At 41.3% G+C, this 219938-nt stretch overlaps 1 protein-coding gene and 1 long non-coding RNA gene across 6 annotated transcripts; one reads left to right on the top strand and one right to left on the bottom strand.

Moving 5' to 3' along the window:
- The first annotated feature begins 3382 nt into the window (after positions 1 to 3382).
- Positions 3383 to 126041, top strand: EEFSEC (eukaryotic elongation factor, selenocysteine-tRNA specific). 3 transcript variants are annotated; one of them, XM_075183624.1, is made up of 7 exons: positions 3383 to 3717; positions 31686 to 31893; positions 33640 to 33736; positions 38007 to 38171; positions 75224 to 75865; positions 86588 to 86744; positions 124895 to 126041. In XM_075183624.1, exons 1-7 carry the CDS (start codon positions 3426 to 3428, stop codon positions 125077 to 125079), a joined length of 1746 nt encoding a protein of 581 aa, XP_075039725.1. In that variant the 5' UTR covers positions 3383 to 3425; the 3' UTR covers positions 125080 to 126041. The 3 variants fall into 3 exon arrangements, with proteins under 3 accessions (XP_075039725.1, XP_075039727.1, XP_075039726.1); XM_075183626.1 differs by lacking the exon at positions 3383 to 3717 and adding an exon at positions 12165 to 12228; XM_075183625.1 differs by lacking the exon at positions 3383 to 3717 and adding an exon at positions 19966 to 20132.
- LOC142099774 (uncharacterized) lies at positions 88455 to 207975 on the bottom strand. Of its 3 annotated transcripts, XR_012678607.1 has the most exons (4): positions 207907 to 207959; positions 172865 to 172982; positions 139860 to 139962; positions 104882 to 105301 (listed from the first exon to the last, which is right to left on the bottom strand). It is a non-coding gene; the product is annotated as an uncharacterized LOC142099774 (long non-coding RNA). The 3 variants fall into 3 exon arrangements; XR_012678606.1 differs by lacking the exons at positions 104882 to 105301; positions 172865 to 172982 and adding an exon at positions 88455 to 89936 and having other exon boundaries at positions 207907 to 207975; XR_012678605.1 differs by lacking the exon at positions 172865 to 172982 and having other exon boundaries at positions 207907 to 207975.
- Between the last annotated feature and the right edge of the window lie 11963 nt (positions 207976 to 219938).

Raw genomic sequence — 219938 nt, 5'->3', positions numbered from 1 at the left:
TATTTATATAGCACCACTAATTCCACTTATTATATTCATAGACATTTGAATAGTATATCAGCATTAAAACTTAATAATGTAAAAAGCAAATGCTATTATAAGAAGTTTAGGCAATAGAGCAAATAACAGAGAATTTGGAAGGATAAGGGGACAGGAGCTGTTTGTAGCTATGGTTAGGAATTAAAAATTCTGGATAGGTGCTGCAATTCCTTTATATGCATGCAGTGTGCACGTGAGGCAACTACACTGCAGTCATATTTATTTCATGTGTCTGTATTTCATACTTGCCAACCTTTGAAAAGTGAATTCCGGGAGATCCAGTGCAGGGGGCGTGGTTGGAGGGCGGGAGGGGTGGGAGGCGGTGAAACGCGTAATTTTGGCCCCAACCCCATGATGAAAACGTCATTTTGATGCTGGTGGCGGGGCCAAAATAACGCTATTCACCGCGAATCGCGTAATTTTGGGAAGTAAATTCCAGTATGCGGGATACTTGCCTGCTCTCCCGAGGGTCTGGGAGACCTACCCGGATTTCGCATATATACTACATCAATTTCCTCAGAATCCAAATAACCTACCAATAGTGGAGGTGCAACTATGGGGCCCCGGGAACTGCTTTACACACTGCAATGGCCGTAGTTTCACCACTGCCTGTAATCTATTAAAATCACAAAGCGTAGTGGAGCCAAAACAAGACTTCACTGTGTATGTTCAGTCCATTGTGAATGTTGCCAGTAATTGGCAAAAAGCACTTGTAAGAAAGTGTGTGTATGTGTGTACAAGTCCATTCACCTGCATCATTTTTTGGACAGTATAATATGCTTTAAGAATGTGGTTGGAAAGTGTAATATTAATAAAGAAATGCCGAGGGTGTGGAGAACACAAGGAAATCTGTGCAGAAGCCTGGTGGTGCATGTAATGGGTATTAGACTGCATTCTGGGGGCACAAGGCTGCATACAGTAAGCTTGGTGCTGTATATAATGCGTAGAGGGTTGTACCTGGGTGAATGAGCTGGGCATGAGCTTCTTAGACTGGTCATGAAGTTATATATGCTGGGCATTGGGTTGCATTTACTTGACATTGGACTGGGCACATAGTTCTATAATACACTGGAACTACTTGTGGATGAGCACTTTGACAGCGGTTTCCAGATTTTATTTTTCACATTATTAAAACAATTTTCAGGTCTGGACTCTGCAAGTCTTTCATAGGCCAGGCAGACATGGCGGGATGCAAGACATACCTTCCAACTGTCCTGATTTAGGGGGGCAGTCCCACCGTTCTGTGGATCAGGAATTTTGTACCAATTCCAGGACAGTTGGGAGCTGTCCCCAGTTAAAAGGTGCCCTTGCAATACAGCAGATATCGACAGCAGGTATTTTAAGGGTGCTTGTAAGGGGGCAGGCTGGGAGTGGTCCAGCTCTTTGGACACACCCAAATTGATGTGGCCACGCACTCCCGGCTTGACCATGCCACCTTCTCGTGACCACAACCCCTCTCGTGCCCACATTATTCCAATTCCAATAATTAAAAAGTTGGGATGTATGGCAAGGGCCATACTGTCCATGCAAATGTAGTGGAGCCTGGAAGCATAGGGGGCAAACTTATCACAAAGTTATCCAGGCAGTTATGTCATTTGGAAAATAATAAAGATAAAATGACTGTATATATAATTCAGATTAATGTGTTAGATTGTTACTAATTAGAACTCTGCCCTATTCTGTCTGTTGGAAGGAGCAGAAATCGTGGTGTGTAAGCATGCTTGTTGATTCATCATTTTATCAAATGTATGATTAAATAAGTGTTTTATCCAGCTAAACGAGACAAGCTGGGACAATGAAGCTCAATGGTGCACTGGAAAAATATTAAATCATTTCCTAAGTCTTCCATGGGACAACAGCCGTATATCACTGCTTTATATTGGACTAGCAAGATCTAGTAAGAACACTTTAACCATTGCATCTTGAATGACAGGGAATCTTATCCATAGTCTGCGATTTTCCAAGTGTGTTTCCTATTAACAATGCAAACATTGGGAGGTGCACTTAGATTCTCAGATTTAGACAAGATAAAAACCTAAGTTATTTTTCTTCAACACGCACAATAAGTCATAGAAAATGGCAAAGTAATTTAAAGCCCACCCCCAACAAAGACCCCAAAAGTGTTCTACCTATGCATGGTCTTAAAAATACCAAAACAGGTAACTTAATTGAATGCACAGAAACGGCAAACATGACAAGTATTTTAGGATATTTTCATAAGCTTTATTCTGTCCTTAAAAAGCATATACTAACACTACTTATTGTTACCCCGTCATGTGATATCCAAAGAGGGATTAGGGGCCTTCTTGTGTTATAGTTGAAATAGCCAGATTTGCACAACGCGCTTGAGTTCCACTCAACAATTTAAATATCATTGAAGTATGATGGATTTAAACTGTCAAGAACCATGTTATTTTTGGAGTGTGTCCTTGCGAATATAAATATGAAAGTGTACGTGTGAGACCTGAACATTTAACCCCAGCTTTTTGGCAATGTCACTTCCTACTCCCTAAGTGTACTTATTCTATGATTGCTATAAGAATGAAAACAAAGTCTTGATGATAAAAGAAAATATATTATACCGGGTCAGTTTTATGTTTCTCTTGAGTAAATGTTTCATGCGCTAAACATTTACAATCTATTTGTGCCCACGTATCGGATTTCGACAAAAGGAAGAGGTACGATCTATGGACATGAACCAAGGTCTCACGCGGTACTCCTGAGTAATGAATAGCTTATTTAGTTGAGAGAAACCTATTTACTTTGGACACTTCAAATACATTTCTACTTAAGAGTAAAATCTTTGATTCGGATGATGTAGGAGCACATACACAAATGTGACTGGTTTACCATTGTGTGATATTATGCGGTTATTTGCACTAAATAATAATAATATGTGTGAGTTAATCATGACATTATTATAACCCACTTGAGATATTGGTGTATGTTATGATTAAAGATTTTACGTCACTGCCCTGAAAGGGTCTGCAGAGAGGAATAATGTTACAGATCAGACCGTATTATACTCTGTAACATGGGCCAAAAATCTGATTAACATGACAAATCTGGAACATTTTACTGAATACCTGAATAAGGAAACATAATTATACATTTTTGTGTAAAATGTATGTGTTGATGGATACAGTTAACTTGGATTTTAGAGATTAGTATGGTGCATAGCAAAGGTGGCTGGTCTGGATTAATAGTGTTTCCTTTGAAGGTATTATGCATATTAAAATAATAATCAATGCTCACCAATCAATCACTACTGACTGGCTTGTTATGAGGTACTTGGGTCGGAACCAAAGTTGTCTAGATTGTGTTTCCGCTCCGGTGGTGTTAAGTGGTGCACAACGCGGAAGTTGAGGTGAACCACGCTGGAACGCATGGCCGCCCCCATGGCTGCACAGGGGGAGACGTTGAACTTTAATGTGGGGGTGTTGGGTCACATTGACAGCGGGAAGACCTCCCTGGCCAAGGCTCTGAGCACCACGGCCTCCACTGCCGCCTTTGACAAGAACCCACAGAGCCGGGAGAGGGGGATCACGCTGGACCTCGGCTTCTCCTCGTTTACCGTCCCGCTCCCGAATCACCTGACCTCCAGCGGTTACCGGCATCTGCAGTTCACACTGGTGGACTGCCCGGGTCATGCCTCCCTCATCAGGACCATCATAGGGGGTGAGTGTCTTCCTGCTGCAAGGTCCTAGCTCCACTGACAGCTAAACTGTACATATACTGGCAATGATTAGTAATAATATAACATAATGCACAGGTGGTGTGTTAATATATAAAAATATCTGTATAAGTAAGGAATTCTGATGTTGGCACTTCACTGTAGACCTGGTGGTTACCCACTGGCGATGGAGAAAATGGCAATGACAACACATGTCGTGCGATAGGCAGGATACAGAATTATAGTTACCGCCCATTAGCCACCATAAATAAACTTTTTATGTCAAATTTGCCAACCTTTCCAAGTTTTCCTTTTTGGCCCTGTCCCATGACACAATGACGCAAAGGCAGAATTTTAATAGGGGGAGCAAAATGTCTCTTCAAATTCTGCCCACTTCTTAGTGCGGGAGAATGCCCTACTCATATAATTCGGGAGTCATCATCATTATCATTTATTTATATAGCGCCAACATATTCTGTAGCGCTTTACAATTGGGGACAAACATAATAAACTAATAAACAAACTTGGTGAAACGGACAAAGAGGTGAGAGGGCCCTGCTCGCAAGCTTACAATCTATGGGACAATGGGAGATTGACACATGAGGTTAAGTCTACATTTTGCATTTTGGCCCAGCCAGACTGCAAAGGTAAAAGTGACTCGTAAGCTAAATGATCCTGTCACACAACAAAGTTGGTCAGGAGGGTAGTTGTCTTGTGTGAAATTGTGGCGGTAACAGGCTAAAGGTAGTGAGGGTAGTGAGTCTTGTGTACATTCCGGGACAGTTGGCAAGTGTTGGGGTATCGGGGTTCACCGATACTTCTATCAATTCCCTTCAATGTCAGTCAGATCTCCCTTGAATTTCGCTCGACTGGCGAACAGAAAAACACACAACACCTGTATGATATAATGCTGAGTAATTCTGATTCTGTTCCAATCAGAGGTTCCTTCAGACTCTTTATTTATACAGTAAAATAATAGGGTTATAGTAGTTCAACTACCAATTATAAGGCAGTAAATCATTAGAGGTATAGAAGCGTAACAACCAATCATAATTATTAGGGGTATAGAAGCTTAACAACCAATCATAAAACAGTAGATTATTAAAAACAACAACAAGCTAATTATGCTTACTCTGCATCTTTCTCATTTATGTTTTTATCTTCTCAGGCATTCTGCCATCAGTCTTGTTACTTTTACATAGAACGGTACGTTTTAGTTGTGCACCCTTGAATTGTTCATGTTCTCCGAGAACATCTTGTTGTAACATTGTTGCAAGGCTTCAATCTTTTTCTTTTCTAATTCTGAGTAAAATATATGCTAATTTCTTTTAAGGCTATAGTACATTATTTTCTAAAGCTTAGCACATGATCGATATTAAATCAATAATCATACAATTTTACTGTAACACAAGTATGCTTTATTTAAAAAATTAACCCCTTTTCTACTGTTATGTTTAGGTGTATTGCCAAAGACGGGAGCCCCTTATGTTCTTGTGTAATCATTTGTCATTCATGTGTACTCAAGAAACAGATCCCGCCCGTTTAGTGGACACATTTTTAATTCAGAAGGGGTTCCATTGTAGTATACTCAGGGGAGCATGTGCCACCCCTGGGCCAGTCTCATAGTGGCCTACCTTGGGCTAGGTCACTGGATTACCTGCATTTGTGTTCCTTTTAAATGTTCCTAATAGGCTGCTGAGACCTGTCAGGGGTTAATGGAGGACACGCATCATAGGAGGTGAGGGTCACCCAGTATTACAGTTATTCCGAACTCCTGCCTTTTTTTGGGGGGGGGACTCGCACACACAAATTTGTGGCCAGCTTGTTCGGCAAGAACCCTATGCGTTGTCCAAATGATTGTGTCCATGGGAAGTATTAAAAGCAAATAAAAATAAGGTTTGTAAAAAATAAATCTCCAAGACCCTCTTACCTGAAGTATGGGGGTAAATTCCTGGCAATTATTTTTACTTGGATGCTGAAATAAAATCTAGCTTTTTGGTGTCAATTTAGTTTTGCAAAAGTATTATTTTAATGATACGACTACTGCTAGTCTTACCAATGATAACACTGACGCTCCTAGTCATAATACTGATAATTTTGGGGTCTGCCGCACTCACTCATTATGTGACAGCTCCATTTTAGTAATTCCTTAGCCTGTTTTCCTAATTTAGCACCTATGGGTTATGTGTCTGTTTTTATATGAGGTTTATTGACCAAGAAAACATAATGGGCTTTTTATCTCGATTTGGCAACCATGACCAGCTGTGCATTGCATCATGTGTCAATCAAGGTATGCGTTCAAATTCATATTGGGCTACAGAGGCCTGTTTGTCTGTCCCACCATTCTGACATGCTGTCAAGACTCATTTAACTAAATGATGGTTTGTTTTTGTGTAGATTAAAACATTAATTTGAGCACACATTCAGTCAAAAAGAAAGTGTGAGGAGCGGGTTGGGAACTTATTTAAAGGGCCTTAGATGATTACTAAACCCCAAGATTGAAACTTTCAACTATAAACCATGAGCATAGAATACTTTGTTTAGTGCTACCTTGACATTTCTTGGCTGCTGTATGAAAAAGTAAAGTATTACCTCCTTCATTACACACAAATGAAGCCCCTCCCTCTTATTTATGTTTTCTGATGATACAAGTCAGAAAGGCGCGAATGCAGTTATGAGTTACTTTGCATTACTTAACCTGTCCAAAAGTATAGGTAAATCAAGTCTGCCCAGCTGTCAGTCACTCTGTCTGCTCTGTTAGGGGAACATCTACCCCTACCATGTCCCCTGCTATAAATGAGTGAAGTAGATAACGAAGGATATATTTATTTAAACATAATAACTCCAGTTATTTTATGTACATTATACAGCTTAGTAAACAGTAATACAGCCTATGCATTTTGTTGTTGCTGCTTTGTACTCATTGTAAATCATGGGAGACCAGTACAAGGCCCTATTCAATGTTAAATGAATAGAGCATTTCTTTTAAATTACTTTATTGCTGGTTACAGTGTAAGTGTATTCTTTAGATTAAAATGCACCTGAACAAGTCCAGGTATATAATAGTATTGCAATATAAGTAAAATAATGGTGTTTTGCTGACTATTATCATATATTTATATGCATCCAAATTCTAGAGGGGGAAAAGTAAGAGAAAATATGTCAAAATTAATATATTAATAACGCAAACTCCATACGTGCAGTATGTGAAAATTGCCACTGTTACTGCTTCAATAAAGAAGGTAACTTGAGCAAATTGCTGCTAATTAAGTGCCCGTCATGATTTGATCATCAGGAAGTGCTGCAACCTCCGTATAAAAGCAGAATTATTATATTTTATTTATTACATAGATAAAAAATGCCTTGTATGCCATGTATTGTATGCCATGCATACAATACATGGCATACAAGGTAGTACAAAACAAAGTACAGTAAGAGCAAAGTGCAAAAATATAAACAAAGTGCAATATTTATAAACAAGTACCAGAACCTTTGGTAATTTGGTTTGGAGCTGTCAGGTTTGTGACGACACCATGTGCCAAGGAGAAAATACATCTTCTGTGATCTCCCAGAAACAATTGTTGCTGCTCATCCATCTGAAAGCAGTTCTAAGACCATTTCCAAACAATTTGAAGAACACAATGAGAAAGATTATTTACAAATGGAGAACATTGGGTGAGTTTGCTGGAACACCTAGAAAGATTGGCAACTGCCTCCAAAGACCAGACTGTATGATATGCAGAGAAATCGGAAAGAACTCACAACCTACATCTAGGGATGTACAGGCCGTTAACAAGTAACATTGCAGTATGACTTAGGTTTGCAAAGTAGCATGCTAAGGAAACGCACGACTTCAGGAACACTGTGTTATGGACACACACTATTATGGTGTCTGGGCCAAAAGAAAGTTGAATGCTCGAATAGAATCTTGTGTTTCTCTAGTGATCTGCGCTTCAGTACCACTACCTTGTGACCTAGCCCTTTGCTGCTAGGAGGGCTATCAGGCCATAGCGGAGCCCGGCAAAGGATGTCCCCCAGGCCACTATTAGTTCGCAGTGTGGGGGGTCAGGACCTTCATGTTGCACACAAATACTTGATAGCTTATTTGTACACTGAAATTTAAAGTTGATATTTGTGTGCTACATGAAAAAACAGTCAGTATTTAACTTATGTGCAAAACGGAATACTAATTTGCACCCCTTGCATTGTAACATGGTTTTGTCCAGGAGACTGAAATAAGAAGTTTCTCAAGTTAAGATCCTTAATGAATCAGGCCCCTCGTCCTTTTTTTCACAAGTTTTTGTCCATATTTCACGTGGATAAGCACAATTTATTCTGTTAGTCGTTTAAAGTGGGACTCATCCAGGATAAAATATTTTTATATGTTGTCTAAGCGGATGAGCTGCAACTATTTCTTTTTCCATTGAATATCAGAGCATCTCTGCTTAACCAATCCAAAGTTAATTGCTGCATTCTGCCATATTTCTGTGAAACCAGGCTAGAACATTGAGATAGAATAGAGAGAATAGAATCGTTTTTTTTTTTTCAGTATATGTTACCCAGAATCCTCCTCTCCGACAGACCACTTTATGGCATGGTTTAGATGGCAAAACAAAGAAGCTGGTGGCGTAGTGGTTAGCATTTCTGCCTTACAGCACTAGGGTCATGAGTTCAATTCCCAACCATGGCCTTATCTGTGAGGAGTTTGTATGTTCTCCCCGTGTTTGTGTGGGTTTCCTCCGGGTGCTTCGGTTTCCTCTCACACTCCAAAAAGCATACTGGTAGGTCAATTGGCTGCTAACAAATTGACCCTAGTCTGTGTGTCTGTCTCTGTCTGTGTGTGTTTGTTAGGGAATTTAGACTGTAAGCCTCAATGGGGCAGGGACTGATGTGAGTGAGTTCTCTGTACAGCGCTGCGGAATTAGTGGCGCTATATAAATAAATGGTGATGATGATGATGAAGCCTATTGATGTTGCAACAAAACAACTTTGCAAGTTCTTCATGTTGTCCTACTCCTGAAATGAATGAGACCATCTTAACCTGTACAGCCAGCAAAATGGTTAAAGTATCATATTCAGCGCCCTTGATGAACCGATCAATCTAATGTCACAATTGTATGCACAACTGGTCCAATTACAGTGTTGGGATTAATCCTGTGACCTTTTAGAATGATCTGTAATCATGCATTCATTTGTACCAAATGTGATCTGATCTTCATGTGTCCTAGTACAGATAAAGAGAATCTGATTAATGACACAGGAAAAAAAAAATCTTCTTTTGTGTCTTTATTGAACTCATTGATCCCATAACCCCTGTATTTGTTGGGAAAGGTACGTTAACCTCTAGGACGCCCGGCTCTACAGATGCAGCAATTCGAGTCACCTGTTTTTAATCCAGGCGATGACAACCAGATGGGAGTTTGAGGCCCCTTTTCTATTAAGAGAAAATAAAAGTTAAAAGTATGAACTTTGTTTCGTATAGAGGTACATTTTTGGACCAAGGTTTTCCTGCACCAGTTTAACAGGAGCTTCACATTACTACAGTTTGTTTTTAGCATTTGCCTCCACTCTCATCCTTACGTCATGTCACTGCCCCTGTCACATGCAGCCCTGTCCTCACTGACACATCACTTATACTCTGTGCTGCTGGGCAACCTGCTCCTTCCACTATATAACTCACAGTCTGTGGCTTCCTGCTGCCTCCATTCCCCTCCTCACATCATGTCACATGCAGCCATGTCCTCGCTAACACATCACTCCTCTCCTGATATACTCTGTGCTGCTGGGGAACCTGCTCCTTCCACTATATAACTCTCAGTCTGTGGCTTCCTGCTGCCTCCATTCCCCTCCTCACATCATGACACTGCCCCTGTCACATGCAGCCCTGTCCTTACTAACACATCACTCCTCTCCTGATATACTCTGTGCTGCTGGGGGACCCTGCTCCTTCCACTATATAACTCTCAGTCTGTGACTTCCTGCTGCCTCCATTCCCCTCCTCACATCATGTCACTGCTCCGCTCACATTGGTCACTGTCTCCCACATGATCACTACTCTCACCTTTTGCTGCTGTGACCATACCGATGATCTTATTGGCTACCAGTTGTTCTGACCCCGCCCTCTTCACAACTGGGGAGATCTGGGTCAGTAGGAGTTGAATATTGAGCACATTAAGGTACCCAGAGCCCAGTAAAATGCAGATATTGTGGCTTTCAGAGAGATCTTTCAGCAAACGCGTGAATTTAAACTGCATTCCGGGTTTATAAATACTCATAGTACATGAGTGGCTTAATATGCATATTTAAAGTTATATGCAGATTACTATTATTTTTTTTATTACATTTTTAGTTCCAAGTCTGCAAGTGACAAACACCTCGTTTTTACAAGGAAGCTCCACACCTATGATTGCATCGTTAGACATGTGGCGAAAATGTGCATATGTCGAAAATGTTTCCCCATTAAAGTGTCTGGGTATCTTTTACAATACACTTTTTTCGGCTAAATGTACCTGGTTTTGCACATGTGGAAGGGCTACTAAACCATTGCTGAGCCCTTAGACCTCCCATCAATCTGCAGTCAGGCTGATAGTGTGAAATGGAGAAAATTCACCGTTTTCACTGTTCCCGGCTGATGGGCATCAAAAATAATTCTATATGAAGAAGGTCACATTGGACATCATGGTATCTGCTAGTGATCTTAAGGCCTCTTTAATTGTGTAATGTCAGATTTTCATGTATAAACGTTGAGTAATAGTTTTACCAAGGAAGATACTTCTCCTAAAACAATATTGCTGCCTGTCCTGGGTGTGCTTAGTCACCAAACGACTGTTGCTCAATTATTCTGTAAAGTTATGAGGTTAAAATGTAATTTCTAGCCAAAATTTCTAAGTATTGTTTCTGGAGGCTACACCAAGAGCAGCCTTTCCTCATTGGGAATCACGGTAGCGGAAGAGTAATTCTTTCGGCTACATCGCAGCCTTAGGAAAACGAATGTCTTGCTAATATTAAGGGGACAATAAAATGTGGATTGTACAGGGTTTATCTATCGAAGAATCCTGGAGTCCATCTTTGAGCCAGAGCTTAACAAATTGTTAGTCATGCAATGTGATAAGTCCTTATAGCTGGGTACACATCTAAGCAATTATCGTGCCGATCAAATGATTCACGGCCATTTGTTCAGATATCGCAGGAGTGTCTACGCTCCCACAATCATGTTTTTTCTTGCCAAAACACATCGCATCTGTTGATTTGGTTTTATAAACTTCCTAAAAATCACAATCAATGATGGAACGATGTCGGGCAAATGTGGCAGTGTGTACACACTCACCACCAGCAGTGTAGGCAGATATCTGTACAGAGTCACCATCTTTTCTGCAGATAGTTATGAGGGATAAAGATCACGGATCTGAAGGTAAAAGGTGTAGGTGTGTACACAGGAATCGGCATGATCATCCAGACTTTTAATTGTTGGTGAAATCGTTACAGAAATTACATCTGAAGTAAGATTACATAGGTGTGTATCCAGCTTAACACTCTCGTAAATTTACAACGGAATTGCTGCAGCAAAAAACAAAATAAAATACATTCTAAAAAGGTCAATTCAAAATCCTGAACTCCACTCAACTGAGAATTTGTGGGATGATCTGAAGTGAGCAGTTCATGCAAGAATGCCCTGTAATTACTGTCCTTTATTTATATCGTCACAGCGTATTCCATAATACAGCACGATCCGAGAGACCCAATGCAACATCCTAGAAAAACATTACAGAAACCTACAGTTAAACATAAGAGAGGGTCTTGTGTATAAAAAGGTAAATAAAATGGAACGACAAACTGCTAGTGCTTATTACATTCAGTGGAACAGCCGCAGATATCCATAAAAATCATCATCATCACCATTTATTTATATAGCGCCACTAATTCTGCAGCGCTGTACAGAGAACTCATTCACATCAGTCCCTGCCCCATTGGGGCTTAGTCTAAATTCCCTAATATACACACACACACACACACAGACTAGGGTCAATTTGATAGAAGCCAATTAACCTGCTAGAATGTTTTTGAGTGTGGGAGGAAACCGGAGCACCCGGAGGAAACCCACGCAAACACGGGGAGAACATACAAACTCCACACAGATAAGGCCATGGTCGGAAATTGAACTCATGACCCCAGTACTGTGAGGCAGAAGTGCTAACCACTACGCCACCGTAGCCACAGTTAACTAATGTATTAAACGGCAGTCTAAATTGGTTCTGTGTAAACCAAAGTTTATTGGGGAGCAGATATCAGGCAAGTAATTGGTCTACCTGTGGATATCGGTGGCTCTGGATGGGGTTACACTAATGGAAACTAGGACCAGGGTACTATAGGGTATTTAGGGTTTTTGTTTTTTTATACCACGTGGCAATTAACGAAAAAATAAAATGGCTCCTACCGGGCAGCTGGAAGTCTAGAAGTCGCTTCGTCCCTTTCCCACGGAAAGAAAATGAGGAGACAATGGCCCATTCTGTGAAGACGTGAGTGGGAGCAGGTCACGGTGACAAATCAATGGATCCTTCTTGCACGGTTGTTTTTCTCCTTTGTTTTTCCTGCATGTAATTGAATTTAATCAGCCTCCGCCATCAGTTTTCTAATTATTTTCAGTTTGTTCTCTCTGCCAGCGACAGTTTAAATGGCTGCGGAGCGGCACTGAACAAGCTCCATGCAGATCGGACGCCCCCTGTATCGCTCTTTGTTGTGTTTTTATTTTGTCGTCATTCATATTGTATTATAGAGCCCTTACATTTGGATGGCTGCGTTTAAAGGGAAATTCTACGTTTTTTTTATACATAACTTTAATTCCTCGGTTTATATGTGTCCTCCAGCTAGATTTACTAACTACATTGTATTAGCTGTTTGAAATCTTTCAGTCCTGGCGTTTTGTCTTCTAATCACAGCTGTTTTTGTTGTCTTTGAACGCAACACAAAACTTTGAAGGTGATCGTATCAAATGTTCGCAGCAAAGCTGGATTGTGTCGGATTCAAGGGCACTGGAGGGAGCAAATTGGGAGATATTTGGAGACAAGAGAAGAGGTGTACGTTGGTGCAGATTTGTTAATGGCTTTGTATGTTAGTAGAAGTATTTTATTATTGATGTAAAATAAGCAACCAATGTAGGGACTGACAGAGCGGAACAGCAGTAGGAGAAGGTTTTACATTGTAATATAGTCTACCCCCCACGTTCATTATATCTTGTAGGGATGTGGGTCTGTTTAGGGGTAGGCCAGTATGGAAGGAATTGCAACAGTCTTGTATGAAAGATGCACGTATTCTCAAAATGTTTATTAGATGTTTCTTGGGATTTAGATGCAGTCTGGATATGGGGTACTCCATAGTCCACACAAAATGGAGGCAGCTATTTTGTGAATTTAACCAAATATTTAGCCTATCCATTCACTAGGGATGGGTTACATCGATCAGCCATTGATGAGTGCTGTTGCCTATGTGATGTCACTGGTTCCTATATAATCAATATGTTGGTTTCTCATAAAGATTGGTTGAATATAGCTCCCTCTACAGGTAATAAAGTGAGAGGGCACCTTAATTAATATTGAATCAGATGTTAATTCCTGGTTCCATTCAATGACCTCATGTCCTAGTAATTAGTTTATTGATCATTCTGCAGTCTCTGCTCCGTGGCTTAGTTTTCCTGAATGGACCAGTCACTATTTGCACCACTAGATGCCGATGGAAACCATAAGTGGGTAACCAATACTCCGTTGTTCCCCTCAGGTAATCTAATGTTAAGGCTCCTTTGTGCCTGCGCGTCTCAGCTGATTTCTATTCTCAGAATTCACCAATATCTCTTTTTAGCTGCTGCCTGCAACAAATTAAGATTTAAATGGAATAAAGGACGACGGAATCAATGCTCCCGGTGATCTAATCTATCATATCTCCTGTGCTATGCAGAATTGCCGTCTGCCTATTCACCGTCACAGCTACTTCTTGGCTGGGGATCAGAGAAGTCTCTTGATTAGGGCAAATGTCTTAGGGTAACTTAATTTATAAGAGTTTTTGTTGTTGTAATTTATGTTGCCTGTAGGCCGGATGTCTGAACCTCTTTTATTTATTTTTTTTGTCTATCAAAAATGTAAACCTATATATATTTTTTTTGTTTAAGTTTGAGATCGAACACGAAGGGCTTATTCAGACAAATGTTCTGGGACCATGGAATGAAAGCGATGTCGCGTATGCGTTTTTATGTAGTACGCTTTTAACAACATAATCTAGTGTACTGGTAGCGTGCTTTAAGGCATGAGAGGTATGGTGTGCCGCGTTCTAAAATTGTAACTTAAAACGCAACAGAATGAACAGCGGTAGTGACTCTTGTTTGTGTCAATGCATTTTTCACGCATTAATTAACCATAATGCAACAAAGGGGCACATTTATCATTTAACGTTGAAATAGAGAAATGGTTATCAATCCTTATCGGACGGATAAGTATTGATTCATTTCTCAAATTTATCAAAACCGGAGTACAGAAACAGCAGTCCCGATAATCTGCTGTTTCTGTGAAAAAAATAAATCATACTTACCTGCCTCTTCGGGAAGCGCTGTCTTCGGGTCTTCTCCTTACTCTTCAATTGCGCATGTCCAGTTCCAAGAACTGGACATGCGCACACAGATCCCCTCTGTCTCTGCAACGATAGTTGCAGAGAGAGAGCTGTGAGTGACAGGGAGGGATCATGTGATCCCTCCACACATGCGCTGTCCAGCTCTGCTCTCCGGAGCAGAGCTGACAGCATTAGATTTCCTCATGTACGCCAGCTTCAGCTGGCGTACATTAACATGACAAGTTCCCGAAAAAAATGTTTTTTCGGGACTTGTTAGATTGCGGCCAGGAGCAGTCACCATTCTGTTGAATGGTGACTGCTCCCAAAAACGAAGAGGAATGCAAAGCAGCAGATATCCATGATATCTGCTGCGATGCCCCCTTAATAAATTTGCGGAGGACACTGTGGGACCTTAATTATCCGTTAAAAGCACTATCGTGCTTTATTAAATATGCCCCAAAGGCTCGTTCACATCTAGTGGCTTTTTTGACGCTTTTCTCATGTTAAGATCACTTTTGGGATTTTTTTTTGTTGCAAAGGTGAATTTCTAAAAATATTTGTCTTGTAATAAATGAATAAGTAAATCTATTGAAATGAAACTGTGCCTTTTATATGAAGCAGACAGGAGTTGCTTTCAACTTTCATCAGCTTCCTTGTTGTTTTATTGCTTTACTACAGAGTAACTTGTGTAGCGTAAAGTTAGGAAAATCAGATTCCATTTAATTCATTTAATTTGCGCTTTATGTCCTGTGCAGGCTTTATCCAGAAATATAGAGCAAGCTGACGCAGGAGCTATCTCACTACACTGCCGGCTAGACTTTACGTACCTGTACGGCCAAATCTTACCGCAATCTGACCCATAAGGCAAAACTGTGTTCATGCACTTTTGTAAAATGAATGAAAGCTGATGTCAAATATATAAAGGCATCTCATTTTGTGACCGATGTATAACTAGGGAAACCAAGGTGTGTCTACCGAGCAGCATAATGTAAGGAATTCATAACTGGTGTTTGAAGGGCGTTGTATTGAAATATTATCGATATATTGTATTGGGGCAACACGGTGGTTCAGTGGTTAGCAGTTCTGCCTCACAGCACTGGGGTCATGAGTTCGATTTCCAATCATTGCCTTATCTGTGTGGAGTTTGTATGTTCTCCCCGTGTTTGCGTGGGTTTCCTCCGGGTGCTCCGGTTTCCTCCCACACTCCAAAAACATACTAGTAGGTTAATTGGCTGCTATTAAATTGCCCTTAGTCTCTCTTGGTCTGTGTGTGTGTGTATGATAGGTAATTTAGACTGTAAGCTCCAATGGGGCAGGGACTGATGTGAATGAGTTCACTGTACAGCGCTGCGGAATCAGTGGCGCTATATAAATAACTGATGATGATATTGTGAACATTATAGACTTGATTCATTATGGACGTAAATTCCGATACGTGCCGTGTTTTGCATGAAATGGCTCTGTGCGTCCAGAAACTAACTATACGCCAGAGAGCGCAATGTATCCATTTCATCTTTGAGCGCAGAGGACACTTACGACGGGCTATGGTCTCATGGATGGAACGGGATGGGAGGGGCTGATGGGCGTATGCACTTAGTCGGTATACGGTAAGGGTGTGACAAACTCCAGCGCACGCAGCAGCGTCTGATTCAAGCTTTGGACATCTCTAAGTTACGTCTTTTTCTGTCGTATCTCTCGCACCAGCTACAGGTCAGGCGTCAGTGCCGAGTGATGGTGATGATGGCTGTGTATACAGCTAGAACATGTCTGCAATTAGGAGAAACTGTAAAAATGCTTTTTATGTACAGTAGACATTTATAACATCCTGATAAATGTATTTTATGGGGGGGGGGGGGGGGGGGGGGCGTGGAGAAAAAAAATTGTGTTTTTATTTTTTTTTATTTTCATTAATGACTATATTATTAACAGGCGACAATAATTGAATATTTTTTATTTTTCTATTTCTTTGTGTTTTTGTTTGACTTCTTAATCCACATTTGTATGGGACGTATCCTGCAGCGTATTGTCTGTCAGAGTGGAGCGCACCTAGACCTCTAGTCAACATAAGACGTTACTTCAAATCTGTTTGTTGTTTAATACGGACGGGCGAATGCCTGATTTACGTGCACCAAAAACAGCAACAAAATCCCCCGTAATGATATATGTGCGCTACTGCTCATGTGTTGTGATCAATGTCTTGTTGATTTCAGTATTTGTCCCATAGATTGTAAGTCTTCCAGCAGGGCCTTCTTACCTCTCTGTCTGTATTACCCAGTCTTGTTTCATTACTGTGTTTGCTCCCAATTGTAAAACGCTACAGAATTTGCTGGTGCTATATAAATGTTGATGATGCCATTGTTCATTGCTCACTAGCTCCTAAAGCAAATCCATGGGGATGATATATCTACCAAGCTATAAAGCTCACATAGGACAGTCGAACATTTAAAACATCCACAGGAGAAATAAGAGCGGATTACTAAATTTGCAAGATGAGCCTTTAGATACAAACGAATGTTTTCCTCCCTGACAGCCAATGTATTTACCTACTTCAGGACTCCGCTCTCTGTGATTCACAGCAGATTCTTGCGAGCCCCAGGGGGAAACTCCACAACTTAATCTAGGAAATGCAACACAATCCGTGTACCTCTGCGGAGTCCCGGCTTCGCACCACACCGATGATTAAGCAGTACCAGGCCGCCTTCATGTTTCTGGTTAATGTTTCTTCCCCCCCGCAGAGAGTTAGCATACGAATATAACCAAATGTACATGATTTCTTTCAGGTTAATCCACACCACACACCGTGGCTACCGGGCCTTATGACTACTAAATAGGCTACTTAGGTGCAAATGGCTAAGCTTATACGTTTTTGTTCACCCCGAAAAATTTGTAGAGCTTGTTCTGGGAGCTTGGCGGCTAAATGGTTACACGTTTGCAAGCAATCATTCGGAATATTTTTGATGTGTACAATCGGCTGCTGAAGGCAGACATATTTTTGTATTAATATTCATGGAAACTGATAATTTAGTAAAGTATGGACCGTCTCCTCAATTTCAACTAGTACAGATAAATATAAAATAAGAAAATGAAAGCAGGAATCCCAGGAAATAATGAGGTTGTAAGAGGAATGCTGTTATTTACCATTTCTCCTTGTTTTTTTTTTTCTTCAGGCTGCTATTTATTTATGATTCTGTGCTACCATGGTAACCACAGTCACCGGACACGTAATGTAGTGAGCAGAGAGGTTTTGTAACAACTCTCTGAGCTCTGTCTGCACTGTGACATCTCATCTCATCACATGACATGCTGAGAGCTGTCAATCTGTGTAGTAGAATGACTGTGTCTGGCAGATATTTTTTGTTTGCCAACCAGAGAGTTTTTAACAAGGAGATCATGATAATTATTGTAGGAGGATGTCTAAGAAAAATGATTATCAGATGATTGCTTAAAGATACTTGCGATTTAAAGATAAAAATAATCTTCTATGTGTAATTACTACTTTTAACATTGTGTTTGTATGAACCTAGCACATCTGTCTTGTAGATTTACATTGTCTGTCTAAGTGGCAATTGCACATTTAATCACCAGGGATTGATAACCATATGCCTCATACACCCTCCTATTAACCCTAGCGGCTCTGATCAGTCTCCAAAAATGGCTGAACTTAATGGAAAACTATCAATCGAGAGCAGGTAGTATGTGTTTTTCTAAAGCAAAGAAAATAAAACTTAAGAGCTTCAAACCCAATAAAGGCAAATAAACTATTTGCACGAAAGTTCTTAATTGGAACCACAGTATATTCTGAGTGATCAAATAATCATACATCTTAAGAGGGGGGTTCAATTAGCTGCAAAGTGTCTGTCTGAGACACTCGACTGCGGAGATTTCCTTGAAACTCTTCTCATTATGGGGTGCGAGGGAAAAATGAACGGAGATTGATAAGCCTGGGTTAAGAAAGAAAGTGTTATAAGCAAAGAAAAATTAAAACCGCACCAGGTATTGGCTCTTCACAGGAATTTTCAAATATGTAGATCCAGCCAAAGTATCTAGAATATTTATGTATGTATATATAATATATACAGTTGACAGTGCATAGCAGTAGAACGCTCTTATTTTAAATGACATTTGCACATTGAATGCACGTCACACATGTTTTTAATATTTCTTTATATTAAACAAAATTATGAGGTTGAGTCACTTCATTTTAATAAATTACTAATAAATATTTCAATATGTTTTTATTAAACTATACGTCCCAGATTGCACATTTATAAACAAATCCATTTCTGTTTTTAGGTAGGAAAATCACTTTCCGTTTTCACCATTTTTCTATTTTTCTCCACAAATCTACAATGTTGGGGGACATATATATTTAACTGATAGAAGATATGATCAGTTGGTATAAAGTCAGTGATAAATTTAAGGGACAAGATATATCTAGCACAATATAGGTTGCTTTTGAATGCATTTGGGGTTAGAGACTTGTAATCCACAGCGACAGGTCTATCTGTAGCCCACAGAATACCACTTTCATTACAAGGGGCGGCCATCATCTATATATTTATATGGCGCCTACTAATTCCGCAGCGCTGTACAGAGAACTCATTCACATCAGTCCCTGCCCCATTGGAGCTTGCAAGCTAAATCCCCTAACATACACACACACGGACAGTCTGAAAGAGACTAAGGGCAATTTAATAGCAGCCAATTAACCTACTAGTATGTTTTTGGAGTGTGGGAGGAAACCGGAGCACCCGGAGGAAACCCACGCAAACACGGGGAGAACATACAAACTCCTCACAGATAAGGCCATGGTCGGGATTTGAACTCATGACCCCAGCGCTGTGAGGCAGAAGTGCTAACCACTAAGCCACCATGCTGCCCACAAGTTGCATCGAATATATCTCTTTGGGGAATCTGCTTTTTCTTGTCAGTCATTTGCTTTTAGTTTTTTCCTCACAATCATATTCCAGATCTGTTGCGCGGTTCTGTCTCAGAGTTCTAGCAAAACCGTACATGGGTCAGTGGTTCCAATCCTATAAAACTAAACGCAAACACTTAAACCGCATAATAAAGATGAGAAATACATAATACATGCTGCTTTGTGTTAGCGCCGACTTAATCCGATACATCAGGAAAATAAAACCAAAAATCAAATTGTTGTGCCGAAACAGCTGTTCAAGTTAAATTTCCGCAGATCTTTCTGTTCTACAACAAATCAAAGTGACCTTTTTTTAAAAAAATTTAATTCCGCTATAATTGACACAACACATCTGTGTGTGCATTTATATTTTTGTAACGAATTCTTGTAGATCCTTCATATCCTACAAAGACACGTGCAAAAGCGATTGGTAATTCAGACGTTGTTTTCTGAATAAATGTTGAACTTTTGACACATTTCCTTTTGCAGAAGACGGGCATTCGGGCAGGTAAAGGGTAAAAAAAATCAAAAAAAAATCTGTAGATTCGGAGAGAGAATTCCTTAAATAATTGAAGGGTATAGTTGTTACTTCTGTCCCCAAATAATTCCTGTGCGCAGAGTTCACTCATCCGTATGTTTTCACTTTTCCTGCTAAGATCTCCTGCACGTTATTTTATGTTTGATACCGTCAATGTTTTTTGAACTCGTGCGATCGCTCCAGGGAGACAAGATTAGGGGAGACGAGTGTGGCCAATGCATCTGTGCGTTCAGTCTTTCAGCTGGGTGACGCAATGATGGAGGAAAGCAGACGGAGCCCCGAGATCAAGGGATGAGTAACCTCATTAGACGAGTTCAGGACCGGGCCAATTTAAGAAAGGGGATTACTGGAGACGTTGTCTGATGAAGTTTGTAGGGTTGTTTTTTTTTGTTTTTTTTTAAAGCTATAATATTGTGGGGTCATGGAAGAGACAAAGGTGTACAAATATATACTGTAATGCTGACTGAGCGACGTTATTTAAAAATAAAGGATCCCGGCCAAGTTGCACCCTCCCTTTTTATTAAAGGAACCCTCAACGTGAAATATGATTGCTTTATATCGGGGCTGTCCGAATGTCGGCCCTTGCCCCACTAATTGATTGTATTAAAAGATAATATAATTTTTTTTTTGTAAATATTCTTTTTAGCTGCTTAATAGAAAGCTCTGGGAGCCTTTAGAAATAAAGATATTTAATACAGGGGAAGGGGGAGGCATTTTTCCCTAGGCACATCAGACTTCCTGTCAGTAAGAAGATTGCTGCCTGTCCTTTTTGCACATTTGCTTATTGGTCCCAAGTGCAAACATTGATCAAGGTTTTCTTGGGTGTTAAGATATCACTGGTTTCTGAAGTTTTTTTTTTTTCCAGGTTTTCTTAACTAAAGAGCCTTTATCTCGTCTATGTAAAATATTTCACCCACCAAACTCTCTGAAATGTGACTTATATGGTCCACTGACAGGATTCTAGTGTATTAATGTATACAGTTCAGGGATTTTTCTATATTCGCTAACTGTTGATAGGTGATGTTGACCTAGCCACATAAGTTACATTTACTGGGCTTAATTCAGAAAGGAAAGTAAGGCAAAACAAAATGAGTAAGATTTCTCCTTGGCAAAACCATGTTACAATGCAAGTGGTGCATATTAGTTTATTATTTTGCTCATACGTTAAATACTGGATGTGTTTTTCAGGTAGCTTTATTTTTACACTGAAATGTAAAGTTTATCTAGAACATGCCCTACCACAACTGTAAATCTGCCATCACATTTTAAATTTGCCAACAACCCCCCCCCCCTCTCAAATGCAACATGGTTTTGCCAAGGTGCAAAGTTACTAATTTTTTCGCTTTTACTTTTCTTAATGAATCGGGCCCATTGTATTTATTTTTGAAGTTATTTGTTTTCATTTTTATGCTCCTGTTTGCCTAATGATGCCTTCTGATTTGCGTTGATGTCATCAGTATAGCCACATATGTAGCACCATATAGCTAACTTACAGACCACTAGTTCTGTCCTACTAGATCTCATCAGTGCAAGGTAGAGAACAATGACTTCTGTGGTCATGGACCTGTCATATATCTGATAGTGCACAAGCAAATCACGTCAGCCAATTGGGTTGAGTTTGATCAGATATGATGACATTGTCGGTAGATGACCAATATGTCCGATCTAAATTTGATTTAATTGGATACTGTAAATGCCAAGGTGAATTGAGAAAGGAGTGCTGTAGTCCTCCATTGTAAATGTAATACAGTTAGAGCCTTATTGATACCTTGAAATCTAGAGAATGCTTTGGAATTTGGTTACCTGTTTTACTTGGTTTACAGCACTAGGGGGCGCTACACCACAGCAATGTAAGATACCTGTAATGCTCAGGGCAGCAGGTCAGGAATAGTGATCTGACCCTTTGTCCTGTTTAACCTAAACCATGGGACATGTACATAAACACTGCTCCCTATTGACATTTAGGAAGCTGTCACCAGCTCCTAAAATGTGCCACCGTGTCTTGAGATCTGTCCAAGCAGCTGCATTGTGATGATAGGCCTCCCAAATAAGACCCCTTCCCCCCCCCTGACCAGGTCATATACATTCCTCTTAATTCATTTGCTTTCTTGACCTCAGCAGAGCATAGTGTCCCCAGCACACGGCAGAGCATAGTGTCCCCAGCACACGGCAGAGCATAGTGTCCCCAGCACACGGCAGAGCATAGTGTCCCCAGCACACGGCAGAGCATAGTGTCCCCAGCACACGGCAGAGCATAGTGTCCCCAGCACACGGCAGAGCATAGTGTCCCCAGCACACAGCAGAGCATAGTGTCCCCAGCACACAGCAGAGCATAGTGTCCCCAGCACAGAGGTTTAGTTCATATACCAGGAGTTAAGTTATTGAGTTCTGCCAGGGGCTAAACGTATTGATCTATAAGCTTGTACCATCCAAAACCCTAGTAGTCCTCTTCTGAAAAGTGCACCTTTCACTGGTGTGTATGACTAGTTTGCAGATGAGTCGTGCACTATCTGTAGTAACCAGGCTATTGTGTGATTTACACAGTTTTATTCATTAAGGAACAAAAAATGAACACCATTTGCGTTTTTTTTTAAAAAAAAAAACGGACGGAAAGTGCAATCAGAGGATTTCTAGAAATGTTTCATGAAACTACACAAGGAAGAAGGGAATTTGTGACCGTACAGAAAGGAAGTTCCATGATTAAATGCTTATCGATTCAATTAGGTTACAAATCAAATAAGGGCAATCTGAGTGTTCTAAGAAGAATCTTGGAGCCACGCACTTGAATTTAAACTCACCGAGGCCGGCTGTCTTCCCCGGCTACGGGACACAAGGCTGACTTGGTGTTTTGTAGCCAGAACTGTCATCACGTGAACAGTTTTACCTTCTACCTGACTCTCCTCGCTGTGCGCTGGCCTAAGATGTAATATCAGTAGCTGGTGAAATCCCAGTGACACTAATTGTTTCCTCCCATCATGTTCTGCGGAGCTGATCATCAAAGGCCGGCGTGGTGGTGAGGAATTCCTGTGTTACAAGCCCGGGGTCGGGATGAATGAGGGCTGTGACTGACAGCTTGGAGCTTGCATTGGGGACTTTGTTATTTGTAACATAGGTTAATTCATTCTGATCGGTGTAAGGCAACCTATGGATCTCCAGCTGTTGTGGAGCTCCCGGCCTGCCCTGAAGTCAGAAACTTTGTTCTGCCTTTAAATGTAAGGCCAGGCTTCATACACTGTTTAAACAAAGGTTATGGGGGTTGTTTAAACTTGGGCCCAATACATTGCAAGCAAATTGTTCCTTTTATTTAACAGTGACCTTGATTTTTTTTATGAAGTTTAGCAACAAAATTGTTTTGTTTTAGGGGACTGAAGGGAGTTTAAGAGAGATCAAACAAAAAAGCCTTTTAATTAATAATCCTCACCATTTAGTTATATAGCGCCACTAATTCCGCAGCGCTGTACAGAGAACTCGCTCACATCAGTCCCTGCTCCATTAGAGCTTACATTCTAAATTGCCACACACACAGACTAGGAGAAATTTGTTAGCAGCCAATTAACCTACTAGTATGTTTTTGTTGTGTGGGAGAAAGCCGGAGCACCCGGAGGAAACCCACGCAAACACGAGGAGAGCATACAAACTCCACACAGATAAGGCGATGATTGGGAATTGAACTCATGACCCCAGTGCTGTAAGGCAGAAGTGGTAACCACTGAGCAACCGTGCTGCCCATTAATCAGTCCTATATTGCAATGGTCTCCTTGTCTTCTTGCACTCGATGCTCTGCTGTAAGTTAAAATGTAAATATAAGGCTAATTATAAATTAGGAAATGAATGAAGGACATTGAGTTATAAGCACGGCGATGGGAACAGAAAAGGCACCCTATTGCGCTTCTACTGTCAGAGGCCTCTGCCTAGTTTGGCTTTCCATAAAGCTGGGTTTGGCAATGGACTAATTAATAATGGTTCAAATATTCTTTTGCTCAAAGAAAATCTACAATGTATCCTTCCTTCTAAATCCCCTTAATGTGTATGAACCTAGCACATCTGTCTTGTAGATTTACCTTCTCTGTCGGAGAGGCAATTACACGTTTTATCACCAGGAATTGTTAACCAGTCGCCTCATCCGATCTCTTATTAACCCTAGCAGCTCCGATTAACATGGCTGACCTTAGCATATTCTCAATCAGGAGCAGATAGAGTTATATAAGTTTCATCTGTTCCTTTACGGGGATGGTAATGAATAGATGAATATCAAACCGCACTAAGAGCCACAGAAGAGGTGAAGAATATGTAGGCCGAGCATGTGTATATAGTCGTTTGGTGCAGAGGGGAAAGGTGGTGTTGCCCATAGCAACTAATTGTATGTTTAAGCCATTATGGTAATATCACTCAAGTGTTTGAAATGGTGACTTGGTGCTAAAGCACTAACTCAGGGCAATGAGCACTCAGTAGTAGTGATTGTAGAGTGTTTTTTTCCGGCTGCACCCACTCTTTGGAATTCTCTCCCTCACACAATAAGACTCTCCTCTGGTCTACAAACTTTCAAGCGTTCTCTGAAAACCCACCTCTTCAGACAAGCTTATAATATTCCTCAACCACCCTCTTAACCTCACTACATTACCCTGTTACGACCCGTTACACAATTTCACACAAGACAACTACCCCCTGACCAACATTGTTGTTTGACAGGATCATTTAGCTTTTACCTTTGCAGCCTGGCTGGGCCGAAATGCAAAATGTAGACTTGGCCTTAGCCTCACGTGTCAAACTCCCATTGTCCCATAGATTGTAAGCTTATGAGCAGTGCCTTCTCACATCTCTGTCTGTTTTACCCAGTTTTGTTTATTAGTTTACTGTGTTTGTCCCCAATTGTAAAGTGCTACGGAATATGTTGGCGCTATATAAATAGATGATGATGATAATTACGATGTTTCCGTGATTTAGCCGTTAACGACTACCCCTCCCCCGTCTCCTGTTTTTATCGTGCGTGTGACACTACTATAAGGATTTTCTCAAAAGTTGAGAAAAATTACAACATACCTGTTTGCTAAGGAGTGGCTTAGTGGTTAAAAATACAAGAATTCCAATTCATTGAGGGATTATTGATTTTTGACAATAGATGGTGAATTGAGACACTGATATTATTCCTAAATAATTCTGCGTTCAGTGCTGTATAACATCTGAAAAGAACATAATTATTTCTGGATATAGATGTTGTTTGCATTTAATGTTGTCCTCTTGCTGAATAATTCTACAGAGCATTGATATTGTGTATTTCCCCCCCAGTCTTTGGCTGCAGTGTCTCCAGCCTGTCCCAGCTCTTAGCAGACCCCTGCCCATGTAACAATGAGCACATTCATACTTAGCTGGTGTTTGCACTTATTAAGAAAACAGTCGCCTGTCTCTGCTCTTGACTTTAATCTTTAGAAGTCTGTGTTACTGATCATCATCACCATTTATTTATATAGCGCCACTGATTCTGCAGCGCTGTACAGAGAACTCGCTCACATCAGTCCCTGTCCCATTGCAGCTTACAGTCTAAATTCCCTAACATACAGAGAGAGAGAGAGAGAGAGAGAGACTAGGTCAATTTTTTTAATAGCAGCCAATTGATGTGCTGCCTTTTCCTCCTCTAAGGCGGTTTAATTTCTATTGTTTTGGGAGAAGAATGAAACCTGAACCCAAACCGCAATGTTGTCCGGTCTGGTCATTTCAATATGTCTGTGTCTTAAAGATTTTGATTTGCAGAATTTCACTCCAGTAACAATCAGATGTACTGGAATAGGGATGGAATCTATGATACGGCGAAGATAGGGCCCATGACACCCCGACACTGAAATAGATATGACCCATGAAGATGAGTTATTGTAATCCAGTGCAACTCTGTTAAGAATACATTTTTGCCTCCCCCTGTCCATAACATACAGCTGAATTCCCTCCGACATCTTGAGGACAGTGTCTTGATGTCCCAACAGGTCAAAAAGCTGAAACTGCAGTAACTCAAGTTACTGTGACATCACTAACCCCGCCCCTTTGTGTATATTCACCAATCCACACAGTGCATGTCTGCAAAGCTGTCAGTCACTCTGTGTGTTTGTGTTGGAGAAGAACCTCCCTTCTAGTAGTATGGCAGCCTTGTGAATTGTAGCGAAAGAAAGCCTTTATATGTTTGTTTTCTGTGTGTGTATATATACGCGCACCAACACATAAGATCAGTTGTGCATCTGAGCTCATTGGCCAGTATGTGAACCTGACGATTGGCTACTCTTGGCATCAGAATACTTTCTGCAGTGTATTCCATCCACTAGAGTGCTCTCTGCGGCGTGTCCCGGCCCCTAGAGTGCTCTCTGCGGCGTGTCCCGGCCCCTAGAGTGCTCTCTGCGGCGTGTCCCGGCCCCTAGAGTGCTCTCTGTGGCGTGTCCCGGCCACACTTACACTCCTGAGATAACAAGTTATTGTGTTGTTGATGCCCTACTGCAACTCTTTTTGTGTATCTTTCTAGCTTACACCAGTGACTGAAAGCCATGTCATTGTATCATCTGGCAGAGGTGTTTAGTTTTGATGCTCTGTGGTAGAGCTCGACTGTGCTCTCCACACTCTGTGCTACTGTAACCAGAGTATCCCAGGGCTCTGAAATAAACAGCTATGCTGGATAATTTGTAGACATTACTGAAAAGCACAGAGTGGAGGGATTAAAAAAGAAAAATGTGTATTTAGTAAATGCTACGGGAGGGCGTGTGCAATTAAATAGATTAAAATAATCTGAAGGTAGGAAACCCATTAAATAAATACAGTCGGTTTATACATTGTAATTCTTTCCATATATTTACTCTTTTATTTTTAGATACTGTCAGTTTCTGTCTCTATCCGGCATGTAAAGAGTTACATTTGCCCGTTTCCTACTTAAGAAACCCACTTAGTACACTAATGTAGCATCACAGTAAATAAACAGTCCGTATGCACAGGATAGCCCAGAGATGTGTCTTTAATTTCTTCCAAAAGCATAAAATCAGATTACATGTGAAGGGTAAGAAGGTTATCTCCCCTCAATGTTTATTTCCATGTAGGAACTTGTGTTTTTTGGTTTGGCGTCCTCTCTGTGATGTCTTTAGATGCCGTAATGTACAAACTAATCAGCCAAAGTGCGTTCAGCGTCCGCAGCCACAGAACATAGTAACTGTGTAGAGAAATAATATCACACAGGACAACCATACTCTAAAAAGAAATGTATTGCTTCTATCACTAGATTTAAATGCATGTCTTCAAATGATAAATGAACTGAGCACAGATTACAGTCAATTCATTTTGTTGTTTTGACGCAAAATGTATATTTTTATTTTTTATATTTTTCAGAAATGCAAAATAAAGTTTCACCATATGACATAAGATCCTTTTGTGCCTTTTAAATCTTTAAAGCATTTTAAAAATTTGTTTTACAAATGAATGAAGCCCTCACTTATTTTAATTTATGATAAAATTGTGATGCGTTTTATACCGTATAATCATTTATTCTTAATTTATGTCGCATACATTTCCATTCATGTTTATAAAAATTTGATTGGTTCGCAAAATACATATTTGGTATTGGGCAGCAATAAAACTTTTAAAACCTCTCAAATACCTAATACTGAGCATTTGCCAACAGCCAATAACAAGTGGTTATTGAGCACAGTTCAGTGTGAATTGATGACCTGAAGATACACATCTATGCAATTATTGTGCAGACCACACGAGAAACAACCATTTGGTCAGATATTGCATTAGTGGCTACGATCCCACAATTTACCAAAACACATCGTTTGATTTGGTTTTCTAATCTTCCTAAAAATCACGATCAACGATGGAACGATGTCGAGCAAATGTGGCAGTGTGTACGCACTCAGGACCAGCCGCGTAGGCAGATATCTGTAGAGTGTACAGAGTCACCATCTTTTTCAGCAGATGGTTATGAGAGATGAAGATCACAGATCTGAAGGTAAATCATGTAGGTGTGTACACATGAATCGGCATGATCATCCGGACTTTAAATCGTTGGTGAAATCGTTACGGAAATTTGAATGCAGCTAGCACACATTGAATGGGCCATGTACAAATGGTCAAGTGGTCATTGACAGACAGCGGGTTCTAAAATAATCAGTACAACCTAAAATCTATTTGAATATGCATTGTTTGTTTTGTACGCGGTACAATTAAACAAAGAACAACTTGGATTTTTTTTTTTTTTTTTTTTGCAGTCTCCTTATAACAAAATACCTTTTTAAATGATGTTCTCCCCGTATATAGTAGAATTGGAATTGTGTGGTTTGGTGCCTATTGGAGCAGCGTTGTGTGAACATTCTACGACTCGTTCTCCAATGAACCGTGGCTAAGTCTCCTAAACCACATCGATTTCCAGTGTTTGTGGCTTGTAAAGAAAGTGCCACAATGGCTCAGAAAATTAGAAAACAACATTTAGTATTATCCGAAGATTTGAGTTTCACTGTTTTTGTTTCCCATTTCCTAAAGTATTAGAGGCAGAATCTGTGCCAGAGCATCGTTAGCAAAGCATAGCCTGCTCCTAATTCCCTTTCCATCAAGAGGATTATCTTATTTCAAGGCTGGTAGTCATGGATGGTTGGGGAAAGGAATAACAGCACTGAGGCTGCATGTCAGGAGGGCCTCTGCTTTCAATCAGTGGAGGTCTATTCTGGAATACGTTTTGCTGTTTGAATTAACGGCAGCATACCTCTAGTAAGCCTGTGTAGACATCTGTCACATAACACGGAGCGAGCGCCATAAGTAATATGTTGCGTATTAATGCACAATGAGAAGTCTTCGTGTTGCCGCATTGTTTTAAGAGCACCTCAAGGGTTAAAGTGTATCTGTCTTGACAAACTTTAGTTGTGGGATGAAATAATATTCATAAACGAAGCCTATTACTTTATATTAGTAACCAGTAACGTGACCTGAACCAATATTCCTGGCTCGTCAATTCAGTAGGAACTAGTCACATGATCCAGTATTCATCTGAAAGGCTAATTTCTGATTGGCTCAGCCCAAAAAGTGGCTTCTAGGGAGCCCGCGTTATGTCACTTGCTCCTGGTGATTTGATAGGCTGTATTTTACTGTGCGTTGGTTCAGCCAACACAATCATCATCATTTATTTATATAGTGTCACTAATTCTGCAGCGCTGTACAGAGGACTCGCTCACATCAGTCCCTGCCCCATTGGGGCTTACAATCTAAATTTCCTAATATAGACACACAGACTAGGGTCAATTTGTTATCAGCCAATCAACCTACTAGTATGTTTTTGGAGTGTGGGAGGAAACTGGAGCACCTGGAGGAAACCCACGCAAACACGGGGAGAACATACAAACTCCACACAGGAGTCATGGTCGGGATTTGAACTCATGACCCCAGTGCTGTAAGGCAGAAGTGCTAACCACTTAGCCACCGTGCTGCCTGTCTGGAGACCCAACGATTGCTCAACCCTAATTTAGAGCGATCTCGGTAGGAAAACAGGATATAGTAGAAGAGGTCGAATTTAAAAAGGAGCAAAATTTAAAATATATGTGGGACTGTATTGTCTGACCTTTCTATACTTGTCAGAGCAGCTTCTGTAAATAAGACAATTAATACATGAGTGCTGTCATATTTCTGGGAAAGTCTGGCTCGCATCCTTAGCCATTGACTTTAATCAGCGAATAGACAGCCATCAACGCACAGTATGCGGAAGCAGAATTTGTATTTTTACTTCCATTGCCTGCAAGCGAACACACAGAATTTGTATTAGACAACACATTTACTTTGCTTGTAGTATATAAGGACCTTTCTCACCCTGAGGGATCATCGTTACAGCTCCCAGTAGCTAAGACTGCGATTGTAAAAACGTCCTTGTTTATTGCATTCATAAGTGTGATCAGACGCCTCTTACGTGGAGTTTCAAAACCTTTTTATTTTATTTTACTTCCAAATCCAGTGAAATTTTATGCAAAGAGATGGACGGACCAGATTCATCCGCATTCTCATAATATAAATATAGATTTAAAAACCCCTGTTCCCTATTAATCCACGACGACGCTAAAGTTAGAATTTTTATAGTAAAGCCTGAATTGCGAGCAAAGAAAATATACTTTAAAAATAACAATCTAAAATCGAATGTCACGTAGGAACTGATTCCTTCTGCATTATTTGAGAAGAAGGTTTTGTTTCGCTCCTAATTCCTGTGATAGTCACAGTTCTCTTCTGCAACACTAGTGTTAAAAGATTTACTGGTTGTGAAATCTGCACCTTTAAAATACAATCCGCTTGACCCCCTAGATTTCAATTTAGGAGATTTGTTGTCTCTAAATTGGAGGTAGTTTTATAATCCTCTGGATCCAGTTTTATGTAAAACAAAGATTTGGCCTCTGTACCGGTGTTGGGTCTCTCTCTCATTTATTCCTGTAAAGGTTTCATTTTCTTGTAATCCTTGAACTGCTGTTGTCAGCTCAGGGAAGTTGTTTTGCTGCCTATAAGCGGGTCAGAGAATCGGATGCGTATTATTAGTTATCTGTGTGGTCAGCACAAGGCTGACCTTAAGCTATTGCCTTCTGCTACCGCAGGTCTTATCTTCTTCTGAGTCATGTTTCTTTTTACTCTTTATCTCCAGAAATTTGGAAGATCCTCTGTGAAAAGCGAAACCAGAAGCTGTATACGTTTTTTTTTTTTTTCTTTATTTGTAACGGCTTATTTTATTTTTTTTAACTTCTTTCTAAGATTATTATGTAACAGGTACCAAATTTAAGCCAAACAGGAGTTGGTTCTCTCAGGCCAACATAATGTTTTATTGAGCAGCTCACGTGGGGCTCATTCACACCTCTCTGCTATTAATGCTTTTTTGGGCCACCGCAGACTGCATTATAAATTGGATCAATGGATTCTCATTGGCTTGTTCCCACCATTGCGTTCAAATATTGTCAAAATCTTAGATCACGGCAGTATGTTTTTCATGCGTTGGCGTACGCTACAAGTACGGTAGTTTGTATTTGTAAAATGACATGTATAGCACATGAAAACAAATATTATAAAACACAACATATTGAAATCATGTGTTTTAATGCATTTTTCCATTTTTCCAGCGCATATTTTATGAACGAGCCATTATTTTTGCACTAATAATAATTTGAAGATTGCTTGTTTTCTGGACTCTCTAGAACATTACCCTCTTCCACTTCAAGTTTGATACATACATGTTGAACGGTTTACACTTTTCCAATTAAAGATGAATGCCACCCTGACCCTAAATTAGCGTTAACGCCCCCCTTTTCCTAGCACAGTGGCTGTGGTCCGGTGTTCAGGATCCTCGTTATTTCACAGATGCTCACCGCACTAGTGGCTGTAACAGAGAAGGCAGGAGAAATGTGAACACGTGACCCCCACCCAGTGCTCTCTTGCATTGAGAGGACCAGGTGGAGGCGGTGACAGCTGGCCAATCAGTGCTCTCGGTACAATGGTAGTTGGAGTCCTGGAATTCAGAATTCTCTTGCTTCCTCCGAGAATTAGACATTACAGAAGGGTCCACGGGAAAAGTAGCTAACCCTCCCTCTAAAACCAAAAAACAGGGATCTGGATACCAGCCCCCCACTTTTCTACTAGTTAGCGGAGGACATTTTATCATGCTAATTACAACCAGGGTAGAGCTTTAAAAGAATTACATTGTTAATAATAATAATAATAATAATAATAATAATAATGGACTTTTAGCATTTAACATGGTTTTTTTTATCCTTCGACATGGTGGTTAAGTAGCTGTGAAGTACCTGTTGCTTTGTTTATGGACTTGGAATGGACTGACTGCATTTTAGACGCCCCCCCCCCCCTTCCCCTTCGATTTCTTTTTTTCCCCCCACATACCTGATTCTCCATTTTTACTAACGTTGTGCAACTTCTCTTCCTGACAGGTGCACAGATCATTGATCTGATGATGCTGGTCATAGACGTGACGAAGGGCATGCAGACGCAGTCCGCCGAGTGCCTGGTTATCGGCCAGATCGCCTGCAGCAGGATGGTGGTGGTCTTGAACAAGGTGGATTTGTTGGCAGAAAATAAGAGACAAGCGGCTGTTGATCGGATGACCAAGAGAATGCAGAAGACTCTGGAGAATACGAAGTGGGTACAGTTCTAGAACACATAGGAAATAGAAACATGACCATGTGTTACATCACAAAGAAACTGGATTATTAAAATGGAACTGCACCCCCCCACAATTGATCACAAAATGTTTATTTCCCCCCCCCCCCCACCCCGACAGACAAATATAATGGTTGGAGATGCTGTTCCGCACCCTTGTTTGGGTTCAGTGTTCATTAATGATAGAAGGAGCAGTACCTAGCAGTAGTTTTTCTTTCTTGAGTCATTTTAGCAGGTTGTTATTATTTGTTAAAATGAATACACCTGTTTCAACATTGGTTTCTCTTCCGTGCAATGTTGGTTTTTCTGGTGTTTGGTTTAGGTGTAATTGAATTTCCCCCAAGCTTTGTGGTTAATCTCTTTGACTCTCTGTACGAATGTTCCCAATCAGAGCTCCGGGCGAGCAGATTACGCTCATTGGGAAGTCACTGTTGGCTTTTGGTAAAATTCAATATGTACCAGAGAGGCTGAAACCCATCGAGATTCCTCAGTAATCCAGCAATGTTCTGCTTCTTCTAGAGCAGCAGAAACCTAACCTCTTACCACCGGGGGATTGGAAGAGTGAGCTATGGGTGTGATGTCCCCACACAGTAAATAATAGATTTATTTAAATTTCATTTAAACTTGGAAATGTTAATTTTCAAATGTAAAATAGAAACATGAATTGAACAATTCAACTATAAGCGTGGTGGTGTTTTCCCTCCCATTCCATCCAAAACAGCAGAAGACATGGTTCTTGAGCATCTCTTAGCCATTGTTCACCTGGAGCAAAAAGGTGAAATGACAAAGCAGTTATGGTTGCTATAAAATCATGACCCTGTACAGAGCATTTGTGTTACCTAGAGGGACAGTAAGCCAGTAAGTCACACTCCACCTCCACAGTGCTCCTTGTGATGCTTGGTAGAAACTACTGAAGCATTATGGTTTAGAGTGTCTGCTTCCAACAAAGGAATGGGGCATATGACGTGATGGAAAGACCTTTTAAATGATTGTTATTCACGGTATATTATTATTAAGCTCTAACTAACAATAGTGAGTTTATCTTTACTGTCTATGTAAACTCCACTTTCTTTTTTAATATTTTCTGGTTTCATGAGAATGCAGCAGATCCATTCACTAGAAACTAGCGACAGCACTCAGGCTCTTTGAACCTAATGAATTGGGCAAATGGATATTTGTTTCACCCAGTAGTTCCCAAACATTTTGGTAATATTGGGGGACAGTTTATAAAAAAACAAAACCAAAACAAAACATGGATTACAGTGGAGCACCATACACCAGTATATTACAGTCTGGACAGTATGTTGGATTGTAAAGGTAACATATACAATTTACATTTACATAGCCCCATGCCACCGTATACACTGATCAGCCACAGCATTACAGCCACCTGCCTAATATTATGTAGGTCCCCCTCGTGCTGCCAAAACGGTTCTGCACCGGCGGAGCATGGACTCCACAAGACCTCTGAAGGTGTCCTGTGGTATCTGGTACCAAGGGCTAGATTTACTAAACTGTGGGTTTGAAAAAGTGGAGATGTTGCCTATAGCAACCAATCAGATTCTAGCTGTCATTTATTTAGTGCTCTCTACAAAATGACAGCTAGAATCTGATTGGTTGCTATAAGCAATATCTCCACTTTATCAAACCCGCAGTTTAGTAAATATACCCGTAAGTGAACACACGTTATTTTAATACATTCTACCTTTTATATCTTGGTTCTAGATTCCATGGATCTCCTATTATCTCTGTGGCTGCAAAACCGGGGGGCCCGGAAGCAGCGGAGTCGGAGACTGCTCAGGGAATCTCGGAGCTTATGGAGGTGTGTATAGGATCAGTGTTATACGTGTGTACGGTGTTGTGTGTTTTATTTCCTATCTGGCTTTTTCTGTCTTTCTGGCCCCAGTACATGGACATATATCTGCCACTCTGTCCAGTTTCACACTGTACATTGAGGCCTACGTGATCACTGGTGATGACCACAGCTCCACTTACAAGTGGCCACACGTGGACTGAACAAGCTGCTTGTCAGCAGCGCTGGGTGATCAAATGATTGGCCAATTTGGCTGCACACGGAATGACTGGAGCCTGTTGGTGAGGTTTAAAGATGATCGCACATAAAAACTGATAGTGTTCATCTGTGGTCGTTTGTCCATATTTACCAGCTAATGATCTGACTAAAGGTAATTTTAGGGCTAATTGTCCGATATTGGCTGCGTTTGTTGCCAGCAGTAGTCTCGCCCACGCGGTTGCTTGTATCCACTTTACTTTGTGACAAATTAAAATCATTATTACTTGGCTTTTGATGGGCAAATGTGGATTATTTTTGAATACCAACATTTTTATTTTGTTGTTCCACTTTTGTCAAACAAACGTGACCTCATTGCAGTTTTGTATATACATGTAGTCTACAAACAAACGTGGCAATTAAGCAGCACAAGAGCGTGACTGGCAGTGTAGGAATCAAAGGAAAATATCATCATTTTTGTCTTCTCAAATAAATATATAATTTGGCACCTCTGTAAAGATATAATTATTGTTTTTTCTCGTTATGGGATAGAACATATCTCGGTGAGTGTGTGTATTCAAAGTCTTCTCCTTCAAAACCATCTTTCTGCTTCCTGTTCGCTTCTAGAATAAGTTATTACTTTCGGAAGATCCATTGCACTATTCCATTTTGAGAACTATGGGGCCTATTTCGGAGATATCTGCTGCTTTCCCACTGATTTTGAATGCAAAAGCAGTCCCCATGGGGGAACTTGAGCCCGATGGTTAACGCCATCTGAATTACACCTACATACATCTCCTCACTGGTCTCAAAATATTTCCCGACTCGACACCTCCGTTCTGCACAAGATCTGCGTCTCTCATCCACTCTCATCACATCTTCCCATTCTCGGTTACAGGACTTTTTGCGGGCTGCACCCACTTTGTGGTATTCCCTCCCCCGCACAGTAAGACTTTCCTCTAGTCTTCAAACCTTCAAGCGTTCTCTGAAAACCCACCTCTTCAGACAAGCTTATAATATTCCCCAACCAGCATCTTAATCTCCCTAGGTTACCCTATTATCACCCTCTACACAGCAAGACAACAACCCTCTGACCAACATTGCCACACACACAGCCCACTCAATACTTTACTTTTACCTTTGCATTCTAGCTGGTCCAGTGTGCAATATGATGTAGCACGTGCCCTTGTGTTTCAAACTCCCATTGTCCCATAGATTGTAAGCTTGTGAGCAAGGTTGTCTTACCTCTCTGTCTATATGTATTACCCAGTATTGTCTTATTTATGTTTGTTCCCAATTGTAAAGCGCTACGGAATTTGCTGGCGCTCTATAAATTGATGATGATCTGAAGTTGCTGTTAGACATTGAAGCCTATGGGGAAGAATATTCCGGTAGAGGGATCTTCGGATCCCTTACCGCAGCTCTCCTGCTCTCCCCTCCGGTCACTGTCGCAAAGGTGGCCACTTTCAGGTGGTGACTAGAAGAGATAGGTGTTTGCCAGGACAGCCGTTTATCGTGACTGCTGTTCCGGCAGAATACTTTTAATACTCCTGTTCTCATTGCGGTAAGGAATTGAAATTATCGTACCAAGAAGACGGTGTTTGTTAAATATGCCCCTATGTCTTACAGAAGTTACAGCGTAATTCTTCCCTTCTCTTCGCTACCACAGGACTGTGGTCAGGGGCTTTGTGCAGGGCTGTAACTTAGTATTTGGTTAAAACTGAGGACAAGTGGGGGGGAGAGAGAGGTTCTTCCTCGCCCCAGGCACTAACATTTGAAGTTACGGCTCTGGCTGTGCGGATCTGACCAAGTCAGCCCATGCCGTGGAATCCAGTCATTTACAGTCTTCAGACACGTTTTCTAAGACTTATCTCTTTCGTTTTGTTTTCCGATAAGGATCTCAGATCTCGCATAGTGATTGCCGGGTCTGGCTTCTTTCTCTGACGGTCCTGCCCGGACTGTCCCTGGGGTTTCTAGAACCAGCGAGGCTTGGAATCAATAAGTGTTTTTCAGTAAATTCCACTCTGGAGTTTTGAAGCTTTGATTTTGAAATCTCTCCTCCCAATTTCTAGTCTGCAGAGTGTTTGGTGATTATGTTGTGTTTTTTTTTTTTTAGCTAAACACACTGCTTATTTATGGAATGTGCAAAATGACTACACATTTTATTATGACAGATTTGGGTTCTTATTAGGCAATGCATAGCAAAATGGATAACAAAATGGAATATTTATATTTAAAGCTAGGCTTTATCTATTTAAGTGCTGTATTTTATTTTGCTGTAAATGTTCCTATTATATTCTCACAGCCGCATAGCAATCCTACTAGACCACCCTCGTCCTATCTTCTTTACATATATGTTCCTGAAATAGTCTGAGCTAATGTCAAAATATTTTTATCTTTAGACATTCACCCCTCGTCCGTGAGAAACTTTGCGGTGGAGACTAGACAGAAATCCCTGCTCATTTTTTTGGGGTGCAAAGAAAAATGAGCAGGGATTTCTACCGTAATTGCCAACAATGTGGTGTGCAGATATCGCGCTGCACACATTGTCAGTAATTACGGTAATTTGAATGCTCCCCTTAATCTGAACGCTTTAGTTCCCAGCCTGCCCCTCAACCATTATGACAACCTGGTAGAAAACTTCAATTAATTTGTTTTTAGAGTTTCATTAGAGGAATTGCTAGTTAGGTTATGAGACATACTATATTAAAAGTTACGCAGAGGTGGAGTAGGCCGTTAAAGTGTACCCGTTAGTTAAGGCAGCCATTGTATGGGCGGGACCAATATTCATTGGTTGTATCTGCAGCCTATGAATCCATTAGAAACCTGTGACATCACTGAGGTAAAAGTAGCCATCTTGTTGTAGGCTTCAAGCAAAATAATTATAAACCATCTTTCCCCTCATAGCAACGTTATGGAAAAAGTATATAAGCTGTTCTAATGCGATAAATTGGAGTGTTTTTTTTTTCATTTTATATAGAATTTGTTAAAATTTTTATCTTAATGCTAGTTGTTTAATGTGTTCCCGTCAGCTACTCACAAATGAGGCAGTCATTTTGGGGTGTTGGAGAGAATAAGCCTGTAGATTTAGTGCGGTACATCACGTGTTATTGGTTCCTTGTGAATCTATAGCCTATATTCTCCACAAAGAAGGTAGTTCTTCTGTGAGATGAACCAATATTCCTAGAAAGAAGATTACCCATTTAAAGGCAAAATCATGCACTTGGGTCTCAAAGTCCCAAAGGCTAAATATAGTATTAATGACACTATAATGGAAACTACTGAGGAGGAAAGGGATCTAGAAGTCACTACTTTAGGTGACATAAAGGCAGGTAAGTAATGTAACAAAGCAATGAGGAAGGCAAGTCAGAGGCTTGGTTGTATAGGGAGAGGAATCAGTAGCAGAAAGAAGTAATAATGCCACTGTATAGGTCATTGGTACGGCCTCATCTAGAATACTGTGTTCAGTTCTGGAGGCCATATCTCCAGAAGGATATAAATACATTACAAACTGTACAAGGAATAGCAACTAAAATGGTGCATGGCCTACAGCACAAAACTTACCCGAAAAGATCTTAATATGTATAGTTTGGAGCAGAGAAGGGAAAGAGGGGACATGATAGAAACTATCATATATATCAGGGGTTATAACAAGGTGCAGGAGGGAAACATTCTACAAAGGAAGAGAAGTATTAGAACACGAGGACATGTACTGACACTGGGGGGAAGAGAAGTATTAGAACACGAGGACATGTACTGACACTGGGGGGGAAGTAGGTTCAGAGGAAATTACTTCACATAAAGAGTAGTGAATAAGTGGAATAGGCTCCCATCAGAGGTGGTAGAGGCTAATACAGTAGAGCAATTTACACATGATTGGGAAAGACATAAGGATATCCTTACAAAGGATCAAATAGGGTTTGAGGTTACCATAGGTTAATAAAACAATGGGCAGACTAGATGGGGCAAGCGGTTCTTATCTGCCGTCAAATTCTATGTCTCTATCGCTATTGGTAATTTTGTGCTAAGTTCTTTTTTGTACTCTCAATGAATCCTTATGCTTTTCATCTCTACCGTCTTCCAGCTCTTAAAGTCTCAGGCCTACCTCCCCCGTAGAGACCCCTCTGGGCCTTTCCTCATGGCCGTCGACCACTGTTTCTCCATCAAGGGCCAAGGCACTGTGATGACAGGGACCATCCTCTCTGGATCCGTCAATCTCAATGATAATGTGGAGATCCCAACGTTAAAGGTAAGAGTCCTTCCACCACTAGTGGGCAGTATTGTACCAGCAGATACCTCTTCATGCAGATTTAAAGGGGGCTTGTTGCCACTGGGAAAGTTACAATATTTGTATAGTTTCCAGGATATCTAGTCTTGTAAACTACTTTGTTTATTTTTTGTGTCTTATTTTTTTTGCTATTGTTATAATATTGCAATATTGCATTCAGCTGTATCGGTGTATAAAGATATATTTACCTAGCTTGAAAAGCAGTTTTAAGGTGACTTATTGATTAAGATGGGAAAAATCTGAATTAAACAAAATACATACACTTTAGTTAGGTAAATGGGAAATAAAGTGGTTTTATTTGTCATTTTTTAAATTACCAGGAAACAACCTTCTATTTTTTTTTTTTTTAAAATGTAATTATACGTTGATATTTGTATCTGTTTGGCCTCCGTACATCAAGAAAGTTTCCGTAACAATCAAACTTTTATCCAGCTCCCACATTACTGTTTCTGGTTGTTTATAAAAGATATCATAAAGAGAGAACCTATTCCATGTTTTGTTTAATAGTAATATTTACGAGACGATGGTTGATGACCTCTGACATCGGTTTGGTCATCTCGCCCGCGTGATGAATCCGGGGTCCACTGGCGCTTACATGGTTAGAGATATTGAGAGTATATAAAACTCCATGACTCATTATAGCTGGGGAGGAAACAGACTTCACAACACGAGTCTGAGACTTGATCTGACCTCAGTATTTACCAAACACTCCGGGGCTGTGACTGACAGGTCGTTCCCACGGGGCATTGGGACGCAGCGTTTTAAAAAAAAGAAAGCGTTTTAAAAAGAAAACAAACCAGCACCTTCGTCCGTGGAAAGTGGTTCTCTGGTTTTCTCAACATTGGCTAATAGAGTCTGACACTGTTGACCGATTGAACCTGTGGAAGGAAAGGTCATCACAATTTTCTCTCTCCCCATCTACCACCTACAGTGAAAGCACGCCGGGCCATACAGACGGAGCATGCCCAAACGTTTTCTCCACAAGCACCCTCTTATCTATAAACGTTTACAGAGTATGCCCAATAGAGTTTTTAAAAAATGCCCCTAAAACATCATCATCATCACCATTTATTTATATAGTGCCGCTAATTCCGCAGCGCTGTACAGAGAACTCGCTCACATCACTCCCTGCCCCATTGGAGCTTACAGTCTAAATTCCCTAACATACACACACAGAGAGAGAGAGAGAGACTAGGGTCAATTTTTATAGCATCCAATTAACCTACTAGTATGTTTTTGGAGTGTGGGAGGAAACCGGAGCACCCGGAGGAAACCCACGCAAACACGGGGAGAACATACAAACTCCTCACAGATAAAGCCATGGTTGGGAATTGAACTCATGAGCCCAGTGCAGAGGTGCAGAAGTGCTAACCACTGAGCCACCGTGCTGCCGATATACAGTCCAATCGCTGTTGCATTTAGCCGTACTGATGCCGGCATAGTCTTCGTCCAACCGGATCAACCCAACGCTTTTTTGGCTGTGAAAGTTGTAAAATGTATGGACACCATAATATCGAAAAGTTTCCGAAGTTCCCAGTTATATCTAAAAACCAGGTAGCTCAGTATGTCTGTAGACTATTAAGCTATATTATTTTATTTTTTATTTTATTTTTTCTTTTGTATATTAAATTTTTTGAATTTACAGTACACACATTTAAGTATTTAACAGTCCTTAGAACACATGAACTTGTCTGATAATCCTCAGGGTGTACTTGTTGCAGGTTGATAAACTGTAACTTTAGACTTTGTATAGTTATGTACTTGTAACCTTTGTTGAATGTACCGGAGAGGGACAGATGTTGTTTCCACAACACAGAGGAAGCCCATATTAATGTAGCGGTTTCCAACTGAATACAAACTAGACGCATGGATGGTGTGACATTGGGCAGCATTGCAATCAGCGTTTGCTCTTTCTTTTTAATTCCCACTAAAAAGCACCAATGTCTCCCAGCTAAAGAATGGAGTAGGATTTAATAGTATGAGCGTGCACGGTGCACAATTATTTTGGATTGTATTTACGCACGGTGCCAGTTCTAATTACAGACCACCTCCAAACCCGGCACCTAGATCGTGCGTCAGGGCGGTGTGCGGTAGAGAGAGGCAACTACACAACACAGACCTGTAAATGAATTGCTTAATAACAGTGAATTGGTAGATTTTTCTTAACCTAGAGTTTGTGTATTGTATTTTTATTTGCAATTTGTGTAAAATTTTGTGTTTTTAAAAACCAACCCCAAAATACACAATAAATGGCATATGTTTCACAGCATGAATTAAAAAAAAACCCCCCAAACACTCAGAAATGACAGCCATACTAAGTAGGTCATTGACCTCCAGGGCTTGTATAACAATCAGCCAGCTAGCCTATAGCCCTATTCTAAATATAGTCTATCTATTATAACTTATTTGTAAATATGTCTGAGCATAGAGCATGTACCTTTACCAATAATGTAATTTCCCTCTTGATTGTACATTCTGAGTCCTCTTAATTACCCCAATCTAACTAACCAAGAGATATAGGAACAGAAGCCATTTAAAGTTCTTACTTAATCACAAACATCCTAAACTTCCTCCCATGGGGACATTTAAGTTAGGGATCCCAATCTCTGTAAACCAATCCTAGAGAGCACAGGATACATTGTCCAGATTCAAATTAATGCACATCTTCATGATACACTGTAGCAAAAACTAAAATAAATAGCTTTATGAGCTTAAGTATGGTACTTAAAATTAGAGATGGTCACTGACCCCCGTGTTTTGGTTTTGGATTCGGTTTTGGATCTGGATTACCGTCGTGTTTTGGTTTTGGTTTTGGTTTTGCAAAACCGCCATTGCGTGTTTTGGTTTTGGTTTTGGTTTTGTTTGGTTTTGTTTTGCTATTTTTTGGGAAAATCCATGTTTTTGGGCCTAAATTAACCCAATTTAGTGCTCCAACTGTTTTAGAGACAAGTAATCTAATTGTTGAGGTAATAAATCATCCAAAAAAACAGTTTAATTCTTCGTTGGTAGGCCTATTCTACACACAAAACAGATTGTCTTCCTCTCCATCTATGCATATTGGCAATGCAGCCATCGTCTTTGAATGTATATTACACCCTACACTTATAGTTAAATATGTAAAGAAATGGAAAAAGCCAGTTTGCTTTCTGTCTCTCAAGGCCCCCCTCCACTTGTATAAAATAGCAAAAAATTCAGCCATTATAGACTGTACAATATTAATTGACATGGAGAAAGCCAGTTTGGTTTCTGTCTCTCTAGGCCCCCCTCCACTTGTATAAAATACTAAAAAATTCAGCCATTATAGACTGTACAATATTAATTGACATGGAGAAAGACAGTTTGGGGTCACTCTGTCTCTCTAGGCCCCCCTCCACTTGTATAAAATACCAAAAAATTCAGCCATTATAGACTGTACAATATTAATTGACATGGAGAAAGCCAGTTTGGTTTCTGTCTCTCTAGCCCCCCCTCCACTTGTATAAAATACTAAAAAATTCAGCCATTATAGACTGTACAATATTAATTGACATGGAGAAAGACAGTTTGGGGTCACTCTGTCTCTCTAGGCCCCCCTCCACTTGTATAAAATACCAAAAAATTCAGCCATTATAGACTGTACAATATTAATTGACATGGAGAAAGCCAGTTTGGTTTCTGTCTCTCTAGGCCCCCCTCCACTTGTATAAAATACTAAAAAATTCAGCCATTATAGACTGTACAATATTAATTGACATGGAGAAAGACAGTTTGGGGTCACTCTGTCTCTCTAGGCCCCCCTCCACTTGTATAAAATACCAAAAAATTCAGCCATTATAGACTGTACAATATTAATTGACATGGAGAAAGCCAGTTTGGTTTCTGTCTCTCTAGGCCCCCCTCCACTTGTATAAAATACTAAAAAATTCAGCCATTATAGACTGTACAATATTATGAAAAATGGACAAAGCCAGTTTAGGGTCACTCTGTCTATGACACCCTACCCTTAAGGATAAATTGCCCTAACAGCAGCCTTTCAAGATGGTATGTGATATGGAAATGCCACAAGTCCCTTTCCTCTTTGGGGGTAGATTGCACCCTACACTTACATAGAAAGTTTTAAAAAGATGTTATCGGCATCATCTTCAGCTTCATCCTCACCCTCATCAGTGTGTACGTCATCATCACAGACTATCAATTCATCGCCGCTTGAATCCGCCATTAGAGAACAGTCAGTGCTTGGATGTCTTGGATGGTGAAGGCCTTCCTCGTGGAAGATGTAGTTCATTTTTATAAACATCATTTTCTCCACATTTTTGGGAAGTAACCTTCTACGGCGATCACTGACTAAGTTCCCTGCTGTGCTGAACACTCGTTCAGAGTACACACTGGAGGGTGGGCAGCTTAGGTATTGCAAAGCAAGTTTGTACATGGGTTTCCAAATGGCTTGCTTTTCTTCCCAGTAAGGAAAGGGACTGTCTGACATTTCCATATCAACTACCTCTTGAAAGTAATCCTCCACCATCCTTTGCATGTTTATACTCATATTGGATGGACTTATGGGCAAAGTGACACTTTTTTTTGAAAAATCCTTCAAACCAGCCCAGATGTTAAATTGTTCTCGTCTGCCCCCTGTGTCTTCCCTGCTTCTTTTTTGGAAATTTAATTTTTTACGAGCAACAGCTTGAGAAAGTGAAGGAGGACACGTCGTCAAGCCGAGGCCCAGTTCAGCGGCCAACTTGCTGAGCAATAGCTCCTTGCAAAAGTTCACATCTCGCTCATTTACAAGTAAAGACTCAATGTAGGTTTTAAACCTTGGATCAAGCACAGTGGCCAAAACGTACTGATCCGAGTTCAAGATCTTAATAACTCGAGGATCATTGTGAAGCGAATTAAGTACTTGATCGACAAGGCCAACATACTTTGCTGAATTGCTTGCTTTCAGCTCCTCCTTCATTTTCTCAAGCTGCTTTTCCAATAGTCTAATTAAAGGAATGACTTGGCTCAAACTAGCAGAGTCTGCACTGACCTCACATGTCACAACTTCAAATGGTTTCAGCACCTTGCACAGCACTGAAAGGATTCCCCACTGTGCAAGAGTGAAATACATCCCCCCTCCTTTCCCAATGTCATGACTTGTGCAATATGCTTGGATGGCTTTGCGCTGTTCCTCCATCCTCTGAAGCATGTACAGGGTGGAATTCCACCGAGTTACCACCTCTTGCTTAAGTTGGTGGCAGGGCAAGTTAAACTGCTCTTGGAGCTGCTGTAATCTCCTACATGCTGTGGCTGAATGCCTGAAATGGCCTGAAATTTTACGGGCCACCGAAAGCATCTCCTGCACCTCACGGTTATTTCGTAGGAAGCTCTGCACCACCAAGTTGATGGTGTGAGCAAAACAGGGAATATGTTGGAAATCACCCAGCTGTAATGCTCGCACTATATTGTTGGCGTTATCTGAAATGACATACCCTGGGGAGAGTCCGAGTGGTATAAGCCATGCATCAATCACATCTCTCAGTTTGCGTAACAAATTGTCAGCCGTATGCCTGTTAGTGAAGCCGGTGATACAAAGAGTGGCCTGCCTGTGACAAATGTTACGTAGTGGTGTACATGCTGCTGCTGTTCCTGCTGGTGAAGGTGAATGACCAACCCAGTGGGCTGTCACAGTCATATAGTCTTTGGTTTGGCCACTTCCACTTGTCCACATATCTGTGGTTAAGTGAACAGTGGGCAGAATGGCATTTTTCAGCGCAATCTCTACATTTTTACACACTTTTTGGTATAGTTGTGGAATAGCTTTACGGGAGAAATGGTGTCGCGATGGAATTCTGTAACGCGGACACAAAACCTCAATTAACTGTGAAAAACCAGCTGCGTTTATTGTGGAGATTGGACGCAGATCTAACACTAACATTGCAGCCATGGCGTCTGTGATTCGCTTGGCGACTGGGTGACTGCTGTCATATTTGCTTCCCCTCGCAAATGATTGTTTCACAGTTAATTGCTGAAATGTAGGACTGCTCATTTTATTCACCTGCCTCTGGGATGACGATTCACCCCCAGCAGCAGCAACAGCAGCAGCAGGACTAACGCTTTCTTCAGAGGAATCAATAATAGTGCCGGAGTCATCCAGCCTTAAGTGGGATGCCGGGCTAACTCCGAGCGCTACTGAGGATATTGATGAGGATGGTGTGGTGGGTGTATTTTGTAGCCGTCGGTATGTCGGTGAGCGGAGGGTCTTAGCTGATGAGGGAGTGCTTGTATTCTTTTGGGAAGAACTTTCAGCTTTTCCCAACACTTTGCCATGAACTCTCGTTAAATGGCGTAACATAGACGAGGTTCCAAGATGGTTAAGGTCCCTCCCTCGACTGACTGTGGCTTCACATACACTACAAATGGCTATACAATTGTTGTCTGGATTTGGGTAGAAATAATTCCACACATAAGAAGTGGATTTTTTTGTTTTATGCCCAGGCATGACAATGGCCTTTTTCTTGTCACGTGCCAGAACTGCTGCCACTGGTGCAGGACTTACACAAACAACCTCATCCTCATCAACATCCTCATTAGCGCCCTCGTCGCCTACACAAATCTCCCCCTCATCCTCTTCTAATTCCAAAGTGGCATCCTCAATTTGGGTATCACCGGCTACACTCGGGCTATTAAGGCACACATCAGCAGAATGCTCACGATTAGACATCCCACTGTTGGATGGACTCTCCACAGGGATTGTTGTCATTTGTGAATCAGAGCAAATATTCTCCTGTAATGCCTCACTGGTATCTTGCAGCTCAGCTTTGACGCGTAACAGTAGTTGTGCACCAATTGTAGCCTGGGTAACTTTTTGGGATCTGCCACTAATAGCCAAAGGTGAAGGCCTCATTCTCTCTTTGCCACTGCGTGTGTAGAATGGCATGCTTGCAATTTTTTTTTTATCGTCACTTAACTTTTGCTCAGTTACACTTCTTTTTCGCTTCAATACAGTAAATTTTTTTTTGGTTTTTGTTTTTTGCACTAATTTGAAAACACTCTGTTGTTTGACATCGCCTTGGCCAGATGACGTACTGGGAACACTAACATCAGGACTGGTGACAGAACCTGGTTGCTCATTTAGATCATATGTGGACTGCTTTGAATCCATTCTGAGCGCAAACCACTGAGGAGTGCTAAAAATTATTGAGTAGATACTGCTGACAGATATGACTTTTGACAGCCAGAAATATTAATGCACAATTAGGGAGGACACCCCAAAAACACTGAGGAGTGCTAAAAATTATTGAGTAGATACTGCTGACAGATATGACTTTTGACAGCCAGAAATATTAATGCACAATTAGGGAGGACACCCCAAAAACACTGAGGAGTGCTAAAAATTATTGAGTAGATACTGCTGACAGATATGACTTTTGACAGCCAGAAATATTAATGCACAATTAGGGAGGACACCCCAAAAACACTGAGGAGTGCTACAAATTATTGAGTAGATACTGCTGACAGATATGACTTTTGACAGCCAGAAATATTAATGCACAATTAGGGAGGACACCCCAAAAACACTGAGGAGTGCTAAAAATTATTGAGTAGATACTGCTGACAGATATGACTTTTGACAGCCAGAAATATTAATGCACAATTAGGGAGGACACCCCAAAAACACTGAGGAGTGCTACAAATTATTGAGTAGATACTGCTGACAGATATGACTTTTGACAGCCAGAAATATTAATGCACAATTAGGGAGGACACCCCAAAAACACTGAGGAGTGCTAAAAATTATTGAGTAGATACTGCTGACAGATATGACTTTTGACAGCCAGAAATATTAATGCACAATTAGGGAGGACACCCCAAAAACACTGAGGAGTGCTACAAATTATTGAGTAGATACTGCTGACAGATATGACTTTTGACAGCCAGAAATATTAATGCACAATTAGGGAGGACACCCCAAAAACACTGAGGAGTGCTAAAAATTATTGAGTAGATACTGCTGACAGATATGACTTTTGACAGCCAGAAATATTAATGCACAATTAGGGAGGACACCCCAAAAACACTGAGGAGTGCTACAAATTATTGAGTAGATACTGCTGACAGATATGACTTTTGACAGCCAGAAATATTAATGCACAATTATGGGGGACACCCCAAAAGCGCTGGGGAGTGCCAAATATGAAGAAAAAATAATAAACCTCTATCCTCCTCTCTGCACTAGCGATTTTGGTTAGAGCAATTGCAAGAACAATATGGTATTCTCTGTCCCTGCTCTAATTAGCCTATGACTACACCCTGCTCTCTCCCTCTGTCAAATGGCGATGGATTGCTGTGGAGGCGTGTATTTATAAAGTTGAAGTATCGCGAGAACCGAGTCCCGAGATCCGACGACGTCACAATGACGTTCGGCCTCGATTTGGATTCGGAATGGGCGGGAGAGTACCGAGCTGCTCAGCTCGGTACTCGGATACCCAAAGTTCGGGTGGGTTCGGTTCTCGGAGAACCGGACCCGCCCATCTCTACTTAAAATAGACTAGATGGTGTACTATGGGGAATGTTTAATTCTGTGCACACCAGACTTCCTGTTATGCAATTAATACTTTTTGAACCATCACCTAAAGTGATGAACATTTTGTTCACTATGACTGCAGAAGGGGTGTGTGACTACAGCCTCTGATCCGCCCTCTCTATCACACGCACCCAAATATATCAAGAAAGCTTGATGGTCAACGGGTGAGCCCCCCCCCCCCCTCAACTGCTGTCACTCCATAAGTCTGATAAGTGTCTGACTTTACTTATTTTATTATCATTCATTTGTATAGCACGACATATTACGCAGCAATTAGAGAGACTTTTTTTTTTTAATTACATCAGTCCCTGCACTATGTGGACCTTACAGTCTAAACTCTCTGCCACAAGGACACGACAATGTTCGCCTAACAGTATGGTTTTGGAGGAAACGGGAGCATCAAGAGGAAACCTTGCAAACACGTGGAGAACATACAAACTCCCCACAGTCCGTGCCATGTCCAGGATATAGCCCACAAGCCCAGCGCTGTGAGGCAAACCACTAGCGTGTTGAGATCATGGAAGGTAGAGAGTGACAGTAACTGGGCAGTCTCTCCATATATGAACAACTACCTCTGTACAACGAGACCTGCATAATCGTGTCAAAATAAGCCACACCCTCAGGCATGTCGGGGCGAACCCCACCCTTGTGTAAGCCCCACCCATTGTGCGTTCCGTCAGTTGGGATTGTCCCGCCACAATTGGGACTGGAGCTTTGTGAACTGTACTGTTCAGATGAATAGTAGTATTTTCTCTATTTACAATGTAGTCCAACTAATCCCAGCATTGTCCACGCTACGCGCGGGTGCTGCCGTTTTTCAGAGGGCAATGTATAAAACATGGGCGATACTGCAGGAGAAAACGTTATGCTGCGGGGTACAGCACTGGACACAGTGTCACTCTATGCGGGAGATTCAATTTGGCTCGAGGTGTCTCCCGAATGTCCACAGAGACACATCGGGCCGATGATCAGGATGGGGAGTGGGAATTTCCTACCCACTTTCTGCATGGAAATTATAAATTATAGCTACTGGTATCTATTTCTAAGAAGGCAAGGACAACGTTTACACATAATCAAATAGAAAATAACGGATATAATTACCAATGTATGCATAAGAGTAAGACCCCCTTTTAAAAGGGTTCTACTGAGACATTTAAGAGGTTTTCTGCATTCAGATGCTTTAGCCATGTACTTATACAGCCAGTTTATTTATGTTACCCTTGGATACGACACATAGCTGCTTCATTTGTATGTAATACACAGAGCAAAGTAACTCTGTTGTGTCCCATTGAACTGAAAATAAACACTTTGCCTGATGATATAAATAGGTGACTGAAAGGCTTATTCTGTACGTCTCTAAAAGACCTAATGACTGTGCCCCTTCAACGCTAAGTACTACCCCTATACTTACACTAAATTGTTTAAATATACTTATTTAATCCCTCCATTGCTTTGGTTGAAAGGGGCATAAAACTTAATTTAACGTCCATTAGTAATTGAAATCCTAGTTCAGTGTGATTTTAAATTAGACATAAAGAATAAGTAACATTTTTGTCCGATATGTAGTGAAGGTTCCCGTTTGGTGACAATGCAGAATGCTGTGTAGTTATTATATACATACAGTTATGTGGAGTTTTTTATTTTTTTTTTCTCCAGTGGGTCCAGAAGGGTTAATATAAAATCAGAGACTCTTTTTGGCGCATTGAACTTTTCCAGCCTTTGAAGAATAATTTAACAAGTAACGTTATAAGGTTTCAGAATCTTGGGAACAAACTTTGGCTGATGAGATAAAAGCAGCGATGACCTGATAATTAGAGCCATTAGCCAGGAAAAAAAATGGCCTTTCCCGACTTCACATCTCTGTCTGCTCGGAGTTTAAGGATTAGTTTTGAGGGATGAACTCATGCGAGCGATTATACCCTCATCCCATTCACAAATAAGCGGGAGGTTGTTGCAGCACTCTCCAGAAATTAAAATAAAACTGTCCGGAGAATGGGGTATTGTGCGACCATTCCGGAGATGAAAGGCTGATACAATCAGATACAATCACAATTGATAAGAGCATTTTGAAAGATTGATTGTCCGTCTATGGGAGAGGATACGGAGGAGGCAGATTATTCTCACTCTTTCCTTTGTGTTCTGTGCTCGGGGTTAGACCAGAAGCTTCATCCAGTTACATTGTGGCATCGGGATCATTCCAAATGGCTTTTTGCGGTTTCTCAACATCCGTGCCAGCACGCCAGGGGTGTACAGATCCAAAGTCTGCCCGTTGTTACCCAATGAGTTTCTTGGTGTTTTTTAGTTATGTTAAAAATACATTTGCTTTTAAATATTTTGTTAAGAGGAAATCAATATGGAGATGATTTAGGATATTGTAACACTTCAGAGCTGGGGCACAAAACTTTTCAGTGCTTTGTGACTTGTCGTTGGTTTATATGGGCACATGGCATTGATCAATCTTCCCACAGATGTGTACATATTCATAGGAAAACCGAGGGGTGGGGGGGGGGGGTTTCCTAGTGCCTGGAAACCCCCATCCAAGCCTGGGGCACTGTATAATTGAGGTGGCTGGACCCTGCTCCCGCTTTACACAGCTCTGCTTGAAAAGGGAGAGCTGTGTGCACCTAACAGTAGTGCACTCAGCATTGCCCATGTATATTATGGGGATAGGAAGAGTTGGAGAGCAGCCAAGCACTCTCTAAAATTATAGCCACGCCCCCTGCATGCTGGTTACGCCCACTGGGGGTGTGGTGTGGAACCCCCCGCCTACAAATCCTGCGTTTGCCCCTGATAATAGAAAGCTCCATACAGAATGTGGGATATCTGCAATAATTTAAATTTGTTTTGCAGGAGGAGATACTGTAATTTATTACAAGAGGTGGAGACTGCGCGTAGGTGACGCCCTCCCCCACATGGCAATAGTTCTATTATTATTCCATTGTTTACTCTTTTAATAGTGAAAGCAGATTAGTAGAAGCTCATAAACCAGTGTAATTGAAAAAAATCAAAATGTTATTGTTATGACCCGATGGCTTCATACAGTCATTAACCTGTCAGTTGCCATATTGTTTAATGTAGGCTGTACAGCCAAATACACAGTCAGAGCCCCTTATTGTATTCTTATGTATTGTGTCCTCTGAAATTCATTTTCAACCCCAGGATCCGTTCTCGCTCCTCTGTAAATTTTTCAAAAGTCTCCCTTCTCCCATATTATTTTTTTCCAACCCTCCCCTCCCCCTATTATTAATTTCCCACCTCCCTCCCCTGAAATTAACTCCACCCCACCCCAATGTATTTAATTCTACCTCTCCTCACCTGTAACTGGGATAACTCGGTTTAGTGAGAGTTTTCTATCTCTATTTAAAGTTGCCTGCTATTCCAGAAAGTCCGGTAGACTCACACATGAAGGTGAGACCTCCTTTCCCGCCGGACACCCATAAAAACTGCTTATTCTCCTATTGAGCACTTGCAAATCGTGTCATCGAGCCCTGCCTACCTCGATAAACATCTAGTGGGAGGGGTTACTGAAGTGGGTGGGGCTTGATGGCCCTGCCCACTTAATTAAGTACTTGCATATAAGAGTGAGCTATGAAGCAGTGAACCTGTAGCTATTGTATAAAAGCCATGAGTGACATTTATGAAAACTGGTGCACAGGATCTGTTACCCGTTCAGAGTTGAGTTTACACCATCCACCACTCGTATAGTATAACAAAATATTGTTTTATCATTGTACGTTTTGAGTCGCGCAGAATTCCCCCTAAACAAAATGAGTTTACGGCTGTCGCTGCTATAGAAGACGTAACAAGCCTGATACGCTTAGTATAAACTTGGGCCTAAATTGCTGGAAATTCCTGGAACGTCTCAAAACTTTAATTTTTTTTTTTTTTTTTCCCCTGTGTGATTTTTATTTCTGAGTGCAGCACTCCTGAAGTCCTCCCTTCCACATCAGATAAACCGCGGATACCCCTGACTGGCGCAGGCTTCAAACCAGACAATAACCATCCACCGCTGACAGGAAACAGCCAGATGAAAGCAGCTGCTCAGACACAGGACCTCCCCGATAATTAAAGCACTGTCATAGAATCATAGGCCATTATTTTATTTACTTATCTGCCTTAGTTTTTAGTAGCATTTGTAAGATCCATTAATTTATACGAAGCACAGAGAACACTACTTCAAAGGCTGCTGTCCTCTATCTCCCATTTTGCACTTTCCTCGTCCTTTCGTTAGTTTATTAAGTATTTCCTCTTGCGGCTCATCGTCTCATTGAACTATTTACCCCTTTTTTGGAAGGATGATGCTTGTTTATATGTTATAATGGTTTACATTTGCTGATTATCTTTATTTCTTTATTTAAAAGGGAAATATACCTCATTTTAATTTTTATTTAACCTCCAGTAAATCACAAGAAAACCTATGCAATTCACTAGGGAAATCACAATTCATAAGTAGTCTGTGACATCCATGGACCATGATTTGACTGTGTTCTTCTGAGTAAAGGCCACGCCCACAAAATGGCTGCCACTCCTGTGTGAAGATTGTGCCGGCTGTTTAAGGCCGTAAGCTTGTCCTTTTTGGAACAATCAGAATAAGACCAATTTGGAATTAAACACTGTATACTATTTGGTCTCACTACATTTTATGTCCCTCATAGCCTCAATCATATTTGTGCTTGCCATCCACAAAGGGGCAGATTTGTTCAGCCAAAGTGGTGGTTTCTGAACAAATTGACAATTTGCCCCATCCTAAACAATCAAAATTTTAATCTGGAGCAACAAGGAGTGCCAGTGGTCACAGTCGGCCTATGTGAAGATAACTTAGTCAAAATCGAAAATGCACTTTTTGGCTGCGGTTCCATAAGTTTAAACATACCTACCTGTGGTCCAACAATCCACATGAGTTACCTTCAAGTGCTTCGGTTTTTCTCTCACAGTCCAAAAACATACTGATTGGTTAATTAGGTTGTCACAGATAGGCTGGGTGGGTACACACTACAGTGTTTTCAGCCTCTCAAACGATAAACGACCGTTCGGCCCGATATCTCATTAGCTTGTGCGCTCCAACGATGAACGATCATCGTTCCAAAAAAAAGTTGCATTGTTTGATTTTTTAATCCGGACTAAAAATGTTGTTCAACGATGGGACGATCAGGGCCGGTGCTAGGGTCCATGGCGCCCTAGGCAAAATCGGCGCCCCCCCCCCCCTCCCCCGCAAAAATCGGCACCCTCCTCCCTCCTCACCCCGTCTTTTCTTACCTTGTCTCACCACCGCCGCCTCTCTGCTCTGCCTAACCTTGCCTAATGGGAGCGCCGGGCCTGGGGATGTTACTCCAATCCTGCAATGTGTACGCACTCAGGACCGGCAGTGTCTATAGATCTCTATGCAGTGTGCAAAGTCACCGTCTTTTCAGCTGATGGTTATGACCGATGAAGAGCACAGATCTGATGGTAAATATTATAAAACGTGTATAGTGTGTACACAGGAATCGGCTGCTGATCAGGACTTTTTTATTTTATTTATTTTTTAATCATTTGTAAAATCATTATGGATATCGCATCAGTAGAAATTTTGTATAGTGTGTACCCAGCCTCAAACCCTAGTGTGTTTATGTGGTCGAGAATTTTAGACTGTAAGCTCCAATGGGGCAGGGACTGATGTGAATGTTTTAAATATTCTCTGTACATTGCTGCATAATAAGGCAGCGCTATATAAATAAACGCTAATGACAATACTACAGGTTTGACAACGTTTAAAAAAAAAACAAAAACATTTTTTAATTCATTTTATAGAAGGTGCAACTCTGAGCATTGGGTAAATCTGATTATCCCGCACATATTGTAATGCCGCAGATTTTAAATGTTAACGTCACTGCTAAACCGAGAGAAGATCCATTTCTGTGACAATAAAAATGAATGACCTTAAAATTCTTTTGTATTTTCCTTAGACATTAAATGGATAAACGTGCAAAAATGTGTATAGCATACTGAACCAGAGAAGTAGTACTGTGCAGTGATCGCTATAGAAAACAGACTTTTCCAGGAATTCAGACCTGTAATTAGAGGTGAACTCGGGGACAGTTGGCCACTTATACCTTTTTAGAATTCTTGCAATTGTGTTGTTTATTTTTTTCCCCCGGAACGTTTACACCCCGGCATTGTTCTGTCTAGTGCTTTACTGGTTCCATTTCGGGGATGTGTTTAGAACATCTGAACTCCCTAAGGGCTTGCTTCATAACCTTTTTGGTTGAACCCACTTGGGGGGGAAAAAAAGAAAAAATTGAACTCTTACTGAATGTTCAAAGAATGTGACCAAAATGTAAACAATTTTGGGAAAGTAGTGGGATGTTCTATGGAGGAGAGAGGGGTTATGCAGAGGTTTCCTTCACAGATACATGAAGTCCCCCCGGGCAACCAGTGACCCAGAGCACCGGGACAATTCTACGTGCAGTGGAAGGTGGTCTAACAGATTTAATACATTTTTACTTTTTTTTTTTGCTTTTGTGGTTTATACCACAGTAATTTAGCATTGTGTTCAGTAGGCCATTTGCTATTGGTTGTTGTCTGCTTGCTTAGTCTGTCTCTGCTAACATTTTGCAGACAAGAAGTGAGAAGCCACGTTTAGGAAATGAATAACCAATGCCAAACTCTCAGGAATGGCGGCACATATTGGGGTTTACCATTTGCGGTGTCCTACTTCTGTCTTTAAGGTCCACATGTTTAAAGTTTTAGGTTTGTTTGGATGAGATAAAAAGATGTGTGTATGTATATGTGTGTGTGTATATATGTATGTGTATATATGTATGTGTATATATGTATGTGTATATATGTATATATGTATATATATATGTATATATATGTATATATATGTATATATATGTATATATATATCTACTATATATATATATATCTACTATATAAATGCCTAGTGGCGTGTGTGAAAAAAAACAAACAAGCTGCAGCGCCACCTGCTGGGCAGAGTTATACACCGACCTATATATTTCTTGAAGGAGAAGTGACAGTTGGGAGTGGTTGGTGGTTGCCGGGGGTGACAGTGGGGAGTTTTTAACACCTTAAGTAGCTTGATGAAGGATGTGGCGATGAAGATGAAGGATGAGGTGATGGAGAAAAATGATGAGGTGGTGACATGTGGACAAAACCACGTTAAAAAAGGGCGCTTGCGTCGGGAAGTAACGCTCTTCCCCTGAGGAGGCCTGGACTAGACCCAAATGCATGACAGGAACCTTTTTAACACCTTAAGTAGCTTGATTTGACTAAAATGCATGAGTATCATGCTCGGGTTAACTTGTATAATATATATTCCCTACCACATGGATACACACAGTATGGTTAGTTTTATGAGAAACCAATAAACCAACCAGTGTGTCTTTGGACTGTGGAAGAACATATGACTTTCACAGAAACAGAGGGCTATGTCCACTTAATTGGGGAGAGCTGACCGTTCTTGTTTTGAATTATATAAAAGCATATGCTTGAGTATGCCCAGTCACTGCAGCTTAGATGTTAAGGACGGCCCAGTTTAGAAGCACTTAATTCATATCTAGTCTCTGACCATTGTGATACTGACAGACGGCAGATGACAGACACAAACAACTTCTTGCGTGGAAAAAAACGGTGCTTTTTATTGTTCACTTACAAGTAGCAGAGCAGACTCTTGTCAGGATGATACCAGGCAACCGCTGCTCTAGCTAGACACAGTTCAGCTGCCTAGTCACCGGTCAACTAGCTGGCATCAGATGCTCCGACCACAAGAACAGACCGTTTTATCCTCCAGCCAAGCACTACAAACCCCTGTGGTGCACCTGTGTGTTTGTGGGCTACATGGGAGATCTAGTGGGAGTTTAACCCTGTCTGCACCGTGTTCCTGCAGACTCCTTGGGTTTTTACCTATCCCCCTGCAGGAGTGCTGTGAGGCAAATAAGCCTCTTTGTCCCACTAGTTACACACACACACCTTAACTGCAATGAAGAGGTACAGTTTACTCTGGCACTATTAATGCAAAATACTGGTGACAATGTATTAGGAGGAACAGTATATACAAAGCGATATCGCCTCTCTCTAAAAACTTTGTATGTTTTAAATTTGTCAACCACATCCAGGATGTACTTAATGTAGCAAAAAAGTTGATTCCTTTAATTTAACTATTCACTTTCTCTCCCTCTCCTTTTCAGATTTTCCCTATAGATAGTACTTTGAATAAAACATTTCTTCAGATATACATCAGCTTTTAAATAAAACAAATATAAAATTCTCTGGGGTACAGTCCAGACATGCATAAATATTGCTAATATTGCTATGGTTATTGAGGTGCAGAACTTTGCTGCCGTTTAATTGGTTAAATAAGAAATGCAGTCTCTGATTTATTGATTTGGTTCTTATGTGTAAATAATGGACATGTGAGGAGGTGATCTTAGTTTTATTAATATCCACTCTCCCTCCCCCCCCCCCCCCCCCCCCCGTCTCTTAGGGGGGTATACAATTGTCAGCGAGTTTGTTTTTTTTTTCCTTTCCTCGCAGCGTAAGCAAAAAAAATTCCCGCGGGTTTATAACTGCAATAGCGACCGTTTTTAGTTAGCACAGCGTGAAAACTCGTGCAATTGAATAAGAGGGAACGCTGCCCCCGCGCGTTAAGCGGTGTGTTTGCGAGTTTTTAGGGGAGTGAAGGGGGAGTTTTAACGGTGTCATGTATAACACCAAAATAGGTTTTGCATACATTAGATTGCATTACACATTGATAATAATTACATTACAGTACTGTCTTTAGCATATTTTATAATTGAACTATTTTTTTTACCATAGAATCATCTATACCATGTCAAAACACATTACTACATTCATATTTGTACCAACAAGATATATAAATATAATTTATTTGTGATTTTTATTTTTTTACATTTTTTTTTTTTGTTTTTAATTCATTATATTTTCAAAAGAAAATCAACTTACACAAGTTAGGCATTGGTGATAAAAATAAGTTTTCACTTTTTCCCCCCACATTTTTACATGATTTCAAATACCTACTTTTCAGAGGTTTTTTATTTTTAGCACACCCCAAGGAGGTGCGAGATAAAGCTGCATATTTTCCTGTTTAACGCGTTGCGTTAAACAATTGAATAGCTTTTAACGCGGCTGCCTCTCGCACACCCTATACTTTCAATACACCTCCTACTGGAGCGCGAGAGGACCGTTTCATGGAAAATAACTGAGCGTTAAAACTGGAATTGAATCGCGGGTAAAGTTAACCCGCTCAAAAATTATACAAAAAAAAAAGCGTTAAAATGACTTAACGCGGTCAAAAAAAAAATCTTGCTGACAATTGAATACCCCTCTTACTGTGGGGTGTGAATACATTTGCATTTTTACTGAGCAATTTAAATATAAATATTTTACAGAAATGGACTTCCTCAATATGTACTCTGTTTCTACATGTATCATTTTAGGTATTTTTGTATATTATGCTTAATTTGTAATAACCATAAAATGTGTTTTCTAGGAACAAATTATTTCTTGCTTCTCTCACACAAATGTTCTATATCCTCCGTATCGGCTGATGGTAAAGTTCAGATCACATCTTAGATGAAAGTTCAGGCATCGGGTCTAAAATCTCTGTATTCTGATCCTGCAACCCCCCCCCCACCCCCCTCCTCCACAATCTCCCATAATGCCACGCTTGCTGGCGTGTGCGTGTATAAGCATGTTTTTGCATTAACACTGCTAGGAAGGTCACAGGTTCTACAAGCTCCGTGACCAGAGTGGATAGGACAGAGCCGGCTTAGAATTTGGGTGGTTGTAGGAACACAGGATGAAAAAGGTAACCAGAAGGCTTGTGGGGCGAGAGGAGGTGGGGGTCTAAGGGAAGAGAGCCAGAGGCGAAAGTCAAACACTAATACAAACCATACGTTCCCCTCTCTTCAGCCCGTGTGGTATGGATGGGGATATGAACATCCAGGGATTCGGACCTGCTCGCTGCTGTTTTAAATAAGCGAGAAACACAGCTCTCAGTGTTCAAAGCCCCAAGTTACCATTTGCATTGTTTAATTTCAGGCCTTTAATATGCTAGGCCGGGTATTTTAGAGTAATGTTTCCTTCACCGGTGGTTTTCGGAGGCTGCGGTTACAGTTGAGTCCTGTAAAGGCCTAATAATGGTTAGTGCAATATTAATATCCTTTATGACTAAAGAACCTACAACGTTTATAGTGATTGTGCAGATTGCGACAACATATACTATGGCACTGCACAAAAGATAATTATCACAACAAGGAATGGATCTAGAGACAAAATAAAACAGCATTTAAAGGGGAGGAATGGAATTAAACATGTATGAAGATGATAAACACCAGATATCGGCACTGTATACTGTGGTGTTGATCTAGGGTAAAGAGATGGAATGATAAAACAGAGTGTGTTGGATATTCTTGCTGTGACATCAATGGCAATGCTGTGTGTGAATCCACCAATCTGTAGTCTGCACGGAGCTTTGGTTACCTAGAAGACCAGCAAACAAGTCACAACCCCTTATCTTTCCCCTGCTCCAGAGTGATGGCGGATAGAGAAGCACCACCCTCCTAAGAAGCTGTTAGAAAATGTCATATTCTGGTAATAAGAGAAGTTCAGACATTTATATAATATAAGGACGATTTAATTAGACGTGAGGTTCCGTAGTAGTGTCGCCCGTTGGAAATACCGACATCAGGCAGGGGTACTAATTAAGAAGTCCTTCAGCGGCTTAGATATTGAAGTGTGAAAAGCTATCGGTATTGGTGATTTCTAAACCTCTGACGTCAGGCGAGAATCGGGGCCAGATATCTTCAGGGGTATATACAGATTTGCCTCCTTTTGGGGAGTGTTTTATCTGCAGGTAAAACTAGATACACTCTGCTAGGGAATGTATCCAGCCAGCTGTGTAAGTTAGAGAGGAGCTATTTAGTTATGAAATATGCATTAAAAATAAATTGCGAACAAAGTTAACATCTTGTTTACAGGTCCCAGTGGTAGATACTCTCACATAAGACATTAATACTGAACTTTGCAGTTATAAGTGGAGACTTTCTGTCCTGCCCCAGTCTTGTGACCCTTGTTGAAACACATCGGGTAGATTTATCAAACCTTTTAAAAAGGAAAAGTGGAGGCGTTGCCCATAGCAACCAATCGGATTCTAGCGGTCAACGTTCTAGAATGTAGTAGATTGATAGCTAGTATGTGATTGGTCGCTATGGGCAACAATGGCTTCAGGTCCTTAAGATCATATCTATATTGCAGTGCCAAAATCCAGCTGTATTAGCACAGCTCATAGCGAGAGATTGAGAGATACATTATGGGAGTCACCGGCCATGGGAGAATAGGTTTATGGAGAGTGGCAGCAAAACTGAACAACAAACATTGGGGAAGATGTATCTTCGTCCTCGGGCATCTGAGCATTTTTAAGGCGTTTTGCTCATGAACGCCTGAAAATAAACATTAATTTAAATGACGCTGGGCACATGAACATTCCTGTCTGAATAGTCTCTTGTCCTTGTGCTGCATTTTTTAATTATTAGTATTATTTTTTTTATGCTGCAAACACTTTTGTTTCTCAGGTTATGTTGTATCTTTTTTTTTTCTTTTATTTCATATAGAGGGTCAAATATGTATTAAAATGCTGAAATATGCTGACATAACTCAGAAATGTTCTACCAATAATGAAGATAAAACAATAATAAAAGTACAGGAAAATAACTGCTTTGTTTTATTTATTAAAGAAAACATAAATAACCCTTAAGACCAGACCGTTGGATCTCTGCAGCTGATACACCCGCTTGCCACCGCGATACGCCTGCAAAACTAGATTGTAATTTTCTTTTTTCTTCTAGTTTTTAGCAATGTATTTGCATTTAGTTAAAATATTTAATTGTAACTGTACTAATGTATTATCATTATTGTAGTATTATAAATTGCTATCAATGATATCTATTCCACTTATTTGATTTTTTTTATTGTTGTATTTAATTCTGCTGCCTTGTGATCATGTCATTATGTACCTGAAACCAGTATTGGGTAATATAAATTTTAAGGAACATCGATAATAAAATCTTGGTTTGCGACATCGCCAGTCAGAGTTAAGTATTTACGGAGTAAATAATTGACAAGATTAAAGTCTTGGTTTCCCTGAATGTTCAGTACTACGGAATATGTATTTATAAATATGATGATAATGTAACATAAGAGGACCTATATTTACTGTCACTGCTTTGTAGGCCACGACGTATAAAGAGAACTAGTTTATATCTTGTATAGACACACACTTCTCTTACTGTGTCTGCTGTGAATACTCATCCCCTGCCCTTAGATTCATTAAACTTCAAACGATCTTCGTCCATGTCATTTGTTTACAGAATACAGTGCACCAGACTAACAGTTAAGTCTTTACTACAACTGTTTAGTCCTTACAGTAATACACTTGATTAAATGCGTTTATTTTCTGACGACTGGTTGTTTTTGTTTCTTAAAAAAAACTTTTTGGATGAAACTTTTTGTCTCACTTATTCGGATGCCTGTAGAGGATCAAGCGTTTGTACAAAGTCATACACGTCCCTCATTATCTCTTAGGCTTTCACATCGCCATCCTGTACCTCCTTGTATCAAACCTTTTGCACTCTCTGCGATACTTATTTGTTATATTTGCATTTAGCCGTGAGATTTTGCACGTTTCAAGGGCAGAATTTGGCTGCAAGTGATTCCGGACCTCCCCCAGTCACCCGCCCCCAGCTGAATAAATTTACCAACCAGCTGTATTCATACACTATAAATTCGTCGGAATACAAATTTACATTTTCGGTGGCGAACGACATTCTGCGGAATGACCAACTCGATTCACACGCAATTTCTCCTTGTCATGTGGTGGTAATTTTTTTTATTTGCCGTGGCAATATAACCGTCGTAGGTTTGATGATCTTACCTGTGATGAGGAAATCGCAGCCCTGAGTCAAAAGTTTCTGTCTTTATTTTTGTTTTTAAAGCGATTTCTAATTGATATGTTTTAGCCTATACTGAACATGTTTCATTTTTGACATTATAAATTAAATATATTCAAGTCTGGAAAGTTTTGTGTAAAAACACATCTAAATTGCATGTTTTTATAATGGCGTTTCTTTTGCGCTCATTGAAACGTATAAAAATGTTAAAAGACCGTAAGGTGCGGACATCGCCTGCTTACAATTTTAAGCAGCTATTTGTGAGAATGCAGCCTATCTATTCACATTCTGGTGTCCCTAGTTCACAGTGCATTTGTAAGTTGCATTTCATGAATGTTGGCCCAACCTTAAAAATAACCGCCTCTGTGATGTTACCGGTGCCTAATAAACCGATAGGCTGTATATTCGTGATTGTAGGCATGATTACACTGTTCAGAAATTGTGTCCTATGTCCATGTAGTGATGCCTATGGAGGTGGCCATTTTCATGGAGACCAAGATTTAATCAAAGTCTGACAGGTAAGACAACATGACTTCAGTAATAGAGACAGAAATTTAAAAGACACTTCAGTTTCTAGAGATTCATTAGCTGCTTTTCCTTAAAGCATAATTGCCTACTCTCCCGGTATGTCCGGGAGACTCCTACATTTCTAGGAGACCTCCCAGGAGAGCAGGAGAACCTCCCGGTTCTCGCCCCCATAATAGATAAGGGGTGGGGCTTAATGACGCAAATATTGTCACCTTAGCCTCACCCCCTGCTGTAATTGGCCAATATTGGGATAATAGTTTAAGGGGGCGGTGCCAAAATGATGTGATTTGTCAAGCCCCGCACGCCCATCACCCCCGGGAACTCTGAAACCAATGAGGAAAAGTTATCAAGTATGTTATAACTCATAATGGATCTATAAGGGAATGAGGCTGCAGGCTATGTACATAGCATTTCTAATATCCTTATAATTTACAGTATAGGAGTGCATTATCAATTCTGTTGTTCTGGTCTGGTTCTTGCAGCATAAAGTCAGTTATGAAGATACGTGCACTGTAATATATACCAGGGACCTGAGTCATGGAGAGCACAACAAAAAAAAGAGTAAATATGCTCCTGAACAAACCCAAGTTGCAATGCAAGGGGTGCAAATTAGTTTATTATTTTGCACATAAGTTAAATACTGGCTGCTTTTTCATCTTGCACACAAATACTTGACAGTTTTATTTTTACACTGAAATGTCAAGTTGATCTAGGACATGTCCTACCCCAAATATAAAGCTGTCCCTACTTTTTAAATTTACCTCCCCCTCCAATGCAGCATGGTTTTGCCCAGATGCAAAGTTACTCCTTTTTTATGCTTTGCTCTCCGTAATGACTCGGGACCACTGTGTGTAAAACTAGAGCTTGTCGTCTCATTTTATGTTACTAGGTCTTGATTTGTACAAGGAAGTAGACTTATAATATTCAGTTCTTTGCCGTTATGTGACGACTTACATTGTAGCAATATAATTTGGCCCCTGGTATTGGTATCGTTCTCTGTTGTACATAAATAAGTATATGTAAAGTTTAGCCTGGAGATGGGATTGTCTGCTGTGCAATGTTTGACATTGAATAGTTGGCCAGCAGATGGCGCCAAAGGCCTGAACTTGGTCTCTTCTTGTGCAGCGACAGGTCATACAGTCAGCGAAAGCGAAATCTGCCATATTAATCATATGCTTCACGCTTTATTGCTCCAGTACAATGCTGTTTATACTGTTTAGAATACCGACGAAAATAATGAGAAATTAAATTTACCACTTCAATTTTTTTTTTCCAGGTGTAGGTTAATCAATGAGCGATTCTGCTATGGCGCTCGCCTGGCTCGCACGTCGGTCATGATTTTGCCCCACTGTCCGCTTGTATGACCTCAGTCTTCCTGAAATGTGCAGGAGAATCTCGGTTCAGGAACAGCTGATGCAAGCAACTAGTGATGGTGGCTTTGAATAATGATTTGATTTGGGAAACATTCCAGCTGTCGGCATGTTTTACAGTATGTTCCAAGGTTTGCGGGTGCATGCTGGGACTTGTAGTTTAGCATCAGCTTGACGAGCCACAGGTTGCCTAAACCTTCTAATTGCTGTCTTAACGTTCCTTTTTGAGGCACAGGTTCCCCAAACGCCTCGTGACTTTGAATATTCTTATAACTTAAAGTCCTGTATACATTATTGCATGTGCAATAAATAATTGGCAAAATTACTTGTTAAAAGTTACCAGAGGCCGTCTTTGGGTTTCACCTAAAACATTATTAATCATCATCGTCGGCTATTTATATAGCGCCACTAAATCCGCAGCGCTGTACAGAGAACTCGCTCACATCAGTCCCTGCCCCCATTGGGGCTTACAGTCTAAATTCCCTAATATACATAAACACAGAGAGAGACTATTTTAAGAGGGTCAATTTAATAGCAGCCGATTAACCTACTAGTATGTTTTTGGAGTGTGGGAGGAAACCGGAGCACCCGGAGGAAACCCACGCAAACACGGGGAGAACATACAAACTCCACACAGATCATCTTTCTATAATACAAATATTTTGCAGCACGTTATGTACAGAGAATGTTACACAACAGTCACTGGCCAAGAGAAGCTTACATTCTAATTTCCCTACCGCAAGCACACAAATACACACATACATACTGAGACCAGTTAATTTAGAATCCAATGAACTCAACAATACGTTGTTGAATCGTGGGAGAAACCGACACAGGCAGAGCACCCACACGTCACACAGAGAGCACCCTGGTCCCTTCCGTCAGTATTGCTCCGACGGTCATTACAGTGAAAGGATTGAGCCAAAAAACGGATCTTTTCCGAGTTGAGAGGAGTTGTACGTTTTATTTAGTCCTATGGCAATACAAGCAATTAGATCTCCCAATTATCCAAGTTGTGATTTTTCACAGTTATGCAGTGCATAATACAGGATATGTATGTTGTGCTGAAATCTGGATAAACTTGACTTTATCCAGATCATCTGAAACGTGATCTCTGATGTATTGCCTGGGGTCAAAGAATTAGAGGTAACCTTTATGGCTTAATCCGTGTTTTGTGTCTTTATGGTATTAAAAAAACAAAGTCATGGCTGCAGTAGTGTATAGATAAAACAATATAATGCAACTTTAGACAACTTTTCTTTTTCCCATGATGCATTTCTTTTTAAGTGCTATTTTTTTCTCCAGTGTGCTGATTTTTAAATAGGGGAAACCACTGAAGCTGTTAGAGAGATTTGTCACACTGGAACAAGCTGCATCTAAATGCTGTTTCTCATATACTTCCATATGTTAAAATACATCCTAACTCTTGAAATTTGTGGGTTCAGCGACATCTCTGTATTCCCGCCCTTACGGAATCTGTAAGGAGCGGGAATACATCCATCAGAGCAAAGCATAAGTCTTTTCTTAGGCTGGGTACACACTACAGGTTTTTTAGCCGATCACACGATAATCGACCGTTAAGCCAGATATCACATTAATGTGTACGCTCCAACGATGAACGATCATTGTTCCAAAGCTCATCGTATCGTTTGATTTTTAAACCAGACTAAAAATCTCGTTGAACGATGGAACATTGTTGTTCCAGTTCTGCAGTGTGTGTGCAGTGTGTGTGCAGTGTGTGTGCAGTGTGTATGCATTTACGACCTGCAGTGTCCATAGAGGTTTGGTACGTGAGTGTAGTGATGACTACAGCGACAACACTTTCCCAGACTTATTAACTGCGAATCCCGGAACCCCGACGTGCTGTGAATATCGATTCTTTAAAAAAAAAAAAATACTCAATCAGTGCGACTCTTTAAGAAGCCGGCCGCACGCAATCACGTGACTTTCAACGCCAACAGAATTATTCTTACTCTTAAGGCTGAAACGGAAGGAGGAGGCGTCTGTATATTATAGAAGTTTTCTTAACAACTACATTGTACGGTAAATCGTGTAAAACGTGCATAGTGTGTACCCAGCATTAGTCATGACACCTGTTCTTATCTGGGGTTACCTTCTAAATACCCTCAAATTCTCCTTTTAATAATGTAAATATACCCTTAAAACTATGACCTTTTTTTGTTCTGTTTTCTTCTTTTTGAAAGATTGATTTAGTAAACAAATAAATGCCACTGTACATTGGCCATCTTGAGATGCTTCACGCTCGGACCACATCTTCAAAATATAAAGTTAATTTAAAATGACATTAATCCTGGATGGAGTTGACCCTCATGGGAACTTCTCTTACGCTCTACTTGAGTCTTCCTGATCATGATCAGCTAATGACTCTGCTTGTCACTGTCCTACCAGCTTCTGTAGTAACTTGAGAAGCCCAGTTTTGGCCTCTGTGAGTATTTTGGCTCTCCGCTCGTACGCTGCAGCATTATAAGGGAGGGACAGTACCGACATACAAGGGAATAGACGTTCCCAGTTAATGAGGAACAGTTGAGAGACGTGCTGTTCCTCAGCGGGGGCCAATGAGCTCGCTCTCTGTGCCAAGATATTGTTAGATAGGCACCAATGCACCATGTAAATATGATCTATTTTGCCAACGCCGGGGACTCATTAAGGGCTGGATGAGTTTAGAGGAGGGAAGGGAGGTGATTCAATATGAATGTTTTCATGCATTACATATTGTGTATCCCTTTCTGTCCCCTCTGAGATTATTACACTCCTTATGACATATCTGCCTTGTCTGTCGTCTGTGATCTTTAAAGCGTGCTGCCGGAATTTTGCAGTATAGTTTTGGTTTTTTTTAAATATACAAACGCTGTGCCTGACTCGCTGATGTATTCAGTCTGCCGTTCAGGCCAAGATAGGAATTTTATACACAAGGCAGTTACAGGGCCTAAATTGTACAACACATAACAGTACAGGCTCTAAGTATATCCCAGCAGGAGGACATGTGAATTAATCAGTGCATGTAGGTTAGGCTAGCTATGATAAATTAGTGAGCTCTAAAGTGCACAGTCCTCCGTACACAGAGATATTTTGGGTTGAACCAATCTTCATTAGAACGTCCGTAAGGTAGGACATGTCCTGGGCTTTCGACACGTTATTACAATCCAGTGCTGGGTCAGGTTCTCAAGTAATACTTATAGACTGGGGCAATCTGACTTTACTGCTGTGATTAGTTGCATAGAGCCAAGGTTTTACTTCCTAGTGAATGCTACCCAATTCCAGCCTGTGATTCACAGTAAATTGTTTGCCAAGTTGGCGGTTCTGTGTGGACGTTTTAGGTTTCTCAGTAAAATGGCGCGGAAAATTCTTTAAGAATCTTAACTGGCCCGAAAACTTGAACCCCAAGAATGTCTATATATCTCTATTTACCTGACATTGAAATTTTGAATAGCTTAAAGGAACCCATAGGGCCATCTAGTGTACTGTTTGGGTTTTTTTGTTTTTTTTGTGTGCTTTTTAAACCATTGTACCTGTGTTTGTGCCATGTCTTCTTGAATTATTTTACTGTACATGCGACCACCGCAGCTGCTGTGGACTATTCCATGGACCGAACAGCCTTCCTTGTGTAACCTTCAGTCTCCCCAATCTATTTTCACAGTGTGTCCTCTTATATTTTTAAATACTGCCTTTCAGAACTGTTTAATATTTTACTACCACGTCAACTCCGTCCTTTCTCTCTAAGCTGGACACGTTCAGCTCTTCGGGACTTTCCTGGTAAGTTTTGTTGCACAGCTCATGCACCATTTTAGTTGCCCTTCTTTGATTTATTTTATACTTTATTAATGTCTCTTTGGAGATGGGGACTACAGAACTGTACACAGTAACCGAGGCAAGGTCTTAAAGTGGCAATATAACCTCTCTCTTCCTATTAACTCTTACTATAAAACCAAGTCATCTATTGCCCCCCCAGTGACTACCCTGCTCGCTGACCTTCATATCATCCGTAACTAGGACTCCAAGGTCCCTTTCCTCTGTCGTTGTTGACATTACATTACCATTTATTCTGTATTCTGAAGACGTCTCTCTCTAATATAGCTCTTACACAGTACATCCATCAAGCTCAATATTTGATACCTAATATTTTTGCTTTTCATCCAGACCAAAGCAACAAAAGATGAAAAATCTCCTTGACTCCACTGTAGTTGCACATTCCATCTCTCATCCACACCCCGGCACTGTAATGTTGTATACGGTCTTCCACGCCGCTTATATTCAGACTCCTGATCTCAACTTTTCTAGAAATTATTACATGTCTAGTTCTCTCACCCTGCAGACGGTTTACATAACAAATTACAATTGTTTTCTTCCCCTCTCTGTGATTATATTCTAGTCCTTATGAAGCCCTGATATAGATGCACATGGATGTTTCTGTAGTTATCCGTGTGTATGAGCAGTAAACTTGCATAGTGACATACAGCTTTAAATGTTTAAATGCGTACAGATGTGAGTGGAGTATGTTCGTGCTGATAAGGGTGGACCATTGGTGAACCGCTCCGAGTGTAAATCTTCTGTTATGGGTGTGTGTTAATGCTCTGTTGGGCTACAGGGAGGGGGAGAACACAATGGCCCATATGTGTATAATACAAGTGTTTTTCCATTATATACTACGATTGTTTTGGCTTGGACAAATCTACAAGTCTCGCTGTAGTCTTCTGTAGTGCTAGAATTGAAATTTCTGCAGTGTTTGTATTTTAAAGCATATTTATTTTTGGTATTCAGCCCTCAGTGTACTATCCCTGCGAACGTTACTTTTCTGGACGTGGGATTCCAGGCTTGTGTAATCCACCACTTCATATTCTTGTCAACATTTCAATTCTCTTATTCGCTACTAGTCTAGTCATGCGATCGTTTTGATGCTCAGATTGGGTTACCGGTTGGTCTCGCTGTATGAATATTCCGATACTGATTGGCTACAGCTTGACCTTGCCAATGGCTGCGAGCAAGCCACGATCCTCCTCATTCAGAGAGCCATTGCCTCTTCTCCCCCGGCACCGGCTTGGCCCTGCTTCAGTTTGTGACACCATTAGAAGATCCTTCACAGCCACCATGAACAACATTGTGTTTCCTTGTTTCCAAACACAATAAAAGCCCAGCGTGGCTGCGTGAAAGGAGTTAGAGAGGCTTTTACAAGACGGCTGAAGCTCAGCCAAGACCCCCACTCTACAAGAGCTCCCTTTAATCAGGTTAATCCCCGATGTTGCGATCAGCAAGGGACCTCCCAGCCTTAATAAGGTGTTAAGTGCAAGGTCAATGCATGTTACCCCATAAAATTTCAGCAAAGAGAAGACAATAACAAGGTGGAATGACGTGTTTATTGAAATGGAATGGAAGCAATTATCCACATGTCGTTGCTGTTCCTCTGGCTGTTTTTTTTTTTTTTGTTTTTTTTAAACCTTTTCTCTCTCTCGGAGCTGCGGCATGAATTATTTCTTCACTATTTGTTTGTTTTTTTTCAGTTCTTGACGTCTACAGTAGCATTATACAGTATACAATAGAGCAGTGTTGGCTAACCTGTGACACTCCAGGTGTTTGTGAAACTACAAGTCCCAGCATACCCTTCCAGCAATAAGCTGCTATATATTGGCAAAGCATGCTGGGACTTGTAGTTTCACAACACCTGGAGTGTCACAGGTTAGCCAACACTGCAGTAGAGTAATACAATACGGATAAGAATACACAATGTCTGTCTTTGGTATAATTGTGCCATCGTTTCCGGCGGAACTGTGCCAAGTAAGCATAGCGGGCATTATAATGAATGCACGACACGGAAACAGAATAGGAACTTGTACCATCTTATAATGTTGGCCCACAGTCTGTTATTCAGATATCCCACCCGTAATGGGGATCCTCAGGGGTCAGTTCAGTTCAGCGCGAGATCCCGTAGGAGTCTTGCGACTCTGTGGCGATGTCCGGCCTGTGATTTTTCATATGCGCAGAGATTCCGCTACTGATATAACGAGTCGTGTGCGCAGCCCCTGCGGAGTCTCGAGCTGAATTAAACCCACCGCTTAGTTTGAAGACACAGCTTATTATTATAGAAGAAATGTTTAATTAAATGCCCATACAACTTAAATAAGTTATTGTGTCCGTCACATGTTCACACCTTCGTCCATCACTCCCTCTCCGTTTTCTGGGGAAAGTTTGTTCCTTTTTATTTTTTGAGGGTCCGATCTGCCTTTTAGATTTTAGCCCCATGCTGTCTGGACTGGTTTCACATTATGACAAGGGTCCCCCACGCCTGGTGCAAATTGCGGCATTGGTAGGGGGGCCCCATGCTCATTATAAAGACCCACCCACTTATTTTAGCAGGAGGGAAGCATGCTTTATTTAATGTATACAGTGGACACATGGCAGCCGCCAGCGTCATTTGATGATGACTGCAATATTTTTACTCCGGACGAATGTATGCGCTCTATCTTGATGTGACTGCATCTACACCCTGTATTTTGAGTTGCGTGCAAATTTGCAGCTGTAGCTTTATGTCTATGTTCAAGCCCCAAAACTGTGGACTACTCTAAATCCAGCCATATATGTAGTGTAACTTGTAAAAATAATGTCCTTGAGTTATGCCTGGCAGATCAGCTATAAATGTATTGGCACCGGAGGAAATGTTGAAGCTGGACAGATGCCTAATAATGTGCCATAAGTATCCTGTATGGATCGTTCGTCGCAGGATTGCCAGCCTCGTACACTCAGGGCAGACCTCTCCTGGTATCCCTTGTAACTCATCCTCTTAGACTTTACTTTTTAATCCAACAACGAATCAGACACCTGCTTACATTGTCTAACTTGCACTAGAGGGATAAATGCTAGTTGCTGATTGGTTGCTTGGGTTCAGTGTAAATTTCGCACTCACAATGTTTTAGTATGTTCCCTGTGATCAGTAAAGAGGTGAAATTAAGGTCTGCATGTGACATATTTGAGGGCTACATGTTCCTGCCCAGGCAGAAATGTTTCCCAAGTACATCTGTTACCTACACACAATGGAGGCAGCCATTTTGTTGCTTGAACCGGTATCCACGGTAATGCAGCCTATCGGCTCACTGGGAATTATTGACATCATTGAACATTCAGTGAGGTCACTAGTTCCTACTAAATTGATAGGCCAGAGATAGCTTCAGACCACAAAGTGGCTGCTTCCACTGTGTGTAGTTGTCAAGTGCTCTTTAAGGGATAATTGGTCATTACATTAAAGTTGTCTGAAGGTGGGCAGCCCTTGCAGTGGATTTGTTACTTGAATAATTATTGTTGTATACCCCCTGAATGGGTACTGTACACCTGGACAGTGTTTGTGTGTGTGTGTGTGTGTGTGTGTACATGCATGTGTGTATGTATGCATATATGTATGTGTATGTAGCACGGTGGCTTAGTGGCTAGCACTTCTGCCTCACAGCACTGGGATCATGAGTTCAATTCCCGACGATGGCCTTATCTGTGAGGAGTTTGTATGTTCTCCCCATGTTTGAGTGGGTTTCCTCCGGGTGCTCCGGTTTCCTCCCACACTCCAAAAACGTGTGTGTATGTATATATGTGTGTGTGTGTGTATATATATATATATATATATATATATATATATATATATATATATATATATATATATATATATATATATATATATATATATATACACACACATAATGTGTGTGTGTGTGTGTGTATATATGTATATATGTGTGTATATATATATATATATATATATACATACACACACACACACACACACCTCCTCATTTATTTAACAGCATAGAAACACACAACCGCAATAAGTCCCCTTTAAGGTTACTCTCACACATTTCGCATATATTCATAACTCCTCGGTCAAGGGTGCGAAGCGCTGACCTTTCTTTGACCCCGTGCCTCTGTTTTGAAGTCACTTTTGACCTCACCCCCCTTTCCTTATAACCAAAATAGTCCAGCATACGGGAGCAGAGATCACTTAATACCTCAGCCAGCAGTCAGCCTCTGGGACGCTGAGCTTTAATCTCTCCATCCACACAGTGCTCATTTTAATTTGCAAAATTGAACCCAGGTTGAGTGCAGTAAAGCCTAGGTTGGGTGAATATTCATGCACCACTGATCTAACATGTATCCATTTCATTTGTGCGATTGGGAGAATTACCTTCCCGGGCTGCGTAGACTCACAGGCTGATTCCCATTTGAGATAGGTGGCTGCTCACACTCCTGTACGTGACACAAGGCAAACAGGAATATATTTTTAGAACCTCTTTTCCATACCCCAGGGGCAGATCCATCACAGAAGAGACTTGTGGGTTTGATTCTGTGTGAAAACTAAAGGTTTTGTTGGTAAAACAGAACAATAATTTGTGACTCTGCATTTTTTGTCTCCTCAGCCTTATTATTGACTTAAAACATCTTTATTATTAATATTGTGCCTTTTACTGTTCTATTGGGACTTATTTACTAAAGCATTCCTGTAACCCATAGCAACCAATCAAAGACCAGCTTTTAGCAGTTAGGTGTAGTGCATTTAAGCCAATGTCTGATTGGTTGCTCTTCCCACCATGTTATGAAGTAAGTCTGGCCCTGGTATTAATCTGGTTCCTCAGCAGGATGGCTCAGAGCAATAATTGTACCACATCAGAATTTTTTACTCTCTGAAATAATCTCAATATCTGTCAGTAATTGGTTCTGTATGGACATTTACAGATTATTAAAGTGTACCCATTGTCATTATACGCTGGAGGCAGCCATTTTGTGAGCTGAACCAATATTCCTTAAAATGCAGCCTGTCTGTTCACGGGGTGACTCGCCCCTCAGTGATATCGTGGTTCCTAGTTGCAGTCTCATGAGTATGTATTTAGCCCCCAAAATGGCTGCCTTCAATGTGAGTCGGCGATGGGTACTATTTTTTGTTTGGGTGATAAGGAACTGTGGTAAATGTACTGCGTTTCTGCCATTTTAAGGAGTTTTATAGAGGACATGGCCTGTTTAGGAAACATGTTTTTGTTCCTTACCTTGTTAATGACAAGCTCATTTAATCTCATTGTTCTTCAGTTTTTCATGGTGATCTGACCACTAGGGGGTACCTCTGCCAAGCCAATAGTATAAAAGCTGTCTCTGGCTTCTAGTAAACGAAATATGCAAATAAATATGGAATTACTGAATGATATTTTTAATTATTTTGGTAAAACATATTTGTCTATTTTCCCCGAACCTCCGGGTGAATCCGAAATTACGGGGAGTCCTCCTAAGCCTCCGGGAGAGTAGGTCGCTCTTCAGCCGTCTGCAAGTATTGCGGTGCAGAATGTGGTCATGTTACTGCCCGTTTCGGTAGGACTGGGCCCCGAGATGTGAGGGTATCTGCAAGCACCTCCAACCATAGCCATGTGACCTTATATTTCTTCTACCTTCAGCTTTGAAATGGTTAAGATTTCCTCAGAAGCAGAACAGATTCCGGAGCCCCCCTCTGGCATCTAACGGGGTCCATTGGAGCCTCAGGCTAGAAGTGTGTATCCGGTTAATGTAACGTCCCGTTTTGTGTCCAACTGTTCTGCGTTTCTGGAATTTCCTAAGGAATGTCTCTAGCTTGTACTCCGCTTCCTCTCTTTCTTTTCGCTGACTTTCATTTTTTTCTGTGACCTTGAAAGGTGATACGTTGAATTAATGTCGTTTCCCCCTTGTCGGAGGATTCCAATGAATAAGATATTCTGTTGCAGTCCAACCATCCTATTAGTGTGCTACATTACCACTGAAGAAGCGTACAGGCACTTGCAATTACCTTTTATTAATTGTGGTTTGGATCGAAACTAATAGCGATCAGTCATCCGATACTTGCTTAAATGCCGGGTTAGCACCGCTTGGTGCGATGGTCACGAAAGAAAGAAGATTGTATATTTATTTTTATTTAAGCAGCAATTTCTGCAAGCACTTGAAATGACAAACAAACTGAACTTATTATTGTTATCTGGCTTCAGTTCAACATCTGGATGTTTCCCAATGAATTGATAAACTACAATATAAATCTGATACTAGTATAACTTAATTTCAAATATTAGGTCCTGACCCTAAGCCTGGCTCAGGTTTTAAGGCACTTCCTAAAATAGCTATGGTCACCTTCTTAAATTCTGCAAACAGAAGAAACCCCTGTAATGGCATCATTTGTATCTGTGAACACTTCTTGATTATTATTATTATCTTTAATTTATAAGACGCCACAAAGGGTCCGCAGCGCCGAACATGACATATACAGAAAACAGTGACCCATGACACAATATGATACAGAAACAACAAAAAATGAAGAACAGAAATATATATACACACACAGGTAACATGGTAATGCAAATCAAATTATTTCTGGTACAATGAGTGAAAGTGATGGTAGAAATGAGCGAGAAGTAGGCCGAAGCTTAAGAAAACAGGGCGAAGGAAGCAGGTCAAGAGGTACAGAGGGTGATGGAATAGTAGAAGGAGCACACAAGGAAAGAGGGCCCTGCTCCTGAGAGCTTGCATCCTAAAGGGAAGGGGGAAACACAAATAGGGTGGTACGAACTGGTGGAGAGATGACATTATGGCATCGATATGACCATAGCTCCAAAATTTTGGACCTTCTTGAAATGGGACAGTGGGTGTGGTTAAACCTCAGAGATGTTCTATCGCTGCCCCTTTACCCCCTCCCCTCCAAACACACATTCCAACGCTCACTGCTGCTCTGCAGGACCGCAATAAAAGGGACATATCTCCCAACTTTCTGGCTATGGGGCTGGGGGGCAGAGGGGCGTCTTATATACATATAACATTTAAAATTTGCCTGCTAGAGTCTTACGGTGACTCAAATGTTCTCAACTGAATAGTACAAAGTTCTAGAGCTGAGTGTGTTATGTGAAGCGTGATTACCCACACACGGAGCATTCAGGTAACCCAGTCACACACGTGTAGCATAAATATTTGTCAGGGAAGGGGCGGTGGGGTCATTGATTCAGCAAAAATTGTACCCCCAGAGATTAATTTATTTACAGCTTCTTTGCCAAAATAGAGAGTAAGTGCAGAATCCGTTACCGATTTTGGCAAAATTGTAAGGGGAAATGTTTTCTGTCGATTGGGCGCAATCCCAATTACTTGTTTTTAGTGTCATTTAATAACATTTACATCATCCCCACATTACAATATGTGACAATATAGGATTAGTATATGTAACCATTTTAAACCTATATAGTATTGATGTTTTGTAAAATGTTTTATCTTTTTGGTTACCGTGAATGTTTTGAGAAGACTGTATATAAGTTTTATATTGGTGGGGGTGTAAATGTATACAGTATATAGGGAATATTTATATATCACTGTTTTAAAGGAAAAATCGTGTAACCCCCTTACAACTTGTTTATTGTTCTGTACGGTTATACCCTGTATAGTCTACTGTTTGTACTATGTGCGGCGCTGCGGAAACCTTGTGGCGCCTAACAAATAAATGATGATAATAATAATAATACAACCTGCAACGTTCTAAATGTTGTTTTTCTAGTACGTATTATGGGCTACACAATCGTTAACTAAACCCCAGATTTCATAAACGCCTCTCGTGGTGTTTATTAAATTTACTGCTTATGTTGTGGGTGACGGTGGTTTGGGTTGCGAGTAGGTAGACTCTTCTTACACCCTGTCCCCCTGGATGAGTGTGATCTAGTTTGTTACCGCTGATTTAGCTCTACGTATTGAACTGATACTCTGCAATTCCCCCAGGCTGTGTGCAACACGATAATGTTGCAGAAACAGGTATTGTAAATTAATTGCTTTAATAATGTCTGAGACAAGCGCTTGTAGTCTGCACGAGTACGGAAAAGAACACTTAACACAGTCTAGTATCGATTGTGGCTTTTTGGGACCGTTCCCTAGAGGACAGGTCTTCTGTTTACCAGCCACAAAGTGCATTCACAAGAACCTTCTCAGTACATCTTGGTTTTTTCCCCCCTCCGTTGATGGAGTATTTACGGAGCATTAAGTCCTTGCATCGGTTTACACGTTTCAAAGTCATTGCCTTGGTCTTCCCCAATGTGTAGATCTTCCTCTGTCAGACTAGAGAGGGATCTCTTGCAACATAGACAGACAAGTGTCTCTTGCTACATGTTACACTCCAGCAGCTGAGGAACAGCTTAGTAAATCATTCATGGTGTCTGTGTAGGGACAAGAGTGTCCTAGACACAAAGGCTGATACATTTCATACTAGGAAGCCTTTGCCAGGAAGGTTCCAGGTTCCATGCAGGTAATTCTGCTGGTGATGTCGTGTTCTCTCTTTCACCTGCGTGTGCACTTCTCGTTCCTGTAGATGTATTGTCTTCCATTTACAAGGCAGCTATGGGCAAGATCATTTCTGTTCTTTTTCCATTATGTCTGAGTTCTGCTATGGATTCCTAGTGAATTGATAGGCTGGATTTTCATGAACATCGTTTTAGCCAACAAAATGTTACATGTAAACTTGTTGGAAGTTTTATCTGTATTTCACAACAGTTCACTCCATGAGTGTGACAGGAACTCCATGAGTGTGACAGGAGCCTTATATTATTACTCTGTGCTGCTGAGGACCCTGCTCCTTCCACTATATAACTCTCAGTCTGTGGCTTCCTGCTGCCTCCTTCCCCTCCTCACATCATGTCACTGCCCCTGTCACATGCAGCCCTGTCCTTACTAACACATCACTCATCTCTCAAATATATTCTGTGCTGCTGAGGACGCTGCTCATTTCACTGTATAACTCTGTCTGGAGAAATATAGTGTGTTGTTTTTTTTTTTATTAAGGCAAATATGAAGGGAGGAGCTGCACATTTCCATGTTTGCTTTCAGATGGCTGCTCTGTATGCGGTAGCTGCAGGCGGCGTTGGGATGAAACAACAGCGCGCATGCTAATGCGGGCTGTTGCGTTGCTCTCTCCCCTCTTCTCTGCACCAAAATTCTCCATCACCTTCGCTCCCTTTTTGTGCTGCGTTATATGTAATAACTAAATATTACATTTGGCGCCACTCTGTTAAACATAAATTGGGGCTCCATATGTACGTTGGTAAATAGAACCCATAATATTTAAGAAGAATAGCATCTCTTTTTTTCAAATACCTGAATAGTTGTTTAATCTAACAACTCAAATGATGATTTATTTGGGAACTGTCCATGTTCACTTGAGGTTTCTATGGATGTGTTACGGATTTCCTGACCGATGTCTCTATAAGGCCCTAGACACACGTTTGTAGTGCATTTTTTTCCATGTATTTTATTCAGAAAATGCTGCGTGTAAAGAGGCTTCTTCATTCGAATCAATATGCAGAGCACATGAGCGTTTACTTTCTGCATTGCGTCTTCTTGTTTTGATGTCTTTACAGTGCTACATACGGTTTTCATCTGCTAATGTTTTCTTCTATATGTTCTACATGATACTGCAAAAATGTCTACAAATAATGCAGAGGAAATTAAGCTTTTGTGTGATATCTGTGTAAAAAATTTGAGTGTTTGAGGTCTAAGCTTGTTATATTTTATATTCCTTAGCATCTGACAGTAGTAGGTATTTACAGTAATTTAAACTCTTCCATTTGCTTCATACAGGTGACCAAGAAGGTGAAGAGCATGCAGATGTTCCACCGACCAGTCAACAGCGCCATGCAAGGAGACCGTCTGGGAATCTGTGTGACTCAGTTCGACCCCAAACTTCTAGAAAGGGGACTTGTCTGCACGCCAGAGTCTTTGCACACCATTCACGCGGCCATAATATCCGTCAAGAAGATTCCCTACTTTAAAGGATCTCTTCAGACCAAAGCCAAGTTCCACATCACGGTTGGCCATGAAACCGTCATGGGGAAAGTCACGTTCTTTAGGTTCCCCACGCCTCATGTCAACCACGAAGAGCCGTCAGACCGGTTTGATTTCGGGAAGGAGTATTTGTACCAGGATAGCTACGGCACGAACGACTCTGTGGTTTCGGAACAGGACAAAACGGATGGCCAACAGGGAGACAAGGTCCTTCCCAATCAAGAATGGGCCCTGCTGGAGTTTGAGAAGCCGGTGACGTGCCCCAAGTTATGCCTTGTTATCGGATCTAGGCTGGACACGGACATTCATTCTAACACCTGTAGACTAGCGTTTCATGGCGTGCTGCTGGAAGGAATGGAAGATAAAAACTACTCTGAGACCTTTCTTCCCAAGCTTAAAGTCTTCAAGATGAAACACAAGGAAGGACAGGTAGAAAGGGTAAGGACACTCCTCTCCATTTTCTGTACATTCAGTAGCCTATTGTGAGATCACGCTCTCACTAGGCATCCAGCGGTGGGATTCACTATGCATCCAGCGGTGGGATGAGCGGTTCGGTTGGTAGTTGAGAGGTTTGATTCCTGGTCGTTCTGCAGCCATTTCCGAAATACGAGGTACACCTGTAGTCCTGAATCTATGAACAGTGCAGATTAATTGTTTAGATCTTCTGATTACTTGCATTGTGGCATCTTATTTTATCTAATATACTTGTACTGAAGTTTCAGTTATATGCATAGACCAGCGCACAACTTTAAGTGCCCATATATGCAATTGGGCTGGAATTGGGTCATGTTAAACTTATTTGGCCAAAAATTGCAGCATCTGTGGGTTGAAAAAGACGGAGTCTGAACAGGATTATTCTGACGTCGACCTGGGCGCCTGGAAACCTGTTTAGACAATAACTGATCTGATCAACTTTCGGCCACACTAACTGTGTGTAGATTGAACAGTCAGATACCTTTTTAATTTAGCCATCCATGTTTTGTACGTCTATAATTAAATCTGATGGTTTTGGGTGCTTGGCATGTTTACTAGGTGTCTTGTCTTACACAGGGATAAAACTCTGGTTCACGTGAAATTTGGCCTATATTTAAGAGGATTAATTAAAAAAAAAATCGAAATGCTTTATAAAACATTGCCATTTCCCATCTAAAATCTAATTTACTTATGTTATTGCAGCAGAGGGTGTTTACACAGACTCCCCCTTTTTACCTTTCACTAATATCACTGTGACATCCTTCCTGTAACCGTGGACCTCTGCTATACTGATACTGTAATGCTATCTGAGATCTGGAAGAGCTGACACACAAGTAGAGATACTAGCTTGTCCCTGATTGGATGGCCTTCACTTGTCCAATCAAAAGACCTCTCTCCTGCAGTTCATCATCGTCCTCATCTATTTATATAGCGACGCTAATTCCACAGCGCTGTACAGAGAACTCACTCACATCAGTCCCTGCTCCATTGGAGCTTACACTCTAAATTACCTAACATACACACACACACACACAGACCGAGATGAAACTAAGGGCAATTTAATAGCAGCCAATTAACCTACCAGTATGTTTTTGGAGTGTGGAAGGAAACCGGAGCACCCGGAAGAAACCCACGCAAACACGGGGAGAACATACAAACTCCACACAGATAAGGCCATGTTGGGAATTGAACTCATGACCCCAGTGCTGTGAGGCAGAAGTGCTAACCACTGAACTACCATGCTGCAGTTGTCCTACAGTCACAGAATTTACTGGGGCCCTGCTATATTGAGCATGCTGTGGGGGTCCTAGAGAATGGATACCCATTGGTGTACTATTAGGGGTTAAAGGTGGGTTGTATTATCTTCCCTCTCAAGTGGTAACCCCATTTAACATTAGTGAGGACCCCCAGTGGTTGAGTTATCAATGAAAAATATTTGTTAGACTTTCCCTGCCAATAACTTAAATAACTGTTGAGCAAATCACATCCCTGGTGACCATGTTTCACTCATTAGAAAGTCTCAATACTGCGACTTTAGGATTTACCTGCATGGAATTTGTATGTTTTACCTGTGTTCTTGTGGGTTTCCTCCGAATGCTCCAAAAACACACTGTTCAGTTAATTATGGCAGAATCTACCCCTTGCCATTCAGCCTTGCCCCTAATTGTTGTGTTGTAATTGCGACTAGTAAAATGAAGAGTTTGGGAGGCGATAAATGGATCCTTAGTGCATAATTAAGTCTACAAACAGACTTTGAAACACCTTTATAGAAGCTAGGTAAAATTCTGCAACAGGAATATTATGCAGTCCTCTCTTAATTCAAATACAATTTTTTAATTTTTATTTATTTTAAATAAAACTAGTGTGCCTCTGAGGTTGATATCATTATATTAACATTAGGAACTCTAAAGTAAAGTGCGATAAATGAACGTGAGCGGTTGGTTTGGTTTTAAAAATACGGATAGTAATTAGTCGCAGAGGCGAGAGGTGTAGTCTACCTGCAGTCTATATCTGAGGAAGCCTGTGGCTCACAGAATGTACAGAGAAGTACTTGATTTAATCAGTCCTGGAGTGAATTATTCTGCATTTAGTGACGTTTGCAGCCTTCTGTGTAGTTTCAAATCGGAACATCTTGATATAGAGTAGATGAAGAGACGCAAATACGAACGTGGCCACGTGAAAGGTCAGCACATGATTCCTGAAACATCTCCCAAGCAGAGACTGGCACAAAGTCTTGTTACAAGAACAATGTACAGGTTGCAGGGCATTCTGGGTATCTGACATCTGAGGGTTACACATAAGTAAAGATCCCATTTGATTTATTTAATTTCGACTTGTAAACCATTATAAACTCTCAGCTGCACAGCAAATTAAATAGTAAAGATCTAACAAATACCCCCTTATATCTCTAAAGGTTTAACAAATGCTCCCCTTTGATTGTCAGTACCACACAAGGAAGAAGGGGAGGTGACAGGCCCCTGGCTAGACACTTTGTTACATATTACACTGTAACAGGCCAACCTGTAGCACGGGGTATTCATGTCATAGTAGTAACCACTACCAGCCTCTACCCAAGACCATCAGCCACTGGGGATCTTTTCTGGCAGCGCCTCAGGCTCTATATGGGTTTAAACCAGTAGTTCTTAACATTTTTTTTTTTAGCTGGAACCCTAAGTATCAGTCTGCCGCTGCCCATGGTCCCTAGAAGAGGTGCAGTACCCAATAAAATATGAAAATGATTCTTGGACAACAATCGGGGACGCGATTCACGTCTTACGTACCTCATCTACCGGACCAACTAAAGTGCTACTATTGGTCCCTCCGAATTGCATTCTCATCGCTATTTGAAGAATCATAAATTCCATGCCACTAACCCCCCCACCCCCCTCCTCAAAATATTTATTATGTGTAAAGAGTATTTTGTTGGTGAAACTCTGTTACAAAGGTCATGCACCTGCTGACTCTGGCAGCTGTAGGGGGCACACGGGAGTTTATAAGATTAACGCTCGTAAACGGTTTCTTTCCCTTTCTAGCAGAAACGTTTTATTTATTTGTTTTCTCATAGTATAGTTTATGTTGGCTAAGTAGAGCAAAGAACAAACCCATCAAAGGGAAAATAGCAGAAAATATTGCCTGTAACCTGACCGTTCTACACACAGAGGAAATTAAGTCTAGTGACTGCCGTCTCGTGAGGTCTACTCCTTCCTATGGTCTACATGCAACACGTGACCATGTATTCACATAATAAACATGGCACATATATGATCGCTCATATATCACACTTTACAGAACATCATCTTGTAATGTCCTCTACCCAGAATCGGGTTGAATTCAACTGTGTGAATTTGTCATCACCAGTTTGAGGAAGGATTATCACAACTTAACCGCTCTTACAGTAAAGAACCCTTTCCTCCACTTTTGACAAAACAGTACTTCTTCCGTTCACAACTGATGACCCCTTGTCCTCGCTATGGTACTTGGTATGTAAAATACTATTTTAGCCAAATCTTTGCATTGGCTTCTAATATATTTATACATATTAACGCTGCAATCCTATGAAACCAATATTTGCATTTTGTTTACATAAAATGTACATAAATCACTCTGGTTTACCGTAAGACACCTTGTTGTGGTCTTTTGTGACCGTCATGGGACTGCCATGACAACCACAGTCGCATAACAAACGAGGCAGTAAGCATGCATGTTAGAAGTCAGCTGATAAATGCAGGGGAGTATGTCTGGAGTTAGGATAAATGTGTGAAATTAGCCAATGGACCCGATGACTGCAATTTATTCCTATATGTATTTTTCCCCCTATATAACTCACATTATGTGTAAACATAATATTTAGCAACACTAGGAAGGGGTAAGTTATTCCTGCTGTAACAGATGCAATCTATTAATGTCAGGTCTTGTTCGACCACAGAATGTGATCAATCGTCACAGACGCTGGCGGTGCAAGGGTTAAACAACTTGTATATTTGTGTAGCCGGTGACAGGCGCAGTGGGGCGCAGGGGATACCCCTCACTGTGTAAGGAAACACTGCCCTATAATCTCTGGGCTGTAAGATGCTCCTCTTCTCCTTGTTTCGGCTACTTACTACCATTTTGCCAGAGCGTGTCCCGGAATGTGCCACAATTATCTTTTTATTTGGCTCTCTCACCTTAGCGGCAGTCGCTCTCTGCAAGAACAAACAGTAATTGATACCGAGCAACGTCGTGAGGCTGCAGAGATTAAAAACAACAGAAGCCACAGGATGCAGTGATAGGACGGACTGGAGCAAATCAGGACCTGGAGGCTTGTGGAGAGAATTCTGTATCTGTGATAATGAAATATCCAGTTTCTTGATTGCAGTGTGTGACTTGGCTCCATGTTTAGCTGGTAGGAGGGGCGGACAATGTTTTTAATTTGGTGAAGCAAATGTGTCTCCCAGTCACCTCTACTATTATTTACCTTTTTTTTGTTGTTCTCAGCCTTACAGAACCATTTAAGAAGAATAACAGCATGTTTAATAATTATGGGCGGTAGCCTTTATAAGTATATGGTACTTGTGAATAGCAAATTCAGTGCTGCCTGAAAACCAAAGGAAGGACATTGAATGTCCCCAGCTAAGTAACGAGGGTGCGCAATTGGAAAAATTTGTATTTTTTTCTACTTTACATTTTACAGATCTAGTTCTGCTTTAGGTTTGAGCGGTGTGCATGGATGGCCTGCACACGGTATGCGTTTAATGTAATTAAGTTGATGTTTTGGTGGGACTTAGTAGTGGAACACACAGCAACTCTGGGGCCACAGCAAAATTAGGGGGAACTGATTCACTGCTCATGCGTCAGTCGCCACAATTGCTCCAGAAGTAGAGCGGGGGCCTTGGGAGTTGGACTGGCGGCATCATAATTTATAAATATAAATGATGATCATTACTAGCACGAAATATAAATGATGATCATTACTAGCATGAAATATAAATGATGATCATTACTAGCACGAAATATAAATGATGATCATTACTAGCCACGAAATATGAATGATGGTCATTATTAGCCACGAAAAATGAATGATGACCATTACTAGCCACGAAATATAAATGATGATCATTACTAGCCACGAAATATGAATGATGATCATTACTAGCAACAAAATATGAATGATGATTACTAGCCACAAAATATGAATGATGATCATTACTAGCCACGAAATATGAATGATGACCATTACTAGCCACGAAATATGAATGATGACCATTACTAGCCACGAAATATAAATGATGATCATTACTAGCCACAAAATATGAATGATGGTCGTTACTAGCCACAAAATATGAATGATGACCATTACTAGCCACAAAATATAAATGATGATCATTACTAGCCACAAAATATGAATGATGATCATTACTAGCCACGAAATATGAATGATGGTCATTACTAGCCACAAAATATGAATGATGATCATTACTAGCAACAAAATGTGAATGATGACCATTATTAGCCACGGAATATGAATGATGGTCATTACTAGCCACAAAATATGAATGATGACCATTACTAGCCACAAAATATAAATGATGATCATTACTAGCCACGAAATATGAATGATGATCATTACTAGCCACGAAATATGAATGATGGTCATTACTAGCCACAAAATATGAATGATGATCATTACTAGCAACAAAATGTGAATGATGACCATTATTAGCCACGTAATATGAATGATGACCATTACTAGCCACGAAATATGAATGATGATCATTACTAGCCACGAAATATGAATGATGGTCATTACTAGCCACAAAATATGAATGATGATCATTACTAGCAACAAAATGTGAATGATGACCATTACTAGCCACGGAATATGAATGATGACCATTACTAGCCTTGAAATATGAATTATGATCATTACTAGCCACAAAATGTGAATGATGATCATTGCTAGACTTGAAATGTGAAGGATGATCATTACTAGCCACGAAATATGAATATTGAACGATGACTATCTCTGCTCAGAATATATAAGGATATATTTTACGTACATTATCAAGAAATTGGAGAGCATTGGTCTGTTTTTTATTTGATCTTCTTTTCATTCTCCATAATAACTTGAACTAATGGAAGCTATATTTCAGGCAATGTTTTCTGGCTGAATGCTTCAGTATAAATGGTCATAAAGTGATAGAAGTAACGTGTTATGCACCGGGTACCGGTGTTACCTGTGCTTCCTCGCAGAGACGCCAGTATAAATATTTCCCCGGCTTTGAAGTCTGCTCCTGACTTTGTTTGGTTCTGGCTGAGCGGCGCAGGCATGCTAAGTACTGTCCTGACAGTCAGAGTCACACGTCCCTAATAAAGACTCGCTGGCTGGAAACAAAAGCTGAAATCATGTTGACCCAACATATTTATGAGCTCTCAGTACGTTTGTATATACATCTTTTTATTGCACACTCGTTTGTTAATATCCTTTAAACTTTCAACCTTTGTTTTGGCACAATATATCGGTCTGACCGATTCACAGGGCGCGTTATAAAGAGACTGCACAATACGCAGTGGACACATTGCAGGGGTTTATTCCGCAAATCATTTCACTTTTAAAGGGAACATGTATTCTATTTGTTCAAAGACCTCTACTTTTGTTTAATTGTGCTTTGCAGGGCAACGTGTATATATGAAACATTGTTTTATGCTATCATGTAGGCAGTTCTGCCTCCTACCCCCTTGACTGCTCCCTGTCATGTCTTTGGTCCTTTTCCGACGTGTCCATACCCACAGTGATGGCGCCCTCTCCATACAGACACGGATATTATTCCTGTACGTTCGCTCTAGGCCACACGCCAATTATAATCTACCCTGATATAGTGGGACAGGTGTTTTAATTTATACTCCAGAAACAGTCCCTTCTTTCACTGAGAAGCCCAGTTTTTTTGCGATCCAACGAGACACAGCCTATATGATTGAGGATTAACTGCGGATGTAGCTGGGAAAATTGGACTGGATGGATTGAGGTCTTTTTCAAAAGTTTTGGGCTGTGTGACACAGAAATCAGGATCAACCAGCAGCTGAGTCCTCCTTCCACATCATAATGGCTATGACTATCCCCCCCCCCCCCTACCTCCAGAACGACCCATTCCTACTAAGTGTAAAATGCGTTGCTCTTGATTTTCCAGTTTATTTATTCCTATTGTAGTTATCTGAGTGGAAGTAATCAAATGGGGAAGGGTGTTTTTAATCACCAGTTATATAATTAATTGGAATTAAGTATTTTTTAAGTGTGTGGGGTGGAGGAAAAGGATAGAAGTGCTGCCTAGGGCACCTCTAAGGGATATTCAACTCTTAAAATTAATAAACTCCTGTTCCGCTCACCCAGGTTCAGGCAGTAGGAAAATAAGGAAGAGGTTTGAAGGCGCAGTGTAATGGGTCGTGTTGGAGGGCGAGTGTATGGTCGCCCCTGGGGACATCCAGTAATTCGGTACATACCCATCCTGATGACGGCCTTAAATACAGCAACAAATAAATAATAAACTGTTCTTCTTGTGCTGCCCAGTTATCATTAAAAATTCCTACATGGGTGTCCTGTTTCCCTTTTGAAAATTACAGAACCCAAATTCATGTTTTAAAAAGATAAATGTCCTTAATATTACCAGTAAAAAAGTAATTATTTCACAACTTTTATCTTCCCTTCGATTTCTACCTAAAGTATCTCCTACAGCGCACTACAGGCATTGACAGATAGGGGGCGCCAAGTCATTTGTCCTGATTATCGGGTAGGAAATGTACCCCCTAGGTAACAGGCATTGCCTGGGAAGTTGGAAGGGTCAGTACCACTTGTACAGGTTCCTCCATTGGTTGCTGATTAGACCCTGCAGAGATTTGGGGTTTGTAGAATGTGATGGTGCAGATGGTGCCACATTTAAACTTAAACAGAGGTTTGGAAACTTTTCTGTGTGTGTTTGTTACATAAATATTCTTTCCAGTTCGGAGCTGTCTTTGTCTCACTTAGAAAGTAACGTTTAAATACACAGCAGCCGCTCCACAGCAGAGGGCTGTGCAGTTCATACAATGCCACTGTTACAAGACTGTGAACCAGCCTTCTGCCACCCGGTCATCTGACAATGTCAACAAGGGGCTGTTCAGCCTCTCCAGCAATAATCCTTTGTTTATGGAGCACTTTGGGTTGGACCTGTCTGCTATTAAAGCCTGCAGCCTTTTTTGAAGTTTTCCCTGAAGTTAATAAAACGAATCTGACCTGACTGTAGAGTTCCCTGAGCCGACCATGTTCCCGACTGATCCGTTCCAACCCCTCGGCTGGTTAAGTTGGGGTATTATTTTTACTGTTGGAGAAGGGAGATAACGAACATGATCCACCTTCACGGTAACATTATTCGGGAACATGTTGGATTGCTTTATAACATTTTCTGGATGGACAATTAACCCAGTAGGAAAATATTTTTACTATATTGCTGTTAAAGTGATCATCTTGGAGATTTAGCCGTAGTGCCCAAATGTAAAACTCAGGAATAATAATTTGAGCAGAGAAAAAGAAAACACGGATAGAGTTTTGCTATAAAATAGTGTAGACATTTCCCCGCCAGGCCGCACATATAACACCGCTGATGCTCTCCTGGCTCGTGGTGATGTGAGATAGAGAAGCACCTCCCTGCTATGGTGACTATTTAGGACACTGCGTAATATACACGCTATGCCAGTAGAAGAAAAAAATAAGTATTAGACAATTTGCCAAATAAGCAATTGCACAAGCATGCCGCCACATATATGTATTAATAATTAAGCTCTCAGACTTGGCACGTACACCTTTGTTGATGCCCCCTTCCCCAATTCTTACCTTAGGTAAGAAAGTGTCGGCTGTTTCCCCTCTGTGTCAGCGACTGGTGCTCCGTGGGGGCGCCACAGTGAAAATAAAGACTCTGGGCGACATTATATTTCTCTCTGTTTTGGGCAACCCCTAAACCCTAGTGCTCTAGGTGAGCTCCTAGGTTTGCATAATGTTATTGCTGGACTTTATTGGGCAGCTTCCAGTGCTCAGTATTCTACATTGTATAGATGTTCTACTGTACATATACTGTCTCGTAAATCTGCGTATTCAGCAATTCACCAGCTCCAAATGCTGTAAAATAAACACCGGGGGAAATGGTGCTTTGCCAAAATTAAAAATAGCAAAAGAAGAAATTTGTGCCGTACAATAGAGCAGCTGAGTTCTGCCAAACTCCAGAATCAGAACCACCTGTGTTATTCAGGGGTCTCGCAGCAGGAACGCTGGACGCTCCGGATCTTGGCCCCTTGTAACTGCTTGGCAGGTCCGTGGATTATTTTTCCAGAGTCAGTGATTGCAAGCTCCTGGGGTTTCTGTTGTCTCTCATGTAGTCAGACGGAGGGCCCTTTTCTTTCACTATATGAGAGGTTTGTGTTTGTTTTATTCCTCTATATGTACAGCTTGCTTTGTACGGTGCTACAAAGTGTTCCTGCTATATAAATGTTAATTATAAAGTATCCAGTGATTTAGTAGAGTACCTTTTACTTGATCCGGGGTTATAGGTAATTGTAAAAACAAAAAATAAACCAACTTACCCATTTTATATTCTGTTGTTGTTTGTCAACTTTTAATTTTGACAATGAATACCTCATAATATTTTGATTGCATCTCTATAAAGAAAAAAATTAACCGAAAACTTTTTAAAATCTAGCTTTAACCTCTCCTGCAGCTGTACCGTGTTTTCTGACATGTCACAAACACAGCGTTATCTTGTACATACTTGCCTACATTCAGTAGGCGACGTCCGGAAGAGGGGCGCCTCGAATAACGTCATTTTGGCCCCTGCCCCACGAGTAAAATGACGTTTTGTCGCGGGGGGCGGCGGGGCCAAAATGACGCGATTCTCAGTAAATCGCGTCATTTTCACAACGGAATTTCGGGATGCGGGAGAAATGCCAGCTGTCGCGGGAGTCCGGGATAGTGACCTGAATTTCGGGAGTCTCTCGGACTTTCCGGGAGAGTTGGCAAGTATGAACTTGTAGCGTCAAAAGCTTTTTACACTGCTCTGTGCAAAATGATGATGTGAGTGTGTGTGCTGCAAGGGACTGTAAGCTTACACACTGTTAGACCAAAGAGGTAAGGGCTAGATACAATCTACTAGAGAGTGTATCTAGTAAATGATTAGCAATATAGTAGGATTATATGTGCTTTTAACCCCTCTGCTCCCCAAAAAGTCTGCAAAGTTTATTCAAAGCTATTACTAACTTCAAGCAAACAAGACTTTGCAAAGCCGTTGTTTTAGTTCAATTTAGGGCATGGTAGTGGAATGAGGAGAGCTTGGTGTAATATGGAACAGGATATGACATCATTGGGGTGTGAACAAGTCAGAATATTAAAAAATGTGCATAGCAGAGGGGTTGCCATCACAAAACCCTAATTTGATATCTTAAATCTGTCCAGCATATGCGTTCCCCTGCTATACAGGACACAAAGTGAAGTAAATGTTTGATATGAGCGCCTCTAAGCTTCACTAAGTACCTAATTTGTTTAATTGCAAACTATGCATAAATGTTCTCTAGAAGAGTGCCCCCTAGTGGCTGGATTAGTGAACACCATCCTTTTTAGCATTTTCAAACGGTGATGCTCCAGTGTGAGAGTACCCTTGTGTAAGTGATACAATGGTGCCTTCTGTCTTGCAGGTAAATGATGAGTACAGCGTGATTGGGCGCTCCCTGTTCAAAAAGGAGACGAACATTCAGCTCTTTGTGGGACTGAAGGTCAAGCTGTCGACAAGAGACGAGGGGGTGATTGAAGGGAGCTTCGGACAAAGTGGAAAGTTTAAAATCCGAATCCCGAGTGAGTACATTTATTGCATTAATTTACATTTTATAAACAAATGGAATTCTGAGTGCCTGACGCTCCACTAAGGCTTGCAGCCTCTTGTATGTTGCAGAAATACTACCATATATTCCACATAAAATAGCAAAAAAAGGTTTAACATACATAAAGCGCTTCCTTTCCTTGCACCTGATAGTGTGTCACCACAGTTGAAATATTGTTCTATTGCAGCAGAAATCTAGATATAAAACATAGTTTCGCATAGCGTAATACAGTTTGAGAAATACACAAGGAGATTTCTATGGGAAAGTTTGTGACTTATTATGGGATGACACCTTCCAGCTCTGTGTTGACACCGCCGTCTCACACCCCTAAGGGTTTCCACTTACAAGATGGATATGAAATATGCGCCCCAAGCTGGATAATCGGATGTCTCTCTTGCACCACAAATCAATCAAACTTGTCCTACACAGCCAGAATTAGTCCGGATGGTCTAATCGCCTATTTCACCGCTACTCCCCTCGGACCGTGCAGTAAGTATGTAAAGGAAGAAGGAAAGCAATCTGGTGCTTTATCTTTTATTTAAAACAAAATGCCAAATGTAACATAAGGAACCGTACCGGAAAACAGGTAAAATTAAGCAGCGGATATAGATGGTGAAGTCCCTCTCACGCACCCCGTCCTTCTCACTTGTATTTCCTTCACCGATCGGCTCCCAAGTCAATAGAAAACCAACGCGTTTCGACTTTCTCCTGAAGTCTTTATCAAGGTATAATAGTTTATGTATGTTGAACCTTTTTTTTTGCAATTTACATTTTAAAAAAAACTACTAAGAAACAAACATAATCTCCCCTAAAAAAAATACAACACAGGTAATATTGTACAATTATGATTGACTTGCAGAATTCTAAATAGTTCTAGAGTTATCTGTTGACGCTTAGATGCTCGGATTGGCTGCATTGCTGGGGATGGGAACAGTTGTCTGAGCCTTAAATAGTATGTGCTGCTGTTTATGTTCTAATTCTCTGACTGGCTGCCGGCTCCCACTCCATCTCCTGTTTGTCCTTCTATCCCCAGTTTTGAATAATGAATGTAGAAGGTACTCTCGGCCTAGTCACACACCTAATGTGCAGTAGAATATTTTTAGTTTAGTTTGCAGGACCTTTATATGTGCACTCCCAGAAGTTATTTCTGTTCTGCCTGAGCCGCGGAGCGTTGAGAAATTTGGCTGCCCGCGGCTCCGGCAAGGACTGTGCTGTGACTGCAGCTTTAAATGACCACTGCATCAAGCCGAAGGGTTTCCCTTCATATACAGATGACGTGCAATATTAGACGTAGTCTACGCAGTGTCTATTATCTGAATACTTTTTGGTTAATAATTTAATTATGTCTGAGAACATTTTTTTCTGAGGTTTTCATTGTGGGTGTCAGTAAGCGGTCACCCCCCCCCCCCCCCCCATCTGATGAATGTGCGATAGCTGGGACGTTGTATGTCGTCAGTATTTGTAACTCAGCGCGATAAACCAACTACATTCCACTCCATCTGTAATTGTCACTAAGGGCTAAATTTACTAAACTGCTGGTTTGGAAAAGTGGAGATGTTGCCTATAGCAACCAATCAGATTCTAGTTTTCATTTATTAAGTGCATTCTACAAAATGAAAGCTTGAATCTGATTGGTTGCTATAGGCAACATCTCCACTTTTCAGACCCGCAGTTTAGTAAATATACCCCTAAGTGTTTAATCTGTAATCTCTGGTAACTGCTGTAGACCTGAGTTTGCCTTAAGTCCTATACCGTTCGAATGTATTCCATTACACATCATCTATGAAAGCCTTAAGAACCAAAAATGTATGGGTAACGTCAACATTATCCATGTAGCAATAACACGCATTTTGCTTATTCGCAGTCCCTTTAATCTAACACAATCAAACCAGACTGAACAGAAAACTGGTCGGGGGGGGGGGGGTAGGATGTGGCTCACAGTCTTTTTGGGGTCACGGAGGGGAAGTTTAGACTATTAGGGAAGCTTAGTCAGACTATTTTGATTTTCTTTGCCGTATATTTATTTTGAAGGAGGGGGTGTACAGGGCAGTCCAGATATCCAGTGCTGTTTTAACAGTTAAAACAAGATGGGTGGGTGGGGGGGGGATTTTAGAGAGGGGGGCAGAGTATGATACAGCCCGTATGAACTGAAGTTCACATTCCTCTACTAGGTCAACGCTACGTCTTAATGCGCCTGCATCCTGTTTGTGGTTCCTTGTTGTTTTTTTTTTTATTTCATTAAAAGCGACCGATCGGATTCCTTTATCCCGCAAAACTTTCAGTCTGTTTTAGCCCACAGATTACTTCCATAAAGAATTAGAAGTAACCTTTTCCTGACTCCTCTTTGATCGCTAAGTATACCGTAGAAAGCTTAATCTGCACACGCTGGATCTGTTTGTGGTCTTCCTCGAGCATTAGGGTTTAAACATTTCCTCCTCACTTCCTCTTTTCACCAAGTTATTCTGTATGTTTCATGACCTTGTAAATGAGTATTAGAGTACTGCACAATACTATAAAATGCAGCGTATTTAAGGCATTGTTCCCCTGGGGACCCTCTTTCCTTCATTTATCCAGAAGTCTACTTTTGCCAAAAGTCTGTCTGCAGTTTCCCAGCCAATAACATCTTATAACTCCGTTGCCTGCCAGAACTATAGTCCTTGTTTTATCTCCGTTTTTTTTGTTTTGTTTTGTTTTAAGCCCATGCACTTTCAGCTTACTTTAGTTTTTTTGGCTTGTAGGTGCCTTTGTGCAACTTTTGCTAAGACATTAACATTGGTTTATTCTGTGCTTCTGAACCATGTCTTCATTAATCGGGAAGAGATGTTGTTGTTCTAGGATGTGACGCAGCTATCCTCTGCTCACTGCATTGGGATACAATTATGTTAAGAGAGCAGACTTGTATCCCAGGGTAGCACAGGTAAACTGCTCTCCTTGATTATATAAAGTCATGACCGAAGTGCACAGATAGAAGCCAGGAAGATAAAGCGATGTATTTAGTAAAAGGCAATAAGTGAAAGTCGTGTGATGGTGGAAAGACCCTTTTATTTTGTCATTTTCAATGGATCACATGCTGGGTAGTCGTGCTTGCCTGTTTTTTGGTCCTCCTCTCGGGAAGACCCTGGAGGGGAAGGTCCAAGTTGAAGGTGCGGGAGATATCATTCTTGTTCTGTGAGTGGATAAAAGGATTATTTCATAGAGACAAAAACAATGGAACTCTAGTGTAAGTTAAGCTCAACGAGCACAATTAACCATATCTTTATAGAAGGCGAGTCCTGCAACTGGAATATTATTATAAATGCATCTCTTAATAAATTCTGCAAATACAAAGGGGAAATTAAACATGAGTTAGTGTAATGTATATAAAGCTAAAATATTAATTTGCAAATATTTATATTTTGTTATATTTACACACAAAGTGTAGACTTCCTTATAAAAATAAAATGTATGTCGTCGTGGGCCAGGTGTGTATTTTATGTAATGATGTCAATGGCCAATTCTGCCCATTGAAGTAATAATCCATTGCAGTCAACTGACTTGATGGAATTACTCTGTCACAATATCGACCTGTTCCTTTGTCAGAATGGAGGTTTTATCTGGGCTGGTTTGATTCTAGTCAAACTAATCATGCGGTTCTCCGTGCAATAGGCCTCTAAAGAGCTTCATATCTCCATGAATGGTCCTGTAATCCCAGGTTTAAAAATAGCTACAGTGGCGGAAACAAGAAATCAAATGATTAAATTGCAAATGTGCGAGGAATCAAATTATGTGGCCATAATACGCACTGTGGCGGCCACCCGGCTATCCTGCTTGTACGGCGCAGACGGCTACGTAAGATGGATATATCGCAGCTGGAGCATCACACTCCTCAGCCACCGTCCCGTTGTACAAATTGTCTTTGCAGCTGAGTTTAGATAGTATGACATGTAAGGAGATAAGTTCATTAGGTTGGTGAACCGGCTCGTGAACATCATCCTTCAGCGGACGAGAACCACTGTCTGGCGGCAGTCATTTAGCCATATTGATTGCCCAACCAAACAGATATTCCCCGAGCACCCGAGTTAAAAGGGGAACTTCAACTAAACTGTCAGCGGTGTCCCTCGGTTATCAGCTTAATACGGACACATCATATTACCTTTAAGAAAATAGATTGGATGACTGTTTGCGTAAGTGTATCGCTCTCCCTGCAAATGACTGTCTTATGGGCCCTGCAACTTACCGTGACCTTGTAAGAGCCGTCTGCTGAATTACACGGCACGCACAACGATAGAGGCACAAATGCTATAGTATATTAACACTTTGTGCCGTCTACATAAATTAAACTGGTTTTGTTTTTGCTAGTAAGATCGATTTACTGCCTTATTCATAAGTATTAATGACACAAAACATATTTGCTTTGAATAGAACGAGCAGTGTTTTTTCCCTCATAATTGTGACTAGGTGGCGCTGTTTCAATTGCAGCTTTTCGGTTTCCCGGATTAGCCAAACATGATTGGCGGCTTCTGTTGAGGTTAGCGGTGTATAGAGGCCATTTCTGCTCCTAACAAAATTTTTGCGGATTGTTTATTTTGTTAGAAATCCAAGGCGACTTTTAAAATGTTTAATAATTTACAGTAGGCGGCTCCTTGGTCATTATAATACACCGGTTTTCTTATTGGGCACTGAAGAGATGACATCAGAACCGGCTGATTATAAGCGATGACATGAGTGTTTTTACATAGATTCTTTTATCCCCTATATTATTATCACTTGTGGATTATAACCATGTACCTTTTATCCGTCCTATCTCCATTTGTGAGATCCCACACTCCGAAAATCGGCACCCATTTGCTTTATAGGAACTTAGACGCGACATTGAGACCCACACCTAGCAGTGTAGGAAGGATCGCAGTGACATTTGTTTAAGGTGTTAATTTGACTTGAAAAAAGTGTTTTACATCGACATAACAAGGTTTTATATTCATTTACTGTTTTTTCTCATTGAATTAAGTATTATTTTTTTTTTAATGGGAAATTGTATCTTGTGGGTTTAAGTGGTGCATTCATTTGTCGACTGAACCAATCAAATTCTGTCTTGTTGCCTAGTGCAGTTTGGTTGGTTGCTATGGGCAACATACATGCACTTTGTTATTATGCTTAAATATGTCCCTCTTACAACTTTACTTGTACCAGCTTTTGTCTCTCGTCCTGGCCCTCCTTCATATCCTCAGTTCTTCAGCCATGTCTTTACATCAGCGGGCCGAGCCTTTTACATTCGTTACCCCGGGATACGACACACGTTGCTGCTCTTTCTGATTTGGGCGACGTTGTGCGAAGTGAGCAGATTTGTGTTGTGTCCCCGGGCGACGACCATAAACACCTCCGCCTGGGGATAGAAGTACATGGATAGACGGAAGCTAGAGCAATAAAAGCAATATGTGGAGTAAAAGTTGCCAGAAGGCGCACACAAGTCAAGATATTATTTTGGTCAAGGCAAATAATCAGCTGGAAGAGCCACTTTAGACAGTTGTCCTGGGTCAGACTGGATCTTTCTCTCATCTGCACTCATCCGTCTCATCCTCACTGTTGACAGAAGGTCGTATTACAGCGTTAAACTTGGATAAGGCCTCATAGGATTCATCATTTGTGCTGGTCCGGGACAACCGTGAACTTGGCTACACAGCGGCACTAACCTGGATCCTCCTGGATTTATCCACATAGGGCCCAGGCTGCCCTCTGTTCGCTTGACTTACATTATTTAATTCATTTATTTTGTATATTAAGATGTACTAATTGCACATTAATAATTAACTTACACACCACAATTTCAGTTTGCTGCCATTCTTAGATTGGAAGCCACAGGGGCTGGGATCACTGGGGAGCTGCGACAGAAGGTTACGACACATATTGGAACTTTTCAGTCTTCCTGCACCTGCAGACCAGTCCCCCCTCCCTCTGCCCTCACTTCCCGTTCAGCTTTGAGTCACCAGACAGTCATTTGAAAACATCTATATTGGACTCTGGTGTTAATGGCAGCAATTGAGATAATTTTAGGAAATGACTGCTCGGGTTCTCTCGGCGGAGAAGGTCTCGCAGCGTTTCCCACTCCCACAGAACAGACCTTTCAACTTCAGTTTAGAGAAAAAAAAAATCTTCTCTGAATTTGGCAATAAGTTGATCCCTTCGGTGTTTTGTGATACAGGCTTCTAACACGGTGACGATTGGTTTGCGGGTACCAACTGCGAGCGCATGAGCGGCCATTTTGTGTGCTGAGCCAATTTTGATGAAAATGTAGAGTAAAATTCTCTAAGAACCAGGTAATGCCACTGAGGTATGAGGCGCTAAGTGCATATAAACATTGATTCATGGCTGCCTCAAAGTGCCTCAGTCGAGTCTCTAGTTCCTAGTGAGCTGATACCGCCCACAAAATGTCCGCTGCCATTGGGTGCAGGCTTCTGGTCCATTTTAAACACTCTGTTGTTAATATTACCCTAAATGTCTATCCTAATTAGAAATTCACTGCCGCTATGTACAGCCCTGTCGGGTCCTTGTCTGTCTTTGTTGCATTTTAATTTTATCTTGTTGTTTTTGCTTTATGACTAAACTATTGTTTGAGGTTTATCATTATTTTACTATTTAAGTGCTGGGATTCAATTAGTTTTAAAAAAGGAGAACTAAAACGGACATTGGCATAATTTATAACGTAAAACAGAAAACCACTGCATGTAATAAGGTTTTGTTTTTAAGTGCTGGGTCTACAGACATTTTGGTTTTCAACTCGGCTAGTAAATGGCGCCTCCTGTTTGGTGTTATGCTCTCGCCCTCCTTGGGGCGGCATCTGCAGAGTGGGAGTGTGACGCTGAATTGTGACATCATAGCCAAGCGCCACACTCCTAACGTAACACTGTCATGGAGGACCAGAGATTTCACATGTAAGAAGCTGAGGGCTTGTTTCACCTCCATGTCAGTGACTGGCGCTCTATGGGGGGGTGCTGCCGGGCATTAAAATCCTTGGATGAGTAACATTATGACACTCATTTAGTGTTTTAGGTGCCCACTAGCCGTTGGCGCCCTAAGCAACCGCCTAATTATAGCGCCAGCCCTTATTGTAGTAATACGATGCCGTTTAGACTGTAACCATCCTGCTGAGTGTCTCTCTGCACAAATCATGGCATTTGTGACCAGGACAGGTCTACACTAACCCAGTGAAGTCCCAGGGAAAAAAATTAGAATACTTATTTCCAAACTTGCAGCCCTCCATACTAAGGGAGTGACGTAGTGAGCACAGACTAGGGCAGAAGACATTCAATGTGTTGTAGTAATTTTCTGCAGCGATTTCTGGAAAGTTCCCTTTTTTCTTTTCAGAAAACATGTTTCAGAGATGAGATAAAACCAATACGACCCATTGACGTGGGTTTTACTCTTGTGGACGCTGGATACTGTTCTCCAGATGTTAGATCTCTTTTCTTATCAATTCATTTCATTCACAACTTTTTAAGTTTGTCAGAATAAGTTTCTAGTTTAAAGGGACCCTGTTGCCTGTGTTGTATTGGTTTAGGAATCGCTGTGTGCGTAGGTCCAGTGTGTTTCTAGATCACGCTTCCTACTATCCCTCGCTCTGTTCATTCATGTTGTTGGTCTCAGGTGACCAACGCTACAGCCAACACTTTCTACTGTTTGAACCATGACGAAAAATAATTCTAAGGCGTCTGTTGCTCTGTGAACGCTCAGAAGATGAGGGCTTGTGGAAACCTGTGGCGAACGATCACTATCTACGCCCAGAAATTCGCAGTGAAACCGTGATGTCTTCAGACCTTTTCTTGTTGTCCGTATGCGCGGAGTAAGCATTGGCCTAAAAGTGCAATGAACCATCATTTATAAATTTGAGGCCTTATTCTCATTTTACATTGAAACTGTGGCTATTGTGTCCAGTGAGATTCTATTTAATACATGAATAAGATCTTTATGTATATATATATATATATATATACACACTATACCTGCATGCTACTTCCAGTTCAGGCTGTAGATCTCCGTTCTGCCACTTCTGTACATCATAGGATCCCCCTCCTTGGCTCCCCGCATGGCCAGTCCATTGTGTTCTGCTTTTGCTGGAGAGTATCACTCTGCAGTGCAAACAGGGAGAGCACCCAGGTTACAATAACTCCCAAACAGCAGTGTTCTCATCGTGACGAGTCTATGAGATAAGTGTCTCCTTCGGCAGCCTGAATAACATGACCTGTATATTGATACTTTAGTCTAGCGAGTCCCTCTAATTAAAGCTGTCTGAGTTTATCCTAATACCACTCACAGAGACTTTCTCTTATTTATAAGACATGGCCGAACAGAACTTTCTCTGACCCCTGCCTGGGTTGTAAATATGCAGAGGAGAGGCCTGAGTCAAAGCCATCCCGATAGCTGGGTCTTTATTTAATAAGTGTGGGATTGATGTCTCTCACAGTTCAGGGGTTAGGTAAACAGCGGGTCTACGGTTCAAGGCTCTCCATGTTCAACTGTTTATTTATATGGATCTAAAAGGTTAGGAGAGCCTTCCTTACATCTCCAGGGAGAAGTCTTGACCAGGCTGTAACCTTTCCTCTCTTGTCCAAAGGACCAGTCCATTGGAGCCAAACCTCTTAACGAAACTGGGACGTTCCCCCTCCAAGTCCATCGTTCTCCTGTCGGGTAATCATGATTTAATTTCAGTATTATTCCAACTTGCACCGTTCGATCTACGCCAAGAAGAATTAAGGCGCCCTAGACGCTCGTTCGGAGCCCAGCAATGACGTAGAAACGACGCTCCGTGAATTCATTCCCAAAATAAAAATATATACGTAGATACTAGAGCCTTGAGAGGCAAAGCTTTGACGGAAATAAGAAGTAATAGATAACAAATAATACAAAAAAAAATAAAATAAACGTTCCCCCACCAACCTTTTCAAAGCTGCTCCGCACTTAATAGAAACTTATATTTGTAAGCTAATGCAATCACTTATCCGTGAAGATAAAAGCTGACTATTCCCTTTTCTCTCCTTGTTCCCACTATCGCGCGAATACTGATAAAAATGAAAACAAAGGGAGCAGGTTGTTCTCAGTAGAGCGCACATATTATATTTCCTAAATATTTCCTATCTTGAAGTGGGGGGGAGGGGGTGCGCACGGTGTTTGCGGTGTCCTCTGAATGCTGTATCTGTGTATATCATCTGGTGGAACAGGACGGAATATTAAACCGCACTTCTGAAAAGGAGAATCGAAGGCTGCTCGTGGCAGCTGCTGATTGCAAGTTCTATCCTCTCTCTCTCTGAGATTTTGTTCATCCACAAAGTGGTGGAAAAGTTTATAAAATAAATGAAAGCAATTTTAAATAGAGGAAGTTTTAATTTCATTTCATGTAAAATGCAAAAAATAAAATAATCTTTTGTCGACATTAGAGAGAATAACAGCACAATGGGTAGTTAATGCCGTATATTCAGAGAGTTCGATGCTGTGGAAGTCTTGTGCCGTTTACGTTTATCTACATTTTATCCCTGTTTAAGCCTCGCACGTAAGTGGAGATTATGATTTCGACAACAGATCACGCACAGAGGTTTATGAAACACGTTCTATGAATGAATGAGGACTCTTCATTTATAGGAGTATAAATTTGACCAAAAATTAATACAAGCAAATGAAATGTACTCAGGTCCGACAATAGGATTTATACAATGGTGGGGGAACATTAAAAAGATATATATTCAAAATGAGAGTCGCCATGGCTTTTAAGGCTTAAATTCTTATGTTTTAGTGTCTATTTAATGGCACAAATCAGACCCGTTTATATTTAAATTGTCGCAATCTCCTGCACCAGTTGGATATTTTCACGCGCCCCGACCTGGCTTCTTTGGTTGGGGTAGTGAGTAAGTCACATTTACTTGCAAAAATTGTTGCATATTTATAATATTATAATCAAAGAGCCTCATTCATTACGTTTCCGTAGAAATAGTTGTTTTATAGGCTTCAGAGTGTTATGTCCGATATGTAAAAAGTTAAGAATTTTACTATATGATAACACTGTGTGTGCAGTGGAGGTAATTGTATATTGTTGTTGCTTTATTTCATTATTTTTATATATATATATTGCCTAATATTTTACTTTTATGTATACATTGTGTATCACTGGTTAGTGACCGTTCCCTGCAATATACAGACACTGCGATTCTAGCTGTTGGGTCGTTCTATAGAATAGATGAAAGCTGCGATATTTGTGTTATGTCTTCCTGGAAGATTCCCATAATTATGCTAAAGTCTCTAAAATATTACATTCAGATTACTTTAATTTCTACATAATGGTCCTGATTGTTTAAGGAACGTAAATGCCGATATGTGCCGTATTTTGCGGGAAATTGCTCTGCGCGTACCCAGAATCGGGCCATACACCGGAGAACGCAGCAATGTCCAATTCATCTTCGAGTGCAAAGGACACTTGCAACAGTCTATGATTTCAGGGTCAGAATGGGGAGGGGACTGGGTGTATGCACGTAGTCAATGTACAGTAAGGACGTGCAAAGCTCCAGCGCACACAGTAGCGTCAGATTCAAACTTTGGGCATCTCTCAGGTACGTGATTGTCAATTGTATCACTTGCACCAGCTACAGGTCTGGTGTACGAGCCGATTACTAGTGATGACGGCTGTGTATGCTGCTAGAACATGTGTTTGCAATCAGGAGCAACTCTAAAAATGTATTTTATGTACAGTAGATATTCATAGGATTAATTTATTTTTTTTTACAATTTTTTTAAAAGTTTTGTCATTAATGTCTATATTATTAGTATTCTTAACAGGTGACATTTAATAGTTTTTTGTTTTTTTTCCCTGTGCTTTCTTTTGGGACTTTATATTCCACATAGGTGTTAGACATATTCTGCAGTATCTTGTGTCTGTCAGAGCAGAGCGCACCTAGACCTGTATCCAACGACTAACTGATATATTACATTTGCTCCTTGTTGTATACAGACATACGTATGCCTGATTTACGTGCATTTTTAAAACAAAAACGCACAATACGTTAGTTTTGCGTGCCTTAATAAATCAGGCCCATTCTCCTTAGTGATTTATTAAATATAATGCTTTTATATTTTGGGATTTCTTCTGTGCTTCCCAGCTATTTATTTATATCATTAAGACTGTTTTCAGTTCTGCTACTGTGCTGTCTGCCTTGTGTCCTGGGGCAAAAATATGAAACCATGTCGCCTGATGATTTTAAGACCAGACTGAAAAACACGGACGTGCGTGCTAATTTCCTTCCTACACACACTGGCATTAGGGAGGGAGGACAAATGTGTCATCTGAAAGTGAACAGGCCCTTAAGTATAATGACTCCACCACCCTCTAGCAAATGACCTATTACTCTGCGAAATAATCTATCATCCTGCACCTCCCCATCTCTCCCGGAGTCTACTGGGAAGATCTAGAAATGCAGAACTTGTGGTTTGCATGCAGGACAAATAAAATTGGACCCCCCCCCCCAAATAAAGCATCTTAAACGAAACTGTGGGTTTGAAAAAGTGGAGATGTTGCCTATAACAGTTCAACATGTGTGTTTTGACTGTAAAATAAAGTCTTTGTACACATACCCTTAATTAATAGCGATGGCATTAACGTTCGGTTTGATATGCAGCGTTTTTCTAGATCTCCCTGAAACGCTGACTTTTTTTTTTTTTTTCTATAAAGAAATCAACCTTCCTAATAATAGTTGGCTGAGACATCATCCCGTCTTTTCATATTTAGGTCAGTTGTAAAACATCCCCAGAGATGTCAATCAGTCGCTAACAGTTTGGCTTTCTCCAGCCGCCTGGTAGACCTCGTCCCGTCTCCAGAATGAGACTCTTTAGAAATAAAAAAAAAACATCACATGACGTGTTGGATGTTGGGTCGGTCTGCTGACACTCCGGGGCTGCACGTCTTCACTTTGAAGATAACTGGATGTAATATTCCCTTATAATGAAGGCAGGAATAATAAAACATGATTTACGGATTCCCTGCAGACTCTGCTATTCTTGGAGGTTTTTCTTGGAAGTAAAACGAACGTCCAATTTTCAGATGACTGGTGAACTTGCTTAGCCTTTATCCTTGTGGGTATACGTATATACTGTAGTTACGCACTTTTACATGACTCACAATACTGCACTTTAACAGTTATTTTTTTCTCCATTTACATCCCCTATTTGATCTTAGGATGATTTACTTATTGTCAATATTGTTTTCTGCTGCCTTATGGTGGAAATAAAGAATGTATTACAGTTTGTTTCTTTCCGATCTACTTGAGAGTTGAAGATGTCAGTAGACCTGCATCAGTGCAGTGTGAACAGTCTGAGATCTCACCTCCCAATTTTATCTCCATTCACTGCAGTAGAACTTGGTGACGATTTCCAGCCCTTTGCTGAGATCTATTAGCGCAGTCAGAAGATGAGGAAATAGCATTAATTTCTGACCCCGTTGATCCTTCCAATTTCAGTATAAGGTCATTGTTGGGATTTCTGTCATCTCGGTTGCCTGATATTATAGTGTGTGGACCCATCGTTAGTTCTGCGGAGAAGCCGGTGAGTTTAAATGTTGTCTTTACATCATGAGCAGAAAAAAGGATAAGTGTTTGACAGTCATCTTACTGTCAATTGCGGGATATGATTAGACCCCCTTTAAGGTCCAGAGTGGTATTGAGTCTATCTAGTAGATAATGAAAGTTCTTTCTTCTTGTCCTCAGATCCCTCTTAAATTGATTGGCTCATCCCCATGTGTCAACCGTTTGCCCCTTTCCCTTCAGATTGTAAGCTCTAGTGATCAGGGCCCTCTTCCCTCCTGTTCTCATTACCCATAACGTTTGCTCACCAGATACACTGCGCACCTCCTCCTTGGGCTCTCAGCCCATTGTCTTCACACCTCTGTCAGTGGCTCTAACACTGTTAGTTGTACCCCCACTAATGGGCACAGGTTTCAGCCCTTGCACCCCAGTAGCTGTGTTGAGAGTTGTAGTGTTACTGTATTGTACTGTTATACCATGTGCTGTCTTGTTTGCCCTCTGTACGACGCTGCGGACCTCGTGGTGCCCTATAAACGTTAATAATAATATTAATACTTCCTAGGATAGACATATCCACATTTTGAATTATAATGTGATAACATTTTTGAGCGTGTTTGTTTTGTTAAATACAAGGTTATCGGCTACTTCAGATATTACACCGCAGCTGCAATTCTCCGAGATCACAGATTTATGCTTTTCCTTTACACTTTATGATTGTAATATTTCAACGTGAGGCATAATGCTTTAATTTCAAGTAATTTAGCCCTAGTTAAAGTCTAGTGGTATATTTACTAAACTGCGGGTTTGAAAAAGTAGAAATGTTGCCTATAGCAACCAATCAGGTCCTAGCTGTCATTTTGTAGAATGCACTAAATAAATGAAAGCTAAAATCTGATTGGTTGCTATAGGCAACATCTCCACTTTTTTAAACCCGCAGCTTAGTAAATCTAGCCCTAGGTCTCTCTAGTAACTTCATAAGAGTCCTGCGTAGGAAGTGACTGCAACTTCTACTGGTCTTATCTTGTTATCCTATTCTATTTCTGCTTTTACTAGTAACAAGGGATATATTAATCACCTCCTGCTTAAAGGCATCTTTTTGACTTTTGCATAAAAATAATTGTAAGCTCTGGAAATCTCAATGTATCTGTGTGAATTGGACTAAATGTTCTGTCCATCAGTCAGTGTGTCTGACCCTCATTGTCTGCAGACCGATCCAATCGCCCCCTCCGCTTCTGTTACCCATTAACCTCTCCCTGCCGAGGGCATTGGTACAACGTATACGTTTATTTTCTCTTTATACAGTAAACTAACCTTTCCGCGACCGTTACTCAGTGTTTAATTGTACGAGCTACTTCCTTAACACAAAACTATATTTATATTATGGAAACACTTTTTTTTTTCCTTTTCCTAATAAATCCTGTTTTAGCTCTTTCCTAATACTGTGTGTAATCTCTGTAATCTGGCGTAGCCCCTAAGCATTAATGCGGGGGATTTTGCAGACCTCTGTGTTTACTTTCACCAGGGCATCTGAAGGACATCCCAGAGATATTATGATTTGCGGAGAGCAAACAAGCAGATTCTGTAGCTTCCACCTTTCCATCCGTTTTACAGTGTGTTTTAGTTTTTGGTTTTTTTTGTATTTGCTTTTTCTGGACACCAAAATAAGCATCAGGGCCCAGTGTGAGAATGTGACTCGTCTCACTGGGAAAGTTGTAGACCTCTCAGACACTAATTATCAAGCGTTTGACATCTGACCTCCCTTTATCTCAGTGACAGCCGGCCTAAGTGTCGTGCCCACATCGGACTTGTTTGTGCTTTGGCTAAACTGGTCTTTGGCACTTTCTGATGGGAACGAGAGACTTGCAGCCAGGTTCATGCCCTCTGGGAACGGACGAGAGTGCACACAAGGGGCAGTTTGGCTGGAGGCCAGAGAGTAGACTTCTAACACCAGAATAAGTTACCCCAGTCTGTAAGACGGGACATCACTTTCCCATCAGACTGTAACACATGTTCCTTGAGGTGAGAAGCAGATGAATGAGAAAATTGCTGCAGATTAATTGCAAAGAACGTCCTATGGAGAATGGGATTTATAAACCATTAACTGTGAATAAAAGAAAAAATAATGTGTGGTTTTATATGGGATTTGTTATTCCATAGCTAAAGTATATTTAGCCTAAAATGTTATAAAGAAAATAAAAAACAATTAGGAAGTGAAATATCTGAGCACAAGATCAGGATAGTGATTATCTTGCACCAGCGACAATGTTTTTTTTTGTGTTGATTGCTGGGGAGTTATATTTGGTCAGTCATGGAACATTGTAGCCCCCAGATCGCTGTAACCCGTATTCTGTACTGAGCGACTAATCTATTGTGATCGGTATTTCTGTATTTGTAACTTTATGAAAACAAATTATAATGTGAAGTTATGTCCATTTGTGTATGTCCACTTTATGTCAAACTACTATACTACAGACTGTTGGTGCTTTATAAATAATAGTAATAAAAATATATATTGCTATTCATTAATTTAGTAAAAAAAAAAACAGCCCTATTATTTTTTAAACTACCAGATAGAATGCTGAATCTGTCTCCGCTATGTAATTTACATACATCATCACTGACCCTACGAAGAGTTTGATATATACTCTAGAGCCCTCTTACCTCTCTGTCTGTCTGTAATATCCAGTATTATTTTATTACTTGTACAGCGCTTCAGAATATGTTGGCGCTATATAATTAAATGTTAATAAAAATGACTCCATAATTGTCTCTGTTCTGTCCTTGGAGGGTTCAGCAGGGACCTCCCAGAATGGACAGACTACCTCTGGCCAAAGGGCCGGGAGCTGGAAAACCTGGGACACAGTGAACCCGGGTTGCCTAAAAATCACTGGTGAATAGTGACGACCCCCCCTCACTGGCAGAGTACCGGCACATAGCACAACTGACACTTTCTATGCGGCACTTTTGCCGTGGCTTTTTGTCTGGACAAAGAGGATTTTTATATTCGCGGGGGTGTAATTCACGACATTAATTCATTCCTATCCACTGCACTTTTTATCACTAGGATTGTGGAGGCCCTTATCGGCTCCGATTCACGATCTAGGTGCGGATTGTGTGGCCCCCGAGGCACCCCTCACCCTGAAAACCTCAGAGGTCCCCCCTTCCAGAGGTGGGCAGAAGATTTGGTGCTTTGTGGAAAGCTCTATAGGAACCCTCCCGGCCTTAAAAAAAACCCTCCAAGTGACTTTATGCTTCTAGAAGTCGAAGGATAAATGGGCCCTTCCTCTTTAATGTTCTGCACCCTGTGCACTTTATGGGCCCGAGTCATTACGGAGAGCAAAGCATAAAAAGGGAGTAACTTTGCACCTGGGCAAAACCATGTTGCATTGGAGGGGGAGGTAAATTTAAAATGTGGGGACAGATTTATAGTTGGCGTAGGACATGTCTTACATCAACTTTACATTTCAGTGTAAAAATAAAGCTATCGCGTATTTGTGTGCTATATAAAAACAGTCAGTATTTATCTTATGTACAAAATAATAAACTAATTTGCACCCCTCGCACTGTAACATGGTTTTTCCCGGAGAACTTTTACTACTCAGACCCTTTGTGTTTTTAACTTTTTTGCACTGGTGACCAAAAGAGCGTTACAGCTTTCAATGAAATAAAAATGTATTTCTGTATTAACTTCATCTATAATTTTACTACATTTTGTTGTAAAGAATATTCTCATTTGTATTATTTGTAATTAGTGGTGCTTCAAATTCAGTATATGGTCTCTGTCCTTAGGCTTTTTCATCTATATAATATCTATCTTATTTTATAAATTATACACTATTATATTACATAACAGTTTGTGTGTATAATTCAGTATGTAACACATCTCCTGATCACAGCATTGTAGTAGAAGAATCTCCGGCCAGCGACTTGTTCCCACCAGGCTGCATGAGGCTACGTGGGTGCAGAATACGCTCTTTGTCATCCGTGCGCCCGGCTTCTGATCCGCACAGAGGCTGTATTTTCACCCCGGCCGAGTCATCTCTCCGTAGACTGACGTTCTGTGCTCTCTTTGTAGTCGGCTGTCCCCGGGGCACAAGATCTGTACACATTCACAATTGCAAATGTATAAGCTGTCTGATAAATAGCATTTCCCCTTTCTCCAGCATTGTGTCTGCCTCTGTCCACGCTATCTCTACGCTCCGCTTTATTTTTAGCTCCCAGAGTGGAGGACTCAAGTTGTCAACAAGGCATTGTGTTCTGCTTTATAAATGGGCTTTTGCAAAGGATATAAAAAAAAAAAAAAAAAAAATTGTTTTTTTCCCTCTTACTTTTCAAACTTTATTTAATTACCATGAAATGCACGATTTCTATTTATTCCCACCACGCAGCGACTTTGTCTTATATGTACCGGCCAGGGACGAGTCACCTGTGTATCTCAGGCAGGATTGTAATTACCATATAAATCCCAAATTTGTTGTATTGAGTTGTATGGCTTAGAGTTATACATTACTCTCCATGTTTGTGGAGTTTTGCGATTTAACTTTCTATCCTTTGTATATTATATATCATTTTATTTCACTCTATTATGCAATTGATAACGGTTTTGTCTTTTGTGTTATACATTTTGGTGATGCTATGCAGCTTATTTTTAGGATTTATGTCTGACACTGTGATGTTGTTTTTGATGTTTTTTAGTCTCGTTCGGCCCTTATGTGATACTTATATAAAGTATCCATAAGCGCCCATTTGTAGCGTTTGTAATAGGCAGTGACTTTGTAGTTGGATCTCATCCTTTGTTGATTTGACTTGTTGTTTTATTTAGTAGATGTATTATCGATGACGTTACAGTATAACAGTCATGTACGGTTTATATAACTATGAATCACTTTGATTGTTTAGATGGTTCGATCATTTTTTTAACCTTTTGGTTTTAAGAGTCACTGATTTGGTGTTTTTATAGTAGTCTGGTTGTATACATATTATATACCTATAATACCCACAAGAGTAATCTTAGTGAATTGTACCGTCTTCAAACCGATCAGAGCACTGGGACCATCTAGTGGGTATCCGGTATGTTGATAGGTGAATAGCCGCCACTATCCACCAATCCGTTCAACGGAAGCCACCTGGAATCTGGCACTCTGGAATATAGCGTTGTCCAATCAAAAATGAGAGAGTTGGGACGGTCTAGTGGGTCTGATTGGTGATTGCCTGGCACTGTCCGCTATTTGGTGCGCTGGCAGGATTGACTCCAGAAGAAGAACCCAGGATACAGACCACAGTTACCCGAGCATCAGTTTCCTAAATATCCCATTAAATGTGCACCTCAATCCATTTTAAGCAGATATATTTCAAGGCCCTGCAGGTCAAAAAGTGTTTGTAAACTTTTGAACTCAACCACTTCCAAATTAAGGACATGTGTTCAGAGCATTGTAGCTCAGCGACCCCTCTTGTAGTGTGGTAGACTCACAAGTGTTGGAATTTGTAATCTGGAGACAAGAGTTTTGCAAGAAGCTTACTTTCCTATGTGATAATCCGTCCCATATGATACGTGTTTAAACTGTATACCTATCTGACGTCTCATCAAATAGTCTAGAGCAGAGTTATGCAAACCGTAGCTCCCCAGCGGTAATAGAACTACAAGTCCCAGCTAATGCCAACACTGGCCCTGACTATAACTTCTATCACCTGCTGTTTGCACTAGTCCGGACGCCGGATAAAGCCCTACATGTGCCTGATGTGAGGACTCTCACGTCCTCGTATTATTTTTACCAGGACAGATGACTCTCTAAGCCCCACAATCTCAGGTCTGTACACGCAGTACAAGGTAGACGTTTGCAGTCATTTTCCCATGAAATTGGGGCTCAGTCAGGTCTGTGTAACCTGCGCTCCGGACTCTTACAGTAATCAGGACGCCGCCGGGGCTGCTGGTTAAATTGCTGCCTTGTATTCTTTTGTTCAGTTTCATTATTTCTGGAGAGATTTTTTTTTTTTTCCCCTGCAAGACATAAAGATGACATTTTTAATATGCAGAAATAAAAAGGCAACATGGGGACTAATATGCCAGGCCAATAAGCTCTTTCTTCAAGTCACTTATCTGAGGTTTCTGCTCCGGGTATTTTAATTGAAGATTAAATACTGTTAAAGAGTATGACAAATTTAGGTTGTGTATATTTTAAATATTAAAATGGAACTTAATAAAAGGGTCGGATAGGAGCACTTGTACTTTAATTTCGTCCTTTTGTTAGTAGTACTTGGTGTTTAACTAGCAGTAACCTCTTCATTAGAGCTCACTGAACCTGGAATCTCTCAGTGTGAGGTTTATAGTAGAAGAGCATTATGTAAAATAAACGTCTTCTATGGTACGGCGCTAAATTACACCCTCAGATTCGTCTTTTCATGTTCTACTACTCCGGCTAATTTAGCTCGTTTTTACATTATCATGGCTGGGAGGTTATTCTGCAAACCTGGTGCTTCACCGACAAAGAGCAAAACGTGAGAAAAATGGAATAGTTTTAATTTTTTTTTACCTCCCTGTTGTATTGCTGCATTAGCACTAAGAGATGGACCATAAATATTTAAGTTTAGTAAATTATTGTATTTAAAATTACCTCAGAAATTTAATTATTGTAAGTGCAAAACTTTGTTATATGAACACTAAGGGCTAGATTTACTAAGCTGCGGGTAAGAAAAAGTGGAGATGTCGTCTATAGCAACCATTCAGATTCTAGTTATCATTTATTTAGTACCTTCTACAAAATGACAGCTAGAATCTGATTGGTTGCTATAGGCAACATCCCCATTTTTTCAAACCCGCAGCTTAGTAAATCTAGCCCTAAGTGTAAGTTTACTTAATAATTCCAGTTGTTCTGTAATTGCCCCTTTTTTGAGTCAAAGGGGTAAGATTTATCAAACCTAAAAAGGAAAAGTGGAGGTGTTGCCCATAGCAACCAATCAGATGCTTCCTATCGCTGTTCTAGAATGTACTAGATAAATTATAGATAGAATCTGATTGGTTGCTACGGGCAACACACCTCCCCTTTTCCTATTTAGGCTTGCTAAATATACCCCAAAATATTATCTGACGACCCGGAGGCCGAGATGTTTAGTAATATAATGCGTTTAAATTCATTATATTTTTTTTTGCATAAATGTCGCTCTATGGCTTCATTGCTATATGAACACTAGGAGGATGATTTTTTTTTTTTTTTATGTTTTTAAAGTTTACCTCAAAAAATCTTTTATTTTTTCCTGCATATTGAACTTTTTAGTAATTTGATTCACGGCACATGGCCTACAGGCTATTTTATTTTCCCATACGCCATAGTCCGTTTTGAGGTGATTTATTTGTTATTATGATGGACAGCCATGGTTTCTATGACAGAACCTTGTTGTATGAGCACTAGAAGACCAGTACGTTTTTAGTGGACTAATGCATTTAAGTTTACCTCAAAATTCCATTTATGTTTCTGTAATTGTCACTTGTAGTGATTTAGTGTCGTGAACGTAATCTCCAGTTTTCTGAAAAATGACAATTGCTCTATTTGTGCTCCTGCCGTTACGTCCGCCTTGTGGTTTTGGTAAAGAGGCTAATTTATTTTTTTAACTTGTTTATAAGTTATTTTGCTGGTTACATTATACCGGCCCTAATCTAATTTCCTGACTTCCTAAGAAGCTCCCCCCACCCCTCGTTCCATCCACTTTAGAATTGTACATGACTTGTTTTTCCACAAACAGGCCGAACAGATTATGTGCAAATCATTCATACTCTAACTTTGTAATGGCTTCGTCAGATCTGAGGGGTATAGAACATCGCACAATCCCTTTATGTATAGGATCAGAAGAACAATACAACTGATTTATTTATTTGGGGGAAAACTCACCTAATTGCATTATAAGATATAAAATAGTTGCCAGAGTGACTTAGCTGCCGAATTAGCGTTTTGAAGCACATCGTGCGAAATACGTCTGAGGGCCACAAACCCCATCGTATCCTGTTTATGGAATTTGATAATATACTTTTTTTTTGTGTTTTAAATACTCCTATGCAATAAATATTAACTTCTCAATCCTAGAGAATAAGAAATACATGGTAACGCTTGCATGTAACATGCAGAAATAGGGGACTTATTGTGCATTATTAAAAAATAGGCACTTTCCAGAAACAATTCTTTTTAAAAACGAATATTGTCTCTAGAAGTAAGGGACTGTTGGCAACTATGAATTTATTACAAATACATCCCTTAGTGTGTTTATTAAATAGAACTCTTTAAGACGTCTAGTCCCTTCTGCCTGGATGTTCTCTGCCTGGATGTTCTCTTATGTCTGTGACATGGGGGTTTTATTAATCACATGGTGCTACGCGTACAGTTATAACAACCAATCATGTGTTTGTGTTGATTTTCTGTCCCACTGATGGGTAGCCTGAGACGCTTCAAGGGCCGATGTTCGCCCCTCTGACATTCAAAAGGGCCGTACATTACCCTTAATTCTCTTCCTTACACAACTTCCATTTTTTCGTCTCCCACTTCTCCTGCACATCTCGTCTCCCTCCGCACCACCAAATGGTTTTTTTTCTAAAATGAGAAGAAAAGCAGCCCCAAAATGACCTATAAATCCCATCATTCAGTCCCTCAGACCCATTCACATGGCTCTCAGATTGTTCACCCTCAGTGGGGTGAACAATCTATATATTGTAGGTGATTGTGTGACTACAGCTCTAGGGATGTGGAGGAAATAGTTTCTTTTTCCAGGAATGTTGTTGGGCAGCTGGGCTTGGGGACTACTGGTGGATCTCTTTGTTCTGCTCTGTTTTTCGTAAGGTTGGGATCAACTTTTCGTTGTTTGTACGATTCAGACATCAAACTCCATCGTCAGTGGGTTGGATCAGTGAGTAATTTGACCAGACATATCCCGTCGTTGACCCCTAGCCACACTACCTGATCAGAATGGAAATGGACTGATCAGACTAATTTGCCACAGTCACATATAGCGGAGGTCTGGATTTCCATCTAGCCCAAACAAATCCGATCACCACGTGTGGCCAAATTGGACACAGATCCAGACTTTTGGAGATTGGTGCCAAATTCCAGGCTCTGTATATGTTGTGCTAGGCAGGATACATTCTACAGTACCGTCGGGTAAGAGGTCGGAGCGGTTAAAAGCTCATCTAAGCCATCACAGCTAATTGGCTGCTCTCCTCTCACGGCAGCAGAATCGAGGCCGTTTTGTGCAGTTTGTAGAATTCCCAGCCAAATCTCTTACACTGAAATGTACAATTTATATGTGCATAACATTTTTCTTCCCCAGTAGCTAAAATCTTCGTTTTATTTCCCTGAGACAAAGATAACATTTTCTTAATGTCCCCAAGGTAGGCCGAGAATGTGTCTTGTTACCCTCTCTGCAAATTCACGCTGTACGAAGACTCGATCCGGTTTGTCTGCGGGGCTTCCGTTTAAGATTACAAAAATATTCAAGGAGGAAAGTAGCAGTTGCATAGCAAGGACCTCTGTGCCCCATAGCCGTGCCCAGTATCCTGTGACTGTGGTCAGGGGTAGCTCCCGGAGGAGCCCGTCCACTGATTTTTACTTTAGGACTCCCTGGGAAACCAACTTCACAGAGAAGAGGAAAAGGACTCAAAGGCACAAAGCCAGTGGCCCGGAGGAAAGACTGGAAAATAGTATTTAAGTAGATGCTTTGCCTCCTCCAGCTTATGGGCTGCCTTCCACCCCTCCCCCCACCTCCCTAAAGATTTTTGGAAATATATTTGCAGTTGTTCTAGGCATGACAGTCTAGGAAGTATCATGGAGCGTTCAGAAACAAAGAGCGGTTCCACGGTCTGTGTTTACCTTGGTTTCCACGCACAGAGTTGTTCAGGGAATGAAAACATCAGACTGAGACTTGGGCTCTGCGGGCAGCCTGGAACAGAACCAGCGTTGGCAGCTGCTATATGGTCCGTGTGTGTTACCTCCAGCCCAGGGTGTTACGCCCAGCAGCGCAAGGGTTAACATGGACTGTACCAAGGTGAGGGAATTGCTGGTGACCTTTTCTTAGGCTGTACAGCAAAGATGTAATGTAAGGGCTGAGAATGATCGCCAACCAACGGGATATAGAAAGACAGACGTCCCCATGCCACGGGATATATACCGACGGACATCCCCGTGCCACGGGATATATACCGACGGACGTCCCCGTGCCACGGGATATATACCGACGGACGTCCCCGTGCCACGGGATATATACCGACGGACGTCCCCTTGCCACGGGATATATACCGACGGACGTCCCCGTGCCACGGGATATATACCGACGGACGTCCCCTTGCCACGGGATATATACCGACGGACGTCCCCGTGCCACGGGATATATACCGACGGACGTCCCCGTGCCACGGGATATATACCGACGGACGTCCCCTTGCCACGGGATATATACCGACGGACGTCCCCGTGCCACGGGATATATACCGACGGACGTCCCCGTGCCACGGGATATATACCGACGGACGTCCCCTTGCCACGGGATATATACCGACGGACGTCCCCTTGCCACAGGATATATACCGACGGACGTCCCCTTGCCACAGGATATATACCGACGGACGTCCCCGTGCCACGGGATATATACCGACGGACGTCCCCTTGCCACGGGATATATACCGACGGACGTCCCCTTGCCACGGGATATATACCGACGGACGTCCCCTTGCCACGGGATATATACCGACTGAAGTCCCCTTGCCACGGGATATATACCGACGGACGTCCCCTTGCCACGGGATATATACCGACGGACGTCCCCTTGCCACAGGATATATACCGACGGACGTCCCCGTGCCATGGGATATATACAAACAGAGCCACAAAGTAAGATTATAGATGAACGTAAAGACACCCCTCTCCCTACCCCAGCAATCAAAAATCTGATTTAAAACCTATATATAAAAATATTAAAAGTAGAACTTTAAATTGCATGTTTTGCAAAGTATAAGCAAACCATTCACCACTCTCACTGTCTCTAACTGGTGGGTCCTAGCAATAATTAAGTCACTATAAAATGTACAATACACCAGCAGTAGGTGAAAACTCACAGGCAGTTTCTCAAGCTCACTAAATGGGCAAAACCGCATTGTAAGTGGTCATCTTATCAGGGGCGGCCTGGGCAGGAGGGCATGCGCCCCCCGGGCCGGTCGTCCAGATTACATTTTGGGCCGTCTGGTCAGTAGGTGGGCGCAACACCTGCCCCCCCGTAACCACTACACCAACTATTGAGAGAGAGACGGCGCATTGGCTCTCCTCACTGCAGCGTTCTGACATGAAAAAGACGTCTGGACGCTGTCAGAACACAGGAGCTTCTTGGACAAGAGGAGGCGACACGGACGCAGGAAGAAGGAAAAAAAAAGCTCTGGAGTGTTCAGGTAATTTAAATTACAGGGGGGGATGGTGAGAAGGCAGAACCGATGAGTAGAGGGTGCTGGTGACAAGGGAGGCTGGAGATTTCAGGGGACAGGAGGGTGGAGAGAGGGGGATTTTTTTTATAGTATGATACATACTATAAAAACATAAGTAATATAAAACCTAAATCAGTAAAATATTAAGTTGCAATAATAATCTCTATTAAATGTGAGTAAAATTGTAACCCATAATTTGATTGTGGGGAAATAGTAATTTGTATTACATGGGAATGTTGGTGAGGGGTGAAACTGGTCTGTTTGATAAATGTGGAGATTATTAATTTAATGTCTGGGCTGATGGGGGGGTTAAATTTGTTGGGAATATTATTAAATGTTTTTAATTTATTATAGTGGATTGCTTGGGGGAGAAGGAGGCTTTCTATTTAATATCGGTTGGTTAGGGGGAAGGAGGCCTAATTACTATACATGGGTGCTATTAATTTGATGTCGGGGCTATATCGAGGAAAATAGACATTGGATTTAAATGCTATTAATTAAATTCTGGAGCTGATTGGGTGGAAGTTGGCCTGTTTATTGAACAGATAAAGCTACTGATTTAATGTCCGTCTAGTTGTGGGGAGGGAGGTCTAGATTCTTCACTCACTGCTCAACTTTTCAGAAGGTGAATAATAACTATCTCTTATACAAACAGGACCCCAACATTCCAGGATCCAGCCAAGCAGCAACGGAGAAGACCAGCAGGCAGAAGTCACCGGCGATGTGTAACCACTAAGAGACATTATCTACTCCCACAAAGGTACATTGTGGAGGGAGGGAACCTGGTGGTCCATAGGGAACGCGTTGCAGGCAGCCTATGCAGTCCGCGCATAGTCAGCGGCATCGTATACTACTCGATATGGCCGTGGCATCCACTGATAGATTATTGTACTACAAGCTGTATATTCTATCAATGGGTGATGCAGCTGAATCCTCCCCTAGACTACGGTTGCCCTGTGGAAACAAATGGCTGTGTTAGTGCGATTACCACAATATTGATGTTCCCAGGGTGTCAGATTATAATCAGACAGGTATTTGAAAAAGGGAAGGAACATTTACAATAAAATGCAATATAAAGAGAGGTTTGTTTTTTTGTTGCATTATTTATTTTAATTATTTAAGATTTACATTTATAATAATAAAGTACAGCTGGATTAAGCAACACTAAAATAACCTCTTTTTTTATATTGATAAATATATATTATAGCGAGAACAACCCTTTAAGGATAGGCTTCTACTTTTGGGCCAGTGCTGTGTGCTTGTCCCCCGGGCTGAGGTCCACCAGCCAGCCCTTGCATCTTATGCACTTCTAATTCAATGCAAATAGGATTTTTAAAGGGCCATACAGAATTAGCGGGACATTCTTTCCCCAGTGTTTAAAGACTAAAACCTGTATTAGGTAAAAAAAAAAAAAAGATGGAAGCGAAGATCTTATTTGTTTGGATTTGCCCAGTATATATGATCCAAGAAGTGTCTTATAGGTTGGCCCTAATGATAATTTAGTCATGAAGAATAAAAAGTAACTTCTCTGTGTTCCTGGGGAGTTGGGGCATAATTGATAAACGCCACTGCCCCTTCTAGGGCGTGTAGTCCTATCGGCGACGGTGAATCTGTCGATCTTAGGACTGTCGACACCAAAATCTCGACAGCCCAAAACACTTCCATAAAAGGAAAGGGGGACACTTTCTGAATATGACTTTGAGGAGCGACCGTTCTTCTTGTACAAAACACAGCTCAGGAAACGCAGCTCTGCATTTTCTTGCTTGAAATCCTCTCCCTCCTCCTCCGGCCTTTTTGTTTTTTTACCAATTTGTCACCCACCGTTTTAAGGAGCTTAGCGAAGGTTAAACAAGGTATTAAGCAACATTAAGACATCAGAACAGGCTGCATCTTCCTCCCTTTGTCTTGCAGTAAACGCGAGCACGTCGCCTCAAAGACAATCAAAGGCTTGTCGGAGAAAATATTAAGTATCTGTACAGCTGTGTTATGAAGGACCTGAGCACAAGTACGAAGATGCCTGTTTTTTCTTCCTCCTAATTCGCTTTGTTGTGATGACAACGGCGAACAAACCTGATTTCAAGGAATGAAAAATGTAATCTCCTTATCATTTGAAAGCAAGTCGCATATTTGTTTATGCACAATATACACTGCATAAAAGTTAAATAGAAGCTTTCCCCATCCTCCTGCCGTCTGCCTTATTAGCACTTGTGTTCTATTCTCTCTCCCCACTCCTGGTGATTGTAATGTGCTTATAGGCACAGGACGAACAATGAGCGAATGGGGGTCAGCCTCAAGCAGCAGATAGCTGGAGAAGTTACAAACATGAAGTACAGTTGGCACCCTCTGTGAGCACTCTTCAGATGGAGAGTGTAGTGTACCAGATAACCGCCAGCATCTCCTGGACCTCCCCGGCCTGCCAGAATCCTGTCGCTCGGAAGAATTACTAATTCCCCTCCATAACATATGCACACGCCATAGAATCATAATTAGGATTCAAAGGACAACTTAACCCCAACATTTCATTTTTAGATAGAGGTAAAATACTTTGTTCGGGGTAACCCTGACGTAACTCCCTCCGCATCTCTTGAGAATTACTTTCCCACTTCATCTCATAAAGGTCAAAAAGCTGGAAATGCAGTCACTGGTCCCGGATGTTTATAAATCCACACTGTTCTCTTCTGCACAGCAAGTCTACAATGTTGTCATTCACACTCTGCCTGCTTAGTTAAAGAAACGCCTCCATGCTAACTTGGCACCGTGCTGCAGAGGAGTGAGAGAGCATGGGAGGATAGATTTAGTTAAATATAAACTATATTGTGATTTTATGTGAAATTCATTTACATGTTTAGTTGAATTTTGCCAGACTTTTCCATAAATTATACTTCGATACGGACACAAATTTCTGAGACAGACTAAGTTGATTCTTTGTTTTCATTGTGGATTCAGTATTTACTACCAATCATCATATCCATATAACAACTACGTACTAATCTTTAAATATATTGGTACATTTAGATAATACAGATTGGATGCTTTGGAACAATATTGGTGGGCTACTAGGAATCCTTACACGTGAGGTAGGTAAATGTAAGGTAATAAACATTTGGAGCATGGTCACAAACCTTGTCACTACTGTGTATAACCACCAACCTTTGTAATTATACTGTGATAAGTAAAGCCACCAAGTAGAAAGCATACTTGCCTATACTCCCGGAACGTCTGGGAGATTCCTGAAGTCTTGGGGCAGTTGGCCACAGTCCTTGGCCCCGCCCTCTTTGTAAAGAGGGCGGGGCCTTTATGACGCGATTCGTGCCATCGGGCTACATCGGACTCTTCCTGCAGACATGATTCACGTTGTCACGAACCCACCTGTTCTTCGCGAGAACGTATTCAATTTTCTTGTTTTCAAATGAATAATAACACCACTATACAATTTAAGAACACATTATACAATCGGATCAGAAGTCAAAAATATGAGTGAGTGCTTCACACACATTACAATCTTGATCTAAAAGAGCCGAAAGATCTTTTCATTGCGATTGTGTTGCAGGAGTATTAATACACCACTTCAATCTGCTTCAGTGCAATCGTTTTGGATCAGAAGGTTCCAGTTGATTTGGATTATCCATCAGTTTTACCATCATCACCATTTATATAGCGCCACTTATTCCGCAGCGCTGTACAGAGAACTCACTCACATCAGTCCCTGCCCCATTGAAGCTTACAGTCTAAATTCCCTGACACACACACACACACAGAGACTAGTAAATTTTAATAGCAGCCAATTAACCTACCAGTATGTTTTTGGAGTGTGGGAGGAAACCAGAGCCCCCGGAGGAAACCCACGCAAACACGGGGAGAACATACAAACTCCACACAGATAAGGCCATAGTTAGGAATTGAACTCATGACCTCAGTGCTGTGAGGCAGAAGTGCTAACCACTGATCCACTGTGCTGCCCATCTACCATCTACATTTGATTGCATTAGACCTGTTGTAAGCAACACACTTTATTATCTTTTACGTCTCCACCTCAACACATCTCCCCATGGAGTTGTCAATACTTTAACAAATTCAATAAGAAATAATGGAACTGAATGATATAATTGGAAGGTGCGTCGCCCACTTTATAGTAACTTTTCCAGAGTGCCCGAATATCTCTTCATAAGGAGCTAGACCCATACGATTCATTAACCTTATTCTCTCACTATTCTCTGATCACAAGTCCTGACTCGTTCTGTTATAGGGAGTGACATAGGACAACAGTGACCATACATTCTGATTGACTGACAGCCGGTCTGCACCAAATGTGCTAATTGTGAGTTGTTCTGTAAATGGGAATGGTCAATGTACGGCTGTTTGTTCATAGCAGGGAAATTTGTTATATAACTTATCCCCCTGTTTAAACAACACTTGCCCTTAATCTCTTAAAATGGTAAGGTCAAAGGTCGAGTAAAATGGTTTCCACCTGTCCCACAGTCTGGTAAACAAAGCGTTATTGCGACATTGTGCTGTATGTATTGGTTACAAAGTTTAAACCTATTACGTACAAAATGCATAAATATTAGAACAGATGTAATGTTTTTCACTTCTATCCAGGAGCAGACACGTTGTATAATGCAGCATGTGTCATTTCTGTCCTGTATATTCAGGTGTATTTTCCCTTTCTTTATTTTTGCTTAATTAGTGGGAGAAGGTTACAGTAATTATTATGTTGATTTATATAGCACATTTCTCCCAATGGGATCCAAAGCACTTTTACATTTGCAGAATAAAGCGCATGAGCCAAAAATTAAATCTATAAAACATTACCAGAATACCGAAAAGATGACCAGTCGTGGTGCATCCAACGCTCGGGACGTGCGAGGCAGCGAGTTCCGAAGTGTAGACGCCGCGCAGCTAAAAGCTCAGGCCCCAAACGCAACGAGAACGTTGTAGCAAGGAGATTCTAGGCACTGTTAGTAATCACCTGTGGGTGGAAGTGTAGGGAATCAGAATCTGCTTCTAGTACCCAGGACCTTGGTTATGTCGGGCTTTGCCGATCTTGCAGTAGACTCTCCATCTTACCTGCAGCCAGTGGATGGAATGGAGAACAGTCGTTATGTGGCTGGTTAGTAACAGCCCGATTCCCACATTCTGTATCGGGTGCAGGACGTGCAATTCCCAAGTGGCTGGGGCCGTAATTGGAGCTGTTTATTGGAACACAAGCACTTTTTTCCATGTTTGTTCTTTGTGTGGGGCACGTTTTGTTTTATGGTGTTTGGGTAAAGACCTTAATGGGCGACCCTCTCCCCAAGTCATTGGAGGCTCCCTCCTTCTGGGGTGAGCTGAAGGATCAGTTCCCCTAGTGAAAGCTTCAGCCTAACTAGGGGAGAAAAGGGGCCTTAGAGCGGAGGTGGGTCTGAAGACCCTTGCCTCCCAAGGGGCCCTTTGGCGCTGGAGCTTGGGGAATTCAAGGGGCCCTCCCTAGCTTCGGCAAAGGGGGGGGCCTTCTGGCTCCTGGGGGATGGGGAGGAACGGGGCCCTTTCCCTGACTGCACTGGCTGATTTGGAGAACGCACCACGGGCTTCAATAAAAATATTCTCTTTCTGGGAGACCCACGTAGAGAGCGCATTACACTAGTTCAGACGTGAGGACACAAACACAAGTATCGGTGTAGTAAGATCTCCTCGGAGAATCTGATGCTCCGTGTCTATGGTTCAGGCTATATGTTCCTCAGATAAATCCTAAAATGGGAATAGATACAAAAGCCCAAAAAAAGGCCTGAAAGAGGTGAAATGTATTCACCACCCATTCCGTGTCCTTCATCAGGGAGGGAATAAGTGTAGTTTTATTTTTTACTTTTGTATCTTTTAGGATTCTGAGCACTAGGATATATTTAATTTCACTTTTGGTTACACATAAATACACTGGCTATAAAATGTATTTATCCCCCCTTGTTTTTCAATTTGTATTTTTCCCCATTATGGATTTGTTCACAAATCGTCATAGAATACTCTGTAATTTAAAAAAAATAATGGTGAAAAATAAAATGTTTTCTTCCCTACAAATAACAAAGTGCAACTGATTACATGTTTACAGGAGGGTAATCTATTATTTCTTAGAATGCACAAGTTTTTCTAATGGACACTGACAACATAAAATCTCATTGATTAAACAGATATTATTTAGGCAAGTTTATACGTGTATTTATATGGTTTTTGTATTGTATCACTATTATATAATTTTCACATAAGTAGGATATATTTTTTCTGGAAAAAAAAGTGTATTTTTGCTTGTTAGAATCCTCCAATCCGTACACGTCTCTATATAATGTACACGTCGCTATATAATGTACACGTCGCTATATAATGTACACGTCTCTATATAATGTACACGTCTCTATATAATGTACTCGTCTCTATATAATGTACACGTCTCTATATAATGTACACGTCTCTATATAATGTACACGTCTCTATATAATGTACACGTCGCTATATAATGTACTCGTCTCTATATAATGTACACGTCTCTATAATGTACTCGTCTCTATATAATGTACTCGTCTCTATATAATGTACACGTGTCTCTATAATGTACTCGTCTCACTGGTGAGATGAGGAATCTGTGGGAACGCAGGAAGGACGTCCATGTCGTTTTATAATCTCCTTCTTTCTACTAAATATGAACGGAAAAAGAAAAAACAATACTACTTTAATGGTGTTTAATGTGCGCCCATCGGGACCCTATTATTGTGCAAATTATCCAAAACCCCTTTATAAAGTGCTCGGTTCCCAGTACGTGACACAAAGGTTATCCGAGCACTAGTGAACGGGCTCGTGTTATATCGTCTGGCATCCGACATGAAAGTGACGCCGGCAATTGGAAGCAATTTGCAGAACCGTTTGATGATTCTATTAATTATGGCACCAACAAAACAGTGCTTGGGAAACAGTTTTGTTTTCGCGCATTCTTCTATGATTGCTAGCAGCGAGAGCCAAGTCTGAAGACCCTGCCTCTCAGGGCTCTCTGTGCTGTGTGTCTAAATACCACTCATCCCTTTACAGCTCCAGCCAAATCAACATAGCTCTCTGCTCCCCGCCGCCTTGTTCCAGCATTCACCTGCAGATTCCTCTGTGGTAACCAGAGAAGGGTTACTCTTGCAGCTCTTTCCAAGGCTACAGCTTGCCAAGGGCTGTTGTGCAGGAAAAGAGCAATACTGGAGCACGCACCGCGCTAGATTGTCATTAATGAGCTCATCTAACGCGAACAGACAATGTGAATTTAATAGTATAAACAAGTGATCTAGCTTTATTAGACACTAGCAAAAAGGAAGTTCTGAATTGTGATAGATTGGTCCCCCACTCCAGACCTGGTAGGGTAAATCACATGACTCAAGTGATGGTTTAAAATAAAAAATATCCTTCAGAACTGATAGATATATAGATATAGATATATATATATATATATATATATATATATATATATATATATATATATATATATATATATATATATATATAATGGGCAACACAGTGGCTCAGTGGTTAGCACTTCTCCTTACAGCACTGGGGTCATGAGTTTGATTCCCGACCATGGCCTTATCTGTGTGGAGTTTGTATGGTCTCCCCGTGTTTGCGTGGGTTTCCTCCGGGTGCTCCGGTTTCCTCCCACTTTCCAAAAACATACTAGTAGGTTTATTGGCTGCTATCAAATTGACCCTAGTGTCTGTCTGTGTATGTTAGGGAATTTAGATTGTAAGCTCCTATGGGGCAGGGACTGATGTGAGTTCTCTGTACAGCGCTGCGGAATTAATAACGCTATATAAATAGACGATGATAGATATATATATATATATATATATAATTTTATCTCTGGCGAGTACATCAGACTGTGCGGGATAGACAGGTCTCCCTAGCGCACTGTTTGTTGGAGTTTTGGTTTTTTTTTTAATGAAAGATACTGGGATCTTCTCTAAACTCTCACAGCTATCCATCAAATGCAAGCTGTTTGGATTTTTTGTTTAATTTCATTTTAATAGTAAACCACCATGCCCTTAAGTATCAGAACGGCAGGGACCGCGGCAGCGGAGGAGATAGTCGCCGTGCCCAACGCCTCTTCATTCTTTTGATTCTAATGATGGGAAAATGTTTCATTTCACAATTTTCTATATGGCGCGTCAGACACACAGCGGGACTGTCCGCGTGATTACGTGATCATATTATACACGCAGGAAGGCTGAGGCATGTTTGTGTCCTTGGTGTGTTTGTTCCACACACAGGTAGGCAGGATGTTGAATCTCTTTCTGTGTCACAAACGCGTCTGAATTAAAACCGCTACAAAAATAAAGTAATTTGTTCAGTGGAAACAAAAAAAATAAAAATCTATTAATGTTTTCTCTGACTGAGCGGCACAGACGGGACTTAATTAATGGCAGAGATTTTTCACTGTGTATTCAAGCCCCGCGCAGTCATTGTTCGGCAGAGATTAAACCGTAATGCAAGTTAAACAAGACTTCCATCTAAAAATACCCGTCAGCTCCAGCTATTAAGTAGCCGATGTCGTCTTCAGTGACAGATCTATTTCCCTTCATTTCCTTGCACTCAAGGAACGCGAGGCATGTATCGTGTAACGCGAGAATCCCACCGAGAGATGGAAGTCAGATTGGAGCTACGTCTGGCTCTTGAGCACTGGCTTTTAGGAGCTCGGTCTAACTCAGTCCACAGACGTCGTGGCACCACGGAGAAAAGAGAGCGTCCGCTACCATTTCGTCAGGTCGTGCTGCCATTCACCTGGCAACAGGGCAGAACGAGACGCAAGAACGGCAGCGTCGGAACATAATTAATGCGCTTTGTTTTGGCTGACCTGCAAGAGTTAAATTGTTAAGCTATTCACACGGTTAATACGCTTCTTACTACACTGTCCCTGTCTCTGCTGTGGTCACGTTTTTTTGTAATGCTGTGTCCTAGTAGTACAGTTTTGCTGGCAGGCCTTTTTAATAGAGGGCTGTGAAGACAGAAAATATAACGGCGTTCAGCATAGCTAGAGTGCAGAAGGCGGCTAAGGCCCAGTGGCGGGACTGCTGTCACTACAGGGGAGTGAGGGGGACATGGCCAGGCCCTCTTCCTGCTCTGCTGAGTATCCATGGGGACCAGCATGCACAGAGAAACCCCGTTTAGGACTTTACCGCGCTTGCGCCAGCTCCCGCGCATGTTTAGATGAATAGAGCAGGGGCCTGGGGAGGGCAGTCCGGTGATGCCCTTGCCACAGCTTCACACACACGCACACTGGACATTGCCTGCAGCTTTGGAACACATAAATGTTCTGTAAAATAGAATGGAGTGTGAGATTGTTTATTAAGTACATAGAGTGTAAGCTCTCCAACGAGACTAATCCTCCCTACCCTTTGTTTTCAAGTCTGCAGTTATTTTTCCTACCTCTTCTGTATATACAGTTTTTCCCTTCTGTCCCGCGTAGCATTGTGATGCTTTATAAGTTAACAACGCAAAGAATACATAGCAGTCTATGCTGCAAGGGCAAATGGCAAAGTTCTGACCATACTTCCCTACTTTTCCTAACTCGTTTCCAGGAGATGAGGATACTAGGTATGAAAAGAAGAGGTGGGTGGGGGCTTGATGATGAAATTTGATTCAAGTGGGCAGCACTGTGGCTCAGTGGTTAGCACTTCTGCCTCACAGCGCTGGGGTCATGAGTTTGATTCCCAACCATATCCTTATCTGTGAGGAATTTGTATGTTCTCCCCGTGTTTGCGTTTGTTTCCTCCGGGTGCTCCGGTTTCCTCCCACACTCCAAAAACATACTGGTAGGTTAATTGGCTGCTATCAAAATTGACCCTAGTCTCTGTCTATATTAGGGAATTTAGACTGTAAGCTCCAATGGGGCAGGGACTGATGCAAGTTCTCTGTACAGCGCTGCGGAATTAGTGGCGCTATATAAATAGTTGCTGATGATGAAGTGGGCAGGACAGAGTATGACGTGAATCCCCCCCCCCCCCCTCCCCTCCCCCGAGTTCATTGAGGTGGGCAGGGGGTTCATTATACATTGTGTCATCATGCCCTCAACCACTTGATGTGCACAGAGGTGGGTGAGAATGGATGACACAACTTGCGACATCAGTGCAGATCCCCGCCCACCTTGCGGAAGATAGGGCCCTTCTGGGAATATTGCCTGGTCTCCTGCACTAATCCTGGAGTCTCCCGGTCATTACCACAGAGCAGGGAGGGTTACTCTGGATCGCTGGCTCCGTAGCAATGTGTTTGAGGATTGCTCGGCTGATATATAGAGGGGCTGCAGCTGAATATGCGCTTATTTGACGCATGTGCTGTAAAGTTCACAGTGGAGCCGGACCTTTAGAGGATGACCTGGCATCTCCAGGCCCCCCACACTTTCGGACCCTGTTGCGACTGCCCCCACGCTGTATCCATAGGAGCAAATGCTAATTGAAACACCCAAAAAATACATCAAATGGTCACGATAGGGGCAGCCATCTTGGTATCCATGTGAATGCGGATACAGTGTCACAGCGCTGTCACTGGCTCATAATAACGCGGCGTTAGAGATTTAAAATAATCTATACTTTTTTTTTATTTGTATTTAAAGCCAAATATTTTCTTTTTTAAAAATTAGCTTTTTACTAGGAAAGTAAAGATTACTAAAACGTTGTATAAAGTTACAGATTTCATCAAACACTTTGTGCTGTATATTCCGTGCATACTTCACAATCTGTAACCATTATAGTCTAGAATTTTATCTCGCAAAGTCAAAACATCCTCCGGAGAGGATTGAAAACAAGGAGAGTGCGAGGCTTTTATTAGCATAGAGGGGTTAACACATCTAACGCTACCTGCAAGGACAGAGGACGCCTCTACCCTTACACGCAGCCACCAATACCCCCCTTCATGTCTCTGTAATGGAGCAAATCACCTGGGTTCGTAGACCTCCTGTCTCCAGCAAATCGCGAGCATCGGAATCTTTTGTCATGTCCTGGAATAGGTATTCCTATCAGAGTTCCACTATGAGGGCGCACAGGCTGATTAAGTGTTTGAGATAAGGATATGCGACACCACAGGTTTAAAAATACCAGAAGTGAAACTGGGCCCGGTGTCTAGAAGCTCCCGTTTCGGAGCATTCAGCTGACAGAGGCACCATGTACGCTCCTTGGGTTCTGTCTTGTGCTATCGGAAAAAGAAGAGAGAAGAGTCCAAGACGCTGCTCTGTGACCCGACTGCACCCGGCCTCTGTCTGCTCCGACGCTGCGCTGCAATCCTAGACTATCATGTCTGTCTATTGACGGTGCAACCGAGGAGCAACAAAGTGCCCAGTTTAAAAGGGAGATCGATGATAATTAAAGGAACATGAGAATGCAGTCTGTATAAAGAAAAGCACCTCTGATCCTAACGTGCGAATCGCTTCACACCAGCTACCGGTCACATTCACAAATATTTATTTATCTTTCTAAAAGTAGATGCTCTATGAAAGAAGGTTATGATGGGAGAGGAAGCACAGTCTTCTCCTGTCTGAATGACACTACAGGGAATCACTATTAGTGTAATATAGGAATAGCACACAATAGCTTGCATTCAGCTACCCAACAACATTATATACAATATCACATTTCTTACTGTTCTTGTAATGCAAGTTTGCGTACGGATTTGTGAATGTGACAAAAAGGCTTTTAATACTGAATTAACTCCTGTTTTGTGTATAGTGGCCCTTTAAGCAGCACAGGCAGATCCGCAAATGGGACTTTTACTGAGACGTGGGACTGATCTATGATTGTGCATTAATCATGGCAACATCATATTTATGTGTTAATGTAAAGCAAGACACAAATCCTATTATCATATTGCTTGGTGTCACGTTACAATAAGTGTAGGTGTTTATGGAATCGTATAAAGGAATTGAACTTCCTCCGTATATTTACCCCAAATCTTTAATCATTTAGTTCTCTGCAGTAGAATGATACAAAGTGATCTATGTGAAATGTAGTGTAGATCTGACGGAATTAGAGTCCAGTAACATAGAATCCATGTTATTTGTAAGTCTATACCCACTGATGCTGTATGTTTGTCACATAGTCACAGGGAGACAATGGCCTGAACTTGGATAGGAAAAAAATGGAGCAATGACCCTTATTTGTTTGGGTTTTGTTTGGTTTGGGAAGGGGCCCTTTGTGCCCTTCATTCTGTTATGTTGTTTTGCATGAGTGTACGTCACGCAAAAGGTTTGTACTGAGAATGGAATTGGATGGGGGAGATTTAAAGAAAAAAATATTTTATCAAGTTATTTATTCTTATATATGTTTTGAAACGTTTTACCCGGCCCTTCATCAATAGAGCCTTTCCAGTTCTTGTCTCAACCCCAAAGGCTGAGGTGAAACACACGGCTCACATTGGTGATCAGGTGCTGGAACCACATCTAAGGACAGCAGTGTGGCACAGTGGTTAGCATTGCAGCATCACAGCGCTGGGGTCATTACTAGGAGTCTGACCAGGGCCCTATTTGTGTGGAGTTGTATGTTCTTTCCGTGTTTGCGGGAGTTTCCTCCCACACTCCAGAAACATACCAATAGGTTAATTGGTTTCTGCCAAAATTGACCCTAGTGTGTGTTAGGGAATTTAGATTGTAAGCTCCAGTGGGACAAGGACTGATGTAAATGATTCCATACTGTGACTGGCGCTATATAAATAGACAGATGAACGTTCGTCCGTCTATAAGCAGTTAATGTAAATGCAAGATGCAGAGTAATAAGGTTCTTTGTGCAGAATAGGATCATGTATTTTATTGGCATCAGATGGAAATATAAAATGAAAATAAACCTTAGCTGTAAGCAGGAGATATTCTCTTTATAATTAATGCTTCACGGTCTGGCTGAGGAAATTGTGTGTTGTTTTAGAGGTGGCCAAGCCTGTATTACATTGCCTGTTCCTTCATGCGTAATGTTTAGTATTTATAGGGACTGATCAGCAGAGGCCTCACATGTCTCTATATTGGAGGACCCGGGTCTGAGATGTAGTAGTGATATGTCCTCATATTAATGCATTTTATACACAAAGCTCAGATTATGGCTAAAGCCAATAGGTCTGCAAACACCTCGGTTTTATGAAGTCGTCTCATATTTCTGTTCTCAGTGATGTCATGGCGGTGTGTGATGTCACCAGCATTGAGCAGTGTCACTGTAGCAGTACGGGTTAGCGGTTTCCAGAATGTAGCGAGTGACGCGGTGGCGTTCTATCAACCTGTGAGGAACAAGTGATACTTAGACTGTAAGCTCTAACGCAGGGCCTTCTCTACCCTCCGGCTCACGTCTGCACCTCCTTCGTCAACCTGGTCTGTACATCTGTTTTTATGTGTGATTTGATTACTTGGTCATTCTGATTTTCAAGTGCTGCAGAGATTTATGGTGCCTTACAAATGACGATGACCTGAATGCCAGTAATCCTTAGGCCGGCCTTATATTCATTATTGAGGTATTGGTTCCTGGTGAATTGACAGGCTAAAGTCTTATAAATATTTGTTCTGCCCAAACAGTTGGTGCCTCCAATGCGTGTAGTTGACAGGTCCACTTTAGCGTCTACAACAGTGCTAGGGACATGGAGCCATTGGTTTTGTGTACTATTAATCTTATCCATAATCCTTGCACAATACTATATCTCAGCAGTGTAGACTGGCGTCAGGTGATGGGTCTGATGATGTTTGAGTGGTGACATGTACTATAACGAGTACATAACCTAAAATACAAATCGCGTGCAGTAAATGTAGTCAAAATACTTTTGATGTTTGGATTAGAGCAAGTATGACCAGAGACCATTGGGTATTGTAATCAATGTATAGAACAGCCTTTTGTGAACTTTATCTAGCAATACTGTACTGTATTTACCATGACTCTGAGAGTATTGCCAAGCAGTGATGACCTCTGGATCCATCGAGGTACCGTACACTGCTCTAAACGTACGGAGACTGATGTTACCTTCTGTGAGGTTTAGTACCGCTTTCAATCCATGCACACCTATGTAATGTGTGGGGGTCATTCATAGATTCACAGGACTTGTTTTGGTTAAGGATCAGTTCAGGTCTTGACGTTGAGTTATTGTTGAAGTCACTGTATCCAAACTCACCAGTTAACTCTTGTTTTTCAGATGGTCTAAAGCCGGAGACAAAGCAGATTCTTGGAGCCTCCTCAAAAAAGAAGTCCAGGGCAGGTAAGGGAGATGTGGAATCAGCCAAGGATGAAGAACCACGAACAGACAGTCAGCCGGTACTCATCACCCTGTGGTTCAAGAGATATGTGTTTGACCCACAGAAGAAAATGATCCAGTCTTAATGCGTCTCGGTCGTCTACTGGCGCTGACTTGACCATAAGGAGTTGGAGCAACGTGACCGCAGGAGCTCGATCTCAGCACCAAAGCATCAACTGGTTCTCGATGGACTCTGCTCAGTTTATGGTGGTTTTATGTCACCAGAAATGGCCTTATCTTCTAGCTTTGTTTATTTTTAAGAAAAAAAATTACATTTTATGGGGTTTCCCATTTGAAGTGTAACGCAACATAAAAATGATGGTTGTTCTTAGTCGAATTGTTAGTTGTTGCCAGAATAACTTTTCTTTTGATGCAGTTATTCGATCTCGCATTATATACTAATAAAACCTCATTTAAACACTGTACAGTTATTGAGGGCTGTAGTCATCTCTAAGACTGCATAGTGCTTTATATTCTTTCCAAGGGACAAACTAATCGGTGATAATTTAATGAACGTTCTTACTGGGTCTTATATAAGGTTCTGTTTATTAGTTTCAGTGATAATTTGTGATGATTTTATGATATATTTCAAAAAATAAATTGAGAATGCCGACAGTCCTCATATTACAGGGGCCGTTTTCTTTATGTAACTACTAGAATAGCTACTGGAGCTGTCTTCAGCGTTATGCTTGCAGTGCGAGGAGAACGAGGTAGAACGCTACAAACATTAGGCCATGTCATTATGAAATAACTAACATGACCTATGGGGATGTTCTGTGATAGCACCAATGTAAAAGCGATTGTACACCAAATACATTTTTGCATAACCAAAAGCAAACGCCAAGTGAAACCCTGACGATATTAGTTTAGCCCACTGTGCGGTCTGCGATGGATACACATTAAATGCCTCATTATACATCATCTGTGTCTGGGTATCGTCAGCCTGATCGTTCCAGGGTCTTCTGTCTCCTCTTATGTTGGTGATGCATAAAATGCGACAACATCCAACAATCATCTCTTGTTGCCAAAATAAATCCTTTATCCCTCTAATTTTTTTGTGATTTGCTAATTTTTGATGCTGGTTTCTGTTTGCAATGCTTGTGACATATTCACACATAAAAATGAATTAAAAGAACTTTAATAAACTTCCCAATCAGCACATTATGTGCCCTCGTCTGTTAATCTGGCCTGGCCGATCCTGCCACTGTGCCGGAGCGTATCCCTATATATAGTGATGGCCAAATTAGATGAGATCTGACCATGTTGCTGTTGGACAACGATTTCCAGAACGCTTTAGGACCTGTTGGTGTCTTCAGAAGGGGATTGGGCGCACAGGTCAGTAGCGGCTATCTTCCACTGCATTTATCACAGTGCCCGATCATGATCCTATAGATTTTGAGTGTCCGTCCTACTACACTCAACTATGTATTATGTCAAAGATTTCTGTGATGAGACGGACGTCAAATAGATCCCAGAGCGACATTTACTGAATGAGCAATTCTCTTATGTGTTCTCCAAGAGCTGGTTCTGATGAGACGTTGGCCCTTTGGGCACGCCATTCACATCGCAGGCATTGGAGCCAGTGTTTTCTCAAGAGCAAATGTCACCTACACCGAGAAGAACCCAGACCCGCAAAAATTCAGCTTATTTGTGTGGTATGACCACAGCTAGTAGATGAACCTTTAGAACCAAGCTATTAGAGGTCTTCACCTTTTAGCAGCTGCTTTTCCTGTACAACGGATGTTGTTCAGAGGTACTCCGATGCCCCCAGCACTTAAGCATTAACTATCCTAGAGCCTATCAGTATAACAGCGGTACAGGATGGAGGTAGTCGGAATACTGGGAGCTGATATCCGGGACTGGCCAGGGTTGTGGGTCAGAAGCAATAAACGTGGTCAGGTACAGGCAAATGGTCCTGGCTGGCGTCAATCAACAGGGAGTCCAGATAACAAGCAAAGGGTCATGCACAAAGAATGAATCCAAGGTTCAGCAAACGGACAGGCACAGGCAAGCTAACAGCAACTGAACGCTATAACCGACAGGGAGGCTAAGCCCTCCCTGCTTTAAATACTTTGATGGGCCAATCAGGAAGGAGTCAACACAGGGCTGACAATCAATCCCAGCAGGCTGCTAATTTAAACTATTAGGCTGCAATTTGTCATAGGCATGACCCGGATCAAGTATGCAACATAATGTATGACCGATTTTATAAATAACAAAACTCCAACTGGAGTTAAATGCCCCCTTCCTACCTCTCCTAATGTGCCAACATATAAATTAAATTATTTGCTTAGCGCGCACACGGCTGTGGATCATTCCGGGATGCATTGCTGTCAGCAGGGAAGAAGAGAAAATGACGTCCCGGTCGTCATGATGAAGGCAGGGACGCCGCTGCAGCAGAAAGTGACTCGTGACGTGGAACCAGTGATGACCCTAAGGTACTTTATTCATATAAAATGTATTAAATGTCTCTAGTAGAAGGTGTGCTAACATACTGGGCTAACTTTCTATATTACATAGCTACCATTACACGAAGGGTGGGGTTATAAAGGGGGTGAAATACAATTAATACAGAACATTTAGCTGTCTGTATAACATCGTGACTACTGTAAGAGTCAGGCAGAGCTCTCTAATGTAATAAGCTGCAGCTGTATTTAATTTACACATGTAGAAAATATTTATCAGTTTACCTGTAGGACAGTCCTGTTACATAGTCGTCTGCAGTACGGTATCTACACCATTCCTTTTGAGGATTGGTAGCATGTTTCCTATTACGTGAAGAGGGCATGTAATAATAATATAAACAGCCATTGTCACATAATCTTCAGCTGTGTACAAAACAAGCATCTGCAGACAAAACATAGTACATGGAGGAACGTATCCTCTATGCAGGAACAGACTGGTCTGCAGTGGGAGCTGTCTAAGGATCCCGCAGTGATCAGATTCTGTTCTGCGCTGTCTGCACCCCCCCCCCCCTCCTAAACAATTGTCACAATTTTGGCCAATTACATGGGGGGGTGGGGCTAAGATGACGCAATATTTGTGTTATTAAGCCCCGTCCCTGCCACTTATCTATTGCAGGAGCAAGAACTGGGAGGTTGCCCTGCTCTCCCAAAAATGTGGGAGTCTCCCGGACATTCTGGGAGAGTAGGCAACTATGCGTTAAAGAAAAGCAGCTAATGATTCTCTACAGACTGAAGTGTCTTTTACATTTCTGTCTCCATTACTGAAGTCATGTTTTTTTTTACCTGTCAGACTTTGATTAAATCTTGGTCTCCATGAAAATGGCCACCTCCATAGGCATCAACACATGGACATAGGACACAATTTCTGAACTGTGTCATCATGCCACAGATGGCGAAGCCAACCATGTCTTGTACTGGCTCAGCATCAGGGAGAATGCCAGACTCTTCAGGGAGTGAGGGAGATCACCCCTAGTTCAGGGAGTCTCCCTGACATTCAGGGAGAGTTGGCAAGTGTGGTGTAAATGAAGAGTCCACTTCATTGGTTTCCCATTTTATTTCTAAAGCTCCAATATTTTCTGCAGCTCTGTACATAGCTACATGAAACAACTTGGTTACAGAGCAGTAACGTAAGGCAGAGCGTGGGTCAGTTCATTGAGAATGAAAATGGTTCTTGCAGTAATATTAAAATAAATAAATTTAAGGTCAGTTTTGTGAGTTGGTCCTTTTCTGTGGCACATGGGCATTGCTTGCGGCCTGACGATTAGGGACGTGACTCGGATCTGGGGCCTGTAAAGTCACTCATGTCAGTAGCCATTCCAGTTGCTTCCTGCAGTTTAATAGCCTTTCACAGAAGAAAATCCGATATACAAAAATAATTCTCAAATATCTTCAGCTCTGGCTGGATTATTACATGTCTATTTCTAAATGTTATTCATGGCTGTTTTATATTAAGGCCCCTGTATTTTATGTTTAGTTTTCCTGCAAATGTATTTTTGGCTGAAGATCCTTTAAAAAAAAATGCATATTTGAGAAGAGTTTGGAATCCTTACAATGGAGCGTCGTTTCCTCCCGATTTCTGGCTGTGGTTGAATATTGGTTAGGGGCTGTTATGTTACATCTCATAGAATACATTACAGTTATAAAGAGCTAAATGCCGATCAGCTGGATATATACTGTGTGTTCTGGAGATGATATCGGGCTGGGATTGTGTGTGTGGCTGGGTTCCGGGGATGTCTGGTTCTTACCTGGATTAGGCCGAGCCCACCGATTATGCACACTACTGACGTCTCTCTCCGCATCCTTGTGCGATCCACAGACAGCGTAACTCCGCATCCTTGTGCGATCCACAGACAGCGCAACTCCGCATCCTTGTGCGATCCACAGACAGCGCAACTCCGCATCCTTGTGCGATCCACAGACAGCGCAACTCCGCATCCTTGTGCGATCCACAGACAGCGCAACTCTGCATCCTTGTGCGATCCACAGACAGCGCAACTCTGCATCCTTGTGCGATCCACAGACAGCGTAACTCTGCATCCTTGTGCGATCCACAGACAGCGCAACTCCGCATCCTTGTGCGATCCACAGACAGCGCAACTCCGCATCCTTGTGCGATCCACAGACAGCGCAACTCGGCATCCTTGTGCGATCCACAGACAGCGCAACTCGGCATCCTTGTGCGATCCACAGACAGCGCAACTCGGCATCCTTGTGCGATCCACAGACAGCGCAACTCCGCATCCTTGTGCGATCCACAGACAGCGCAACTCCGCATCCTTGTGCGATCCACAGACAGCGTAACTCCGCATCCTTGTGCGATCCACAGACAGCGCAACTCGGCATCCTTGTGCGATCCACAGACAGCGCAACTCGGCATCCTTGTGCGATCCACAGACAGCGCAACTCGGCATCCTTGTGCGATCCACAGACAGCGCAACTCCGCATCTTTGTGCGATCCACAGACAGCGCAACTCTGCATCCTTGTGCGATGTGATGCTCAGTCAGCGTAACTCCGCATCCTTGTGCGATCCACAGACAGCGCAACTCGACATCCTTGTGCGATCCACAGACAGCGCAACTCGACATCCTTGTGCGATCCACAGACAGCGCAACTCGGCATCCTTGTGCGATCCACAGACAGCGCAACTCGGCATCCTTGTGCGATCCACAGACAGCGCAACTCCGCATCCTTGTGCGATCCACAGACAGCGCAACTCGGCATCCTTGTGCGATCCACAGACAGCGCAACTCGGCATCCTTGTGCGATCCACAGACAGCGCAACTCGGCATCCTTGTGCGATCCACAGACAGCGCAACTCGGCATCCTTGTGCGATCCACAGACAGCGCAACTCGGCATCCTTGTGCGATCCACAGACAGCGCAACTCGGCATCCTTGTGCGATCCACAGACAGCGCAACTCGGCATCCTTGTGCGATCCACAGACAGCGCAACTCGGCATCCTTGTGCGATCCACAGACAGCGCAACTCGGCATCCTTGTGCGATCCACAGACAGCGCAACTCGGCATCCTTGTGCGATCCACAGACAGCGCAACTCCGCATCCATGTGCGATCCACAGACAGCGCAACTCGGCATCCTTGTGCGATCCACAGACAGCGCAACTCGGCATCCTTGTGCGATCCACAGACAGCGCAACTCGGCATCCTTGTGCGATCCACAGACAGCGCAACTCGGCATCCTTGTGCGATCCACAGACAGCGCAACTCGGCATCCTTGTGCGATCCACAGACAGCGCAACTCGGCATCCTTGTGCGATCCACAGACAGCGCAACTCGGCATACTTGTGCGATCCACAGACAGCGCAACTCGGCATCCTTGTGCGATGTGATGCTCAGTCAGCGTAACTCCGCATCCTTGTGCGATCCACAGACAGCGCAACTCGGCATCCTTGTGCGATCCACAGACAGCGCAACTCGGCATCCTTGTGCGATCCACAGACAGCGCAACTCGGCATCCTTGTGCGATCCACAGACAGCGCAACTCCGCATCCTTGTGCGATCCTCAGACAGCGCAACTCCGCATCCTTGTGCGATCCTCAGACAGCGCAACTCCGCATCCTTGTGCGATCCTCAGACAGCGCAACTCCGCATCCTTGTGCGATCCTCAGACAGCGCAACTCCGCATCCTTGTGCGATCCACAGACAGCGCAACTCCGCATCCTTGTGCGATCCAAAGACAGCGCAACTCCGCATCCTTGTGCGATCCACAGACAGCGCAACTCCGCATCCTTGTGCGATCCACAGACAGCGCAACTCCGCATCCTTGTGCGATCCACAGACAGCGCAACTCCGCATCCTTGTGCGATCCACAGACAGCGCAACTTCGCATCCTTGTGCGATCCACAGACAGCGCAACTTCGCATCCTTGTGCGATCCACAGACAGCGCAACTTCGCATCCTTGTGCGATCCACAGACAGCGTAACTCCGCATCCTTGTGCGATCCACAGAAATGGGGATTTCGCATGAGCTCAGTGCCGAGGATGTGGGGAATCCCCATGTTATAATTACAGATGCTAGGAGACCATGACCCCACTGCTTGGTACATCTATTGGAACAATTAACTCAATCTTAAATTAAACATTTAAAATTGGGTAGTGATTAAGGAGTTAAAAAATAAATAAAAAAAAAAGGTTGCATTTACCATATATATCGGGGCCCTAATCCTTAAGTATAACTGTTTATTTTAACTGATTGAACTGCAGCCAATACTGATGTTTTAGGGTGGAGATCTCTAGAGCTGCAGACTAGAATATTTGCTCCGGTACTGAACGCAGTGGAGTAAAGGAAGCATTTATTTTAGGTCCTATGTAATTAATATTTACAGAGAAATGACTTCTAGTTGTTAGAGCGTCTAAGGTGGAAGGTCTGTAATCCTCGGACGCATTATTAAGTGGATAATTTAAAAAGCAGCCACATTTTCTGCAGTTTTGGGCCTTTAAATGGTTTAAATACAATTTTAGTGAAGCCCTTCTGTCGTTGGAGCCTGTTGCCTCCTCGTTCACCCAGCTGTGAACATATAATATAAGCAGAGTTTATATAATTGGTAACTAAATCCAATAATGTGACACCCCATAGTATCGGTGACACCGTTCCTCCTCCCAGTCTACGGCTTCTCTTTATATCACACGTTATAATGTTCTTTCCATATGAAATACAGAAATGTAGCCGGCCTCGCAGGTGCAGGTAATATAAGCAATCCTTCTGTATAATAATAGTGCGGGGAATCTGCAGGAAGTGTCGGGATTAAGATTTAGACAGGAGGGGGAACTCTGGCTGTTTTATCTTTCTTCTTTAAGAAAATAATAAAAGCCATTATTTCATTTTCTTTATATACAATCCGTAAGATATACCCTGCCATCTAATGTAACATCTAAAACATATGTCTTATCATTATAGTGGCCCTAAAACCCAGACATTGACTTGTCCAGCGCTGTGTTAGTTACCGGGTTTACGGGACTATTTACCTGCATCACAGAACAATGCTTTGCAGTAACCCATGGCAACCAATCAGAGCTTGTTTTTCATTTGTCTGACTACACTAGACCTCTAAAAGCTGGCACCTGATTGGTTGCTAGTCTCTGCACAGCTCCTGTGTTTTCACTTGTCCTCACAGTGGTGGGTGCCATCTTGACTGCCCAACGGTTGGCAGGGGCTGTCTGCAATGGTTGGAACAAATTACTGGCATGATATAGGCAGTATATGACGAACGTTACTCAAATTTAATTGCAACATGGTATACGAAAATACAAAATGGTATAAAACAAAGTATGTTGCAGTTAATAAATAAATGAAATAAATTCTTCTGGGTTTTTTTTTTTACTTTCCCTGTGTCCCACATGGATGGCACTGGCTGAGAACTGCAGAGAAATTGCTGCAAACAAAGATTAATGATCATTGGTTCCTCACAGAGGCAGCTCAGCCCCAATCTGTTTAACATTTTATTAAGACCACACCTGATGCATCCTGTGACTCTAATGTGAAGCAACTGAGACATTTCCGTTAAATTTCCGTGCAAGGAAATTTAAAGGATAATTTCATGCAAAATAAAAATGTAGATTTGTGTGAAGTTAGAAGAGGTAAATAAAATAACACAAGCTCCGGGTTCTGCGATCCCTCTAGCGGTCCGAGCAGGAGTTTATCTACAGTTCAAACCATGGGAGGCATCGCCAGAACGAGAGGATCCGGGAACGCAGGTCATTTATCCTTGAAAAAAGAAAATACATAGTACCCAAGGTGATAAATACTTATGAGACTGTAAATGTAGCTATAGATAGTGTATATTTTGTGTCAATTCTATAGCGTAGCTGTCAATATGTGACTGTAATTTCCAGGCAAGTATAAAGAAGTGACGCACGGCCCAATACACCCCACATTGTGACATGTTCACTAAACTTGGGAATACGCTTAATATAGTTGTAGTTTTTATAGTTAACAAATGTTAAGTTATAAAGAACATAAAATGAGAGCATTTAAGTTTCATTTCTTGTTTATTTAAGTGGGCCTCATTCTTGAAGCGCAGGGCAAGCTACGCTGCTTTTACGACGGTGCGCTTAGACAGTCCGCCCAGCACTCTTCAAGCTGCAGGGGACACTTCCGCCACAGTGAATGGTGCACTGGGCTAAAGTCTACACACAACAGAGGCAGCCATCTTATTATCTATCCTATCTGTTCACCAGAAACCAGTGCCTCGTACCTCAGTGATGTCACGGGGTCCTAGTGATTTGATAGGCCGCGTTCTGGAGGATATTACAGTGCAGCGCATCAATGGCCGCCTCCGCGTGTCCGCTGTACGGGCTACGAGGGGTTAATCTGCGCTGTCCGCTTTTGCTTATCGGACCCGGGATCTGATGAGGAATTTTAGCTGGATAAAAGCGAGATGTTTCTCCTCTGTACTGTACTTTGCATCTCCCCACATCTGACCTCCTCCAACTCCTACTCTCCGGGTTCTTTTCAAGATCCAGGATTTATAACCGCTGGCATCGTTCTCCAAACCATGTTTATAAGAAAAAGATTTCTTTTACTTAGTCTCTAAAAAGACAGCATATTATTCTTGGCTTATAATACTCTAGTCAAGCGTCCGTCTTGTGAAAACAAGATCTCCTGGCAGCTGTTCCGGATTCTACTACGTGCTGTCATGGTTCTTATTATTGACTGTTCATTCTGGACGACCTGTTTACGTAGCTGTACGGGGAGAAGCGCTGTAATTCTCCAGTCGTAATCTGCGGGTGCCGAGTAGTCCGCAACGACGCCCCAAAGCGCAAGCGCAAGCTGCGTTTGTTTAAACACCTGCAAATGCGGCCATATGTGAAGCGGCAATTATGTTAAGATGCGCGGCGGTCGGCACCAGTAGAATATGTGCCGGGTTTACGCCAGGTACACGTCACAGACACGTATGTCACACTTGTGCTCATGTTTTCAGCCATTTATTTTATTAACCAATGCGTGCACTATTAGGCATTAATAAAACTGCTAGAACCTCTCATACAGCAGAATAAAAATAAATTGTTCTACTTAAACACGCACAAAATCATCTTCTATGCCCAAGTGGCAAAGAAATCACCAATCGGCGTAAAGAGATCATTCCCAAACAGCTGTGCTGGGAACCATCACCGGACACTGTTTACACCTATCCCTGACCACTTGTGAGCTTCACGGGTGCGTGGTGCATATCGTGGTCTTGTTCTGCATCTTTTGCAATTGCACGAACATATATATGCCCATAGATGGATGCAGCCTACATTACAGCTCCCCGTCCCACCTATCCACAGAATCACACATCTGCATGGGCGTCCTGCGCTCTCCCACTTTTCTGGGCGGGCACAGAGAGATTTCACACACCATACACTAGGCAAACTCATACTTGCCAACTCTCTCGGAATGTCCGAGAGACTCCCGCATTTTGCGAGAGTCTCCCGGACTCCCGGGCGAGTGTGGCAATCTCCCGAATTCTGCCCACTTCACTAGGAAGTGCCCACTTCCTAGTGAAGTGGGCAGAATTAGATCCCAAACGCCGCGATTCCCGATGAATCCGAAATGACGCGATTTTGGCCGCCCCGTCCCCTCACGCCCCCTCCACTGGCTGGCTCCCGGAAGGGAGCTGAAGAAAGTAGGTAAGTATGCGCAAACTGCCATAGTGCCTTTTATACCACTTGCTTTTTAACAGAGCTGCAGTGGAATAATATCAGACTAACTATACTCCTTCATGGGTCATATCTGAATTTTTCGATTTTTAAAGATCACTGGAGCATTGTGACATCACTGGAGCATTGTGACATCACTGGGGCATTGTGACATCACTGGAGCATTGTGACATCACTGGGGCATTGTGACATCACTGGAGCATTGTGACATCACTGGAGCATTGTGACATCACTGGAGCATTGTGACATCACTGGAGCATGATTCACATCTTCCTACAAATGTTGTGGGTGGACTTGGGTAAGGATGTGTTCCACAAGAAAATCTCACCTGGAAAGAGGTATTATGGGAAGATTTTCTCCTATATTCCCAAGTGGGCTTCAGGTCTGACCAAATATACCAGTGTTGGCTAACCTGTGACACTCCAGGTGTTGTGAAACTACAAGTCCCAGCATGCTTTGCCAATATATAGCAGCTTATTGCTGGAAGGGTATGCTGGGACTTGTAGTTCACAACACCTGGAGTGTTACAGGTTAGCAAACACTGAAATAGACACACAAGGGGTCATTTACTTAGTGTTCCCTGAATACTATGAATGTCGGTGATCACTCACTCACCGCTGTGGTAGAAGTGTAACCTGTGTTTCTTCTGTTGTACGGTTATACGGGATCAGGAAGAACCATTGTCCTATCGGGGAAACTTGTCTACTAACAATATATTGATTTTAACACAAGTACTGTTTCAGCATCTTGTCCCTTTACTCTTTAAGTGGCCTTTATACGAGTGTGTTGACGGTTACCTCTGCAGCCCAATGTGGGGAGTTTTTTTTTGGCAATAAGCCTGAGGATTTTCTCCCTCCACCCAGTAAATAATCCAGGCAGGGTCAGAGGGAGAATCCATCAACACCTCTGTATTCTGTACAATCCAGGGTCTAATCCTGCTCTTGATACATGCTGTCCCCTAAGTAGAGTCCACCGCCCCCCACCCCCCCACAAGCTGATCCACGTCACTCTCCCACCATCTCACTTCTGTGGCTGCTAGCACACACGGCTGATTGACAGCTCCCCTAGATTTCAGTTGCTAATGAACAAGAAATAAGATAAGGCTTATCAGTAAATGTTCTCCGAGTGGAGACTTTGATGAGAACATGGTCTGGTGTTAATGTACTTTTCAGAGATAGCACAAAATGTTATCAAGTATAGAAATGTTTGCAGAAAAAAACGATTCCGGACTTTAAAAAAAAAAAAAGTGCAAAACATGGCATCCTTCGTACGACATCTACTGTGGGGAACAGACTATCTGTGTTATACAGAGAGCTTCCGCTGTTTATAATGTATAGACTATATCACTAGAGTACAAATAACCCATTAAAGGCTGGTTCAATATAAAAACACATTGTATAGCATTTAAAAATGTATTGGTCCTACGCACTGATGTCTGACATTGTATGTAAGTGTGTCATCTAGTTCACTGCATGGTAACACCTGTCATCACCTATTTAGGCATCCAAAAATTCCCTAGTTTCCTTCACAAAGGTTGCTGGCAGGGAGTCTAGTGTGCATGGGGGAAAAACCCCACCCCAAGATCAAACAAGAGAATTAAAGATATTTGAGATTAATGAGCTCCTGAAACGTTCACTAAATATTTTTTAATGTAACATTCTAAAGTCAGATGCATGTAACGAGGGCTTTAAAGTGGCCACACACAGGCTGAAGCAACGGCTGGGACTTGTAGTTCTACAGCAGCTGGAGCGCCACCGATTGTCTAACTCTGATATAAAGCAACGTGTATTTTTGGTTTAGTTGTTATTTCACTTTCACATGGTCACATTGAGCGATATATTGTTCTGGATTTTGGCCTGACACAATGGCCTCCCCAAGGAATGAATTGTAACCGTCCAAGACGAGTTTATTTTTAATGCTGAAATTATTTATAGCAGAGGAAAAGGTTGGCGAGGTGGCTCACACAGCTACATTGTATGTCACTATGTCAAGTCACTTTAAAGAGACTTTCATCGTCTGTTTCTAAGGCGCCGGCAGCACGGCTTTAAGAGGGAATACAATTATTTTAAAAACTATGTCTTTTATGACTATTTTTGCTAAGCCAATTAAAAAGTACTCCAATTTCAGAAAGATGTTTTAGTTCATTCATTATTAATAGATTGGAAACTTGTGTAATGTGATTTTGACCACTGAGTAACCTACTTCTCTTGTTGTCTAGGTTTTATACTTAGGGCTATTTGTCTGCCGGGTGAGTGCGAGTGTGTGAGTGAATGAATCTGGACTAGGGTAAGTAAGAGTAAATTAGATTGTAAACTCCAATGGGTGCAGGGGGTAAATTTGCCTATAGCAACCAATCATATTCTACCTGTCATTTTATAGAATGTACTAAATAAATGATAACTAGAACCTGATTGGTTACTATAGGCAACATCTCCATTTTTTTTTCAAACCAGCAGCTTGATAAATTTATCCCCAGTACTGATGTGCCTGCATAATAATCTGTCATTGTACATCGCCGCAGTATATGTTAGTGCTTTATAAAGGATAATAAGACATACTACGATGGAACCACCAACATGTCCTATTCGCACACGTTCTAGTATACATTAATTGCCAGCCACCAATTAGTTAAACTTCACACTCTCCTTCAGTGATTCAGGACTAATTAAAATAATAATTCTTTTAATACAACATGATGTTTTGACGGTCAAATCCCTCCCCCCCCCCTTTCCTCTTTTAAGTTGGCGTAATGACAAAGTGGGAAGCAAATTCTTGTTAGCGCATAATTACAACGATGAAAGGGAGAATTTTAATTAAGACAATTCCCTTACACATCCCAGCTTTTCAAATCTCCTATCAACTCCCCCCCCTCCACTTCCTCTTCTTGTCCCTCGAGCCGTCTAGATTATATTGCAATATTTAGATTGCAAGCTCTTCTGATGGATGTCTCTCCTGCTGGGACGGTGGGTGTAACCCTGTCACTACTGCAGGCGAGAGCTGCAGACTACAGGGTTAATGATGGAGTGTTTACAATAATTTAATCCTCACAGCGGTTCGAGGACGCAATTTATCAGACACGCGCAGCGCCAATATATCTGTTCTCAGATGGCTGTGCAGGAAAAATATAGTGAAAGGTTGACTTAAAATGTTCAGATTAAGATACTCACCTGTCAGACATAAATATGTGTTCAAATACAGTTACATGTTCATTACAGTGCAACAAAATTCTGATTCATTTTTAAAGGCTACACAAAACCATAAAACATACCTAAATGTGGAGGTAATTATTACATCATTCACACAATCATAAAAAAACATTTGCAAAAAATACTTTTATGTATTTTTAAAGTTTATGAATCTGGGATTTTAATGTATTTTCAGAAATTATCAATATACTGTACAAGAATCTCTACATTACAAATTAAATTCATCAGTGGATAGCCCAAATCCTACACCCAGGCAGGTTCTGTGCCGGCAACAAACGATCTTGGGAAGCGGATCTGTCAGATACTACGTATGACACGACCAGGGAGTCATCGTGGAGTATCATTTAAAGAATGCAATCACTGCCGAGATTCCAAAGATGATCTGTTACAGCTGTAGACTTTCATTTCTGCAACTAGCCCTGGTAACACGCACCCTCCTAGAGGTCTGGTACGTCCGGCTTTCACGGACCCCATGCTAGGTGGGTTTTCTTTGGATTCTGAAAACAATCCCCAGTGATTCTATTGTTACCGCATTAGAACTGTCACTTGCTCACTTTGATCCATCTGTTTCCATGTTGGATAATCTGGCACAGTACGGCAAAGGAGATATCTTTAATTATTAATTCCTAGATTAATAACATTTTCACCAGAGCCAAAATGTAAGGGTTATGGTGGCCCCCGAAAGACCGAACAAAAGGCCAATCAGGAAAAGTATAAATACACTAACCTAATCTAATGTTAAACCTCTGTCCAGGATATGAGCAAATTTAAGAGATTGTGACTGACCTCATATCCTGCTTTCTAATTTTTCTGTCCCCTTTACCTGGAAACATCTCTGTAATGAATGGGATCTATACAACAGCCCAAAAAAATGCCTTTGTAGGACGTTAAACGCTGGTAGATTCATTTACACCTTTATAGACGCTAGAAAAATGTATGCAACATGAATATTATTGTACACATGTCTAACTATTTACACAAGGTTTATACACCATAACTCCTTGGGGTATCTAAATTGGGTGAAACATTCTGAACTAATTTGGCTACACTGTCTATAATTAATAATGCATCCTAGATAAAGGTATACAGAAGCATTGAAACCAATCAGGTTGATTGATGAAGAACAGTTAGGGGAAGTAGGGAGCAACGCAAGGATCTCATGGTTTTTTTTTCCGCAAAAAGCTTTAGTAAAGTGTGAATGGCAAATTATAGCAGCAGTCATTAAATATGTGTTATTTTCAGTGATAATGTTTATATGGAAATACGACACCATTTACATTGTTGTGTTACTGACTTACTGTTGTATCACCTTACGGCTTTCTTATTTTTTATGGTTGTACCACCGAAACTTCTGCCAAGAGGAGCTACAGTGAGTCCGACTGTTTCCCGATAATGTGATAATTTGGGAGTCCTCCGGCCACGACACAAGGTGCCATCCAGGTGTGTGACCGTTAACCAGAAAATACAAGTTATTCTAAGTAGAAAGAGCTACTAGTAAAGTTCACAAACATATTTGTACATTTCAGGAACTTACCGGAACTGAAGACACCTGAGCTCAGAAGGGGAGATATATTCTTGCACACAGGGGACTTCCTGTCGGGAATCCCATTGAAGGACGCAGTCAGCCTCTCTTCAGCCTGAAACAGTGAATAATGGAGCAAAATAAACCGAAAGGCAAAATACATTTTTTGGGCTCATCCACATTTCTGTGAGAAAACGATGCTGCCATAATTCTGCTTCCGAACTGTGTATTTCACTATTGTCTGTGGACAGCATAGGTGGCACAACAGAGATTTAAGGATCCCTGCACTATACTATTTCCCAATATATATATTTTTTTACTTACATTCCATTTAGAACCCTTTTACATTTATATTTGTTAATGTTGGTAGATGTTTCATATAAGCCAATCTGTACGTTTAGTCTAGTGGTCCTTTAAAGACCGTCATCCACTGTTCACAGTAACCATCCTCCTCTGGTATTAGCGTTCCAGCGGGAACTATCAGCAATGGTCCCTTCTCCAGCTACTGCAGTTAGCAGACTTCTGGATCCCACTGCTGACGGCATTGGTGTGTATATTGCAGCTGATTGGATGGCTGGTACTTGGGTGATGGACCAATTAGACACAAGAGCTGGCTGTTACAGCTGACCTGTTCCTGAAAGGTCATTAATATTTCTTGTGCAGTGGAATGAAAACACTCAGAGGACGTTCACACAGATACTTGATAGATTATTTATACAATGACATTTAAAGTTGATATGTGTGTGCTATATGAAAAACAGTCAGTATTTAACTTGTGTGCAAAGCAGAAAACTAATTTGCACCCCTTGCATTGTAACATGGTTTTGTCCAGGAGACTTGAATAAGAAGTTTCTTAAGTTAAGATCCTTAAAGAATCAGGCCCCTACATCCTCATGAATATTGGTTCACCCCACAAAATGAACGCTTCCATGGTGAGTAGTCTATTCCTTTAAAACACTACCTTTATGTGACAGATTGAGCTGTCCTGACATGTTAGTTAAACAGAGCTGGACTACAGGCGGGGCAAACAGGGCACAAGACAGGGGGCCCCAGCGCACAGGGGCCACCACAATCTAATGGTCCCGCCCCCTGTCAGGTGACACCCTCCTCATGGTACAGCAGCGAGGTGTGCACTGTTTAGGGAGCTCTGACAAGGCTGCACCCCATTCTTTGCGGATAGTACGGGCTGGTGGCAAGAGCAGGGCAAACAAACATTTTATATAACAACGTTTTAGTATCGGGCCCCCCCACAAGTTACTTGTTCTCCCAGGGGACCCACAAACCCCTACATGTAAGAGAGCCTTAAATATACAAAAAGTCTTACAGCAAAAGGAATACATTTAATTCAACAAGTGCAAAAAAAAAAACAAGATAACTGCTAAACACTAACGAAATCTCTGTGCGATCTGATGCTCTACATACAGTAGACCTGTTGCCTAAAGATGAAATAACTTGGATCTCTCTGTCGACGAGTAAAGCTGAGTGAGTACTGTACAGCCCCCATGTTTTCCCAAGTACAGGTCAGAGGAATTTTTGGGACTGAACGGTTCACTGCAATTCTCCACAGGATATCCTCATTTTACTTTAATGGGGAGGAAATTAATGAAACATACAGTGCCTGGGGCATTGAATCCTATACATTAATATTACCCCCATTCCGTTTCAGTGTGTGCTTCACTCTCGCTGTCTGGACCCAACACTGCCAAAATATATACAAATGTGCAGGAGAATCCTGCGAGTTCCTGGTACGCTCTGTGCGTTCACAGATATATTCAGCAGAGCCCATTAACAAAAATGGGAATTTCAGGATTTACCTACACACACTGCGCTTCATTCAAACTGAAGCTAGCGGCTTTCTGTATCAGTAATCATTAACCCCATAATACAGGAGAACCTTTTATGCACCTCCACTTCCTAAAATCCCCAACAGTGTTTAATTATAGGACAGATTTATAAAAAAAAAAAAAAAAAAAAAAAAGGAAGACTGGTTCTCTGGAAGTCTTAATTACAATTAAGTTATCCGGAAGTTGAGAAAATCATTGTAGCCGATATGAGCACGAGTAGATAATATATGTTAGAAATGTATCTTATATAACTGGCATTGTGATGGGAAATAAAAGGTGTAACTATACGGAAAAACAAGGAGGTGGTGTATTTACTAATTATTTCAGTAACAAGTTAACCCGTGCATGATACTCATGCATTCTAGTCAAATCAAGCTACTTAAGGTGTTAAAAAGGTTCTTGTCATGCATTTGGGGCTAGCCCAGGCCTCCTCAGGGGAAGAGCGTAACTTCCCGACGTAAGCGCCCTTTTGTCCACATGTCACCACCTCATCATTCTTCTCCATCACCTCATCCTTCATCTTCATCACCACATCCTTAATCTCCATCGTCTTACTGTTCTAAAACCTCTCGATACACAACGTTTCTGCTAAACACCTTATCGCTGTGCTCAATCAGTCTTCCTTGAAGGGTAGTATTCATAACCTGCACATCACTGTTTCTCCGTACTCGTGAAAATGCGACATACAATTGTCCATGACCAAACACAGGCTCTGGTAAATAAATACCCACACGGTCAAGAGTTTGAGCCCTCAACTGGTAAATTTAGCCTTTACTACCCCTCCCACTGGGGGGAAGGGGGGATGATGGAAGTTAACTGACTTCACTATTATAATTTTTGGGTCAAATAATGTCAGTATACCAATTTTCAGGTCAATTGGATGAGCCCTTTCTGAGAAAATAGTTTTTTCCACACACACTAACACACGCCGCTAGGCTTATATATATTAGATAATCCCTCATTGGGTCGAAAAATCGATTCACTGACTAAACAGAGCAAACTACCAGATCCCGCTGGACTTTCTAGGATGGAGATGTAGAACACGTACCTACATGTATGGCATGGTAGGTCCGACGACCGATTCACGGTGATTATTTGCTACAAATTGCGCCATCTGGCCCACATCCAACCAACTTCAATAGGGAAGTGGGTTGGATCCGGGATGGGAATCCTGAACTCCCAGACATTCCGGTAGAGTAGACAAGTATGATGTACGAGGAAACCAAGTGACATCTGATAGTTATATACGAACAGGATGTATGTGTGTTGTATCCCGTAGCAACCAATCCAATTCCAGCTTTGTATCAGTCTAGTGTAGACAGATTAATGAAAGCTGATATCTGATTGGCTGTAACACATTTTTACTTGCAACATTTTCTTAAATAAGCCCCTTGTGGCCTCAAGCACAGTGTTTTATAAAACGGGCCACACATATGTAACGGGGAGTTGGAGCAAGATAATAAGACATCGGAGGCCCAGTGACTGCTCTACTGTATTATTTATTAAGTAACAACACTAAGAAACAAGATACAATAAGGGTTGATAGCTGCAAAACGTAGCTGCCCCCCGTATCCATAGATCATCATGTGCCTACTTATCTCATGACTTAAAGCAACAATATGGCAATTGCTGGGGTGCCAAATTTTACTGTTGATGGGAGTTGCTGGTCACTATGATCTGTTCCCTGCCGAATGTCGGTGAGGTGCAGTTTAGGGCACAGTGGGACAAGTCTTGCGCAAAATGAAATACTCTGCGACTGCATAGTTTGCGGTTAGTTCGCGACCTCTAATGACCGCTTTGCTTTTTTTCCGGTTGCTCTAGATCCTCTGGAGCTCTTTCCCGTGTCTTTTTCAGTTGAGTTCTGGATGGAAAAGGGGAACGTCTGGTCACCTCTGTTTAAACCCTTTGCTGACGCACTGCCTCGTAGCCAAGGGGGTCTTGTGTTTTTCTTCCAACTCCTCATGCAGCTAAAAATATCACAGTTTACAATGGTACAAAAGGAAGATCCCATCTCAGGGATGTTACTAAAACTCCACGACTGACAATTCCTGTGTCAAACTGAGAATCTCAGTTACTGAAAAGTGTTTAATCTGTTTATCACTGTAGCAGTAAACACACGCACAGACTCCCAATTTGTTTTTAAAAAAGCAAATTAAAACCAGCAGATGGGCTGGAAGAGTTTTCGTTCACAGAGCATCTCCTGACATTGGTATATATTAGCTGATGTGGTTTCACCTAATTGGAGATCACTAATGGCTACTGTATCAGTTCCAGACATGAATAGAGTCCTGTATTCAAACAGTGGTTACAGCTGACACGGTCCATGAACACTGGTTAAAAGTAGAATTAGAATTTAAATGCAAAGTTGCTCCAAGAACACCAAAAATAAGTACTTAAAAACAAAATTGTTATATTTAAAAAGAGTTAAAATGTTAAATAATATCTGTTTGTGATCTTTATGTATAGTACTGAAATTTATTAAAAAAAAGTAAAGAAAAAAAGTGTGTTAATTGCTTGCCAGACCAATTGATCGCTGAGTACAATTGCTTGTGAGCAATTGCTCACAAGTTCTTACCCTGTCTCCTCTTGTCCTAGGCTGTTTTATCCCCAGTACACCACTACCGATCTGGTCACTCACCGTTGCCAGTTAGGTAAAAGTTAATGGGAGGTTATGGTTGGAAGTGAGGGGGGGGGGGGTTGGTTTTGGCACGGACGGGAAGTTTAGGTTAGGTTGCAGTAGATGGTTCAGGAACGACTTTGAGGTTGGCGCAGAGAAAGAATATTGGTTAGACAGTGGGATAAAGGTTTAGAACAAATGAGCCTCAACATAGGTGTCCAAGTTCAGTCCTCAAGGGCTACTAACAGTTCATGATTTCAGGATTCCTGTCTGTAGAAACAGGTGGGATAATTACTGACCCAGCCAAATAGATTAACTCACCTGTGCATGATTAATGAAATCCTGAAAACATGAACTGCTGGTAGCCCTTGAGGACTGAACTTGGACATCTCCCTCGCTCCATCCGTCTCTCTCCCAGTCTGTGCTCCTTCAAACGTGCACTTAAAACTCACCTGTTCCTCAAAGCCTACCAATCATCCACCTAAACCTACCTTCTTACTCCCTCGCTATCCTCCTCCTCTCGTTATCCCCTCTCTCTCCTAGCCCCACCTTTCTCTCCCTTACTTTAATGGCTCCCTCTTGTGCCTGTTTGTTCACCCTCCCTTAGGATGTGAGCTTGTATGAGCAGGGCCCCTCTCCCCTCCTGTCTCCATACCTGTTCTTCTGCTCCGTCTTTACCCACAAGTCTGCCCAGAGTTTCTGAAGTATTGGTACTTTGTGTTTATTGTTCTGTACTATGTCACCCTGTATGGTCTACTGTTTGTACTGTGTACAGCGCCGCGGAAACCTTGTGGCGCCTAACAAATAAATGATGATAATAATAATAATAATTTAGAAAAAGAAACTGTCCTCAAATTTGATAGGAAGATTCTAAATTTACAGCAGTAACGTCTCAGTTTTTTGGATCCTCCATTTGTCTAGTCAAATATCCAGACTGTATTTATAAATGATCCTTTTTAGTACCTTACGGATAGTCGCAGGTCTGTAATATGCCTGAGTGAATTAGGAATAGTAGGTGGTCCATTTAAAATGCAAAACCATTTTATCCTAAAATAAAGTCTTCCTAAAACGGTTTCAGTTTCTACCTGTACCTATTTCCTGTACAAGACTGAAAGATAATAATTAGTAGGGCCCCAATCTGCTCTGACATTAGGATGCGGAGTGAGCGATACTTTCTCTACTCTCCTCCAGGCTTTCTTAGCATTGATTTATTTGAAGTGCTTTCCAATTCTGCAGATTTTCCCCAGACTCCGGTCCTCTCCGTCACATGGAGCTGCCTATTTGATTTTAAACGTTTTTGAACTGCTTATTTCTATGGAAAAACCACAGCTTGAATATTACCATATTTCACAGAGAAGCTTGGCCTTGCCTCGGGACACTGCTCCAATATATTAGTGGAAATATCTTTAATTAATTTGTGCATGAGTTCGTGTTTTCTTTAATTTTTCTCCCCGGGCTCTTGACCCAAGTATAGAAATCCGAGAGCTTCATTGGAAATGACTTTCTCAGCAGTTCTGCGCTTTTTAAGTTGAGTGTATCGCATAATGGCCGTAAAATGTTATACTTTATTAAGAACATATTTTAACTCGGAGTCTTCAGTTAAAAGTTTAATGTGGGGGAATGTTACCCTGGGTGATTGGAAGCTGTCCTCAGCACATTGACCAATCTGTCTTTATGCCAAAATAAAAAAAAACTAGGCTGCGATACGAGCTTGTTCTAATTTACATGGAGGGGGAAATTCCTGGGAGAACTTCTTCGTAGAACTCACAGGAACAACATCTCAATCCTTACACACGTTGATAACTGGTAAAGGAAAAATATATACAATTTGTATGCAGGGTTTATTTTACTTGATTTTTCTACAAATGCTCAATAGGACATCTAACATATGTATTGTATTTGCACAGAAAATGTTATGTGTCTAAATATTTGCATATAATAATGTTAGCCAGATAAGCAACTTGTTTGCTTCCACTGAGGGTAAATGTAATATCTCCCATTGCCTCCAACAGAACAGCACCCCTAGTGCTTGGGGACCAAATTACAAATAGTACAATATTTGAATAATAGTATGTGATAATGATCAAATATATAGTTACGTAACAAAAAAACAAAAGAGGATAAGGTGCCAATCATGGGGTGCCCCCCACCACCCCTTTTACTCTACTGTAGAGGTAGAACAAAGAGTTGGAAAAGCAATATGCATAATTGGAAACAAAGCTTACACCTGTCAGCGCTGTTATTAGATAATAGAGCTGTTTCTTGTTCTGCGCAGAGCTGTCATTGGCTGCTGGAGTTGAGGGCAGGCAGGGCCGTCTTTCCCATTGGGCACAATGGGCAGGTGCCCTGCAGCCCAGGGGGAGCCGGATTGCCAGCTGACTGCAAGGTAAGTATTTTCTTCTTTTTTTTCAGGGTTTTTTTTTTTTTTGCTGCCTCCGACGGGCCCCCCTGGGCTGCAGGGCCCATATATATATATAATCTTTTTGTAATTAATTTTTGTATATATAGGGGCCCAGTGTACTGCTGTGCCCGGGGGCCCAAGATGTTCTTAAGAGGGCCCTGAGGACAGGGCAGGAAATTGAACTCTATCAGCCAATAACTGCGCAGGAGCACCTCTCCTCCTCCTCGCTGCGCCATCTTTACAGCTGGCATCCTCAGTAAGCAGGACCCATCCTGACCGCTGCCAATGGGAATTTCATCTCTGTTTTACGGGCATGCAACAATTAGTGGCACCCGCACATCACTTAGACGGGCATATTACTAGGCACTGATGGACAGATTAGTAAGCATTACTGTTGATTGGTATATAAATGCCCATTACTACTGATGGGTATAGTAGTTATTAATACTACTAATCAGTGTTACTGGGCATATTACAGGACATTAATGTTGGAGGGTTTATACTATATACATGGGCATTAGTACTGGTGGGTATATTAGCTGCCACTGCTACTGACTAGTATATTACTGTCCTTGTATTATTGCTAAGCAGCATATTACTGGGCATTACAACATGTACTGTGTATTACCACCAATGGGCATACTAGTTACATCTCAGAGACACAATATAGAGCGCACTGTGGGTAGCATAATATGATTATACACAGTTTGTGCTGCTTTTAATCTTATACAGTGGCAGAACTATAGTTGTCGCCGAAGGAGGGGGGTGTGGGGGGGGGGGGGGTATAGGGCCAGGTGGAGAGGAGCACAGCCCCTGAAACAATGATAGTAAAGGGGCGTCTAACTCAAAATACAGGTATGGAAACATCAGTGTGCAGACGCGTATTCACATATGCGCAACTTTAATGTTCAACTCTAACTCGCCCCATAGAAATGAAGACGAGTTCTGCGTCAGGTCTGACTGCAGGGGGTAATCACAGGGGTCTGTGCAGACACACACTATCTCTGAGGGGGGAGAACACACAGCGGCTGACAGACAGAGGATGTATAAATATGTATAAGTATACAGTAAAGCTGTCGGGGTAACACAGGGAAACACCAATGATAGGCACATGCTTGGGCTATGTGCCCGGTGATGGGGGAGGTACCAGGTGGGCATGACCTTGGTTAATGCTCCCGGGGTACCTAATGTGATCACAGGCGCTTCCTACAGAATTTACCATGTTACTGACGATATGTGATGCTGCCCGGCTAATATCCGATCATTTGCTATAAGTAGGTTCTATTATACTTATCCCTAGTTACATACTTACACATAGTAACACACTTATACATACTTACACATAGTAACACACGTATACATACTTACACATAGTAACACACGTATACATACTTACACATAGTAACACACGTATACATACTTACACATAGTAATACACTTATACATACTTACACATAGTAACACACGTATACATACTTACACATAGTAACACACGTATACATACTTACACATAGTAACACACGTATACATACTTACACATAGTAACACACTTATACATACTTACACATAGTAACACACTTATACATACTTACACATAGTAACACACGTATACATACTTACACATAGTAACACACTTATACATACTTACACATAGTAACACACTTATACATACTTACACATAGTAACACACGTATACATACTTACACATAGTAACACACGTATACATACTTACACATAGTAATACACTTATACATCGTTGCATAGTTAGGTTGAAAAAAAGACACAGGTCCATCCACTTCAACCTTTGCCCATTATCCCAATAAATCACTGAATCTGGTGTTAGAAGCAACATTTCCAACCCTTCAAAGAAATTTTTACGGACCTCTATCTTTTCTTGGTAACAAGTTACAATTTGACATTAGTATTGTCAAAAGATTAAGCGACATTTGGCAACACTAACCGGATTCTAGTTCACCACTCATCTGGGACAATTCTTTTGATCTGATAACAAGATTGTCAGTATTAAATGTTACCTGCCAAGTATTGATTTTAATACATGAGCAACATTTACACTGCGATAGACTTCTCCAACTGACTTTCTGTGGGAAATAACGCTGTGCTGAGCAGTTTGATATATATTCCAGAAGCAGCTAATCTGACTGCTTCCAAACTGTTAATATAGATAAACAAGACAATATGTGAAATGACGGCTCCTTCTCTCCATCCTCTCATTTGCTGAGTTATCCTACATGGCGTTTATATCACTCTCAATAAGAAATTATTAATCAGTGCAGTTTCCATTCCTTACAACAGTGATTCCCAAATTCGGACAGTAATTATTATTATTATTACCATTTACTTAAACAGCGCCACTGATTCCGCAGCGCTGTACAGAGAACTCACTCACATCAGTCCCTGCCCCATTGGGGCTCACAGTCTAAATTCCCCAATATACACACCGACTAGGGTCAATTTGTTAGCAGCCAATTAACCTACCAGTATGTTCTTGGAGTGTGGGAGGAAACCGGAGCACCTGGAGGAAACCCACGCAAACACGGGGAGAACATACAAACTCCTCACAGATAAGGCCATGGTTGGGAATTGAACTCATGACCCCAGTGCTGTAAGGCAGAAGTGGTAACCACTTAGCCACCGTGCTGCCCCAACAGTAATGAATACACCTACTCCAGCAAGGAAATATGGAAAACATGCACTGCGGGGGGGGTAAACCATTATTAATGTGTAAGCCTATCAATTCCCAAGGGCCTTTTGAACACCGAGGCACCTTGAGCCTCATTCCTGAGTTTTTAAAAATGAAGCCCTTAAGCTGAATGCAGATAAACACAGCTGCTTGTCATGAAGCAGGCACGGACATTACAGTGTTAAGTGTGGGAGGTGTTTGGTTCCCGGATGTTAGGGGGAAAGTAGGAGGAGACTTTTGATATATACCACTGACTAGGCAGTTCAACTTCCTCTTGTCATCGGGATTTCCCGCCCACCCTCCCTGTTTGCATTAAGTTAGGGCTTAGTAGAAGAAAGAAATGGGAAAGGTTGGCAGGCAGGAGAGCTTTTACAATCAGCGACTAATTCATACGGTGCTACCGCCGATTGGCCGCACCTCACTACTCCTTTCGAAGCGCCCTGGCTCTTGGTACCTCTGGGCTCCCCTTGACCTGCACTGTGCGCGTACGTCTTGGGGAGCCCAGAGGGGAGTGGTCACGATGACACCAGATTTAGCACCGGCCGATCGTAAAGGACTATGGTGCCTGGGACCAGTGGTTAGTGCCTGTGGGCCATACACTGTTCGGTTTCGCTATTAGTTGTTAGCTGATTGTATCGCTCTCGCCGCCACCCTTTCATAGGTTAATAGTAAACAAATAAATAATAAATAAAAAGTTTACGTTATTTGCCACTACAAAGTTGTCTGTGTCTTTATTTATAGATAAGAATGTATAGTGATAAGATTAATGTTGTTAAAGTATAGTGTAATGCTGAGGGAATCAGCAGTATGTAGTTTATCATTATAATGGATGACTTGCAAGGCTCTGCAGTGCTCCGCAGTGTCAGACAAGCCACAGGACAGCAGAGCATTAATAAGAAAAGTTGTGGCGTTACGGTCATTTAAAATAATGCTGTCATTACGTACTTATTATACAGAGGTGGATTGGGATTGGGAATTAGGAATATCATACACAGGATGCTTATTACTGTTGATTTGGTAGGCACCGCAGTTGCGGACATACAAGGTAGACACGATAAATGCTGTCATGAAAACAACCTCTTCTTGTTCAAAACTCACGATTAGCAGTAAGCTGATATACTATATACATTACAGCGTAAATATAGCTCTCAATGAAAATACTATTTACTTGTGAAAAATATCGCGTCAAGTCAAACACATACACAACAATAAACCACGTACGTATGGCTGAAAGCAGCTTCCAGTGTATCGCAGTTAGTGTCTCAAACCACTTTTATCTCCTCAATACAGAAGTGAGATGTAAAACCAGAGAAGAGAATCCACCTTATCTTTGGATATCACTGGTATCTACAAAGTAACATGTGATGTGAAAACTGCGGCATCATTCTAACAAAACAATCCTTTATCTCAGTCCCGGTCTGTGACCATTATTCAACTGTGTGACCAGGGGGCAACATTAAAAACATGGAAATGATTGAGCCGTTCGTCGTTCCCCCCTCCCCCCCACCACCCTCCCTCCCCTACTACACAAATTATAGCTGAAAAGTGAGTTGGTTGTTGACATAAACTAATAATTTCCAAAAAATAGTCATTTGTAAGAGTGCAATTAGTGCGTCCTGTTATTTTATGTCAAACCGAAGCAGAGAAGGAAACTGATGGAAGTAACGTACTGTAAACCGAGCGATACATGAGAAATGAAAAATGATTATTTGGCAGAAAGGTCAGCGAGTCAGTTTAGAGGAACTCCCTTCAACTGGAAAAATATTCATTTCAGAAGGATCGTTTTATGAGTGTTGAAATTTCAGTTGTTTTTTTTTTTTTTTCATGCAACAATTCCTGTAGGACCCGATATCTATAATAGATCCCAGAGTTTATTGGGATTCAGTGATGTAATAAACGTCTTATGATTGATAGTCAGCGTTCTCCTAAATACCGCTTCAGCCTACAACATGGAGGCCTCCGTGGTAGGTTAAATGTGCACTTTCTGGCTGCGTTTCCAAATGAGCTGTGGTCGGAGATTGTTGCCTATGGCCAAAGTTCCTTGGGCTAGGGCAAAACATCAGAGGGAACCTCTATCGTTTCCGTTTCCTTCCCTAATCTTACGGCATGTTAGACCTCACAAGTTTGGCCCTCTTTGCCTCCTGTTTCCACATCCTTTTTGTAATGTTTCCTTTGTTCTAGTTGTGTCTTATGTAGTTGCTTTCTCTACTGTCTCTTGTATTGATTTTTACTGATTTGATTGTTTCCTTTACTTACTGTGCATTTTGTTATTTTTTTTGTTGATTGTACATACCCTCCCGACACGCATGTTCCCCGGCAGCGGGACTTGCCTGTCTCGATGGGGGCATGGTCACATCGCGATGGGGGCATGGCTACGCCCCAGAGGCTGCCCATTAGCGATCATGTCCAGGGTCGGTAAATAGGTATTTTTATTATACGTAAATGCGATTAATTTATTAGTAGGGGCTATCTGGAGGGAGGGAAATAGGTTAATTAAATGGGAATACTATTACTTTAATGTTGGTGTGGAGGAAGGCCTAAGTGTTAATTGTGGGTCCTATTGATTTAACGCTGGGGCTGGTTGGAATATTCTAAATGTATCCATTGTTTTCCAAATAGGGACCCCAACATTCCAGGATGCAGACAAGCCACAACTAAAGAAACCAGCAGCCACAGGTGGTGAAAGTGACAAGAACAGGTAGGAGAGAGCAGTATAGTCTGTGAAATGTTGCGATTCTAGTGGGACAATCCCGATTTTTGGCGACTGTTCTGCCCAATCTAAGGGGCAGGTCAAGACTGTGTACTCTTTATATACACACTGCATTCTTTATATACTACACTATCGTGCTAGCTGTCCTTCGTGGGCTGACCACTCCCCCTCTAGTATCTGGTTTCACCTCTATGATGGCTGGCCACACCCCCTCTGGTGGGCCTCTAGCGTTGCAGTCCCCCGATGGGCCCTTCATGCCCCAGTCTGACACTGATCATGTCCCTGGGCAGGACAGAGCCATAATTTCGGGACTGTCCAGCTGAAATCGGGACAGTTAGGAGGTATGATTGCGCGGCCTGCGGATTCTGTGGTGCCATGCAAATTAGATGAAAACAGATGCATCATACAACCAACATTATTTTAGCCACGGACAATGCTCTAGTGGCCAGTTTACTAGTATACACACCGTTATAGGTGGAAGTATTATGAACGACTCATCACCCATCTTTTACTTAACATTTATTGAAATAATAACATGAAAACAAACTTTACTTAAGTTGGACACTAGTGGACACCATTATTAATGCCTAATTTGGTCACAAACTGAATGAGAAGCCACCAATCTGCTCTTCTGATGAAGCAGCCAGCTCACTTCCGTCTGGGCCCATATGTGGATTGCACTCATGAACATATCTGTTAATGGTCGGATCATTATCGGATCATATACATTGCGAATCTGTCCAAATTCCCTGATACCCGCTGCGTGTAAGTCCAATATTATAGATCGATTATATTGTGTAAATGAATAAGAAATATATTGGCAGTGGACACACAGGACCGTAATATGTTCAATTATTAAGAAAAAAAAATTGTTTGCAGAACAGACGCTTACAAATTGTGCTGCTAAGTGTGATGATATATGGCGTTCACATCACACTATCAATAACAAATTTCCCACTAAGTATCGATCAGCGCAGTGTGGTACTGTTGTAAGAACACAAGAGCGAGGGTCAGAGGTCATATCAGAGAGAGTTACTGTTTCTGATCAAAGAGTGCGGAGTAAATAATGTTTATCACTGAAACACAGGGCTGCTGACAGCAGAGATGGAGATCGCCAAGAGGGCAACAAAAGCAGAAGTAAAAAAAAAAATAATAATAAAAAAACCTGTCAGTTTTCTTATCTCTGGACCTGCTGCTTTGTGAGATAAAACAGAGAGGGAGAGAGAAGCGCGTGGGATTCCTATCACAAGATAGATTTGCTGGATGATTGTAAGACAATATAGATTTACGGAGTGTCTTATGGTCTAAGCCTAAATCAATGCACAACTGGAGCATAGTACTGTACCCTAACGATTAGGGTGCATCTGTCATCTATAGAGATTGGGAGAGATTGGGGACAGCCTATCAAACCACTTGTGCCTCATGCCATATTTGCCTAATTTTTGGAACTTCAGGACATTAGGACGTTCTTTGCACCATCCACCGATGCACGGTGATGGAAGTCACGCGCTTGCAATGTGGAGACGGGGACGGATAATATCAATTGCACCAAAGCCTCACCACTTCACAAGAAAGAGAAGGGTCAGTGAGTGTGGTCTAGTCCCCCGGGATTCCAGGCGGACTCCCCTAAAATCTGTGTGTGTCTCTCTAGACATCCCCGGAGAGGAGAGTATGCCTCCGTGGTGTCCCTAGTTCCATCTTAATAATTAGGCTGAATATTGTTTCAGCTTGCAGTATTGCTGCCTGTACTGCAATTTACAGAGCGCAATACAAATGCCCTCTTGTGCCTGCTGCATGCATTAAATTTCCACCTAGGTGAATAGGTTTTGTGGAGGAGAAGTAATCACAGGCAGAGGAGGAGGTGGACGGAGTAAAGCTGCGATAGTGGAGTATGGAGTAGATGCATCGCTGCAGCAGTACATCATCATTTATTTATATAGCGCCACTAATTCCGCAGCGCTGTACAGAGAACTCACTCACATCAGTCCCTGCCCCATTGGAGCTTACAGTCTAAATTCCCTAACATACACACACAGATAGAGAGACTAGGGTCAATTTGATACAAGCCAATTAACCTACTAGTATGTTTGTGGATTGTGGGAGGAAACTAGAGCACCCGGAGGAAACCCACGCAAACACGGAGAGAACATACAAACAGATAAGGCCATGGTCAGGAATCAAACTCAGGACCCCACTGCTGTGAGGCAGAAGTGCTAACCACTAAGCCACCCTGCTGCCCAGTACAGAAATTATACTATGACTACTGTATTGAGGTAAAAAGACGGAGGGGGCATTTTCAGGGGTGTTCCTTGCCGTGTACGAAAACTCCAAATCCGAAAGCCTCATCCTGTAATTTTAATGAGACTTAGTTCCCCATGCAGTGTACGGTGTAAGCTAAAATATAAATAATTTTAGAAAACGGCGGTGTGCCCACCTCACCACATCCTTAACTACTGTGTGTGGGTCCCAGTTACAATGTGATCCAGTTCCAGACTGGTCAGCACAGGGCTGGACTGGTATAGGGGAACCAGAGAAATAAAACAGCACGTTCCCCCCCCCCCCCCCTCCCTGCACAGAGGCTACCAGCCCCCTGAATAACACTGGGGCTCTTCCAGTCACACTTGCTAGTCCCACTGGCCGAGTAATTAATAAGGTTTGTAATCCTAGATTGACAACTTACCAAACGATAGCATACCAAAGAAACAATAACAAATGCACAATGGTAAAATAATCCTAAACTGAATAAAACACTCCCGGAAACTTTCATCATTCATGATCCCACTTTCAGGGAATTACTGGCAGAAAACTTGATGCTGGGAAGGATTTCAATGGATGGATGCAGGACAAGCAGCAGTGGGATCTTGACTAATTCCAGAATTCTGAAGTGTGGACAGATAGGTCGGGCGTGGAATCAGGAATCAAAGGGCAAACCGGAAGCGAGATCAGGTAAGACGCCAAGGTCAGGAACACTGGATTACTGGTAAACGTTCAATTATCTGACACAGTGTCAGTACCAGTGTTGAAACTTGGATGGGGGCTCCAGTGTAAACATTTAATTGGTGATGTTGACACCATGCACAAACTTACAACCGCCCTCGAGTCCGAACTTACAGCCAGAACGGCTAAGGAGTCTGACATTATGAAAGTGAAAATGAAAATAAGATCTTTTTTTTGTTCTTTCAACGAAATATTTAAAAAAATCCCCATTAAAAAATTCTACTAACTAGCTGCACACTATGGCCAAGGGACACTTAATGACTATAGCCGAGAATCTCAGGCAGCCAGCAAGTCAGTATGAGAATATGGTTGTCACTGGCCAATATTCCTGGCAGTAGCCGTCTCGTATGGGCCACATGTCATTTTGTCACGTTCCCCCCCCCCTCCCATTTGGATGAATAATAAATTGCAAACAAGGTTATTGTGGAGTCTTAAAAAAAAAGTTTACATAAAATTGTGTTTTCTTATTTATTCTTTTGGCGTAGCAGGCAGGGGACCCCTGCTCATTATACTGGGACCACTGTTGAGGCAAAGTTGCCACTCCAGGGGTCACAATTTTGCTAATTACCCAGCCACACAGTCCAGCAGTTTTGGGAGGAGTCCAGTGTTTTTTAGCGGGGCTGGTGGCCTTTGGGAGGAATAAAGGACTTATTGTTATACTTCTTTCCATAGAGGCACCAGACCTGTGCAGATCAACCATCAGGATCTTTTCACTAAAGCCAAAGTATGACGGTGATCTTATGGTCCCCCGGTTATACTGGAAACCAGCCCAGGTTATCTAGCCAATCATTTTGGAGAGTAGCATGCTGCCCATTTCTTTAATTTTACACAGTGGAAATTATCTAATTACCTCCACTATGTATGCATCCCACAAATTATTTGAGACCTCTTAGTCACCTAAAATCTGAAATAATTTGTTACGTTTTGTAATTTGTCAGATGTTATATAATGGCCAACCGACCCATCAAGAGGCTGATTTACTAAAGAAAGTAGATTTACCAATAGTGTGCATGATCCATGTTCCACCCAATTACACTAGGAGAAATCTGAAACAAATTCAAAAGAAACTGTAACCTGATTGGATAGATGACAGCAAAGAACAAACAAACAGTGTACTAGAAAGTGCCTTAATAAATCAGTTCCTAACTTGTCCGTCCGACGTCTTAGTGGGTTACTTTTAGAATAGATTTGTGCTTATTTCATACATCTCAAATATAACGGTAGCCTACAGACTGCTATAGGGGAAAGGAACCTAAAGGGAACAAGCCTTGGGTGAAGCACCATTACGGTTTCTTAGATACTGAGGATACAATGCAGGTATATACTGTTCAAGAACCTGGCTCAGATTACTTGAGGTACATTTAATGCTTTAAAGTTTGGGCATGGAGTAATGATTTGGAATGAAGACGTTATTGGGTACAGTGACTTTTGTGATGTACTTACCTGGGGATGGCTAGGTAGGTGGACTACACCATGCTGCTATTGTATGCAGTAATTTTATGTTGCTTTCCTCCTGAACCTCCCTAGAAACTGCACACAGTCCTTGAACTAAGCAGCTGTGAGGATAAATTCTACGGTCTAACCCCGCAGCCAGTGATTGAATTTTGCCTGGATGAAGTTGTTCCACCTGTGTTTTTCTTGGCCCCCTCCACGATGCAGCTCAGATCATTTAATATTTTTGTGTAATGTGAATTGAATGATTTTTTTTTTTAGAACAAAATACCTGTGCTAGAGTGCAGCATATCATGTGAACAGCTTTGCTATTTGAATTACATCCAGTGATGAGGTATTTGCAGCTGTTCGTAAGAGAATGACGAGCGATCATGAGAATTAAATCCAGTGTACAAAAGGCAAGTATTGGATTAGGAGGGGTAATGAGAATTACAACCAGCATACATGCCAACTGTTAGGACTAATGAACACAATGGGGTGTGTGAGGTCACCAATCAGAATGAATGGGCGGGACCACCGACCAATCAGATCTGTAAAATCTTGGCCTTCTTGTGTGCATTCAAATTAGCTGCAGATCTGGTCGTTTACAGATCATCATCATCATCACCATTTATTTATATAGCGCCACTGATTCTGCAGCGCTGTACAGAGAACTCATTCACATCAGTCCCTGCCCCATTAGAGCTTACAGTCTAAATGCCCTAATATACACACACACAGACAGACAGAGACTAAGGTCAATTTTGATAGCAGACAATTAATCTATCAGTATGTTTTTGGAGAGTGGGAGGAAACCAGAGCACCTGGAGGAAACCCACGCAAACACGGGGAGAACATACAAACTCCACACAGATAAGGCCATGGTCGGGAATCGAACTCATGACCCCAGTGCTGTGAGTTAAATATATATGTGTATAGTGGTGTGTGTAATATATATCTACAGGCACACACACACACATATATATATATATATATATATATATATATAAATAAATATACAAATGTGCAGTGCAACTGAGGGCAACACTAGAACATTTAAAGCCACGCAACTTTGAGTCTTGTATGTAATAAGTACATAAGTTAATATGCATTCTGTTTACGTGTTACTATTAATATTATCATGTTATAATGATGATAAATCAAGATAGAGAGACACACACATACATACACAATAATTGTACAGTGCCATTTCCACAATTTATTTTGTCTCTTAAGGAATACAAAGGAGCAGTGTTACTTATCAGCAGAGAACGTGCCCTACTAGCAGCTTCATGTGCTCTTCTCAACGGCAATGAACAAAGACTGTCAGGACATGCTGGAACTTGTAGTTCTACAACAACTGGAGGGCCACAAGTAGTCTACCTATAATCTATTACACTTACCAGAGAGTTTAGATCTAGTTATTACACCCACTGTCCGGGCGACGGGCCGTAGTTTCAGCCCACCTCCGAGATGAATACATCTTTGTTTTCTTTTCGCTACCTCTTCCCAAAAACACACAAGTACCGATATTAAACACTTGTCAGAAATTGTTCACCCTTCAGTATTACTGACATTTCCTTCTCTCACTCCCTGTAAAGAGAGGTAAAAGCCTTAAGATACTAATCTGAATAATAAAAAAAATGATATACTTTTTTTTTCCCCTTTCCTATCTCCCACCAGCATCATAAAAGATGAAAACCCGTCTTTGCCTTTGATCATCGCCAAGTAAAGACAATCCTTCATTCTGGAATGTCTTCCTTCCTCCTCTTCTCCGTCCTCTGAGAAACCTGTATTTCATTCCATTTTTTCGGACTTTGATCTGCTCATATTAGAATTTTTTTTCTCCTTTTTTTATGATGTGGGGGCTTGTAATTCAAGACTTCACTGCATAAACAAAGAATGGCGCTGTGATTGAATTTTTGATGATAGGTGTAATTACTTCTTGTGATGCCACAGACTGGGAAACTGATGAACATTGATCTGAACGCTTAAAGTTTCTTTTGTACGGAACGGATAGTGTTAAAGAGTAGTACTATGCAAAGATTAACCCCGTCCAAGCTGCAAACCTGCAAATACAATTTACCAAATTAAAGCCTAGTATTTAATCAGCAAAGTGCAAATAGGAAGCAATCAGGGTTAGAAGCTCTTGTAAGGAGAAGTCAGAAACCAGCACTCACCAGAGTCTACGTGATGGGTCTGTGACAAGACTACATGGTCTAAAAAAATGATCGAAAACCCCACAAAATTGTACTTCACATTCTCTAATAATCCAAAATCGCCACCGCCAAGATTTTGTTTTCAAGATCAAAACTTTAATGATATTACTCCCCCTAATTTAAAATACCATCACAACTTGTATCTACTACAATTAAACTTTAGATAAACCAATGTTATAATTAATACTCTGTATTTCGGTCATGTAGCACTTTGACTAACCAAGCTATCTAGCACATGAATTTGTTAAGGATGCAAAGGCAGAACATTGTTAAATGGATTTTAATGCGTCAAAATAGCCACATTGCTTAAAGCAACAAAAGAAAAACAACAATAATAAAGTGGCATACAGTATTAAAGGAACAAAAACAGAAACAGAAAACTCCCTTAGTTTTGTGCAGCAGCACCTGGGGGAGGTTGGGAAAGTGGACAAATCTTCAATATAAAATTCTGTCAAAGAAATGACAATTATTGATCACATACAATGACCTTATAGACCTGATTTTTTCAGCCCAACCCTCAGATTCCTGTGAGGCAGATAGAGGAGGGCTGTTTGAATTTTAATGGTGTTTTACAACAGCCTTTTATAGCTTACACCGCTCACACAATTGGGTGAAAATTATTAGAAATGGCATATTCCTTGGCCAAGACATTCTAGTAGATACCTCTAATCAACTGTTCACACAGATACATATGAAATATGACTATATTAGTTATATTAATGGGGACAATATGTTGTTACCATATCTTCACTAAGGAGTTAGCATTACATTTCGACATGTGTTCGGAACCTATCTTCACTGATTATACATACACGCAGACATTGATCCCTATACGAATTATGAAAATAATGTCTATAATGCACTCCTTTTCCTATATTAGTATATAGAACATACTAGACTTTATAGCTAGTATCCTATTTAGGACTTCAAAAGATACTTTACATCTGCTGACCCCCTGCCGAGTTATGTCATAAAAATTAGCTCTGACACAGCCCCCCAGTGTAGCTGACTATGCACACAGCCTGTTGGCACCTCCTTGCTAAATGACAAGACCAATACCTTCACATACAACATCCAGCTTAGATGAAGCAAGACAAATACACAGGGTAGAAGGTAGACCAACACAAAATTTATGTCTTGAATGGTTTGATTTTACTATCAAACTGATTGTTTTCAATTTGCAAATTTCAATATTCCTCTTAAGGGTTTTCTTGGAGTTCTATCTGCCCCCTGTCTCTCTCTTAAGCTGGGTACACACTACAGAATTTTCCACCAACTTTTTATGCCGATCGATTTTACATGCGATCGATGTTCCGATCGCTCGGTCCATGGACTGCATACACACTAGCCTTGTTTAGGACGATAAAGGGAAGAGCGGACGTCCCTTTAGCAAAGAGAACAGCCTTGTTGTCGTGAGCAATGACTGTAATTTCGTACTCACAGTTGTGGATCGGTCGGAAGTTTATACACACTACACAACAGAAACGAGATTGGAAAGAAAATATTGAACGGTACGACCAACCAAATGAGGCGACAATCGTCCATTTGGGCAGACTTTCGACCATTGTGTCACTGCACACACTGACTTGACTTTTGAACGAGCGGTCGTATGTCGACTGATTTAGCAGATTATTGGACGGAAACCGTGTAGTGTGTACCCAGCTTTACTCAGCATTCTGACTATTGTGAGTTATGCAAATTAGTCATTGTGCACCCCCATCCTCTTTGTTATTTTTATAGAGAAAAATAGGCATTTGGCAAAACCCAAGAAGGCAAATATGAAATAATAAATATATAAAACAACAATAAATATATAATGGAGTCTATAGATATATAGAACTATTGTAAATAGCAAAATTAGCTGTAATTTATTTTACATGATATGATTGGTCTCCATAGCAAAATTTCGAGGACCCGGCGATGCCAAACTATTTTTCTGAAGAACCACCCTTTACTATTATGAGCATATGTAGGGGCCCACTCCCACATCTCCGGGCCCCATAGTGGCCCTACACACTGCAGTGGGGGTAGTTCTTCCGCTGGATAGTACCACAATAACGAATATGAAAGAAAAACTAAACTATTTCCTTGCTGCTCCTACACTGTGCCCCCATAAGCAATACGTCATATGAAATCTGCTGGATCGCTCACTGGAATACTGATCGTTCTGGGGTCGCTGATGCTCGGCTAACTAGAGAATATTTGCCCATATGTTGGCAGTTTAAGTCTACTGAATGACACTACAGGGAACTTTTTTTTGTAGTGTGTAAAATTGTTTGTTACAAAGGTTTACAATGACATAGACAACAATCTTATGTACAGTACAACAGTTGCAGTTTGAAAAATTTAATTCGACCAGTCAGGGTGAGTTAGTGCTGCCCCCGGCAGAGGGGATGTAGTGCTGCAGACCAATAGGAAGCTGCAAGCACAGATGTGGTGGACATTGTTCGTAGATCCTCTGTGGGAGACATATTCGTAACCAGGCGACTATGCGGAGGCTGGAACACTGCAAAACCAGAATAGACCAGAATAAACAACTTACGTTTTGTGCTCACACGGTCAGGTCAGGTGGCGATCCGGCTCCCTCCCTGTTCCCCTCCTCCGTGCGGAGCACTGAATGACGGGCGTGACGCCATCACGCCCGACATTTCATTGAGGAGCGCAGCATGGAGGAGCCACGGCGCGAGAAGCAACGGAGAAGCAAGCGAAATTCAAAGAAGCAGAAAACAAGAAAAAAGAGAAAAAGGGGTGCAATCTGAGAACAAGGCGAAAGGTAAGTGAAGGGGGGGGGATTTGATTTTTTAGGTGCTGTACTTCAAGGGTGGCAGAGCGAGTACATTAAAAAAAAGTGATATATATATATATATATATATATATATTTATATATTTTCATTCTGTGGTTGTCTAGGTAGGGGCCCCAGTGCACTGCTTTGCCCGGGGGCCCATAATGTTGGTAAGATAGCCCTGCTGGAGGTTACAGATCCCGGGGCTCACCCCTGGCCCACAGGTCTTTCAGTCCCCCAAACCCTTGATGCTCCGGCCACCCACTGTAGGGGTGCTTGCAGTGACTGACACAATAAGAGGAGGGATAATGCTTCTTCCCCTTCTCTTGTCCCTACTCTTCTCATGCTGTCACTACACTGCGGAGATTGCAGTGCGGCAGCTGACCGGTGCGCTGGGAGAGGGAATGTTGGGGGTCATGAGGTGGGGACATCATCTCTGCAGCCCCCGGGACGGTCCTCACAGAGGTTATCAGGTCGCCTCATGGGCGCTGCCGATTGCCAATTATCTTCTTTTAAATCATTTTTATTTGCAGGAAGGAGACAGGTTCATTATATTACAGATTTGCTTATATCGTAAGCAATAGAAGTGCAGATTAGGTCATATGTTTTTTTTTTGTTTTTTTTTTTAAAAAAGCGAGAAAGCTTTAATTGAATGAAGTGCAAGGCTGGGCTACATGTGGTATTAAAAGCAGTTTTGCCCTGAAGCGAAGCGTCTAGTGTCCTAAGAGTTTGAATGGATGGTCTGGCAGCTGGGAGAAGTCACATAAATCTCATTGTCTCTGGGGCTGCAATTTGTGAACATTGAAAAACAATTTCTATTTTTACTAAGGACTCACTAAATCCACCCTGCGACCCCTCAGCGACAAGGTCTGTGCCCAGTCATTTTAAAATAACAGACGTACCCCTTTTACATATTTGCTCATTCCTTAAATTATTTCCATTTTTGGGTGCAATATACATTAAACCCGGTGGAGGGATCTCGTCGCACCAGGTCCCTATAAAGGGAGATTATATTCAAATACTACATATAAAATGCATTAAACGATCTATCCACAGGTGTTTGATGCTTTCACAGACTCACGGCTTTATTGTAATAAACAAAATAAAATCTGGATAAAATTTAAAAAGAAGGAAAATCTTGTCCAAATCTATATATTTTCATAGTGAACAATATTTCCATATCGCCACTGCTCCATCATTGTAGTTTCACTCGTATTTCTCCTGTTAGGCCTAAATCATCATCATATCTAAGGGTAGATTTATAAAACCAGTGAAACACTTTGGGAGTCACATGATTAACCTTCAAAAGGGCCTCACATTACCCTTAATCTCAGTAATAAGGTAAAACAATACATTCAAGCTTGCCGCTTGTTGTCCATCACTGTATCAAACCTTCAATAAAGGAAAAGTGGAGGTGTTGCCCATAGCAACCAATCAGATTCTAGCCATCATGTTCTAGAATGTAGTAAAGGATAGCTAGAATCTGATTGGTTGCTATGGGCAACACCTCCACTTTTCATTTTTACAAGGTTTGAAAAATCTTCCCGTCTTTACAGAGACACAGAAATGTGGCCCGAGCCACTGCCCTAGGGGGATATTCTGATAAGCATTCAGCTTCAGTATTAGATTAGGTAACACTATTTCAGGTGACCCCTCCAGCTGTTACCCGAGACAGATCATATCTGCATTAAATCTGTACTTTGGGGTCCTATTATAAGTCTATTCAACTATTAACTATTAATTCTCCCCACATTTCCATTCATACTCCGTTGTGGACTTTCACCCAAATACATCACTTTAAAGTGTTTAAAACCTGGGGGAAAAAAAAGACTTCTCAGTTTAAAAACAGATTTTTGTAAACCTTAAGTAGTAGATGAGAAATTTGTGACTATCGGTGGCTATGAGAGGTTTGTCGTGTTGGGATCGGCTAAGCTGTTGCTGCGAGCGACATAACAAGTTATCTACACGTGTGCGTATATTCCATAACTTGCAGTTCTTGTTTCTTACAGACTGTTGGACCAGTAACATTCACTGCACTGGAATATGGAACTCTTTTAGGTCCATTGGTCTTGTTTAAATTTAATGTGATAAAAGTGATTCTGCGTTGCTGAAGCAATAATGTTTGTGGTCAAGGGGGATTTTATTGGCAGTCCTGAATATATTATTTCAGACAGATTTAATAAGTTTGCATAATGAGCAATTGGTGTGCAGAGTGTCCTTGTTTCTGTGTTGTTGAATCGCAAATAATGCTGAAATGTTTTAAAGGTGCTAGAGACAGCACAAATATGAACTTTGAAATTGTCACAGTGAAAACAACAAGTTAAAGTTGGTTATATATATATATATATATATATATATATATATATATATATATATATATATATATATGACAGAGTTATGTGTCCCAGGCTTCCAGCATTGTGTACATTAACACACCAGGGAGAAGAAGGTGTAGATGTGTGGGAAAAGCTTCCCACGGAATGTTTCCATGTGATAACAAAACATGGTAAGGGTCCATGGTGTTATGTATGGAGAACGAGAAGGGTGGGCTCTATACACAAGGCCCAGTCTGGGTCTTCTGGTCTGCCAGTCTCTAAACAGACTGATCAAGAGATGCACCTGTGAGGTGCCTGTGAAATGGCAGGTAGAATATGCAATCATGGTCTCAGACCTGGGGAGGAGGTGAGTAGCCTCCTGAGACACTCTGCTGTGGTGAGCAATGATATGTTGAGTGTGTGTTTGGACACAAGGTCCAACACCAGAGAGAGGGTGTCGCTAAAATGTATTAGCTAGTAGCCAGACGGCTAGGATTTTGTTTATGTTTTGTTTACAAGCTGGTGAATAAACTAGCTTTAGTTTGTAACCTGAAACCTCTGGACTTGTGTGGTTTACTGATGCTGTTCGTCGCCATCTTCCACAAGGAGATGGTAGCTATTCCCCTGATTATGTCACTATATAATATATATATATATATATATATATATATATATATATATATATATATATATATATATATATATATATATATATATATATATATATAATGTTTCTATATCTAGATGCAATTAATGTCCTGATTTGCCAGCATTTCGTTTTCCATTAACCACCTTCAGTGTATGTGACATCACTTTACATTTTATGCATCTCTTTATGTCCCTTCCAAAGGAACAGCCCATAACAGCTATTGACCAACGCTGCGTAGACACAGTGCTGTTGGGTTTTCCAGTTTAAATTTTATTTCATCAAAAACAACTTTTTTTCCTAAACAATAACAAAGAGATTTTGGATCAATCTGCCAAACATAGGACTATTCTCCAAATATCCTGACTTGTTATGTGCACCAACATTTTGGTCAGGCAGTCTGGTAAATTCAGTCAGCTGTTGGTTAAAATTTGCCAACTAAAATGCACAGTTGTAGAACAGATCTTGCTAAACCGTGCCCATCTTTGTGTTTAATCTGGATACAGATCTGGCTGTTCCATCAACACAAACTGTGGTGAGCATTATATGGGTTGTGTTAGAGACGACAGCATCCTGGGTCTTACCTGCAGAGGTTGGTTATTACCAGGAAGAGAAAATTGTTTTTTTTCTGTATAAACGGCTTCTACCTAAATCCCAGTCTCTCGCCAGGAGTTTATGTCATAATTGTGACCAGCAAACACCCTCATAAAAAACGTTGAAGCTCAATAGTTTCCATTGCCAGCAACGGTGACTGTGAACTACTTATTTGTGCTTCACACTACAATATGTATCTATGAATATATTAGTATTAATTAATTAAATAGGGACCCATCGGTACTGTTCTCATGATGCAATATTCTTCTTGCTAAATGAGTTGTGTTATTTCGAAGGATCCCTTGAATGCAAATGTTTATATTTAAGATTCTAGCGAAGTCCTGGTCACATGGAAGCAGCTCCCAGCGCAAGTCGCAAGGCTAAGTAGTAAGATAATTCAAAGAAACTTTGGGATTGTGCCTGTGGCGTCAATAAGCTCACAAAATGTGTCAGTTTCAGAGACAGGTGTAATTGTAGAGAGCCGCTGACAAACTGTGTAATATAAAATTTCAGAGACACTGATAAGCTCATGGCGAGGGGCGTTTTAAATCCCGGTGACCCCGGGGTGTCTGCATACGAGCTGGCTTTCACATTTCAGATAAAACCTGATCAGCAGCTCGAAATGGAACAAAAAACAGCCAATTTGGGCCATGTTCATTCCGCCTTTTATTGTTTGTGAATGTCTATTTGAAATGCTTTTAAAACTAGAAGCTCTTTAAACATTTCATTTACGGGCCAGTGATGCCTCAAGTCCATGTCACGTCCCTTTGAAGTTTTCTGCATTTTTTTTCATATTTTTTTTGCATGCAAAATGGGAATTTTTCTGCACATTATTAAGTAAAGGCCCGCAGCCATAGAATTTTAAATGAAGGGATGAGCTTTAAACATAAAAAAGTGCTCTCCCAGTAAAACGAATATAAGTAACAAGGGTGTGTTAGACGACATCTCTAGCTAAACCTTCTAATATAAAAACTTAAAGGGCCATTAAATCCCAAAACAGAAAATTTAATATATGAACCATGAAGGTAAATTACATTCGTCGGTGTTATCCTGACATTCCTTTGCTGCTCTGTAAAGAAGTAAAATATTGCCTTCGCACTCCATTAGACAGCTGAAAGTCTGCTACATCTTATCAAGGTCTCCTTATGGGATCTTATACAGCTCATAAACCTGACTGCAGTCAGTTCAGCTGCTGTGACATCACAGGTCTGCCTCAGTTTATGAATCCGCCTATCCTCATTTCTAAAAAGCAGATGTGTAGGACTGTCATTCACATCTGCTGACTCAGATATAGCCCCCCCCCCCTTCCTTAAAATGGCAACTTGCCGCATAGTGGCGAGAGTATAATGGACATATTTCGTGAAGTGTTAACATTTCTCTAAACATTTCATTTTTTACAATGAGGGCCTTTATAGCAAATATATAAATTTAATAATAAAATAGGCATATTTACCTTGGCCTCTCAGGGATAGGGGGCCGCATTGTTAGGCATGATGTGCCTTTAAACACCTGTCATGTCCTTGATCTTAACAGTGGGATATATATCTACACCTAATCTCTCGGAATGTTCGGGAGACTCCAGAGGAAGTGGGCTGGGCCTTGACCATGTGATCATGTCCACAAAGTACGATGACACAAATCGTGTAGTCAAGAGAAGAAATTCACTTTACACTTGAAGGGCAATTCATTAAGGCCAGGAAGGCAAAAATAGAAGTACATTTTTCTGCTGGACAAACAATGTTACAACACAAGGGGTGCAAATTAGTTTATTATTTTCAACATAAGTTAAATACTGACTGTGTTTTTTCATGTAACACACAAATACTTGATAGATTTATTTTTACACTGAACTTTAAAGTTGATCTAGGACATGCCCTACCCCAACTATAAATCTGTCCCCGCATTTTAAAGTTAACCCCCCATCCAATGCAACATGGTTTTGGCAAGGTGCAAAGTTACTTTTTTTTTTTTTTCGCTTTACTTTCCTTAATGAATTAGGCCTGAAGACTTTACAGTTGGTGGCGACTTTAGTGTCTGCCTCATCCTTGGCTCTACCAGTTCCCTCTGCAGATGACAACTTGTTCCCTTTAATTTACCTAGAGGACCTTCCTCGCCCTTTAGATGTTTTTAGTGCATAATGTCTGTATCTCCTACAATTTAGACCCTTCCTAAGAATCCTATGAGATGGGGATTACCCCAGTGGTGAGATTCAAATAAATAAAACAACCGGTTCTCTGCCCTGATGATTGTTTTATGTATACAAAAAGATATATCGAAAGGTATTTTAATATTTCATGCATTTAATACTCAAATAAGAACAATAAAAGAGGTACTCAAAACTAGATTGTTATGAGAAAGTTTTAAAATATTAAAGAAAAAAGATTAATACCTGACAAACTGTTATTTATTTCCATAATGCTACTTTTGCCCCTCTTCACACTCTGCCATGCTGCCTGTGCTCCCCATCACACTCTGCCATGCTGCCTGTGCTCCCCATCACACTCTGCCATGCTGCCTGTGCTCCCCCTTCACACTCTGCCATGCTGCCTGTGCTCCCCCTTCACACTCGGCCATGCTGCCTGTGCTCCCCATCCCACTCTGCCATGCTGCCTGTGCTCCCCCTTCACACTCTGCCATGCTGCCTGTGCTCCCCCATCGCACTCTGCCATGCTGCCTGTGCTCCCCCATCGCACTCTGCCATGCTGCCTGTGCTCCCCCTTCACACTCTGCCATGCTGCCTGTGCTCCCCCTTCACACTCGGCCATGCTGCCTGTGCTCCCCATCACACTCTGCCATGCTGCCTGTGCTCCCCCTTCACACTCTGCCATGCTGCCTGTGCTCCCCCATCGCACTCTGCCATGCTGCCTGTGCTCCCCCTTCACACCCTGCCATGCTGCCTGTGCTCCCCCATCACACTCTGCCATGCTGCCTGTGCTCCCCCATCGCACTCTGCCATGCTGCCTGTGCTCCCCTTCACACTCTGCCATGCTGCCTGTGCTCCCCTTCACACTCTGCCATGCTGCCTGTGCTCCCCCATCGCACTCTGCCATGCTGCCTGTGCTCCCCCTTCACACTCTGCCATGCTGCCTGTGCTCCCCCATCACACTCGGCCATGCTGCCTGTGCTCCCCCATCACACTCTGCCATGCTGCCTGTGCTCCCCATCACACTCTGCCATGCTGCCTGTGCTCCCCCTTCACACTCTGCCATGCTGCCTGTGCTCCCCCTTCACACTCGGCCATGCTGCCTGTGCTCCCCATCACACTCTGCCATGCTGCCTGTGCTCCCCCTTCACACTCTGCCATGCTGCCTGTGCTCCCCCATCGCACTCTGCCATGCTGCCTGTGCTCCCCCTTCACACCCTGCCATGCTGCCTGTGCTCCCCCATCACACTCTGCCATGCTGCCTGTGCTCCCCCATCGCACTCTGCCATGCTGCCTGTGCTCCCCTTCACACTCTGCCATGCTGCCTGTGCTCCCCTTCACACTCTGCCATGCTGCCTGTGCTCCCCCATCGCACTCTGCCATGCTGCCTGTGCTCCCCCTTCACACTCTGCCATGCTGCCTGTGCTCCCCCTTCACACTCTGCCATGCTGCCTGTGCTCCCCCATCACACTCGGCCATGCTGCCTGTGCTCCCCCATCACACTCTGCCATGCTGCCTGTGCTCCCCATCACACTCTGCCATGCTGCCTGTGCTCCCCCTTCACACTCTGCCATGCTGCCTGTGCTCCCCCTTCACACTCGGCCATGCTGCCTGTGCTCCCCATCCCACTCTGCCATGCTGCCTGTGCTCCCCCTTCACACTCTGCCATGCTGCCTGTGCTCCCCTTCACACTCTGCCATGCTGCCTGTGCTCCCCTTCACACCCTGCCATGCTGCCTGTGCTCCCCCATCGCACTCTGCCATGCTGCCTGTGCTCCCCCATCGCACTCTGCCATGCTGCCTGTGCTCCCCCTTCACACTCTGCCATGCTGCCTGTGCTCCCCCATCACACTCGGCCATGCTGCCTGTGCTCCCCCATCACACTCGGCCATGCTGCCTGTGCTCCCCCATCACACTCTGCCATGCTGCCTGTGCTCCCCATCACACTCTGCCATGCTGCCTGTGCTCCCCCTTCACACTCTGCCATGCTGCCTGTGCTCCCCCTTCACACTCGGCCATGCTGCCTGTGCTCCCCATCACACTCTGCCATGCTGCCTGTGCTCCCCCTTCACACTCTGCCATGCTGCCTGTGCTCCCCCATCGCACTCTGCCATGCTGCCTGTGCTCCCCCTTCACACCCTGCCATGCTGCCTGTGCTCCCCCATCACACTCTGCCATGCTGCCTGTGCTCCCCCATCGCACTCTGCCATGCTGCCTGTGCTCCCCTTCACACTCTGCCATGCTGCCTGTGCTCCCCTTCACACTCTGCCATGCTGCCTGTGCTCCCCCATCGCACTCTGCCATGCTGCCTGTGCTCCCCATCGCACTCTGCCATGCTGCCTGTGCTCCCCTTCACACTCTGCCATGCTGCCTGTGCTCCCCTTCACACCCTGCCATGCTGCCTGTGCTCCCCCTTCACACTCTGCCATGCTGCCTGTGCTCCCCCATCACACTCGGCCATGCTGCCTGTGCTCCCCCATCACACTCTGCCATGCTGCCTGTGCTCCCCATCACACTCTGCCATGCTGCCTGTGCTCCCCCTTCACACTCTGCCATGCTGCCTGTGCTCCCCCTTCACACTCGGCCATGCTGCCTGTGCTCCCCATCACACTCTGCCATGCTGCCTGTGCTCCCCCTTCACACTCTGCCATGCTGCCTGTGCTCCCCCATCGCACTCTGCCATGCTGCCTGTGCTCCCCCTTCACACCCTGCCATGCTGCCTGTGCTCCCCCATCACACTCTGCCATGCTGCCTGTGCTCCCCCATCGCACTCTGCCATGCTGCCTGTGCTCCCCTTCACACTCTGCCATGCTGCCTGTGCTCCCCTTCACACTCTGCCATGCTGCCTGTGCTCCCCCATCGCACTCTGCCATGCTGCCTGTGCTCCCCCTTCACACTCTGCCATGCTGCCTGTGCTCCCCCATCACACTCTGCCATGCTGCCTGTGCTCCCCCATCGCACTCTGCCATGCTGCCTGTGCTCCCCCATCGCACTCTGCCATGCTGCCTGTGCTCCCCCTTCACACTCTGCCATGCTGTCTGTGCTCCCCCATCGCACTCTGCCATGCTGCCTGTGCTCCCCCATCGCACTCTGCCATGCTGCCTGTGTTCCCGCTTCACACTCTGCCATGCTGCCTGTGTTCCCGCTTCACACTCTGCCATGCTGCCTGTGTTCCCGCTTCACACTCTGCCATGCTGTCTGTGCTTCCCCATCACACTCTGCCATGCTGCCTGTGCTTCCCCATCACACTCGGCCATGCTGCCTGTGCTTCCCCATCACACTCGGCCATGCTGCCTTTGCTCCCCGTTGCTTCCATTCCTTCACTTACTTTTTCTATTGGCTTCTTTCTTATCTTTTCTTCTTGCTTGCCAACTCCTCTCTGCGCCGCTCCTGCAGACGGAGCGCCGCAGCCGCGAATAGGTGAGGTTTTTTTTGCTTTTTTTTTTTAAGGCCCCTGCTCCCCCCACCAACAAAGATGGTGGACTCAGTCTGTAGCCACCGGTTCGCCGAACTGGTGAGAACCGTCTGACTCCCACCACTGGATTACCCTACATCTCTGTGCCGAAGCCCCTTTCTCTCCGTCAATCAAGAGGTACACTAATCATGCTGGGATGTTGCCTCGCCACCACATAATTTCACTGATGCTACCAAACTCTTCTAGATGGGCTGTAATCTTATTTCCTTAATAAAAACAAAAGTTCTCCAGCACAGACATCTACGATGTGGGTTCAATATACAGCGTTCTTGCAGCATATATATTATGTATATATGATCTATAAAAACTACAGTTGCATCCTGTAATCATAAATAAAAGAAATATGGATATGGAACTCAGTGCAGACAGAGTTAATTTGTTTTATACAAGGCATAGAAGTCTAGTCAAGACGCACAGTGTACGAGGGCTGAGATCCAGCCAGCTGCAAGGCATCGAAGCCCCTGTCCCAGGCAGACTGTCTGTATCCGCACAGGCCAGAAAACCCATTAGGCTTAATTCTCTTAATTAAGTACATGCATTGCATACAAGGTGCACCTTTGCTCCCAGTTCATTGGATGTAAATACATTCTAAACTAATTACAGAACAACATAACGTACACAGCCTTGAGCAAGCCAAATCCTGTCTTCTCGGAGCCATAAATAAAATGCCTAACTCCCAGGTGTTGTTAAAACCATTTTCTGAATGAAAAATGACTGTAAACAGACAGACTCTCGGTGACAGGAGCTCAGGAAGATCCCAATATGATATATACAATGTAATGTCTCAGGATCGTAATGCTCAGTTATAAGAGGTTCACTTTCCCTGCAGCAGATTCCACAAATTCCAACATGGCCTCTAAACCTCCATTAAACGCAGGTTTCCACTGGATTCAAGGTAAACCAAAAAGTTTACCGATTACAATAAGCTGAATGGAAAAGTCAACATGCTTAAAGAGGTTCTTTGAATACCCTAAAAAATATTTATTTTTTTCTTTAAAAAAAACAAAAAAAACCCACCTGTTCACCTGAGTGCAAGTTCAGTGGGTCCGGCAAATAGTATGCGAATGAAGCCGTTTAATGTGATAATGGGCCTGACCAACATGCTAATTGCGGCCACAGATGTTCCTTTACTAGAATAGATCAGTTGGCTGAAAAGGGAGCGACAGAGTGCTTGATGCCCCACACGAAATGAGGGAAAGGAAGATAAAAAAAAAATTCAGGAACAGAAGTAAAAATGAATAAACTGTACGAAAGAAAAGAGGGACAGTAACAGAGGTAATAGGCCTTCAAAACTAATCAGAATTCAAAATAACACTCTTAGCTGTTTTGTAAGTGAAAATGATTCAATAGTAAAAACGCAAGTTTGTTCTCTCTTCCAAATCAATTAACATATTTTTCACACTTTTTCAATCATTCTTGTAGAAAAATAATAATTGGTGCCAAAAAATAATAAAAAAAATCAATATACAGAAATATAGGTTGACACATAAGTTATTGTGCATGCATTAGTGATACATTTCTTAAAAACAGTGTGTACCTCAGAATATAGTGAAAAGATTTACCATCATTTTATCACCATGGCAATAAATATATTCATAACAGTTTTGTATTGCTCTGGAGCCCCTTGTTAAGCTGTATTGAGCATGCATGGAACTAGGATCTTGGTTTGAACTTTCCGTTCCAATGTTTCGATGAAAAAATAAATACAAAAATCCCGAAACAAACAAATCTTTAATATATAAAAATAAGGCATATTATAACTTCTATTTTATAGATATCTACCCTTTCCCCCTACTTGATATTAAATATTAGGAAATAACCCTATTAATTTTCAAAAGTTACAGGCCGACTTGTTTATTGCAGTAATAACTAATTTTGTCATCTTCTGCTAACGTCACACTGAGATGGCGTTAATAGAATATGTATCACAGCCGTACAGGTACTGCCACCAAACTTGATAAATAGGTTCCCCTATACAAGGGCAAAACTTACTACCGGATGTGTTATTACCAGCGATAACAACGTAACTCCCATTTCCGCCGATAAAGGGGTTTTTCACTCTTCGATACACAGAGCCCTTTATTTTAAATGCAGAAAATGTATTTTAATATTTTGGTATTTAGTATAACAATTAAACTCAACTCATTCCACATTTTGCGTCGATAACCGCTTCAGCGGTAAGTTTTGCCCGCTTTCAACTGGGAGAACCTATATGTCTTGTACTACCGTGATACCTGTTGTGTCAATGCCGTCTCAGAAGCTGGGGAAAAAAATAATTAATGCAAATGATAAACTATTATCAATTGTGTTTGCCAGCTTGAAACTTTTTTTAAATGATTGGGGATATTACCCAGCCCTTAGAATAAATATCCTAGTTTCTTTGGGGTAGAGGAGTGAAGGAAGGTTTAGAAAAAAAAAAAAATTAAAGGTTTTACGTTTTATCATTCTAATAGTGGATGCTTCCAGTTCTACGCATGGGTCAGGCCCCCAAGCATGTTTAGTAGAGATGAATGAGGGTCATCATCATCATCATTTATTTATATAGCGCCAGCAAATTCCGTAGCACTTTACAATTAGGAACAAACATTAATAAAACAATACCGGGTAATACATACAGACAGAGAGGTAAGAGAACCCTGCTCGCAAGCTTACAATCTATGGGTCTCCATAGTGATAAGTATTCCTTATCGATCTGTATATTTTTTCGTGATAGAGTAATGGTAATTAGCAGCTAAATATTGCTGCAATAACCATGATAAGTAACGCCATAAATCTGTTACATGGTCCGTTAAATAGTTGTTATAATAAACTGCAATATATATTTAATTTTCATGAATAAATTAGCTGTCTTTAAATAAAACTCTGATGTGTTGAGTGATCCTTGTTAAAATAAACCCCAAATATTGTAATTTCTTAATAAATACGCTGGCTTAAAAAAAACCACATTTTTTTTGCAGGCATTTTGAGAACTTTTGTATAATACCTGCCAATATTTTTTTAAACAATAGATCTTACACATGATAGCAGCATTTAATCGAATTGCGCAAGAAATGTTGTAAAAATTCCAATATTTTAGCAGCACATTCCTGCAATCAGTCAAACTAAAAATTATGGTGCTTTTTTGCTAAAAAAAATAAAATAATCCCCAACAAATTAATTTGTAAAACAGTTTGGACAATTATAGTATTATCTTTTTAAAATCTCTGTTAAAAATTACATTTCCTTTAAAGCTTCATTTTCTGTTTTCGGTCAGCAGACTAATCGTGGCTTTTTGTGCATCTCATTTCTAAAAGGTTTTTTTTACAAATTTAATAAACAAAGCTACAAAGTTAAAACAAACTTAAAACATAGAAGTCACTCAAAAAAAATAAAAAAATATATTGGCGAACATTTACCGGCTGTCAGTTTTTAAGAGGTCTTTTTGAAAAAAAAACACATTTGAGAATTTCACATTAAACAAAAAAATATTTTTATTTTTTTTCTTATATAACCACAGCTTTTGTAGATTCAGTCTTTTTTTGCCTCATACGAGGTAGATCAAGTAAAATTAATCGGTAGAATATTCCAAATGTACAATATATACTTGGATAGGTGATTGTTCCCCAGAAATGTGCTTTCTTAATGGTTCAAAGAAGATACATTGCCAAGTGCCAAAGTAAATACTTCTTGAAGAGCCATTTACAAATTTTACTCTCCGAACGATAACATTCATTTCTGTTTTTCATTTCTTGTTTGTGGATTGCCACTATATAAAAGTCTCATAGCTACAGCTTTGTCTATTTTTACGCTTTTTTTTTGTAAATTTTCATATTGACAGAAATCCCATTTTGTGGCAACAGCTTGTATTGTTTTTGTTTTTCAACTTGGTGTAACTTTGTAGAGACACCAGAAAATATTATAGTCTATAAGGAAACCGGGAGAGAACTTGTTTTTTTCATTAATAATACTGCCTTATGCTGGGATAAAATCACAACTAACGTTACGAATCTTACAATATTACAGAGTGATGATGCTGGAGTAGAGAGGAATTTATACAAGTGAGTGGGATATTCCCTGGAATTCATCATATCCTGGGTGGTAAATGTTCCGAGACTTATTTTTACTATAAAAGACAAGTTTATATTTTGCAATAAATATAACTGCAATATCTTCCCCCGGGATGCAGAGTTCATAGCCTTTCCATAACTCTCTGCAGCCTAATTCCCGGGTAGCTGTGGAAACGGGGGTGTTTCAAAGCCAACAAGTCATGGGCAGGAGATTAATGCCTTTATGCAAGTTTTGGGACAAAACATCAACTTGTACATAAGATGTTTACTTTTCTCATTTCTTCCGGATGTGCGTTGAAATTGTTTACCTCTAAACAGTTAAATTCCAAACCGGGACATCTGAGGTCTGATGAATGCACCAAAAACTGTAGAAAAATCAAACGCCAACTCTTATTATACAGGAGAAGAATTGTGAGGGGATTACACGTCATGCAAGTGTTTTAGTAAGAAAATCATCAATGTCTATTTTGGGAGACTAGTGACTTATTTAGGAAAGTCTGCCCGAGGCCAGGCTTATTTGAAGTAGCCACAAGCCACGGGTAAGGCAATAGCAAAAAAAAGTATTAGAATTAGCATATTCAGCAGTATATATATATATATATATATATATATATATATATACATATATACATATATATACACATATATACATATACACACATATACACACACGCACACATAACGTGATAATATTAACACTATCTCATAAACGAAATGCACAGTCTTCACTTATGTACTTATTAAATACAAAACTCAAAGTTGTGTGGCTTTAAATGTTCTAGTGTTGCCCTCACTGCACATTTGTATTTGACTATGTATATGTGTGTGTATAATATATACACACTGTGGGGCTCAGTGGTTAGCACTTCTGCCTCACAGCACTGGGGTCATGAGTTCAATTCCTGACCATGGGCTGATCTGTGTGGAGTTTGTATGTTCTCCCCGTGTTTGCGTGGGTTTCCTCCGGGTGCTCTGGTTTCCTCCCACACTCCAAAAACATACTAGTAGGCTAATTGGCTACTATCAAAGTCGACCCTAGTCTCTCTGTCTGTGTGTGTATGTTAGGGAATTTAGACTGTAAGCTCCCACAGGGCAGGGACTGATGCGAGTCTCTGTACAGCGCTGTGGAATCAGTGGTGCTATATAAATAAATGGTGATATATATATATATATATCCCCCGAATTGAGGTTGTACATTTTCCGGTAAACAATAATAATATTATTTTGATGACAAGACCTATGGTACATTCTCACTAAATCCTCGCCATGGGCCACCGTTCAACTCAATAAACTGTCCTGCGTCTGTAAATGCCTCATCTTATTGCAGACATCAATGAACCTGCCGACTTGTTGGGATCCTGCGGCTGTCCCACTTCAACTGGGACAGCTGGAAGCAATGTATAGCATTTCATTGTATTGTACATTATTTTATGGTTTCAGATATTTTTTTACTGTGGCACCTTTATAAATTACTATGTATATAGAGGAAGCTGTAGTGTCCGTGCGTCTACTTCAAAGGACTGTCCTTGTACCGAAGTGTGCACAGTAGAATTACACTAAATATAGCATATTGCAAGGAAAACCCATCCAGTGGCCCGAACAAGTCTTCTAAGAGTCTCCTCCGATCGTTACTGCTGCAACCTTTCAATACCTCCCCAATATCCCAAAAGTGGGGGTTACCAGTGTGTGTGGGCAGCCTGTAACTCTCATTATTGTGGATCTTCTGACCTGTTAGAAGATCTACTGTAGTTAAACCGCACATTAATTTCAGCTATTGACCAAGTAGTTCTATATTCAACATATAATTCTCTGGAATCTTATTTTGGTTTGGACCACAGATCAACAAAGTTCAAACTGAAGGAGGACTTTTCCCAAAAGTGTACTTGGCCCCCTAACCTGGGACAAACTACTTGGATGTATGAGCTGTATAGCAGTACAAATTTGAATAGCCCCTTCCCTTCTTACTCATTAACCTAGAAAGACAGTTTATGATAGTCCTAGTAGGAGCAACAGTCCCAGTAATCATAGTCCTAGTAGGAGCAACAGTCACAGTAATCATAGTCCTAGTAGGAGCAACAGTCACAGTAAGCATAGTCCTAGTAGGAGCAACAGTCGCAGTAATCATAGTCCTAGTAGGAGCAATAGTCACAGTAATCATAGTCCTAGTAGGAGCAACAGTCACAGTAAGCATAGTCCTAGTAGGAGCAACAGTCACAGTAAGCATAGTCCTAGTAGGAGCAACAGTCACAGTAAGCATAGTCCTAGTAGGAGCAACAGTCACAGTAAGCATAGTCCTAGTAGGAGCAACAGTCACAGTAAGCATAGTCCTAGTAGGAGCAACAGTCACAGTAAGCATAGTCCTAGTAGGAGCAACAGCCACAGTAATCATAGTCCTAGTAGGAGCAACAGTCGCAGTAATCATAGTCATAGTAGGAGCAACAGCCACAGTAAGGATAGTACTAGTAGGAGCAACAGTCACAGTAATCATAGTCCTAGTAGGAGCAACAGCCACAGTAAGGATAGTACTAGTAGGAGCAACAGCCACAGTAATCATAGTCCTAGTAGGAGCAACAGTCACAGTAAGCATAGTCCTAGTAGGAGCAACAGTCACAGTAAGCATAGTCCTAGTAGGAGCAACAGTCACAGTAATCATAGTCCTAGTAGGAGCAACAGTCGCAGTAATCATAGTCATAGTAGGAGCAACAGTCACAGTAATCATAGTCCTAGTAGGAGCAACAGTCGCAGTAATCATAGTCCTAGTAGGAGCAACAGTCGCAGTAATCATAGTCCTAGTAGGAGCAACAGTCGCAGTAATCATAGTCCTAGTAGGACCAACAGTCGCAGTAATCATAGTCCTAGTAGGAGCAACAGTCGCAGTTAGCATAGTCCTAGTAGGAGCAACAGTCACAGTAATCATAGTCCTAGTAGGAGCAACAGTCACAGTAATCATAGTCCTAGTAGGAGCAACAGTCGCAGTTAGCATAGTCCTAGTAGGAGCAACAGTCGCAGTAAGCATAGTCCTAGTGGGAGCAACAGTCACAGTAAGCATAGTCCTAGTAGGAGCAACAGTCACAGTAATCATAGTCCTAGTAGGAGCAACAGTCGCAGTAATCATAGTCCTAGTAGGAGCAACAGTCGCAGTAATCATAGTCCTAGTAGGAGCAACAGTCGCAGTTAGCATAGTCCTCGTAGGAGCAACAGCCACAGTAAGTATAGTCCTAGTAGGAGCAACAGCCACGGTATACATAGTCCTAGTAGGAGCAAAAGTCGCAGTAAGCATAGTCCTAGTAGGAGCAACAGCCACAGTAAGCATAGTCCTAGTAGGAGCAACAGCCACAGTAAGTATAGTCCTAGTAGGAGCAACAGTCGCAGTAAGTATAGTCCTAGTAGGAGCAACAGGAACAGTAAGCATAGTCCGAGTAGGAGCAACAGCCACAGTAATCAAAGTCTGAGTAGGAGCAACAGCCACAGTAAGCATAGTCTTAGTAGGAGCAACAGCCACAGTAAGCATAGTCCTAGTAGGAGCAAAGTAATCATAGTCCTAGTGGGAGCAACAGTCACAGTCAGCATAGTCCTAGTAGGAGCAACAGCCACAGTAATCAGTCATAGTAGGAGCAACAGCCACGGTATACATAGTCCTAGTCGGAGCAACAGCCACAGTAAGCATAGTCCTAGTAGGAGCAAAGTAATCATAGTCCTAGTGGGAGCAACAGTCACAGTCAGCATAGTCCTAGTAGGAGCAACAGCCACAGTAATCAGTCATAGTAGGAGCAACAGCCACGGTATACATATTCCTAGTAGGAGCAACAGCCACAGTAAGCATAGTCCTAGTAGGAGCAACAGCCACAGTAAGCATAGTCCTAGTAGGAGCAACAACCACAGTACGCATAGTACTAGTAGGAGCAACAGCCACACTAAGCATAGTCCTAGTAGGAGCAACAGTCACAGTAATCATAGTCCTAGTAGGAGCAACAGCCACAGTAAGCATAGTCCTAGTAGGAGCAACAGTCACAGTAATCATAGCCCTAGTGGGAGCAACAGCCACAGTGATCATAGTCATAGTGGGAGCAACAGCCACAGTAATCATAGTCCTAGTGGGAGCAACAGTCACAGTAATCATAGTCATAGTAGGAGCAACAGCTACAGTTTCCACCTACACCAAATGCAGCACTGTACACTAGATAAGAGTAAGCAAATAGCGTTACAACAACAGGACACAAAGACCGCAGTTATCTCTCCTTTCCCTTATACCGTTTCTTTCTCAGAAAACCCATTACCACAATTTCAGTATCCTCTTCTCCTTGATGTCTCCCTGCTCTGCATCCAATCCTACATTTGTCAGCGGAAAGATTCAAACACAAAATCCAACAAATAACTTTCAAAAAATAAAAAAAAATATTAACAAAAACACACACAAAAAAAACAACTACCAGAATATACACAATAAAACCGCCCAGTTAATTGTTAATCTTTCCCGAGGTTTAATAAGTCTTTTGTTCCCTGTTCTGTTTGTTCCAAGAAAAGTGTTTTGATATATTATGTATTTACTTTTAGTAATTAATTTAAAACGGCATTCATATGAAAATGTTGACAGATAAAACAACAAGCGCCCGCAACTTTTAATTAGACATTGAGTGACAGCATTGTATAAACCTAAAAAATATTGTCTGAAGGATTTCCTATTTAGTCGTCCGACTTTGGCTCATTCAGCGGATTAAAGCTCGCTACGTACCGCGCGCTGATTTTTCTTTATGAGAAATTAAAAGATTACAAACAATAACCAGTGAATCATTGCATGCACCAACTAAAAATGAATGGTAATTAGGCAAAGAATGATTAGGGGTAGATAATTCTAAAGCAATTAAATTATTTGTTTGGGAAGGTACTTGTGGAGTTGTGGGTGGCATTGTTGTTATCAGATCTCTCGGAAAAGATTATTAAAATCCTACTTTTTATGCACATAAACAGACTGGAGTTTAACACTTTTGTCGCTGCCCCAAAAAATAAAAAAAATAATTGAATGCAGATCTTGCTTAGATCAACAGCACCGTTTCGGCTGATTGTATGATAGTCAACCTGTTGCTTGACAGCTCTTGTGGAATCACAAGTACCAGCATATCCTGCCAGAGTACCCTCTGTAATTATGTTTAATTTGTACATTTTTGTGATGACGCTTCTTGCTTTATACCCAAAATGTAGCAAAATAATAGAGTTTTTAATAAATACTCTTAAACATTCCATTTGTATAGGTTTTAATCAAACATTTTTTCTTCAATATTTTCAGTGTGTTGGGAGCTAATAAAATGTCCCAGGGAGGGCAACAGCAACAGGGGGACATTCTGATAAAGTAAAGACAGTTACTCTTCGAGTTTCCTATAAATCCAGGTCTTAGAGCACAGACAAAGCCCTTTAGGTGTACAGCACAGCTGTCCCTATCACGGACGAAACAGTTCCAAACCGAGGATCTAGGGGTTTGGGTGGTCCAGGGTGGCGTTTGGGCTGACTACTTGGGCTTACTTTATACCGACTTAGCATGTTTTAGCATTCTTTCATCATCTCCCGTCTTGACTACTGCAAACTACTGCTATCTGGCATTCCCGACACCCATATATCCACAGTTCAATCCATCCTAAATCCTGCCCTGCCGCAAGACTGATCTTCCTTTCTCACCGTTCCACATCTGCTGCACCACAAAGCAAATCCCTACACTGACCCATGTGACCTCCAGAATCAAATTCAGATTACTCACCCTTACATACAAAGCCCTCAACAACACCACCCCTGCATACATCTCAAATCTCATATCAAAATACTGTCCCTCCCACCCTCTTAGATCTACTTCTGACCTGCGCCTTGTCTCGTTCATGGTAACCACCTCTCACTCCAACCTACAAGACTTCTCCCGTGCTGCTCCCCACTTATGGAATTCCCTACCACACTCAGTCAGACTTTCCCACAGCCTTCAAATCTTTAAACTTTCTCTAGAAACCCATCTCTTTTTTAAACCTTACCTTATCCCTGATAACACTATTCACACTAATACACCCTCACAACTGTCCCAATCTCCACTCTGACCCACACTTGCTCCTCTTGTTTCAGCTGTGCCCTCTTCCACTTAGAATGGAAGCTCTCTAATGAGCAAGGTCATCCCTACCCTTTGTTTTCATGTCTGTATTTATTTTGTCTGCCTTGTATGTCCTTTTTTTATGTATGTCCTGTTTTCCCTACTGTACGACGCTGCGAAACACTGTGGCGCCTTACAAATCTATGATAATAAGAATTATCTCCAACTCTACTGCCCCTTATATCTCTAACCTCCTCTCCATTCACACTCCTGCCCACTCCCTGCGCTCGGCCAACGACCGCCGCCTCTCCTCCACTCTTATCACCTCTTCCCACTCCAGAATCCAAGACTTTTCCCGTGCAGCCCCCCTTCTCTGGAACGACCTCCCTCCTTCCATCCGTCTCTCTCCTACTCTGTGCTCCTTCAAACGTGCACTCAAAACTCACCTCTTCCTCAAAGCCTACCAACCATCTACTTAACCCCCATCTCCTCCCTTTGCTCGTCCTCCCTTCTCTCCTCTTGCCTCAACTGGCTCCTCTTGTGCCTGGTCTGTTTACCCTCCCTTAGGATGTAAGCTCGTATGAGCAGGGCCCCCTCCCCTCCTGTCTCCATACCTGTTCTTCCGCTCCGTCTTTACTGCATATGACTAGCCGGAGTCTCTGAAGTATTGGTACTTTTTGTTCATTGGTCTGTATGGTTTCACCCTGTATAATCTACTGTTAGTACTGTGTGCGGCGCTGCGGATACCTTGTGGCGCCTAACAAATAAATGATAATAATAATGTTTAAGTGTTGGGAGGTATGCTTTTGGTGGTAATGTATTTTCCCTCCTTCAAATGCTGGTCACATGTGATATCTGTGCTAATATGAGGCTACTGGCCCAATACCACATCATGTATAGTCCCAAAATGCCCCCCTCACCCATCCCGATAATGATCCGATGGAACTCAATCAGATCTCTATCCGAGCGAGTTAACTTCATCAACAGTTACATTCCGGCACAAAACACTTTAACAAGGGGTCATGTGACACAAGTTACGGAGCTATTCTCAAATATGAAACGTCAGTACTCACCAAATACAAGTATATATTACACAGGATATTTTACATAATTGTGTCTAGATAAACACATACATACAAATTTACATTCATTTTTTTTCAACCCAATGAGCTATTTCAGCTGGAGCTAATTTTTCTTCCAGAAGATTTTTCACTTTGGGTTGTCAAGAATCAGGAGGTTTCTTATTAGCATAAACAAAACCAAAAACTCTGGAATTTGCACCAATAGACTCTGTGCAAATTAACAGGGTTTTGGCATCTGGAGAGAAAAAAAAGGAGATGAGGAAATTATAACGAGAACAACTTGAAGAAAGGAACAGGAAAATGAAAGAAAAATTAGCACCGTTTTTACAAGCAATGTTCTGCAAGTTACTCCCCTTGTCTACACACAATGGGGGTAGCTAAATTAATTAGTGACATTACAAAGTTTCTCCCATCTAACTGATGCACATAATACAAAATGTTAATGTTGGATAATGCCAAGCAAGAAATGTTTCCATTCATTCATGATAATTTGGTCACTAGGGGTCAGCGTTCCATTAGTCATTATAAATGACATTATATTTTTACACATGGCAACAGACTTTCACATATATATTCTTGGAAATATGCTGAGAAATAAGGATCCCCTTGCAGGATAACTCACACAACTATGTGCTACTCAACATTAAGGAGAGAATTCTATTGACACCATGGACTAGATTTACTAAGCTGCGGGTTTGAAAAAGTGGGGCTGTTGCCTATAGCAACCAGATTCTAGCTTTCATTTATTTAGTACCTTCTACAAAATGACAGCTAGAATCTGATTGGCTGCTATAGGCAACATCTCCACTTTTTCAAAACCGCAGTTTAGTAAATATACCCCCAAGTTTTTTTTCTCGCCGGGTTAAAAAAAATAAAAAATTATTAAAAAATACCCGCGCGGTTTTGACCCGCTGGCACGACCGTTTTTAGCACCACCTCGTTAAAAATCGTGCAATTCAATTATAAAACAGGTAAGCCAGCCCCTGCGCCTTAATCATTGGTGCTTGCCAATTTTTGGGCAAGTGAAGGGGAGGGTTTAACGCGGTCATCTATAATAAAAAAAAAATGCACTGGAATACATTTGTATTGCATTACACAACCTTTTATATTTTATAATATCTACATACAGTACTTTTTTTTTTATTATACAATCAACTATACCATGACAAAACACATTAGTACATACATATTAGTACATATAACATACATAAATATTAGTGATTAGTGTGTATTATTTTTATGATTTTTTTTTTTACATGCTTTTTGCAAGAGTAAATCACTTCATGTTATACATTACTGATGAACATAATTTATCTTTTTTATTGCATATAGTGTTCTTATGTTTTTAATTTTTTGCACAGCCATCAGAGGTGCGAGACAAAACTGGAGATTTGACAGTTTACCGCGCCGCATTAAAAAACAATTGAATAGATTTTAACGCCACCCGCCCTATACTTTCAATGGATTTTCTACTTGTCCACGATAGGACCATTTGTGCAAACGATGCGTTAACAATTTAATTGAATATCGGGTAAAGTTAACCTGCTTTAAAATTAGTGAACACCGCGTTAAAATGACTTAACGAGGTGTAAAAACAAAAACATGGTCAACTGAATTCCCCCCTTTATAGAAGAATATACTGAATATTATCATTTATGAATGTGTTCCTTTAAAACGAATAACTCCACCGAAAACTAAAAATTCAATGATGTGTGTAGATGGAGTTAGATTAAACATGTAAGTATACTTATTGTGCAGGTGTCATTCACTGGAACCACTGCTGCTATGACCACTGTCCCACGTCAAACTCCTCTCTACAATTATTACATAAAGTCTATGTGGGAAGGGCATCAAATCTTGCCAGTCTATTTGAAACTGGCTGAGGGGTAAGCACAGAGAGAAGTAGTGGGTGAGTTTGTTACAATCATGGAGGGGGGGGGGGCATCAGATCCAGCAAATGCACCTGCAACATAAGAACATAAGAATGCTTTTATATTTCCATTTTAACTACTTCATCTCAACCCAATGTAGGTTATAAACATACACTATTCTTCTATTTTTTTTTTACAAACGCTATGAGTACAGGATATATAGTAGAAGGAAAAAAAAAAAAGAGAATTATAATGTTTATGTGTAACCCAACTTAAGATTCTGCATCTTTTTCATTTTTCTCAGGGCTAAACCAATTGGTAGCCAATCAGATCATTAGAATATTAACAGGACTAGACCAACCTATAGCCAGATCATTAGAATGTTCTCAGACTAGACCAGCTTATAGTCAGAACATTGGAATGTTCATAGGGCTAGACCTGCTTATAGCCAGATCATTAGAATGTTCGTAGGGCTAGACCAGCTTATAGCCAATAAGATAATTAGAATGTTCACACGGCTAGAGCAGCCCATCGTCAATCAGATCATTAGAATGTTCACAGGGCTGGACCAGCCTATAGCCAGATCATTAGAATGTTCACAGGGCTAGACCAGCTTATAGCCAATCAGATCATTAGAATGTTCACAGGGCTGGACCAGCCTATAGCCAGATCATTAGAATGTTCACAAGGCTAGACCAGCTTATAGCCAATCAGATCATTAGAATGTTCACAGGGCTAGACCAGCTTATAGCCAATCAGATCATTAAAATGTTCACAGGACTAGACAATTCTGAAGTCCAAAATATTCACAATATATATGGGTATACTCCATAAATGTTTATAAGTGTGTGTTACAGAGTGACAGCGAGACCACAGCACATAGCTCAATGATGGCCCTCATAGGGTTACAGAATATTATGGACATGACATCTAATCACAGATGATAACACTGAATGATGCTGATAACATTGCACCTGTGTTTTGCACCACTAATGGACAGCACCTGCCTCGCCAAGGGCAGTGTTAACGAAACATTTCGAGATAATGGACAGGAAATCCAGTGCACTACTACTGAGCAGCAATGGCCAAATTCATCTGCTCGTGTGGAGTGTATGATACAGAATTACAGAGATCTACCACGGTCAACAGAAATGTATTAAGTGAGGATCCGGTAGCACAAATGATGCAAAGGATAAAGCATAGCAAAGAATGGTTAGAAGGGATTACTTAAAAAACTCTGAAGCTTCCATGGCCACTTATTTTCTGGTTTAAAAAGTAGAGCTGTTGCCTGTAGCAACCAATCAGATTCTAGTCAACATTTATTTAGTACATTCTACAAAATGCCAGCTAGAATCTAGATTGGTTGCTATAGGCAACATCTTCACTTTTTCAAACCCGCAGCTTGATAAATTTACCCCCTGGATCCATGAGCTGATTCCACATAACTTTTTTTGAGGGCAGTGGATCGATTATCCCTATGTTTCAACGTAAACCTAAAAATGTACAGTTGTATATGCAAAAGAGCTCCTTATAGAATTCACAAATAAATATATGTAAAGCTGACCACGTGATTCTTATTTTTGTTTCTGAATGATCGCTTTGCTGCATATCCATGTTTTAACCTTATCTTAATTGTAAGTTAAAAAATAAACGATTGCATCACACACACATCGTCATTTTATTCTGATGGAGCAGAAAGACATTTGTAGAGTATAAACAATGGAAGACAGCTAAAGGATTGTTCCACTGATCACACAATCATCCTATATAAAGGGAAATTCAATTGACCGCGTTACCCCTGAGAGTAACCTGGTCTGCGCACTTTTAGAGTTATTACGATTATTTCAATGCTGATTTTTGCTCATAGCTCTGAGAGCCGCAGGGAGAATTCCACGTTAAAATTACTGTACTAACGGTAATAGTGTGCAGGCCGCGTTACTTGTGAGAGCAATGCTGTGAACTGAATCCCCCCCCCTAAAGGCTTCAGTCTGATTATATGGTTGTTTGATGGAATTGGATTTTTATTACTCAAACATGTTGATTTTTTCTTAAGTCTACTAAAGAACACCAACATTGAGGTACATTTTGATAAGCTCCACAGAACACTTTGGCTTCACCCGGTGGAGCCTTGATGATTGGCCCAGCGCACTTCAAGGTACCCGTCTACTCTCTGCTCTGGGGTAACGCCTCTACAAACTAATAGATCACCTCCATGTGCTGAGGCAGAACGATACTTAGAGGCACAGTGTGCAAGGGTCACATTACGTCAAACCTGGGTACTGGTTTTATGACGTGGCGATATCCTGACACGCTTTATAACTATGCTCGGTGTACGAATGCTGTTCTTTGCTTAAGTGCAACGTGTAGGTGCAAAATGGGTCCCATTAGATTATAAGACAGGGCCCATTCAGCTAAGAGTTGGTGCAAAATTTAATTACTTTTGCAGAGTGGAAAAGTCCGTGTTCCCCTCCGCACAAGGAACGCCTCTGATAACGTGCCCTCTCCACCTCATTACAGTAATATATCTCTGCAAAACAGAAATTTCCCCCTAAACTTATATATGTGTTGGCTCCAAGGCTGCAGAAAACACAACATCAAATATCTCAAAGTTGTATGAAGGTACAGCCACTTCTACATCTATGTTTATGAAAGTTATAAACAAATCTACATAGTGAAATGTTAATAAATGTCTCGCCTATCTCCACTCTGTGCCTAGGAGAAGCTTGTGTAGACCAGCTTCTGAGACAGGGATAATTAGCAAAGAAGTCTTTGCTGTCCCCATCGATTTATCTCATCAGGATCTAAGCGGAGCCTTTATCAGCAGGAAAAGCATCTTCTCCAGGCATGAATCTGATAGAGTAGAACTTCATAATAGTTGTAATTTTTTATCTCTGCTCTACGTCTCTCTCTGAACGCAGCACCATCTCCCTTTCAGATGGGGAATCAAGCCAGAGATTATCTAACTAAGAAAGGGGGTATCTCCTTATCTAATAGAGCAGCTTTGATATTTTCCAGGCCACACTGCCGAGCAAGTCGAGGGACAGACTGTGTGCAGCTTTAGCTGCGTGTTAATCGCTGCTTGGGGCTACACAGACTTTTCTATGGGGTCTTTCATATGGGCATTTAGGGGGGGGAAGGTGCCCAGGAAAAGCAAAATACTTTAATCACAGAACTGGACGGTATTACTGGAAGCCTTATAAAGTGAGGATTTTGTGGTTATCTATGTCTACAGGCAGATATCACAGAGATAGGACATAAAGGAGGAAGGGAAAGCCTCAAACTGCAGCTTGGTATAGGACAACTACACAGCCTCCATAGAACTATTCCAAAATGTCTTAGAGTAATTAACTTATCGAGTGCATTTAACAAGGTGCAAATACCACTGCAAACTCAGGATTCCGATAACAAAAGAAAAGCACCGAAAAAATTGCTTAAATTCTTGCAATAAAACTTGTTACCAATGTTTGAAGATTTTATTTTTTTTTCATTTATTTTGCACAAACTGTTAATTTTTTAAAATATTTTTGAGTCAAAAGAAAGTGCACTCGAGTGTCTACTCCATACTATGCTACAAACTTCTTCACTGTTCCCAATTCCACCCCCTGGGCCAACGTCTGCTCCACCGGAAATTTTACCACCTTGCTCCTTACATCCGTGGGCCTAGGCGGAGATCCAGGCGCACGCATTCAAATCTAAGAACCAAAGCTGCTTTTGTACTGCGAGGTGGATGCTTTATACGCAGTGTTACTGCAATCTGCAAGTCAGTTACTCATTAATGCTACAGAGACACAGATAACCTTTCCGTGTTGTTTTACAAGCACAGGACAGCAGACAAATGTATGTCAAGGATCTCGGGATTAATTCTCAAAATAAATTACCTTGGGAAAAGCGGTCTGAGGGTGGTGTAGAATCAGAGCTTTTACCACGCGTTTAAAGCACAGTTTAGAATCGTTCCAAATCAAAAACATTAATTTTTATGAGTTAAACAAAGAGAATGTCACATAAACATTTTACTTGTCCGAGTGTTAAATAAAACACTGACCGCTGCATTTTGGACTGGTGTACAAAGAACTTAAAAACAAAAAAAATGCTTTCCAATATTTGAGCAGAGGCGGTCACACGGAACAACAGTTCTGGAAGTTGGGACATAAGTCCTTACAGGTGGGATAGTCTGCTAGAATCCCATCTAAGGGGTATATTTACTAAACTGAGGGTTTGAAAAAGTGGAGATGTTGCCTATAGCAACCAATCAGATTCTAGCTGTCATTTATTTAGTACATTCTACAAAATGACAGCTAGAATCTGATTGGTTTCTATAGGCAACATCTCCAGTTTTTCAAACCCGCAGTTTGGTAAATATACTCCCAGATCTGGACAGTTGGCCGGTATGACAAAGTTTTCACTGCGAACAAGAAAAGTAACATTTATTACAGTACAAGTTACTTTGCATATTGATGCTACTTATACTGTATGTTCTTCTTTCATCTAACATCCTGTCTGCTAATCTCTATTTTCATCCTTTCATATGACCAAGCAAAGACTAAGAAGTAGATTTTTACCAACGCTTCTAAAAAGGAAAAAAACGGAGGTGTTGCCCATAAACAGATTCTAGCAACAATTTTCTAGAACAGGGATGGTCACCTGGCTCCTGCGGCCCTCAGCGCCGTCCTTCTTTACTGTCAGATACGTTTGTTATATAGTGTAACACTTGCATAAAATGCTGCTGATGTGTTATTACAGATATTTGTCTTTCTTTCTTTCATTAAATGTATTGTTTTCACCAATATGAAATTAAGGGTAACGTGAGGACCTTTTGAAGGTTATAGGGTCTCCCATGTGACCCCCCTGGACTTTATCAAGTTACCCAGCAGTGTTCTAGAATGTACGAAATAAACAATAGCTTGAATCTGATTGGTTGCTATGGGCAACACCTCCACTCTTCGTTTTAGAAGTTTTGTTAACCCCTTAATGTTCCATTACATGGTCTCAAACTACGGCCCAGTACATAGTCACAGCTCACTATTCAGCGGCAGATTATTCTTAGTGTACCTGCCGACCTATTCAGTGCAGTTAGCCGTATTGTGGGCTGAACCAATTCTCAGGCTATAGATTTCTCTTGGCACTAGTGACATCACGTAGATATGAGACACTGTGGGGCCGATTCAATTCTGCCGAGAATAGCGTGGCGTTAGCAGTTTTACCGTTCATACGGTAAAACTGCGCATAATTACCCTTAAAACGGTAATTTCAACGGTGGATTTTTACTCGTGGCTCAATGAGCTGCGAGATGAAATCCAGGTTAAAACTACCGTATTAACAGTAATACTATTCGCGGCAGAATTGAATCAGCCCCACAGTGTCTCACTAGCTCTTCTGTGGTCTCATAATTACCAATTCATCCAGCTTCCACATTGTCTAGGCAGCCACTACCCTTTAACTATATATCTTAGTCTACAGCCCACTAGTAGCTAAAATTTTACATAGCAAAACCTGCAAAAATCTTTGTGTGAATTCCTTCACTGCTCTCTCATAATTAAAATATTAAATGCTAATTTATGTATTCCTGCTTTATCAAACGCACATGTCGAATGCTTTTTGGCCGGCGTTTGTGTTATTACTGGACGGGCTGAGACATGGATGGTGAATGATCTGAAGTGAGTGGCAGGTAGCGGTATAACCGTAAGACGGGGTATTAAGACTGTGGTGTAAAAATACAGACAAAGGCTGAGTAACGTTGGGACTGAACATAGGGATGGTTGAGTGGAAGCACGTTATGTCCTGTGTTATTACCACAAACGTCACCCGCAAATTTGTTTGGCGTATGCGCCCTATCCACATGGAGAAAATTTTATTTAAAATATCTCTGTGCTACTTTACAATCTTATATATATATATCACACCTGTGGATATCTGCTATCTTTCACTTACTGTTATAGTTAATGTGTCGTTATATATTTTTATGTTCGTTTTTTTCTACACCTATTTCAGGCTGGTGTTTTTATTCTCCACCTTTAATAAATATGTTGTTTTGCTGTATTACTTTAGGGTTACACATTTGTAGATAATTCCATACAACGACTATCCATTAACAGTAAACTCACCAAGGACAGAAAAGCTGCTCAGACATTTTTACGAGCTATTTAATTAAGAGTATTTTAATTTTTATCAGCTGGGGCAACTTTCAAACTGGATTTCAGCAGCGTGGTTTTATTTGCTAGGAGAAAACATGCCGTGGGGTATATTTACTGCGGGTTTGAAAAAGTGGAGATGTCGCCTATCGCAACCAATCAGATTCTAGTTATTTATTTAGTACATTCTACAAACTGACAGCTAGAATGTGATTGGTTGCTATAGGCAACATCTCCCCTTTTTCAAACCTGCAGTTTATTAAATATACCATCATGTATAGATTGTAAGCAGCAGAGGTTTTGGAAACAATTGGAGAGTGGGAATCTAGAGCAGCTTTGCTGGGCCCTTACCCGAATTTTGCTATGAGGTCTACCATGCACTGTTCTAACCCCCCCGATGACTCTAATGAATAATCTGCTTTCAACGGTGCCCTGATACATCCAGTATACAATTTCACCTTTAGATGGTTTACAAACTGAGCACATTAATATAAAAAGATGACTGAAAGCCCAAACGGCATCACACAAGTTAAATCATACACGCCAACTGTTAAGAAGTCATGTGACATGGGGTAGGAGGTGACATTGTCGCGTCACCATAGCCCCGAATGCCGAAATTCACGGCATTGAATGGAGGGGGTGGAGCTTAATTGAACGATTAGACCCCGTCCCCTCCATTCACTGCCGTGAATTTCGGCAAATGCTGGACCTTTGCCTACTCTTCCGGGAGTCTGTGAGGACTCCCTGAAATTCGGGAGCCTCCCCGGAATTCCAGGAGTGTAGGCATGTATGAGTTAAATGGAAATGGGGACGATTTGATGAGTATGTAGGAAACATCAGAACGACACCGTCATCAGAACGCAAAGCGCAGGCACAGCCTGCTGTGGTTTTCTCAGATCAGATATAGGTCTTTGAAGTGGGCAAACCTCAGATACAATATCTAACTGCGACAGTTACACCGAAAATGACATTTCTTCTCCTTCTGAAACCAGGTTATATAAAAAAAAAAAAAAAAAAAAAGTCACATTCTTCAACATGCTACATGTAAAATTTATACACGCGTGAGACAGATTCAGATCCCCAAGTCTGGTTCCCACCAGGTGGAAACAGCACACGAGTTAATGCCCAATGCAGATATATTTCTCCAAAACTGCTTGTACTGTACAGCAGATATACTTCACTTTTCCCAAACACCTGAACTGACAACTACTGATACTAATTGAAGAGAATGTAAAAGAGGAAAAGAATAAACTGAACCATATTTCATACAACATTTTAGAGCAGAGGTAGGTATCCTATGGCTCTCCATCCATTGTGCGAATACAAGAATATATTGGATACTATGCATTGTACAGCCTCACTTTTTCGCCCTGCTTTTGCATTAATCACTCTTTCTAGCCTGTTATACTGCTGGCATGCATAGGTGTCTTAGGGACCTTCACAAAAAGTAACCATTAAGCTATTATCCCTAGCCATATACTTACTACTGGATCTCACTGTGAGTCACAGGCCTCTGGTACCTACCTAGGATGTCTTGTGGATTATCCAGGGCTGCGGTGTAGATACAGTTAGAAGGCATAGATTTATTGAACAAATGTTCGTAGCTAGTTAGAATACTATACAATAAGTACCTGGGGTGGTGTGACCACTAATCTGCCAAGTCCACGTGTTGCCTATTCTGCTCCAAGAATCAGGTCTACGTTATTCTTGCAGACCATGTGCCACGTGACGCCTTTGTTGTGGACAGCCCAACGTTGCACATAATTGCATCTTATTAACACCTCAATGTTTTAACTAAACCTTCAGGGTAACAATGAATAACACAACGGAACACAGTGCAAGTTGGGAACAGCTAATAAGTGGCGTTTGTTTGTCAGTCTCATCAGTACTTGGAGGTTGCGGCTGACAGATGCTGGGTACCTGGTGCAGGAGGTTCACCTGCTCGGATGGATTAACGTCTTATCCCATCCTCAGACACAGCGAGATTATTCTCCATGACACTGACACTAGACGGCTACACTGTACTATGTTACTCTATCCCCCCCAAGGGCAGAGCCAAGCTTCTCTGTCTTACTGTAACCACAAGCCCGAAGGCACCGGCAACTGTTGTTCAATTAAGAGGATAAGTGCTGACCTACACACAGCTAAATTACCTTCCTCCTAGAACAAATGTGACCACGTTAGTGGTGCAGGCTTCTGACATTTAGAAGCCTTTTTTTTTTAAGCAATGACAATATTTTGATATGGAACAGTATAAAAATTACAGGCACTTAATTGCAACAGTAATTAGATCCATTTATTGAATTATTGAATTTTAATTTTGCGCTTACCCATATCCAAACACTGGTTTTAAAATTTATTTTGCTAAAAAGTAAATTCTCAGACTTTATATAACGTTCACTTCACTCACTTGTCTTCATCATCATCAATTTATATCACGCCACTAATTCCGCAGCGCTGTACAGAGAACTCACTCACATCAGTCCCTGCCCCATTGGAGCCTACAGTCTGACTTCCCTAAGATACACACACACACACACACACATAGACACAGAGAGAGACTAATAACAGCCGATTAACCTACCAGTATGTTTTTGGAGTGTGGGACGAAACTGGAGCACCCGGAGGAAACCCACGCAAACATGGGGAGAACATACAAACTCCACACAGATAAGGCCATGGTCGGGAATCGAACTCACGACCCCAGTGCTGTGAGGCAGAAGTGCTAACCACTGAGCCATCGTGCTGTCCATCCACGTAGCTAATCTATTACCCAAATCTAAGTTTTCAGTTATCATATTGCATAGCATGTTATGATATACTGTAGTCACAAGCAGTGTACAATGCGCCCGTGATATGTCGCCCCGCATTTTCCAGAAACTCCATTGCTTATCAAAATAGCGATCACTAAGACAACAGTGTTCTGCACTTAAACCAGGACTGCAAGCACCCGTTAACCACCACATGTAGTGTCACTGCCATTTAATACAACCTCAATGGTTAAGGAACCAAGGAGTCATTTATGAATGCCAAGAAAACAGTGTGTCTGCACTACCTCACTATCCTCGGGTCTCCGGTGATTAGGGCCCTGGGAATGGGTGACCTTCACCCCACCTGGGAGTGCAGTTTCAATTGACCCTCTTTCTCTCTGTCTGTGTCTATGTTAGGGAATATAGACTGTAAGCTCCAAGGAGGCAGGGACTGATGTGAGTGAGTTCTCTGTACAGCGCTGTGGAATTAGTGATCTGTGCCTTTTGCATGAGTGTCAAGTAAATTGAAGGTGATCCCAAACAAGAAATATTGCAGCCAGCAACCCCAGGTCTATCCTTTGGCCCTATAATCATGGAAAAGTGTATTTGCACAAAACAGTAAATTAAAAGTTAGATTTATTTCTGTGTGATAATAAACGGTCACATCTGTTCCTGGGGGTCTGTGGTAGGGTAGCATTACTTAGACAGCCCCTAAATTACGTTACTAAGCAGGGTAAAATCATAAAGAACTCCAAAAACATACTAGTAGGCTAATTGGCTACTATCAAAATCGACCCTAGTCTCTCTGTCCGTGTGTGTATGTTAGGGAATTTAGACTGTAAGCTCCAATGGGGCAGGGACTGATGTGAGTGAGTTCTCTGTACAGCGCTGTGGAATCAGTGGTGCTATATAAATAAATGGTGATGATGATACATCAACAATAAAATGATACCACAATATTTTTATGCATGAAACAAAAAACGTTTCACAATCTCCTGTGGATTATACGGTTATAATACACGAGTAATGTGGTTTAAACTGTATATATTAAAATCAGTGAGTAGTGATACCATCACTTTATCTACTAGGGCTTGTACCTCTATACAGTTATGACGTTCCTCAGTGACTTTTATAACCAAAATACAAAGAGGGTTGGGGACAGTGTGTAATATATAATCGCTCAATAATGACATCATCCCTTCTGCATAAAGAATGTAAAAATATTCTGTTTCCAGTGGCAATATGTGGAATTCTATACTCAGTCTTCAGAGGCTGCATCTTTACTCAAAGTCATTTTGACCTAAACATTTTCTTTCCTTATCTCTCTACCTGGTTTTATTTCCCCCTCTCAGCGTGATCATAAAATTTATTTGTAAAGGCAGTGAAGACAAATTAATTTATTTTGCATTGGGAAACATTGTCATGCTTCCATAAAACTATTTCGACCTGTGTTCCCAAAGCACTCCCGACACTCTTAAATGTTCAACATGCGAAGGAAATTAAAAATTAATCTTTATTTTCATCTTGGGGTGAAGAAAAACGTTAATTCTCAGTGCTGAAATTATACGGGTAATGGCTGGCCATAAATTGTAGGCCTCGCGCTCAGCTAATCACAGCTGGTCCCACCAAGACACCTTTCATTTTTCCTCCCGTCACTTTACTCCTGTAAAAAGGTAATTTATATGGCAATCTTTTTTGCGTTATGATAATGTAAAATCTGACTTATGAGACGGTAGTGTCAGCGGCTGGGAAAGAGGGAAGAAAATATATTTTAACCCCTCATCTGCCTAAAAACTATGAAACAGTGTACACTGCTGGCTCTATGATGCTGATCTTATAAATACATTATTTGTTTTCATAGATATTGCTATAGAATAGTCTCCCCATGGAACGGCCTTTTCCTATACAGCCTTTGCATTTCTAACAACCTGAGCGCCTCTCCATATAAAAGAGCTTAAAGAGCCACTAATGTGAAAAGCAGGTTCATTCATATAAAAAAAACAACAACTTTATACATACGAGTTTTAGGATCTGATTAGGAAAGAAAATATTTAAAGAGAAGCTGGGAGAGACCTTTTTTTTTTTTGCTTTGCACCCCAGACTTCCTATATAACCGCTGAAAGACAGAGGGAGATGTCAGCGCTAGTGCAAACATCTTGGGTGGGAGTGTGTAGTGAACGTGGATCCTGATTGGCTTTGCTTCTGTTTATTCAGGAGTCAGGTGATTAAATACATTCTGGGTGAAGGTCTGGATTTCCTGTCCAATCACTGCGCTTCCTAGTGCCCATTCCTATTCGGCAGGCTGCACAGAAATTGTTTCGACACAAAAAAATGGGGGGCCTTTGTTAAAAAGGAGGTATCGCTTATTGGCAGGTCGGTGGTGCCCCATTTAGGAAAGGTTAGTAGCACATGCACCAATAAATCTGGCGCTATTAAGGACCTGGACTTGTGCCAGATCAAACCTACACTAGAACACACACACAAGATGCTATTTGAGGGACATTTAGAAAAATGGTCTTGGACATTTCTATAAACGTGGGGTGTTTTTACCCATTTATTTCCTACTGTTCTGTGTTCATACACTTTGAGCAAACATTTTTATAAAATGCTATTGTGCCTATCATGTTTCATTCCTTCACAGATTTTTTTTAAAACACCATCTTTTGGAAGCCAGCTCCAAGCACCCGAGTGCTCTGCAAAAACGGCGTCAACAGTGCACAAACTAGTGGGGATGTTGCCTATAGCAACCAATCAGATTCTAGCTTTCATTTATTTAGTACCTTCTACAAAGTGACAGCTAGAATCTGATTGGTTGCTATAGGCAACATCCCCACTTTTTCAAACCCGCAGCTTAGTAAATCTAGCCCTAAAACCTCCACGACAGTAAAGGGTTAAGTATTATGCCAACTCATAATGCGCCAAGAAAAGGAGAAGAGGGGAAAAAACAAAAGTAATATATAACTATGGAGAGAGAGACAAACCGCAGCGGATGTGGCCAGTACAAGTGTCACCTACTGTATTGGTCCTGAATTGAGGAAGGACAGCTAGCAATTAATTGCTTGATAGTTTTGTTTTCTAAAATTAAACGGTCCCTGTGGCCGGCCAGCTGCGCAGCGACAGAAACACTCCCAAACCCTTCAGTACGCCAAGACAGTAATATTAAAACTGTGGAGCAATATTAACATTTGTCAATTCAGTGAATCTATCATATAAAATTATTTATTTCTTTGGCCTCACACACGTCGTCATTCCTTAATAAAATATTTGGGATACAGCAAACCCTGTTTGGCTAGGACTCCAAATTACACATACATTGCCGACATCCTATGACCATTATGTTTTTGACCCTTAAAACATCAGCTTTTAAATTCCAACCCTCTGCATAGTACCAATCATCTTGTCCTGTATGCTGGATGAAATCCTCAAGATCCAGTTTTATTCTGTATGTTTGTACATTAGGATGTACTGAAGGTATTAGGATGTTGTCCACTTGTCTGCTGCATTTAGAGTACATCACGGTGTATAGATGCAAAGGAAAGGGCGTACGGGGGGCGGTGGGAGAATTATAGGTGCCAGGAATGAACCATCAAATCCAGGCCAAGGTTGTTTGACCTGGCTCTGACCTCTACTTGTCATCATGCTGTGGCCCCTATAGCAGAAAAGTAGAACTGTTGTTTATTGCTGGTCCTGTGCCTTATGTCTCCTTGAACTGGAATCAGCTTTTCTTTTGTATTAAAGGTGCCAATAACTGGTTGGATGGTGCCACACAAGAGTATGGCGTCATTGACCAACCATTAGTTTTTTTGTCAGCCGATCTGGTCTGATCCCCTGAACAACCAGATGTGTGGCAGATTTGGCTACGCACGTTGAGGCCAAGTTTGCCAAGGATTGGAGAGAGTGGCCTTGCCAGACATGGCCACAAGTTACCTATATATTACATTTCCCCAGTGATGCCAATCGTGTCACCGGCTGACTACACTTTCTATCCTGTCCTTATTATTCCATGTCATGAATAGGTGTCAATATAACGTGGATGACCACCTCTATACATGCATGGCCTTGTCCTCTGCACACATCCCAAGCCCGTACACTATGAATCCATTTAATTCTTAACAGAGACAAACGATAGTTAAAAAAACAACAACAAAATAAAACCTATACACACGATACTGTCATGTTGCAGATGGAAGCGAAAAGGACTAGATGGACCTGGTTGACATACCAATGTGCCAATAATCCTCCCCCTTTACATTTGGCACAAGTACCCATAACCCTGGAATAAGAAGTAGCTGCCAGCCTGCTCAGTGTTAATGTCCCTCTTTATACCCAGTCCGCTCTGTCGTGCTTCCAATTGTAAAATGTGCCCAAGGTAAGAATTTTTGGATCAAAAGGTCTGCAATTAGCTGCGGGTAGCAGGCAGCCTCCTCCTGAATGGCGACACTCTTCACCTACTTTCCAAGCACGCACTTTACACACAAACGCCATCATAAAAAGGATGTAATTATTTTCATTTTTGAAGTTCACTTCTAATGAGAAGTTTCTTTCCTGCGGCATGTCTGTTTCATGTAATGCTACCATACGAATTGTGCAGCAGTGTGTCGTCCGTGATAACACTCGGGCATTCTTACATTCAACCAGCTGTCGTTTAGGGAACAACGGGGACACGGCTGTGTCCGGCCCCCAAGAGCTTACACTCTAATGCAACAAGCAGCACGATAAAAGGGAAAAGTCCACGGAATTGGACAGTCTTCGCTGACATCAAGGGTCAATGTCTTCCAGTTATATCATGTCATTATATGACAGGAGCACAGGTTCAGTGTCTACTGTTTGAAATAAATTATAAAACTAAAGTATCACTTTATACGATCTCCCCGTCTAAACATGATATTTACTAAAAGATAAAAATGAAGAGTGTGTCAGTCATTGTGAATGATACAGGTACAATAGTACAATCGCCATTGAAGTTTATATCAATAATATCAGTATAAGTCGTGTTCTGGCTTCAGAATGGGTTAAGGTTTCCCACCTTCTGATAACTGTAACTGATTTGCACATGTCTTTATATTATCTAGGCACAAAGTATTTTCAATACCCTTGGAGATGATACAGAACTGCTCTGTGGATACAATTGCAACTAATACACAGAACACACACGGCTTGTTGTGTCCCAACGATAAAACAATGGACCCCGGTTACAACGTGCACTGGATACGAACTGCAAAACACTAATTTTGCATTGATGTGTCTGTATGGTCTGCCCGGCCCAGTTCTAGGTGCACGCTCTCTCTTTTGGGAGATAACTCCAGAAACTGAATGTTCTCGTAGATGTGCAAAGAGACAGAGTGACCTGGAGAGGAGAACTGTGCAAAAGTCCCACTTTCTATCACTTTACACCCAGCCCCGTTCATTAAACAAAACATGTCTATTTTTTCTCCTAATGTACTGCTCAATATACAGGACTTCATGGTTCAAATTAATATCGGGAGTGAAGGGACATTGAGTATTTATTACATGTAGCACTTCTGTGTGTGTACAAATATGTTTTAATTTCTCTGACTGCACCCAGAAACTCACTGCTCCAAAAAAGGACTGCACAGACACGTCCCGTTACAACTACCGGAATGAGAGTTTTGCAGTTCTGAGATGGTGAAAAATTCAACTCTTTTTGCAGAATGAAAACTAGCTGAATGTCCCTAAGACTGTGCCCTTTCCATCCCGCTCCCCCCGTCAATAATCCCTGCAAAACAAAATAACGTTGCGTCACTGCTCCGCAGAGCTTAGGACAGCGGCGCTTCTTCTATGTACTTTGCAAAGCATGATTTTCCTCCGCCTAATTCCTCCCCTTCTCCTATGGAAATATCTGCTCCTCCGCAAATGCCGCCATCTTTCTTCGTAAAACCGCGCACTTTGACGGATATCGTATGCGAATGGCGGTGTGTGAGGTTATCAAAGAGGATTTTGCACAGCGTAACTTGGGGACTAGTCAAAACACGAGGACACGTTTGTAAGGCGAAGTCGATGACATTTTGGACTAAGTTGTTACGCGTTGACAGTCTCACATGCCCAAGTTGCACGTGATCCCCTCTCTGTCTATATGAACAATGTGCTCGTTACTACCCCTTCATGGCTTTCCACTCACAACTGGTAAACGGGGTCAGAATCTGCAGACTGTATATCGCAGAGCTGCTGTGCAGGGACTCATACAGGACCGAGGCACAAAGGCTTTTTTCAGGATTTGAATGACATTGCTACAGTTGCAAACATCAAATGGGTCACAGGGAAGGTTTCCTACCCTGGGAAGGAATGACAAGGCGTTAGAGACATGCAGACTAAGTGTGGGATACAGTTTCACTCAAACTCCAGGCTACTGAATAAAGCAGACAACTTGACATTAACCCTTCTCATTAAGGTAGCATGCCTTGAAAAATGAAGACTTTTCTGTAGACAAACTGAGAAATAACGGCTTATCTTTTTAATACAGTGCAATGGCTGCAGAGTATCCTGACAATCTTAATTATGTTTGCCATTTTTCTATAAATGATTAACATTTATAGCCTACATTATAATTACTGTATGGGGATGGGAAATAAAGAGAAACACACATTATAATCCTCATGCTGGGAACTACAACGGACTAATACAACTCCTAAGACTTGAAATAGGGCTTCTGCCTGAAATCGCCTGTTGAACACTCAGAAACATGTTGTTGCTGCTATTCAGTCTGTAAATAGCCAACTTTCATTAGCAACATATGTAACCATGGAAACAAACAGTAGGGAGAGACTCCGTTCCGCCTGCTTGACTTGCATGCTAATAACCTGAACAGACAGAGGCAAAGCAGAGTCTCTCAAATGAGCCATCTAAAATAAACATTTTATACCATCTACCATAAAAACAGTAATCTGTGGGGGGAATTCAATTGGCTGCATTACTTTTTCCTGCACACTACTACCGTTATTATGGCAATAGTGCGCTTAAATACCGTTATTACGGTAATAGTGCGCTTAAATACCCTTAGTACAGAAGTTTCGACCCCGGCTGATTGCTCGCAGCAGAAAGCCGGGTTAAATTCACCGTAATAACGTTAATAGGTTCATCGCTGCGCCACTTCGGAGGGATATGAATCCCCCCCCCTATAAATATATTAAACCTCAACCCTCCCCCCCCCACTCGGGTGACTTGTCCACTTTAACAACTTATCACTGGAATACCTGGGATTTTCAGTAGCCAAATGCAAACTTTGCTATTGGTTGCTGAATCATGATGATAGCAAAAATAAAATAGTAAATAACTGTAAAGGACCATCCAGATAAAGATACAATAACCGTACGGTAGCATATCATGGAGCAAGGACCAGATTGCTTTTCAATTTAGCCACACACATGGATGACCACATTGGACAGCGCTGACAGTTCAATGGGCAGTCTGAACTAACAGCAACGGCATAGCGCTTACTATTGTTCAATAGCCACACACATTGGCCGATGTAGTCACATCTCATCCGATACAGTTCTGACTGGGCCAGAATATATTCCTGGGCCCACACAACCAGATCTACCAATGAAATTGCTACATGTTTAGTATTATTAACCTTAGGGCGTCACGAGGTCGCACAGAGTGAAAACAAAAAGACAGTACACGGTATAACAATACAATACAGTAAAACAAACAACAATACAACTCTCAACACCGTTACTGGGGTGCAATGGGTATATTATATATAATAATAATAATAATAAAATTAAATATATATATATATATATATATATACACACATACACATACACTAAATGGGAGTATAATATAGTCTGGGCCATCTATGGTTGGCTTAGTAACGATGACCATCCTGTATGGCTTCCGTTGCTTTATCTCTGCAGTTTATATATAATTTAACGATCATGGCATTTGTATTGCTCACGGAATTAAAAATAATTAATTAACAAAAGAACAATTTCAATAAGCCCCCACTAGCTTCAGACCAATGTGGGGGAGTCTCACGTGAGGACCTTCCATTATTTTGTAGACATCACTCCCGGCAATGCTGAAACTTTCTTCGCTCTACTTTGGCAACAGGGAGCAGCGCAAATCCAAGCAATACCGTGTAAGTATCTAACACAGGTGCTGAGAGGACGGAGACGCAGATCTACAGCCAGCTTCTGTGTTAGATTCTAGCCCAGCACTGCTAGAAATTCCCCTTCTTCAGACAGGGGTTACCAAGAGCTCTACTAGATGAAACTGGGGAATGGTTTGAAAGGTTTTTTTAAGTTTCCTTCCCCCTTCAGCCCTAGCTTATATCTTTATTATACTATAGAAACGTATGAACAAATTAAAGTACGCTGTGTGTGCATGGGGGCAGTGACTATAAATGTGGGGTAACAGATTGTGGAGCCGGGAATTTGAGGCCCAGTCCCTGGCTGATTTCAGCTACTTCTTCCAATTTAATTTTTATTTTGCAGTAAATACTAATACTGAAGCCAGGACACAAAATAACAGAACACAACAACAGAGCCGTAACTTAAAATTTAAGCGCCTGGGGCGAGAAGCAAAACTGCCATTCCCCCTAGACCAGTGATGGCTAACCTGTGACACTCCAGGTGTTGTGAAACTACAAGTCCCAGCATGCTCTGCCAGCTATCAACTAGTTATCTACTGGCAAAGCATGCTGGGGATTGTAGTTTCACAACACCTGGCGTGTCACAGGTTAGCCATCACTGCCCTAGACCTCAATTTTAACCAAATGAGCCTAAAACATTCATATTGCGCCCCCTGGGCGGTGGCCCCACTCGCACAGCCCTAGTTACGGCCCTGTCCACATCCGTCACTCATAAATAGATTTGCGCCAATGTCAGTTTTTGAAGATTAGGGTTTAAACGATGAAATCTTCGTTTTACCGTCAGCTTCAAAGCAGCTGCAACTTTATCGGCACTATCACTGAAACAACACATCTGAAAGTAATCACTGGTTTGTCTCTCTAGCAGGGAGAGGGTTACCGAAAAAGCTGCTATTTGCGGTTTTGTCACCTAGGGCATTTCATTACTAGAGATCAACCCACTGGCTGTCATGTCTCATTGCTCCTACATTTCATGTACATTTAAACTGTGCCTGCAGCGTGCTAAGCGTGTGGTCTCCAGTTTTCTGACAGGTCTTGCGTGGCTCCGTATGTTGAGAGCTACTATTAATTTGGTGGAAAATAAACTTGTTTTTTGAACATTCCATTAGCGTGAGCAGCTTTTATCCCACCAGGACTGAACTTAGAGCTGTCATAGTCTTGAACGGTGGTTGAGACGTCTACGAGCGATGGACACAGGGCTTGCGAGGGTGCCAGAAATTTCTTAAGTTTTACTAGACGACAAGCTGTCTCCTGCTGTATTCTGTGGAGAGCGAGTTTGTGAAACAGACTACTTTGCAGTAAAGTGCTTTAGAGTGTCAGCCGCCCAGCGCAGCTCGCCATTCCGCTGCCCGAGGTGGCAACCGATATGGCGCCTCCTTAGTCCCCAAGATAAATGAACACAGACATTTCTGTCAATGTGATAGAAGACAAAAATAGAGTCACTTCCATCACTATAGCAAGGTAGAAACCATGAAGTCCGGCTTTTGCAGAAAGAAAATGAACATCTTTAATTAACTCCCCATAATTTGTGGCTCCCATCCAAAACAAAAACTGCTTGAGACATCACCTGAGCCTCACGTTGCCTCTATTAATAGCCAGAGCTTCAGAAGGAGAGATTACAGATCTGCAGTAAAGATGTACTTACATGAAAAGGCTAGTGATTTGTAGAACTTCAGTAAGCATTGCTGCAATCGAAAAAACAAATAAAAATATTAAATTGCTGTATCAGCTGATTCTCATAATCGAATGCACCGAAGAAAACATTTGAACAATCAGACTCACGCAAGTGGCCAAGACCATTGTTTACGGAGTATGGATGTAAAGACGGTACAAAAAAGTGCAATAGGCTCGTCTTACCTTTCTGGAAGCGCAAGTGTGTGCGTTTTTGTGCACACCACCTCTTTTCACTTATCACCCTATTATATACAATAGTGGACATTGTTACTATTAGTACACTGGTGTGTGTGTGTGTGTTTTAATCCTCACCCTTGACCACACAATCGAATCGGTCCCGCCACTTGGCCTGACTGCCGAGATCTGTCCATTTGCGCACGATCAGCACATAAATCTCTTTGGCTTCCAAAGGAACCCGTTAGCGTGGACAGAAGACGACTGTACACAGAGATCAATAGCGGTAATCTTCCTCTTTACCAACATACCTGATAAAGATCCACTTTATATAGATCGGTTTATTATCTGCCATTGGGCTAATTTTAAAGCCAGTTGCTCGGTATCCGCTACGACACTACAGCGCGTGTGTCCAGCGTAAGTACAAGAGATGTGTGTGCATTTTGGCACAAAGTACTGCAGATTTCCAATATAGTAAATTATGTTCGAAGTTTGTTTCCACCTATTGGCAGCACGGTGGCTCAGTGGTTAGCACTTCTGCCTAACAGCACTGGGGTCATGAGTTCAATTCCCGACCAGGGCCTTATCTGTGTGGAGTTTGTATGTTCTCCCCGTGTTTGCGTAGGTTTCCTCCGGGTGCTCCAGTTTTCTCCCACACCCCAAAAACATACTGGTAGGTTAATTGGCTGCTAACAAAATTGACCGTAGTCTCTCTCTCTCTCTCTATGTATGTTAGACTGTAAGCTCCAATGGGGCAGGGACTGATGTGAGTCAGTGGCACTGCGAAATCAGTTGCGCTATATAAATAAATGATGATGATGACCTATTACTGAGATGGACAACACAGCACAAACCCTGCTGTACATGACAGGTTATTTACAGTAACTTAACAGCTGTATCCTTAAGGATCATTGTTAATTTTCTAAAGGAATTCAAGTTTTATAATACCTAAAAAAACAAAACAAAGTTACAGTGCAGAACAAAGGTGATGCATTGTTCTACAACCAGCCTGCTAATCCGTCTCCAGCAAGAAGGGTGCGTAATTTAGCAAGTTCGCCTTTGGCAGTAGTTTGGTTAAACAAATGATCACTAAACTCCCGTGTAATTTGTAGCTCTTCTGCCCAAAGCTATCAGAAAAAAAGGTGACACATAACATAAACCATTCAAAAAAGCAGAACAGTGTAACATCAAATTATCTGCCGTCTGCAGAGTTTGGAAACCTATACTATGGCGGATGTGCAGGCCTGGGGGTGTGCAGGCCACCCTACCAATAGATTTTGTAAAATAAACTCTTTTCGTGAAGCACAAAATATTGCTGGTCCTTTCATTTCTCCTTAATGTCTGAAAACTGTTTTTCTTGGCTCCAAGTGTTTGGGAAAGCAAACTAAGATGCCATTTGGCTTATGTTATCTCAGTTACATTAACTTTTTGCTAATTTATTGCAAATTATTTTGCTGGGTGATTTAACCCTTTCATGGGTAAATGGCTGTACACAAGGATTTACAATTAGGTTGGGGGGGGGGGGGAGGGGGTGACTTGGTCTGATACATACCCCAATTTTACCAGGACACTTGTTTTTACTGGGAATCTTTACTTTAGAATCCTGCCGTTTAGATTACTTATTAACGTACAATGATTAGATTACTGATTAATGACTGTACCTAAAGGAAGATAAAGGGGGGGGGGAATTCAATTAAACGCAGAGTTATCACAAAGGCACTCTGCATTACCGCGGTTTTCTCTTTGCCACCCCACCCACAGGGGTCCGAGGAGAAATCCGCGATGTTGCGGTACCGTAGTACCGGAAAAAATGCTCAGTCGCAATGTTCAGGGGAATCCTGTCCACTTCTTCATACCTTAGCAGGGGGGGGGTCATCCTCTGATTCTCAGACTGGGAAAGTGGCGCCTGACTGTGACATCATAGCCAAGCGCCACACTTGCGGACGACTGCTTAACACTAAAGCTAGGTACACACTACAGAATTTTCCACCAACTTTTTATGGCGATCGATTTTACATGCGATCGATGGTCCGATCGCTCGGTCCATGGACTGCATACACACTAGCCTTGTTTAGGACGATAAAGGGAAGAGTGGACGTCCCTTTAGCGACTTTTTACAGCCATGTTGTCGTGAGCAATGACTGTAATTGCTCACGACAATGACTGTTTCGTACTCACTGTTTTGGATCGTTCGGAAGTTTATACACACTACACAACGGAAACGAGATTGGAACGAAAATATTAAACGGTACGACCAACCAAATGAGGCGATAATTGTCCATTTGGGCAGACTTTCGACCATCGTTTCACTGCACACACTGACCCGACTTTTGAACGAGTGGTCGTATGTCGGCTGATTGAGCCGATTATTGGACGAAAACCATGTAGTGTGTACCCGGCTTAACGAAGTTGCAGGCTGCGTGACAACATTATGCAATTTATCCAGTGTTTTAGGCAACCCCTAACCACTGATGACCAAGGCAATAGTCAGGCAGGAGCCCTGACTATACTTTGAAGAAAACCTTCGTCAGGTGAGTGTTACATGAACGGCTTCTGAAAAACCATGAGCTGTAGTCATCCAGGATTAAAAATCTGGCCTCTCCTTGCAAAAAATACCCATGAGAACACTTATATTTTAAAAGTTAATTAGCATATGCACCAACATTTCAAATTGCCAGAGATACACTTAAGATTGCTAGAAAACAATGCATTTCGATCACATTTGGTTTCATGTATAAATTCACTTTATATACTTTATATATGGGCAGCACGGTGGCGTAGTGGTTAGCACTTCTGCCTTACAGCACTGGGGTCATGAGTTAAATTCCAAACCATGGCCTTATCTGTGAGGAGTTTGTATGTTCTCCCCGTGTTTGCGTGGGTTTCCTCCGGGTGCTCCGGTTTCCTCCCACACTCCAAAAACATACTAGTAGGTTAATTGGCTGCTATCAAAATTGACCCTAGTTTGTGTGTCTGTCTGTGTGTGTGTGTGTTAGGGAATTTAGACTGTAAGCCCCAATGGGACAGGGTCTGATGTGAGTGAGTTTTCTGTACAGCGCTGCGGAATTGGTGGTGCTATATAAATGATGATGATGATATACAGAGGTACACAACATTCACATAAACACACAGTGGATGCTATTGCATTCAATTAAAGCTGCACTACCACCTAGGAAGGGTTTGTTCCAAACCTGGACACTAGGGGCAGACCTGCGCAGCCAGTGGGAGGACCAATGAGAAGCTGCAATCACGGACATTGCCACTTGTATTGGTACTCCTGCTCACACTCCCGTCCCGCAAACATTGTAATCTGTTCACCAATTTAGGTGGCAGTGCAGCTTTAAGGGGGCGCACCGATGGCGATTGATGAGTTTATTCATATACATCACCCAGATCTGGGTTGCAAAGAGGAGCAGTTATAAGCCATGAAATAATTATGTACCATTTAAACTAGAATTTCTTGTTTTATATAACAGAATTACATATATAAACATATCAGTGGTAGTCACTTTAATGGTGCTGATAACACCAACAGTGAGTACCACGAACAAAAAAAACAAACTAAACTCACTTGACCGACTCCTAATGAATGCTGACAGCTTAAGAATGACAAAACAAGTTCCCGACAGTATGCTAAGAAACACCGATCAACAGCAAGAACGGCAGCCTGTTTTGATATCATTTTAAATTGCGACCTCTATATCAGCAATTTTAAAGCGGCAATGCCGCTTCTCATTGGAGCTAACTCTTACACTTAGGCTTAGTGAATAGGCTTAGGAACCCGGCATTGCCGCTTTAAAAATACTGATATATATAAGTCGCAATTTAAATTGACTTCACAACAGGCTGCTGTTATTACTGCTGATCGTGATTTCTTAGCACCCTGACGGGGACTTGTTTTGTGATTCTTAAGCTCAGTCAGCATTTATTACGAGTCGGGCAAGTTAGTTTTGTTTATTTTTTTTCGCCCTACCGCCTGTCGTTTTTATCACCTCCGTAAATTTGTACCCCACCCAAACATATTAAGGTACACATGCAAGAAGGTTCACTATATAGAAGCGTTCTATTGATTTTTCCTTTTGCACCATATTAACCAACTACCCTGTGACATTTTCAATATCCTGATCTTCCCTCTGGAACAAGCGTTTACATGCTGAGGTCATAGGCATACAATAACATAACTGCAAAACTTACAACGCATACATGGAAACGTCACACAGCCTTCAGGGTAGATACTCACTGGTGTTTGACATGATTTTAATGTAAGTAAATACCCTAGAAAATACGCATACACATTTAATATCATTGCACAGATTCAAATACCTTGAAAACAGCAAATGCACAGAAATATAACATATAGTGGCATTAAAAAACGTTAATGCAATGCAAGGGGGTATAAACTGACTTGGATCAATGACATTTAGGGGTAGATTTACTGAACTGCGGGTTTGAAAAAGTGAAGACGTTGCCTATGGCAACCAATCAGATTCTAGCTGTCATTCTGTAGAACAGGCCTGTCCAACCTGCGGCCCTCCAGATGCTGTGAAACTACAAGTCCCAGCATGCCCTTCCAGCTATCAACAGGTTGTCTACTGGCAAAGCATGCTGGGGCTTGTAGTTTCACAACACCTGGAGGGCCGCAGGTTGGACAGGCCTGCTGTAGAATGTACTAAATGATAACTAGAATCTGATTGGTTGCTATGGGCAACATCTCCACTTTTTCAAATCTGCAGTTTAGCAAAAAATACCCTTTAGTGTCCCATCCATTTACATGCATTATAATTCAAACAGCAACGGGTATGTAGTTTAAAACACAATAAAAGTGTTCATCTGGTCATGAAGACTGCCACACAAGCTGTGCTTAAGGTTACTAAATGTAATTGTCACATGAGACATATTTGTAACTTATTTTTTGTGACCTGCACCTTAATGAAGACAATTTTCTGAGAACATGTCTCTTTTTTTTTGCAACAATTTAAAATATTTTCGCACGACAGGACACCTTTATAAACGTACCCAATGTCAAAGGAGAGAGAAATATATTATAGTTTCACGGCACTTAATCACTGGGCAGATAAGAGCAGAAAACCTATTGCACCCCTCCCATACGTAATGTCGTCGACCAGTCTCTCCATTAGACCTAAAGGTAAATGTAGCCTGGGTCATACCACTTTTGTAGGAAAAAGGGTAAGAACTACTGAAAGGGCTGTTTATCACTTAAACACATAACTAGCTTGTGCAGTTTGAAGAATTTTGAAAGGTTTGTTCCTGAGATGATCACTTACCTTAAACCCTCAAAGTTTCCACACACAGAGCACCTTCTCGAACCTCAAGGGTGTGCCGGGATGGTCTCACCGCAAAGCCTTTTGGGAATTGTAGTTTATTCTCTTCCTGCGTTATAATGTAATCCGGCTGCAGAACTACATCTCCCATGAACCTCCGGGCAGAGGTGTTCAATCCATCTGCGTCAGAGCTTTCAGCCTTCTGAGGTGAATGGTGAAACTAAATTCTAGGTGAGATCAGAGTAAAAAGATATAAGATAATAAGCATTTTTATGTGGTATTTATAATATTTTCCTGTCAGTCAGTAAGATGTTAGAAACATTTGAAACCAAAAGTAAATTGAAGGGTTCAGATATCCCTGTATTAGGTATACTGCATACTGGTAAAACTTAATAATTTAATATTTCAAGGGATACTAAGCTGCACAGCCTGCGAGTCTAACTTAGCATGTCATGTATGATAATGGACCTTGGAGCACTGTAATCCCTATCTTGTCATGTTTGGTGTATTTCATCCTCTGGTGCCTAATAAATATATATGATAATAATAATTTCATCCTAATATATAGTTTGCTCCTCTACTATAAATAGTAACTTACAAAGCCTACAGAATAAGGATAGATCTTATGTGAGATCATGGATGTTCCCAATAAACTAGTTGAACCACTAGGACATATATTCACGTTATGAGTTGCAAAAATAATTTGTGCCTTGCATGGTAATGTGCAAAAGAATGTACTTGATCTGCGTAGACAGACATTTTTTTAATGTGCAGATAAATGGTATACTCACCATGCGTGCATTCATCATTATTTATATAGCGCCACTGATTCTGCAGCGCTGTACAGAGAATTCCCTGCCCCATTGGAGCTTACAGTCTAAAGTCCCAAATATACACACACAGGCAGACAGAGAGAGACTAGGGTCAATTTTGATAGCAGCGAATTAACCTACTAGTATGTTTTTGGAGTGTGGGAGGAAACCGGAGCACCCGGAGGAAACCCACGCAAACACAGGGAGAACATACAAACTCCTCACAGATAAGGCCATGGTTGGGAATTGAACTCATGACCCCAGCGCTGAGGCGCAGAAGTGCTAACCACTGAGCCACCGTGCTATATAAAAAAGGATATCTGATTTGAGTTCTGCAAAAAAAAAGTATATAATCAGTTCTGGTGGTGAAAAAAGCACATACTGTGCAAACTAGACCCAACTGTCCAACATGTTATAAAGCATTATATACAGTGTCAGTGCCAACTGGAGTTCCATGGCCACCATACAGCCCCAAAAATGCCCCCACTCCCCTATGCTAAGACAGTGCTCATTAATGCCCCCTGAGCAATTGTCTCCATAATGATGTGCTGCTGCTCTCATGTGTCATCTCCTAACCAAAACCTACATTAATGATGTTCTTGGTTACAGTGCTAAAGAATGAATCTGTTTATTTGGTGAACTTCAGCCAACTATGGCCTATAGTGAATTCTGGTGGCTTTTGTTCAATATTGAAAGTGCAACTTTAACATTGTATACAATTAAGAGTGCTGAGCAGGCCTACAAAATACCCCCCGTGTTATTTATCCCTGCACCTGCTGCCCATCAGATCTGACCCTACCAACTAATCATCGGTAGCTCCCCCTGCAGTGAAATCTAATAAGCTAATTGTGCTTACTTTGGCTGAAGAGGTACCTAGCGTTGATAACCATGAAAGTGCAGGTTGTTTGGGAAAACCAGAGGTTTTAAACTAAATATTTCAAATATTCTGTTGTGTCTGAAATATAATAGATAAACAAAATATGTTGTAATAGAGAGTGCAGTGAACTTTGGTACATTGTCTTGGAACTTGGAAAAGCGCACTGGAAGCTGCCACATTCTTGCATTAATTGAATAAATCTGTATGTAGAATGCATGAAAAAAAAGGATAAATAAAGCACGTTGCATCCTACGGTATTATCTAAAGTGTCTGTCTATGGGCTGTATTTCATAAACATATTAATTTAGTTTATGGCTTGCCCTCATTTATATGCATGTTTCGTATGCCACAAATTTGCATATATACGAACACTTGTGCGTCTTGTGAAAAGCCATTTGTCATTGCCGTGCTTTCTTCCTGTTGTACTTTTTTTTTATTTTGTGATGTTAGTTATAGAGTTAACCAGATTCCGCATCCTGCAGATAGTGCTTCTCTTTAATCCTCCCTGTACAATGTGTCCTTATCTATCACCCAGTACAAGGCGAGCATGGGATTTTAATTCCGAGTCCTATCTGGAAGCATCATTAACATAACTGGTTTAGTAGGTTGTGGGGTTTTATAAGGACCCACATCTTTGGCAGGTTGATCCTGCCAAATATGACGTCTCCCTTATTTTATATAATCTAGATTTCTAGAACATCTATTATGCTGCTTCTGCGGAAAGAGCCGTCAGGACACATTTATGAAATCAGGCGCCAGGTAAAAGCTTTGGTAAACAAGGCAAAACTTGCAGTATTTGTTTTCCAATTTTATTAGAAACACAATGTTGTATAATAGAAGCAATAAATAAATTAAAACAGCAGCAATACTTTGTGATATTTTTATGGTATAAAACTGACCACATTCTAGGACAGATCACAATATAAAATTAAAGTGCCTGAATAACAGCCAACCCATCATCATAATCACCATTTATTTATATAGCGCCACTAATTCCGCAGCGCTGTACAGAGAACTCACTCACATAAGTCCCTGTCTCATTGGGGCTTACAGTCTAAATTCACACACACACACACGTCAATTTGTTAGCAGCCAATTAACCTACCAATATGTTTTTGGAGTGTGGGAGGAAACCCACGCAAACACAGGGAGAACATACAAACTCCTCACAGATAAGGCCATGGTTGGGAATTGAACTCATGACCCCAGTGCTGTAAGGCTGAAGTGCTAACCACTACGCCATCGTGCTGCCCCATAGTGACTACTAAAATATCTCTGTTATTAACATTTTTCTACCGTCTCCCTTTCACTGTGTGAATATTATTGTGTATCTGCTGATGTGTGTGACGGGGAAGGTCAGTCTTTTGCAGCATTGCTATGAGAATTTCAGAGTAACCACGCTTTCATGGCTGAACGAGTTGGGTTTATAAATGCCTGCGTAACACTAGTTCTAAGGCTACGTCCAGAGAAGATTTTTTTTTTTCTTTCCTCCTCTTTTGAAAAATGCGTTAGGAGTTGTCTTTTCATGTTGTTGGATCCAGGAGTGTGAAGAATGAGGCAGTGCGAGGGACAGGCATGGGAAGTGGTAACTTTCTTAATACAAACATTCATAGGCGTTTAAGCGTCTTTGGAGTGTATCTGAAGGGTCAAAATTCTTCACAAATGCTCCAAAAAAGGCCTGATTGGATGTAACCCGAGAGATGTACCTGTGCGTTGTCCATTATTCCAGTAGTAATAACTTGGCTTTCTGGTAACAAAGTTACTGATTAATGACTAGAAAACAAGTTCTGTGCCTGCAGTGTTTTTATCTGTAACGTATGATGAAAGAAAGTTGGGTTTTGAGAGCAGGCGCTTAATTTATGTAAAAGCCACCAATATGGTACAAACACAAAATGGGGCTTTTGACATTGATTAAAATGACATTAAAATAAATATTTGGGGCACTAATCACTATCTGCAATATATAAAAAGAGGGGCCAGGGAACAGCATCTGGGGCTCCAGCTGTTGGGGGGGGGGGGGGGACTTTAGGAATATAGTTTCTTAGGTGGTAATGCATTTTTGTCCATTCTGTTATGTATTTCTCTGTCTTCAGACGTATGCATTCAAGGTATACAGCTTGAGTGACCTTAAAAGTAGTGATAGTTTGATCACTATGAGAAAAGCTGTTGAAATATTCATGTATTTTTAGTTTGTTTGTTAAAATTGTCTTGAGTATTGTAACAGCAGTGGTTGTGCCTTTAATGACGTGAGTCTGAGCAGCTATCTCAGACAGTAAGATGTTAGGGGGCAGCCAAACAAAAGGAAATTATTTAAAAAAAAAAAAAAAATTGCAAAATTTGACATATACAAACTGGCGGCCAAGGGGTAGATAGTGGATCCTGCCAGGCCGCTCCGGTTGTGTTTTAAACCGTGCAGTGTGTAGCCACACAGTTACTGGGTATGACAGTAGCGCTCTGATTGGTGAATCACACTGGCAATTCACCAAACAGAGTAGTGGGAAGTCTCCCCAATCTGATTGATGAATGGCTGGGACTATAAACCAATCAAGTACAGCGCTCAGAGAGACAGCGAGGGACTGCGGGAGGGATAAGTCATTCAATTGAGTCGCCTCCATAAATCTGGGGTCTGATTTTTACTCCAATAGGGAATGGCTGGGGCTCTGGTATACACTACCCCTGTATATAATTGTATAATTGTCTATGCTAGTTTGGATAAAGGATCACAAGACTTTTTAGTCCGTTCAGTGGTTTACAAAGGTTCCTATTAGATGTTGTAAACTAATATTACTAAAACGTTATGGTCTACAACTTTCTTTTTTTTGTTGTATATTTTTACTATGAGGCATTTAAGTGTCCTCACTGGATCTACCCAGACACGTTTGAATTTGTCTCAGTCTGACACTGAGCAGACGGTGCGGAATTTATCTCTGTCTTTTTATATTTTACATAAAGATAAACACAGAGATCCATTCATGCAGACAGAGTTTAACAGTTCACATAATGAAAAGTTTACTGACGATGTACTTGAAAAAGTCATTGAGGAACAAACAGCCATTATTACTATAAACTGGCCCCAAGTGTGGATTGTACACTTTACTCTCTGTGTAAAATCATCCAGTATTTATATACATAAAAGCTGTTTACTTCAGGGCTATATCCATAGTACTAAGTGTCCTTTAATGTCTGGGCCTGTCTGTTTCTGAAAATTATTGTTTGGGGGGGGGGGGGATTGAAAAACACACACACTAATGGGTTTTTATACATTTCATGATGTTGAAAATCGCTGAAAGGCTAGAAACTTGGGGAATATATATATTTCTGTATAGCAGTGTTTATAATATGTGTAGTAATTGGGAAACACCATATTTATTCACATAAAAGCTTCCGGTTGCCTAGATGGGATTTATAGAACAACATAGTTTTTAGATGTCCTGTAACTGCAGCAGGCAGGTACCATGCAGAGCTGGTCACTAACACTTCTATCTCTAGTGCACAGCATTCTACAATGCTGCACTATTAATGTAGCAAGAGCCTCAATTCTATACAAAAACCTTGGTAACCTTGGTCTGTGAGGAGTTTGTATGTTCTCCCCATGTTTGCGTGGGTTTCCTCCGGGTTCTTCGGTTTCCTCCCACACTCCAAAAACATACCGATAGGTTAATTGGCTGCTAACAAATTGACCCTAGTCTGTTTGTGTCTATCTCTCTGTGTGTTTGTGTGTATGTTAGGGAATTTAGACTGTAAGCCCCAATGGGGGCAGGGACTGATGTGAGTGAATTCTCTGTACAGCGCTGCGGAATTAGTGGCGCTATATAAATAAATGGTGATGATGATGGTAACTGTGGTTGCTTGAGCACAGTATTATAGATGCTGTGTATGGGGGATTGGTGCAAATGGTTCATACACTGAAGATGTACTATATTGTGATTGTCCCATTTTACATTTCCAAAGTTGTGATAATTTTCTTTATACAGAAGTGTACAAAAACAAATGTGGTGATTTAAGCTTGCCACCCAACCAGTTCTCATGCCTAATGTTGCCCATCTACAGGTTTTTGAGGCCTTTGGGCAATCGGACGTGTTACTTGCCCCTTTTACATTGTAGTGTGATTTTTTTATTTATTTTATTTTTTACCTGAAGAGTGACTTTACGCCTTTATTGCATTATTTTGGATCTGCAGCCAATTAGATGCCAACCTCCAGATCTGTACAGTTTGGTCCTGCAGGATGAATGGTCACAATGCACATTGATCACAGATCTAGTCCTTGATTAAGCCAAACCACTGCAATGTATATTGGGCTTCAGTAGGCAACCTATTTGCCACCTTCGGAAAACCACCTTTATATATGAATTATATTATATGAATTATATTATAAAAAATAAATAGTGCTCAGGAAATATATAACTGTATAATGTATGTTTCAAAAAACATCATGGACGCTTATTCAAAAGTTATTGTTTTGCTGTTATAAATCTGTTATATTTGGTTTATTATTGTGATAATTCCTCTTCACAAGTAGATTATATGCTGTGTAACTTTGTGAAATTCACATCGATATAACCACAGAATTCTGCAGCTTTGGAGCAGTGCAGATGTCCCCATATCACTGGTTATGTCAAATATTCATTGGCCCAAAAGAAATCTATTTTTTAAATGCCAGTGTGAATGTAGAAATCCTCTCTGCAGCATCAGGAGCTGCGTGTGTTCAGCTGAAATAGACGTCCCTGTAATTATTAATTCAACTACTGAATGTATTTTACTCCTTAGTTACTACAGGTGACATTTGATGACAGGTGAACTTTTATAATTTAGCGATTCTTCGGGAATCATTTATGTATTTTCCACCATAGCAGATGTTTACATAGTTCAGTTTGTTTTATCCTTCAGTACTGATAGGCTTTTTAACTGTAGCATGTTATTATAAATACATCCTCATTTTAAGAATGAAAGAAAATAGTGAAACAAAAATAACATCTCCTTTGTACACAGTATTTGTGTATGTGATTGTGAAGTTATACTACATGGAAACAAGAGTTAGTTTATTTATTTTGCAGAGAGGGAAGACAACGCTCTTCTAGAGTCAATGAACACTACAGATAATAGCAGCTGGTAATCCACAGATTGTTAGATGCAGTTTCCACTCTCAAATTCCTGCCTGTAAGGATGTAACTTGTTCCACATAAAACCACAGTGGAGTCTTGGCAACACTTAAGGCATCTATCTCCTAATAGCTATAGGGACAGGTATCCTGTATTAGGCAAACTACTAAAAGGTTTTCTGATCCTCTCTCCCCATTGCATATATTTGGTAAAGGCTATTGCGACGATTGAGCCTGCTTTTCTAGGCTTGTATAATAATTATACTAATTGACGTTTCCACTGAATATATATTTGTGTATTATATAATGTTTAATAATTAAATTCATATTCTTGTTACAGTTAAACTAATATTCCCTCTTTTTTAGAGACGGATAATTATTGCTATTTGTAGGACTTTCTTATTTTAAGTGTGTTCACCTAACTAAGCTGTAGTGTTCTTTTTAATGTAAAATATGCTCTGGTATTTATAAATTATATACTTTGAATATAATTATTTGATTCAGATACAGGGTATATAGAAAGTATAATTTAATACCCTCTCTAATGCACATTCAGCCATCCTGAATTGTATAGAGGCACCATTGTTGTAACAGGCAGGTTTGACAGGCGGCTGTTTACTGATGGAGACTTACTTTCAATTTTTTATTTAAACAAGAAAATAATCAATTCCCACTATGTAATAACCCAGCTGTAGTTCCTGGTGGGGCCGTAAATGCATCATATTCATGGAATAAAATATCCATTGTCATGTAATGTAATATCGAGTAGTGCCCCACTCGAATAACCTTTTATGTTAATTAATAATTGTCTGTTTGTGGTACAAATGTAAGGAAGCAAAGAAAACGCACACACTATGTATACTCGCAAAATCTACTTGGTCAGTTGCTTCCATTGACCAATAGAGGGCAGTAGAGAACTGAAGACTGTTCCTACGCCATGAATGTAAAATGGAAAGGGGGCTGTTGAAAATGATGATACATTGTGTCAGTGGAAATATGGATAGTATTCTTTGCCAGCCTCAGATATATAAGCACTTAATAGAGTAACAACACTTTCTGGTATTTTAATGTTCTCAACATAACTGGAAAATCAATTTTGGTCATATATTTTAATAATTGTGTTTAGGATATTTATAATGGAAAATAAAAGATACTAATTTTCAGTGGGCAGAATAACAAAGTTTCCTCAAGAACTCTGCATTTGTCTATTTAAACAGGGCAAATAAACATGGCTGCTACAGAGCTCTGCGCCTTTATGATCTAATGTCTAAATCACGATTCTACTAAGTGACATCGGTATCTGCATTTACAACCAGTGATGCAAAGAGACAGTCAAATCTAATGGGAGCAAAAAAAACCTGCTGGTCACCAACTACAAAAACCTTTCTAGCATTGTATATAGGTGCAGCATAGCAAGTAATCCAACACTCGCTTTTATTGTATATCTTGCACCAGATAGATAATAACTAATTGCTGATTGATTACTATGGGTCAGTCAAATTTTACCTAATGCAAGATTAATGAATAACTTCTTTGTGTATGTGTATGTTTTTTTTTAAATAAGCAACTGTCTAGAATATTGTTTTTCTATATGTTTTTATTACTTTTTTTATAATAATTGTTTAGAATATTATGCTATAATTATATAATATATATGTGTGTGTGTGTGTGTATAAAACAAATACATGTTAATATTGAGTATTTGCAGCTTCTCATGTTTTCCCTTACAACATGAAGCTGTCAATGTACAACTAGCTCATCATACATATTCCAGTTTGCACTTTGTTAGGAGATTAAAGTAGTGTTCTTGTTGTTTTTGTATTATCATTCTTCTCCTGGGCTGTTTTTTATTACTATGGTGTTAAAAATTCCTTTATGTTTAATTTCGTGACTAAAGTTGCAAAATATTGTTCATGTATGGGGGAAAAATGTCAACAAGCATTAGAATTCCAAGAATCCTTAAACTCCCATCAAAGGAAAAGAAACAAACAAGAAGGTGATGGTAAGATGCTTTGACCGATTAGCAGTGGCTACATATTTTAAAGTAGGCAAAAAATATTTTTTGTTGCTGCTGCTTGTTGGATATGCTGATAATAGTCTACTAGAGAGTCAGACAACATATTGTTATTTTTAGTTTGTTGTGCACCATTATGGGGTCCTGGTAGCTTCCATCTGTTATTGTTGTCTATTATTTTTTATTTTTTTTACGTAGTTTACTTCTTGAATCTTTGTGCGTAATATTTCTTTGTATGTCTCTAACCTTAAACACAACATATCAGAGATTCATCACAGGAAAATGGGGGCAGAAGTGCCAAACTTAGTCAAAAGAAGTCCTGTTTGTTTATTGCTCCATCACACAACACTACAAACATTGCAAAAGTAACATGTTCTCTAAATGCATTTTAATGTTGCATATTAGCATATTTTCCATGCGGTTCCCTATAAATGATGCAATCTATTTTACGGTTAGAGCGGGCAAACGCATGACGAATATGACGACAGCACCTATGAATTTTACTTGAACTATACAAATGCTAATTTTGATGTGTGAAAGACACATAAAAAACAGATAGCTGGGAGCAAGCTCTCATTTAAAGTATATTCCAGAGATATGTACAAATAAATGTATATATTGTGACCTGTTGATTACAGATACTTATAGAGTAACATCCAGTCACCAGTTGGTGCTTTTAGCTGTAACAAGACATATATTTATAAATACTTGTGTTTTGTATGTCATTTGATTGCTTATAGGTCACATCATGTCAAAGCCCCATGAAGCTGGCAGTGCTCTTATTTGTTTCAGTACAGTATTGTTTCCATTTGTTGTTACTGCGAGTTCCGTGTATACAAAGCAGTGAATGTAAATGGCCTTCTGCAACTATTGATTCATCTGTAAATGTTACTGAATGTAAATTCCTGCTGGAAGCACAATCTGGTTGTACAATGTCAACCTCTTACAGTTGTTTTCATTATCAAAATATGACCTGGCTGATCAGATTGGGACTATTCTTTCTAGTTTAGGAAACAATTGGTGTCTGTGTCTTCACTAATTATCCAATACTGTTACCTGGATGTGTGAGTTTGCATGGAGCCTGAATTGGCCAAATTGAGCAGAATTTACTATTACGTGCTACTTAAGTGACCTGTATTCAGGAAAGAGGGAAATAAAACCTTTTATTAATGGCTCATATAAGACTGACTTCCAGTGATAAGAAAATCACCTCAAACAGTTTGATTGTTACACTTTGTAACATTATTGTGTGTGTGTGTGTGTGTGTGTATATGTATGTATGTATGTGTATATGTGTATGTATATATATATATGTATATATATATATATATTAGAGCTACATTACAATGCAGCATTGAGTTCATGATGGTCTGTTCTGTATACTCCTTAATAGTTACAGATTTGTAGTAAGAAAGATGAGCCTTGAGCAGATAGGAGGAAAGTGATTATGTATGATAAGTGTATGTCTAATAATTTGTTAAACCATTGCAGAAAATAGAATATTGTGTATTTTATATTATATGCTTTTGTTGCTGTATTTCTTTTGTTTCACTGTCAGACTGGGCTCTGTTGGGTCCTCGTGAGCAAAGGATAAGAAGTTAGCAATTGCATTTAACATAATCTTTTCCAGAGATGTCAGACGACCTCAGGTCACCAGTGAGATAATCATCTAGTGTGGGTGTTTTTTAATTCCTTAATCCAAAATATAAATGTGGTTAAGTATGTCTAGGATGGAACAGGCACACATTACTACCTAACCAGTGACCTGGAGATAGTTGACTGTCCTCCCAGAATGCAATGCTTTCATGTAGCGGCACAGCCTCACATAGTACACAGCCTGTATGGCCCTCATCAGCCTTGTACAGAAACACCAGCGACATTAAACAGTTAATTATGTCTCTCCGCAAGCAGAGCAGCGTGTACATATGTAGGTGTGATTGTGACATGCATTTAACGGAAGGCCTTGTTCTATTATAAGTATGTATATAATGTGTACATATGAAATTCAAACATTTTAAAGATGTGTTTTTTTTATTGTCTCAGCAAGTGTTTAATAAGGGGCGCGGATCACAAATCCACAGAATCTCCTGCTCATTATTGGGTTAATGGTCACATTAACCCCATGTGCACCTTACCGCTAGACAATACTGCTGCCGACTTCCCCCTGCTTGAATAATATCTTTCACTTCAAACATTACAAGTATGATCGTATTACATAGGGAGCTGATGACAATCTTCTCTTGTCCCTGAAGTAATATTTAACACATGCTCACTTCTAACTGAGCAGCTGAAAAATCAGAATAAGAATATCGTTTTAACCCCAGCGCCGCCGGTGAAAGGAGTTAATGATCAGTGATGTCATCCTGGTGAGCCAGGAGAGGTGTTAACCCATCCGATGCCAGTGGTGTACCTATTATTCTGTGGTCCTTCCGATGCCTAATTACGGCACAACAGCTACTACTGAGAATTATATTTGTGTGTCAGAAACGTTGATATTGGGAATATATCCTGTTCCTTCGAGTCATGTTAATGATATAAAACTAGCTTTGTTGACAGTAATATTTCCTAAATGTTATTTTCTTATAGATTTTATGGAAATTGGCAAAATATTTTCCTCAAGGGTCTAAGTCTCAGTATTGAGGTAAGTTAAGGCAATCACGGTAAGTGAATATTGTCAAAAGTGTGCAAGATTTATGGCCCCAGTAAATAATGTACATGATGTGCACTCGACTAATAAAATAATACACAGATATATATGTTCTGTTCCTGTAACGTATCATCTCTGTTCTGTGTAAAAACAATGATTACATGGCAAACACATTGCATTGCAACTCGGATCAAAATCTAAATATCGGCTTTACAATAAAATAAATAAAACATAACTAGTGAAAATTGTATGTAAGAATATTCCTTAATCACGGTTTGTCCTTTGCATTATGAGAACTTTCTCCGGTGTAAAAATATTTGCTGGCTTCCTGCTGCAGGATATCAGACAGAACTCCCAGAGAAACCATAGTACATAATCCCCTGCCTGTATTTGTACAGACAGAAGCGCAGTGGGTTTATAATCTGTGAGCAGCACTGTAGTCAGGTTTGTTTTCAGGGCTTGGTCACATATGTGCGCCGGGTAAACGGTCAGAAACGCAGGGAAACTCGCGCTTCAGGTGCTATCCAGTCATGTCTTATAATGCATTTTCCATGCGCTTTTGGAAATAGAATTTATTGTCCTGGTT

Source organism: Mixophyes fleayi, chromosome 8 (genome assembly GCF_038048845.1).
Source record: "Mixophyes fleayi isolate aMixFle1 chromosome 8, aMixFle1.hap1, whole genome shotgun sequence".
Lineage (NCBI taxonomy): Eukaryota > Metazoa > Chordata > Amphibia > Anura > Limnodynastidae > Mixophyes > Mixophyes fleayi.
Note: the sequence above shows the minus strand (reverse complement) of the source record. Positions and strands in the feature narration are given on the sequence as shown.

Bases quoted from the DNA above. Each gene is read 5' to 3' on its own strand.
- EEFSEC (XM_075183624.1), top strand. From the start codon at position 3,426: ATGGCCGCCCCCATGGCTGCACAGGGGGAGACGTTGAACTTTAATGTG. The intron at 3,718-31,685 runs GTGAGTGTCTTC...TCTTCCTGACAG, and splicing joins CATCAGGACCATCATAGGGG to GTGCACAGATCATTGATCTG. The intron at 31,894-33,639 runs GTGGGTACAGTT...TCTTGGTTCTAG, and splicing joins AAGACTCTGGAGAATACGAA to ATTCCATGGATCTCCTATTA.